General features: G+C 45.0%; 1 protein-coding gene across 5 annotated transcripts; it reads left to right on the top strand.

Moving 5' to 3' along the window:
• The first annotated feature begins 20459 nt into the window (after window positions 1–20459).
• RC3H1 (ring finger and CCCH-type domains 1) lies at window positions 20460–162236 on the top strand. 5 transcript variants are annotated; one of them, XM_082266624.1, is made up of 20 exons: window positions 20460–20592; window positions 77621–78005; window positions 91167–91287; window positions 95097–95336; window positions 97332–97507; window positions 99925–100125; window positions 100350–100476; window positions 111651–111802; window positions 130362–130474; window positions 140208–140486; window positions 140667–140884; window positions 141526–141908; window positions 145588–145758; window positions 146127–146279; window positions 150920–151133; window positions 152708–152795; window positions 154640–154745; window positions 156179–156355; window positions 156734–156843; window positions 162074–162236. In XM_082266624.1, the coding sequence occupies exons 2-20, from the start codon at window positions 77775–77777 to the stop codon at window positions 162219–162221; spliced, it is 3408 nt and encodes a 1135-aa protein (XP_082122750.1). In that variant the 5' UTR covers window positions 20460–20592; window positions 77621–77774; the 3' UTR covers window positions 162222–162236. The 5 variants fall into 5 exon arrangements, with proteins under 5 accessions (XP_082122750.1, XP_082122752.1, XP_082122751.1 ...); XM_082266626.1 differs by having other exon boundaries at window positions 100344–100476; window positions 111651–111769; XM_082266625.1 differs by having other exon boundaries at window positions 100344–100476; window positions 150920–151106.
• Window positions 162237–243793: the final 81557 nt, after the last annotated feature.

The raw sequence follows: 243793 nt of genomic DNA, 5'->3' as shown, positions 1-243793 counted from the left end.
GGCACAGAGGTGAGCAATAGATAGTTACATGGGGGGAGATATGCAAGTACTGTCCATTGTGCTGATTTCTTTTTTCCTGTGCCCTGTGTGATACACACACCTCATTACTGCAGAGTACACTTTCCTGAGCCCTGTGTGTTCTGTGCCCCTAAGTGCGGTACCCTGTGCCTTTTTGGACCTAGGCGGGGTTGGAGGTGGAGAGCTGACCAGACAGAGTGAGTTCCTGCACCTATTTTTTGAGAAAAAAAGCCCTGATGGCAAGAATACCTTTACTTGTATCGTGCCCACAAGGAAACCCAGATATTCCAGACACTGGACCGGCTGTAATGCTGACTTTTCTGATCGATCTATTAGCAATAGATTGTCTAGATATCCTATTACTGATATCCCTTGAGACCTTAGAGCGAACAATAATGGAGCTAGGATCTTTGTGAACACTCTTGGAGCCGTGGCCAACCTGAAGGGCAGGGCCACAAACTGAAAATTACAATTTTTTACTGCAAAGTGTAAAAACCTTTGAAGGGCCTGAAAAAATAGGCACGTGACAATATGCATACTTGATGTCTATTGATGCTATAAATTCCTCTCCCTGCAGGGAGGCCATGACTGAACGAATTGACTCCATACGGAAAGTACGAATGTTCAGAAACTGGTTCAGAGCTTTGAAATCCAGAATAGGTCTCACATCTCCGTTCGGCCTGGGGACTACGAAAAGGTTTGAGTAAAAACCCCTGAATCTTTTATCCTCCGGAACCTCTGTAATCACTCTTTGGGACCTTAAATGGCCCAGAGCCAGAGAGATCTTCTTTTTAGAGGATCTGCAAATTTGTTTGACTTTACAAACCGAGGATGCGGGTACACACAAAATTCCAGTTTGTATCCCTGCGAGATAGTGGAAATAACCCAGTTGTCCTGGATTATTTCTACCCAGATCTTTAAGAACCAAAACAGCCTTCCTTCCACCTGATTGAGTGGGGGCGCCCCTTCACAAGGAAGGCTTAGAGGTAGACTTGATAGATCTCTTGGCTCAGGGTTTCTTCTGCCCTTGACCTGAAGGCTTGGTTCTGGATCCAGACGGCAGAAGCCGTCGCATCTGTCTGGGAATAGAAGCACTGGGGGTCTGAGTGCTGGGAATCTTAAAAGAAGGACGCTTGCTTTTCCTCTTAACAGTTAGCAACATACTCTTCCCCCCTGAAATATTTTAGATATATTTATCCAGATCACCACCAACTAGGCATTCTCCATGAAAGGGAAAGCCAGCCAGCAACTTTTTACATGGTAATTCCACAGACCAACATTTTAGCCATAGGATTCTGTGCATATGCACTGTCAAAAGAGAAAAAAGAAGGGGTTTTGTGACTTTAAATGAAGTGCAGGTGCCCCTGCACCTCCATCCCTATATTCAGAACAATGAGAGGGGAATTTGGGACTTTGAGTGAGGCAACTGAAAAAAGTCTGACTATGAAGTAGGGCTAGACCAATATGTTTTTTTCAGGGCCAATACCGATATTTAGGTCACAACATATCGGTATCGGCCAATATTTTATACAATTAAAGTTTTGAAAAATAAAGACAATTTATAACACAAATCTGGTACTGAACATGTTATTTTTTGTTTAATGCTTAATGGCTAGCTTGCTGGCACCCTGTGGTGGGTGGGTGGTAGGCTGTCTGGCACCCTGTGGTGGGTGGCTGACTGGCACCCTGTGGTGGGTGACAAGTAAAAGGAGATAACCGCGCTAATACTGTATGGAAAGCTGCAGCTTAAGGTGAGACAGCACCAAACAAGACAATAAAAAGGCAAAAAGCCGCACTAGTGACCCAAAAAAGAATATGATGATCTCTTGAAGAACAGATATCGTATGAGCACCCAAGGTGAAATTACTCACACATAAGATAAATAGTAAGCTTAACAGAATAAGTCTGTACATGAACAGAAATACTGCAATAATAATGATGGTAATATGTAAGGTCAAAGACCATAAAGTTCTTATAGTTCATATGTAATCATATAGTCCCAGAAAGGAATGCCCAGAACGGTGAAGTAAAGGAATCCAGTGGGTTAAACACCTCAGTGCTGCACACAGGTAACACACGTCTCCTTACCAGATGGAAAAGGTAAATGAGCATACAATAGTGATTCCACACAGCGCCCCTCAAGCAGGATCTCAGCAGCATAAGCCTCCAAATAGCCAAAAGGATGATGATACCGGTGTCAGCCACAGGGTGGAACTCGTTATATATTGCGAGAAGAAAGGGGACCAGATAGTGTGATACCGTACAGACTCTTTATTCCATAAACATTAAAAACATACTCACATTGTAGAAGAATAAAACCGCATATCAAACATGTATCAAGCCGGCCGGCTCTCGTGTAGCCCGTTCCTCCGGGCAGCGTGGTGACGTCAGCACGCCGTACCCTACACGCTCATCTGCAAAGACTTCTAATGGGGATGCGGGCAGCGTGCTGACTTCCAAAATCAAATGTATAATAATAGCCCAATCTGTGCGTCTCAGTTCGTTATATCATACATTCAGCGGCGCTTTAGCACACACACAATGTATGTGTGCAAGTATATTAGTCAGTTCCTGCAGTGCTTCAGAGCCTGCAATTGCAAACTAGTCCCAACTCCACAGGATGTGCAGTCACAGCCAGCAAAAAGATTTCTCCTCTGATGTTCAGCACCAGTGATTGTACACACAGTATCACTAATCCTTCACCACACCGACTGTGCACCCCTATGAAGTGGCCACTCACCGAATTGCCCTTGAAATATCGCCTTTATGCATAAGCTGCATGAGCCCTTGCTTCTAGTCGGTCTGTCGTCTCTTAGGCACGTCCAGATCCTATCCGTCCACCAGGGGTCACTATCAGGCTGTATATCTCCTCAGTGCAATTTGTAAGCAAACGACATGAAGCAAGAGAGTAGTGTAATACTGTTTCAACTTTATTAATTAAATAAAACTTCCCTCCCCTTCAGCGTATATGCTTACATTTCAATCACCCTTTGCACGCATATCATAAACACAGAGGCTTTGAAAGGTACCGCCGCTCGCCGACCGCGAGCTAGTCCCTGCTGTGGATTACAGCGCTCCTGCGGCTAACAGGCGAGATCCAGAACAACAGCGGTATCCTCCCTTCGTCTCCTCAGCAGCAGCGTACGTGCATCCTGACCGGTTTCGTCTAGTAGACTTCAACAGAGGACTAACGTGCGCTGCTGCAATCAAGATTAATGTATGCAGCCGGAGGACCTCCCTCCCATCATGATTGGTTTACACCACTGATGGGTTCAAACACCTCTTCATTGCCATTACCTGGCCTGAAGGAAATTCAATATGGACATACCATAGAATCATTTTCTAAATACTGGAAAAACAAGATTAATCGATACAAAACAAAGTTTAATACCGCTATTAACTCTCTTATTACTGCAACCAGTATCTGAATGGGTATTCCCCGGGTTTGAATCACACAGAACCCCAGTTTTTTTCAGATTGGCCATCTTTGCCCGATCTGAGCATGTATGTTCAAAATTTCCAAACCTATCGATTTGTAAAAATTGGTCATGGAGTTCTTTCTACCCCTAATTCTACATGCCATCTTGCCCTATCCGGATGCATACATCTTAAGTACTACTAATATTTAAAACGGTTATGCTAAAATCGATATAAACAAAATTTGACACAAAAATAAACCTACAGCACCTGGTATTCCCAGGTGGTCTCCCATACAGGTACTAACCAGGCCTGACCCTGCTTAGCTTCTGAGATCAGATGAGATCGGGCATGTTCAGGGTGATGTGGCCATAGGTAAAATGTAAAGTGCATTCTAATGGTGAAACCATCATGTATGAAAACTGTCCTCAAGATGTCATACTTATTACATAATTAGCACATGTCATGTAATTTCTGATATGTTTTAAAACCAGTAAATGTCAAATCTTAAATAAATCATTTCATAAATAGTAGATACATAATAAATAAATACATTAACTTCATAACTGGGGTTCTGTGTGATTCAAACCCGGGGAATACCCATTCAGATACTGGTTGCAGTAATAAGAGAGTTAATAGCGGTATTAAACTTTGTTTTGTATCGATTAATCTTGTTTTTCCAGTATTTAGAAAATGATTCTATGGTATGTCCATATTGAATTTCCTTCAGGCCAGGTAATGGCAATGAAGAGGTGTTTGAACCCATCAGTGGTGTAAACCAATCATGATGGGAGGGAGGTCCTCCGGCTGCATACATTAATCTTGATTGCAGCAGCGCACGTTAGTCCTCTGTTGAAGTCTACTAGACGAAACCGGTCAGGATGCACATACGCTGCTGCTGAGGAGACGAAGGGAGGATACCGCTGTTGTTCTGGATCTCGCCTGTTAGCCGCAGGAGCGCTGTAATCCACAGCAGGGACTAGCTCGCGGTCGGCGAGCGGCGGTACCTTTCAAAGCCTCTGTGTTTATGATATGCGTGCAAAGGGTGATTGAAATGTAAGCATATACGCTGAAGGGGAGGGAAGTTTTATTTAATTAATAAAGTTGAAACAGTATTACACTACTCTCTTGCTTCATGTCGTTTGCTTACAAATTGCACTGAGGAGATATACAGCCTGATAGTGACCCCTGGTGGACGGATAGGATCTGGACGTGCCTAAGAGACGACAGACCGACTAGAAGCAAAGGCTCATGCAGCTTATGCATAAAGGCGATATTTCAAGGGCAATTCGGTGAGTGGCCACTTCATAGGGGTGCACAGTCGGTGTGGTGAAGGATTAGTGATACTGTGTGTACAATCACTGGTGCTGAACATCAGAGGAGAAATCTTTTTGCTGGCTGTGACTGCACATCCTGTGGAGTTGGGACTAGTTTGCAATTGCAGGCTCTGAAGCACTGCAGGAACTGACTAATATACTTGCACACATACATTGTGTGTGTGCTGAAGCGCCGCTGAATGTATGATATAACGAACTGAGACGCACAGATTGGGCTATTATTATACATTTGATTTTGCAAGTTTTACGTTTACAGTGGCAGCTAGTGCATTAAAAGGATGCACAGAGTGACATGTTTTACATGATTTTATCTACATGATTTTATTTACTATTTATTCATGATTTGAGTAGATATATTTATTTCTTTATACCTTACACTGATTTATATATATATTTTAGCGCCGGGCGGGTGGTTGACGTTTTTTAGCATCAGTTACCTTTTACAATAGCGTGCTGACTTCACCATAAATACATCAGGCAACAAGGTAGTTGTGCTGGAAGCGCAGCGGCCACCATTTAAGGTATTGGAACCACTGCCCTTACTTCTATACATAAGATAAATCCCTATTACAGCAGATATCTTTACAACTCAAAAAATATATAAACATCGATCTCCAACGCATGGTATAAAATGGAAACATGCTAGGGAGCAATGTATACATAAAAACATATAAATTAGGCTGTAGTACAAAAAAAAACAATAGAGGGAGTAAGATACACAGCTCATAATAAATATGTTAATGTCTCAAAGACCAAAGGGGCATTAATTCCTATGTTATATACATATTAGAACATAATCTATATGCATAACAACTAAAAAGACATGTACAATAAATAAGTAAAAAGCAGATAAATACATAAACATGGTTAAAAACTTATAAAAATTTCCATATAAAATGTATAATCCAAACAAAGGCCAAATATAGGATTTAATACTGCTGTAGAAATTATATATTACATAGTGTAAAGACCAATGAAAGTCCCCAATCAAATGGGTAAAAAACGTGCACTCCAATTATTTAAAAGGCCAATGGTTGCATTATGAAGTGTAATAAAATCAACACTATCCCAATATAAATGGCATCTCAGCACCAAAAATGCACAAATTAAGAGTGGATATATTCAGGAATTATTAATAAAGGCATTAACCCTGTGGTGGGTGACTGGCTGTCTGGCACCCTGTGGTGGGTGGCTGGCTGTCTGGCACCCTTTGGTGGGTGGGTGGCTGGCACCCTTTGCTGGGTGGCTGGCACCCTGTGGTCGGTGGCTGGCTGGCACCCTTTGGTGGGTGGCTGGCACCCTGTGGTGGGTGGCTGGCTGGCACCCTTGGGTTTTTGATTTTTAAGTACCAGTGTTTGTCGCCATTCCACGAACGTGCCCAATTTTGAAGCATGACATGTTGGGTATCTATTTACTCGGTGCAACATTATCTTTCACCTTATAGAAAAAAAATTGGGCTAACTTTACTGATTTTTATTTTTTAATTAAATACGAGTATATAATTTAAATTATACACTGACCCAGGTGAATCTGCGGAAGTCCCCGAGACATGCACTGCTAGGAGAAATGGTAAAGGACACCCCCAAGGGGGCTAAACTGCTGATTAGATTTTATATTTGTGGCGGCCAGGATCGTAATTGCGCGGTCTTGGAAGTCTGCCACCATACCCTTTGACTTGCTCAGAGCAAAACTGTCTTGGATAATGATTAATGAGCGTTTATCGGCTATACTCAATGATAAGATGCAGCTGTTTGAAAAAATCTGGAACCCATGGTTGCGATATTTGGAGGGGGACCCCCGAGCTGACCTGTGATAGCCTTTTCCGGACAGTCCCGGCTTTCTAGGGATGGGGTGTGGTGTCGAACTTGACTTGTGTTGGTACAGAGTGTTTGCAACCCATGGTCCTGTGTTAGATTGTTTTTTTTTTCTTTCTTCCTCTCTCTCTTTGCTGTCTTTTCCCTGCACTGCCTAAATTTCTGTCTATGGGGAGGTGGATCTCACCGGTCCGCCTTGCACCCTCCAGGGGGTCTATTGTCTACATGGATCCCACCTATGGTAGAGCCCTGCATACTGTGGCGAAGGGTCCTGCAAGGGCTTCCCTCGTACGGTTTATAGATGTTAATCATGATTGTATCTCACTTCACTTGTGTATAACCCTTCACTGTATTTTCCTTGAAGGTAATTGGTTTTTGCCGTAGTTTGGTTCTACTGTTTTTTCTTGTTAAGATTAATACAGCTCATATGTTGGCGTTGTTGTAAAATGAAAAACTTTAATAAACATATTGAAACAAAAATTGAGTTTGTAAGACCGCTGCGCAAATACGGTGTAATAAAAAATATTGCAACAATCTCCCATTTATTCTCTAGGGTCTCTGCTAAACAAAAATATATAATGTTTTTCTAAGTAATTTTCTAGCAAAAAAAATGATTTTAACTTGTAAAAAACAAGTGTCAGCAAAAGCTGAGTTAGACTTACCAGTAACTCCTTTTCTGAGAGTCTTCCAGGACAGCCAATGAGACCTAGGGCTCCTCCTACCAGGACAGGAAGCACATTAAAATCCAATCAGATAAAAGGCAGGCCTCTGGTCCTCACACTTCAGTATTCTCGAGAACCGTAGGACATTCCTGTAAAACATATATATAAATAATACATAATACAAGACATCACCGGGTGGGAATCCGGCTGTCCTGGAAGACTCTCAGAAAAGGAGTTATCGGTAAGTCTAACTCAGCTTTTCTCAAGTCGTCTTCCAGGACAGCCCATGAGACGATGAGCCAGAACTTACCTTCTAGGGAGGGACTACTGCCTGGAGCACCTTTCGACCAAATGCCTGCTCCTGAGAAGAGAGGAGGTCCAGGCGATAATGTCTAACAAAGGTCGAAAAGTTAGACCAGGTAGCTGCCTTACAGATCTGATCTGGTGAGGCCCCAGCCCTTTCGGCCAAGGGCGTGGACAAGGCCCTTGTTGAATATGTGGTGACAAAAGGTGGAGCAACATTCTTTTCTTTTTCATTATTTGTTAAACTCCAAAAGGTAGGTAGTACAAAATCCTGTGATCTATGAAAGGAAGTGGCTACCTTTGGAAAAAACCCTGGATCGGTTTTTAACACTACTTTATCATCAACAATCATAAGAAAAGGCTCTCTAATCGATAGGGGCATGCAATTCACTGACTCTTCGAGCTGACATTACTGCAATCAGGAACGCAGTTTTCAGTGTGAGTAATCTCATCGTTAAATCCTTCAGAGGCTCAAAAGGAACAGTCACTAAGGCTTGAAGGACTAAAGATAAGTTCCAAGTTGGACATGATCTGACAGTTATTGGTTTTGATCAAGTGATTGCCCTGAAAAACCTTGGTATAACGGAATTTTCCCTAAGGGAGTATTGGAAAAAATGCCAATAGCAGCAGCCTGCACTTTTAAGGTACTAAGGGAAAGACCCGTATCGGCACCCTCTTGAAAAAATTCCAAAATAGACGCTATATCAGGGGAAATTCTGTGATTTTCAGCCAGCCAGAAGTTAAATTTCTTCCAAACTTTGGAGTATATTGCTCTCGTGACAGGCTTATGAGAACTAAGGTCTTCACTACCTTGTCTGAGAACCCCTGGGAGCTTAGTATCTGCTCTTCAGATACCAGGCTGTCAACCTTAAGGATGCAATTTGAGATACCAGACCCTGAGCCAACAGGTCCTGTCTCAAGAGAAGCGTTATTGGAGGTTTTGAGGTTAAAGACTGTAGGTTTGAAAACCACAGCCTCTTGGGCCAAAAGGGGGTTATTAGAATCAAATTGGTATCTTCTGTGAGAAATTTTCGAAGGACTTCCGAGGTTAGCCTGACTGGGGGAAAAGCATAGCAAAGGTTGAATGACCAGGGATTAGTAAAGGCATCGATCCCCAGAGACTAATCCCTTGGGTTCAGGGAAAAAAATCTCTTTGTTTCATTGTTTGCTTTTGTTGCAAAGAGGTCCACCTCTGGTAGGCCCCACTTGGCCGCAATTTCTGCAAAATCTTTCGGGTTGAGGGACCAGTTGTTCCGACACACTCGGTAGCGGCTGAGGTGGTCTGCTAAACAATTCTGAATCCCCTCCAGATGAAGTGCTGAAATGGAGGCCAGATTCACTTTGGCCCAAGAAAAAAATCTTCTGGGCTGTGAATTGCAATCTCCGACTTTACGTACCCCCCTGTTTGTTGAGGTATGCTATTGTTGCAATGTTGTCGGACCGAATCTGCTGATGACATTCCCTGAACTGCTTGAAAGACCTCTAAGGCTTTCTGTACTGCCATCAGCTCTTTTTGATTCGATGATGCCTTTGCTTCTAGTGGGGACCATTCTCCATGTGCTATTTGGCTCTGGAGATTGGCGCCCCATCCAAAAGAGCTTGCATCTGTGGTTATCCTCTGTGATACCTGAATAACCCAGTCCAACCCCTTGGCGAGGTGGTTGGACTGGGTTATTCAGGTATTCAGGAGATCTCCACCACCATAGGGTTCTTTTTCCCTTTTAGAGGGAATTTTTTACCTTCATCTCCAAGGAATTTGGAGACCCGTCCCAGACTTTCAATAGAAACCATTGAAAGGGGACGCTGTCAAAACCGTGCCCAAGGTACGGCCGGAAAACAGGAGGTCATAAGGCCCACGACTCTTGAGACGTCCCTGAGTGAGACCCACTGGTGATACGTCACTCTTTGGGAAGGTTTCAGATAAGACTTCTCTTTGTTTATCATCCAGCCTAGTGACCTGAGGAACTCCTGAACTGTCTGGAGATCCTTTCCCAGTTTCTGACTTGAGTCTGCCACTACTAGGAGGTCGTCCAGGTAGGGGATGATCAGAATCGACTTCTGTCTTAAGGAGGCCAAAGCTTCCCCCAAGACCTTCGTGAAGATACGTGGGGCTGAGGACAACCCGAAGGGCAGCGCCTGGAATTAAAAATGTCGGACTTCCGACCCTAGCTTTACTGCCAGTCATAAAAACTTTTGGTAAGCTAGGTGAATGAGGATGTGAAAATAAGCATCCTTTAGGTCCAGTGTTACCATGAAACATTCTGGGTATAGTAGATTTCCTATGGAATGCACCGATTCCATGTGAAAATGCTCGTATTTTATCGAGCGATTTAGAGTGCGTAGATTCAGTATTAAACGATAACTCCCTGAGGGTTTCTTTACCACAAAAATGTGGGAGTAAAACCCCCTGCCCTGTTGTGATTTTGGAACCGGTACCAATACTTTCTGATCTACTAAGTCTCCGATCTGGAGACTTAATGCAGCTGCTTTCACTCGATCTCTGGGTAGACTGGTAATTAACAATCTTTCCGACGGCCGGAAATTGAACTCCAGTCTGTGACCCTTGGACACCAGGTCCAAAATAAAAGAGCTTGATGTAATTTCCTTCCATTGTGGAAGGAAAGCTCTTAATCTTCCTCCCACTCTGTGAAAGGAGTCATTGCAGCTTGGCGGGGTGTTGAGGAGGGTTAAACAAGACGCTCCCCTACCCCTGCCTTTGTGGCCAGTCCAATGTTTCTTGGATCCGGTGTCAAGCGGACCCTGCTGTCTGCCCCTCCCCTCAAAAAACTTCCGGGGGTTATATGGGGCTTTTCCTTTATCTGGAAACGACCTCTTTTTGTCAGCAGTACGTTCCAGTGCTTCTGCTAATCCGAGACCAACTAGATGGTCACCTGTAAAAGGGAAAACTGCACAGACAAAGTTTGGAGGTACAGTCTCCCAACCATGTCTTAAGCCAGAGACTTCTTCTGGCTGAATTAACCAAGGCCAAGATTCTGGCCGTCATTCTAACTGACTCAGCAGAAGAATCAGCCAGATACCCTACTGCCTGAAATAGAAAAGGGAAAGATTTAATAATCTGATCCCTTGGAGTCCCGGCGGATAAGTGAGACTGAATTTGTGAAAGCCATAACTCAAGATGTCTGGCTACACAAGTAGAGGCTATGGCTGGTTTTAGACTCGTGACTGAGGCTTCCCAGGCTCTATGCAGCAAAATATTCCCTCTCTTGTCCATAGGGTCTTTAAGTGTACCCATATCATCAAAGGCCAAATCCGTGTTTTGGAAATCTTTGAAAGAGGGGCATCTAATTTAGGAATCTTGTTCCATCATAGCTGTGCTGAGTCTTCATCAAAAGGAAACCTTTTTTTTTTTTTTTTTTTTTTAATTGTTTGAAAAAAATGGTTTCCTTTCAGGATTCTCCAATTCTAATTTTATTGTGTCTAGAAGGGAGCTGTGCACAGGGATAACCCTGGCCTTCTTCTTAAGCATTATATACATAAGGTCATGTTTAGATAATTGAACCTTCTCCTCTCAATTTCTAAAGTGACATAGACTGCTTTAAGTAATTTGTCCACATCTTCGAGTGACAATTTAAACCCTCTGCTGGATTCCCTATCCTTAGGCTCTTCCCCTGAACCAGATTCCTCAAATGAGGAATAGGGGGACTCCGGCTCCCACACACACTCTGTATTGGATTGTAATTGGCCTTGAGGCTTGAGACTGTACAGGAGTCTGCAATTTATCTAGGAGGGTTTTAAATGAGCTAAAGGTAGAGGTTAACTCATCCCTAACGGAGTTCAGCATCCTCTGGGAGGATATAGCTGGATCATCCTTAACCAAGCTGTCTATGCATGTGCGGCACACTGTTTTGCTCCATGTGGAACTTAGCTTTGTTCCGCAAACGGCACATTTCTTTTTTGGGGGGGCTGTACCTGGACCTGAGCCCTGGTCTATAACAACAAAAAGAAAGCATTTTCTGATTAAGACCCCCTGTAAAACAGGCCCCAAAATAAACACCCATGTGTTAAGAGTGAAAAAGGTGCCCCCCTTTACCAGCCCCCAAACAGTCTATGGAGGAAAAGGAAACCCCTACAGGCTTTGCAAGAGGGAAGACTCCCCAGGCTTACCCGAGAGGTGCCGGTGCCAGAGCCCGCTTCCACCGCCTGAGCGGTTACTGCAGAGGGATCCATCCCACTCTGTTGGTGTTCCGCAGCCTCCGCTGGGTTTCACCTAAACACTGGCTGCCCAGTAATTCTCCTGTTCGCGCCTCTGGAAACCGGAACCAGTGTTTCCGGCGCCCGCCGATGATGTCACTGAAACCAGAAGAGACCCCGTCATTTCCTAGGCCAGAGTGGAACGCAGGAGTTCCGCCCCTTCCGAACCTGCATGGCACCAATTTGTGAAATCATCAGCGATCATGGGAACACAGCCTGGCTGCTCCAAGGACGCTGCCACTGCAGGGGAAAGGACTCCCCCTGCCTTCCTGACACCAGCGATGGTTGTAACCTTCCCCAGGCTTTAAGGATAGGAGAAAAGCACCCCCCCCCCGACTCGTAAAACAGAGGTACCACACTTGGGCGAGGAGAGGTAAGTAAATTCTTTCCCAAGTCTTCAAAGGACAGACCATGAGACCAGGTTCCAGGAACATGTTACCCCCTGTCCGGAGGAAACACTAATACTGAAATGTGAGGACCAGAGGCCCGCCTTTTATCTGATTGGATTTTAATGTGTTTCCTGTCCTGGTAGGAGGAGCCCTAGGTCTCATTGGCTGTCCTGGAAGACGACTTGAGAAAAGGCCATTTCCAGAAGTAGTTAAAGCAATCTAGTGAGCTAGCCAGAACCTCCTCTGGAGGGAGTCTATTCTACATTTTCACAGCTCTTACGATGAAGTAACCTTTCGTATTTGGAGACTAAATCTGTTTTCCTCTAGACATAAAGAGTGCCCCCTGGTCTTCTGTTTTGACCTTAAAGTGAATAACTCAACACCAAGATCACTATATGGACCCCTTATGTATTTAAGACTTTGATCCCTTTTTAAATATAGGCACCACATTGGCCCTATACCAATCCAGTGGTACTATTTAAGTCCTTAACAAGTCCCTAAAAATTAAGATGGTAGAAGGGACAGTCAGGGTGTAGTAGGGAGGTGTAATAGATGATAGAAGGGACAGTCATGGTGTAGTAAGGAAGGGAGGGGTGTAGAACAGATAATGAGGACATTAGTGATATAGTAAGTAAGGGAGGGGTGTAGGATGGAGATAGAAGGGAAAGTCAGGGTGTAGTAGGGAGGGGAGGGGTGTAATAGATGGTAGAAGGGACAGTCAGGGTGTAGTAGGGAGGGGAGGGGTGTAGAATAGATGATAGAATGGAAAGTCAGGGTGTAGTAGGGAAGGGAGGGGGTGTAGAATAGATAATACAGAGGACATTGGGGTATAGTAAGGAAGGAAGGGGGTGTAGAATGGATGAAAGAAGGGACAGTCAGGGGGTAGTAGGGAGGGTGTAATAGATGATAGAATGGACAGTCATGGAGTAGTAATGAAAGGAGGGGGTGCAGAACAGATTATAAGGAGGACATTAGGGGTGTAGTAAGGAAGGGAGGGGTGTAGAATAGATGATATAAGGGACAGTCAGGGTGTAGTAGGGAGGGGAGGAGTGTAATAGATGATAGAAGGGACAGACAGGGTGTAGTAGGGAGGGGAGGGGTGTAATAGATGGCAGAAGGGACAGACAGGGTGTAGTAGGGAGGGGAGGGGGTATAGAATAGATAATACAGTGGATAGTCAGGGTGTAGTAGGGAAGGGAGGGGTGTAATATATGGTAGAAGGGACAGTCAGGGTGTAGTAGGGAAGGGAGGGGTGTAATAGATGGTAGAAGGGACAGTCAGGGTGTAGTAGGGAGGGGAGGGGGTGTATAATAGATGGTAGAAGGGACAGCCAGGGTGTAGTAGGGAGGGGAGGGGGTGTAGAATAGATAATACAGTGGACAGTCAGGGTGTAGTAGGGAGGGGAGGGGGTGTAGAATAGATGATAGAAGGGACAGTCAGGGTGTAGTAGGGAGGGGGTTAGAATAGATAATACAGTGGATAGTCAGGGTGTAGTAGGGAAGGGAGGGGGTATAGAATAGATAATACAGTGGACAGGCAGGGTGTAGTAGGGAAGGGAGGGGGTGTAGAATAGATAATACAGTGGACAGTCAGGGTGTAGTAGGGAAGGGAGGGGGTGTAGAATAGATAATACAGTGGACAGTCAGGGTGTAGCAGGGAGGGGAGGGGGTGGAATAGATGGTAGAAGGGACAGGGGGTGTAGAATAGATAATACAGTGGACAGTCAGGGTGTAGTAGGGAGGGGAGGGGTGTAATAGATGATAGAAGGGACAGTCAGGGTGTAGTAGGGAAGGGAGGGTATATATAATAGATGGTAGAAGGGACAGTCAGGGTGTAGTAGGGAGGTGTGTAATAGATGATAGAAGGGACAGTCAGGGTGTAGTAGGGAAGGGAGGGGTGTAATAGATAATACAGTGGATAGTCAGGGTGTAGTAGGGAGGGGAGGGTGTAGAATAGATGGTAGAAGGGACAGTCAGGGTGTAGTAGGGAGGGGAGGGGTGTAATAGATGATAGAAGGGACAGTCAGGGTGTAATAGGGAGGGGAGGGGTGTAGAATAGATAATACAGTGGATAGTCAGGGTGTAGTAGGGAGGGGAGGGGTGTAATAGATGATAGAAGGGACAGTCAGGGTGTAGTAGGGAGGGGTGTAATAGATGATAGAAGGGACAGTTAGGGTGTAGTAGGGAGGGGAGGGGTGTAGAATAGATAATACAGTGGACAGTCAGGGTGTAGTAGGGAGGGGTGTAGAATAGATGATAGAAGGGACAATCAGGGTGTAGTAGGGAGGGAAGGGATGTAGAATAGATAATACAGTGGACAGTCAGGGTGTAGTAGGGAGGGGAGGGGGTGTAGAATAGATAATACAGTGGACAGTCAGGGTGTAGTAGGGAGGGGAGGGGTGTAATAGATGATAGAAGGGACAGTCAGGGTGTAGTAGGGAGGGGAGGGGTGTAATAGATGATAGAAGGGACAGTCAGGGTGTAGTAGGGAGGGGTGTAATAGATGATAGAAGGGACAGTTAGGGTGTAGTAGGGAGGGGAGGGGTGTAATAGATGGTAGAGGGGATAGTCAGGGTGTAGTAGGGAGGGGTGTAATAGATAATACAGTGGACAGTCAGGGTGTAGTAGGGAGGGGTGTAGAATAGATAATACAGTGGATAGTCAGGGTGTAGTAGGGAGGGGAGGGGTGTAATAGATAATACAGCGGACAGTCAGGGTGTAGTAGGGAGGGGAGGGTGTAGAATAGATGGTAGAAGGGACAGTCAGGGTGTAGTAGGGAGGGGAGGGGTGTAATAGATGATAGAAGGGACAGTCAGGGTGTAGTAGGGAGGGGAGGGGTGTAGAATAGATAATACAGTGGATAGTCAGGGTGTAGTAGGGAGGGGAGGGGTGTAATAGATGATAGAAGGGACAGTCAGGGTGTAGTAGGGAGGGGTGTAATAGATGATAGAAGGGACAGTTAGGGTGTAGTAGGGAGGGGAGGGGTGTAGAATAGATAATACAGTGGACAGTCAGGGTGTAGTAGGGAGGGGTGTAGAATAGATGATAGAAGGGACAGTCAGGGTGTAGTAGGGAGGGAAGGGATGTAGAATAGATAATACAGTGGACAGTCAGGGTGTAGTAGGGAGGGGAGGAGGTGTAGAATAGATAATACAGTGGACAGTCAGGGTGTAGTAGGGAGGGGAGGGGTGTAATAGATGATAGAAGGGACAGTCAGGGTGTAGTAGGGAGGGGAGGGGTGTAATAGATGATAGAAGGGACAGTCAGGGTGTAGTAGGGAGGGGTGTAATAGATGATAGAAGGGACAGTTAGGGTGTAGTAGGGAGGGGAGGGGTGAAATAGATGGTAGAGGGGATAGTCAGGGTGTAGTAGGGAGGGGTGTAATAGATAATACAGTGGACAGTCAGGGTGTAGTAGGGAGGGGTGTAGAATAGATAATACAGTGGATAGTCAGGGTGTAGTAGGGAGGGGAGGGGTGTAATAGATAATACAGCGGACAGTCGGGGTGTAGTAGGGAGGGGAGGGGTGTAATAGATGGTAGAGGGGATAGTCAGGGTGTAGTAGGGAGGGGGTGTAGAATAGATAATACAGTGTACAGTCAGGGTGTAGTAGGGAGGGTGTAGAATAGATAATACAGTGGAAAGTCAGGGTGTAGTAGGGAGGGGAGGGGTGTAGAATAGATGATAGAAGGGACAGTCAGGGTGTAGTAGGGAGAGGAGGGGTGTAGAATAGATAATACAGTGGACAGTCAGGGTGTAGTAGGGAGGGGTGTAGAATAGATGATAGAAGGGACAGTCAGGGTGTAGTAGGGAGGGGAGGGGTGTAGAATAGATAATACAGTGGACAGTCAGGGTGTAGTAGGGAGGGGAGGGGTGTAGAATAGATAATACAGTGTACAGTCAGGGTGTAGTAGGGAGGGGAGGGGTGTAATAGATGGTAGAGGGGATAGTCAGGGTGTAGTAGGGAGGGGAGGGGTGTAGAATAGATAATACAGTGTACAGTCAGGGTGTAGTAGGGAGGGGAGGGGTGTAGAATAGATAATACAGTGTACAGTCAGGGTGTAGTAGGGAGGGGAGGGGTGTAATAGATGGTAGAGGGGACAGTCAGGGTGTAGTAGGGAGGGGAGGGGTGTAGAATAGATGATAGAAGGGACAGTCAGGGTGTAGTAGGGAGGGGAGGGGTGTAGAATAGATAATACAGTGGACAGTCAGGGTGTAGTAGGGAGGGGAGGGGTGTAGAATAGATAATACAGTGTACAGTCAGGGTGTAGTAGGGAGGGGAGGGGTGTAATAGATGGTAGAGGGGACAGTCAGGGTGTAGTAGGGAGGGGAGGGGTGTAGAATAGATAATACAGTGTACAGTCAGGGTGTAGTAGGGAGGGGAGGGGTGTAGAATAGATAATACAGTGTACAGTCAGGGTGTAGTAGGGAGGGGAGGGGTGTAGAATAGATAATACAGTGGATAGTCAGTGTGTAGTAGGGAGGGGAGGGGTGTAGAATAGATAATACAGTGGATAGTCAGGGTGTAGTAGAGAGGGGAGGGGTGTAATAGATAATACAGTGGATAGTCAGGGTGTAGTAGGGAGGGGAGGGGTGTAATAGATGGTAGAGGGGACAGTCAGGGTGTAGTAGGGAGGGGAGGGGTGTAGAATAGATAATACAGTGGACAGTCAGGGTGTAGTAGTGAGGGGAGGGGGTGGAATAGATGGTAGAAGGGACAGGGGGTGTAGAATAGATAATACAGTGTACAGTCAGGGTGTAGTAGGGAGGGGAGGGGTGTAGAATAGATAATACAGTGTACAGTCAGGGTGTAGTAGGGAGGGGAGGGGTGTAATAGATGGTAGAGGGGACAGTCAGGGTGTAGTAGGGAGGGGAGGGGTGTAGAATAGATGATAGAAGGGACAGTCAGGGTGTAGTAGGGAGGGGAGGGGTGTAGAATAGATAATACAGTGGACAGTCAGGGTGTAGTAGGGAGGGGAGGGGTGTAGAATAGATAATACAGTGTACAGTCAGGGTGTAGTAGGGAGGGGAGGGGTGTAATAGATGGTAGAGGGGACAGTCAGGGTGTAGTAGGGAGGGGAGGGGTGTAGAATAGATAATACAGTGTACAGTCAGGGTGTAGTAGGGAGGGGAGGGGTGTAGAATAGATAATACAGTGTACAGTCAGGGTGTAGTAGGGAGGGGAGGGGTGTAATAGATAATACAGTGGACAGTCAGGGTGTAGTAAGGAAGGGAGGGGTGTAATAGATAATACAGAGGATAGTCAGTGTGTAGTAGGGAGGGGAGGGGTGTAGAATAGATAATACAGTGGATAGTCAGGGTGTAGTAGAGAGGGGAGGGGTGTAATAGATAATACAGTGGATAGTCAGGGTGTAGTAGGGAGGGGAGGGGTGTAATAGATGGTAGAGGGGACAGTCAGGGTGTAGTAGGGAGGGGAGGGGTGTAGAATAGATAATACAGTGGACAGTCAGGGTGTAGTAGGGAGGGGAGGGGTGTAGAATAGATAATACAGTGGACAGTCAGGGTGTAGTAGGGAGGGGAGGGGGTGGAATAGATGGTAGAAGGGACAGGGGGTGTAGAATAGATAATACAGTGTACAGTCAGGGTGTAGTAGGGAGGGGTGTAATAGATAATACAGTGGACAGTCAGGGTGTAGTAGGGAGGGGAGGGGTGTAGAATAGATAATACAGTGTACAGTCAGGGTGTAGTAGGGAGGGGAGGGGTGTAATAGATGGTAGAGGGGACAGTCAGGGTGTAGTAGGGAGGGGAGGGGTGTAGAATAGATGATAGAAGGCACAGTCAGGGTGTAGTAGGGAGGGGAGGGGTGTAGAATAGATAATACAGTGGACAGTCAGGGTGTAGTAGGGAGGGGAGGGGTGTAGAATAGATAATACAGTGTACAGTCAGGGTGTAGTAGGGAGGGGAGGGGTGTAATAGATGGTAGAGGGGACAGTCAGGGTGTAGTAGGGAGGGGAGGGGTGTAATAGATGGTAGAAGGGACAGTCAGGGTATAGTAGGGAGGGAGGGGTGTAATAGATGGTAGAGGGGACAGTCAGGGTGTAGTAGGGAAGGGAGGGGTGTAGAATAGATAATACAGTGGATAGTCAGGGTGTAGTAGGGAGGGGTGTAATAGATAATACAGTGGACAGTCAGGGTGTAGTAAGGAAGGGAGGGGTGTAATAGATAATACAGTGGATAGTCAGGGTGTAGTAGGGAGGGGAGGGGTGTAATAGATGGTAGAGGGGACAGTCAGGGTGTAGTAGGGAGGGGAGGGGTGTAATAGATAATACAGTGGATAGTCAGGGTGTAGTAGGGAGGGGAGGGGTGTAGAATAGATGATAGAAGGGACAGTCAGGGTGTAGTAGGGAGGGGAGGGGTGTAATATATAATACAGTGGATAGTCAGGGTGTAGTAGGGAGGGGAGGGGTGTAGAATAGATAATACAGTGTACAGTCAGGGTGTAGTAGGGAGGGGAGGGGTGTAATAGATGGTAGAGGGGACAGTCAGGGTGTAGTAGGGAGGGGAGGGGTGTAGAATAGATAATACAGTGGACAGTCAGGGTGTAGTAGGGAGGGGAGGGGTGTAGAATAGATGGTAGAGGGGACAGTCAGGGTGTAGTAGGGAGGGGAGGGGTGTAATAGATAATACAGTGGACAGTCAGGGTGTAGTAGGGAGGGGAGGGGTGTAATAGATGGTAGAGGGGACAGTCAGGGTGTAGTAGGGAGGGGAGGGGTGTAGAATAGATAATACAGTGTACAGTCAGGGTGTAGTAGGGAGGGGAGGGTGTAGAATAGATAATACAGTGTACTGTCAGGGTGTAGTAGGGAGGGGAGGGGTGTAATAGATAATACAGTGGACAGTCAGGGTGTAGTAAGGAAGGGAGGGGTGTAATAGATAATACAGAGGATAGTCAGTGTGTAGTAGGGAGGGGAGGGGTGTAGAATAGATAATACAGTGGATAGTCAGGGTGTAGTAGAGAGGGGAGGGGTGTAATAGATAATACAGTGGATAGTCAGGGTGTAGTAGGGAGGGGAGGGGTGTAATTGATGGTAGAGGGGACAGTCAGGGTGTAGTAGGGAGGGGAGGGGTGTAGAATAGATAATACAGTGGACAGTCAGGGTGTAGTAGGGAGGGGAGGGGTGTAGAATAGATAATACAGTGGACAGTCAGGGTGTAGTAGGGAGGGGAGGGGGTGGAATAGATGGTAGAAGGGACAGGGGGTGTAGAATAGATAATACAGTGTACAGTCAGGGTGTAGTAGGGAGGGGTGTAATAGATAATACAGTGGACAGTCAGGGTGTAGTAGGGAGGGGAGGGGTGTAGAATAGATACTACAGTGTACAGTCAGGGTGTAGTAGGGAGGGGAGGGGTGTAATAGATGGTAGAGGGGACAGTCAGGGTGTAGTAGGGAGGGGAGGGGTGTAGAATAGATGATAGAAGGGACAGTCAGGGTGTAGTAGGGAGGGGAGGGGTGTAGAATAGATAATACAGTGGACAGTCAGGGTGTAGTAGGGAGGGGAGGGGGTGGAATAGATGGTAGAAGGGACAGGGGGTGTAGAATAGATAATACAGTGTACAGTCAGGGTGTAGTAGGGAGGGGAGGGGTGTAATAGATGGTAGAGGGGACAGTCAGGGTGTAGTAGGGAGGGGAGGGGTGTAATAGATGGTAGAAGGGACAGTCAGGGTATAGTAGGGAGGGAGGGGTGTAATAGATGGTAGAGGGGACAGTCAGGGTGTAGTAGGGAAGGGAGGGGTGTAGAATAGATAATACAGTGGATAGTCAGGGTGTAGTAGGGAGGGGTGTAATAGATAATACAGTGTACAGTCAGGGTGTAGTAAGAAAGGGAGGGGTGTAATAGATAATACAGTGGATAGTCAGGGTGTAGTAGGGAGGGGAGGGGTGTAATAGATGGTAGAGGGGACAGTCAGGGTGTAGTAGGGAGGGGAGGGGTGTAATAGATAATACAGTGGACAGTCAGGGTGTAGTAGGGAGGGGAGGGGTGTAGAATAGATAATACAGTGTACAGTCAGGGTGTAGTAGGGAGGGGAGGGTGTAATAGATAATACAGTGTACAGTCAGGGTGTAGTAGGGAGGGGAGGGGTGTAATAGATAATACAGTGGACAGTCAGGGTGTAGTAGGGAGGGGAGGGGTGTAATAGATGGTAGAGGGGACAGTCAGGGTGTAGTAGGGAGGGGAGGGGGCACATCACGTGACACACAAGCCAGTTGTGGGGAGTGTGTGTCGCCTGTAGGGACGCTGTGGGGGAGGGAGGGGGAACGAGGCAGGTTGGGGGAGGGGAGACGGCGGCGGAGGAGGATTCTGGGAGCAGGAAGAAGCGCTGAGCAGCCGGAAGGACACGATGCTCCCCGCTCTCCGCCAGGCGAGCCCCCCGCCGGCAGCTCGAAATGCCCGGGACACGGATAGCTGAGACCCATCGCCGGTGAGTGCGGGGGAGGGGTGTTGGGGCTCCGGAGACGGTGGTGGGGGTGAAGTGTGTTCGCTCCGCTCCCCGGGGGGGTTGGGTGGAGGGAGAAGGAGGGGGGGTAATCGCCGTCGTCGCTCTATGACTAGGCGTAGGCCGCAGGCTGTTGGAGTTTGGTGTTTGCCCGCACAGTGTGAGGACGGAGGAGGCCCCGGAGCGGTGACTCGGCACCGCCCCGCCCAGTCTGACCGTTCTCTGTCCCCGGGCTGTGTCATGGTGTGCCGGGCTGGGTGAGGAGCCGTCATATGGGGACAATGGGGTGAGGGGGGAGCGCTAAGAAAACGTTTTATTGTGTCGGAGGATTCTCCTCATCGCCGCCTCTCCTTGTAAACAATCCCGGGGAGGGGTTCCCTGGATACTGTTACCAGGGCGATGTTGTCCATAGCAACCCTATATCAGAGTCACAGCGTCAGGCTGGATTCTCTCCTCTCTATGTGTATTGGGGACAAGAATTACACTGGAGGCCACACTCACTTCCATTTTATTCCTTTTTTTGAACATCAATTATTATTTTTTTTTTCACAGCAGCATCCAAATTATTTTTCTTCCAGCTGCCCTCACACGGTGTGCACTGGGGGGCCTCATACTGCCATCGCCTGTTCAGGCACACCGGCTTCATACATAATACTGACAAATATGGATCCGCTTGACATCAATCTACAGCCGTTCCCCTTTTTTTATTTTTTGAAATTGTTGCAGAAATGTAATAAGTGAAAAGAGAAGTGTAAACAAAATGAATTTCCTGCCTACAAAAACAAAAAAAAAAAATACATAAATGAAAGTGACTTAAAGTGGAACTAAATCCATTGACCTAACTGTTTTGAAAAAATCATTAGCAATCACGGAATGCCTGGAATGTAACTGTCACATCTGCTTTTGCCCTCAAACTGTCAACCATCAAATGTCTGGAATGATAACTGATCAGTGCAGCACCATGGCAGTTGCAGATCACATTGGAGCTTAGATGGCAGTTTGGCTGTAAAAGATAGGAGGATTGACTTACACTTTAACCACATCAGTTCCAGAAGGTTTTACCCCCCCCCCCTCTTAATGACCAGGCCTTTGTTTTGCGATACGGCACTGCGATAGTTTTATTGTCAATTGCACGGTCATGCAAAACTACCCAAATAACATTTGTCATTTTTTCCACAAATGTGGCTTTCTGTTAGTGATAATTGATCAGCTCTGCTTTTTTTAAATTATTTTTTTGGCTTTCCAGTTAAAAAAAGACTGTTTTACAAAAAGGAAAAAAAAAACTTTTTTGAGGCCTCATCTATCGTGCTGTTGATAAATAGACGTTTAAGAGCAGTTGGGCGTTTTTCACAGCAGCCTTTGAACTCTCCTCTGTTATCTTATCTGGCCATATACACTGAGAGGTTTAACCTCCCTGGCGGTATTCCCGAGTGTGGCTCGGGGTTAATTTTTCATTACCAAAAGCGGTAACCCCCGAGCCACACTCGGGATTACCCCAGAATGTTACTCACCTTCCCTGAGCTCCCCCGGCATCCTCACACTCTCTCCCCGCTCTGTGCACGGCCGATTGCCGGTGTAACGTGAGAATTACCTACCCTCGTCACTTCCTGCCAGAAACAGCTGAGCAGTGCGCATGCTCACAGCCCCGGATACCTAATGGAACAACTGAGGAGCTTACTAGTGCGCATGCGCACTAGTATGAAAAGATCACGGTGCACCGTGAAAAAAACCTACCCACGCGGCGGTTACATAAAACAGCTGTGCTGAAATACGAGTCATCTCCGCTCCTGTCCCTGTCACTTCCCTGCTCTCGGCAAGAAAATATAAAAGCGGCTCTCGGCTCCGTGATTTATGTTTTCATACACCCGCCGCCGCTTTTATATTTACTTGCCGAGAGCAGGGAAGTGACAGGCACAGGAGCGGAGATGACTCGTATTTCAGCACAGCTGTTTTAATGTAACCGCTGCATTCCATACAGTGCCGAGCACCGGAAGTGACGAGGGGTAGGTTTTTCTCACGGGTAGGTAATTCTCACGGAACACCGGCACTTGCCTTCCGGTTCCCTCCCTGTGAGCGTTGCGACGCAGCGGGGTGGAACCGGCGGCAAATTCAAAATGTAAATACACAAATTACATGATACAAAGCTGTGATCCTAACGGATTGCACTGTATCATCCCATTTCACCACAGGATTGTACCTGGTGACTTTTCCAGTGCCCTGCCTGTGCTTTTCCAGTTCTTTGTGCCTGGAAAATTTTGAACAACCATGGCGTCCAAAAAGCTTTTTTGTTTTGCGCAAAAATGCTTTTAGATGAACTGGAAAACAGCGACAGCGAAACAGAGTTACTTGAACTGAGAGATAGTAATTAGTGGGAAAATTCATCATCAGGTACGGTAAGTGACGACAGCGACGATTCTGATGTCTCTTTCTGGCACATAGTTTGTGGAATTTGGGAAGTATATCAAATGATTCTTCAGAATTTCCAACGGAGCTATGTGCCAGAAAGAGACATCAGAATCGTCGCTGTCGTCACTTTCCGTACCTGATGATGAATTTTCCCACTAATCGCTATCACTCAGGTCTTCAAGTAACTTAGTTTCGCTGTCGCCGTTTTCCAAAAAAATTAGGGATGCACCGAAATGAAAATTCTGGGCCGAAACGGAAAATGCAGGATGCCTTGGCCAAGAACCGAAACCGAAAATGACTTTTTTCCCTCAAATGATTTTAAAATAGATAGAACAGGGGCGTACACCAAAAACAGTTTCAGGGACGTACACCTGTCGCTGAAACCCTGTCACAGTATATGTACTGTGACGGGTTAGCAAGTGGTTAATTTAATTACCAATGGTATTTGTATAATTCAGCATGAGGGGGTTAATGTATTGCCACTGCTGATCACTGATGCATTAGTGACCGACCAGTGGCAGTTAATTAACCCCTTTGTGCTGCATTAGTGCAACCATTATCAGTGATAATTAACACTGGTTTCACTGATACTGGTTGCACTAATGCAGCACAAAGGGGTTAATTAACTGCCACTGGTCGGTCACGAATGCATCAGTGATCAGCAGTGGCAATACATTAACCCCCTCATGCTGTATAATACTAATACCATTGGTAACCTCGCCTCAGCGTTCCCCCCCCCCCTCCTGCCTCAGCACCCCACCTCAACGTCCCTCACTATCCCAATGATGCAATCTCCTTACTCTCAGCTTCTCCTGTGTCCTTTCTTTCAAAAGACGCGCCTCTGGCTGGCAGCCCGCCTCCCGGTGATGTCACTACTACTACGATGTGCATGAATGAACTAACACACCGGGCGGGTGGGCAAGCGGCTGTTAATAGCTTATTAAGTGAGCCCTTCACTTCCCTGTCAGCGGAGATACCTGCCTGATAGGGAAGTGAAGCACTCACTTAGTTACAGCTATTAGCACCCGCTGTGTTAGTTCATTCATGCACATCGTAGTAGTAGTGACATCACCAGGAGGCGGGCCGCCGGCCAGAGGTGGGTCTTTTGAAACCTGCTTTGCGCCCGCGGCGGCCATCATTAATATCGGCATTTTTAACCCATTTTCGGCCGAAAATTTCGGTGCACCACTAAAAATAATGGTTTTTGGATGCCATGGTCGTTCTCAATTTTCCAGGCACAAAGAACTGGAAAAGCACAGGCAAGGCACTGGAAAAGTCACGAGGTGAAATCCTGTGGTGAAATGGGATGATACAGTGTAATCTGTTAGGATCACAGCCTTGTATCGTGTCATTTGTGTATTTACACTTATGAGCCGGTTCCACCCCCCTGCGTCGCAACGCTCGCAGGGAAGGAAACCGGAAGACAGGGGACGGCAATTTAGGTTGATATGTATTCTGCTACATTTTTGGTAAACAAAAAGTACCAATATGCGTATATAGATACATGGTTTACACTAACGTTATAGCATTTACATACTATGGGATATATTTTATAAGATTTTGTTTTTTATACTAGTTATGGCAGCGATCAGCGACTTATAGCTGGGCTGCCATATTGTAGTGGACAATTGGAAACTATCTGATATTTGCGGGAACCAGTGACACTAATGCAGTGTTATGTGCTAAAAATATGCACGGTCACTGTACTAATGACACTGGCTGGGAAGGGGTTCAACATCTAGGGTAGTCAAAGGGTTAAGTGTGCCTAGCCAGTGTTTGTGTGTACTGCGTGAGTTGCTTTTACTAAGCCAAGAGATGGATTTTGTTCCTTGATTAGGAACACAGAAATCCACCCCCCCCCCCCCCCCTGTCAGAACTGAGATTTGCCTGGTTTCCATAGGCTTATCTCAGTTGTGTGTTTCTGACAATCATCCGGTGCCGGCAGACCCCCTGTGCCCGGCACTGGCAGATTGGGTTCTGCTGTTAATATTCACAGCATAAGCGTGCTGTCGGCAGTGCCCGCGTGCCCCCTGCAGGCGGAATTGCAGAATTACCAATATATTAGAGTTGCACGATAGTTTGTTAAATTGCGATCTCAATTTGACCCCCTCACGATCTTAATCTAACATTTCTAGGATTTTGTGCTGAGCCATTCTCTGCTCGCAGCTGTAAAAGATAGACAAAAAAAAAACAGGCAAGTTTCACAACATCGCTCAGCAATAAGAGAAACCATGTATAATTAATTATTTTTGATCAAAGTGATGAACTTCATTCTTTAAATGAGGGCAGTTTAACCCCTTCTGGATCGCCTACCATGTATTTACGTCGCTACTTTAACGTTAAATACCGGAGCCAACACCCCAGTACTTTTCTACACGGCTGATGGTCTGCTGTAACACAAGCGGTCCCAGCGGCGGAGGTGCCCGTCCGCCGCTTTCCGGTCGTTTTCCCGCTTACTGGAGCCGTCCGTGCTGAACCAGAAGTCGAGTGAGGGCAAGATGGTCCCCATTCGACTATGGCTTTGGAGGACTGGAGCGATGTCAGATGTTGCTTCCACCCAACGGACTTAAAGGGTCTTTTTTTTTTTTAATTGCTTTTTAGTGTAGATGTGAGTCAAGTGATCAAATTGTTTTTTTTTTTTTTAAAGTGACAGTGTAAAAATAAAATAAATAGTAAAATTTAAGGCACCCCCTTTCCTCCGTGCTCGCGTGCAGAAGTGAACGCATATGCAATTTGCGCACACATATGTAAATAGTGTTCAAACCACAAGTGAGGTATCGCCGCGATCGTTGGAGCGAGAGCAATAACTCTAGCCCTAGACCTCTTCTGTAACTCTAAACTGGTAAGCTTGTTAAAGCATCGCCTATTGAGATTTTGAAGTACGAATGTTTGTCGCTATTCCACGAGTGTACACCATTTTGAAGCATGACATATTAGGTATCAATTTTACTCGGCATAACAATATCTTTCATGTTATAGGAAAAATTGGGCTAACTTTTACTGTTTTCTTATTTTTTAATTCAAAAAAGTGTATTTTTTCATTGAGATCTATAAGGCGATCGCTTCAAGCCTGACAGTACTTGTAGTTCTTTCATTCACAAAAATGACATGACCATATGAGCTGAGCCCTTCACGGCCATGCTCTTGTCAAAAAGTGACAGCTTGTATGGGGATCTTGTTCCCGTACTGCTGTCAAGGGAGACAGGTGAGCGGCTGCAGTATTAGGAACATGTTACATGATCAACCCTAAAAATAGGTGTTACATGTTCCCAAAGGTGAACTTCTCCTTTGAAATAAAATAAAAAAAAAAAAACATTCTTCTTTCCTCTCAGTGCAATGATAGGTTGGGATTCGGAACACCCCTAAGCTCATTCCTAAAGTGGTATTAAACCTAAAACAAAAACTGTTATATTTTGCAGTTTATCAATCATTAGATGTGTTATGTGCATTCGTTTTTAGTGTTTACCTGTAAGGTGAATGCCCAATGTGGGAGTATGCATTGAATACTATCACAATATGAAAGACTTACTTTGAATCAAAGCCATACAGTGGCTCGCTGTCACCGCTGCAGAGGCTTCCATCCTCACCCGGTCTTCTTACGAGTATGCCGTTTCTTCAGAGCGCATGCGCCTGTGACGTCACCGACTCCTACCTAGATTATCCCGTAAACGGCACGTGTTTAAAAGATATTTAAAGCTTACCTGTAGGTAGAGATTAAAATACTGCGTTTACTACCACTTTAAGGCCTCATGCACACTGAAAAGTTTTGCAAACTCCCCTAGAATCCTTTCCACGTCAGCAGAGTTTTGGCAGAAAGGAAGGGAGCCTGCTGCTTGTAAAAGTGTCTTACAAGAATTTAGGTGCGTTTACAGGTTCGCTCTTCAGAGATTATATGACGGGTGAAAAAAAAAAAACTGGAGTACTGCCTACTTACCGCCTGTTTTACCCCCTTGAACTCTGCACTACTTGGAGACCACTGCTTGAGAAGCGCTTTCAGAGCAGCAGTGCTCAATTTAATAGGTCGCACTTGGCGAGGGCAACGCCCATTTAAAGTGACAACATGTATAATTACGGGTGCAAAACAAAGCGTTGCAACCATGTTGTGTTTACACCCGCGGTGCTGCCTCTGCAGCTTAAAGAGGTTGTAAACCCACTCTTTTAACTTGTACTTAAAGGTAAGCCTATAATAAGGCTTACTTGTTGGTACTGTAAATATCTCTTAAACATGCACCGTTTAGGAGATATTTACTTTTCATGCAGCCGATTACATCATTGGCGCATGCGCTCTGAAGGAACGGCCACCCGTGCCGTTCCCTCAGAGCTCTGTGCCGTGAACAGCAGCTCCCGCGGGCATGCATGGAAGTGATGTAATCGCGCCTCCGGCCAATCGTATGGCCAGAGGACATGAACCAGGAAGTGGGATCGCCGAATATGTCAGCCGTGTCACTGGTGAGCGGGCAGCACTGCAGGGGCAAGTGTAAAAGCACAAGTCTACCGCAGGGTTTTACCACCCCTTAACCGGCTAGTATGAGTGAGCCCTTAGGGAAAAGAATAAAATCTAATTTTATAAGCTGTTAAGGGAAGTAAAAGCAGTGCACTCTAATAACACATGGCAGGGTTTCTTCACAGCACAGGCCTCTGGTGTGCGCAGTGAAGGAGAAGTGCAATGTTTTGTTAAAATGTATCGTACTGTATACAATTTTCTTTAGTTTATTAAAACATAAAATCATAACATTTAATGCATGGCAGTGCAGTGTTGTGTAGAGCATCACAACATGCTGCAGGCATTGTGCTACATTTACATTCAGCATGCTCTGTTTGCACCCTGCACACAACCAACACAGTATTTTGGGGTAATTTAGGTCTGTTGGAAATGATGGATTTTAGGTTGTCATTGTTTTGAACTTGTGTTGAGCTACACAGCCCAACACATGTATTAATGGGCCCTGACTGCTAGATGTAGTTGCAGGTTTTCTAAAATTGGCCGTGTGGATGAAAGTGGCCTGAAGTGACCTTTTTACTTATTCTCCAAATATAATCTATTCATATCCACTAGTTACCAGGCTTGTGATCTAGTTTCCTGAAATAGTTTTGTGCTGTTTTTCTGCCTCCTTGTAATGTTTTCTGTGAGCTCACAAACCTCTTCTCCCCTCACTTCCGATTCTTAGCAGCAAACCGTACACATTAGTTGAAGTCATGTAGATTGCTCTGTGCACACAGAGGTTGGCATCACAACAACAAGACATTGCTTGTGTCAACCCTGAGCAATGTGGGCCCAATCTGTCAAACCTTAAATCCCTTAAGTACACATTAGTGACAAGCTGGTGTATGGAGCCATAGCCGGTGGCTGAGTCCAGGTAGCTGACAAACCTGAAAGGTTTACATTTGTAGATTTTTTTTTTTTTTTTTTTTCTAGAGGCTGTAGCACTTAAAGCTTAACTCCGGGATAAGAAATTATTATCTAAACACAGGAGTCATGTATTCTTAGTTGAATCTTGGTGTGCCTTCTATGTTTCTTACTGATCTGTGTAATAATCCAGTGTGCACGATTTCCTGTAATAAAGACTGCTTACTGCTGCTCTCTCTCCTTGTACAGTGTGACTGGTCGTTGTCTCCGCCCCCTACCTGTCGTTTTCTGCAGGCAGCCTGTGGTGGGTGGAGCTTCTGGGTCCCTCCCACAACTCTTTTCTCTCTGCACAGGTTGTGTACAGCAGTGGTCCTCAACCCTGGTCCTCAGGGCCCACTAACAGGCCAGGTTTGCAAGATAACTGAAATACATCAAAGGTGATATCATTTGCTGCTCAGTGTTTGCAGTATTCTAGTCTGCATCTCCCCAAGGTAATAATTAAAATCTGGCCTGTTAGTGGGCCCTGAGGACCGGAGTTGAGGACCACTGGTGTACAGCACTGCTAGCTTTACAAGTTAATGTGTCTCTCCAGGCATCAAAGAAAAACTCTCTCTAGCAATGTTCCAAATTCCAATAATGTGTGTACATTAATATTATGCCCCTTTTTAACAAAAGCCTTTTTTTTTTTTTTTTCTCTCTTGTGACCCTGGCAGCTCACTGCTTATGGACTTATTTCCTCTTCCAGTACAAGAGCAATATAGAGCTGCATTTCAAATGACCTCTGACCCTTCTTTGCATTGTGCATCCAATGGAATGGTTAGGGTAAGCTCTGGCACCACTTATTCCTGTGGCGTGGATGCTCCTTTTCCCACATCCCTCATTTTGGCTTTCTGGTAATGATGTATTTAGATGCATACTTTCATGCCCACCCATCCCACAGATTTGCCAAAATGATTTGTACTCATGTGACTGCATCGGAAAAGGTACTTGATGCATTTTTAGTCTGGTAATTTTGTTATTGAGGTGTCCTAAAATGACCCTCCATTCAAGTCTATGCACTTCAGCGTATTGCAACATGTTGAGGCAGTTAGTCGCATTGAAAAAAATGTAGTGTGTCTATATTCTGTAACCCACCTGTGTACTATTGATTTCTATGTGCTTTTCTGTCAAGTATTAATCTAAACAGATCAGCACAGTTTGTTAGAGATAGTGTTAACATGTACTGCATTAGGGCTTGTTAATGCCCAGCAATAGACCAGTGTGAATGGGCAGTTAAAGGAGAAGTATGGTCGAAGCTTTTATTGCCATACTTCTTTGGGTTACAGGAGTGCACTTAGTTCTGCACTCTGGTGGCCCAGATTCAGCTGACGGTGGATTAAAGCCTGCTGTCAGCTGAGATCAGAGCCCATCCAGACTCTGCAGGGATCTCGACAATACTGTCTGGATCTGCACACATACCTGACCGGCAGCTGGGTCAGCCACCTGCACAGCATTGCACTCCAGGAGGGAGAGGTGACTGACAGTCACTGCTCTGTACTCAGAGGGGACCCACCAACTGGCCTTTGCTCAGTTCTCTGTGTAAAGATGGTGAGTTTCAGCAACAGCTTCAGATAGACACTGGATCTACAAAGGTGAGGGTGTTTTTTTTTTTTTTTTTTTTTGATCTCCCACTAAAATCGGTAGTAAACGGCAAAGAAAAAAAAATCAAACAAAATAGTCCCCCTGCAGGGTAATAGCATAGTGTACACATTATGAAATACCTTAGAACGAAGCCCTCCATCGGTGCGCTTTCATCAATGACGGCTTCTATTTTCACCCACTCTTCCTTCTGGGACTGCGTGCTTCCGTTGTTCGACTGGCCCAACCACGATGTCACTCACGCACCTGCACGACTTTTATTGGACGTTGCACGTTTAGGAGATACACTAAACAAAATTATAAACGCAACACTTTTGTTTTTGCCTCCATTTTTCATGAGCTGATCTCAAAGATCTAAGACTTTTTCTATGTAAAAAAAAAAGGCTTATTTCTCTCAAATATTGCTAACAAATCTGTGTTAGTGAGCACTTCTCCTTTGCCGAGATAATCCATCCATCTCACAGGTGTGGCATATCAATATGCTGATTAGACAGCATGATTATTACACAGGTGTGCCTTAGGCTGGCCACAATAAAAGGCCACTCTAACACAGCACAATGCCACAGATGTCACAAGTTTTGAGCGAGCGTGCAATTTGCATGCTGACTGCGGTGATGTCCTCCAGAGCTGTTGCCCCTGAATTGAATGTTCTCCAAAGGCATTTAAGAGAATTTGGCAATACATCCAACCACAGACCACATGTAGTTTACTTGACTTTATTTCAGGGGTACCTCTTAGTACTTCCACTTTTTTGAAAATCCAAACCAGTGTGTTGCTGGGAGGTGACAGCTCCACTTTTACTTAAGTGGTGTTCAGGAGGGATGCAGTTGCCAGGTAACCATAAGAATAAACAAGCTTCCTAGCTATTTGTAAGGTTGAATATCGACTATTCAATGTTCAGCATAGAAGCTGGGGCTGCAGCATAGCTTCTGTTCATCACAACTGTGTGAAGTGTGCAAGGATGGAGACTTGTGAGGGAGATTTCTCACCCTACTAGCAAATTGTCCTAAAAATATAACTGCACGTGTATAGTCTTTTATAGGACCATGATTCATTCTTTCACTGCATGGGCACTCCATGTACAGATGCTTTTGAGGTAGGTGTGAAAAGAACAACAAACATAAATGGCCATTTTTAAATCCGATCAGACTCTTTCTTTTTAGACTAGATTGATAATATGAAGGAATTGTATAGCGCCAACAGTCTGTGAGAGCTTACAATGTCAAAATGAACTTTCTATCATCTGCTACACCCCCTCCCTCTTACAGAAAAGCATATAGTTTTAAAAGAGTTTTGAAAAACATATATATATATTTTTTTTTTTTCATTTAGTAGTTCTCCCTGGCTAGCTCTTATTACACTACCGCCTGGGGTATTTTCACAATAAACATCCCAGGCGGTAGTGTGTTGGTGAGGATTGTTTGCGCGTCCCAAGATCTGATAGTATGCAGTCACTGTTTAGTTACCAGTTTTCATCCTGGCGCTCTAGATTTTCGAGTCATGTATTGCCAACTTTGCTTAGGGTTTATGGTGTTTATTTTATTCTAGTAAAAAGACCTCCTAGTGCACTAGGTTGTGTGTGTGTGTTACTTTGAATGTTTTTTATGTAGTACAATATTTTATATTTTGTAACTTCTATTGTATTAACATGTTCAAGTCTTGCTGCTTAATTGTATTGTAGTACAATACAATTTTTTTGGTGGTGTTAATACCTGTCTGCTTCTTTTAAGCTGGGAAATACCTCTGAGGTATCTGTTGTGCCTAAAGCGGAGTTCCACTCAAAAGTGGAACTTCGCTTTAAATGGTCCTGACCCTTTGACATGCCACATTTGCCACATTCGTTTTGACAGGTAGGTACCCACTTCCACGTCCGCTCGCGTAGAAGTTCTCCTCTCCCCCTCCCTCCCTGCAATATTCTGGGACACATCACAGGTCCCAGAAGATTGACATCCGCAAGCTGCCACAGCCAGGTGCCCACACTAGAGATGCCACAGCCAGGGGCCCACACTAGAGATGCCACAGCCAGGGGCCCACACTAGAGATGCCACAGCCAGGGGCCCACACTAGAGATGCCACAGCCAGGGGCCCACACTAGAGATGCCACAGCCAGGGGCCCACACTAGAGATGCCACAGCCAGGGGCCCACACTAGAGATGCCACAGCCAGGGGCCCACACTAGAGATGCCACAGCCAGGGGCCCACACTAGAGATGCCACAGCCAGGGGCCCACACTAGAGATGCCACAGCCAGGGGCCCACACTAGAGATGCCACAGCCAGGGGCCCACACTAGAGATGCCACAGCCAGGGGCCCACACTAGAGATGCCAGCACCACGAGGAGAAGATGGAGAGAACCGAGGCTCCCCCTGGCCGCATTGCTGAACAGTAGGACAGGTGAGTATGTGTTTATTAAAAGTCAGCAGCTACACTTTTCGTAGCTGTTGACTTTTTTAATAAACACAAAAGCCTTTGGAACTCCGGTTTAGTCAGACATTTTCAATTATTACCTGAGTCTGCGTCTGATTTACTAAAGCAGTAAAGCATGTTCACGTTGCAAAATGTATTTTCACTTAGCTTGGTGAATATGAAGCTGTGTTCAGTTTGAAAACTCAAATACTAGGTAAATTAAAAAAATAAAAAAAATGATATTTGCTTGTATTCGATTGGATGATGGAAGTCTATAAATTTTCACGTCCCTTTGAAATTAACCTGCTGCATTGATATACACACGCTAACAAAATTTGCATTAAGACAGCCCATTTATTTTGAGTGGACAGCCCCTGCACCTGATGATTTTCTTGGAAAGGTGCGTTGCCTTGGGGCTTTGGGGTGGCATTCAAAATGATTGGTACCGCAGCGCACCGATGCAGGGTAATGTATGCAACAATTGTCTCCTTTTTCATTGAAAGGAAATAAACCTGGCATACTATTGCGTACTATTGCAGTGGTCATTGTCATTGTTCTTTCCCTCTCAGTCTAGGTTCACACCTCTGCGGCTTTGCAAACTGTGTTTTGAATGGCCTGCTATGCCTCCAGAAATTTAAGGAAAAGGTCCCTGCACTATTTCTGGAATCGCAGCCCACACGGGAATCCCATTCAAAATGCAACGCTTATTACATATTACACATAATCTTACATATTGGTATGAGTCACCTGACATTCTTAAAAGCACACATGACTAGATCTTTGTAAGGCCCCTTTCACATGGGGCGGACCCGCTTTCCTCAGCAGGGGATCTGTCTGCTGAGCAGAGCAGGTGGATGACAAGTCCGTTCAGTTTATGCAGATTGGACACGGACACAGCCTGCTCTTCTCTTATTGGTCAGGTGTAAACGGACCAGCTGTCTGTTTACACCCCACTGCCCTCCGATCTGTCTGGATGGAGAAGAAACGCACCCCCCTACCTATTTTTTTTTTTGCTGAGCGAATTAGAGGGAGGCGGCTGTAAACAGACACAAGTCCGTATATGGCAAAACAAGTCTATGGGAATAAATAAACCATCTGAACAGGTCCGCTTCAGAAACTGACAAGCGGACCTGATCAGATTGCTCAAGTGAAAGGGGCCTAAAACAACAAACATGCGTTGTCATGCATTGCAGGGGACTATAACGCAGGTGATGCCATGATGTCAGATGTGTTGCGAGTGAATCAAGCTTAATGCTGAAAGCAAACGAGCTGGCGGAAAGAAAAAAAAAATCCAAAATGCTGCAAAAAGGGAAAAAAAGACCCTTTAATAAGTGCTGCTGTATCTCCATCTGTACAACCCACTAAAACAATCGGTTTAGGCCATGTATAAGGTAGTTTAAAATTTTGTTATTTAAAAAAAAAAAATTGGTGAAAAGTGTAAATGTTTTTTTTTTTCACTCAAAACCCTGTTGCTTTGTTTGCCCAAAATAAAGGCATTGCAAATGGAATGCATCCAATTCGCCTTTTAGTGCTTCTCTCCAGGACACTGTCATCTCACAGGCCTGGGGTGTGTCTGCTCTTTGTGTGAAACCTGGCTACTGAAATGGCTGTTAGGCCAGAGCTAACGAGATACCTCCTCGGGATCCGGTTATTCAACCTTAACGATGAGTCATGGCAACACTGTCCGCTTTGAACACCCATCTAGAAATAGAAGCCTTTTTATGTTGACACATTTATTCCTGTCTAATGCCATGGGAAGTTTTAGTGCTAAGTCAAGCAGGTAACAGGGATTCTTCCTTTTTTTATTATTTTTTTTTAATTTTGAATGTTTGGTCAGAAGTGTACCAAAACAGGTGAAATGGCAATTTCGAAATTCTGTTTAGTAAAACACCCTTTGCATCCCTTCCACAGACTGGCTATGTCGATATGCCTCTAAATGGCTTGGACAGTTTGTCAGAAGTTGCTGGTGATTATTTGTAAGACATTGACATGTATGTAGCTATGTGTATCCAAAAACAGGTGAATGACGTGCACTTTGCCTGCATCGCCTCCTGGGATATGTACCTCTTATATCCCAGGTGGCATAGTGCTTCATTGGGAAAGGAGGAGGGGGTTGGGCCAGGCAGTGTATCATCGGTAAAGCCGTCTGCTTAACTTGGAAGAGCCGGCAGCTTACTGATGATGTCACAGAAGAGGACTGCGGCGCGAGACCGAGGCAGAGAAGAAGCGGATCTTATCAGGATATGCTAGATCCGCTGGGTGGGTGAGTACCTTTTTAAATGTGCAGCACATTCAACCAGGTAAATAAAAAACAAGTGACCAATGCGTTACCGGTGAAATAAATATAGAAATAAAGTATAATGCATCTGTGATCAAATAATACAATTTGAAAAAAGCTGCCAATTTCTGTAGTGTCTCCACATACCAATAGAATAAAAAAAACTGACAAAAATCAGAGCGAATTCAAACTAAACTTTGAGAATCCACACACAAAATAAATAAAAATCAATGTAATAAGTTCATGTGAAAGTGAAGAAAATAATAAGTAGCCGGTGGTAATCCAAAACGTGATGCAAACCAATCAGTGTCACCGATGTGAACAATCCCAAAATAGAATCCAACATTGAGTGCAATGGCTGCTCCTCTCAATATAGAGAAAATAGTGTTTTGTCATAGATACAGTATTCCTCTGTGAGACTCCAATGAGTGGTGGCTCAGCCAAATTGCGGCTTTGATCGAATCTTCTGTTCGGTGGCCATGCAGGTAGGATGCCCGGGTCTCCCGGTGGGACAGGAGACCTGGGCGAGCCACGGAAGCCGCTCCTTGTAATGACAGCCAAGCGGCTTTCCAGCTGCATCGGTTGTCATTACAAGACAGCTGACCGTCTGCTATGGACATCGGTACCGGGGTGATGCCTCTAGCTGCAGGCATCACTCCGGTACAGCACTTTCCTGCAATATCAGTAACCTCAGGGGCCAATTCTGATATATCGATGGATCCCTAAATTTAACCCTTTCACAGCAAGAGCAGTATGTGTGTTTTTTTTTATTTTTTTACACACCTTTAAAACATAATTTTAGGACTGAAGATTAAATAAAACCCCCAAACATTATATATATATATATATATATATATATATATATATATATATATATATATATATATGTGTTTTCTGAAAGCAGACAGCCTAGAGAATGAAATAGTATTAGTTCCATTTTTTTATGTCACACGATATTACTGCAAAGGTAACAAAAACGCAATAAATTACCTAATTGGTAAAATATAAAAGCTGAGGTTGCAAAGAGTAGATACCCAACATGTCAAACCTTAAACATATCAGTACCCTATACAGCTATTTTCCATAGACGTTTTGAAAGCCTCCTATAGGTTGTCAGCGTAGCGTTACGACCTGTAATTCTGGTGCTAGAATTATTGCTCTTATTCTGGTGTGCGTGAAGATAAGAAATGTGTATTGAAATCAATGTTTCAGGCAAAGCCGCCCCAATATGTACACTTGCCTGCATGTGCAATAATGAGGGGGGTGGGAGGCCTCAAGTTTTTTTTTTTTTTTTTTGGGGGGGGGGGGGGGTAATTTTATGTGCTTGGGTTGGGTGTAACTTGAACTTTTTCCAATTTTTGTTTTTAATTTGTTTATATTTATTTTTCCTATCACATAGGGGACAAAAAGTCCCCTATGTTAATTTTTTGGTGGCAGGTTCTCTTTAATGAGACATCCAGGGTCTAAAGGACCCTGCATGTCTCTTCTGTGTGCTCCAGTAAATATAATGTAATGCAATGCACATTACACTGCATTACATTCATTCCTGGTCTTAATGGCTGAGGAAACTGTGAATGGGGACTCGGAAGTGATGTGTGATGTCACTTCTGGGTCAACAACTAGAAGGGGAGAACGGATGTGCATCCTCTCCTCCCTCCTCTCTACCTGGTGGCACACGCTATGCCGGGCCCACAGATGGCCAGGCGGAGCCGGGCGGGGGGACAGGGTGTGGGGAGAATTCGGGTGGCCCCCAGGTGCCAGCAGGAAACTTCTGGTTGGCATGGTGATCTGGCACCTGGGTTTGTTGAGCCCTGGTTTGTAGACTCAATAACTTTCATGCTGAATACACTGATTTTGTTATTCTTACCCAATAAATGTAGCGAAATACATTTTGGCCTACATTTTAAGAAGAATGTTTATTTACAAAAGCTAAAACTTAAAAAAAAAAAAAATATATAAAAAATTTGTGTATAGTAAAAAAAATAAAATAAAAAAAAAATAACCCAGTGATGATTACAACCAAAGGGAAAGCTCTACCTGTCTAAAAAAAATTTAAAAAATATATAAAATTTGGGTACAGTGTTGCATGACTGAGTAATTGTCATTCAAAGTGTGAAAGCGCTGAGAAACTGAAAAATGGCCTGGGCAAAAAAGGGGTGATCTTGAAGTGTTTAATAGAGCCTCAGATAGCAGTAAAACAGTGGGTTTTAACCTTTCCCCCTTCTATCCACACTGAAAAATACAAGTTGTTTTCTTTTTTTTTAACCTCCAAGGAAAGCTAGCCAAAGTCTAAGGTGCATGCAGGATGAATAGTCCTGTCTTCTCCCCCTTAGGTTACTGTTCAGTGCTTAGATCAGTGTTTCTCAACCTTTTTCCAGTCGGGGCACCCTTGAAAAAGTATTTTCAGTCTTGAGGCACCCCTGTCCAAGGTTCAGTTAACGTTACTGTATGTCGTGGAACACGCAAAAAATCAGGCTGGTTCCTGACACACAGACAAATGCTCTGCTTTTTAGGGGTGCCAATAATTCTTAATGGTACCCCACACATTGGAGAACATGGGGTGCTTTTGGTGCGGCGCAATTTAAAAAAAGGGTCACATACTTCTTTCCCGTCATTTCTGCGGGTAGGGAAGCCAATTGAAATGAATGGGCTGCCCTATATGTAGCATGCAGCCATGCAGATGTGAACACACACACATATGAATACACACACACACGAACACAAACACACACATGTATAAAGCACTTTTAAAACGTTGTAGCACAGTACCTTTTTCTTATTCAGCCAGGTACTGCATTGTAGGGGAAGCAGAGGGCACAGCACACTCCTCTTCCCTTTACTTTCAGTTTTGAAGCTGAAGGAGCTCCCTCACAGTACCAATGTACAGTTCGGCAGGGGATTGGGAGATTGGGCTCATCTGACAGCCCTTCTCTCCCATGATTCCGAGGCACACCTGAGGACCTCTGGCGGCACACCAGTGTGCCGCGGCACACTGGTTGAGAAAGGCTGGCTTAGATAATTGCTGGTTATTTTCACTCTGAGAACAAGGGCCACAGTTGAGGCCCATGTATTTCTTGTAGGTTAACTCCTGATCTGTACCATAGACAATCTGTAGTTTCTGTGTTAATTTTTTTTTTTTCTGCCACCAGATGGATTGCAGACGACTTGTGATGTTGTCTATGGCGAGCAGAGCAGGAATTGTGTAAACAACCTCCTGTCTTTTCAATGCGGCATTTTCGTTGCTACGGCCATTGGAGTGCAAAAGGGCACTCTTCTCATACCAAAGTAAAGTTCTTCATTTTAAGCTGAGTGGGCAGTGTAGACTATACTGATAGATTGTATGAATGAATGAATTCCCCTTTAAGGGTTTTTTCTATTGATGGAAAAATATCTGTATCAAGCAAGAGCTGAGATTTCCGTTTTGCAAGCTGAGTCATGTTAACACCACAGTACTGTTGATTAGGGCACGTGCTCGGGCTGACAGGATGTCAGGAAAGTTATAAAGGGAACTTCTTGAATTATTAAAGTAACCAATACTCTTCCCTCTCTCTTTTCACATAAAAGAAGTGGGTGTTGAATAAAGCATGTTTTTGTCTGTGCGCCAAATGTTACTGAGGTGACACAAAGCTGACCTTTGTGGGGAAAAACTGTTTATGGTAATTTAAAGAGCATAGGGAAAAAATAAAATAAGGAAGTTATTACTTAGTGATGAAATTGCATACCTTGGGGTTGTGTGGTTCTACAGAAAAAAAAATCACACTCTTTTGTGCATTAAATAAATATTTGCTATGGGCAAGAAACTTTTTTTTTTTTTTAAACATATTTGAAATTTACTCAAACATTATTGCTGTTGACTTAGCAAAGTGAATGTTCTTGTGTGCGTTCACTTTGCTTGGTGAATGTTGGTAAACAAAAGGAACATTTAGCGTTTATGCTGAATTCCCAGTCATGCCTAGGAAATTGAGGGGAAAAAAAGTAATTTTTTCCAGAACTTTGACTTAAACACCACTTCACCTTATTTGCTTAGCTCAGTTCACTTTTTATTGCGATTGTTTACTTTAAAGAAGCACTCCAGGAATTCGGACACTTTCTAAAATGTGCTGGCTTACTATGGGTTAACAACTTCCCAACCAGGGTATGCAGGTGTGTCCTCAGGAAGTGGAAAAGATAACTTGATGATAGCTGCAGCTACTGTCCAACGTCCAGATATCATTCTGGATGATGGTGGGACGACCATAAAGACGAAGGATTAACGTCCTTTCCCCAATCTTCACTTCCTGTTTTCCCGGGTCAATGGTCATTGATTTGGGTTTCTCTATAGTTCATTTACTTTCTCTTTTTTGTTTATTGAAAAAAATAAAGTATTAACACTTCTGTTTCTGAAAGCATTCCTAACAAAACATTTTTTCACTCTTGCCTAAAACTTTTGCACAGTAGTGTAATAACAATTTTTTGGGTTAAATATAAAAGATGATGCCTAACATGCCACACGTTAAAATTGCCATGCCTGTCAAATGTGGAACTAAAAAAAAATATTATTTCCTTTCATTTTAATTTTTTTTTTTTTTTTTTTTTTTTCTATTTTTGTAGATCCAATTTATTGCTATTAGAAGGGGTGAACAACATCCCTTGTGACAGCCTGGGTTGTGACATGTAGTCTTTTTGGAGAGAGCGTCTGATCAAACCAATCTCGGCCAATAATGCCTTGTAAACACCCTAATCGCTCTCGCTCTCGCTCTCGCTCTCTCTCTCGCGCTCGCTCTCTCTCTCTCTCTCGCTCGCTCTCATCTCCTTTTTTTATTTTTACGTGTCAAACTAAGAAAGTTTTAATGAATTTAAAAAACAGCGGTGAATAAGTACCACCAATAGAAAGCTCTTTTTGTGTGAAGAAAGCGATAAAATAATCATTTGGGTACAACTGTGCACGACCACACAATTGCCATTCAAATTGGGACAGGATTGAAAGCTGAAAATTGGGGGTGAAAGTGCCCAGTATTGAAGTGGTTAAATTCAGTTTGGCATCCTAAGCATGCTGAGATTGTGTACGGAGCCATATTTTCAGAAGAAAAATTGCTGTCAGGCAAGAGACTTACTGAGCCTGATTTACTAGGGAAATTGACAATCTTCAACTAAAAATTATCCAGTTATCCAATAATGCAAAAACAAAATTCTGCTCACTTTGACTACCCAGTCAGAAGCAGATGCTTTTCACATGATTGGGTAATTGAAGTGAATCGTCCCCCAATTTTAGTGAACAGTCTCTAATTCATTCTTAAATCGGCCCCATTGAGTATTTGATTTCAGGTATACAGAAAAAGCGGTCCTTGTTGTCTATTGTAACTATTAAGCTAATTTGTTTACCACATAAAACATCAACTAATTTTCTGCACTAAGAACACCCACAATAGGCCTTTTTAGGTCCAAATACAATGTCCCTAGCTGTGAGATCATGGGTGAGCCTTTTAGGGCAAAAGGAGACACTGGTTCTAATACCTAATGTCAAACTGAAAATGAGTCCTAGAGTTATTGTCAAATTAAAGAGGTTGTAAACCTGCAAGAGAAACGCATAATGAGCTAGTATGCATCGCATACTAGCTCATTATGAAATACCACAGAACGAGCCCCCGCCGTGCCGTCCGCTTACCTGTATGACTGGACATGACGCCAGTCTTCCGGGATTGCGGCATCCGGCCATCCGATTGGCCGGAGCCTCGGTGACGTCACTCCCGCACATGCGCGCGGGAAATGACGGTCACGGCACGGAGCTCTGAAGGAACGGCATGAGTGGCCGTTCCTTCAGAGCGCATGCGCCAGTGATGTCGCTAGCTGCATGTAAGGTAAATATCGCCTAAACGGTACATGTTTAGGACATATTTACAGTACCTATAGGTAAGCCTTATCATAGGCTTACCTATAGGTACAAGTTACAGAGGAGGGTTTACTTCCTCTTTAACTGATGTTGCTGATTTTCGACCTATGCAGTGTTTTTTATATATCAGACAGGGAAAAAAATCCATTGCTAAAAAACTGTACTAAAAAAAAACTGTTCATTCTCTTTAAAGTAAAGATATAGTTTTTATTATGATTTATACTTTTACACCCTCCCGAAGTAGTCCATCCTAAAACCCTTAGCTTCTTCGTCAGAATCTGAAAAAATATACAAGGGTCCTTCCACATGGGCGGGTCCGCTCAGTGGATGCCGCTTTGCTCATCTGAGCAGGTGGATGACAGGTCGGTCTCCACTCACTGTGCAAGAGTTCCTTTATGAGAAAATCAAGTGAAAACGGGCCACCTGTCCGTTTTCACCCAATCTTGTCCGATCTGATCCTCCAGAAGGATGGAAAATAGGGTCACCATCTGTCTGTTTTTGGCAGAGAGGATCAGATAGCAGCAAGTGTCAGCGGACTTGTCACTAGGGATGATCGAACGGTTTGGGTCGACCATCGGTTCGACCCGAACATTGGCTGTTCGAGGTTCGGACGAATTTAGAACTTTTTCCCCAAAAAGTTCGGAATTCGGCAACCAGAACCGACCAAAATGCAATGGGACAGGAAATGGGCTTTAAAAGAACCATTAGCAAAAGCCACTTGAGGGGGCAGGAGAATGCTAGGAATGTGATTGGAGTGACTAGGGGGTCCTTAGACCAATCATTAGTGAATAGACCCCCCAGTATATAAGATAGCCCCTGCCAAAATCCTAGCATTGTTATACAGGGACATGGAAGAGAGTGGAAGCAGTTCGTGGACTTCTGCTACAAAGTGTCATTTAGCATTTATTAGTGTGAGGAAAGGGATATCTAGTGTAGTTAGGGTGCTCTTTTACACTTTAGTTAGCTTTAATTTATTCAGTTTCTGTAGGGAAAGTGTTAAGTGTAAGGGGACCGTAGTGTAGTTTAGGGTTAACTGATAGTGACTGCTATGGCAGGGTGACCAAACCCTTCCATATCAGGGTGACTGCTATAGAGAAAAGCTAGTTTCTCTTAAGTCCCTTTCGCTGCAGTAATATGGCTTCGCCCCCGTCAGCATTCTTTTTGGCTGCAGGCGTCTATAGGGATCTTTTGAGCACATGTTTGGAGTCCGACATGACATCTGAACATGTGTATAGGGGGTATATATACACACCCATGTATGTATATATACACCTGCACATGTATAGGTGTGAAAGGAGCAGAAAAAACTACTTGCGCTAATGAAATAATTAACACCAATATAGTTACGTTCCTATCACACCTATATATGTCTAAGTGTAAAATACATATAAGTATGTGTGTATATATACCACTATACACAAGTTCAGATGTTTTGCCTGCCTCCAAAGAACCCAAAAAAAACGCTTGCTACTAAACCGGCAAGGTGTGAAAAGCGAGAAGCCACTAACCTGTTCTATGTGACCTAATAAAAATAATCTTTTTTTTTTTATGGTTCTGGACATGCTACAGAGCTGAAACTTCACAGGTACACTTTTTAGACCCCCCCCCCCCCCCCAGATACTAAATCAAAAGAATTTTTTTTTTAAATTTTTTTCAATAATTGGCTCTTTATCAAAAATTTTTAAGAACTTTTTTTGTGTGATTAATAGTTCCTGGGGTATGACCCAGAACCCTGGGCACTTTTTAGGGGCATTTATTGGGTTTTAGGGCTTCAAAATGGTGTTTTTTGATTACCGAAGTTCGGGTCCCATTGATTTCAATGGGGTTCTGAAATCCGGGCCGAACTTTCGGGAAGTTCGGATGTTCTGGCCGAACCGAACTTTTGAAAAGTTCGATCATCCCTACTTGTCACCACTGACATCCACTGCTCCATAGGGGTGAAGGGAGGGTCCGATCATGTCTGCCTGAAAAACCGATGGGCGGACGTGTTCGGACTGCCTGTGTGAAAGGACCCTTATTTTATGATAAAACTCAAAATGAAATGCTGATGTAGCCTCCTCACAAAGATAACATTAAAACACTATCTTCTTAAAATCAACACCCACATCACATAATGAATACATACTGAACTTTTAACTTTAAAGCTTTCAAAAACCATATGGACTGTAAATAGAAGCTGCTCTGCAGCCTGATAGTATGAGAGGAAATGCGCCTAAATCATCACCTGCCGGAAGGCAACACTCATTAGGACTTGCATGGCCCACTCCTCCTTTTTTTAGCCTGTTTAGAGTAAAATCCTCTTCACCACCAGCTGCATTTATCCATTGATCCTCATAGAGTTGTATTGGGCTGCCTTTCAATTATCTCAAGTCTTTGAATACAACAAATGGCAGCATTGAGGGCTCACTGAGCAGGTGCAGCCAGTGGGGAGGAAGATTTTGAAACAAAGTGAGGAAAAGAAACGGGGCCAGGTAGGTAAGCATCTGGGATGGGATTTCAGTTATAACTAAAGGCAAAACTTTTTTTTTTATTTTTGAATACATTTTAGATGGGTAAGAACACCTGTCTTTTCGTTGCTGTCGGTGCTCCCGTTACAGAAAGCCACCCTCTATTTGTCATGTTTTACCATTCTCATGATGGTGAAACTAAAAGAAAATACTAAATTTTGGGTTGTCCCCAGAAAAGTAATAGTGGGTATATCTTCCAATGGGGACACTAGGTCTGGAGACTTGGAGGTTTCCAAGGAATTCCCTAAAAGCAGAGTCCCACCCACATTTTCCTCCATGCACTTGTGTGCATTCTAGAAATGAATTGACAGTGTTTTTCTGTTCATTTACCTCTTTTTACCATTTTATAAAGAAATATCTGTTCTCTTCCTCCTCCTGTCGCCATGGCAACGTAAGTTCATTTCCGGCTTTGCATTAGGGAGGGAGAGAAGAGGTTTTCTTAGCAACTGGGCAGGAACTTCCTCTGACGTTGCCATTGCTATGGAAACCCGACCATCAAGCAGTGGGAATAACTTGCAACTCACTGTGCATGCGCAAGATCAGAAGGTGCATGATTGGTAGCCAGCATGCACGCAATCCCAGAAGAGGGACACAGTGGCTTCCCACAATGCAGATGGCCGCCCTGGATAGGACCAGAACAAAGTAAGTTATACATGCTGCACAAACCCAAAACCGGACAGTTTAAATGATAACTTAATGTAAATGCACGAGCCCTGACTATACTAGGGGTATTTTTACCAGAACAAAAAAATGTCCGTAACCTTACTTTAATTTGCATAAATTTCCTCTCGCTTTCTATTTGGCTATGGGACAGAAAGTGAAGGTAAATCTTCCCAATGGAACAAAGATGGCAAAAATAGATCTTACAGGGGTTATTATAACCTCCCTTACTCTATCCAAAATGAAAAAAAAAAAAAAAAAAGTTAGGGCTCTTTCACACGGCCGCTCCGTGTGTCCGCAAATCATCCTATTTTTTTGCGGATGATTTGCGGACATAATGTAAGTCTATGGCATTGCGGATGTCAGCGGAAGACCATCCGCTGACATCCGATTTTCTTCCTTTCAGTTCTGTTCCATTTTTTGGAATGGAACAGAACCCTATCTTTCATCCGTTCAAAAAACGGAAAGGAAGGAAAATCGAATGTCAGCGGTGTCATCCGCTGACATCCGCAATGCCCATAGACATACATTATGTCCGCATATCATCCGCAAACGGATGGGATGATATGCGGGCATACGGAGCGGATGACACAAATGTCATCCGCTTCGTGAAAAAAAAAAAAAGTCCCGCAGCGGAGCTTTCACACGGAGCGGCTGTGTGAAAGAGCCCTTATAGTTGTACTTTACCTGTAGATTATAAAACCAGTTTTCTTGCAACTGCACTTATCATTTGTTAGCAATGCTTGTTACACAGGAAGAGGATAGGTAAGAAAGGCGCTGCTCATGTGGTGTAGATTTATATTTATGCCCTTGTTCACATTGGAGATGGGTTTGAAATTGTGCGAGTTGAGCTGAACTCTAACGATTTCAAACCCGCGTTTCATTTTGAGTTCAGGGGCGATTTGAGACATCTGTGCAGGTCCATGGACAGATGTCTATTGAAAACGCTCCCCAAAGTCGCCAAAAGTAGTGTAGGAACTACTTTTGTAAATCACTGCAGAGCTGCAAAGTCAGTGTTGCACCATTTCGGATGGTGCTGTTGCTTACAATAGGCTGCGATTTAGCATGTGCTTTGACATGTCAAATCGCCCCGATGTAAACAGGGGCTGAAAGGCATCACCTTGTGATCAATCCCCTTTATTTAAATCAATTCTAAAGACTGCTCAGAGAGGTTCATTTTTGGGAGATGATCACCCTGGTATTCTGAGATGTGCTAACATCGGAGAGAATTTGATCCAGCTAGAAAACTGTAGCAGTAAACCCCAATCTCATCAGTTCCACTCTGTTTTTTTTAGATCAAGATACATAATTTCCACAAGTTGCCCGTTTTGTCAGGTTCAAAGCTTAAAACCCCATTTCTCATTCCACTAGTCATGGTCCTTCCCGGCAGTATGTTATTTATTGTAATATTTACCTGCATTTTCCATATGTATTCAGGCTAATTGTGAATACATGTAAACAGAAAGTGGCTGCAAAATGACTGGTTACGGTTAGCAGCACTGAAAAATGAAAAATCCAAAAGCTTGCAAAACATTTGATACACAATGTTAAAGCAAAGTTAATAGCATTCAAGGATGCACATCTATTTTCTTGAGATCATATACACCATATATTAGTTTTTTTTTTTTTTTTACTCTTTTAGTTTCTCTGTTAAATTGTCCTAAACTGTAGTAAATGTTTGAAAATCAGCCATCCAGTTCCTCTGTAGTGTGCCAGTGAGTGTCTGCTGTGTACACTGACAATTAAAGGCAGAGTGAAAGCATGTAACTAAGCAACCAGCTTCTAAACGGACTGTTTGATCATTTTAGAACCGTATTTCCTGTGTCATGTGTCTGTAAAGTCGTGCTGTTAACAATTTGTCTTAAGGGCCGTACACACTTGACGTAAATCGGATGAAATATCCTCCGATTTTTTTCCTCTGTCTTCATTACTGTTTTTAGTTGACAGTGCATAAATGTTCACGAAGTTTCTCGTCCGATTTTTCTTTTTTTTTTGGCACATTTGTTCCTAGACTTCCGGGTTGTCAGCAACTTCAGATCATGCGTGGTCTTTCGTATCCGATTTTTCGCGGACGTACTGCATACACATTAAACGAAAATCGGTCGTCTGGGGACAGACGAAAAAAATCTTGGTGTTTGTCCCTCCGTTTTTTTTCGTTGAAAATGTCGGCATCGGCTGCTGAAAGTTGTGTACACACTAGCCGAAAATCGGACGATTTCACATCGGGTGGGAATTTTCGGCAGATTTTCTACTAGTGTGTACCCCACTTAACTCCCAGTTTTAGTAATCTTATAGTTTTTTTGCAGCATCGTATTGTTAAGGTGTTGGGCAAAATCAAGGCTTAGAGAAGTCACTAGAGTAGAAAGCCTTAGAAGACATTTTCACTATGTAGACAGAAAGTGGCTGCATGAGATCAGCAGCAAAAAGATAAAAAGGAACATTAAAAAGCAAAAAAAAAAAAAAAACTAGCCATACAAGTTAAGATTTCTCTCATTAAGACCCAAAAAAGAGTATTCTTTAGCAAACTGAGTCCATTTACACTGGAAAGCAGAGACTTGCAGCACATACATTTTTCCTGCCTTGAGGTGTACTGTATTTGACTGCAATTTTTGGCCCCTCCTAAAAATCCTAGTTGCCTGACTGTCAGGCTGATTCAGCGACCTCTGTATTTTTTTTGGGTCATTGATTAGGAACAAGTATGCAGATCATGAAAATCATGGTAAGGTGGAACTTCAATTCTGCAATCTTGTATTTAGTGACTCAAAAAGTGATCTGGATTACTGTGAAATTGGACCCGTACTGTAGTGTTTAGTATATTATTGAATGAATAATGTGTGGGTCACCTGCAGTTACAAGCAATGTTTGATTGTGTATAGTGGTATTTAGGTTTAAATTATATGAGATGTACATGCATAGATGACCTAAGAGCAATGTGGAAGTTGCATTTCTTGTTTTTAAATGAGCAAATGTTCCCTTATTTTAGTTTGTCAACGTTAACAGGTACTTCTCATGCTAACTCATGATTTTATTGTAGTGACTGGCCACTGTTAGCAGTGGGCTGTGGCAAAGGCCAGACTTACTCACATGCATGACTTTAGTAAGACTACATTTCTCTTTTGTTTGATGGACACAGCTTCAGATCTTCATAACAGTCAGGTTATACTGCCCCCCTATAGGAGTAGGACACTAGGCAGAAAAAAGTCTGGCTATGCCCATGGGTAGTCCCCAGGGGGGTATACTCCCTCTCTCTGTCTCTGCTATAGGCACTTTTTTTTTTGCCTAGTCAGGACCTAGTTCCTTGCTGGGATCTTTTCTTTTGGTCCCAGACGATCGACTGTGCCGGGGGGGGGGGGGTTGTACCTGGTGGGGGCTTTTGCCAGGGCCCCCAGTCCTGCCTACATCTCCCGTCCTGCCTGGGTCTGTCCTTGAGGCCTGGGTTCCCTCCTTGGTCCCTGTAAACCTTGTTGTAGCCCCTGTTTCTATACACGGTGGTCATTTTGCAGTGGTTTGCCATTGAAAGTAGTGTCGGCTGTTACAGTGGAGTCCTGTGGGCCACAATTTTAGCGGTAAAAGCCCCTCCTCATCTTCTGATGCGGTCTTCTGGATCCTTTCACTTCCTAATCGCAGCCTGTGGAGTGCAGATTATCCTGGTGGCTGCAGGTGCCTGTTTCTGCTGAGTGGTGAGTCTGGTGGAGTTCTCTCCCTCTCTGCTGAGGACCGGGTGGTGCTATCAGCGAGGTGGGGATTGTTCTTGCGGTGTTCTACACTTTTTTTTTGTGGGGTCCCCCTGGTGACTCATGGAGTCTTTGGAGCACATCTCCCCACCTGATCCTCTCTGGGGCTGTGGGGCCCAACCATCCATTGATGCACTGGCTGTGGTCCTCGAGTGATGGGCTAGCAATAAGCGCCCTAACCTTTCCGTGCCTCATCTGTTCCCTCAGACCCCGAATTGCCGTGGACATGGGTCTGCAACAACGCACCCACAATCCTCTGATAGTGAGGATGATTCCTCCACATCTGCAACAGTGCACAAGAAGGTGCTGGTGGAAGCATTGATTGTATCTGTGCGTGAGACCTTGAAGATGGAGGCTGCAACGGTGACGCAGGTTCCTTTTGGTACTCAAGCCATCCAGTGCGGCAAAGGTGTTTCCTTTCTTTGCGTATTTTGACAGACTTGTTGCTAAAGAGTGTGGATTACCAAAGCGCCCGTGTGGGGTCCCTAAGCACTTTACTAGGCGTTACCACCTATGAGCAGTCCCTTCTTAAGAAGTGGACTGTTCCACCGGTGGAAAGAGTGTGGATTACCAAAGCGCCCGTGTGGGGTCCCTAAGCACTTTACTAGGCGTTACCACCTATGAGCAGTCCCTTCTTAAGAAGTGGACTGTTCCACCGGTGGTGGACCCTCGGTTTCCAGATTGAATAGGCCAGCTGGTCCAGTGGCTGCAGTTTATCTGTGATGCCTCTTTGGATGCGGCTCCCCTAGTGGCTTGGCTGTCTGTTTTGGCAGTGGTCCTTCGGCGTGTCTTATGGCTCAAATGCTGGTCTGCTGACCAGACTTTCAAGGAGATCGCCTGTTTGGAGCTAACCTGTATGACATCATAAAAATTACCTTTCTTCTGCAGCCTACTAAGGGCAAGGAACCTTGTAGATGTCTGCCTTCCTTTTTCGGCTCATAGGTTTTTTTCTTCTCTCAGGGTCGACTGACAAGGATTCAAAGCCTTTCAGGGCCTCCTCTGGAGGATACAAATTAACCTGGTCTGGCAAGCTGAGAGCAGGCTTCTCCAGACCGGCCGACAAGGCTCTTTTCAGCATGAAGGGGTGCCTTCACCCCTATCGGGAGTGGGGAACGTCTTAGGTGGTTTCCAGACCCGTGGATTTCCCTGGTGCAAGACAAGTGGATCTACAAAGTCATTCGGTCCGGCTACAAGATTGAGTTTCGCTCTTGTCCCCAGCAAGGTTCTTTCCTTCCAACTTGCTCCTGTCCCCGAGCTTGCTTACAGGGTCTGTTTGGGGCGGTAAAACACCTGTTACATCAAGGGGTGATTGTCCTGGTTCCGACTTCGGAACATTTTAGGGTTTTTCCTCAAACCAGTTTACAGTTCCCAGGAAGGAAGAAGGTAAAGTGCGTCCAATCCTGGACCTCAAGGCGCTAAACTGCTTTGTTCGGGTACAGAAGTTGAGAATGGAGTCCAATCGAACGGTGGTGGCATCCCTGTGTCAGGGGGAATTCCTCTCTATTGATATCAAGGATGCCTACCTTCACATTCCAATATGTGCCAGTCACCAGCGTTTTCTCTGCTTTGCTGTGGGAGAGGAGCATTATCAGTTTGTGGCGTTATCCTTTGGTCTCGCCTCTGCTCCTCGAGTGTTAACAAATGTGTTACCCTCTGCGCTAACGTCAACAGGGGATTGCGATAGTGAGCTGCTTGGATGATCCCCTTCTGCGAATGGAGTTTCCCTCAGCTCTGGGGGACACCCTGGAGCTCACAATACGGACTCTGTGGGAGTTGAGCTGGATCCTGAATTTTCAGAAGTCTGCGCTGGTTCCGTCCACAAAGCTGGACTATCTGGGCCTGACTCTAGACTCTGCTTTAGCTAGGCTTCTCCTTCCCCTGGACAAACTCCAGAAATTGTAGGCTGCACTTTGTCTCCTGCTTTCCATCAGATAATCGTCCCTCCGGATTTGCATGAGGGTGCTGGGCCTGATGGTGTCTACATTCGAGGCGCTTCAATTTGCACAGTTCCATACAAGTTTCCCCGCAAGGGGAGATTCTGACCAAATGGGGCAAGACTCCCTATTCCCTGGAATATCAGATCCGGCGGAGTCGGGGAACAAGGGAGGGAGTCCTTGATATGGTGACTTTGTTCTTCTGTGCTTGTCCTCGGCAAGCATTCTGCTCAGGGGATCTGGACGCTGCACGAGTCCAGACTACCAATCAATGTCTTGGAACTCCGAGCGATCGGATTATGTCTGGATCATTAGATGAATCGTCTTCAGGGATGTCCAGGGCGCAGTCAATCGGACAATGCCACGGCCGTGGCTTATGCCAATCATCAAGGGGGCACAAGCAGTGTCTTGCCACTCTGGAGGTAGCAGGCATTCTAAGGTGGGCAGAACAGTTCCTTCCAGCCCTCTCCGCCGTACACATTCCCGGGGTGGAAAATTGTCAGGCGGATTAGCTCAGTCGGTAGGCGTTGGACCACGGGGAGTGGTCCCTTCATCCGGAGGGGTTTCATCATCTGGGTCTCCGGTGGGGCATTCCCGAGGTGGATCTGTTGGCATCTCGGCTCAACCGAAAGGTGCAGAGGTTGGTGGCTCGGTCAAGGGATCCTCTGGCGCACGCCACAGCTGTGCTGGTGGCCCCGTGGGGTCAGTTTTGTCTGAGTTACACCTTCCCTCCTCTCAGGCTTCTGCCAAGTCTTTTATGTAGGATCGAGGCAGAAGGGATTCCAGGCATTTTAGTGGCTCTGGACTGGCTTCGCCGGGCTTGGTATGCCGATCTGGTACAACTGGTCGGCGACGTTTCTTGGAAGCTTCCTCTCAGGGAGCATGTGCTGTCCCAAGGACCGATCTTCAATCCTGCTTTACAGTCGCTGGCTTTGACAGCTTGGCCTTGAGTACCATCAAGGGCCAGGTGTCTGCTTTGTCGGTCTAACTCCAACGACCTTTGGCCACACACTCCCTGGTGCGTACCTTTCTTCAGGGTGTCCGACATTTGGTTTCTTCGGTGCAGGCTCCGATGCCGCCTTGGGATCTTAATTTGGTGCTTTCAGCTCTGCAGAAGCCTCTTTTTGAAAATATTTAGGAGATTCCCCTGCTTACGTGGTCTCAGAAGGTGGCCTTTTTAGTGGCTATCACTTTTGCGCGCATGGTGTCGCAACTGGCGGCGTTATCCTGTCATCCACCTTACCTGGTGATTCACAGGGATAAATAGTGGTTCTTCGCCCCTGTCCGTCGTCCCTTCCGAAGGTTGTCTCTGATTTTCAGTTGAATGTGTTGCCTTCCTTGTGTCCCAGACCTAAACATCCGAATGAAATTGTCTTGCGTGCCTTGGACTTGTTCTGGGCAATTAGGGTGTACCTGGCAGCTACGGAGTCTTTCAGGAAGTCACTCTATTTGTGTTCATGGATGGACCTCGAAAAGGGTTGTCCGCCTCCTCTGCAACCATTTCCAGATGGATCAGGCAGGCAGACAGTGGTTTAGGCCTATTCCATCAGATGTCTGGTTCCTCCTTTGCCAGGAACACTCTACTAGGGTGCTGAGTGCCTCCTGGGCCTTCTGTCATCAGGTTTCAGTGAAGCAGGCTTGCAAGGCAGCCACCTGGTCGTCGGTGCACACTTTTACAAAGTTTTAAAAAGTGGATGTGTTAGCATCTGCGGATGCTTCCTTCTGCATGGTTTTGCAGGCTGCTGTTTAGAGAACCTGATCCTCTTTGAGGGTATTGTTTATCAAGTGGGCTCCAGTTGTTTGGTTGAGCTTCGTTGCCTGGTTGGCTAATGTTTAGCCTTGAGAATTTTTTGGTTGTTCTAACCCATCATGTTAACCATTGGGACGTCGCAATGTTAATGAATACCAGGAGCTGTGTCTGTCAATGAACGAAAGAGAAAATGGGAATTTTGACTTACCGTAAAATCCATTTCTCTGATGTTCATTGACGGACACAGCACCCACCCCTCTGCGGAGTTGTTATTCTCCTGACACTGCTTGTTACAAAACTGTGTGGCTGAGTGGTTAAAATAGAGAGAGGGAGTGTACCCCCTGGGACTGCCCATAGGTTTAGCCAGAAATTTGTTTTCTGCCTAGTGTCCTACTCCTGTTGGGGGCAGTAAAACAAATGGTTACGAATACCAGGAGCTGTGTCCGTCAATGAACATCAGAGAAATGGAATTTACGGTAAGTCAAAAATCCAATTTTTTTTTTTTGGGGTAATGTATATTTTAATGAAACTCACTTCAATACATACAAAAGGGTGAATGGGCCCTATGGGTTCTTTTATGATATTACTTGGTTTCATTGGATAATTTCCTTTTTAAAGTGGAACTCCTCCCAAACAGGGAAGTTTAAGGCCTTCTCCCCTGCTCCTCTTTGGGAGGGGGTACCTGGTTTTGATACCCATTCCCACTTCTGCTCAGATCTGAGCCAAAGTCACCCCCCCCCCTTTCCCCACATTCCTCCCCCTCCTCCCTCGGCACAGTTTTTGTAGCTGCTGACCTTTCATTTTCAGAAAACATACTGGATCTCCTCTTTAACTATTGAGGTTTCTTGGGTTCTCATGATTGATGAATTGCGGTGCATTCACATCGTAGCAGTTTAGTTTGTCAATAGTGTGGTCTGTTCTAAATAAAGAAAATTGACAACCATGCCCCTTGAATGCAGTTTGTCTTAAAATGGGTATTTATAAATTTTATACAGAACACACCTAAGGCCTCATCTGAATGCAAGAACTCCTGGCAAGTGAAAAGCCACTATAAAAAAAAGCCCCCAAACCTGTGTATTTGACACTTTTAGATGGGTTTAAATGCATTTAGACATGTAAGGTGTTTTTTAATGTTAATTGATTTCAAATATTCTCGCCACTGGAACGTATCAACGCTCAAATGTGACTAACACATCTAGTGTTTACACACGTTTAGGTACGTTCAGCATTTTTTCTGCTCTTTTGCTTTTTTTCATCCTGTAAATGCTTCTCTTCTAATACACCTGTAAAAGCCTATGAGTAAGAATGTACATAGTATCCATCATGAATACTCTGGCGGTATGGTGGATGCCATGTGCCTCTTTATATTGTGACCATTGTGTGTTGGCTGTTTCTTGTAATTCAGCTTTAACACGGTGCCCCTGTAAGGGGAGAACCCCAATGTTGGGACTGATGGGTATGGTACTAGATAGTTTGGAGACTTTTCTCGCTTCTTAACCTCTTGCTGACCACCCACTGTAGTATTACTGCGGCATGGCGGCTCGGCGGCGCAAAATCACGTAGTCTTATTTAGACTCGGGAGGAGCGGCAGCGATTGCCACCGGCCTCCCGCAATCTTCAGATAAACTGACAGAAGACCCGCCTGCTTATGTAAACAAAGCAGGCGACTCTTCTGTCAGACAGGCAGGAAGAGATCAGGAGTTTCAGCTAAGCTGAAACTTTGATCTCTCTGTGCCTGTCACAGAACCATTCTCCCACATAGTAAGCATATTTAGGTACACATTAACCCCTTTGATCACCCCCAGTGTTAACTTCTTTCCTGCCAGTGTAATTTATTCAGTAACAGTGCATGTTATTTAGCATTGATTACTGTATTAATGTCACTGGTCCCCAAAAAGTGTCAAAAATGTCAGGGGCCCGATCTGTCTGCTGCGATGTTGCAGTCCCGCTAAACGCTGATCGCCGCCATTACTAATAAAAACAAAAAAAGAAAAATTCCAAAAATCTATCTCGTAGTTTGTAAACGCTATAACCTTTGTGCAAACCAATTAAAATAGGCTTTTTGGGATTTTTTTTTTTTTACCAAAAATATGTAGCAGTTTACAGATTGGCCTAAACTGATAAAAAAAATTAGATTTTTAAAAAAAAAAATTTTGGTAACATTTTATAGCAGAAAGTAAAAAATATGGCTTTTTTTTCCAAAATGGTTGCTCTTTTTTTGTTTATAGCGCAAAATCTAAAAACCGCAGAGGTGGTCAAATACCACCAAAAGAAAGCTCTATTTGTCGGGGGAAAAAAGGACACCAATTGTATTTGGGTACAGTTTTGCACGACCGTGCAATTGTCAAAGTAACAAGGTGCCGAATCGCAAAATAGGGCCTGGTTATTAAAGAGGTTGTAAACCTCAGAATTTTTTTTTTCTTTTTAACCACTTAAGCCCCGGAGGATTTGGCTGCTAAAAGACCAGGGGGTATTTTGCGATTCGGCACTGCGTGACTTTAACGGACAATTGCGCGGTCGTGCGACGCTGTACCTAAATGAATTTGGCGTTATTTTTTTCCCACAAACAGAGCTTTCTTTTGGTGGTATTTGATCACCTGTGCGATTTTTTGATCATGCGCTATAAACAAAAAAAGAGCGTCAATTTTGCAAAAATAGCAATATTTTTCACATTTTTTTATATGAAATTCCCCCCCAAAAAAATGTGAAAATCAAAATTTTTTAACATTTTCGGCCAATTTGTTTTATGCTACCTATGTTTGGTAAAAAAAATCGCAAAAAGCGTATTTTGATTGGTTTGCGCAAAAGTTATCGCGTTTACTAACAAAGGGAAAGATTTTTGTCATTTTTGTTGTTTTTTTTTTTTTAACGCGTAATGGCGGCGATCTGCGATTTTTTTTTTTTTTTTTTGCGGTACTGCGACATTGGGGCGGACAGATCGGACCCTTGACTGACATTTTTGACACTTTTGGGGTTACCAGTGACATTTCTACAGTAATCAGTGCTATACATATGCACTGTTACTGTAAAAATACACTGGTAGTGAAGGGGTTAACTTTATTTGGGAGGGAGGGGCTGTGTGTGTCCCTAGGGGCGTGCTTTCTACTGTGATTGGCTGTGGCTTGAGCTGTAAGGACACTGATCAACGGATCTACATAGTAGATCCGTGTGATCAGTGTCTTTACACCGAGGAGAATGACAGGCAGCTTGTTTACACAAGCTGCCTGACTTTCTCCCTCTCCCCCGCCGATCGCAGAGTGGCCGGCGGACATCGGGTCCGCCGGTCACACGCGCGGGGGGTCCGTGACCGCGCGGGAGCGGGAGCGCGCCGCCGGCGGCGCGCGGGAGCTCCCCAGACCCTCCCAGGCTAGTCACGTACCGATACGTCACTCTGCCTGTGAGGGGCTGACCGCCGCAGTATATAGTCGTGCGGCGGTCGGCAAGCGGTTAAAGTACACCTGAAAGACAAACGCATAATGAGCTAGTATGCATCACATACTAGCTCATTATGATATACTTACCCTAGAAAGAAGCGCTTGCCGCTCACCTCTCCCATGGGTGACATGTTCTGTCACCGTTCTTCCGGGTTCGCGGCATTCGGCCATCTGATTGGCTGGACCCATGATTAAGCAGAAGCCGACGGTCACTGCACGGGGCTCTGAAGGAACGGCACCAGCGGCCGTTCCTTCAGAGCGAATGCACCAGTGATGTCACTGGCTGCATTTAAGGTAAATATCTCCTAAACGGTACATGTTTAGGAGATATTTACAGTACCTATAGGTAAGCCTATGATCAGGCTTACCTGTTAGCTACAAGTTGCAGAGGAGGGTTTACTTTTTAAGGGGCAAATCCTTCTGTCCAGAAGTGGTTAATGGTATCTGTATGAAGGAAATCTATTCAAAAGACACTTTTTTTCTGTTAATATGGGTGACTTTTTATTTTTATTTATTTGTTTTTATTTTTTTTTTACAAAAGGTGGACTGTGCCTTTTAGACCCTGTTCACACTGGGGCGACGCTACTTGCTCGGGCGACCTGTGAAGTGCACAGAGTGCACCTCGGCTTGACATGCACGGACTTCATATCATTGAAGTCAATGCAGATCGCCTCCAGGTCGCCCCAAAGTAGTACAGGACCCTTTTCCTAAGTCTGAGCGACTTGTGTCGCTCCTATTAGAACGGGTCCTGTGCTAATCAATGGCGAGCGACCCACCGCGACTTGTCAGGCGACCAAGTCGCCTGACAAGTCACGCTAGTGTGAATGGGGACTTAACAAAGATGTGGGTAGCAATAGAAAACTGACGGGGTTCTAAATTATTCCCCACTCTATTTATAAAAAAAATAAAATACATTTTGGCTGGAGTTACACTTAAATAGGCAACTGCACAGAATTTGAGACACATACTGTATGTACCAATCTTTGTCATCTTATGTTGTGTTTGAAAGTGTCTTGTTGCACATCTCATGTATTATGCATTCCATACATTGTGGTTTTCACAATGACGAAGATGCAAAGCAAGCAACCTAATTGCAGTAAATGTGCAAGCGATCTCTTATTGAGGGGGTGGGAGGAAAGTGGGAAGAGCAGAAATGTGTGGGGTAGGGGGAAGCCCTGTTGAGCGCTGTTTTTTTTTTTTTTTACAAATGAATAGCAAAGACTTTAAAGCTAAAACAAAGAGCTGCATAAAGTCCCTACTGGGAAAGGAACGTTTTACCGGCAGCCTTTACCATGCCATTTTCTGTGTGACGGCAATTAGGTTTTCTTTGGTACCCAACAGTAGATTCTCAACCCCCCTCCCCTCCCCATGAGCAAACCTTTTCCCACAGTGTGAGATTTCAACTGCTCACTTCCTCTTTTTCTCCGGGTTGATCTGCGCCTTTAAGGAGGGCGTTGCAGATAGTTTTCTGTAGAGGCAGGCTGAAAGAATGAGGAAGCGTAGCCGACAAGAAATAAGTTTGACACATAGAGCTGTTTGGCTTCTGGTCAGGCCAGTCAGCTCTCGATCGCTTCGAGGGCCTGCAGCAGCTTGATGGAGGGGCTAGGAGAGTGGTAAGTAATCACAGCTTCCTCCCTTCGCTGTGTGCAGTCGCAGGGTTCCTGCAAACTGTTGCTGGCTGCCATTCCGTAGAGCTGGGTGTGGAATATTGTGTAACCTCAGGACAGGAAGAGCTGGGGATGGGCTATTTTCTATCAGTGTGATGCATTTAGCATGGCTGTTCCCAGGAGGGGGTCCTGAACATGCAGCCTGGGGGAAATGAACCTACTCTAGGCAGTAGGTTGATCATGGTGTGTTTTTTTTGTAAAGTTCAGAATTCGTTTAATTATGTAGTGTCTTCCCAATTCTGAAGCTTTGATACAGAAAGCATTAACCATTTAAATTGGTCATTCCCTTTATCACTTTTAGTTTTCTAACGTAGGGCAGCACAGTGGCTTGGTTGTCCTTAGTTTGAATACCAGCCATGACATGACCTGCATGGAGTTGGCATGGTTTCCCTTTTTTTTGTATATGTTTTTCTCTAGTACTCCAAAGACATTCTGTTCTCATAATTGGCCCTAGTATGTGAGTGCATGTGTGTGTATATATGTATATTGGATATGGACCTTAGATTGTAAGATACTTGGGCAGGGACTGATGTAAATATACAGTGTGTAAACTTGGCAGGGCTTTTTGAATGCTTTTAATAAATAAGGACTAGGAGCCCTGACTCCACTACCTACATGCCGGTTGCAAGTCAGTGATTGGGACAGTATTGCGGACAGAGACAACCAAACTTGACGCCAACCTTGAAAAGCTGTCACGATTGCCAGTCTCTGGGTTTGTCTCAGTGGACGATTCCTTTTTAAATGGTCACACGGTATGAAATGTCAATGTTTAGTTAGAAACGACTGGATCTTTGGATGAGCTTCTTTACTTCTGATGTACTTCTACACTGTTGAAGCAGTCTTTCCTTTACCGTCTGAGGCCGCAATACAGAGCACAGGGCATTTCTATTTCTGGAATAGCAGCAGAGGTAAATAGCATGTCTGATGACATTTTCCAAGCAACGGACTCTTTTATTTATTTTATTTTTTTTATAGCAATGTTGTGCTGACGTATTATGACGTGATCATCAATTGTATATTATCAAGAAACCAGTTATCAAACATGCCTGTATTGTTTGTTTTTCCTAACATTCTTCTATGCATATAGTTTCCTACAGCTGTTCTGCTGTTTTCATTTTCCAGTTCACTCCATATATACAAGGGAGTTAGATTGGATTTGACACACAACAACAAAAACAGCAGTTTTTCTGTCATTAAGGTCTGACATTTTTTACGTTGACTGTAAGGGCTAAAGTAGTTTAAACACAAACATAGATTTTGTTCTTTCAGGTCACTTCACAGGAAGTGAGACACTGCATTTCTAGTAAGATCAACAGGTATTTTCTGTACTTGCTGAACACAGTTCTTAGCCTGAAAAATCAAAAACGATTGCAGCCTTCACATCTTAGGACAGGCAACAGCAATAAAGGAATTTCTCTTTCGTTCATTGACGAACATAGCTCATGAATCTTCTTGACCATTGGGTTATGCTGCCACCTACAGAAGTGGGACACTAGGCAGGAAAAAACTTTACTACGCCTATGGGGAAGTTCCAGGGGATATACTCCCACTTAATGCTTTAGGCAGGTTGTTTTCTGCCTAGTCAGGAGTCAGGTCCTAGCATTTTTTTTTTTCTTTTTTAAACTGATTTTTTTTTTCCTCTTCTCTTTTTTGTTACTGTGAAAACTACAATCGACTGCCAGACTGGGCGACACACTGGATTTTCTAGGTCCTTACCGTCTCCCCAGTCCGGCCAGCGAGTGCAACCCGATCTCGGCTCCACACTAGGTTGGCTGCGACATAGCCCAACTGGAAGGGAGATGGCTGGTGAGTTAAACGGCTCGCGAGGACACTCAGACCTTGTCACGATCTTAAGTCGTGGCGTTCCTCTGGCACGCAGCACCCCCATTGCAAGATGGCGCGATGGTCTGCCTGGAGTGGTGCCCACCCTGGTTCCATGGTGCTAAGTGTTCCCCCCCCTCTTTCTTGATGGATTTGCGGGGTGGACGTGGACCCCTCCCTGGGATGGTCAAACCACTGGGTTCCCCTCCATCCCCCCAGCCCCTCAAAACAGTCATTAAGGGTCTGTTGGCCTCCAACCCCCCCCCCCCCCCTTGGTGCGGTAGGAGTTGGCTTTGCCACATTCTACACAAGGGGGTGGGGTGGGGGGGGTTTGGATGTGGTTGCTGCTGACCGGATTACACAATGGGGTGTTTTAAGTGTGTTCCCTGCCTCCTGGGGGTTAGTGACTGGGGCAGGGATGTTCCTTGGGCTCCCTGCGACGGTGGTTGGGCTGGGGAGCTATCCGGGCTACTGACCAAGCTGTCCGAGCTGCTGGCCAAGCTGACAGAGGTCCGGTCATCCGCCTTACCCCCCCCCCCTCCTCGACCTTGGTGGAAGGCTCCGCTGGGGCTCGCGTCTGGGGGGCAGGGCGCCCACAATAATTTTGGCCGCTCCTTGTGGCCTACTGGGTTGTGGCCTCTTTGGGCGCTGCCATTGGCGGGCTGCCTCAGTGTGTTTAGCTGAAGCCCCCAACCCTCCCTGGGCTTCTGCCAGACTTTGAATCTGGGCAAATGTGCCTGGGCCTCCACTGAAATTTAGGTTGCGACCTGCTGGGCCATATGGTCAGCCTGGCGCCTCCCTTGAACCCGGTGGCGCCGTGGGGGTGTTTCATTTTTAGTGAGTGTAGCAGCCATTATTGTGTGGGCGTGAGTAGTCTTTCTGCGTATCTGCGTCACGGCGAGCGCCCCTCCCTTATGGGGGGTATGTTCTATTATTGCTTTTTTTCGGGGTCTAATAGGTGGTCATTTTGTGGACCATTGGCCAGCGTCTCCTTGCAGGACTGAGGTCGGCAGCCTCCCCTGCTTGTTATGTTTTCAGGGTGAGCTTAGTGTAATGCGACCCTACTGGGTCTGCGTCCACGCACAGTGAGGATGATTCCTCTTGTACCGCATATGCACATGAAAAGGCGCTGGTGAATGCACTGATTGTATCGGTGTGGGGAATTTAAAACATGGGGGATGCAGCTGCTGCATCAGAGGGGCCGGTCCCCCGTAGATCCTCTGAAGCGGCAATTTTCCTGCCTATGACAAAATTGTCGCGAGTCAGTGCCGTTGTCCTAAACGCTATATGGCGGTGCCTAAGTGTTTCTTGAGGAGTCTCTGTTGATTGGGCAGTTCCACTTGTGGTGGACTCTCAGGTCTCCAGGTTGAATAAATCCACCCTAATTTGGGTGGAGGAGTCTTTGGTTTTTCAAAGATCCTTTTGACAGGAGAGCCGAGACTTTGGTCCGCCACACGTTTGCTGTGGCCGGTTCGGTCCTTAGGGTGGTGGTCACCATAGCATTGGTGTCCCAGACATTTAACGGAGTGGGCAAAGCTTTTGCGCCAGAATCTGGAAGGGGAACCGCTTCTCCCTTCCTTTTGCGGACCAGTTGCTCCAGGGGTTTCAGTTTTGTCTCTGATGTCTCTCTGGATCCCTTAGTTTCTAGGCTGTCCATGACAGCAGCGGTCCTTTAGCGCAGGATATGGCTAAAATGCTGGTCTGCGGACCAGACTTCCAAGAAGGCCCTTATCTGATCTTCCCTTTTGTGGGGGATCACCTGTACGGATCTTCCCTGGATAATATCGTTAAGCAGAATTTCAATACAAGGGATGTAAGTCTGTAAGGATCTCCACCAGAGGTTCCACTAGGACCTGGCGAGATTACTCTGCTTACATTGTCCCAGAAGGTAACCAGTTTGGCTTTTTCTAAGGCACGTAGGATGTCAGGGCTGTTAGCTTTGTCTTGTCGTTTGTGTACTTGGTGGTTCACAGGGCTAAAGTGGTGCTTTGTCCTTGCTTGTTAGTCGTTCCTTCCTAAGGTTGTTTCTGTTTTCCATCTAAATGAAGACCTAGGGTTGCCTTCCCCTTTTCATAAGCCTAAGCATCCTAAGAAGATTGCCCTGAATTCTCTGTCTGGGGTTCGGGCATTCAGGGTGTACCTGGCAGCTACCGAGTCGACTCGCTATTCGCCCCTTATGGATGGACCTTGCAAGGGTTTGGCTGCGTTTACTGTGACCCTTTTCAGATGGTTCAGACAGACGGTGGTGCAGACCTTTTTAATTACGGGTTAGGTTCTCCTTTCCTTATTAGGATGCATTTTACGTGGGCGATTAGTGCCCCCTAGGCCTCCCACCATCAGGCATCTGTGATGCAGGTTTGCAAGGTGGCCGCCTGTTTGTGCTCACTCTCAAAGTGGATGTGCTGGCATCTACGGATGCTGCTTTGGCCGCAAGGTTTTGCTGGCTGCTGTTTGAGAGGACTAGTCCTCTTTTGAGGGTGTATGTTTCAGATGAGCTCCAGTTGTTACTGGTTGAGCTCTGTTATACCTGGTTGGCTAGGTTTAGCCTTTGGGAATTTTCTTCTGTAGTGTTTTTTCCCACGCCTCATTTTTGACACTGCCTTGGGACGTCCCAATAGTCAAGAAGATTCTGGAGCTGTGTCTGTCAATAAATGAAAAGGAAAATTTGATTTTTCTCACCGTAAAATCCTTTTCTCTGATGTTTGACGGACACAGCACCCACCCCTCCTATTGAGTTGGGTTTCTATTTCTTTTGACACTGCTTGCAACAAAACTGAGTGCCTATAGCAGGAATTGGGAGTATATCCCCTGGGACTGCCCCATAGGCGTGGTAAAGCTTTTTCCTGCCTAGTGTCCTACTCTTGTAGAAGGCAGCATAACCCAATGGTCACAAAGATTCTGGTGCTGTTGGTGAAAGAATATCGGAGAAAAGGATTTTACGGTAAGACAAAAATCCAATTTTTTGGGTTTTCCTTTTAAATATAGCAATTTAATTTGCTTACTTTTCTTGCAGTAGAAGAGAAACCTGCTTGCTGTTCCTGGTGCCTAAAAATGTTCCCTTTACCTTTTTGTGCATCAGACTGGTGGTTGAAGGGAAATGGCTTTTGCTTAAGAAGCGGGTTTTCCACGCTTATTTATTTTTAATTTTTTTTTCCCTCCCTTTTTCCCCATGTGTTGTACTTTCGTATATGTATAGGTCATTATTCATCTTCCTGTTTCACCCACAAAAATGATTAAAGTTGAATTTCACCCTACCATACAGCACAGCTTGTCTATAGCATTTTATCTACTGCTCTTAAAGTATAACTATAGGACAAAACTCACATTTTTGATAGAGCAAGGGAGAGGTATAAAAAAAAAATCTTATTTCTGTCATTTGTTTGTATGCCATTGCAGAGATTCCCCTACACTTCTGTTCTATTGCCAAACTGGAAGTGATAGGAAACCCCTGCAAATTAAAACGGGGTGCCGGCTACAAAATCGATAAAATCTAATTTGGGCCATCCGCTTGCTAAGGGGAACCTAAAAAAAAAATGGATACTGGCGATTTTTTTTTTTTTGGTCACTTACCTTATTATAGAAGAAAATATACTCACCTTCCTTCCACTTCCTCCCTCTGCGGCCGCGGCCCGCGCTGTCACTTCCGGTTTGCGATGATTCCTGGGAGCTGAACGTCATCGGTCCCAGGAATCGATGCGCCTACTCCGGCCCTGCTCGTCACTCTCGGTGCAGGCGCGGCATTCACTGCTAAACAGCTTTTGGGCAGTGCATTGTGGGGCTCCGACGTCACGGAAGAGGACACGAGGAGGGACGCTGCGGCTTCAGCTGCCCACACCTGAGATAGCAGCGCTGGAGAAGAAATTTTCAAGGTAAGTATTTCTTCTTACAGGTAAGTGCGACCCGGGACAGTTCAGGGGCTCTCCGTTATGGAATGTACTAGCCCTGACTGTCCCGGGGGTATTTTTAGCTCAAATTGACCCCCGAGGCCGGAACTCCTGCTTTAAGAAAATTTCTTGGGGACCCCCAGGTCACCAGAACTAGTATCTCAATTAGAAGATATCCCCTCTGTTACTTTTCTGGGAACAATCCAAGCTTTGGGATTTTCTTTTACTTTTACTTTCAATGACACTTGTAAACAGGACAAATGGAGAGGGTGAATCTCTGTAACAGGGACACTGACAGGAGTTCAAATTCCTCTCTACGTTATCCAAAACGGTAAAAAAGGTTTCTCTTTCGTTCATTGATCGACACAACTAGACATCTTCATTAGTTGAATGGGTTGTGCTGCGCTTCCTAGAAGTAGAAGCGCAGCATAACCCATTCGACTAATAGATATACCGCTGTGTCCGTCAATGAACATCAGAGAAAAGGATTTTATGGTAAGACAAAAAAAAAGTTTTTGCCGTATACTCAAAGTAATACAACTAGGTCTTGTACCTGCCTCAGCAGACTGAGCTGATCTCTTTATCACTCTGTGCTCTTCTACCAGTGGAGCTGATTGGTTGCTTCTTAACCCTTGTACACACTTTCCCCTGCTGTATTTTTGTGGTCGGATAGGTGGGGAGTGATGTCACTCACTGGCTGCTGCACATGTTAATATTTCATATACTGTGCATATTTAGGAGATATTTACTGTATCTACAGGTAAGCCTTATTATAGGCTAACCTGTATGTACTAAACAAAGGGAGTTTACTACCACTTTAGCAGGAGGGGGGGCACTAAAAATGTGGCTCAACTGCATGTTTAAACCTAGCCTTAATCTATCCATAACATAAATGTTTTGGCTTGAAATACACTTTGAAGTAAAGGTGGTATGAGAAATTCAACTCCATTCAGACACGGAGCCGCGGCCCGGCCACGCCCCTTTTCTCTTATTGGCTGACTGCTTTGATTGACAGCAGTGGAAGCCAATGGCGCCACGCTGCTTTCTCAGTCAATGAGGAGGGGAGTCCCAGGCAGCTGAGACATTGCTGCAACATCGCTGGATCTAGATGGACCTAAGGTAGGTATTGGGGAGACTCTGGGGCTGCTGCACACAGGTTTTTTTAATTTTCATGCATAGAATGCATTCAGATAAAAAAAACTTCTGCCTTTAGAACCACTTCAACAGGTTTCTGAAGAACCTGCTTTGCCACCAGTTGCAAACAAGACAGGTCATTGATTGGGTACAGGTTGTGGCCCTTTTTAAATTCCTTTAAGGCTCCTTTCACACGGCCGCTCCGCTGCTTTCCGTGTGTCCGCAAATCATCCTATTTTTTTGCGGATGATTTGCGGACATAATGTAAGTGAATGGCACTGCGGATGTCAGCGGAATACCATCCGCTGACATCCGATTTTCCTCCTTTCAGTTCTGTTCCGTTTTTACGAACGGAACAGAACCCCATTTTTCCATCCGTGTAAAAAACGGAAAGGAAGGAAAATCGGATGTCAGCGGTGTCATCCGCTGACATCCGCAATGCCATATACTTACATTATGTCCGCATATCATCCGCAAACGGATGGGATGATATGCGGGCATACGGAGCGGATGACACAAATGTCATCCGCTCCGTGGAAAAAAAAAAAAAAAAAAGTCCCGCAGCGGACTTAAGCAGCGGAGCGACCGTGTGAAAGGAGCCTTACACTTTTATTTATTTTGTAGTATTGACCATGCTTTGCTAGGAAATGTTACATCATTGGTTTTAATCGAACAAAGTGAGGCACATGTGTGATCTGTTCCTAAGCACTCCCCTGTGCATAGTGGTGATATCACCCTCTAGAATTAGAAGATGTTGCTAGGACCTGATCCAGGCATTTAATGGGGGATAATATAGTAACATTTGCATTATATTGCATGCAAACCATTTCAGTAAACGGAACAATAATATAAACAGCAACTTCTTCCGTGGATTTAGGGATCTTAGTGCTGTATCTAAAGCTCAGCTGTGATGGCAAATGAGGTGGTTTTACCTATTTTTGCTCATGTTTCTCTGCAATTTCCTGAGGGTGCTTTTTGAATGGGAGTAGTAGGTAGGCGTGGGTTGGAATTTCCTTTCTACTTTCAAATGACTTGATGCATCATGCTGACAGCATGTGATTGAGACAGTAGCCCACCTCAGGCAAAATTTCACATACACAAACTGAGACCTCTTATAAATTTTTAGCTGGTAATTGGTTATGTTCTTTTGGCTGGGGACTTCAGAAGTCAAGCTTAGGTTGCCTGCAGAGAGGTAGGTAGGTAGGAAACACAAGTATTGGATAAAGCTTTGACTGCAGAAGTTATGGGTGGCGACTTTGATGAGTGTGCTGGATAACCTACAGGATAAAGTGTCAGTCCTAATTATGTGTATTGTGGTAGAAAAAAAGTCAGTTGATCTAAAACATACATTTTGGTAGTCTACACTAAGGGCCCGTTCACACCATAACACAGTCCGGGAAACCTGTGTTTCCTGCATGTTTCCCAGACTCTGTTTCCATACGCACTGCACTTGAGATCTGCAGCGGTTGTCAGTGCAATGCTAATGACGCCCCAAACCCAGGTCGCAAACGCAAGGCCTTTGCCTGCACTGTATCATATGGTACAAAAGTACCACGTGATCCAGTTGTAGTGCATTTTCTAAAGTAGTGCATGCACTACTTTTGACGCACTGCTCTCAAATTGCACAGTGCGCATTCCTGTGTGCTATATTATATTGCAAATGACTAATTCTTAGGGTGGCTGCTTTAGTTTTAGTTTACACTTTTTTCCTTTATTTTTATCTGGTGATCTGGCCAGTAAGTCGGTTTTTCTTCAACAAAGCAAGCTGCTCTGGAAATGTATCAGTTACAGAGTTGAGACAAACCATTTACTACTGACAGGGATGCTTGCAATGGTCAGATTTTATTTTTGTAAAACCATTATCCCAAAAGAAAAAACACAGTTGGCTATAACTGCTTATAAAGTGTTAGACGGAATTCAGCTTAATTTTTTTAAATCTAAATCTGCTAGTACATCTAACACTCCCCTAACACTAAATGCAGCCACCACATCTAATGGTTTGGTGAGCTGAGCTGCAATATATTTCTCTTTAGTTCATTGTCGGACACAGCTCTATAGCTTCTTGACCCTTGGGTTATGCTGCCCCCTACAGGAGTAGGACACTAGGGGAAAAAAACGTTGGACTAAGCCTATAGGGCAGTCCCAGGAGGTATACTCCCACTTCCTGCTATAGGTCTTCAGTTTTTTTTCTCCCTAGTCAGGACCTAGTTCCTTGTTGGGATCCCTAGTCCTGGCATTTTTTTTTTCCTTTTTAAACTGAATTTATTTTCTTTGAGAACTACAATCACTTTGGTTCCTGTGAGAACTACAATCAACTGCCGGACTGGGTGACGCACTGGATATCCTAGATCCTTACGGTCTTCCAGTCTGGCCAGTTCGGCAGCCGTGTTTCTGAAATTCAGCGGCCATGTTTTTGGTTTCAACATAGACGTGCATTGGCGGCCATTTTCCTGTAGTCGGAGACAGTGCTGAGGCTGTGGGGGCTTCTAGTGTCAGGTCAGCTTTTCCTCTTTCCTGCAGTGTGGCAGATCGTTTTGGCGCTTTCCAGCAGAGCGGTTGAGTCTCTGGGGTACACTATCCTTCCTTGCTGTATACAGGGCCGCAGATGCGCTGCTTCTTGTAGTGCCACAGCGGTGCACAGAGGGAGGGGGCTCCCGTGTTACGTTTTCTTTTTTCTTCAAAAAAAAAAAAATTATCTTTTGCTGACCAGCGGTTCTGCTTAACCCTTGTCATGGAGCCTTGGGAGCTTGTTTCACCACCCGATCCACTCCTGGAAGCTGCAGGACCCTCTGGGTTTGCAGTCTGCCCTGGCAGCCATGACGGCAGCCCTGCAGTCACTAGTAGCCAAAGTAAATATTGCCCTGCAAAGGAGTCCTGGCAAGAAGAGCCCCCCACCTTCCCCTGTATCCTCTGCTTCCTCAGATTCCGAGGTGCATTTGGCCGCTGCAAACGAGAGTCAGCCCACTGGGTCTGCGTCCACGCACGCTGTGTACTCTAATAGTGAGGATGAGTCCTTCTCTGCAAAGCGCTGGTGGTGGCCCTGATTGTATCAGTGCGGGAAACTTTAAAGTTGGAGGACTCAGCTGCTTCTGAGTTGGCAACGCCGGTGTGATTCGGCACCTGAAAATCTTCCAATGTGAATTAGGTTTTTCCCTTTTCCAGCCTATTTTGACGAGATTTTCACTAGTCAGTGGGTTTCCCCGAAATGCATGTTGGTATACCGAAAACATTTTGCTAGAAGATATCCCTTTGAGGAGTTTCTTCTGAAGAAACTGACGGTTCCAGCGTTGGTGGACTCTCAGGTTTCCAGGCTGAATAAGACCACACTTTTGCCGGTGGAAGGTCCCCTGTCTTTTAAGGACCCTGTGGACAAAAGACTGGCTCGTTCAATTTTAAGACCAGTGTTTGCCGTTACCTTGATATTCCAGACCTTAACGGAATGGGCTAAGGTTTTGCGCCTGGAACTGGAGGGGAGTCGACATCCTCCTGAGCTGGCAGATCAGTTGATTCAAGGGTTACAGTATATTTGTTGATGCTTCCCTGGATGCAGCTGACCAGGCTTCTAAAAAGGTACTGATCTTCCTTTTGTTTAGGTGACCATTTGTTCAGTGCTTCTATAGAAGAGATCATTAAGGGCCTTAAGGGAGGCAAGAGTACTTTGCTTCCACAGGCTGCTAATGGCAAGGAACCTCGCCGTAAGAGGGGGGTCCCTTATTTTCGGCTCACAAGTGGTCCTTTCATCCATCTCGATTGCAGGAAAAGCGCTTGAGATCCACCCGTAACTTTGTGGCAGGCTCCAAGAGACCCTGGAATGGTAAGTACAATGTGGGCGCATCTGGTTCCGCAGACAAGCCTTCCCCAGCCTGAAGGAGCACCCTCACCCACATCTGGGGTGGGGGGGCGTCTTCGTCTTTTTCCAGAAATGGGTCCACGAACTGGTTCGGTTACAAGATCGAGTTTCCGCCCTTGCCTCCCGCAAGGCTCTTTCCTTCCAACTTACACCTGTCTCTAGAGCGGCTACAGGGCCTCTATGGAGCAGTGCAGGACCTGTTGGCACAAGGAGTTATTGTGCGGGTTTCACAGTCGGAACATTTCTAAGATTTTTATTCAAATCTGTTTGCAGTTCCCAGGAAACTGACCGACCGCAAATTGCACGAAAGATTCTTTGTATACAGCACCTTGCACTTTAGTCACGTTTCTATGGACTGTCACAAATAATATTTTAGCACGTATTCTTGCCACTTATTAATATTTTTTGCACGTATTCTTGCCATTTGTATATATTGTTTTTGTATTATATTGTATGGGTAATTGTTGCACCATATATTTGAGTTTATTGGAGTGATCCACACTCATTTATTTCCACTTACAGTATATCAATATTTATAATATTCACACCGTTGACTAACCCATTATTTAAGCTGTTCATTTAGTTAGAACAGGGTAGCGCAGTATTTCCCTATCTCACATATTCCCAGGAAGGAAGGCAAGGTTCGACCGATCTTGGATCTCAAGGCTCTGAACCGCTTTATGTGGGTTCAGAAATTTCAGATGGAGTCCATCCGCACAGAAGTAGCTTTCCTTCATTACGGGGATCTGATGGCTTCTATCGATCTCAAGGATGCTTACCTTCATATTCCAATATATGTCGGTCATCAGAGTTTTCTTTGTTTTGCTCTGGTGCCAGGAGCACTTTCAATTTGTGGCGTTACCCTTTAGTCTTGCTTCAGCTCCTTAAGTGTTCACAAAGGTTTTGGTCCCAGTGTTGGCCTTGTTACGGCAGAAGGGGATCGCGGTACAGGGTTTCCTGGATGATCTGCTTCTGCGTGCAGCGTCTTCTTCAGCTCTAGAAGCCGACTTGGAGGTTACAGTGCGAACTCTGCAGGAGTTCGGGTGGACACTGAATTTTCAGAAATCAGCACAGTCTCCATCCACAAAGCTGGACTACTTGGGTCTGACCAGCGTCTGCCCCGGGTGTTTCTTCCTCAGACGAAAACTACTGAAGCTACTGGAGGCTGTTAGACTCCTGTTGTCCAACCATCCATCGTCTTTCAGGACTTGCATGCAAGTACTGGGTCTGATGGTCTCCACCTTCGAGGCGGTTCCGTTTGCGCAGTTCCACACCAGACCTTTGCAAAGGGATATTCTGATCAAATGGAACAAGGATCCGCTGTCATTGGACAATCTGATCCTGTTGAGTCGGGTTTTGAGGGGAAAATTCCTTCTCCCCCCTGTATTGGACTGTAATCACCACGGATGTCAGCCTGTCTCCCCGCTCCTTTTCTGTGTCTCGACTGTTGGAGTTTCTACAATTGGGTGTAGATCAACGTTTGACTCTGGGCACCATCATGGGCCAGATTTTCACCTTAGCTATTTTTTTCCAAAGGCCGTTGGTGGCTAAGTCCTTGGCTCACACTTTTGTGCAGGGAGTTCGCCATCTGGCTCCTCCGGTGCAATCCCTGGTACCTCTGTGGGATCTCAATTTGGTTCTGTTGGTGCTTCAAAGGCCTCCCTTTGAAAATATTTGAGAAATTCCTCTGCTCACTCTGTCGCAGAAGGTGGCTTTCTTAGTAGCGATTATTTCCGCATGTCGGAGTTGGCTGCGTTGTCCTGTCGGTCACCTTACTTGGTGATTCATAGGGACAAAGTGGTGTTGCGACCCTGTCAGGCGTTCCTTGCTAAGGTTGTCTCTGGGTTTCATTTGAATGAGGACATTGTGTTACTGTCTCTATGTCCTAAGCCTAAACATCCTAAGGAAATTGCCTTATATTCCTTAGATGTGGTAAGAGCGATTTGGGTTTACCTGGTGGTGACTGAACCGATTAGGAAATCCAATTCTTTGTTCTTACGGATTGATCTCGTAGGGGCAGGCCGCATCTGCTGCCACCATTTCCAAGTGGATCAGGCAGACGGTGGTGCAGGCTTACTCCATTAAGGGTCAGGTTCCTCCTTTCCTTGTTAAAGCGCATTCTACAAAGGCTCTTAGTGCCTCATGCACCTTCTGTCATCAGGCGTCACTTTAAGTATGGCAAATTTTTCATAGGTATATTGAGCCAGCTTGGCCCAATGTAAGGCCCCTTACACACTTGTGTGACCCATAATTCGCACAATTTCAACTGGACTTGAAGCAATGCTTGTGTAAACTTGAGGTCTATGGACCTTTTAAAATGCATCAATGTCGAACCAAAGGAGTTCAGGGACTACTTTGAAGTCGCTTTGATTTGAAGTCGCACAGATATGAACGGTACTCATTGGAAATTATGGAGTACGACTTGTCATGTGACTTTTTTGCCCCAAGTTGCACAAGTGTGAAAGGGTCCCTAATATGTATGTGCCATATCTGAGGGATCTCTGTGGAACACAAATAGAATGGTTTTCTCAAATTTGACTGCAGAAACAAAAATACATTTTAATCAAAGCAGCGCAGTTTGCTTTTTTCTACTGCAGTGTTCTCCAAAGTTCCTTACAAAGAGCTAGTTTACTGCCCTTAAGACTTTTGGGGAGCTGGACTATGGCCATTGGGAGTAGAAAAGGTCCCAATGTCGGTGGGGAAAAAAACAATGCCGCATCATTGGTGTCAGTTGGAGGAATTGTGCCCTATCGCTGGTGTTGAGAGAAATTGTGCCCCATCATTTGGGGGAAATTATGCCCCATTGTTGGCATCCGTGGATGAAATAGTGCCCCAAGGTCTGGTTTAAGCAAGCAAAGGGCCTCATCTGGCCTGTGGGCCGCAGTTTGGAGACCACTGTTCTACATGTACCCCTTACTTGCATTGACAGTTTATTACTAAAGACAAACTAACACTTGAATATAAAGTAGGTTTATTATCGTCTCCAGATATAAAGATTTATTTCGAGGCTCCTTTAAAAAAAATCTTTATTTTCCGGTTTTCTGTAAAGTATTAAATGTTCTCTGATAATTTTGATGTGGAATACCCACGACAAAGTGCAGTACATATGAAACGATAGCTCAGGCCGTGTGCTGCTCAGCCAGTAACTTCTATATTTGGGGCCCCCACGTGCCACTCAGTGTCACTAGCACTCTATTCTTAACCATGTGTGAAGCGACCTTTACTACCCACGGGGTCATAAGTCTGTCTGTAGGCAAGTGTAGCCTTCTGCAGCTCCTTACTATTGAGCACTTCCTCATATGAGTAAGACTAAACACGTGAAACCTTTTTATTTATTCTTATCTTTTTCCGTGGTCTTCCTGTTTCTATGACTCATTTCGCAGACTGCAAATACAAAGTAGCATGAATGACATGGCCAAAACAAAAGGTGTTAATGTAGTAGGAAAATAGCACCTCCTCCCTCTACAAACCTGGACATTTGGATGTGGATGCTAGTGAGTCATCAATCTTATTTCACAAGCTAAATTGTAGGCAAGCTTGGGAGCACCTAATATCTAGGAAATTCCCCTGCAGTTTCTTAATGTTGTATAGCAGTTGAAACTAGACTTTGCATGAAATGGCAAGGTCTGTTTTTATTTTGCATCCCCCACCCATATTCAGAAAAGCCAGATGAAAGGAAAAAAATAAAATAAAATTAAAAAGAACACCCTTACTTTACAGCTAAGCATCTAGCAATCATGCCAAAGGGAGGGTGACTTCACTGAGTCTCTGGTTTCTGGATAAGCTGAGAAGCCCAAATCTTAACAAAAAGTTGTTTAGTGCTGGAGCAATGTCTTCTACATTTTGCTCTATACAAAGCTGCCAGGACTCATGGGAAAAGCTCAGTGGGGTTGCCATTGCCTACGGTGTCTGAAAGTACGGAAGTAAAGCGAGGAATTTTTTTTCCTTTTTTTTTTTTTTATTTTTTTTTTTTTTTTTCACTGGTGGAGCTGCAAAACAAGTGGACCTTGCATTTCCATGGTCCTCTTTAATATTCTTTATACATACAATAGTAATTTTTAAGCACATAAGCTATAACCACCACACCGAATTTGGTTTGGAGCAACATCAACTCTCATCTGCAAAGCCCTGTTCCCTATCCTAGAGAGTAAAGCCCCGTACACAGGTACCGATTGATGGCCTCACGATCGGCCGTCTTTTGTCCGGTGCTGTTTTGTTGGTTGAAAAGTGCTGAAGACAGCACACGAATTTTGTCGGCCAACAACAACAACCAACTGCAGAAGTGATGTCATGTTCTGGTCTACTTTTCGTGTGTTTTTTCTTCACTGAGCATGCTCAGTCTTGATCATCACATTTTTGTTGGCCGAAATCTGTACTGACTGACGAACAATCGGCCGTTCTTTGTTGGCCAACAAAAATTTTAAAGCCTGCACACCAGATTTTGTTCGGCCGAAAAGTCGCAGTCGGTTGTCGGAAGCATCATACTAACAAGCCGACAATCAGCCGATCGGACGTTGGCCGAATATTTACGGCCGACAATCGGTACCTGTGTACAGGGCTTTAAGCTAATTTCTACAGAGAAAGTAAATATCTATCTTGAGCATGTGCTAATTCACCGGCTTTGTACTTACCCATGGTTCATTACCTTAGGTGAGGTTGGAGATGAGATTTAGAAATACCCCTATGGCCCATGTCTCATTAGCAATTGTAGCAGCCTAAAGTGGTTGTGAATGCTTAATTTTTTTTCCCCCTAAAATAATAAACATGTTATACTTACTAGCACAGTGCAATGGTTTTCCACAGCGTGACCCTGAACCTCTTCTGCGCTCCCCTGCCAGCACTGTCTGCTCCTCTTCTTCAGTGTCTGCCCCCATAGCAAGCTCTGCCCTATGTTAACACATGCGGGTGTGCTCCTGAGCTGGGCTGTGTGTGTCCACAGACACAGCACAGCTCCTTATAGGATTTGATTGACAGCAGCAAGAGCCAATGGCTCCTGCTGCTGCCTCTGTGTCCTGCGAGGAGAGGAAGAGAGGAGAGCACCACTGCCAGTGGGCACTGCGCTAATAGAGATATGACTCGGGTAAGTATGTGGGGTGGGGGAGATAGTGATAACTACTGGGACATATTTTTACTTTGGAATGCATTAAAGCGGTAGTAAACCGCAGCTTAGAAAAAAAAAAAAAATCCCCTGCAAGGCAAAGCCATTATATGCTAGTATGCATGACTTCCCTTGAAATGGAGCCCTCCAACGGTGTACTGTCACCGCTGACAGGGCTTCCATCTTCCTTCCGGGTTTGGCTACATGAGTGGCCGGGGGCTGCACTGACATGATTCCCACATGCACGCGGGAGCCCTTGGCTGCGGCATGCAGCTCTGAAGGTCCAGCACGGTATGGCGGACCTTTAGATCACAAGCACCGGCGGTGATGTCATCGGTTGAATTCAGTGTAAATATCTCCTAAACACTGCATTTTTAGAAGATATTTACTGTACCTACAGGTAGCCCTATTATAGGCTTACCTGTAGGTACAGCTTTAAAAACTTTTTTTTTTTTTTCACCCTAAAGTGGTAGTAAACTATTTTTTGCCTTTAGAACCACTTTAAAGTGGAACTTCCTCCAAAATCCCTATTTACTTTATCCATTCATGTCTCCAGGCTTTTGCTAGCTGAGAAAAAAAAATGCCCATGAAGATTCCTGGGTTAGGACATCCATCCAAACCAATAAATATAATATACCTTCCTATTTGTTAATGCTAACAGCACAAGGATTAAAAAAAAAAAAAAGTGTTGAGAGAGTTTTTAGATTCGCTTTAAGAGTTGCACACACTGAACTTACCTTCTACTATGGCATCCTTCTATGAGATTCTGCTGAATTCCTGACAGTCAGGACCAGACTTTCATTAGAGAAGGTGACAGTTGCATTTGGTAATTCTGCCGCTGTCAATAATTGGCATTATCATCTGTGTGACATTGTTCTAATAACTGAGGTATTAGCATTGTAGTCCTATTGTGTTCAGAAGTCTATTTGGGTTGAATATTTAAATGATACTGTATAAGTGATGCTGCATCGGGCAATTGAAAGCAAGCAACACAGGGTAGTACCTACATCATGCTTATTTGTTCTTATTGCAGGTTTGTTTTGAGATGAAATGTAATGTGGATCTCTGCATTAAGTATCTATATGTATAATCAGTGACTAGTAATGGGATTGCCAAACTGATGAGATCACAGCAGCATAGCTTGCACATTAACTTGCACAGTAAAGTTGTGTAACACAATGTAGTCAGTGCTTTATCATAAAACATACTGTTCATATGGTAAATATTCTTAAAAACCAATAAAACCAACTTTGCATTGGTTGTGTGAAAGACCAAACTTTCATCTGCCTTTTAGTAGAAACATCCACTTAAGTCTCCGGCCCACTTCATCCTCCTAAGTGTTTTCACACACTCTAATTTACATCTTAGATAGAGGTAACCACAGAACCACCTCTCATAATATTGCTGTTGGTAGTTGTGTGGTTTTATTATAGTGATTACAACAACAACATTTTAGGTGTTTAGAGCTACAAGGCTGTCCTAATTCCAGGCCACTAAGTGCCTTCTAATACCTTTTATTGATGATTAGCCTGGAGATCAGGAAAATTGGGCTATTAGCAGCCGTGTAAAACAAGGATCTGATGAGAGTACAGAGGGTGGGATTCTAGCTTAGCTAACAAAGATATTGTTAAGCCTACAGTACCTTTTTAGCTTTATGGTTCTTTTGGCAGCTGATTTACTTGCATTATTGTCCTAGGAGGCATGTAGTGATGTGGTATTTATAATACAGACGGGCCCCCGGGTTAAAAACATCTGACTTAAAAACAACTACTACTTACAAACGGCGAGTGACAACAGGAAGTGAGGAAAAATCTAGCCCTAAGAAGGGAAATTCATTCCTGTAAGAGTGCTCATGAGAAAAAGGTGTCTCCACTGAGTGTCGATCCACACTAGCACGACTTGTCAGCCTGACAAGTCGCGCTCCCTCGCGGTGCATTGACCGCTACAGGACCCGTTCTAATAGGAGCGACAGAAGTCGCTCCGACTTAGAAAAAGGGTCCTGTACTACTTCTGGGCGACCTCGGAGCGACTTGCATAGACTTCCATTATGTGAAGTCCATGCAAGTCGCTCCAAAGTCATGGTGCATGGCAATGCACAAGTCGCCCCCGAAGTAGTACAGAGTCGTGTCACCTTAGGCTGCATTCACACTTGAGCGTAGCGTTTTCGCGCGTTTTTTTACCGTGATTTTTACCACAATTTTACCGCTATTTTTTTCAGGCGTTTTTTGGAGGCAGGCATTGACATCTATCAAAAACGCTGGTAATCAGCCCAAAAAGAAGCTCATGTACTTTTTTCAGCTACAGGCATTTTGCAAAACGCTCAGATGTGAACAGGGGCCATTTAACCGGTTGCCGACCGCCGCACGACTATATACTGCGGCGGTCAGCCCCGGCCAGGCAGAGTGACGTATCGGTACGTCACTCGCCTGTCACTGACTTGCGAGCCTATTGCGGGCGGGCGCGGCTCGTTCACAGACAAGTCAGTGCGTGTGACCGGCGGACTCGCGATCGCTCCTGTGAAGGGAGAAAGACAGAGCGGCTTGTGTAAACAAGCTGCCTGTCAGTTCTCCCTGTGTAAAGTGAAGATCTGTCCGTTCTACTATGTAGAACTGTTGATCTTTGCTTTTACACCAATAGGAATGTCCCTGCACAGTTAGAATCACGCCCCTAGGACACACTTAACCCCTCCCTGTCCAATAAAGTTAACCCCTTCCCTGCCAGTGTCATTTTTGCAGTAACAGTGCATATGTATAGCACTGATTACTGCAGTAATGTCACTGGTACCCCCAAAAGTGTCAAAAATGTCAGTCAAGGGTCCGATCTGTCCGCCGCAATGTCGCAGTACCGAAAAAAAAATCGCAGATCGCCGCCATTACGCGTTAAAAAAAAAAACACCAAAAATGACAAAAATCTTTCCCTTTGTTAGTAAACGCGATACTTTTGCGCAAACCAATCAAATTACGCTTTTTGCGATTTTTTTTTTTTTTTTTTTTACCAAACATGGGTAGCATAAAACAAATTGGCCGAAAAATGTTACATTTTGATTTTTACTTTTTTTTTTGGGGGAATTTCATATAAAAAAAATGTGAAAAATATTGTTATTTTTGCAAAATTTACGCTCTTTTTTTGTTTATAGCGCGTGATCAAAAAATCGCACAGGTGATCAAATACCACCAAAAGAAAGCTCTGTTTGTGGGAAAAAAAGGACGTCAAATTCATTTAGGTACAGCGTCGCACGACCGCGCAATTGTCCGTTAAAGTCACGCAGTAAAAAATCGCAAAAAAAACCCTGGTCCTTTAGCAGCCAAATCCTCCGGGGCTTAAGTGGTTAAATGAATGGGGTTTTACTTGTTGGGCATTTTGGAACGTTTTTTTTTTTTTGAGCGTTTTTGGAGCTGAAAAACGCTCAAAAAACACCCAGGTGTGAATGGAGCCTTAGTGTGAACCGACTCTGTCCCCGTTCACACTGAGGCGACCTGGTCGCCTCACAGGTCGCCGTAGGTCGCCTTCCATAGGGAAGCTGCGGACCCCTTTCTAATAGGAGCGACACAAGTCGCTCCGACTTAGAAAAAGGGTCCGGAGCTTCTTTGGGGCGATCTGGAGGCGACCGCCATAGACTTCAATGTTATGAAGTCAGTGGCGGCCGCTCCGAGGTCGCGGCGCGCTGCTCGGAGGTCGCAGTGCGAAGTAGCGTCGCTTGTATGTGAACGGGGCTTTCAGCTTCACCACTAATGCTTGTTTCCACAACAACCCAAAATTTTCAAAATACAGTTGTCACAGGGAAAGAAAGTGAAGTGAAATCTTCTGAACGGTACAGACAGCAAAACAAAGGTACATGGGTGGTAACCCTTCCCTATGCTATTTAAAAAACTTAAAAATGACTCCCTTGGCCAGAGATAAACTTAAACTTAAAAAAATGTACCTGTTCCGACTTACAAACAAATTTGACTTAAGAACAAACCTACAGACCCTATCTTATTTGCAACCCGGGGACTGCCTGTAAATGGATTTCGATTTATATATATATTTATATATATATATATATATATATATATATATATATATATATATATGTGTGTGTGTGTGTGTTTTTGCAAGAAAGATTTGTGAAATAATGCAGTTAGTGACCTGAATACAAAAATGCATTCCTTCAACTCTGGAAAACTACTTTTGTATGAGAATTAAGTCTCAGTTGTGCTACTTGATATGTTGGAACAAACTATACAGAATTGAGTATATGATGTCTGTTTATAAAACAGAAATGCTGTGATTCTCAGGATCACGGCTGATCTCTCGTATGTACTAGTTTATGTAGCTGACATGAGGAGCAGAAAACATGTTCTCTGCTTCTCATCACAGCACACAACCGTTCTGTCCCAAACGGACAGTTTATAAAAATGAGATCTGAAGCTCTCACTGACCGTTACCCTGAAATATCTCCATCCCAGATTCTTCAGCTCAGAGGTGGAGAATCTGGGAGAGAAGAGAGGAAGAAGACTTCTTTCTTCCTATATATCAGCACCATTGGGTTAAAATTTATAAACTGTGTGTATGTATGCGTGTGCGCATATATATATATATATAATATAATTTATTTATTTTAGGTGGAGGTTTACTTACTTATTGTCTATACATGTCATTACATGTTCTTTTTAGTATCGGTTTCACTTTCTAAACTGGGTGTCACTGTAGGATCCCACAAGATTAGAGGCAGCCCACCCACTTTTACACTGATCTCAGCTGTTTTCAGAGGAAAAACTTCTGTTTTCCCTCTGAGAACTGAAGTTCTGCGCTTCATAAACAGGGTGCCAGAGGAGAAAATTGTCTTTTTGTGAACTGTGAGAAAGTTTCATAAATGTACACCTATGTGTAAGTAAATTGGGCACAATCGAGTCAATAAAAATGTACATTTAAACTAAATGTCAGTGTTTTTTTTTCATTGCCGTTCTTCCCCCCCCCCCTAATTTGTATATTGTACCTGGTTAATTTCATTTGTTCAAGTTTAGTTTCTAAACACCACTGGATACAGCATTTAGCCCTCTTTAACCGTAGCGTATTTAACCTTGCTATAAACTTTGAAAAGCTGCAAGCAGTGGGGCTGGACGCGTCCCCTTTGCTTCCTGGGCACACTAAAACATTAGGATTGAACACACAGGCTGGATGCTTCATTTGTAAGGGGCCCAGGTGTAACCAGATAAAGCTCTTAGAGTTATAGGAAAGAATGTTATTTTTAACCAAAAATAAAGTGTGCTTTACTTTTTTTTTTAGTTTTTTTTTTTTTACTAAGCTCAAAAAACAGTAGTCCATGTTGGAAATATCTGTCACTACTGTGTGCTGTGGTGATGTTTGGGCAGGTGGGAGGAACCAACGCATTAGCAGTGGACCAGGCAGCTGACACACATGGAAATGTCAGATATGAAGAAGTCCTCTGCAAGACAGCAAAAATCAGAGGAATTAGCAGTTTGAATGCTGTAATAGGTTATATATGGAGAACACAGCTCTGTCGGTATAAACTATACAAGAGTTTTTTTTATCATACTTTTTCCTTGGTCGGTCATTTTTGATTAATCATATTCTTTTTAATTTTTCTCTTTTAGGTCACATCTTCCACTATGTGCTGACTGTCTGTATTTACAGAAGATATATAAGAAAGACAAACTTTATTTTGGAAAGGTTTTTTGATTCCAGTGGAATCTGTGCTTAAGCTCCCTACCCTTTGCTTTGCAAGCTCCTATTTTCAAGTGGGACAACATGCCTGTACAAGCTCCACAATGGACCGACTTCCTGTCCTGCCCTATTTGCACACAGACTTTCGACGAAACCATCCGGAAGCCCATCAGCCTGGGTTGTGGGCACACTGTCTGCAAGATGTGCCTGAACAAGCTTCACCGCAAGGCTTGTCCATTTGACCAGACCACCATAAACACAGACATTGAACTGCTGCCTGTCAACTCTGCCTTGCTGCAGCTGGTGGGAGCTCAGGTGAGTACATCTTAATTTTGTGATTCAGTTGATCAGACTTGTCACCAGCCACCAGAGTATTGCATTCTTTATATTCTCTTAAATGGATCTGTCAAGTCGCACAAATTAGTAGGGGGCATATATTAGCCTTTTTGTGTGTAAAAATATCTTAGTTGCCACTACTGGATTGAGCTTGTTTTGAGTACTTTGTATGACCTAAAACCCAGTTTACTTGGTTTCTGCCCGTCATGAAATTTGTGGATCTTTCTAGTAAATATAAACTACAGAGTTTGTTTGTTAGGCTTGCAGTGAGATGATGTCAGTTACAGGTCCAGGAAGAAGAGTCTTCTATATATATATATATATATATATATATATATATATATATATATATATATATATATATATATATATATATGTGTGTGTGTAATATATACAGTTGTGCTCATAAGTTTACATACCCTGGCAGAATTTATGATTTCTTGGCCATTTTTCCGAGAATATAAATAACACAAATACTTTTCTTTCACTCATGGTTAGTGTTTGGCTGAAGCCATTAATTATCAACCAACTGTTTTTACTCTTTTTAAATCACAATGACAACAGAAACTACCCAAATGACCCTGATCAAAAGTTTACATACCCTGGTAATTTTGGCATGATAACATGCACACAAGTTGACATTCAGGCTCGGTTCACACTATTGCGATGCGGGAAGGCTGCGAATTCGCAGCCTTCCCGCATCGCACACGCACCCCCGGCAGTTCACACTGCCATATGCGATCCGCTGGGGGTGTCAATGTAATCTTAACGACACCCCCAGTTTGATCGCATATCGCAGTGCGATCGTGCAGTTCGCACAGGATCGGATCGCACAAGTGTGAACCACTGTGCGATCCGATCCTGATGCGGCAGCAAAAATGCCTCCTGTGCGTCTTTGCTGCGGGTGCGGTGCGAATTTAGCCATACAAACTGTATGGCTAAACTCGCACCGCACAGCTGATCGCATGTCATGTCGGAGCAGTGCGCTCCGACATGACATGCGAACCCGGCACACGCAGAAGTGTGAACCGGCTCAAAGGGGTTTGAATGGCTATTAAAGGTAACCATCCTCACCTGTGATCTGTTTGCTTGTAATTGGTGTGTGTATAAAAGGTCAATGAGTTTCTGGACTCCTGACAGACCCTTGCATCTTTCATCCAGTGCTGCACTAAAGTTTCTGGATTCTGAGTTATGGGGAAAGCAAAAGAATTGTCAAAGGATCTGTGGGAAAAGGTAGTTGAACTGTATCAACAGGAAAGGGATATAAAAATATATCCAAAGAATTGAGAATGCCAATCAGCAGTGTTCAAACTCTAATCAAGAAGTGGAAAATGAGGGGTTCTGTTAAAACGAAACCACTATCGGGCAGACCAACTAAAATTTCAGCCACAACTGCCAGGAAAATTGTTCTGGATGCAAAGAAAAACCCACAAATAACTTCAGGACAAATACAGGACTCTCTGAAAACTCGTGGTGTGGCCGTTTCAAGATGCACAATAAGGAGGCACTTGAAGAAAGATGGGCTGCATGGTTGAGTCGCCAGAATTAAGCCATTACTACGCAAATGCCACAAAGTATCCCGCTTACAATACGCCAAACAGCACAGAGACAAGCCTCAAACCTTCTGCCACAGTCATTTGGAGTGATGAGATCAAAATTTAGCTTTTTGGCCACAACCATAAATGCTACATTTGGAGAGGAGTCAATAAGGCCTATGATGATAGGTACACCATTCCTACTATGAAACACAGAGGTGGATCGCTGATGTTTTGGGGATGTGTGAGCTACAAAGGCACAGGAAATTTGGTCAGAATTGATGGCAAGATGAATGCAGTATGTTATCAAAAATATACTGGAGGAAAATTTGCATTCATCAGCCCGGAAGCTGCGCATGGGACATACTTGGACTTTCCAACATGACAATGATCCTAAACACAATGCCAAGTTGACCTGTCATTGGCTACAGCAGAATAAAGTGAAGGTTCTGGAGTGGCAATCTGTCTCCTGACCTCAATATCATTGAGCCACTCTGGGGAGATCTCAAACGTGCAATTCATGCAAGACAGCCCAAGAATTTACAGGAACTGGAGGCTTTTTGCCAGGAAGAATGGGCATCTTTACCATCTGAGAAGATAAAATGCCGCCTCCACAAATACCACAAAGGACTTCAAACTGTCATTGATGTTAAATGGGGCAATACACGGTATTAAGAACTGGGGTATGTAAACTTTTGATCAGGGGAATTTGGGTAGTTTCTGTTGTCATTATGATTTAAAAAGAGTAAACACAGTTGATTGATAATAAATGGCTTCAGTCAAACGCTAACCATGAGTGAAAGAGAAGTTTTTGTGTTATCATTCATATTCTCTGAAAAATGGCCAAGAAATCATACGTTCTGCCAGGGTATGTAAACTTATGTGCACAACTGTGTGTGTATGCATGTGTATGTGTGTGTGTATATATATATATATATATATATATATATATATATATATATATATATGAGAGAGAGAAATTGCTTTTAAAGGGTAAGTTCACCTGTACATAAAATCTGTGAGGTGAACTTACATGGTCACCCCTTCCCCGTTCCCGCTACAGACGTCCCCCGATCACCCTCTTTGACACATTTGGTTGCCACTTCACCGGTCTGGTCCAGTGTTAGTTCACCTTGCAGATTTTTTTGGAAGGTGATCTTAAACTTTAGGACATTTGCGTGCTGTAATAGGATTAAAGGTTCACTGAACTCATTTTTATTTTTTGCCATCAGTCTAAAATGGTAAGTAAACCACGGCTCTGTGGTTAACGCCCCCTGTCGGCTGACATCACAGTTGTTCCAGGTTCTGGAAGGTTACCAAAAATATTGTCAGGATCCACCTGGATTCCTGACCAGTGGAGCTCGCTCAGCCTCCTCCTACTCCATACTGTTGGAGGGGCTGAGCACAGAGAGGTGACTGACAGTCCCCGCTCTTTGCTCAGAGCGGACTAAGAAATGAAGGGAAGTGTCTCATTTAAACTGTATTAATGGCCAAAAGTAAATAAACTTATAAGAGATATGGACAGTTTACTTGATTGCTGGAGTTATTAAATCTATGTGGTTTTATTTTGTACCAAATGGAAAATTGATTGTTGTGGCCAGCACAGACACACAGGACTTATTGAGTTTTTTTTTTTTTATATATATCAGCGAAATGAACATTGCACCCGAGAATGCATTAAATACTGCTGCATTTATTTTTGTGCATCATTCAAATATTCCATATTGAGCCAAGCCTTGGTTTATATTTACCTTTGCTTTCCATAAATACCTATGATTGGGCAGTTAAAAATTACTTAGCCACCTCCTTAGATGAGATACAGTTTAGCAGTGATCTGTATGAGGAAGGATGTCTCCTGAGTTTTCTGTGGATTAATCACCCATGAAACTGTAATTTGTATGTTTGCGGCCTGGAATACAGCCTTGTCACTGGGAGGGCAGGCCTTCCTAGGTTTTAATGAGTTATCTTGACTCATGGCACTGTAAGTGGCTTCAACTACTAGTTTTTTTTTTTTTAATTGGTGCACAAAATCTGAAAAGTCTGTAAACTATTTTAATCCGCTAAATATGAAATCTTTCATATCTAAAGCTTACAGCCTGAAATTTAGGGGATCCCTGGCACAAGGGGAAGTAAAGGTATATGCAGACAACTCTAGGTGCCTGCTGTGCAAAAGCAAAACTTTTACATTGCCAACTACATATGTGCAGGGGTTTTCTTGCTTGCCCATCAGCTATATTCCTCGCTTCCTGAGCGGAATCAGTCTGTTTGAGGGACTAATTGAAAGCTGTGAAAGAGGCACTGAGCAGCAAAATCTTTCACATAAAGTCACTTAGTGCATTGCACTTTTAATTTTTTTTTGTATTTATTTTTGTTAGAACTTTATTGATATGACAAAAGTGGATTTTTATTAGGCTTAATGTACTCTGCAATTTTGGGATGTGTTGGTTTCTCATGCTACCCACTGCACTGGAAAAAAAAAATACTACATGCAATACTTTTTTTTTTTTTTTTCCTTCCTCCAAGTGCAGCACCGCAATGCAGTGGTGTAAATTTATATCATAGGAATTGAGGCAGATTGCCTTAGCTTTGCGCTGGGGCTGCACTAAGAAACGCTGCTCAACGCATTTTAGTGCAAATAGTGTAAATGAGGGCTAAGGATCCATTCACACCGAGGGCGGGTTTGAAATCGTACGAGTTCTGCTGAACTTGCACAAATTCAAACCTGCATTACAGTCCGACTACGGGGGCGATTTCAAAGACATCTGTGCTGGTTCATGCACAGATGCCTATTGAAATCGCCCCCAAAAGTAGTGCAGGAACTAAACTACTTTTGGGAATCAGTGCAGCGCCACAAAATCGTTTCCGGTATGAACGGGGGCTAAAGGCTTTCCCCTATGTGCGGAGATGTGTGATTTCCCCCCCCCCCCCCCCCCCCCGAACCTGATCAGTTCAGGTTTCTGCAAGTACACATACACAGTTGTGGGAGCGGGGCAGCCCATCCATGTTTGGCCACCAGCGTGCATGCTAAAACAGATCATTTTAGTGGGTGGACTGGTGTGAACAAGCTCTTATCAGCCATCCACTTTTTTTGATTACCTGAAAATTGGTTGGAACTGGCTGGTACCATTAAAAAAAGATCACTTAAAATCTCAGTTTGAGGTATGTTTTTTTTTTTTTTTTTTTATGCACATAATTATCACCTCACCCTTATCCTGACTGTAACTCTCTACCTTGGTCCTGGCTCCCATGTAGCTTTGACTGTACCACATCCCAAAACAAAGCTGTCCCATGTTTCTTTGTGTATGATCAGAGTACAACTAAGGTGGTCAGCAGAATTTGTGATGTAACATTAGCATGCTAGAATCCGATCTCAAATCTAAGGTTGTGCTTGAAAAAACTTGCCACCATCCTTTTTAGAACATTTAACCATTTTTGGTGTATTTCCATTTTAAAGTCTAGTTTTATATTGTTGTCACTGCATAACACTTGACTTTATTGCAATGCCAAAGTTTATACTGTTTTTTTAACATTGTAAGATGTTGATTAATATATGCCACATGACTTCTTGTGCAGTAGGCACAGTTGGTTTAGCTGCTTGGACAGTGTGTTGAGATATAGAATTAAACTGAAAAAAATGTTAAGTCATACTGACACATATGCAGGTAAATTCTGTGAAATTACTTGACCGTTCTGGAATTAGTAATAGATAAGGGTTCAACAGATGTGTTGCTTTGTAGTTTGCTGCATTTGGTTATCCAAAATCCAGTCATTGAATCATCTGGAGGGCAAACTGTGGCCCTCCAGATGTTGCAGAACTACAAGTCCCACGAGGCATTGCAAGACTCTGCCAGCCACAAGCATGACAACCAGAGTCAGAGGCATGATGGCATGATGGGACTTGCAACAGCTGGAGCACCACAGTTTGCATATCCCTGCTTTAGACCTATGCATAGCTGTTCATGTTGAAAATTCCCAGATGCTGCACATTTTGTGGACATTGTTGGCCTGCCATTCTTTTTTCATGCCAATTGAATGAAGATCTTCAAAATTGCATGGCTGTGCCTGTGAAATCACAAAATATACAGCATACTTCATCAATTGCATCTGCATCTGGTAGTGTGTCCTAAGATGAGAGAACTACACCAACTATTTAGGAGAAACGTCTTATGTTGTAAAGGTTTTCACTGTAACAGTAGGGATGGGCTTAGACTTATTCGGATCCTAGTCCCAACCCACCTGAGCAATCCCGCTAGGAAGCTGTCATTGCAAACTGCCACCGACCCACAGCTGCACATACACACGCTGCTCATGATTTGCGGTGTGCAGTGACAGCTTCCTGGCAGGATTTATCTGGTGGTTTTTAACTAGGATCTGAACACACAAGAGCCCATCCCTATAATACAGATATTAAAGCCCTAGGTTGGCCGCGACATAGCCTCACTTGACAGGTCCTGTGAGTTAAGTCTCGCGAGGATGCATATGACCTGGCCTCGGCCTGAGTCACAGCGTTTATCCTGGCCGACAGCACCCACATTACGATGGAGCAGTGGTCTTTCCGGAGCGGTGCCCTCCCTGTTCCTTGTATGGCAAGTAGCTGTCCCCTCTCTAATCCTGGAGAGTTTGGGTGGACGTGGGCCCCACCCTGTGACTGTGGGACCCCCCGGGACCCTCCCCCCCCCCCCCCCCAGCTCCTCTAAAATTTTGCTGGTCACCGTGGGACCATCAGGGCATCATGCCTGTGCATCTGTGTCACGACGGCAGCCTCCTTTTTAAGGGGGCTTTCTCCTATTAGGGATGCACCGAAATTTCGGCCACCGAAATTATCGGCCGAAAATGAGCCTATCCCATTTCGGCTGATAGGTTAACAATACCGAAATTAATATGGCCGCCGTGAGGAAGGAGGAGGGCGCAGCACAGGTTTTAAAAGTCCCGCCTCTGGCCGGCAGCCCGCCTCTCAATGACGTCCCTACTACTACGATGTGTGCATGAATGAAGTGACATACCAGGCGGGAGGGCAGGCGAGCGGCCGCTAATAGATATAACTATGTGAGAGCTTTCACTTCACTGTCAGCGGGACTGTGTGTGAATGAACTGACCTGACACCGGGCGGGGGGAGCGGCCGCTAATAACTATAAATATGTGAGCCTTCACTTCCCTGTCAGGCATGTATCTCCGCTGACAGGGAGGTGAAGCGCTCACATAGTTATAGTTATTAGCGGCCGCCCCCCCCCCCCCCCCCCGCCCGGTGTCAGGTCAGTTCATTCACACACAGTCCCTCTGACAGGGAAGTGAAGTGAAGGATCTGTAAGAATATTTAATAATAAATATCTTGCGCTCGTACTTAATTATGTCAGAATATTTATACTGCTCTGAATATAGCAGTGTATTTATTTATGGTTAGTAAGCAAAGATCTGTGAAAAAGGAGAGTCTTCACCTATTGCCATAAATCAATGTCGTGAATTCTTTTTAATTGATTAATTTCTTTTTAAAAGCATATACCAATCTTAGTGAGTACAGTCTACAGCGTGGAATATATATAAAAATATTTATTCTCAAGACATGCAAACACAATATATGATCAAACAAGAAGTGACACAAAAAGATAACTCTACAACAAAAATACTAACTTCAAATAATCAATGCAATGTGATGTTTAGCTCAATAATGAAAGTGAAACTAAAACAAGATTACCATTTCTTCCCAGGTATAGTATAAGCCATAAATTAATGTTCTATATAAACAGACTACAATGGTCTGCGAATCACACGGCCCAAAGTCATTCCACTGCAGAAGGAATGAGAATAAGCCATGCAAAACGGAAGACTTAAAATTGCAAATAATGCACTGAATCTGATATTAATAAAAATGTATAAAAACAAAAATCAGCTTTTTAGAGAAAAATATACCATGGCTTATACGGCTGGGATTGTAATCTTATTACCCTTAAATATGCAATATAAAACATATAAGGAAAGAATAAACAATTGTTGAATAAAATCAAATAATACAGCAAGGCATAATTACCACACTTAAGATGGTGTTACCAGAGTCCTAAGATGGATGCCAGTGAGGGAGGAGTTTCCTCCGAGTTTCAGATGAATGATGTGGATCAGGGAGTATGTCTGCATGAGTCTATTGAAAAATGTAATAGCGTGTGTGGTGTAAGTGTGAGGTGTGTTGTCAGTAGTGTAAAGTGTGATGTCTCATATCTGGGTTGGTCTTTTATATGGTAAGAACAAAGAGCTATAAAAATTACCATAAGTAAAACCCAGAGGGATGAAACATTATCTCCATTGGCTGGGATATTCTATACCTAAACTAGTGAGGTCAGAGACACACCCCTTTTTATAATTAACCCCATACTTGGTCTAATAAAATTAAGGATGATTCCTCTATATGTAAGATTAATCATAAAACACAACATAAAACTTTGTCCAGACTACCAGTACATACATAAATGTCCACCTGTATTTCCATTATTCATCTTGGCAAGTAATGCCATTTCAATAATTATATTATTTAACACAATATAATATTTTTATATTGGAATATTTCAAATTATCTCAAGACTGCACCTGGTATTTCGTCTCCAGAGGGCAGTATTGTACCGTTCATTAGATTTTGTATTTAATATAATTAAAACAATTTGTTATCTGATGACCTATTGACCTGTCGGCTAGTGAAAAGCAATTACTTATTTGACCATGCCAAAGGGCTGTCAGATATAGTCTAGGTTTGGGAATATTTACGACACAAACTTCTCTGAAATGAGGTAATTAGTGGCGAGATACATCTGTCCTACACTTAAACATAATGTATTCTAAGAAAGATTACTATTGTAAGAATATAAACCCAAAATGTGATATAACATTCCTAAATATATATGTATATGCCTTACATAATATAATGACATAATTATGGCTAATATCTTCTTACATATGATAATGTATCTATAAAAACTTATATGGTTCATCTTTAAATGTCTGCTAGAATATACTGGGGTATTGTCCATTGTTATATACTTATAGACAAACTGACACTACCATCCCCTTAACATCTGTTATCTGATAGAGATGTCAATGTATAAGCTTATTTATGACAAAAGAAAATATAAATGTCTGCTGAAAGTATAGGACCCTATTGTAAGCCTGTAAGAGACATTTTGTTTAACAAGTACATAATGAACTCTATTTCACCTTAAAAACAAGATGGACGCCATGCAGCACCATTCAGAATCTCTTATGCATAATATGAATACATGGCTTTTAAAATCACTTTTCTTTTTACCTATTATTATTTTAATCAACCCCCAATAACCCCGACAGATCACATAGTTATATCGATTAGCGGCCGCTCGCCCACCCTCCCGCCTGGTGTGTCACTTCATTCATACACAGATCGTAGTAGTAGTGACATCACCGGGAGGCGGGCCGTCGGCCATAGGTGGGACTTTTGAATGAAGTACACCCGAGGAGCACTCAGCAGAGTGAGTAGGAGATTGAATCGTTGGGATGGGGAGGGACGCTGAGCCAGAGGGGGGGAGGGTGTACTGCCGAGGGGGACGCTGAGGCAGTGGTGGGGGGGGGGGATGGGGGAGAGCTGAGGCAGCTTACCAATGGTATTTGTATTATGCAGCATGAGGGGTTAATGTATTGTCACTGCTGGTCACTGATGCATTAGTGACCGACCAGTTGCAGTTATTTAACCCCTTTGTGCTGCATTAGTGCAACCAGTGTGAATTAACACTGATACTGGTTGCACTAATGCAGCACAAAGGGGTTAATTAACTGCCACTGGTCGGTCACTAATTCATCAGTGACCAGCAGTGGCAATACATTAACCCCCTCATGCTGCATAATAGAAATACCATTGGTAATTAACCACTTGCCAACCCGTCACACTACATATACTGTGACAGGGTGGCAGTGACAGGTGTACGTTGCTGCCTGTTTTTGGTGTATGCCCCTCTCCTACCTATTTTAAAAACATTTTTGGGGAAAAAGTCGTTTTCGGCCAAGGGCATCCTGCATTTTCGGTTTTGGCCCAGAATTTTCATTTCGGTGCATCTAATGTTTGGGGGTTCTAAGTAGTTTTCTAGCAAAAAAAAAAAATGATTTTAGCTTGTAAACACCAAGTGTCAAAAATAGGCCCAGTCTTAAAGTGGATAAATGGACAACTTTGTATAAAGTGCTACTTGGATGTTAGGCCTCTGTATGTGGCTAGGCTGTGTGAAAGTGTTACACATGTGGTATCGCCATACTCAGGAGGAATAGCAGAATGTATTTTGGGGTGCAATTTTTGCTATGTACATGCTATGAGTTAGAAATATTGTATAAATGGACAGCTTTGTGTCAAAAAAATGGGTTTTCATTTTCTTTCCACGTTTTCCAAAAACTTGTGGAAAAAAGACATTCAAAAGACTCATTATGCTTCAAAAATTATACGTTGGGGTGTTTGCTTTCCAAAATGGGGTCATTTTATGGGGGTTTCCATTGTCCTGGTACTCCAGGGCCTTCAAAAGTGCGATAGGTTGTCAGGAAATTATATTTGTAATTTATGCTCCTAGAATGCCGGACGGTGCTACTTGGATGTTAGGCCTCTGTATGTGGCCAGGCTGTGAAAAAGTCTCACACATGTGGTATCGCCATACTCAGGAGGAGTAGTAGAATGTGTTTTGGGGTGTAGTTGCAAGTATACATATGCTGTGTTAGAGAAATAACCTGTTAATACGTCAATTTGTAAAAAAAAAAAAATCCTTCATTTTGCAAAGAATTGTGGGAAAAAAATTACAACTTCAAAAAACTCACCATGCCCCTTATTAAATACATTGGAATGTATTCTTTCCAAAAAGGGGTCATTTGGGGGGTATTTGTACTTTCCTGACTTTTTAGTGTCTCAAGAAATGAGATAGGCCTTCAGTACATCAGGTGTGATAAAGTGTGATAAATTTTTAATGATTAGCGCCATAACTTGTGGACTCTATAACTTTCACAAAGACCAAATAATATACACTTATTTGGGTTATTTTTACCAAAGACAAGTAGCAGTATAAATTTTGGCCAAAATTTGTGAAGAAAAATTGCTAATTTGCAAAATTTTATGACAAACAAAGAAAAATGCGTTTTTTCACAATATTTTCAGTCTTTTTTATTTATAGCACAAAAAATAAAAAACCCAGTAGTGATTAAATACTATCAAAAGAAAGCTCTATTTGTGTGAAGAAAAGGACACAATTTATTTATGGGTACAGTGTTGCATGACTGAATAATTGTCATTCAAAGTGTGAGAGCGCTGAAAGCTGAAAACCGGTCTGGGCAGGAAGGGGGTGAAAGTGCACTGTAGGCAAGTGGTTAAGTGGTTAAAGGGACATTTAAACCTTTTTAGGGTTTTTTTTTTTTTTTTTTTTAACATAAGAAACGTGTACTTGCTTTGCACAGAGCAGCCCCATTCCTCCTTTCTGAGGTCCCCTGCTGACACTCCATGCCCCTCCTCTTCTGTGAGTGCCCCCATGGAAAGTCACTTTCCATTGGGGCACCCTTGCCTCCAAAGCACCCAGCCTGCATCTATTAACACAGACCAAGCGACATGACAAAACCCACCCCGACTCTCTCGTCACAGCATTTGATTGACATCAGTGGGTGCCAATGGTTGCCGCTGTTCTTGTGCACATTGCTGGATCTGATCTGGCTCAGGTAAGAATAAAGGGGACTCCTAAGGTAAAGAACCTTGTGGTTTTTAGAACCGCTTTAATGCATTCCCTGCATTGGGGTAAAAATGATTTAGGGTAGGGATGCACCGAAATGAAAATTCTGGACCGAAAATGCAGGATGCCCTTAGCCGAAAACCTAAAATGACTTTTTTCCCCCCCCAAATGATTTTAAAATAGAACAGGGGCATACGCCAAAAACAGGCAGTACACCTGTCGCTGCCACCATGTCACAGTATATGTACTGCGACGGGTTGGCAACTGGTTAATTTAATTACCAATGGTATTTGTATTATGCAGCATGAGGGGGTTAATGTATTGACACTGCTGGTCACTGATGCATTAGTGACTGACCAGTGGCAGTTAATTAACCCCTTTGTGCTGCATTAGTGCAACCAGTATCTGTGTTAATTAACACTGGTTGCATTGATACTGGTTGCACTAAGGCTGGCCATACACTATACAATTTTCTTATTCCATTTCCTTTAGATTTACCTTAAACTATGTAGTGCAAGGGCCTGCCTTACTGCATACAAATTGAAAGTGTTTAGGTTTGACCCTATATTACATGGTTTTGGTAAATCTAAAGGAAAGTTGAACAAGAAAATTGTATAGTGTATGGCCAGCCTAATGCAGCACAAAGGGGTTAATTAACTGCCACTGGTCGGTCACGAATGCATCAGTGACCAGCAGTGGCAATACATTAACCCCCTCATGCCGCATAATACTAATACCACTGGTAACCTCGCCTCAGCGTCCCTCCCCCCCCTCAGCGTCCCTCCCCCCCCTGCCTCAGCGTCCCTCCCCATCCCAATGATGCATTCTCCTTACTCTCAGCTCCTCCTGTGCCCTTCCTTTCAAAAGACGCGCCTCCGGCTGGCGGCCCGCCTCCTGGTGATGTCACTACTACTATGATGTGCATGAATGAACTAACACACCGGGCGAGTGAAGCGCTCACTTAGTTACAGCTATTAGCGGCCGCTCGCCCTCCCCGTGTGTTCATTCATGCACATCGTAGTAGTAGTAACATCACTGGGAGGCGGGCCGCCGGCCAGAGGCGGGTCTTTTGAAACCTGCACTGCGCCCATCATTAATATCGGCATCTTTAACCCATGGGCTTTTTCCATTTCGCCCGAAAATTTCAGTTGCCGAAATTTCGGTGCACCACTAGATTTAGGTATTTGTATTTGCCTCTTCACCCCTCCTTATTTTTACCTGAGCACTCGCATGATTCTGCGCCTTTTCTGTATGTAGCGTCTCACTGGCTTTCCTGAGGCAGTGGGGACCACTGGGAGCCGAGAGTGGCGGCAGGGGATCCCAGAAGAGGAGGATCCGGGCTGCTCTGTGCAATTCTGTTGCACAGGGCAGGTAAGAGCCCATTCAGACTAGTGCGACACGACTTTGGGGGGCGACCTGTGAAGTCGCGTGCACCGCGACTTTGGTGCGACTTGCAGAGACTTCACATAATGGAAGTCTATGCAAGTCGCCTCCAGGTCGCCCCAAAGTAGTACAGGACCCTTTTTCTAAGTCGGAGCGACTTTTGTCGCTCCTATTAGAATGGGTCCTGTGCTAATCTATGGACCGCGACCGAGTGCGACTTGTCAGGCTGACAAGTCGCCTGACAAGTCGCGCTAATGTGAATGGGCTCTAAGTATACCATGTTTGTTTGTTTTTTTTTGTTTTTTTGCTGTCACTTCGTTTATTTTCCTTTTTTATGTAATCAGAGGTATAGAGTTTTACATGTAGAGATTTTTTTTTTTTTTTTTTTAAGAAAAGTTCCCCCGTGATGTGTTCTGCACATAGAAGCCAAGGATAAATAGTAAGGGTCATAAAATGGGCTTTTATTTTTTATTTGCATTTACCTTCTTTACATCTTTCTACTTGTGTTTCCTCTGCAGGTACCTGAGCAGCAGCCTATCACTCTGTGCAGCGGGGCTGAAGACACCAAACACTATGAGGAGGCCAGAAAGTGTGTGGAAGAGCTGGCCCTTTACCTGAAGCCCCTCAGTACTGCAAGAGGTAAGATCACTCTTGGTAAAATAAAGTAAGTAGTTTAAGTAAACCTGTCCTTAGGTTATTCAACTGATGGGGCAAGGAAAGTTGAAAACCTGTTGCTGGGAGGTGGGATGCTGCAGGGAATAAAGGTAGGGTTCACTTCAAATTACTGGTAAACTGAACCTGCTAGGTCTGTCAAAATGCTGCTAAAATCCAGGCACCACAGCTGTGCTTGGATTCAGTTCCTCTGTAAGTGGCGGATTCTGGCTGCGTATGTCTTGACTTTTGTACAAGCCATGATCTACCTGCACCCCTAGTAAAAGGCTACTGCCTGTAGAGGTTTTGGCATATATATGTAAGGCTTAATTTTGACTTGCAGAGACTTAAAGCCCAAAGACTTTGGAGTGCAGGGTTTCCGCTTTGCACAGGGAAACTGATTAGAAGATAAATTGAAGGTGTAGCAAGCTTTTTGCACTTTACCAATAATATTTATACACTGTGTTCACTTTAAAGGCACTGTTCTAAAAATCAAAATTTTCCTTAAGGCTACGTTTCCACTATTGCGGCTACAAAGTCGCGCTACTTTTAGCGCATCTTTGTAGTGTGACTTGTTTGCGGCTACAGTGCAACCTTCCTCCTATGAGGGACAAGTCGCACTGAAGTCGACCCAAAAGTAGTGCAAAAACTATTTTTTAAGTCGCTGCGACTCAAGTCGCAGCAGTTAGAACGGGCCAAATTGAAATTAATGTCTTTTGACTTGCTGTGCGACTTGACATGTGGGTTCTTATTTCCCCTTGTCTGATAACCTAAGAAGACAGAATTTCAGTGCGCACAAACAGAATAAAATACTAATTTTTTTGCTAACGTTTAAAAAAATGTTATGCCAAGTAAATGGATACCAAGCATGTAAAAATTTTAAATTTTGTACATCTGTGAAATGGCAACACCATGGTGATACCTAAAAGTCTCCATAGGCAAGTCTTTTGCGGGTTTTTCTTTAATTCTTTTTACATTTTTTTTATTTAACCTCCTTAGCGGTATTCCCGAGTGTGGCTCGGGGTGAAATTTTAGTGCCATTAGCGGTAACCCCAAACCACACTCTGGGTACCGCCAGGGAGCATCGCTGGATACTTACCTTGATCCCGCGATGTCCCTGCAGCATACGGCGGCCGCATCTTCCGCCCGATGCTGTGAGCCCCGGCTTCTGTCTCCTGCGACGTGACGCGAACAGGGGGGTGGAACCGGTGGCAAATTTGAAAAGTAAAACACACTGATATATTGTAATCCTATTGGATTAAATTACAAAATAAAATAAATTGACATTAGTTTGCCCCCCAGTGCCCTTTCCTGCAGTTTTACTGTACGTGTGTGTGTGTGTGTGTGTATATGTGTGTGTATATATATATATATATATATATATTATATAATTTAATTTTATGATTTTGGTGTCAAACTTCATCATACCCGAGATGTCATAAAGAACGCACAGTAAAAAAAAATCATATGTAAATAGTTGGTTTGGGCTGCTCGTCCATAAAGAATTACATGCAAAATAATTGTACCGCTTTCAGCACCTAAAATCCGAAAGAATCATACCGCCAGGGAGGTTAACTGAACAAAATCCCTTGTGATAACTGGGGCAGTGACAGGTCCTCTTTTTATGGCGAGATCTGGGGCCCCTTCTAAGCCCTGTAAAATTGATCGGGCAACCGTAGGGCTGCTTGGTTCACTTTACCAGAACTCCCATTGCTGGCTGTATATATCGAGCAATGCAGCCATGATCCTGGTATAACTGTTTCTACCCCAGGATGTTCAGGCAAATCCTAAATGCTTAAAACTCATGGCTGCTGTAACTGCACAGCCCTGAACATACCCTTGCTAATTATATATGTCATGTTTATCCAGTCATTTTACACCATTTGCTTGCCTCTAGAATAGTTACTTGCGGTTGTTGTGAGAAGGTTGCTGATGCTCAGAGAGGAGAATCATGGAGCACGGAATTAAAGCCAAGAGACAGCACTTCTTTCTAGATGCTTTATGAAAGCTTTGCTTTTTATGTGGCTGGAATTGATCATGGGGTGCCAGATTTAATATTTCATGTATTCATGTAGTAATAGCGCGTTCCATATAATACAGCACACGGACTCTGGTCTTTAGCACATGCTGCCTCTTAGCTTGCTTACATTTTCAGGGGTGTCCTGAAAAACACTGACAGGATGTCTAGGTAAGCAGGATATAAATTTGAAAGTGATGGGTTTGATTTAATAAAACTGGAGAATGGAAAATCTGGTGAAGCTGTGCATGGTAGCCAATCAGCTTCTAACTTCAGATTGTTAAATTTAGCTTTGGCAAAAAAAAAATCTTGAAGCTGGTTGGTTTCTATACAGATCTACACCAAATTTTCATTTTCCAGTTTTAGTAAATCAACCCCTTTGTGTTACTCTTAGATTAGAGGAAGAGTAATGATGAGAATTTACACTTCCTTCTCACAGATTTGTGTCAACTCCCTAAGGACTGTTTTTGAAAGCTGTATAACCGTGATGATTTAAAAGAAAGTCTTGCAAGAAACTAAAATTAGTTTTGATGTGATTCTTATCACAGCAAACTTGCAAATTAGGTTGTAAAGAAACTCTCTGTTCCTGTTCACACTCTTGTCACCCACTTCAGAGGCATCTACTGTAAGCAGAAACTCTAACCAGGATGAAGTCAATGTGTAATTACTTTTTTTTTTTTTTTTGTTTGCATATTGTATTTTTTAGGACAAGTGCTGATGCAGCCTAGGACCTGTTCTCAGGCTTGTTATGGTCTTGTATGTTTTTCTCCATACTAAAATGAAATTCCCACTTTTGTTGAGGCATAAAGTCATCTATTGGTCAACTTTATTAATTTAAGGGCTTTAGTAGAGTGAATCGCAGGCTCTTGCATACTTGTGCCTGATAGATGTTGAATTAGGCCATGGCAGTCATTTCCCCAGGCTAAATTGTCCTGGGTACTAAGTGGGAAAGCCTATTGGTTATGATCACATTATCAGTCACCGTATTGTAATACAGATAATTTTGCACCCTCACCATGGATACCATGCTCAGCATAAATGAGTATACCACTTTTGGAAAGTAAAATTTTAATCAATATCTAATTGAACACAAGAACAATTTTCGTGGCGGCGCGCTCTCGCTCCCTAGCCCTACGTCGCTCTGCCTGTGAGGGGCTGACCGCCGACGTAAATAGTCGTGTGGTGGTCGGCAAGTGGTTAAAGTGCCGTATACACTTGACGAAAATCAGACTAAATATTCTCAGATTTTTCTCTGTCTTCTCAGCGTTCATAACCGTTTTACAGTGCATAAATGTTCACAAAATTTCTCGTCCGATCTTTCTTTTTTTTTTTTTGGCACATTTGTTCCTAGACTTCCGTGTTGTCAGCAACTTCAGATCATGCGCGGTCTTTCGTATCCTATTTTTCACGGACGTACTGCATACACATTAAACGAAAATCGGTTTAATGTGTCGGCATCGGCTGCTGAAAGTTGTGTACACACTAGGCGAAAATCGGACGATTTTACCTCGGACGGGAATTTTCGGACGATTTTCTACTAGTGTGTACCCCACTTAACACAGCATTCACCACTTCTAAGCTTTATCAAAGTCAGTAGCCCTGTCCTAGTGGATTACAAGGGGTGAAAATGGTCACTGAGGAGCCAGTTTAGAGTTAGATAATCTATTGTAATAAACTGTCGTGTGTGACCAATAGCAGTTGTTATAAAGTGTTAATTAAAAAAAAAAAAACAGCCAAGGTTTTTATTTTCTGCACTATTTTGATCTTTTCACTTCTCCAGGTGTCGGTCTAAATAGCACCACCCAAAGTGTGCTAAGCCGCCCTATGCAGAGGAAGTTGGTGACTCTTGTTCATTGTCAGCTGGTGGAAGAAGAAGGTCGTATTCGAGCAATGCGAGCAGCTCGTTCATTGGGTGAGAGAACGGTCACTGAGCTTATCCTGCAACATCAGAACCCCCAGCAACTTTCCTCCAACCTGTGGGCAGCAGTTCGTGCCCGTGGCTGTCAATTCCTCGGTCCAGGTATGCTAGAACATAGCTCAATTTTTTTTTTTTTTTAAATCTGCATTTACAAACCAAGGTCTTACAATTGTGAAAGTTACAGTTGATGTACAAGTACTAGACTGCTGAACTTGTAGACCTAAAGGCCTTATTTCAGTAAAGCTGTCCAAATTAAATCTGCATCCAGAATTTTGTGACCATGTGAAGCACTATCTGGGTTCTTGCTAGGGCTGCAACTAACAACTATTTTCATTTATTGGCCAATATATAATGCACAATACTGGTTGTTTAAATTTAATTGTATTGCCTTTCTATAACTTCAGCCTATCCGCCTCCAGCTTCACTGTGTTCAGTCACTGATCTTTCCTGCACAGAGCCCTTAGGTCACTTCCTTAGCCTGCACAGTACTACATGTCCCATGAGGCATTGCTCCTCACGCATTCACAAGTTCCCCGGTGTTGTAAAATTTTGTCAGACCCGTGAAAAAATTGGACCTCGTCACTTCCGGGGACAGAGCATCACAAAACAGCTGATGGGAGTCGTCCGTGCGTATGCGCAAAAGACATTTTTCGAGGTTTGGCAAAATTATAATAGACAGCGGACAGTTGCCTGAGAGGAGGCGGGGCTGAGGTGGGACGGAAGACACCGCCGCGTCATCTTCAGAGCTGAATAGAGGAGGCGGGACGGAGGTGCGGCCGTGTAATAAATGCAGGGCTTAAGCGACTCCTTCTTCTGTTTTATTATCTTTAGTAATTATCGTATTATTTATCCTTAGGATTTCATTACATTTAGTATTTCTTATTTTGTATTATAGAAATACTAAATGTAATGAAATCCTAAGGATAAATAATACAATTACTAAAGATAATAAAACAGAAGGAGTCGCTTAAGCCCTGCATTTATTACATGGCCGCACCTCCGTCCCGCCTCCTCTATTCAGCTCTGCAGATGACGCGGCGGTGTCTTCCGTCCCACCTCAGCCCCGCCTCCTCTCAGGCAACTGCCCGCTATGTGTTATAATTTTACCAAACCAAGATGTCTTGTGCGCATGCGCACTTGAGACTCCCATCAGCTGTTTCATGACGTAGGGCCACCGGAAGTGACGAGGTCCGATTTTTTTTTTTTTTTTTTTTTTTTTTTTAATACATGGGTCCGAGAAAATTTTAGAACACCAGTGTTCCGTGAAAAAACCATACCCTCGTCACTTCCGGTGCAGCTACGGAGGGTATGGATTTCTCACGGTACTTACACTTGCGGCCGTTACATTAAAACGGCTCCACTGCAACATCAGTCATCTCCGCTCCTTCCCCTGTCACTTCCCTCATCTCGCCTAATAAATATAAAAGCGGATCACGGAGCCGAGATCGGCGTCATTTACATTTCATACACCCGCCACCGCTTATATATTTATTAGGGGAGATCAGGGAAGTGACAGCGATAGGAGAGCAGATGTTTGATGTTCCAGCCAAACTGTTTTAATGATACCGCCGCAAGTTTTACATTTCACACAGTGCCGTGCTTATTTCCTACCCTCTGAGCATGCGCACTTGTGAACTTCTTTGCTGTTCAGTTACGTCTCCGGGGCTCTGAGCATGCGCACTGCTGCGCTGCTCAGCTGTTTCACACAGGAAGTGACAAGGGTATGGTTTCTTCACGGGGTATGGTTTTTTAACGTTACACCGGCACTTACTGACCTGTATTGATGGTGTTCTGAGCTATATGTGTGCTGCACTGTGTATACTAACATTTAACAAAAATCATGCATTTTCTATGCAGACCAACTAATCCGCTGACAGACTAATCGATAATAAAATTAGTTTATAATTAGTTGTTAAATAGTTTTTAGCTCTAGGTCCTGCTGCAGTAAATACAGAGAAATCAGTTTAATGTAAATTGAGTGAATGCTTGATTATAACATAGCTGCAGCGTTTGCTTGATGTTGTTCCTCACTGTTAACTTTTACTTGTTTCCTGGAATTGCTCTTTAAGACTTTGTAATCAACCATCTGCATTGCAGCCATGCAGGAAGAAGCCCTCAAGCTTGTCCTCCTGGCCCTGGAAGACGGATCTGCGCTCTCCCGGAAAGTTCTGGTTTTGTTTGTGGTGCAAAGACTGGAACCGCGCTTTCCTCAAGCCTCGAAAACTAGCATTGGGCATGTTGTCCAGTTGTTGTACAGAGCCTCTTGCTTTAAGGTATAGTGTTTTCGTTTTCTTACACCTTACCATTCCGGTATCCTAAGCAGTGTGAATAAGTTATAGTTATTGGCTGTGTAACAATTAACTTTCCAGAATTTGGAATTGTGCCGATCTTTCCTATACATGCAAAGTAAAAAGAGTCTAAAAATGTGAACATTTGGCAGCCATAGTAAACACCCAGGCTGCTAATTTGTGCTTAGTAGGCCCATTTTAATGGATATACACAGGGTACCTGCAAAGACCTAAGATGGCAGTATTAAGTGGTTGTGGTCTTAATGAAAGTTGTGACTCTGGCACCCTAGTGAAAAGCATGGTTTATATTCATGAAATGGTTTAGAACATCCAATTTACCTATAAGCTGCCTTCTCCAAAATGGAGGCAAAATTGTTCAAGGGTGGGGAGGATGTGCAAACAAGCGGAACTTCCCCTTTAGCCTTTTTTCTTCAGCAAAGCAGTTACAGCCTAAGTGCATCTTTTCTGACACTTTAAAACATTGATCTAAGCCAAACCATATGCTTTATATAAGTGATGAGTTGGCTACATACAGTATGCAGCACTGGGAAACCATGTATTCGCTAGTAATAATACGAGATGACTTCTGAATGTCTAAGATGTTCTCAGCCCAACTACATAACAGTATGATACAGAGCTTACAGCAGCTGCATCATTTATTAAAATAAATAGTTTGTTTGGGCCAGCTTAGGACATGGGCTTTTTATGATTAGCTAGGTAAACTCATGCAAAGGTAAAATAAACACTCACTGGCCACTTTTTTAGGTACGCTTTGCTAGTACCAGGTTGGACCCCATTTTGCCAAGTGGTTGTAAAGGCAGAAGCTTTTTTTACTTAATGCATTGAGAAAAAACCGCTGGTGTGCAGCAGCCTCCCCCAGTCCCCCTAATACCTGAGCCCCATCTCTATCCAGCAATTTTTTCAAGTGAAACGGCCGTCCGAGACTCTCCCTCCTGATTGGCTGAGACACAGCAGCTGAGCCATTGGCTCCCACTGCTGTTAATCATACTCAGAGAGGGGGCAAGGCCAAATTCTGGCTCTGTGTCTGAAAGTATACATGGAGCTGCAGCTCGGCTCGGATGCCCCCATAGCAAGCGGCTTGCTGTGGGGGGCACTCAACAGGAGGGAGGGGCCAGGAGCTTCAGCCAGGGACCCGAAGAGAGGAGGGTCTGAGCTGCCCTGTTCAAAGCCACTGCTCATAGGTTAGTATAACATGTTTGTTTGTTATTTTAATAGGAAAAAAAAATGACTTGACAAAGATTCAACAAAGTGTTGGAAACATTCCTCAGAGATTGTGGTCCATTATGACATAATAGCATCATGCAGTAGCTGCACATCCATAATGCGAATCTCCTGTTAAACTACATCCCATTGAATTGAGATCTGGTGACTGTGGAGGCCACTGGAGTACAGTGAACTCATTGTCATGTTCAAGAAACCTGTTTGAGATGCTTTGAGCTTTGCGACATGGTGCATTATCCTGCTGGAAGGAGCCATCAGAAGATGGGTACACTGTAGTCATAAAGGGATGGACATGGTCAGCAACAATACTCTGGTAGACTGTGGCATTTAAACAATGCTCAGTTGGTATTAAGTGGCCCAAAGTATGCTGAGAAAATATTCCACACCATTATACCACCACTATCCTGAACCATTGATACAAGGCAGGAAGAATCCATGCTTTCATTTTGTTTATGCCATATTTGGCCCTACCATCTGAATATTGCAGCTAAAATTGAGACTCCTCAGACCAGGCAATGTTTTTCCAGTCTTCTATTGTCCAATTTTGGTGAGCCTGTGCAAATTGTAGCCTCCGTTTTTCTGTTCTTAGCCGACAGGACCTTGGTTGTAACGTGTGGTTATTTGAGTTCCTGTTGCTCTATCACCTTGAACCTATCTGCTCAATCTCCTCGGACATCAACTAGGCATTTTTGTCCACTCAACTGCTACTCACTGGATATCTTTTTCTAACCATTCTCTGTAAACCCTAGAGATGGTTGTGCGTGAAAATTTCAACAGATCAGCAGTTTTTGAAATACTCAGACCAGCCCATCTGGCACCAACAACTACGCCACATTCAAAGTCACTTAAATACCCTTTCTTCCCCATTCTGATGCATGGTTTGAATTTCAGCAAGTCTTCTTCACCATATCTAGATGCCTAAATTCATTGAGTTGCTGCCATGTGATTTTTCAAGCAATTGAACAGGTGTAGCTAAAGTGACTGGTGTGTGAATATACTGTGTGTGTGTGTGTGTGTGTGTGTGTGTGTGTGTGTATATTTTTTATATATATATAACAGTCTGCATAACGAAAGGGGGAGTTCACGGTATGCTGTGTAATCCAGCAAAAACAGTTCACTTACAACTGTGTAAGGCTTAACAAAGTATTTTACAATTTCAGGTGACAAAGCGTGATGAAGATTCCTCCCTGATGCAGTTAAAGGAGGAGTTTCGCACTTATGAAGCACTGCGCAGAGAGCATGATTCTCAGATTGTGCAGATCGCCATGGAGGCTGGCCTGCGCATTGCTCCTGATCAATGGTCCTCTCTTTTGTATGGGGATCAGTCTCACAAATCCCATATGCAATCCATAATTGACAAGGTAACCGCCTCATTCCTGCCCCAGCCAATTTTCTTTTGTCTGTTTGTCTCGTTCCCCCCTATGTCTTGTCTGTTTTTTTACAAGCTACCTTGCATAGTGATTGGCCCCATCCTTCTTCCCTAACCTTTTGGTTCTGTGTTCCTACCCTTAGTGTATTCGTCTAATTTAATAGTTTGAAAGTCAGCTAGTTCATTTATTACAAGAAAGGTTTTGTTAAGTTGCAGACCCCGGCCTCGTTTGCTCAGAGTGTCCAGGAACTGACCATTGCTCTGCAGAGAACTGGAGACCCTGCCAATCTCAACAGATTACGTCCCCATCTAGAGCTGCTGGCAAATATAGATCCAAGCCCCGGTAAGTGTTGGTAAACGTGACAGAAATCTGGATATTAATCCCTAGTACACACGATAAGAAAATTGGACAAAAAGTACAGTCAGAGTGATTGTCCGATAATCTGTTCCTTAGTACACAGCTTTCTAGAACTGATCACAACAGTTCATGTGAAAATATCCGAAGAGACAAGCACAAAATCATTTCTCATACGATAACCGAACAAGCGATTTTTGTCTAATTTGTATAGTAATTGTGCAAAAAAAATTGTGTGACCAGGACCACGCATGCACGGAAATTAAAGAATAGAATACATAACATCACTTCTGAATTTTCGTTGGCACCTTTACTGCTTGAAAACCACCTAAAAATTTCCTAGTGACCCCACCAATCATTTTTTATGAATGCGTTTGTTATAAGTCGGTTGTTAAGCGGCTGACTAGCACAAATCAGTGTTGCAGGTGACTGTGACTGCTTCCACCTAGCAACATTGGTGTTTGTTGTACTACCAGATTTTTTCAGGGAGCTGTTTGCAGGCTGTTTAACAGCACCTACTGTACATTGCTTGCTTCATTCATGAATACTTACAGTGCCTTGAAAAAGTGTTCGTACCCCTTGAAGTTTTCCAGATTGTCACATGTTACAACCAACACAAGGTGGCACATAATTGTGAAGTGGAAGGAAAATGATAAATGGTTTTTAATTTTTTTAACAAATATCTGAAAAGTGTGGCGTGCATTTGCATTCAGCCCCTTTTTTTTTTTTTTTTTTCTGATACCCCGAACTAAAATCTAGTGGAACCAATAGCCCCTAAATTTATTTGATTTTTTTGAAAGGTAAATTTTATTGTACAGTATATAAAATATACACGTATACATAGAAAACAAAGTCAAAAACCTAAAGGAGAATTGAGCAGTCATAGCTCGGGTATCGCCATGCAATGCAATCCGGATGTCCACTTAATACTCTGATAATATATAATGGAAGTGGAGTTATACAACACTAGTTCACTAAAATACCTACCAAGACATGGCTGTCCACATAAACTGACAGTCCTGGCAAGGAGAGCATTAATCAGAAAAGCAGCCAAGAGGCCCATGGTAACTCTGGAGGAGCTGCTGAGATCCACCGCTCAGGTGGGAGAGACTGTCCACAGGACAACTATTATTCGCACACTCCACAAATTTGGCCTTTATGGAAGAGTGGCATTGTTGAAAGAAAGCCACATAAAGTCCTATTTGCAGTTTGCGAGAAGCCATGTGATGAACACAACAAACATGTGGAAAAAGGTGCTCTGGTCAGATGAGACCACAATTTAACTTTTTGGCCTAAAAATAAATCACTGTGTGTGGCAGAAAACTAACACTGCACAAGCAGAGCACACCAGCAGGGAAAGGGAAGCTGTTGAGAGTTAATGGGAAGAAAGATTAAGCCAAATACAGGGCAATCTTAGAAGAAAACCTGTTAGAGTCTGCAAAAGACTTGAGACTAGGGCAGAGGTTTACATTCCAGCAGGACAACGACTCAAAGCATGCAGCCATAGCTACAATGGAATGGTTTAGATCAGGGATGGGGAACCTTTTTTCTGCCAAGGGCCATTTGGGTATTATTTAAAATCATTTGGGTGCTGTACAAAATTATCAACTTAAAAATGTGCCTATTATATTAGGTCAAACATTTAATTAACTCACCCCTAATGTGATGGCTGCAACTGCTTCTCTTTGGTGAGGTGTGTGGTGTTAGCTGGTATTGATGATGTTGCTACTTGCACCTGGTTTTCCAGGTTTGCGTCGGTCAGTCTGGAGCGCAGTCGACTCTTTGTGGTGGTAAGTTTTGAAAAGAACTGCTCGCGGGTACTGCTGGTGGGTACAGCTGGCTGGTACTGCTGTGGGTACTGCTGGCTCAGGCTGGTACTGCTGGCTCAGGCTGGTACTGCTGGCTCAGGCTGGTACTGCTGGGTTAGGCTGGTACTGCTGGGTTGTACTGTGCTGGTGGTACCGCTGGCTCAGGCTGGTACTGCTGTGGGTACTGCTGACTCAGGCTGCTACTGTGCTGTAGGTACTGCTGGCTGGTACTGCTGTGGGTACTGCTGGCTCAGGCTGGTACTGTTGGCTGGTACTGTGCTGTGGGTACTGCTGGCGGTACTGCTGGCTCAGGCTGGTACTACTGGCTAGTACTGCTGGCTCAGGCCAGTACTGCTGGCTGGTACTGCTGTGGGTACTGCTGGCTGGTATTGCTGTGGGTACTGCTGGCTGGTACTGTGCTTTGGGTACTGCTGGATGGTACTGCTGGATGGTACTGCTGTGGGTACTGCTGGCTGGTACTGTTGTGGGTACTTCTGGCTCTGGCTGGTACTGCTGTGGGTACTGCTGGTTCTGCTTTGGGTACTTTTGGCTCTGGCTGGTACTGCTGGCTCTGGCTGGTACTGCTGTGGGTACTGCTGGTTGTGGCGGGTACTGTTGGCTCTGGCTGGTCCCGTTGTTAGTACTGCTGGCTCTGGCTGGTACTGCTGTGGGTACTGCTGGCTCTGGCTGGTACTACTGTGGGTACTGCTGGTCCTGGCTGGTACTGCTGTGAGTACTGCTGGTTTTGCTGGTACTGCTGTGAGTACTGCTGGTCCTGGCTGATACTGCTGTGAGTACTGCTGGCTCTGGCTGGTACTGCTGGCTCTGGCTGGTACTGCTGTCAGTACTGCTGGCTCTGGCTGGTACTGCTGGCTCTGGCTGGTACTGCTGTTAGTACTGCTGGCTCTGGCTGGTACTGCTGTGTGTGCTGCTGGCAGCAGTGGCGCCGCGCTGAAGGAAGAGGCGATGTTTCCTGTATTGGTCACAGGCAGAGTGCATTTGATATCACTCCGCCTGTGACTCACTCAGACTGTCAGAACGGAGCCGGAACTATACAGGAAGCATCGGCTCTGTTCTGAAAGATCAGTTGAAAGACACAGACCAAATGACTTTGAGGGCCGCATACAGCCCCTGGGCCATAGGTTCCCTACCCCTGGTTTAGATCAAAGCATATTCATGTGTTAGCATGGCCAAGTCAAAGTCCAGACCTAAATCTGAATGAGAATCTATGGCAAGATTGAAAATTGCTGTTCAGACGCTCTTTATCCAATATGACAGAGCTTGAGCTATTTTGCAAAGAAGAATGGGCAAAAATTTCACTGTAAATGTGTAAAGCTAGTAGAGACATACCCAAAAAGATGTGTAGCTGTAACTCCAGGAAAAAGTGGTTCTACAAAGTATTGACTCATGGGGGCTGAATACAAATGCACGCCACGCACTTCAGATATTTGTAAAACATTTTGAAAACCATTTATCTTTCCTTCCACTTCACAATTATGTGCCACTTTGTTTTGATCTATGACATAAAATGCCAATAAAATACATTTAAGTTGTAACATGACAAAATGTGAAAAATTTCAAGGGGTGATTACTTTTTCAAGGCACATAGACTTACTCCACTTATCCCAGAATTAAAGATGAACTCAAGGCAAATATTAAAGAGACAAATTAAGGCATCTCTGTAATCGCTAATGCATCTTTAAATATATTTTTTAAATGCAAGCAGTGTAAGTAACTGAGTTTGACCTGTATTAGCCTCTTGCAGTCTGTATAACAGAGCTGGAGTATGAGAGTAAGAAGCAGTACATGGAGCCAGTTAGTTTGTGCAGACTAGAAGCATGCTGGTAAGAGAAAGCAGAGTGACGGTGAGAAGAGACAATCACTGTACTGTTTATCCTTTCACTGTGCTGTTTCTTCTAGTGATATTAAGTTCTTTTTTTTTTTTTTTTCTTCTTTTTTTTTTGTTAAACATAACAAACCTGACATACTTAACTACTCTGTGCAGTGGTTTTGTACAGAGCAGCCCACATCCTCCTCCTTCTCAGATCCCTCGCTGGTGCTCCTGGCCCTTCCCACCTGCCGAGTACTTCCACAGCAAGCAGCTTGGTTTGGGGACACCTAAGCCGAGCCGTTGCTTTGTGTCTTATCGCTATGTGTCCATTCAGACACTGAGCCATGGTTTTGCTCCATGCCACCCCCTCCCATGGTTTGGCCCCATGCCATCCCCTCTCTCTCCTTATTGGCTGACTGCTTTGTCTCAGCAAATTAGGAGGGAGAGTATTGGATAGTCGAGCCACTCGTGCACATCTCTGGATCAGGTAAGTATGAGGGGGGGGGCTGCTGCACACAGGTTTTTTTTCTTGAAGACCAGGCTTATTTATTTTTTTTGGCACTTTTTGTTCACATGTACCAATCCTTTTTTTTTTCTAGAAAATTACTTGGAACCACAAAACATTATATTTATTTTGTTCATTGAATGACACAGAGCCTCATCTTCATGACTATATGGGTTATACTGCCCTCTACAGGAGTAGGACACTAGGCAGGCAATTTCACTACGCCTATGGGACAGTCCCAGGGGGTATACTCTGTTATGTTTTCAGTTTTTTTGCCGCCTAGTCAGGAATAAGGACCTAGTTCCTTGCTGGGATCTCTGGTCCTCGAAATTGTTTCCTTTTTAACTGAATTTTTTTTCCCCACTTATTTTGTTCCTGTAAGATCTACAATCAAGTGCCAGACTGGGTGACGAGCTGGATAATCTAGATCCTTAAGGTCGCCCCAGTCAGGCCAACAAGTGCGTGCAGACCGCTGTTCCGACCTAGGTCGGCCGCGACATAGCCCCACTGGACAAGGGGCTAGCCTGCAAATTAAACACTGGCTTTGGCCTGAGTCGCAGCGTTTCCTCCTGGCTCCCACCCTGTTCCTGGTGTGGTAAGTAGCTGTCCTCCCTCTACCCTTGGAGGTTTTCGGGGTTAGCATGGGCCCTTCCCTGGGAAGGTCAAACCCCCTGTCTCCCCTCCCTCGCAGGCAGCGTCAACCCCCCCCCCTTCTCGGTGGTCTAATGCAGGCCTCCCAGCCCCCCAGGGTGGACATAGCTTTTTAGGTCGGCCTGGGGTGTTACGATGGGGGTGGGGGGGGGGGGAGCGATTATACGATCATTCCTGGGTTCGGTGTCTGCCAGGGCCCCCTGTCCTCTTGGTGGAGGACACATGGTGTGCGGTTCGGGGTGTGAGTACCTAGCCGGTGGTGGCGAGTCCTTTTGTGGGGTTTTTCTCTCTGCTACTGCAGCAATAATGCTCTGTGCTGGGCCTTGTGGTGCCGACAGTGTGGTGGGGTGTCTCTTGCAGTGTTTTATACTTCTTTTGTGTTGGCTCCCCTCTCCCTGGAGCATATTTCAGCACCTCTCGGAGGCTGTTGGGCCCTCCAGTCTTCAGACCTGACTGATAGGAGGTCGGAGGCCTTGACCCACCATATGTTCACTGTGGCTGAATCGGTACTTAGACCAGTATTCACTATTCGGTACATAGCAGAAATGCAAGTCCACATGATAGGGAAAGTCCACAATATGAGAGTGTCCACTCCACGCACAGATGTGCAAAAGCTATAGGCCAGAAGAACCACCACCGAGCCAGAAGACACACTGTCTCTTTACCAGAAAAAATGGACCTTCATTACAAAGGTCATGTACAGCAGTCGCGGTTACCTGGCAGCTATGCAGTTTGTTAGGAAGTCAGACTCCCAATTTGTACTCACAATTGGACCTCGAAAAGGGTTGGCCGCTTCTGCTGGGACCATTTCCAGATGGATTAGACAGACAGTGATTAAGGCCTATTCAATTAGGGGATAGGTTTATATTTTCCTTGTTAAGGCACACTTTACTAGGATGCTTAGTGCCTACTGGGTCTTCCGTCATCAGGCACCAGTGATGCAAGCTAGCAAGGTGGCCATCTGGTCGTCTGCACACTTTTACAAAGGTTTATAAAATGGATCTTTCTCTTACGTCCTCTGACAGTCACTGCCCACTCATACAGTCTTCACCATGGGTATTGACCTCTTATCCATAGGAGCAAGCTAGGCATAAGACTTGTTAAAAACAAAGTAATTTACATAGACACACCTATGGGGGCTGTCCCACTGGTCCAATACCCCCTGCTATCAGCCATCCCAACTCAGTTTGTCTTCTGCCTAGTTAGGAGTGAGATGGGCTCTCCCTGTGCTGGGGCTACAGTCTCAGCCTTCTTCTGATTTTTATTCTTTTATTTCTGCAAAAGTGTTTTTTGTTTGCACTACTAGCTATTTATTTATCAACACTTAGTCACTTCCTCAAGATGATGACGGCGTCGCGCAGCTGGGAGTCGCACTGGTCGTCCTGGTATCCCAGGACAGAGGGCCTTATGGAATCCCAGCCCACCATCGAGCGTTTAGCAGGCTATGCATTCGCCCTGGCCTCGCAAAAGACCCATCCCTGTCCTCAGGGATGAAAGCCTGCGAGGTGGCCACCTCGCCTGGACGTCCCACCCACGGTTCCGTGTGTTACTGGCGTCCTGCATTTTTGGCTGACGGCACCCCCGCCATCTGGGGTGGGAGGTTTCCCGTCGATGTGATGCACCCATGCCATAGGGTACAGTAAGTACACTCTGTGTGGGGCCTCTATCTGGGGCTGGCAGTCCTGTGTGTCTGTGGCATCACCTGACGTCTGTGCGTTTTCTGGGGCTCCCTTATCCCGGGCCCTGTGGGACTTCTATCACAGCTAGTACGCTATCTGGGGGTTTTTGTGGGGTCCTTCCCCCTATGTGACACTTATGGTGTGTTTTGGGGGTGCAGACACGTGCGGCGGCCGCTGCGGGGTTAAAAACCACCGGTCCGCCATTTTAGGTGTGGGTAGCATGCAGGCTTCACTGTGGGCGCTTTTACAGCAAGTAATGTAGTGTGTTTTGATGCCTTCCGGCGCCATCTTGTGTGTGGCAATGTTTTTTTTATGAGCACATGTCGGCGGCCATTTTCCCGGAGCCTCCCATTACTTTCTATGGGCAACCATTTTTCCTTGGTCTAAAATCCTAGTTCAGCCTATTGCTGTGACATTACTTCCTCTTTCTGTACAGAGGAGATCGACAGGCGGTTAGGTAACACTTGTGGGGTCTGTCTGTGCTGTCTTTTTGTGGGAATACCTCTGGCTGTCAGCTATTTCCTGCTTGGGGGTCTGTTTGCATAGTCCTTAATAGCGCTGTACTGCAGGGGGTCGCGGTGCGCTTGAAGGGCCAGTACCTGGAAGAAAAAAAAGTTTTTTTCTATGAAGTCCCAGGACAGCAAATTTCCCCCAGCTTTGGTGGAAGATTCGGGTTCCTCTGTATCCTCTGCCCTGACTGCCGCATTGGCGACTTTAGCGTCTAAAGTGGATCTTTTGATGACTGAACGATATACTAGAAAAAGGCCTAGGCTTTCTCTATCCTCTGATTCTGAATCTGACATGGTTGCCGTAGATAGTGTGCCCCTTGAAGGGTCTCGCTCTTCCCAGTCTGAAGGGGAGGCGGGGGTGAATGATTCACCCCCTGGGACGGCAGAGGACCGCGCAGCTATGGATGTGCTGCTCAGTGCTGTTAAGGAAACACTACATTTAGAGGATGAGCCCAATCCTCCGGGAAAACGGTCCTCTTTTGGTACCCACAGATCCCGTAAGGCGGTGTAGGTATTTCCTTGCCCCGCTGAGTTCCACGAGACTGTAAATTAAGAATGGCACAATTTGAAGCACACTTTTGTGGTGCCAAAGAAGTTTCAACTTCTCGACCCCTTTTGCGTCTCCTACGGATTTGCGATGGTCTGTGGCTCCTAAGGTGAATCACACTGTGGCCAGGTTGAACAGGGCCACTTTGGTACCCACCGAGGATTCTCCGATGTTTAGGGATCCTACATGGTGACGGGTTCCATGCTGAAACCTATTTTCGCCTCTGTCATGGTGGCTCAAGCCGTGGCTGATTGGACCAAGGTGCTCAGACGCACCCTTGTGGCTGATTCTGCCCCCCCCCCCCCCCCCTACTACCTTGGAGATGGTGGACCAGATTTATCAGGGGGTCTTTTGCGATGCGGCCTTGAATGAGGCCCCATTAGCTGCATGCTTATCTAGTGTTGCAGTACTTAATCGCCGCTTGATTTGGTTGAAAAGCTGGTCGGCTGACCAGACTTCCAGGAAGACGGTGTCTGACATCCCTTATGCGGGGTCTCGTCTTTTTGGAGAATCCCTGGACGAATTGGTTAAAGGTATCACTGGGGGCAAGAGCACTCTACTGCCCCGGAATCCTAGGGGTAAGTTCTTCCGTGGTAAGCGGGGCCCCTCCTTTAAACCAAATCAGGGGTACTTTCGTGCCTTCAAGGCGCAGGACAAGGGGAAACCTTTCAAGGGCTAGGGTGGCCAGAGAAATCCCTGGGCGGGCAAGCAAAAAGCCGCCCAGGCTGGTGCGGCGGCCCAGTCCGCCACTGCCTGAAGGGGTGCCCTCACCCGTTTCAGGGGTGGGGGGACGTCTGCGCGGTTTCCTCCAACTTTGGCTGCTCCGGATTCCGGACAGGTGGGTTCAGGAAATCATTCGATCAGGTTACAAGATCGAATTCCTTTCACGACCGGCGGACAGATTCTTTCCCTCAAATCTTCATTTGGCCCAAGATCGGTTGCAAGATCTTCATCGGGCGGTGCAGGATCTGCTCGCCCAGGGGGTAATCGTCCTGGTGCCACATCAGGACAGATTTCAGGGGTTTTACTCGAATCTGTTCACTGTGCCCAGAAAGGAGGGCAAGGTGCGTCCAATTCTGGACTTGAAAGCTCTGAACTGCTTCGTGCGTGTTCAAAAATTCTGCATGGAATCGCTCCGCTCGGTGGTGGCCTCCCTGAGTCCAGGAGAATTCCTGGCTTCTATCGACCTGAAGGATGCGTATTTACACATCCCCATATTCGGGTCATCAGAGGTACCTCCGATTCGCTATAGCGGAGGAACATTATCAGTTTGTGGCATTACCTTTAGGTATCGCTTCGGCTCCAAGGGTGTTTACCAAAGTGCTGGCTCCTGTTCTGGGCCTGTTATGGGCACAGGGCATTGCGGTCTTGGGATATCTGGACGATCTCCTGTTAAGATCGAGTGCCAGTCAGAGCCTGCTGCGCGATCTGTCCACTACGGTTCAGACGCTCCAGGAGTTCGGATGGACCATCAATGTTCAGCAGTCGACCTTGTCTCCTTCGGTTCGTCTCCCATATTTGGGAATGGTCTTGGACTCCGCCCAAGCGAAAGTGTTTCTGCCGGAGGACAAGCTCCGGACCCTGCAGAACGAGGTCAGGTCCCTCAGGGACAACCAATCCTCGTCACTCAGATCCTGTATGCGGTCCCTGGGTTTGATGGTGTCAGCCTTCGAGGCGATACCGTTTGCACAGTTTCACACGTGGACTCTCCAAGCAGGGATACTGGCCAGTCACCAAACCAGAGTGGATCTTCTGTGGTGGCTTCGGTCCCCGGCCGTAGCGGAGGGGAAATCCTTCCGGCCGTTACTGTGGACAGTGAATACCACGGATGCCAGCCTGTCGGGCTGGGGTGGCGTCCTGGGCAACCTGTCTGCCCAGGGCACTTGGTCGGTGGAGGAATCTTCTCTACCGATAGACATCTTGGAATTAAGAGCTATCAGGCTGTGCCTGCTCCATTGGTCATATCCTCTTCAGGGCCGCCCTGTACGGGTGCAGACGGACAATGCCACTGCGGTGGCTTACATCAACCACCAAGGGGGCACCAGGAGTGCCCGGGCAGCCCGGGAAATGACCAGTATTCTGTCTTGGGCAGAGACTCGTGTCCCGGCGATTTCGGCAATTCACATTCCGGGTGTGGAGAATTGGCAGGCCGATTATCTGAGCCGCCAGACCCTGGACCAGGGAGAATGGTCCTTGCACCCGGAGGTGTTTCGAATGCTGTGTGCGAAATGGGGATCCCCGGATGTGGATCTGTTCGCGTCCCGGTTAAACAAGGTGGGAAGGTTTGTGGCAAGAACGCGCGATCCTCTGGCAGACGCCTCAGATGCGCTGGTGGTGCCTTGGCACCGGTATCGTCTGATCAATGCCTTTCCCCCGATTCAGTTGTTGTCCAGGTTCCTTCGTAGGTTGGTCTCGGAACCGAAGTTGGTGATTCTTGTGGCACCGGACTAGCCGCGCCAGTCCTGGTACGCGGACATCATTTAACGGCGCACTCTACCAGAGCAGTGAGTGCGTCCTGGGCCTTCCGGCATCAGGCTTCGGTGGCCCAGGTGTGCAAGGCTGCGACTTGGTCGTCTGTGCACACTTTTTTCAAAGTTCTACAAACTTGATGTTCTGGCATCAGCTGATGCCTTTTTTGGCCGCAACGTTCTGTGGGCGGCAGTACCTTGAGGGGGCCCTGGTTTTGCGGGTCCCTGACAGTTGGGGTTGTTTTTCCCCTTGTTTTTATTTGCTTTCCTGGGTTGTTGCTCCAGTTGAGCTTTTTTGTTATCCGGTGGATACCTTTCTGATCATGTAAGGTTCCTTTCTCTGATGTGGGTGCTGCGTTGCCTTTCTGACGGTTGCGTTTTCCCACCCCTCATGTCTACACTGCTTTGGGACATCCCATTGGTGAAGACTGTATGAGTGGGCGGCGACTGTCAGAAGACTCAGAGAAAGGAATTTTACGGTAAGATTTTAAAAAAAATTAAATTTTTGGCATCTGTGGATGCTTCTTTTGGCCGCAAGGATTTGCAGGCTGCTGTTTAGAGGACCTGGTCCTCTTTGAGGGTGTATTGTGTTTTTTAGGTGTACTCCAGTTGTTATGGTTGAACTTCATGTTACCTGGTTGGCTATGGTTAGCCTTGGTCATTTTTTTTTCTGCTGTTTTTTTCCACCCTTCATAATTGACACTGCTTTGGGACGTCCCAATGGTTAAAAAGGATCAGGAGCTGTGTCTGTCAATAAACGAAAGAGAAAATGGGATTTTTTTACTTAACGTAAAATCTATTTCTCTAATATTCATTGACACAGCACCCACCCCTCTGTGGAGTTGTCTGTCTTCTGACACTGCTTGTAACAAAATTGAGTGCCTATAGCTGCATGTGGGTGTATACCCCCTGGGACTGCCCATAGGCATAGTCAAGCTTTTTCCTGCCTAGTGTCCTACTCCTGTAGGGGGCAGTATAACCCAACAGTTAAGAAGACTCAAGAGCTGTGTCCGTCAATGAACCTCAGAGAAATGGATTTTACTGCAAGTCAAAAATCCAATTTTTATGACCATGCTATAGGTGCTTGATATTAAAATGTGTAAAAATTTGATTTTCTAGTATCTTGACATTTTAGAGAGTTTATATTTATTTATCCTTTTCCAGATGCTCCACCTCCAACATGGGAACAGCTAGAGAACGGTCTTGTGGCCGTGAAGACTGTTGTTCATGGGCTGGTGGATTACATCCAGAACCACAGCAAGAAGGGGACTGATCAGCAGCAGGTGAGCGAGGCACGGAGCTACTGCATGATTCAGGTACCGCTTTAGAGCTACAAAATTGTCTCCAACCAGTTGCTTTTTTGGAAAATCCAAGTAAAATTGTTGTGCTTCCAGGGTTCTAGACATTCTACTGTAGCTTAGTTTTCATCTCTGCCCACAGCAGTAATCTCAAGAAGTATCTGGTACACTATTGACCTGACTGCAATTTTTGAATATTTTTTGTGTGAGAGCTTTGGAGTTATCTGGGGCCATGCATATTATGGTGCTAAATTTCTCAATTGCTTGGCATTTCTATACATAGCTGGTTATTTTCTGTGTTACATGGCTTCATATGCAATCTGATGCTGGCCATTGTACCTATTGCTTTCTGCCTAGGTGGCTGCAAGGTATGCAACATCATATTGTATATGGAACTTGGTGCATTTATTTACTGCACAATTATGCTTCTAAATAAACAAAAGCTGTTAAACATGCATGCTGTTGCTTATTGGTTAGAGGTATCTAATCCCATAAGCAATATCTGAACGATACCTTAATTTACCTTACCAATGCCTGAGAGCTGACTGATTTTTCGGTAGCTTTCGAATTGTGTTTGGTGTAGATGAAGCGCCTGCATCTTAAATATATACATGCAAACCCTGATTCCCCTCTTGTCCACTATTTTTTATGATGTTTGCACTACTCTAAAGCATACATAATTCAGCAAAAATGGACCAAGAATGCTGTAAATATTTGTGTAAGGCAACAAATGTAAAATATTGATCATACAATACAGGCCACCAGCTGGTTATTTATAGACACTGTGTTATAGGCTGTAGTAGATAGTGGTAAGGTATTTGAATGTGCCATCATTCAATAACCAATATGTAGAAACCCTCTTTTCTGTGGAACCATATAGGCATAGGCTGAAACAGCGTATTTTTGAAAGAGAATAAAAATAATTTCCACAAAAATATTTAAAAGGAATACATGTACTTCAAAAGTTGTCTTCATCTGCTTTTACATACTGTATGTGTCTGTGTTCCACACTGTGTGATGTTGTACTATTGAATGCAAAGCTGCTTTTCATGTACATTTATTCCTTTTAAATATTTTTGTATAAATAAGGCTTTATACTCTTTAGTAAAAAAAAAAAAAAAATACTCTGTTTCAGCCTATGCCTATATACTCCCACAAAAAATAGGGTTTCTAAATACTACTACTACTACTACTACTACTAGGTTATAGGCTGGAACATTCAGGTGATTGGACCACTGCCAAGGCTTTCCTAGACATGCCCCCTGGGTGCAATCCTATATCCGTGGCCCACTCTGCAACACTTCTGTATTTTTTTACTTGTGTCCTAATATGATTGACATCTTCTCACTTATAGAAATATCATTTGCTTCAATAGTTTATTTTCCTTAGGATTCTTCAACACCTCACTGTCTTTTAATTCAACAATAGAAGTAGTGCATGTGGATTGGTGCAACCTCTGTAAAACCTTGGGAGCCATACCCAGACCCCAAGCTGTGGGGATCGCCTATATTGTTGCTTCAGATACTGGATACTGCTTGGGTGCTAGCCTTGTCACTTAGTGCAACATGTGTAGTTAGCTGCAGGATGCTATACAGGTCCAAGGCCATAATCCTATCCATATGGAAACCAGACCCCGAAGACGCTCCACCATGATGGGTGAAGCCTGGACTCTGATTAGAGACCAGTGACAGACAAGTAAAGTTGGCCATCCAGGGATCAAAATTGGACCAGTTCAGCAGGAACTGGCCAAATTTGGATCCATGCATGGCTGGTTCTATAGATCGACTTCCCATGATTGGGCTTGTTGGTATATTTTCACTTGATTAGCGCATGCAGCCAAGCAATTGCAGCACTAATCAATTTTGACGCTGAGGGAATCCCATTGTCGGAATTAAATCAGACCGCAAGGAGTATTCCCCCATCCACCTCCAAATGTGTGAATGAGGAAATTGGTTCAGTGATGTATGGCCAGCTTTATATAGGTTCACCCTGAACTGGACTGGCAATGTAGCCCCACCTATTAGATTTCCTAAATAGTATCAGTTCTATGTTAAACTATAAAGAAACCTGAACTTGTGAATCAATTTCAAACTTGGTGGCAAGATTCCATCATTTAGCAGAAGGCCAGGTATTGTGTTACAGATCGCATGTTTACCACCTTTTCCACCTAAAGCCTTTTAAAAGGTACTTGGGTACTTCTCAATGCACTTTTACCATCAGACCTTCGCTGCAGGACAATCTACACCTGGGTTACTACATACTCCTTCATGGACATGCTTACCTCACTTTTGCATCCTATTCTGTGGTTACCCAATAAGGGAATACCCTAATCATTTGCAGTTGTGGAAACCAGGCATAGGGGAACCACAGCAACAGTTCAGGTAAACATTTCCTGTAGGCCTGCAAAACACTAGAGGAAGCAGATTTTTAAGAGAACAAAAATGACCTGTATATGTATGTATATATATATATATATATATATATATATATATATATATATATATATATATATATATATATATATATATATATATAAATATAAATATAAATATATATATATATATATATATATATATATATATATATATATAATGATAGATGGAGATAATATATATCTCCCCTGGAGAGGCTCGAAGGATTCTATTCTGTTCTAATCAAACTTGTTCACAGTTCCAAAACCAATGTCCTCTTCATCCTATCCTAGACCAAAAATACCTAAACAAGTATTTTTTGCTTTCCAAATTTTGCATGGAACTTGCAAGGTCTGTTGATTCTCTGGGACAAGGGGAATACTTGGCATGGGTAGACTTCCAAGATGCTTATCTTTGCATTCCCATTTACCCACCACATCAGGACTTCCTGCACTTCGCAGTAGGAGACACACTTATCTGTGGCCCGACCATTTTTGCCTCTGCGTCCAGAGCATTCACAAAGTTAGTTGCACCTCCTCAGAGCATTCAGGTAACAGGATACCTGGACTTCCGTCTTCTGAAGGACTCCTTGTTTTTTTTTTCCCAACTATTTGCAAATGCCTGGATGACTTTAAAGACATGTCCAGCTTTTGAACTAATTTACATATTGCGTTTGGGCCAAGCTGGCCCAATTGGACTATAGCTCTCCCTAAGCTGTCGGACTGCTGCATGTGTTGTAAAACTGTATGTAGCTGTAGCTACATACAGTATACCGCACTGTGTTCTGGGTACCAGCTCAGACTTCCCGGAAGAGAAACCAGCCTAGAGTCTGGTCTACAGCAGTGGCACTCAGCCAATCACAGCAAGCAATGTATTTTATTAATACAAAGGGTGAGTTGGAGGTCGTGACCTCATCAGCCAGCCTCTGACTCAGCCAATAGGAGGCTGTGTATTCAGTAATAGAATACATCACTTGCTGTGATTGGCTCAGCGCCGCTGTTGTAGACTAGACTCTAGGCTCCTCTGCTCCAGGATTTCTGAGCTTGTACCCTGAACACGGTACGGTATACTGTAAGTAGCTGCAGCTACATACTGTTTTACCACACATGCATCAAGCTTACAGCTTAGGGAGAGGCATAGTTCGTTTGGGCCAGCTTGGTCAAAATTAAATTTGTAATTTACTTCAAAAGCTGGACTTCTCCTAAGAGCTGTTTCAGACCTTCATTTGGATAATTAACTTTCAAGACTCTGCTCTCCAAAATTGCCTTCACTTAGGATACTTGGGTTCTCCCTCTAATCTCCTGCTAGGATCTTAAGATCAGATGCATCCTTTAGTGGGAGTCTTTGAGAGTTCTGGGCCTCATTTAAAGCTGTACCTTTTGCTCAATTCCATTCAAGGCCTTCCCAATTCTTCATCCTATTGGCTTGGAATAAGCACACGCCTCCTTTTGACCTTCCTATGCGCCTCTCCAGCCAAGCAAGGAACCCCCTAGCTTGGTGAATTTCCAGTCCAATCTTGACAATGGTGAAATTGTTTCTACCACAGCCATGACATGCTAGCCTCACAGGCTGGAGGGGAGGGTTCTGTTTCTTCACAGTTCAGGGAATGTAGTCTCTGAACTCATCAGGGAACTCTTTAGATGATCTTTCCTGCAAGTGGCCTTTCTAGACCGATGTGTCACTGAAACTTTCTCTAGTAGGAAGCCAGTCTTGATCCTTAACAAAGGCAAAATAGTCTTACTCCCAAGACCTACCCTTCTGCCTACAATGGTATTCTAAAGCTGTCCATACATGATTCAGTATTTTTTTATTCAGTCAGCGGGCTGAATGGAGAAAAAAAAAAAAAAAAAAAATGATTTCCCACATCCATGCTTTCAATGTGACTCTTGGAATCCTGTGTCGTATTCTGACGCAGGACTCCGTTGCCCTTAGAACACACTGATTAGCACTGCAGCTGGCAGTAGTGTTCACAAGAAATCGAATCAAGGTAAACAGTAACCATTCATGGATTGAAATTCCTGCCAAAGTGGCCGAATATTGATTCATGTCTGGCCAGAGTCACTGCCTCTTTAATGAACATGTATTCCTTCTCTTGGTTTTCTCCTAAGCACCCTAAAGAGAGCTCTCTTCATTATTTGGACATTGTCAGAGCTATCAGAGTTTTTCCTAAAGCCACAGATGCAGAAACAGACGTATTTTTACTTTATCGTGTTGCCAGGACCTTGCAAGGGACATCCTTCTTCAAATTCACTATTGCTAAGGTTGGTGGGTGTTTCTTGAGCCTACCAGCATCTCTGTTGCCATCCACTAGTTCTACCAGATTGTTGTCCAAGCTTCTGCGGATGCAGCCTTTGACCACAAGATTCATGCAACAGCACGCTGAGTTGGGTCTATTGATCTTTTTCATTCTTGGGCTTCTGTGGCAAAGTTCTGTTCCCCTTGTTGTTCTTTGCATTGTTTGGGGAAGCCCTATTGTCTATGAATATCCAGCCTGTGTCCTGTACTGTACGATTAGGGTAAGAGGAATTTCAACTTGCCTGTAAATTCCATATCTTGAGTACAGAACAGGATACCCTTCCCTCTCCTTGCATTGCTTGCTAAAAAACTGAAGTCTCATGCAGTGGGGGTAGAGTTGGAGGGGTTTTCTCAGACGGCATGTCCATTAGGGATTTGACAGAGTTCAATCACCTGAAGGTGCCAGCTTATAACTTGGGTTATATAGTATCTCACAAAAGTGAGTACACACCTCACATTTTTGTAAATATTTTATTATATCTTTTCATGTAACAAAACTGAAGAAATTACTGCTACAATGTAAAGTTGTGAGTGTACAGCTTGTATAACAGTGTATGTGGTTTCCTCAAAATAACTCAACACGCAGCCATTAAACTGCTGGCAACAAAAGTGAGTACACCCCTACGTGAAAATATCCAAATTGGGCCCAAAGTGTCAATATTTTGTGTGACTATTATTTTCTAGCACTGCTTTAACCCTCTTGGGCATGGAGTTCACCAGAGCTTCACATGTTGCAACTGGAGTCCTCTTCCACTCCTCCATGACAACATCACAGAGCTGGTGGATGTTAGAGACCTTGCGCTCCTCCACCTTCAGTTTGAGGATGCCCCATAGATGCTCAATAGGGTTTAGGTCTGGAGACATGCTTGGCCAGTCCAGTCCATCACCTTTACCCTCCGCTTCTTTAGCAAGGGAGTGCTTGTCTTGTAGGTGTGTTTGGGGGTCATTATCATGTTAGAATGCTGCCCTGCGGGCCAGTCTCCAAATGGAAGAGATCATGCTCTGCTTCAGTATGTCACAGTACACGTTTGGCATTCATGGTTCCCTCAATGAACTGTTGCTCCCCAGTGCCGGCAGCCTCAGACCATGACACTCTCACCACCATGCTTGACTGTAGGCAAGACATACTTGTCTTCGTACTCCTCACCTGGGTGCCGCTACACACGCCTGACACCACCTAAACCAAATAAGTTTATATTGGTCTCATCAGACCACAGGACATGGTTCCAGTAATCCATGTCCTCAGTCTGCTTGCCTTCAGCAAACTGTGTGCAGGCTTTCTTTTTTTTATCAATAATTTTTAGTAAAGGTTTTCATGAGAAATTGACAAACAGAAATTTCAAAGGTACAGAAAAGAGTACCGTCAACATAAGCATAACAGCTTCAAGCATCCTACTACAATTACAATGCATAAATGTTGAAGAAGAAAGTTCTGGTAGCACAGGCAGTCTTTGCAGAACATATGCCATACATCGTGAAAAATTGACATATGGATACATAGTGTAACCGGGTACCTGACAATACCCAAGCAGGACCGGCATCGGGATCACGATCCCCCCCAATGCGGCAGTTAAAAAAAAAATTTTTTATAAAAAACGCACAAAAAACAATACAGGTCATTCAGCCCTCTGCCACAATCTGACCCCAGTGCCGCCCATATAACTGCCCATAGGGTAAAAACATCGGAAGGTGTAACTGAGCTAACGGTACATGCCCGTAAGGCTAAAGAGATAGGAATAAGAAAGAAGGAATAGCAAGAGAGAAGAAAGAAAGAAGGCAATAGAAAGAAAATTTAGCAGGACCCCGCCCAGCACCCCCCGCCCCCGGACCCCCGATGTCCCAGACCCCATTAACTGCTTCCGGTAAGATAACGGAGCCATGGCTCCCACACCTTATCAAACTGCTTCATTTTATCATTTAACATGGCCGACATACGTTCATTGAGCATTATCCATGTAAGTTTATGTCGGAGCTGGTCGAACGGCAGAACTGAAGATCTCCAGGATCGTGCCAGCGTTACCTTGGCAGCCGTGAAAATAAACGAAATAAGCCTTCTCTGTGCCCCCGCGGCAGCATCCACTTTCAATCCCAGCAAAGCTTGCTGAGGGGATTTAGGCAGGTTCACTTGCGTAAGTGTGTATATAAAGTTATACACCCTAATCCAATAACGGCGCGCCTTAGGGCATTGCCACCAGATATGGAACATGGTTCCTTCCTGACCGCAGCCACGGAAACACAGAGAAGATGCGCCAGGTACAAACTTCGAGATTCTCGCCGGCACCATATACCAGCGCAACAATACTTTGTCGTTCGCTTCAATGATGGAGGTATTGATCAATGATTTGGAGGCGGCTTGAGCCATATTTCGCCAGTCGACCAGCTCAATGCCCTCCTGCAGGTCGGCCTCCCATTGAACCATGTATGGCAGCTTCACAGAAGAGTCAGACAATATATTGTAGAGTACGGAGATATAGCCGCGAAGCTTGTCATAATTCCGGCAAAGAAATTCCATGGGAGTCATAGTAGTTAAGTCAGAAACCTGAGACAAAGTACCCAAAAAGTGTACGATTTGGTTATAACGATAAAATTCAGATGATGGTAAAGCATACTTCTCAATCAATGCCTGTTTCGTTAGAATGCCCCTGTGGTCAGAGATCCGCTATCCTTAGAAGCCCCTTATTTGTCCACCATTGGAAGGAGCTGGGAGAGAGACCCGGGGGGAATCCGCTGTTGTTGAGAACAGGTGCCAGGGGAGTGTGGAGCGATTTGAATTTATGTGCTTTGGACAATCTGTCCCAGACGGCCAACGAGTGGGAAAGTGCCGGGCACAATACAGGGGGGCGCTCTCTGGGCGGCAGCCACAATAAATTAGATATCAATTTACCCGGGACAGAGTGTGCCTCCAGCTGCATCCAGATAGGATGGGGGGCCCCCAGAGTGGAATTTAGCCAATTGGGCCAATTGTGCCGCATAGTAATACTTCATCAGATCCGGCACTCCCAAACCACCCCTGTTTCTAGGGGTCAAGAGCGTTCTCCTGTTCACCCTGGGTCTCTTATTCCCCCAGATGAAGGACAAAAGTTTACCCTGTAATCTTTGGATATCACGTCTACATAAGGCAACAGGCAAAGTACGAAACAAGTATAAAAATTTGGGCAAGACATTCATTTTGATCGAGTGTAGTCTGCCAAACCACGACGGAGGGTGAAGCAGCCATCTATCCATGTCAGCCAACAGTCGAGTAACAAGGGGCGGATAGTTAGCACTGTACAGGGTGTGTAAGGACGGTGTCAATTGTATGCCTAGGTAAGGCAACGTTTTAGTCTGCCAAGCGAATTGAAAGGAGTGTTTGTAATCCTGCGACCGTGGAGTCCTCCAAAGAAATGTTCATCGCCTGCGATTTAGCCTGATTGGCGTGTAAGCCCGATAGACGTGCAAATTGGCTTAGGAGCGCAAAGAGGTTCGGAAGCGTCGTGACCGGCGAAGAGATCAAAGCAAGAATGTCGTCCGCAAACAACATACACTTATGTTCCGATCCTGCACAGAGAACTCCCCTGATATCCGCCGAGGCCCGAATTTTGATAGCTAAAGGCTCCAAGGCGAGCACGAAAAGTAGGGGAGATAAGGGACAACCCTGTCGAGTCCCCCTTCTAATGTCGATCGAACCCGACGCATAACCCTTCAACATTAGTTTCGCAGTGGGACAACTATAGTGTCCTCAGCATGGTGAGGAAAGGAGCGCCGAAACCATACCTCCCCAGGACATCAAACAAAAAATCCCAGGAAAGGGAGTCAAAGGCCTTGTGAATGTCCAACGAGAGGATCATGCACTTGCGTGGGCCACCCCTATCCCAGTCCGAGTGAATAGCCGATAAGATATCCAGTATGCGCCTCGTTTGATCGGAAGTCTGGCGTCCCGGGACAAACCCAGCTTGGTCAGGATGAATATAACTAGATAGGAAAGAGCCGAGCCTAGTCGCCATTATTTTAGTTAGGATCTTTAAGTCTGAATTTATTAACGATATCGGGCGATAATTCTCACACATACTGTGATCTTTCCCTGGTTTTGGGAGGACATGAATGAACGCCGTGTTCTCCTGAGGAGGAAGGTCACCCCCAAGTCGTATCGCATTAAAAAACGCACAGAGATGAGGGGACAAAACGTCCTGAAATTTGCGATAATATAGTCCGGGAAAACCATCGGGACCAGGTGCTTTAGAGGGGTGTAAGCCTTTAATCGCCTGTTTGACCTCCGCCTCAGTGATTTCGCCGTCCATCATGTCCTTATGGGATTTGGTCAGTTTGGGCAGCGAGATATCCGCGAAAAAAACATCCGCCAAATCCCCGTCGTAAGGGGTAGGCATGCGGTACAGTTTAGTATAAAAATCGGTAAATTCCGCCGTGAGCAGTTCAGGATTGCGTGAAAGCGCCCCGGATTTAAGGCGTAACTTGGGCAGCGCCGAGGTATATGGGCAAGGCGCTAATTTCCTAGCTAATAGCGTGGTGGGCTTATCACCCATAGTATAATATTTGTGCCGCGACCAACGAATACATTTTTCTGCTTGTGTAGTAAGGCTTAGATTAAGAGACAGTCTCGCCGCGTCGATTTTATGTCGTATGTCTACCTGGGGTTGGGACCGTTGTTCGGCCAAAAGGGCCGAGAGTTCCTTCTCCTACTGTTTAATTGTGCTTTCCCGATTCCGCTTCAGTCTAGCCGCCAACTGTAGCAGTTTGCCACGAATTGTGGCCTTATGTGCCGCCCAAGTGATAGCAGGGGTCGTGTCCGTCGGACAGTTTTTTACAAAAAAAGTACTGATCTCTGTTTCTAGTTCTTTGACAATAAGCGGGTCGTTTAAAAGTGTATGTGCAGGCTTTCTTGTGCATCATCTTTAGAAGAGGCTTTCTTATGGGATGACAGCCATGCAGACCAATTTGATGCAGTTTGCGTTGTATGGACTGACAGGCTAACCCCCCACCCCTTAAACCTCTGCAGCAATGCTGGCAACGCTCATAGGTCTATTTTCCAAAGACAGCCTCTGAATTTGACGCTGAGCACGTGCACTTAATTGCTTTGGTCGACCATGGCGAGGCCTGTTCTGTGTGGAACCTGTCCTGTTAAACCGCTGTATGGTCTTTGCTACTGAGCTGCAGCTCAGTTTCAGGTTCCTGGCAATCTTCCTATAGCCTAGGCCATCTTTATGTAGAGCAACATCTCTTATTTTTAGATCCTCAGAGTTTTTTGCCATGAGGTGCCATGTTCAATCACCAGTGACCAGTATGAGCGAGTGAGAGCGATAACACCAAATTTAACACACCTGCTCCCCATTCACACCTGAGACTTTGTAACACTACCGAGTCACATGAGACCGGGAGGAAAAATGGCTAATTGAGCCCAATTTGGACATTTTCATTTAGGGGTGTACTCCCTTTTGTTGCCAGCGGTTTATACTTTAATGACTGTGTATTGAGTTATTTAGAGGGGACAGCAAATTTACACGGTTATGCAAGCTTTACACTCACTAATTTACATTGTAGCAAAGTGTCATTTCTTCAGTGTTGTCACATAAAAAGATATAATAAAAATATTACAAAAATGTGAGGTGTGTACTCACTTTTGTGAGATACTGTATGAATATCCAGCAAGTGTCCTGTACTGTTCTCCAAAATCTAGATATTGCATGCAAGTTAAATGCTTCTTTCTCTTTCGTTCATCGACGGATACATAGCTCCATAAATCATAACTTGTTGGTTTATTTTGCCTCCCCCAGGAGTAGGACTAGACAGAACAAAAAACACCTGGCTACGCTCATGGGCCATCTTCAGCTTGGTATATAACCCCCCCCCCCTCTGCTCTAGGTAATCGGTTTTAATCTGTTTAGTCAGGAGTAATGACCTAGGCTTCCGGCTGGGATCTCTGGTCCTAGCAATTTTCTCCTTCCTTAAATCTATTTTGTTTTCGCTCTGGAGATCTACTGTCAACTGGCAGGCTGGGCGATGGGCTGGATAATCTAGATCCAGTGGTCCCCCCAGCCCAGCCAGCGAGCGTGTGCAGACTACAGCTATGCGCTAAGGCGGCCGCGACATAGCCTCAAGGACAGAGGCTGGCCCATGAGTTAAACGTCTTGCTGGGTCACATTCGACCAGGCTTGGGTCTGAGTCACAGCGGCCTCTTGGTCCACAGCTTCCCTACTTCGGTAGCGAGGAGTTCTGTCTGTAGGGTTACCCGCACCATGGAAGTGTAAGTACAGCCCCCCCTCTCACCTTTTTGGTGGTTTTCTTTGGGGTGGACACAGGTAACCTCTGGGGACGGTCAGACCTCCTCCCATTCTTGAATCCCTTCTCCCAATGGGCTTCTCCCATTCCCACCTTTCTGGACCTAATGTCTCTTGGGGGTCCCAGGGCATAGAATGCAGTAGAGAACCCTGGCGTCTCGCCCCCGCTATCCCCACTCTGTAAGGGTCCTGGGATAGTTTGGCGCCCCCCGGCTAGTCCGGGTCCCAGTGTGTAGGAGACCCCTAGGTGCATGCCCTACTTTTGCCTCGTGGGTATAGTGCAGGGGGGTCCCAGTGCAGAGACCGGTGCAGAGTCTTCCCTAAACATGTGTCCTACCTTCAGGGGGGGGGTCGCCCTGCAATGGATGCAGCGTTGCAGAGGGTGCAGAAAAGATCCTGGCGGCTGGCTTCAGTGTTTGTAGCTAATGGTGGCCATTTTCCCTTAGTCTGGCTGGTTTCTGGTTGGCGACCATGTTTGTGTAGCCGGATGAGGTCAGGGGGCCACGTTCCCTTAGTCTGGGATCCTTAACTGAAGCCTCGTGGGGATGCTGAAGCTCTTCCTCCTTAGTTTCCTTTCCTCCCCCCCCCCCTTTGTTTCCTCTCCCTCCCCTTGTTTACTCCCCCCCCTTGTTTGCTCTCTCCCCCCCTTGTTTGCTCTCCCCCCCCTTGTTTGCTCTCCCCCCCCTTGTTTGCTCTCCCCCCCCTTGTTTGCTCTCCCCCCCTTTGTTTGCTCTCCCCCCCTTTGTTTGCTCTCCCCCCCTTTGTTTGCTCTCCCCCCCTTTGTTTGCTCTCCCCCCCTTTGTTTGCTCCCCCCCCCTTTGTTTGCTCTCCCCCCCTTTGTTTGCTCTCCCCCCCTTTGTTTCCTCTCCCCCCCCCTTTGTTTCCTCTCCCCCCCCCTTTGTTTCCTCTCCCCCCCCCTTTGTTTCCTCTCCCCCCCCCTTTGTTTCCTCTCCCCCCCCTTTGTTTCCTCTCCCCCCCCCTTTGTTTCCTCTCCCCCCCCCTTTGTTTCCTCTCCCCCCCCCTTTGTTTCCTCTCCCCCCCCCCTTTTTCCTCCTCCCCCCCCTTTTGTTTCCTCCTCCCCCCCCCTTTTGTTTCCTCCTCCCCCCCCCTTTTGTTTCCTCCTCCCCCCCCCCTTTTGTTTCCTCCTCCCCCCCCCCTTTTGTTTCCTCCTCCCCCCCCCCCCCTTTTGTTTCCTCCTCCCCCCCCCCTTTTGTTTCCTCCTCCCCCCCCCCTTTTGTTTCCTCCTCCCCCCCCTTTTGTTTCCTCCTCCCCCCCCTTTTGTTTCCTCCTCCCCCCCCTTTTGTTTCCTCCTCCCCCCCCCTTTTGTTTCCTCCTCCCCCCCCCTTTTGTTTCCTCCTCCCCCCCCTTTTGTTTCCTCCTCCCCCCCCCTTTTGTTTCCTCCTCCCCCCCGTGTTTCCTCCTCCCCCCCGTGTTTCCTCCTCCCCCCCGTGTTTCCTCCTCGCCCCTCCCTCCCTTGGTTACCTCTTGCCCCCCCCTCCCTCCCTTGGTTACCTCTTGCCCCCCCCCCCTCCCTCCCTTGGTTACCTCTTGCCCCCCCCCCCTCCCTCCCTTGGTTACCTCTTGCCCCCCCCCCTCCCTCCCTTGGTTACCTCTTGCCCCCCCCCTCCCTCCCTTGGTTACCTCTTGCCCCCCCCCTCCCTCCCTTGGTTACCTCTTGCCCCCCCCCTCCCTCCCTTGGTTACCTCTTGCCCCCCCCCTCCCTCCCTTGGTTACCTCTTGCCCCCCCTCCCTCCTCCCTTGGTTACCTCTTGCCCCCCCTCCCTCCTCCCTTGGTTACCTCTTGCCCCCCCCCCTCCTCCCTTGGTTACCTCTTGCCCCCCCCCCCTCCCTTGGTTACCTCTTGCCCCCCCCCCCTCCCTTGGTTACCTCTTGCCCCCCCCCCCTCCCTTGGTTACCTCTTGCCCCCCCCCCCCCTCCCTTGGTTACCTCTTGCCCCCCCCCCCCCCTCCCTTGGTTACCTCTTCCCTTACACACACACACACACACACACACACACACACACACACACACACACACACACACACACACACACACACACACACACACATAATCTCGTTATAAAGATGTGTGTTTATATAATCTATTCAACTTTTTTTTTTTTTTCTTCATTTTGATGGTGTTAATGCCCAGGGGTTGTTGTTGGTAGCTACCCCGCCCATATAAGGTGGGTTGGTAACACCCACATTTGAAACTGTTTCCTGTCACCTGTTGCCTGCTCTTTATAAAAGAAGGGTGTAGGCTGTCTATAGTGTGGCTCTGATGAAAAGGAATTCCCCGAAATGCGTCAGCCCACGGAGGTCGTCCTTGTCTATGCAAAACGCACAGAGGGCGCACCGACCTAGTGCGTTATCTTGAGACAAATAATTTTTTTTTGATAAAATTAGGATAAGTAATAAACTCACAAAGACAGCAATAAATTGCGCATCACAGATTACTGCACATTCTATCCAATATTCCAACCCGTATAGGTGTAACAGTCACTGAAGACCCCGTGGGCTGACGCGTTTCGAGAAATTCCTTTTCACAGCCAACAGTGTTTTTTTTTAGAATACATTATTTGTCTCAGGATAATGTATCAATAGGGCGTTGATCAGAAGTTGGCCTTGATTACCATGAAGGGCCCAATGTCTTCCCTGGCAATCTTCTTTCAACGACCCCTAGCTACGCACTCTTTAGTTCTTACCTTCATTCAGGGGGTTCAACTTGTGACTCCACATATACGTTCTCTTTTGCCGCCATGGGATTTAAATTTAGTACTTTCGGTTCTCCAGAAACCTGCATTTGAGAATATTTGGGAGTTTCCCTTGCCTTTTTTATCCGAGAAAGTGACATTCTTGATGGCTTTTACCTCAGCCTGCAGGGTATCAGAATTGGCGGCATTATCCTGTCAAAGTTCCTATTTTAGTGGTCCATAAGGGTAAAGTGGCTCTTCATCACTGTCCAGCATTCCTGCCCAAAGTTGTCTCTGACTTCCATTTGAATGAGGACATTGTGTTTCCTTCCTTGTATCCCAAGCTGCCTCATCCCAAGGTATTTGCCTTGCATACCTTAGATGTGGTTCATGCAATTTGCGTGTATCTGGCAGCTACCGAGTCCTTTCGGAGGTCACTTGCTTTTTGTGGTCATGGTCGGACCAAGAAAATGGCTGACTGCTTCTTCGGCTACCATCTCCAGATGGATCAGACAGATGGTGACTCAGGCCTATTCCATTATACCAAGCTGAGGACAGCCCATGGGCATAGCCAGGTGTTTTTTTGTTCTGCCTAGTCCTACCCCTGGAGGAGGCATTATAACCCACTAGTTATGATTTTATGGAGCGCTGTGTCAGTCGAACTCAGAGAAATGGATTTTACGGTAAGTACAAAAATCCAATTTCTTAGCTACTGTCTGTATTATAATAATAGTGCATCTCTGAGCAGAGTCTTTTTCTGGTGTCTGTAAACAGAATGGTGAATAAAATATTTTTTTCATATTTCTTGTTTAATTTTGAACAACCTGAAAATATTTTATTTCCTTGGTATGATATGAAAACGGGGCTAGAAGGGCTTTTGTAGAGAGATGCACCATTACAATTAGTACATGGTACTTGGGTTACCTTCTGGTTCTGAGAGTATTTTCATTTTGTTAAGCTGAATTTAAAGTGCTTGTTAAGTCAGTTGTTCCAATTCCTGCCAGCCCTTCTGTAATACTACACTCTTTTCTTTTTTTTTTTTTTTAAATTCTGCAGCTAAATACCTTCTTTTAAATTGCCAATATGCGATCACGTGACCTCCTGCTGCTCTTCTTTCCTGATCTAAGGGCTACAGTGGGAGGGGCCTAGTTTCCCCTCTGCTGTCAGCGGGGCATTCGCATAAAAAAAAGGATTTAACTGCAGAAAAGTAAACACACACACGGTATAGCATATATTGTTATTGCAAAGGTGCTGGCAGGAATTGGAATTACTGACTTTACTGCCAGACGAAATAGCCTGGGGGGAAGAGGAGACGGCTAACACATAGATTCCCGAGCTGGCGGGGAGGAGGAGAGCAGCAGGATGACGGAGACTCTTAAACTGACAAAGGGTATCATGGATCAGTAGCCATGATTACCGTGCTCAGCACACTTAAAGGACACAGAAACAGGCAGGATCAACCAAGTATATTACAACATAGAAAGAGACAAATGACACCGCACAAGCACTATGCAGTTTAACATGCTTTAAATTAACAGGATCCCTTTTTTCTTGTTTTCATTTTCATCTTAAAAACCTCTTTAAGCTTGGTCTCCTTGTATTCCAAGTTTAGCAGAAGAGTTGTACAGGATGATCATGGGATTATATGAAAGATTTCCCCCCTATTTTTAGAAGCAACCTAGTCTGATAACATAAATTAACCAAGCTGTATCAGAGGGCAGTGATCTGCCTAGGCTACTTTCGACAAGGAAGTGCAGGCTATCCTTTTTATCTTCACATTTTAATACATTACATTTATACTTTGGATGCACTTTATCAGAGGAAATTGCATGTTATTTGTTACGGCAGGCCTTCTAAAGGTTTATATATCAATCCCAGGTAAATGAAAAGGTTATCCATGCAGTGCGGCTCCCCCCACGCTCAAGGGGTTAAATGCTTGTTTGTTGAATGGTGGTTCACAGAGATAAGGTGGTACTTTGACCTAATTAGTAGTTCCTTCCTAAGGTGCTTTCTGATTTTCATTTAAATTAAGACATTTTACTGCCTTCCCTTTGCCCTTAACCCCAGCATCCTAAGGAGTATGCCTTACATTCTTTGGATGTGGTCCGTGCTATCAGGGTTTACTTTGAGACCACTGCATACTTCCGAAAATTTGATGCTCTTTTTGTCCTTACGGGTGGACCTCATAAGGGGCTCGCTGCGTCTGCTTCAACCATTTCCAGATGGATCATACGGACGGTGGTGCAGGCCTATTTACTGAAGGGTCAGGTTCCTCCTTTCCCAGTGAAGGCGCATTCTATTAGAGTGCTGAGTGCCTCCTGGGCATTTCGCCATCAGGCGTCGGCGCTACAAGTTTGCAGGGCGGCAACTTGGTCGTCTGTGCATACCCTCTGGTTGACCCTACCGTTTCTTGCTTTAATAAGTCCTTGTGGGTTCCTGTGGAGGATGTTCTTTAAGGACCCAGTGAATAAGCAGTTAGAATCCCTCTTGAAGGGCTTGTTTGCTTTGGTGTGTCCTGACATGCAACCTATGGTTGCATTCCTGGTCATTCGCCTGACCATATCCCTTGGGCTCCCAAGGCTAAGAAAAGTTCTTTTGGAACCTCCCATTCCCCAAACTTGCCAAGTCTTGATCCCAGTGGTGGGTTACCACAAGCCTCCTCAGCCATTTGGTTTCAGGAAATTCCAAAAGTTTGGGTCTGGAGTATCTTTTTTTTTTTTGTTTCCTTTTACTAGGAGACCTTCTGGTCTTCATGAACATCACTTACTTGCACATCCCCATCCTTCCTCCTCCTCAACACACTCTGCATTTTTCTGTAGACATATAACATTACAAGTTTTTTGCCTTCCACTTTGGCCTTTCCATGTCACTTGGGTCTTCACCAAGACTGCTTAGGGCAGACAGGCTAGGTCATTAAAACCCTATGCATCTGACCTGCAAGCCAAACTCTCCCTAATGTGGTGGATTTCTAACTTGGCACCGGAGTCAGGGAAACTTTCCCTCTGAAGATCAATGCCAGGATGTCAGTGGGGAGGAAACCTGGATGTCCTCTCAGTGCAAGGGACTTGGTTGTTGGAGTAACTCAACTTCTATCAACATCCTGATATTCAGGGCAAATCAGTTGTCCGTCTACTCTGGACCTCTCAATTGTGAGGTCACCTGAGCAGAATCCATGAGTACAATGCCTTGACGCAGGCAAAAGAAGTCATGCTGCTCAATAAAATGCTGCTTTTCTCCCTGTTCTTCCCAAGGTGGTTTGCTCTTTCCATCTTAGCCAGAAACTGTTCCTGTCTCTTATGTCTTGTTCTGAAACATCCTAAGAAAATATCACTTTGCTGTCTCAATGTGGTATGCGCTCTGAGTCTACCTCTCGGCTGCTTCCTGCCTCTGCTCCATCTCTACTAGGTGGATTAGAGTCGTCATATCATTCGAGCCTTTATAGGTTAAAGGAGAGGTTTCCACCCTTTTTGGGGGCACACTTCACCAAATCCATTAGTGCTTTATGGGCTTTTCAAGATCAGGCATCGGTTTGTTCTGTTTACAGAACATCTATTTTACCAGAAGGACATTCAGGCCAGATGGTCCCTGCAGTCTGACTCTCGGAGACCTGGGCGCGACGTTATGATGTCTCGCGTGGCCTGGCAGTTGTCTATACTGCCGTGATCTTGACTGGTTAGCCGAGATCATGCTTTTTTAATTTATTAATTTTTTTTATTTTAGGCTTTCCAGCCCTGTAGGAGAGATCCGAGGTCTTATTGACCCCAGATCTCTCCATAAAGAGGGCCAGTCATGCACTATTCCTATTGCAAGGGATGTTTAAATTAGTTGAAGGAATAACAATGATCAGTAAAAAATACAAAAAAACAATAAAAAAAAAACATTTAAAGTGCCCCTGTCCCCGCGTGCTCGCACACAGAAGCGAACGCATGCGTACGTCGTGTCCGCATATGTAAACAGGGTGCAATCCATACATGTGAGGTATCGCCACGAACGTTCGAGCGAGAGCAACAATTCTAGCCCAAGACCTCCTCTCTAACTCTAAACTGGTAACCTGCAAAAATTTTTAAAGCGGTGGCTATGGAGATTTTTATGTACTGAAGTTTGGCGTCATTCATTGAGTGTGCGCAATTTTAAAACATGACATGTTAGATATCTATTTGCTCGGCGTAACATCCTCTTTCACATTATACAAAAACATTGGGCTAACTTGAGTGTATTGGGTTTTTTTTAATTCATAAAATGCATAAAAAAATGCATTTGAAAAATTTCTGCGCAAATACTGTGTGACATAAGTTGCAATGACCGCCATTTTTTGTCCTAGGGTCTCTGCAAAAAAAAAATATATATATTGTTTGGGGGTCCTGAGTAATTTTCTATCAAAAAAATGATGATTTTTACATGTAGGAGCGGAGTGCCAGAAACAGTCCGGTATGGAAAGGGTTAAAGTACAGTACAGGACACAAGTCCCTCCTTGCACTTTATGATCTCCTTATTGCTTTCTGGGAGTAGGAATGGGGTTTTATAGGACATGCCCCTGCAGTTTTTGTTTTTCTCTAGTGTCCAGTCACCTAAAGACAGCTGCGTATTTCCTATGTTCAAGACTAAAGATCCTGTGATGTGTACTTTTCTCAGAGAAAATGATTTTCTAAGCAAGTCAAAAATTCTGTTTTTTACGGGTACCCTGGGCAAAGAAAACCCTTGCAGTCTGTGTGACCTACTGCAAGTGTAGTTTCCTTTTCATATTCTCAGAGTTCAGTTTTAGATTGTCTGTGAGGTTTAATTGTAAATGTAGATTGTCCTGTACACTATCTAAAGATTAATTCTTTACAGTGAGCTGGGTTATAATATTGTTTTTGTTGAAAATGACTGCGTGCATAGCCCCAATAATTGCTTTTCTATTTGTACAGCCTCCACAGCACAGCAAGTACAAGACCTATATGTGCAGGGACATGAAACAGAGGGGAGGCTGCCCCCGTGGAGCTAGCTGCACCTTTGCTCATTCCCAAGAAGAGTTAGAAAAGTAAGTACTTGTGGATTTTGCTTAAAACACAGATCTAATCTACATGGTCTAGTTGGGTATTTACAGAAAAGCCTGGTACTTTATTTTTCATTCAACCCAGTGGGCTGAACGAAAAAAAACTGAGGAGCTCTGGGGTAGATCCTGTACTAACAATCGGATGTTACATAGTTAGGTTGAAGCAAAAGTCCACCTGGCTCAACCAATAAAAAACAAAAAACAGTAAAGGAAACCCAACCATATAATCCTATACCTGCAGTTGATCCAGAGGAAGGCGAAAAAACCCCAGCAAAGCATGATCCAGTTTGCTAGGGGAAAAAAATTCCTTCCTGATCCCCCGAGAGGCAATCGGATATTCCTTGGATCAACTTTACCTATAAATTTTAGTACCCATTTATATTCTGTACACCTAGGAAAGAATCCACGCCTTTTTTTTTTTTTTTTTTTTTTTTTTTAATAAAGCAATCTAGTGAGCTAGCCAGAACCACCTCTAAAGGGAGTCTATTCCACATTTTCACAGCTCTTACAGTGAAGAAACCTTTCCATATTTGGAGACTTAATCGGTTTTCCTCTAGCCGTAGAGAGTGCCCCCTTGTCCTCTGTGTTGACCTTAAAGTGAATAACTCAACACCAAGTTCACTATATGGACCCCTTGTGTATTTATACATGTTGATCATATCCCTCCTTAATCTCCTCTTCTCAAGAGAGAATAAATTCAGTTCCTTTAATCTTTCCTATCCAATCTAATCAGATTGGTTGCCCTTCTGTGCACTTTCTCCAGTTCCCCGATATCCTTTTTAAGAACTGGTGCCCAAAACTGAACTGCATATTCCAGATGAGGTCTTACTAATGATTTGTACAGGGGCAAAATTATATCTCTCTCTCTGGAGTCCATGCCTCTGTTAATACAAGAAAGGACTTTGCTATGGAAACCGCAGCTTGGTATTGCATGCTCTTATTAAGCTTAGGATCTTCCAGAACACCCAGATCCTTTCCGCTATGGATTCTGCCAGTTCTACTCCCTCCTAGTATGTATGATGCATGCATATTCTTCGCCACCAAGTGCATAACTTTACATTTATCAACATTAAACCTCATTTGCCACATAGTTGCCCAATGAAACGGTGCATTGAGGTCAGCTTGTAGGTTGGAGACATCCTGTAAGGAAGGTATTCCACTGCAAAGCTTGGTGTCATCTGCAAAGACCGAAATGGTACTTTTAATCCTAGACCCTATATCATTTATAAAAATATTAAAAAGTAAGGGTCCCAACCCTGAACCTTGGGGTACACCACTGATCACCTTAGACCATTCAGTAAGAATCATTAACCACTACTACTACTGAATTCTATCTTCTAGCCAATTTTCTATCCATTTACAAACTGATCTTTACAAGCCTGTAGACTTTACCTTACACATTAGTTGTGTGTGGGGAACTGTGTCAAGTGCTTTTGCAAAATCCAAGTATACTACGTCCACAGCCACCCCTCTGTCCAAGGTTTTACTTGCCACCTCATAAAAAGAAATCAGGTTTGTTTGACAACTTCTGTCTTTCATGAATCCATGCTCTCTGTTGCTTAAAATATTTTTTTACAGCAAGAACTCATCTATTTGGTCTTTTATTAAACTCTCCAGTATCTTTCAAACTATACAAGTTAAACTAACAGGTCTATAATTACTTGGCAAAGACTTTGATCCTTTTTTAAATGCACCACATTGGCCCTACGCCAATCCAGTGGTACTATTCCGGTCCTTTAAAATTAGAAACAAAGGCTTTGAAATTGAAACGCTCAATTCCTTTAGGATGCGTAGGTGGATGCCGTCAGGTCCAGGCACTTTATCCACCCTTATGGTGTCTAAATATTTCTGGACCATATCACTTTTGAACCATTGTGGATCATTTGGGGCTGTGTCAATACCATCCTCATTATGGTCATGAGCTCCCTCATGCTCCTTTGTATACACAGAGCTGAATAAAGTATTTAATAAATTTGCCTTCTCTTTGTCCCCAGTCACCCACTCCTGATTATTTTGTGAAGGGCCTACATGCTCAGATCTAACCTTTTTACTGTTAATATATTTGAAGAATTTTTTGGGGTTTGTCCTACTATCTTTTGCTAACTGTCGTTTATTTCGAATTTTTGCGTCCTTGATTTTCTTTTTACATATTCTGGTATGTTCTTTATAACAAAAAAACAATAGTAGTGTTCCTTCATTTTTATTTTTTTTTTTAAAGCCTTTTTTCTTATTATTTATAACTTTTTTAACTCTGGCCGTGAGTTTGCTTAAAGTCTTTTTGAAAAATTCCCATTTCTGTTCTGTGCTTATCGATGCCAATATTCCCTCCCAGTCTAAATCCTGGAGAGCAGCCCTCATCCTTGGAAAATTTGCGCTTAAAGTTTGTGTTTTCATATTTCCTAAATGCGTTTTTTGCTTACAGCTAACCTTAAATGAAATTATATTATGGTCACTGCTACCCAGATGTTTTTATATGAACAGCCTTCAAAGCCTCAGACTTGAAATGTTTTTTACTGCCCCATTGCCACCCATGTGAATGGGTTCAAAGTCTACATGTGCAAAATTAGTAAAGACATATCCCAAAAGACTAAGGCCCCTTTCACACAGGCAGACCAGACCGTTCAGATCCGCATGTCCGTTTTTTTTACGGATCTGAACGGTCCCCCCATGCATTCCTATGGGGCATCGAATGGCAGCGGAGACATGTCCGCTGACACCCGATCCGATCCGTCAAATCTGGACGGATGGAAACCCTATTTCTCTATCGCTCATTGACAGACGTAGTCTTCTTGATTCTCAAGAGCTGGGTTATGTTGTCTCCGCAGGAGTAGGACTAGGCAGAAAGACAAAACGTTCTGGCTCCACCTTAGGGGCAGTCCCTGAGGGTATATCCTCCCTCTCTCTGCTACAGGGAATCAGTTTTTTTCTGTCTAGTCAGGAGTAAGGACCTAAGTTCCTTGCTGGGATCTTTTTGGTCCTGGCAAGATTTTTTCTTTAAAAAAAAAAAAAAAGATTTTTTTTTAGGCAGTTTTTCTCCAGTGTTTTTTTCCTGTGAGATCTTCAAGCAAATACGCCGGACTGGGCGACACTAGTGGTCACCCCAGCTGGCCTACGAGCGCGCAGACCATTGCATTGCGCTTGGTCGGCCGCGACACATTCAAGTAAGTATGCGGGACCGGGCGACGGGCTGGGTGTTGAGATCCAGTGGTCACCCCGGTTTCTGCCTACGAGCGCGTGCAGACCAGAGCTCCGCGCTGGGTCGGCCGCAACGGAGTCCCAGTGGAGGGACTGACCTTGCGAGTTAAAAGTCTCGCTTGGACGCCAGGAACCAGAGAGTCGAGGCGTCCGGAGTGGTCCCCAACCCCCCAACCCGGTGGAGAGGGTATTGTGAAGAGAGGGTGCCTGTCGGTTCGGTATGGTGAGTAAACGTTCCCTTTTTTCTTTCCTCGTTATGAGGCAGTATGAATTATGGGCCCCTCCATACATGGTCAGTATATATCTGACACTAAAAGTCCCCCTTGTAAATACAGTATGTGTTTGGTGGGAAGTGGACTTGGTTTGAGAGCTAACACTCTATCCAGCAGACTGTAGCATTACAGCAGACATAGGAGGTATAATCCTACCTTATTTGTAGTGTATCTCCTGTAGATCAATAAATCGCCACTTAGCAGAGATGCAGGTGGATGTGCTGGGAAAACGATTTCGTCGGTCCGCCGCCATTTTGCCGTAGACCAAGTGCATGTATGTCCTCAGGTCACGCCGGCCGCCATGTTTTTGGAGTCTATTGTCTCTTGTATGGGGGCGGCCATGTTTCATGAGCCCAGCTACCTCGTGGAGAGCTGGGAACGCCGGAAGGCGTACACAGGGGGCGGAGCCACGTCCTTCTACCCGGGAAAAAGCAACAGCTCCTTCCAGTCTGTAAAAGACAGACGCTGACTGCAGTTGGTTGGAAACGTCACTGCATCGGTTGGTGAGCCTTGGGGGTCCCTCTCTCTCTCTGTGGGGATCGAGAAGCAGGTACTCTGAGGGGCGCTATTGCGCTAGGGGGAGACACATAAAAAAAAAAAAAAAAGTTTTTTTGTTTTTTCTGGCAAAGGTGTCCTGAATTAACATGGACCCTGCCACTCATGTATCTCCTCCGGATCCCCTCGAGGGGTCTGCAGGATCCTCCAGCACCCCACGGACGATTGAATCATTGTCAGCTATTATGGAAACTTTTGTGTCCCGGGTGGAAGTGGCTTGTCAGGGACAGGGCGCAAGAAAGCGACCCCCGCCTAACCCCTTATTATCTGAAACCTCGGATTCAGACTCTGAGCCTATTTCTGCAGTTGCAGGTACTTCATCTGGGATTGGTGTCTCGTGTACTGTCTCTTCAGACAGTGAGGAGGATGTTTCGGCATCAGCCATAGCCAGAGAGGAAGCATTGGTAAACGCACTCATTGTATCTGTTCAAGAAACCTTAAGATTACAGGGTATTCCGTCGGAAATAGCTGAAACTGAAATCCCTTTTGGGACTAAAAAACGCATCAAAGTGGCGAAGGTTTTTCCATTGCCCAAATGTTTTGGCAATCCAATCGAAGAAGAATGGCGTCTGCCAAAAGGCACTTCTGCTATTTCTAAACGCATTAACAGGCATTATCCGTTTGAGGAAACCCTCATTAAGAAATGGACAGAACCACCTGTGGTGGATTCACCAATTGCTAGATTGAATAAAGCCACGGTTATTCCTCTAGAAGACGCTCCGTCTTTTAAAGATCCAGTGGATCGCAAGATAGAAGCTATGTCTCGCACCATGTTTACCTTGATTGGATCAGCTTTCAGACCAATAATTGCTATTGGTCTGGTTTCACAGGCTGTAACTGAATGGCAGGAAAGAGGGCAAAGTGCGTCCAATTCTGGACTTAAGGGCACTCAATTCTTTTGTCAACATAAGAAAATTCAGAATGGAGTCCATTCGCACAGTAGCAGCCTTCCTGCATCCAGGGGATGTCCTAGCGTCCATAGACATCAAGGACGCATATCTTCACATTCCCATTTTCGCAGGACATCAGCGGTTTCTACGCTTTTCCGTAGAAGAGAACCACTATCAGTTTGTGGCGTTACCTTTCGGTCTCGCCACGGCTCCTCGGGTCTTCACGAAGGTGTTGGCCCCAATGTTGGCACTACTGCGCCAAAGAGGCATATCGATTCTTGGTTACCTAGACGATCTTCTGCTTCATGCAGAGTCTCCTCAGACCTTGCTACAAAACATAGAAATTACTATAATTTCTTTACAGGAATTCGGGTGGCTGGTGAACCAGCAAAAGTCATTTCTGGTTCCCACCCAGAGGCTCGAATATCTGGGTCTAATTCTAGACACAGTCAGGACAAGAGTTTTTCTTCCAGTAGGGAAACTCCGGAAGATTCAGTTAGCAGTCCAGTTGTTACTATCCAACAGCTGGTCTTCTCTTCGAACTTGCATGAGGGTTCTGGGGTTGATGGTGGCTTCCTTCGAAGCAGTCCCATTTGCCCAGTCCCATACCCGAATTCTTCAGCAAGAGATTCTTCTAAGATGGAATCGGAATCCGGAATCCCTGGACAATCAGATCCGATTGAGCAAACAGACCAGAGAGTCTCTGGTCTGGTGGCTTCGGTCTCCGATGCTCAGCCAGGGAAAGTCATTTCTGCCAATATATTGGACGATAGTGACCACGGATGCCAGTCTATCCGGATGGGGAGGAATTCTCGGTCAGTTATCTGTCCGGGGACTTTGGTCCCTGGAAGAATCCAGGTGGCCGATAAATGTATTGGAACTGAGAGCGATCAGACTTTGTCTGATTCACTGGACCGAGCAGCTCCAGGGCAGCCCGGTTCGGATCCAGTCGGACAATGCCACGGCCGTGGCTTATGTCAATCACCAGGGGGGCACCAAGAGTGTCCGAGCGGCCAAAGAAGTGGCTTGCATTCTTCGCTGGGCGGAACAATTTGTTCCAGCTATCTCTGCGGTGTTCATTCCGGGGGTGGAGAATTGGCAGGCAGATTATCTCAGCCGTCAGACTCTGGATCAGGGGGAATGGTCCCTCCATCCAGAAGTTTTCCACCAGTTGTGCCTACGGTGGGGCACCCCGGATGTGGATCTGTTGGCATCACGATTCAACAGGAAAGTACAGAGATTCGTGGCTCGCTCCCGCGATCCTCTAGCAGAGACCGCAGACGCACTGATCGCCCCGTGGGGGCAATACCAGCTAATGTATGCCTTCCCTCCTCTCGGGTTACTGCCAAGACTTCTTCGCAGGATAGAGGAGGAAGGAATTCCAGTAATTCTGGTAGCTCCGGACTGGCCTCGTCGAGCTTGGTACGCCGACGTGGTCAGACTGGTGGCGGACGTCCCGTGGAGACTTCCTCTCAGGGAGGACCTACTGTCTCAGGGACCGATCTTCCATCCTGCTTTACGATCGCTGGCTTTAACGGCCTGGCTATTGAGACCCAGGTGCTGAAGGACAAAGGTTTGTCAGCTTCAGTTATTCCTACTCTAGTTGAAGCAAGGAAAGCGACTTCCAGAAAGATTTATCATCGCACATGGAAGTCCTACATTGCATAGTGTGAACCTCTGGGGTTCCGTCCACGGTCTTATTCGGTTAGTCGAATATTCGCTTTTCTGCAACAAGGGGTTGAGCAGAAACTGGCCTTGAGTACTATCAAGGGTCAGGTCTCAGCATTTGCTATCTTCTTTCAGAAGCCTTTGGCTACTCATTCCTTGGTGCGGAATTTCATCCAGGGGGTGCGACATCTGGCTCCGCCAGTGCGCGCGCCATTACCACCCTGGGATCTTAATTTAGTATTGTCGGTTCTTCAGAAACCTCCCTTTGAAGATATTAGGGAGATTCCTCTACCTACGTTGTCCCAGAAGGTGGCCTTCTTGGTGGCTATTACTTCTGCACGCAGGGTGTCAGAACTGGCCGCATTATCTTGTCGTTCCCCATATCTGGTGGTTCATAGAGATAAGGTGGTTCTTCGTCCGAATCCATCCTTCCTACCAAAAGTGGTTTCAGAATTTCATCTGAATGAAGAAATTGTATTACCTTCCCTGTGTCCTAAGCCCAGTCATCCTCGGGAGTTTGCTTTACACTCCTTGGATGTGGTCCGGGCGATCAGGGTATACTTAAAAACCACAGACTCGTTTCGCAAGACGGATTCACTTTTTGTGATCCCGGATGGACCCAAAAAGGGGTTGCCTGCATCTCCCGCGACCATTTCCAAATGGATCAGACAGACGGTGGTACAGGCTTATTCTATTAAGGGTCGGGAGCCCCCGTTCCCTGTTAAGGCGCACTCCACTCGGGCGCTTAGTGCGTCATGGGCCTTTCGCCATCAGGCGTCAGTGGTCCAGGTGTGCAAGGCGGCTACCTGGTCGTCGGTGCATACCTTTACAAAACATTATAAAGTTGATGTAATGGCATCATCTGATGCCGTGTTTGGCCGCAAGGTTTTGCAGGCCGCCATTTGAGGAGACCAGTGGTCTGCCTCGAGGGTTTTTTTCCGTTGGAAATTTTTCTTTTGAGTCTCATTCTTTGTTTATAATGAGCCTTTAAAACTTCTAGTTTGGCACCGGTTGGGCCTTCTAGATTGGATTTTGATTTTTGTCAATCCCACCCCTCATTTGTGGCACTGCTTCTGGATGTCCCAGCTCTTGAGAATCAAGAAGACTACGTCTGTCAATGAGCGATAGAGAAAAATGGATTTTTGTAAGATCTTACCGTAAAATCCTTTTCTCTTAAGCTCATTGACAGACGTAGTACCCGCCCCTCTATCATTGAGTTGGGTTGGGTTAAATTCTCTGTTACTGCTTTAGAACAGAACTGATTCCCTGTAGCAGAGAGAGGGAGGATATACCCTCAGGGACTGCCCCTAAGGTGGAGCCAGAACGTTTTGTCTTTCTGCCTAGTCCTACTCCTGCGGAGACAACATAACCCAGCTCTTGAGAATCAAGAAGACTACGTCTGTCAATGAGCTTAAGAGAAAAGGATTTTACGGTAAGATCTTACAAAAATCCATTTTTTCCATCTGTCCAGCGGATGGGATTGGATGAGAACGGACCGACGGTCCGTTCCCATCCGATTTCCCCCATAGAGATGCATGGGGAACTGACAGCTGTGTCCTCCTGCTGCTCAGCGGGGGATCGGCGACTCGATCCCCCGCTGAGAAAAACGTAATCCGTCCGTCGGACGGATAGTGTGAATGGAGCCTTAAGGCTGTAATTATAGCAAAAGGTGGTTAAAAAAAAAAAATACTGACACAATTGGGTGATCCTGTTGGTTTTATCTTTCACTTGGATGTTTATAAGTTGTGAATACAAAGACTGTGTCTGCCCTTAGTTTCAGGCTGCAAAGCAACAAAATGTGATTATTTTAAAGGGAGGGCGATTCTTTTCGTTACCCACTGTACGATTGAAAGTTTTCAATAAGTCCCCAGTTTATCCTGCTAAAAATTTTGTGAGCAGATAAAAACGTCCTGGCCCTTCCTTCACATGCGTGGCAATGGGGCAGTAAAAACCATGGCAGTCAGAGGCTTTGAAGAGGTGGCAAACTTACCAGGGCCAATTTTTAAAAGTGGAGTGATTCTTTTCTATTCCCATTGTATATTTAACACACAAAACGGAGCAGAGCAAGTGAGAGCTGTTTTTTGCTGGGGTTTACATACTTTAAATTCATTTCTTTACTCACTGTTTGTCAAGTAGGTATTTTTCTTTTTTTTTTTTTTTTTTTTTTTTTTTACAGATTAGATGCTTATGCAGTGAGAAACTGTTTCTCCTATTCTGGACTTCACAGATTATTATGCTTAAACCAGAGAGGTTATCATTGTCACAAAGCCTTAAAGTGTCCCTGTCGCTAGGGTAGAAGTTTTAGAAGTGACACACCCTCTGAAAGAAGAAACTGAATATGTAACTGTCTGGAGGCAGTTAGGCAAATTTTAATTTTGTTGCAGACTTACTGTCACTTCTGCTATAGGTCATTCAGGTTTCTCGGATAGTATTTTTACCGCTGGGTGTTGTGGTCCTCTTGCCAGCTGCTACATGTACTGTAACCTGTGATGTAGCAGCTGGTGGGAGGAACCACACAGCATTGTGAAGGAGGCACTATTTGATACACCCTGTAGTGTCAGCAGCACATGCTGGTGACACTACATGACAAGTCAGTATTCATCATCTTTTAGGAGATGCTATGTCCTCAGACTACTTATCCTAGGGATTGGAAGTTTGGAGACAGAATTGCTGATTTAAATCAGAACAAAAGTAGAGTATTTCCTAGTTCATGGTTACAAACTGTGATATAAAAATAATTTTATTATTCATGGAAATTATTAAATACCTTTTAAGTAAACCGAGTATAAACTCTGGCAGCAGATGTAAATTGCAAGTTTTTGAAGGACTAGTTATTCTCAAGTGTGACCTGGAAACCCTGAAACATGGGTGGCTAAACCTTTATTTAGAGCTCCTCTGGTCAGCTCTCTCCACCTGCATTCCTTTGGTCAGAGAGGCCATGTGCCACATTGAAGGACCTGCAGTGAAGCTCATCTTGCTGTTAGATCACCTGATGGTTTAGGAAGCATGTGGGTAATACAGCTAACCAATATGCTAATTAAATTTCCTATTTCAGGTGGGCAGACTTTATATTGTGCTGCATAATCCTCTTTAGTCTATCTTGGAAAGTAATTATTATTTTTTTTTTTTTTTTTAAAGGTTTCGAAAAATGAACAAGCGCTTAGTTCCTCGGCGCCCACTGAGTGCCTCTCTTGGTCAGCTGAATGAGGTTGGACTGCCTACCGGGGCCATACACTCAGATGAGGGTCCTATGGATCTACCTAGTCGGAAACAAGCTGGCCTTCCCAATGGCATAGTGTCTGGAAGCTCTGTGACACAGCTCATCTCCCGTGGGACGGACTCCAACTATGAGTCTGTTCTGAAGCCAGGGAAACTGGATCATCTGAGCAACAGTGCCCCAGGCTCCCCTCCAGAGCTGTATGTTTTTTTTTTTGTTTTTTTTTATATCCTACAATAGTTGCTATTTCTTTGAATAGTGTTCATAGAGTGATTGCTCAGGTCACAGCATGTAGCATTAATTTAAGAGTTTACAGGATTATCAAACGTTGCTTCAATGACTGTTATTGATATTAGAAGTTTTGTTTTGTTTTTCTTCAGCCTGGACTCCGTCCCCAAAAATTCTATTGCCTCCTTACCTGTCAGCTCACATCCACCTCCACAGCGCATGTCTGGTGATCTCCCCCCATTGCCAGTGTCTAAACAGATCCAGATGGTACCACGAGGTTCCCAGATTTATGCTTCTCCCCAGACAGATATGTTTTATCCAGATCCAAGGGGAGGAGGGCCTCCATTTGAACCTGTAACCTATCCTCCAAGTAAGATTTAGCCTTTTCTCATTCTGTGTGGCTTGCATTTTCCTATGCATGTGTGTTTGGATATTTCTTTATACCTTGAGTGCAGTTTTATGTTGGCTTTTGTGAGTTTTTGTATGCATTCACTTCGTATCCACTTGATGTACATCTGTAGACAAATGGGTTTTCCCTGTGTTAGATTAGAGGTTAGGAACTATCAGATTTTTAATGCTGCTGGTGCCCTTACTGGGGAAATTACTGTGGTTGTGCTTGTAAACATAACCACAGGACTGAACATTGATGAGAAATCCAAACATCAAACAATTACCAGAACAGAAAGCAAAGAAAAATTGTCCAGTCTATTAAGAGGGGACTTCCCCCCCCCCCCCTTGACTCTGTAGAGATTTTCTTTCACTTTCTGTTGGCTCTCTTGGAGAGGAAGTGAAGTGGGAAAGAAAAACCTTATAGCAAGTGAGAGGGAATGCTAAGTACTTATAGGGCCTTCCACTGTTCACTTCATTCATTCCTGTGAGTTAAGTAGTTGTTAATCCACACTTATGGATATCACATGTCTACATGGACTTTAAATATTATGCATTTTCGTCAGTCCACTGTCCCATTCTCAGCTGCACATTTTTTAATTCTGTTTTTTTTTTTTTTTGCAGATGTTTATTACTCGCCTCAGCCTGTCTCACGCTTTGTCAGACCTCAACCATCTGCTCCTGAGTCCACCCCTACCTACCTCGACCAGTACCCTCCTTATTTACAAGACAGAGTTGTTAGCACACAGTACGGAACCCCTACCCAACAATATTCTCCCATGAACCAGCCCATGTACCCTGCACACTACGATACCCGCCGTGTGTACCCCTCTACTCCCCAGTCCTATCAAAGAGAGGAAATGGTTCGGGCTAGTCCTGTACCACTGGACATGCCACCTGCCGCTGGCTCTCCTTATGTTCCCGAAACCAGAGACCGTTACCAGCCTGTAGAGGGCTACTACCCTGTCGCAACGCATCCGGGACAGATAAGACCACCCTATAACAGAGTATGTGTGGAACATTTTATTTAATTTTTTTAAATCTTTATACTGAAAATGGAAATTTCTATCTTTGATGGACTGTTGACTTCATTCACTGTTTTGTACCAGATAGCAAAGGGCAAATAATGGTATATCAAAAGTAAAAATCCGTTATAGAGTTCCTATGGCTGTGAAGGTCTGCTTTAAGTAGCAGTCTGTTTTAGTGACTTAAAGTGGTTGTAAACCTCAGATATGAAATATGAACAAAGTATATCCCTCTATAGTGTATACTTGTCCCAATTAAGAGCACAAAATGTCTTTTCTGTCTGCTGCCTCCTTTTTCTGCTTTCAGCATGAACCACTTCTGACAAGTTTTCCTCACACCAAGAGAAAAAAAAAAGGTGACCAGGGAGGAAGCTCCAGCTGATTGATAGCCTCTTTCCTCCAATCAGCTCTCCTCACTGATCTCTGCAGAGTCTAACTTTGTTTCTCCATCCCCATTTTTCTGAACTCTTAGACAAGCTTTATAAATTCTGTACTCTGAATGGCTGTAGATAAGACTGCAGATAAACCAGTACAACTTATGTTTATTTTTTTTTCATCTCTGTGTATCACCTGAAGCCAGTCACTTCACTGGGTATATGTAAGGGTTTACAACCACATTAATCAGTTCAGTTGACAACATTCCTGTAAATAAACATAGTATTGCTGCATATAATGAACACTGTTTTTTGCACAGATTAGTCAGAATCAGAAATGTAATTTAAAGAGACCTTATCTCTAGTGTATGATCACTAAAAATGTGTATGTTACATGTACAGTATAGCTATTGGTTTCTCTTTCGTTCGCTGACGGACACAGCTCCAGCATCTTCTTGACCATTGGGGCTATGCTGCCCCCTACAGGAGTAAGACACTAGGCAGGAAAAAAACTTTACCATGCCTATGGCGCAGTCCCAAGGGGTATACTCCCACTTCCTGCTATAGTTACTCCCACTTCCTGCTATAGGTACTTTAGTGGTTCCTCGGGATGCCAGCCTGTCCGGGTGGGGAGGCGTCTTGGGCAGGGATTGTGCTCAGGGTGTATGGACTCTGGAGGAGTCCATACTGCCGATCAATATCCTGGAACCTTGGGCGATCAGGCTCTGCCTGACCCATTGGACGGATCGTCTGCAGGGTTGCCCGGTCAGGATTCAATCGGACAATGCCACGGCTGTGGCTTATGTCAGTCACCAAGAGGACATAGTGTCGTTGCGGCCCGGGAAGTTGCTGGCATTCTAAGTTGGCCCTCTCTGCTGTGCAAATTCCAGGGTTGGAAAATTGGCAGGCGGACTACCTCAGTCGGCAGGTGCTGGACCAAGGAGAATGGTCACTTCACCCGGTGGTGTTTCATCAACTTTGTCTCTGATGGAGAACGCCCGAAGTGGACCTGTTGGCCTCTTGTCTCGAATACATAGGTGTCAAGATCCTCTGGCCGACGCCACAAGACAGTCTGGTGGCCTCTTGGGGCCAGTATTGTCTAAAATATGCCTTTCCCCCTCTAAAACTTCTGCATAGACTTCTGTGAAGAATCAAGGCAGAAGGGATTCTGTTCATCTCAGTGGCCCCAGACTGGCCTCGCCGGTCTTGGTACTCAGATCTGGTACGGTTGGTCGCTGACATTCCCTAGAGACTCTCTCTTGGAGAAGTGCTTCTGGCTCAAGGGTCAATCTTCCATACTGCTTTAGTCACTGGCTTTAAAAGGGTGGCGGCTATTGAAAGCCAGGTGCTGAGGGATAGAGGGGTGTTGGAATCCGTGATTCCCACGCTGTTGACAGCTAGAAAGTTTACTTCTAGGAAGATTTATCATCGCGTTTGAAAGGCGTACATTGCATGGTGTGAGGCTCGGGGATTCTCCCCTCATTCCTTTTCGGTGACTAGAATCTTGGAGTTCCTCCAAAAAGGGTTAGATCAACGCTTGGCCTTAGGAACCATCAAGGGCCAAGTTTCAGCCTTGGCGATTTTCTTTCAACGCCCGTTGGCTACGCACTTCTTTATTCATACTTTTATTCAGGGGGTCTGCCACCTGGCTCCCCCAGGGAGGTCTCCGTTGCCTCTATGGGACCTCAATTTGGTGCTGTCGGTTCTTCAGAAACCACCTTTTGAAAATATTTGTGAAATTCCTCTGCTCACTTTGACACAGAAGGTAGTTTTCTTGGTGGCTATATTACTTCTGTACGCAGGGTGCTGGTGTTTTCTGCTTTGTCTTGGCGTTCACGTTATCTAGTGGTCCAGAGAGACAAAGTGGTGCTTCGTCCCTGTCAGTCGTTCCTTCCTAAGGTCGTTTCTGGTTTCCATCCAAATGAAGACATTGTGTGACCTTCCTTGTGTTCTATGTGTCTTAAGCCTAAACACCCTGAGATTGCCTTACATTCCCTTGGATGTGGTCCGTGCAATCGGGGTGTATCTGGCGGTGACTGAGTCATTTAGGAAATCAGACTCCCTATTTGTCCTTACGGATGGGCCTCGTAAAGGACTGGCTGTGTCTGCTGCGACCATCTCCAGATGGATCTGGCAGACGGTGGTGCAGGCCTATTCTATCAAGGTTCAGGATCCTCCTTTCCCTGTTAAGGGGCATTCTACAAGGGTGCTTAGTGCCTCTTGAGCCTTTTGTCAGGCTTCCGTGGTGTAGGTTTGCAAGGCGGCCACTTGGTCGTCTGTGCACACTTTTTTCACAAAATTTTAGCAAGGTGGATTTGTTGGCATCTGGGGACGCTGCCTTTGGCTGAAAGGCTTCCAGGCTGTTGTTTGAGAGCACTAGTCCTCTTTGAAGGTGTATTTTTCAGGTGAGCTCTAGTTCCTGGTTGAGCTCTTGTTACCTGGTTGACTAGGTTTAGTCTTTTGGGAATTTTCTTCTGCAGTGTTTTTTCCCACCCTCATGTTTGACACTGCTTTGGGATGTCCCAATGGTCAAGAAGATTCTGGAGCTGTGTCCGCCAATGAACATCAGAGAAAAGGATTTTGCGGTAAGACAAAAATCCAACTTTTCTAATTGCATGTCCAACCAAAATGTTTAAATTAACGGAAAGGTTTAGCACCCCTGTCATGTTTTTATGACTGTGTGGGCTGCAATATTTCCTATTCATACCCTGTCCTGATATGGTTTCACCAGACAGGAAGTAAGTGCAAATCTCCAACAGCAACACTAACAAATAAGAATGTGTTTGCTTGTTGAGCAGAAGAAAGCTAGAACCCCAAATAGCGTCTCCTGCTGTCTATGTTCCTGTTATAGATTTTTCTTTATTTTACTCTGTCAAAACCATTGTTACTTTGACAGTAACTGAAGGGAGATGTATCTAAAGGATCCATAGCATTAAAAACCCGCCAGGTGTTTTACCACTTCCTCACATTTTCCTAAACTTTTCAAAATAAAGTTTTCACTTCACACATCCCCTGATGCTGAATAATGGATTTCTCTGCTTAAACATGCACCAATGCTTTTTTTTTTTTTTAGGGTTGCAATAGTGATGTATGTATCCTGCTAAACTGTCATTTACAATATAGCCTTTTTTTTTTTTTTTTGTGTATCGATGTTTGTTTTTATCTCAGACATTGCATATCTTTAGAAATCTAATAATGATTTTATCTAAAGTAGATAATTTGTTTCATCTCAGAATATTGTATTTGTCCATTGTTGTAATTTCCTTTCATATTCTTTCATGCTATAGGAACCCTATGGCCGTTTGCCTCCCCAGCATCAAACACAGCCTCACCCCAGTCTGGATGATCTTCACCGCCGTCGAAAGGAGATCATGGCTCAGCTAGAGGAGAGAAAAGTGATCTCTCCCCCACCATTTGCTCCTTCGCCCACGCTGACACACCCTTTCCATCAAGAAGAGGTGAGATTGGGCCCTAAAACATTCCTTGCATGGTGCAAATTTCTTTCTTGCAACCGCAGGTTGCAAGAAAGAATTTGCACGTTTCCCCCATAAACACATACAGTGCTGACGGGAATCCCTCCTGTCGAGCAATTGTCTACTCGAGGGGAGGGGGAGCCATACCTTGCAGGAGAAGAAAATTCGCATAGCTATAACTGTAAGAGAATCCGGCAGGCTGGTTGTACCTAAGGTGAGCGATCGATCGGTCAACTTGGTACATTCAGCCTGCCCATTAACGGTTCGAATCTCGTCCGGTTTCTGTTGAATCGGTCGAGATTCAAACCGTGTCTGACTCGCCTTACTTTGCATGTTTTTTTCATTGCTCTTAGTACCTTGATGAAGAACTGAAAATCTCTGGGAAGTACAAAGGGAATGACTACAGCCAGTATTCACCCTGGTCCTGTGACACAATCGGTTCCTACATTGGAAGCAAAGATGCCAAACCCAAAGACGTTTCTGCTGGAGGCAGTGTCGAAGTAGCAGTAAGTTTATCTTCATTCTTTTTTTCTCTTTCGTTCATTGACGGACACAGCTTCTGATAACCATTGGGTTATACTGCCCCATACAGAAGTAGGACACTAGGCAGATAAAGTATCTGGCTACACCTATGGGCAGTCTCAGGAGGTATACTCCCTCTCTCTGCTATAGGTTCTCTCTGGTCCTGGCAAATTATTTTTCCTGCGAGTTCTACAATCAACTGCCTGACTGGGCTACAGGCTGGATAATCAAGATCCAGTGGTCACCCCAGTCTGGCCAGCGAGCGTGCACAGACCTCATCTCTGCATCAGGGGGATTTTCTTGCCTCTATCAACATCAAGGATGCTTACCTTCACATTCCAATATGTACTGGTCACCAGCGCTTCCTCTGATTTGCCTAGGGAGAGGAGCATTATCAGTTTGTGGCATTACCATTTGGTCTTCGAATGCCTCGGGTTTTCACAAAAGTGTTGGGCCCGGTGCTAGCATTGTTATGCCAACCGAGGATTGTGGCACTGGGTTACTTGGGACGACCTCCTTCTGTGAGTGGAGTGCCCTACTGCTCTGGTGGAAAACCTGGAAATCACCATATGAACTGTGAGGGAGTCTGGCTGGATTCTGAATTTTCAGAAGTCTACTCTGGTTCCTTCCATGAAGTTGGACTATCTGGACTCGGCCTTAACCAGAGTGCTTCTTCCTCTGAACAAACTCCAGAAATTGCAGGCTGCGATTCGTCTCCTGCTGTCCAGCAGATGGTCATCCCTCCAGTCTTGCATGCGGGTGCTGGGCCTCAGGGTTTCTACCTTTTTGAGGCGGTTCCATTTGCACAGTTCCATACGAGGTCCCTGCAAAGGCAGATTCTGGCCAAATGGGACCAGGCTCCGCAGTCTCTGGACAATCAGGCCCGGCTGAGCCGGGGAATGAAGGAGACTTTCTCTGGTTTCATTCTCCGGGTCTTCGGCTTGGCAAATCCTTCCTCCCCTTGTATTGGACAGTGATCACCACAGATGCCAGCCTGTCCGGCTGGGGAGGTGTCCTCAGCAAAAATTCTGCTCAAGGGATCGACACTGGAAGAGTCCAGACTACCGATCAATTTCTTGGAACTCCGAGCGAGCGATGCCTGGACCATTGGATGGATCGTCTTCAGGGATGTCCATTGCGCATTCAATCGGACAATGCCACGGCTGTGGCTTATGTCGGTCATCAAGGGGGCACGGAGTGTCCATGCGGCTCTGGAGGTAGCCGGCATTCTAAGGTGGGCAGAACGGTTCCTTTCCACCCTCTCGGCATATACATTTCTGGGGTGGAAAAATAGCAGGCGGATAACCTCAATGGGCAGGCATTGGACCAAGGGGAGTGGTCCCTTCACCTGGAGGTGTTTCATCAGTTGGGTCTCTGGTGGGAATGCCCGAGGTGGACCTATTGGTGTCTCGCCTCAAAAGGAAGTTGCAGAGGCTTGTGGCTTGGTCACGGGATCCTCTGGTGGACGCCGCAGACGCGCTGATGGCCCTGTGGGGTGAGTATCATCTGACTTACGCCTTACCTCCTCTCAAGCTTCTGCCAAGATTTCTACGCAGGATCAAGGCAGAAGGCAATTCCGGTCGTCTTAGTGGCTCCGGACTGGCCCCGCCGGGCTTGGTTCTGCTTTTACAGTCTCTGGCTTTAACGGCTTGGCTGTTGAACGTCAGGTGCTGATGGATAGAGGGTTATCTGAGTGGGCGATTCCAATGCTGCTAAAAGCAAGGTAATCTTTCCCCTCTTCTGCTTCCTTTCTCTCTTCAACTACTTCGCAGCTTGCTTCTGTACGCTTCCACATCTTTATTGCTCACTTAGGATTCAGTTGACTAGGGTAGGCCATGGCCACAAGAACCTATTTGTTAGGTTTTTTCCCCCTCCTCTACCTCTCGCCAGGCCCCCCATCCACATCTCTCCTCTGTGTCATGGAATGCTAGAGACATTAGGGGTTTACAATATATTGCCTCAATAGTCCAAAAACTGTTCCCCTTTTTCTTTTCTTTATGGCATCATATTGTGCATATGTTTCTACAGTCCTAGCATTTTTACTTTCACAAATTGATATACCGAGTTTTCTACCTCTTATATTTTATTTCAGTATCGGACTGTTGTCTCTTACACTTAGCGCTTGGGTAGAAAACCAAGTACAACCTCTATTGTTCTAAATGTACTCTTTGTTACTGTACTGCTCTATTTTCTCTGTCATACTGAAAAATTGTAATAAAATTCAGTAAAGAAAAGCTAGGAAATCTACTTATAGGAAGATCTACCATCGTACGTGGAAGACGTACATTACGCGGTGTGAGTCTCTTGGGGTTCATCCTCCCTTCTCGGTGGCTCAGGTTTTGACCTTCCTTCAACAGGGGGTTGAACAGAAATTGGTCTTTAGTACCATCATGGGCCAGGTGTCGGCTTTGGCGGTCGTCTTCCAACAACCCTTGGCCACACACTCCCTGGTGCCTTCCTTTCTTCAGGATATCCGACATTTGATTCCTTCAGTGCGGTCTCCGTTGCCACCTTGGAACCTCAATTTGGTGCTTTTGGTCCTCCAGATGCCTCCCTTTGAGAATCTTTGGGAGATTCCCTTGCTTACTCTGTCTCAGAAGGTGGCCTTTTTGGTGGCTATCACCTCTGCGCGCAGGGTGTCGAAACTGGCGGCGTTTTCCTGTCCACCTTTCTTGGCGAGTCAGAGATAAGGTGGTTCTTTGCCACTGTCAGTCTTTCCTTCCAAAGGTTTTCTCAGATTTTCGTTTGAATGTTGACATTGCATTCCAGGCTGAACATCCGAAGGAAATTGCCTTGCATGCCTTGGATGTGGTCCGGGCAATTAGGGTGTACCTGGCAGCTACAGAGTCTTTTAGGAAGTCATACTCACTATTTGTGCTCGCGGATGGGAAAGGGTTGTCCGCTTCCTCTGCGACCATCTCCAGGTGGATCAGACAGACGGTTATTCAGGCCTATTTCTACAGGGGTCAGGTTCCTCCTTTCCCTGTCAAGTCGCACTCTACTCGGACACTTAGTGCCTCCTGGTTCTTCTGTCAGGCGTCAGTGACCCAGGTTTGCAAGGCGGCCACCTGGTCGTCGGTGCACACTTTCACAAAGTTCTATAAAGTTGATGTGTTGGCATCTGCGGAAGCTTCTTTTGGCCGCAAGGTTTTGGAGGCTGCTGTTCTGAGGACCTGAACCTCTTTGAGGGTGTATTGTTTTTTTCAGGTGGGCTCCAGTTTTGGTTGAGCTCCTGTTGCTTGGTTGACTACTGTGGAATTTTTTTGCTGCTCTCGCCCCTCATGTTTAACACTGCTTTGGGACATCCCAATGGTTATGAGGCTCAGGAGCTGTGTCCGTCAATGAACGAAAGAGAAAATGGGATTTTTGACTTAACCATAAAATCCATTTCTCTGATGTTCAATGACGGACACCTCTGTGGAGTTGTAATTCTTCTGACACTGCTTGTAACAAAACTGAGTACCTATAGCAGAGAGAGAGAGAGAGAATACCCCCTTGGACTGCCCATAGGCTTAACCAGATTATTTTTCTGCCTAGTGACCTACTCCTTTAGGTGGCAGTAAAACCCAATGGTTATGAAGACCAGGAGCTGTTTCTGTCAATAAACAGCAGAGAATTTGGTTTTATGATAAGTCAAAATCCCATTTTTACTTTGCGGTTAATAATTTTGTATTACAAAAGGATCAACATTTACCTGTTAGCCAGAAAGATTTACCAGGATAAACATTCACTAATGCAGCAGGTGTTTACTCAGGATTGGAAAGATGTGCTTTAGTAGGCAGGCAGTGGAGCTGTTGGTAAAGCTTTTTTTTTTTTTTTTTAAATAATAGAAATGTTATTCTTCGCTTCTCTGTGCAATGGTATTGCACATAGTGGCCCTGAACCTGCTTATCTCGAGTCCCCCGCCTGCACTCTGGGCTTTTTCTCTTTTCTCCTTTCTCCTATAGGAGCACACCTACAGGCTTGGTCCCAACCAAGCCTGGCTTTTTGCATCTATTGACACACTCAGCCTGCAAACCCCACTTTCTGCTCACAGGATTTGATTGATGGCAGAAGGAGCCTATGGCTTCTGCTGCTTTCTCTGTGAGCAAAGACAGAGTTAAGAGCCACTGGAGATTAGCTCAGCTCTGGATTGAGACCGCTTGCAGGTATGTATACAGGGGTAAGGGGCCGATACAAATACTGATTCTTTTTTTTTTTTTTTTTTTTTTTACCTTTTAATGCACGTAATGCGTTAAGGAAAAAAATGTTTAGCCTTTAGAACCACTTTAAACATTAGACTGCATTGGAGGAATGTGATGCTTTTATTTTGTATTCCTATTGGATGTGGCTTTTGGGTGCAGACAGCTAAGGTGCTCACAGCTGTCACAGAAGGTAAGCATGGACCTGTGGAAAGCTGGGGGGAGTTTCTTGTAAAAGATGTACATGTACTTTCAAATTAACAAAATAATTAAAGCCCTGTCCCATACCCACTGCCTCAGTATTTTTACAGTCATTTCATGAATATAAGCCAAGTCTGAACCAGTAAGTCTGTCATTTGCCATTAAGGTAGACCTCTCTAAACATGATTTAGGCTCTCATAGATCTCTTTGCATACTTTATTTATCTTTAATATTTCTTGCAGAATGTTGACAGCAAATCCTTGAGAGATCAGCGCCTTGAGCTGCAACGCAGAGCCACTGAAGCAGGAGAGGACGATCTTATTCCGTTTGGCGACCGCCCTACAGTATCTCGTTTTGGTGCCATTTCTCGCACCTCAAAGGCCTTGTACCAGCCTTCAGGCCCTATGCAGCCAGCATTGGCAAATCAAGGTGTGGCTACAAAATCCAGCGTTTCTGGTGGGTTTTCAAGGGAATTAAGACACATTTACGTAATTATCTATTAACCACTTAAGCCCCGGAAGATTTTACCCCCTTCCTGACCAGGGCCTATTTTGTGATTCGGCACTGCGTGATTTTAACGGACAATTGCGCGGTCATGCGACGCTGTACCTAAACGACTTTGACGACCTTTTTTTTCCCACAAACAAAGCTTTCTTTTGGTATTTGATCACCTGTGCGATTTTTTTTTTTTTTTGATCATGCGCTATAAAAAAAAAAGAGCGGCAATTTTGAAAAAATAACAATATTTTTCACATTTTTTTTTTTATATGAAATTCCCCCAAAAAAATATGTAAAAATCAAAATTTTTAAAAACATTCTCGGCCAATTTGTTTTATGCTACATATGTTTGGTAAAAAAAATCGCAAAAAGCGTCTTTTGTTTGGTTTGTGCAAAAGTTATCGCGTTTACTAACAAAGGGAAAGATTTTTGTTGTTTTTTTTTTTTTTTTTTTTAACGAGCAATGGCGGCGATCTGCGATTTTTATTTTTTTATTTTTTTTTGCGGGACTGCGACATTGCGGCGGACAGATCGGACCCTTGACTGACATTTTTGACACTTTTGGGGTTACCAATGACATTACTGCAGTAATCAGTGCTATACATATGCACTGTTACTGTAAAAATGACACTGGCAGTGAAGGAGTTAACTGTATTGGAGAGGGAGGGGTTAAGTGTGTCCTAGGGGCGTGTTTCTAACTGTGATTGGCTGTGGCTACTAGTGTAAGAACAGAGATCAATGGTCCTACATAGAACCGTCTGATCTCCATTCTTACACAGGGAAGAATGACAGGCGGCTTTGTTTACATTAGCCGCCTGCCTTTCTTCCAGGTGTAACGGACGATCGCGAGTGCCCGGCGGACATCGGGTCTGCCGGGCACACACGCGGGGGGGGTCCGTGACCGCACGGGAGCACGCCTCCGGCGGCGCTCGCTCGCTCCCTAGAGCCTCACAGGCTAGCGACGTAGCCCTACGTCGCTTTGCCTGTGAGGGGCTGACTGCCGACGTAAATAGTCGTGCGGCGGTCGGCAAGCGGTTAAACTAGATCTAAACCCAGGTGCTAAAATATAATATTTTATATGTTAATATATCTATATTCCTTTTGTAATGTACTGTATTATGTACATAATATTTTAAAATTCTCATTAAAATAGTGCTTGTTAATGTTGCATGAAGGCCTTTGTTAAGGCACTTTCTGTCGTGGGATAACAACACTGTCCCATTCTCCCAACTTCTCTCCTGGGTTGTCTACCTGTCATATGCTCCTCAAGTAGAGGCTATATGCAGATGTACTGATGCTTATTGGGAAGCCCACCCTTAGTAATGACATGCAGCCCCCGTTTGAGCAAATATGCATTGAAACAAAATGATTGAAGGAGATCTGCTTTTTTTGCTTTCGTTTTTTTTAAATAGGTCAGTCTGTGTTTTTTATGTTTTTTTGTTTTGGTTAAAATTGTATATAGTACCACTTGCTTGCAAAAAAACACTTCACCTGGTAATTTATTTTATTTTTATTTTTTTAATCTTTTTTAGATTACAGTTTATACAGTCACACCAGCCTGGGGGGCCCTCCTTACCCACCCCATCAAAACCTTCCTTCTCAGGGACATTTGAGTGAGAGGTAAGTACAGACTTGTCATCTGTGTTACAGTAAGCTGTACTTTACAATAAAGTAGAATCAAAATCTGCTGCCAGACCCCAGGTTTTTTGCCATGATGTGCAAGTATGCACAGCATTTTTGCAGACTTGTTTGTCAAAGCAACCCACTTCAGCACTGCAACAGCCTCTACCTTCTGCTGCTGACCTTTTCACCCATTCTTCTGGGTTTGGCATCTGCTGCCATCTTCATTGACTGGTCTGTAATAACCTAACTCCTATGCATGGAAGTTAACCCATCCCGACAGATGCCAAGATTGTACACTGAGCTGTAAGCGGTCATTTTTTTCCCTCCATATACAGGCTGGGAAATTTATAAAGGGTTTCATAGATGCCCTTTAGAATTCGGTCAGGCCGCAGCACTGAAAATGTCGGTGCTTACGCCCGATTCATGTACCTGTTCGAGACAGGTATAATAATCTGTCCATGTCTGCACCAAGGGAGAGATGTCCACACTGGACACTTCTTCCTCAGTTTACGAACTCCTGCCTGCCCTGCCCAGCCACTGCACCCATCACACTGACAGGAGCATGGCCATGGAGTTTTGTACTGGGGTGGGTGAAGTCTGATGGGGAACCTTTTTTTTCATCCGGTCCATTTTATTCACAGCACACAAAAGTTGTCAGATCCACAAATGTTAATCAGTCCATTAGCGGCTTTTGAATTTACCCCCTGCTGTGCACTGTCAAAAGTAATGTATGAAAATAGCCTTTCTGTCACCCATCAGGCTGCAGCAACTCAGTGACAAGTCCGTTCCAAAACATGGGCATTGCCCATATTTGAATAATGACATCACCTGTTTCCCCATTTACCTTTTAGGTTTCAGCTGGGGAATCTCCCAGCAGACAACTGAATGGGGCTGAGGAATAGAGCATCACATACATGACAGCTTCCTAGCACAGGCATGGCCTGCTTTGAGTAATGAATTTGTCTTAATAACCAACAGTTTACTAATATGTGACCTGGTGATAATCCTTTAAGAAGTGGTTGTTAACATAGCAACAGATTCTGAGCCTGGCAGTTGTAAGAACTACCTGCCTTTACCACATGTCAGTAATGTTACTGACACTGTTGCAAATGCATGCTTGAATTAGGCAAGGTAGTTTAGGGGACTACTGCCAGAAAAGTGCCATTGGGGCTATATTGCAATCTCCTGAGTATTTTCTGCAATAGAAAATGCCTGCTGAACACATCATAAGTCACGCTCTGATAGGAGCCCCCCTAAACTATTTTTCTGTGGCCAACAATCCATTTTCCAGGATTTTCACCCTTCATACATAATCCTGTTTCCAGGCAAATACAACTAACTTTAGTGAAAAAAGCCTTAGTGGTCAACACCGGAGCACGGCAGGGAAAACTCACTTTGACGGTTTCCAAATAAGCTCAGGATATAAATAAATATATCAAATTCAAAATATGACGGACCCACATTACCTTTTTGACAAGCCATGCAACCAAAACACTTCCTGATTAATACATTTGGGAAATCCTGCCCTCTTACAACTAACAACCCATAACTTTTTTTGACTTCCGTTTAGACCCCTGCCCTATGGGGCTAGGCCTGTCCGTTTCCGTTTCTTATCTCCTGACCTACCACAGTGACCTGTCCACTTCACCAAACCTGACCCACTGGAAAAAAAAACCTAGACCTAAGATGCAGTTTTTCAGAAGAATTGGAAAGAATAATGCAGGTTGCAACTCTAGACTTGGCTCTTTGAACTACAGTTAGTGTTTTTGACAGCCTCTGGGGGTGCTTTCCACCCCCTCCTTCTCTGCTTGAAATGACCACCTGTGATTTCTTGTTTGCAGAGATCGGATGACTAAGCCTCTGCCCACATCTGAAAAGCAGCTCAGGATGGAGTTACAGCAGCTGAACCAGCAGATCAGCCAGCAGACCCAGATGAGAGGAATGGAGGTATGATCCGATTAACATTGTGCATTATCGCACAATTAGTATCGTACAGTACAGGACACAGGCAGAATATTCCTAAACCATGAGTTATAAATGTGTACCTTCAGGTGATTGAATACTGTCGAAGCTTTGAGGACATGAGCCCTGGGTGTCTCCTCTATAACCCTACCCCTCTTGGTGACTCCTCAGTTTTGTATTCGTGTGTGATGGTGATGGAACTTTTCTCCTTCACAGAGAAACTCACCCTGCGCTTAACTAGTTCATTATTTTTCTTATTTTCTTCTAATGCCAACATTAAATTAGTGCATTGGAGCAACATTGAAAGCTGTACTCAGACCCTGGGCTGCAAGGACGGTCTGCAGTGTTGCTTAGGGTACTGGATCTTGCATGGATGTTCCCCTTGGCACAGAAGATCTCTTCGTGGCTGTATTACAACTGTGATGGGCAAAGCATAGACTTTGTTTACAGTTTTGTGCAGTCAGGTTGGTCCTGCAGCACTTGACTCCCCTTCTGGAGCACCAAATCAAGGTATGGTCAGACAGTGCCACAGCAGTGGTCTACATCGACCATCGGGTCGGGGGGGGGGGGGGGGTCAGAGTAGTCTGTTTGCCTTGAAAGAAGGGAATCCGATCATCTCATAGACAGAAACTCAATGTCCAGTAATCTCTGCAGTCCACACTCCAAGAGTGTACAACTGGAAAGCAAATTATCTCAGCTGCCTGGGTCTTTCATCCAGATATCCGCTTTTGACCGCAAAGTTCTTGCAGCCGCACTCTAAATTTGCGTTTTTTCAACCCTGGTTATTATTTGACTTGTTGGCACAGTTCTGTTTGCCTAGTTGCCCACCCTTGTAATTCATTACTTTGGGGCATTGCAGGGTCTATGAATACTTTGCCCTGTATTAAACTACTGAAATAAGAGGACTTTTGCCCTACCTGTAAATTTCATATCTTGAAGTACAGAATACAGACTCCTGTCTTTGGTTACACTTCGGTGTTTGCTACAAAACTGAGAAGTCACGGAGTAGGGTAGAGTTATAGTGGAGTTGTCCTCAGAAGCATGCCCGTGACCATTCACCTGAAGGGGTATGAGCCTATAACCCATAGTCTATAAATACTTTCCCTGTATCCTGTACTCTACTCCCAAGATAGAGAATCTGCAGGCAATATTGTTAGCATAATTCTGTTAGCAGGGTCTGCTGTCTTAGTGATCAGGGGGTTCGTTTGCAGGATTACAGCAGGGAGATATGGGTGGGCATCACCAATGTGATGTTGCTATTCACGTATAGTCCAGAATTCTACTGAAGGTGAGCTAGTGTCAGTAAAGTGGCTGGTTTAAAAAAAATCTAACGCTAGTTTTGACATAGTATATCTAACACATTTATTCAACACACTCCATAGATAAAGCTGAACTTTTGTCACCTAAATATTTTATAGGTCCCTAGTAACCGTCTCCTAGTACAGAGAGAACCCCCTGCGTTAGGAGGTCAGCAGCAGCAGCCACCTCCACCACCACCAGCCAAGTGGTCCAGCATGTTGTCCAATGAACAACTAAGCCTCGAGCTACATCAGGTGGAGCGTGAGATTGGAAAGAGAACACGTGAACTTAGTATGGTGAGTCCCAACTGCAGTGATGGTACTGAAAGGAAAAAAAAATAGGTGCTGCCATTGCTGACTTATTTTTGAAGGCGCAGGCTGCAGGGCTGTCATCCCTAACTCCTTCATGACCTTTTAATTCTCTATCTCAAATCAAAGATGTGCATAAGTTAGTGAAGGAAAAATAAAAATAGAAACATAGAGCCTGTACCTTCAAAACATGTATGCAAAAGCAGCTCTTATATTTCTTTCATGACGGTTTCCTTTTAAAGTTTAAGTGATGCTTGGAAGATCAGTTTTACCAGATTAGACGTAGGTTGTTGTAAGCTATACAGCTTTTTCTCTAAATGTTGCCATAAACGGCCAGATCACCTTCTGACTTTTTTGTATTTGTAGGAGGGTCACTCTATGGGTGTGAAGAGTAAACCAGATGTCATCAAAGTTGAGAATGGGCAAATAGAGCCACAGAGCAAGGTTCTGTCTCATGATCTCCCACTAACATTCAGGTATAGAGGGACATTCTGCTTATTTGTTCTGCTACAAAGAAGTAATATATGTACCTCTCACACAATCTGCCTACACTCCAGCTACAGTATATTTTTTTCTGCTCTTTTAGTCTTTCCTTAAAGAGGAACTTCAGTTAAAACACATAAATAAAAGTCCAACTATAAATACTGTAGCTGTGGATTTTTATTAAAAAGACACTTGCCAGCCCAGGGTTCTAGCGCTGTTTTCACCTGGGCTGGTTCTTCACCAGTTGTTTGAGTGTCAGGCGCCGCCATGTCTGCGGAAAGCTGACTGTGACTTTTGCGGCTTCACAGCTGACTCCCCACAGCACATGTGTGAGCTACGCTGTGCTCTGCGAACTGCCCTGCAGCCTGCTGGGACCTGTGATGTGTCACAGGAGGTTTTGGGCAGTGGGGTGGGTTGAACTTCCACTCTGATCAGAGAAATCTTTCACAGTTTTTTCTTTTTATTTCTGTTTCGTCCGTCCATTTTCTTGCTTGTATAAAAAAAAAAAATTCCATGTACAAGCTGTAAAAAGAATCTAAGCTACTCTGCAAGTTAATATTAAGCTTTGGCATTCCCAGTACTTATTCAGCACCTGGCCATTCAGCAGTCAAAAGACCATATCTCTGGTGGCTGTGGCTATTGACAGCTGATTGTCAGGGCAAATCACCTGGAGAAGAATATTGACCTTGAGAGCAGACCAGAATGCAGTCTCGGATCATATGTGTTTTGTTGAATTATTAACATTTACACAAGACACCAGTATTGTCTGGCTGGGTTGATCTTGAATGATTCTCTTTAGATGTATTGTGCATTATCTAATGCACAAATTGCATTTTCCTTATTCATTAAGGAACACAAGATCAGAAGTAAATAAAAATAAACTAATATTTAAGGGAGGATCTGGACTATACTGATGGATTACAGGAGGAGCATCCGTTTCGCCTGTAAACAAAAAGCAGTTAGTCAGGTATAACCCTTCCCACTCTCATCATGCTTCAGTTTTTTGCTAGTGTACTTGGCGGATGGACATTTTTCTTTAATATCGCAGAGCTCCGCTCTCTCTGCAGTTATCTCTATGGGCTAATCTTTGGCACAACCTTGTAGTAGCCTCTAGATCCTAATGGACCAAAGGTTGTGTGGCCTTTGTAATGTGACACTGGGCTCGGCTTGTGACACACACTATACATTTTAATGTACTGGTTTGTTGGCTACGGAGCACATTACAGGTCCAGGGCCAAGGCACAGCCTGTGGTGTCAGCATAACAATATGTCCAGACCAGTTAACACTCAAATGCAGGATGCCTCCCTAATGAAGGGAACCCTGGTGGTTCAGAAACATTGCAGTTTCATTGTATGGCATGCTGAAGCCCATCAATAAGGGCAGTTTTTTTTTTTTTTTTGCAGAAAATAAGGGTATGCTGGCAACATTTTCTAACAGCCTCTGGCGTGACCCAGTCCCTAAAGACACTAGTGATATTATGCCCATGGACAAGGTAAAGATAACTAGGGTTGTGATCCATGGGCACTGGGCTCTGCATGTGGTCCTCTCCAGTCCCTTGGTACTGCTTGTTAGCGGCAAAGTAGTCTCCAGGTCCACAATCATAAGTATCTGAGGACTCTTGTCCTTCATAAATGTTTTTCTAAGCACAGCAAATTATTCTGTTCTCTCTCACTGTTCAGGGCTACCATTGTCTCCCCCCCCCCCCCCATTTCTTTGATTCTGATGGATAGTTTAACACCTTGTAGAAATAACTGCTGCAACTATACTTGCAGTTTTGCAGGTACTCTACAATATCTCTTCCCACCTTCAGCATTGGGTAGTTCTTCCAACAACTGCTCCAACTGCTAGGGAAACGCTTGTTGCCTCGTTTTGTCTACAGCGACTGGTTTGTTAGGGTTTATTTAAGTTGCTTTATTTTCAGTTCAGCATGTCAGATTTCAAAATGCAGAAGGAACCTCTCCAGCTTTGGATCCTGCTATCCTGGAAGATTCTGACAAAAGATGCCAGCCAGACTGGTGAAGATCCCTGGACACCCTATTAGCACAGGGGACTTGGTCACTGTGAAAAGCTCATCTTCTGATACTGACGCTCTAAGGCACAGGTGTCAAACACAAGGCCCGCGGGCCGAATGCGGCCCCCCAGGCCATTTCATGTGGCCCTCGCACCTCTCATGCAGCTGTGGCAGCCCCCTTGTCTCTGCCCCCATCTTGTCTCTGTAGTCGGCAGCAGAGAGGACAGAACTCCTTTGCCAGATCCTGCAGTACTCTGTGCAGCTGCAGAAAGGCTCATCTTTGCCCCCCTCCTGCTCAGCAGTCCGCATCAGAGAGGAGGCAGAACACCTCCTACAGATCCTACACCTCTCTGTGCAGCCGCAACACCACCTTATCTCTGCCTCCAGCCCTTCTCTCGTTCTCCTTCAGACCCTGCACTGCTTCCCAGATCCACCCACTGGTAAGGTGGTGCATTGTGATGTAAGGTTGTAAGGGGGTGTGGGGAGCTCTGGACATCTAATCTTACAGATATAACCGGCCCTTTGAGGGAAACCATAATGCTGATGCGGCCCGCGATGGAAGTTGAGTTTGACACCCCTGCTCTAAGGGATGCAATTGTCACTTCAACACTGGGCATCTCAACTACAGAGCATCCTAGGCAGGACATTTTGCAAGCAGACTTCTTCATTTGGTAATACCTGGACCAGGGAGAATAGGTCTTTTCTACTGGAGATATTTCAGGACTTCTGTCACAGGTGGGAGATGCTGGTTATAGACTTGCAGGTTCAATGCCAAACTGCACACTTATTTTCCAACGCAAAAATCCGCTGGCGTTTGCAGTAGATGTTCTAGTAACTGAGCGATCGGTACAACCTGATCTATGCCTTTCCTCCCTTGTAACTCCTTTATCTTCTACTTTGCAGAATGAAGTGTACTAAGATGGGGCCTTTCTGATTTGGTAAATCTTAAGCTCCTGAGAGCTAGCTAGGAGGTCTAACTCACATAAGGCATGCCATTACACGTGGAAGGGCAGTCTTCAGTTGGTGCGAAGCTAAATTTTATCCTAAAAAATACTCCATGGGTGAAATTTCGCCATTTTTGCAATCGGCCAGAATCGGCGTTCAGCCCCTGGTATAATTGTCGAATATTGGCCCTTGCTGCTATCTTATGACCATTAGCCTCCCATTCTTTGGTTAAGGTTTTTGTGCAGCATGTCTCTCCTATATATAGTTCCACCTTTACAGCTCCAGTTGCTCTATGTAGTCTAAATTGTTGGTTCTTTTACCTCTCCAAAAACTGGCTTTTGAACATATTGTGGATCTTCTACTTAACTCTTACACACAAGGCTGTCTGTCTTCATTCCATCATCCCCGTAAGGCTAGCTGCCTTGTCCCGTAATGAACTGATCTTAATAGTTTTGTTGTTGTTGCCCAATCCCTGTGTTGAACTGATTTTGGATGTCTCAGTTGGCTCTGATTTATTTCTGCTCTTGTGTCCCTTAAAGCAAAACTATACTCGCCTTCTCTACAACACTGTGGTGTTCTGGAGCTCCCTGCTGGCCAATGACCTCTTCGCCTAATTTGCTTCTGGGTTGCAATCTCCAGCGGTTTTTATTGGCTGGGCCAAGATGGTCACTCCCGCACATGCGCAGGAGTTCATTTATCTTGGTATTGACAAAATTGTACATTGAGCTTCGCATGTGAAACTCTGTGTTCAGTGCAGACAGGCAGGTAAGAAACTTTAATACGGAAGAAACATAGAATGCGTCCTCTGCATTACTAGTACTGCCAGTTTGCAATTTTTTCTTACAGTGCAAAAAGTAGGTATTTTTTATTAAATTGAGTTTACTTGCATGTTCAAAGGTTTTGTGTTTTTTTTCAAAATAAAATGTCATACAGACCTGCTCTGGGCTGTGGTTTTTGCACAGAGCAGCCTGATCCTCTTCTTGTAGGGTCTCCCGCTGATGCTCCTGGCTCCTTCTCTGTGGTAGTGCCCCCATAGTTGCTTTCTTTAGGGGCAGTTATGCGGGCTCATTCCCAAGCTGCCCTGTCTGAATCTATTGACAGTACGGCTCTGCCCTCGTCAGTTTGATATGCCCATTGCTTTCATTCTGCCCTGTGAGGAGGGAGAGAGTGGGAATAGCCTCTGCTCTCATGCATAGAGCTAGCTCAAGATCGGCTCCGGTAAGGGGGATGAGGGGGCGGAGTATGGGGAATCCTGTGACACAGAAGATTTTTTTTTTTTTTTTACCTTAATGCATAAAAAAATCTTAAGGCTTTAGAACCACGTTAAGAATTCCTGTGTCCCTCAATGGATGAGATGGAAAAAAAGGACACACTGTAGATCCTTTTCCTTAAAGGATAAGTTCGCCTTTGGGAACATGTTACATCACCCACCCGATTTTAGGGTGGAACATGTAACCTGCTTCTAGTGCTGCAGCCACCACCCGCTGCCCACCCACCCTCCTTCCCCCTCCTCTCTCCCAGGGAGAAGTTCCCTGTACTGGCTCCCACTGTTTGTAAAACAACACGGCTGTGCGGGGCTCTGCCCACACGGCCGCGTCATTCAGACACAGCTCTGTGTGCCCTCAACGAACTACAAGCCCCGACATCCTTAGTGGCTGTCAGCTTGAAGTTTTCAATGGAGTCTTCCTGTCAGGGAGTATCAGTTTACCCTTATGGATAAGCAGATACACTGAAAGTGTGCAGGAGACCTGCATGGCAATTAGCGATTTGCTCATCGTTGGTGCAATTGTTTCCAGGCTCCTGCAACAAAAAAATAATAAATGCACTTTTTTTTTTTTTTTTTTCCCGGCAAAAAAAAATGTGCATTTATTTTTGTTTGAAAAGTGAACTTATCCTTTTAACTTCACTGAGGGACACAATTCCCATGCCTCTGTTTATGATAATGTTCCTGTTACTGCTTTTCTATAAAATGGAGACATGCTGGCCCACGTTATGATTTTTTTGTATGTTTTTTATGACCGTGACCAATCCTTTTTAAAACTTCATGTGTCCCTCAATGGACTTGGTGCGTTTAGAAGGATTTGTTTTTTGGAAGTATTTTGTTTTTGGATTTTCAATCTGATATCTAGGATATAGTAAAATATACATACTTTCTTTTAAATAGAAATAAATGGGCTTTTAGAAGAAAAAAACTTTTTGAAAAATGTTTTTTTTTTTACTGATGATGGTGTCACATAAAGATCATCTACTGATTTTATTTCTACAGCAATGAGGTGCCAAATGGATCAAGCTTGGCCCAAGACATCACCATGCTTTCTGGAAAGACTGCTTCACTAACTCTTTCAGAAGATTCCCAAGTTGGTGACAAAGCCGAAGCCCTGAGAACTGGCGCCAACTCGGCCACTGCTCCGTAAAAAAAAAAAGAAAGAAAAAAGAATTAAGGGCTTTCCGGCATCGTTTTTTTTTTTTTTTTCTTTTTTTTTTTGCATCTGAAAGTGTTTTTGTCTAGGAGGAAAGTTTATAGAAATGAAACGGAGGATTTTTTTTTTTTGTGTTTTTTATTTTATAAATATATATATAAATATATTGGAGGGAGAGCTCAGAGCAATTGGGAGTGTAAAAAGAAAAAAAAAGTTAATATTTAAGATTTGCTTACATAACCCCGTTTTTGGGGGTGAGAGATAGCTAAAACCTGTGACCCTGCTCTTATGTTCCCTCCCCTCCAAAGCATGACAGGCTACGTATAAAATGTGCATTGAAAACGCCACTAGCAAGAACAACCTCTGCACATATTTTCACATTAACACATTTTTTAATAAAAAAAATTATACAGAATACAAAAATATATATTAAAAAAAGACACAGATGAAAATTAGCAGTATCTGCAAGCAATTCAAGATTAGTTGTTTTTGTTCTGTGAATGAACTTAATTTTAATACCTTTGGATGCCTTGGATGCAAGGCTTTAAAGACAAAAAAGGAAGATATTATATATATATACTCTGTTTGATTAATTGTACGATCTTATTGCTGTAGATTTACATTTATTTTTTCTTGTTTTGTTTGGATGGTATTACATAGCCAGAGATCCTTTTATCGTTTGATGTTAGGGGGCGTTTCCTTTGAGCGCTTTGTTCTTATATTTTTATTAGCTTGTTAGAGGTAGTGGATGTAAAAGGGCTTTGCAATCCTTCTCTTGCCTGAGACGTGCAAATGGAAATTCAATTAGCAGTTCTGTTTAACTGGCTGGCAAGTCTATAAAGAGTTAGAAAAAATGTTTGAGCAGGGTAAATAAATGAATCATTTTTCAATTCAGCCAAAGTCAATTCTTCAAATCTGTCTCCAGATTTGACACACAGCAAGCTGAAAGCTGTGATCAGGCTTACAGGGCTCTGTCTTTTCTGTATAGTGATAAAATAATGGGGGCGGCTCATAGCAGGGTGAGAGTTCAGGGTTGGCCAGTGTGGTGATGGTCATTAAGTATTAAAAAAAAAAAATTCCAGAGGCAGTTAGTGTCTAACTATACAGAATAATGCCCCTTTATGTTATCCAGCCATATATCGTAGTAGGAGTGGTGGGATAACGAGACTGTTTGCATTCTTTACAAATCTTTGAGCTGGTTTGTATTTCAGCAGTGTATGTGTGGGAAACCAATTTTTTTGGATAGAGTTGGAAAGTGTTAGACTGTCGTGTTTTATTGCTTCCTGTTCCCTACCTGGGGAGATTCACTCTCTGTTTGTCCTGGTGAGCATTGCGACCAAGACAGAAAGTGATGGGAAATCCAAAATTTTGGAGTGATTTACAGAGCAAGAGGTGAGGGTATATCATCCAGACGGGACAAATGTTCACATGGCAACTCTTAGATTGGGATTACCCTCTCTTTTTTGGAAGATTTCTTCTAATTTCCTGTTGCGTTTCCAGGAGAGGAAGGGAAAGAAAAATTCCCCAGCGGGACAGAGACTGCAGATAATAATCTGACTGCAATACTCTTATCCTTACTCTATCCTAAACTCTACAAAGAAACATGTGTTCGCTATACGTACACCTTAAGTTTCTGTTATCAGAAGGGAGTAAACCACCTTAAAATGTTTCCATACAAAAATCTGTTTAGTGATCTTATGCCCTTGTTTTGCCAGCAAATAAACCTTTTTTCCTACGGTTTTAGAGCAAGAGAAAGATTGCTGACCCAGGTCTGCCTCATTTATCAGTGTCTGGAAGAAATCTCTATTATCCCTAGCAACCAATCACATTCTTCTGTTCACTGTCTGCCCTGCACGGTCACTGAAAAAAGGATTAAGGTATAGGTTGCAAAGGGTTTCATGGACTGTTCTTTCAAACATGTTGGTAAATAAGTGGCTATGTATTCCTTCATTAAAAATGAATTCAAGCTGGCTATGTAATAACTTCCCACAATTGTTCTGGTGGGGTAAAGCAAGAATTAATTACTTTTTTTTTTTTTTCTTCTTCTTTTTGTTCTTTGTATTAGTGTTTTTCCTTCTTTTACCCTTCCTTATCTCTCTCTCTCTCCCCTCTCAAGTATCTCCTTAATCTTTAACTCCTGCTGGGTCAATGTCCGCCTCAGCGTTACGTTCCATGAATCCTATATCGAAAGGCATGTCAACCAGAATTATTGTACAATATATGTACCTTTTTATGATAAAAGGGTGGGTGTCTGAGGTCCCTGGCTTTACCTACCAGTTGATGTTTCCAAAGCAAAGGTGCTTGGATTTGAGCACCTGTTTGATTTTTTCCTTATCGCCAGGAGGAGGCACCGCGTTTAATATACTGTTTCACATTGAATTAAATTGAACATTTCGGACCTGCCGGTCACACATTTGATATTTGCATATATTGGCTTGGAGTTCAAGCTAACTTTTTTCTTTTTTAATTTAATTGAATTACCATAGCGTTATGTGTGTTTGTGTACATCTGCAGTGATAAGCAAACACATTTAATATGTTTTAAGGGTTTGTTTTTTTTTTCTTCTCGGATGAGTGCAGCTTCTAGGTTCGGGGAGATCTGCGCACTTTGAAAGACGTTTTACTCTTTCTATAGTTTTTTTTTTTTTGAAAGGCGTTTAATCTGTGCACTTTACTGGAATAAATAAAACCTCTTTTCTCTGGAGATTTATTCAGGCATCTATTTTTCCAGTACCTAGCGATTAAACATAGGATTCTATTTAACTACATCTATCTTGGGGCTAAAGTTTACTGTACTACTACTTCTAGTGACAGAAAATAGATTTCAAGGTAGGGCTGAAGAAGCTGAACAATTAGAATGAAAACCTCAGTGCTGTTAGGAGCAACAAATCTGTGAATTTCCCAAGTCTAGTGATCCACATTGGTCAATGGTAGGGTGTGGGTTTCCTTTTTTTTTTCTCTTGAAAATGGAAACCTTTTTTAAACTAGTGATGCCAAATTTGTATAAGATGCTTAGCCTTTTGTCACTAGTTGTGCACTGATCAAGCTGCATTTACCCCGCTCGTATAAATACGGTACATGCCGTGAAGACCACCAAAACAAAAATGTGTTTGAGCTGTTGAAGGATAAGCCAGGTAATGTTTTGCATAGTCAGTATGTATGTGTGTATGTATGTGTATATATATATATATATATATATATATATTATGCATACTGAGGCATTGACACTGTACCTTTTGTGCAGGTTGAACATATTTATCCTTTACATCACTAAGAGACACAGCAGCCTTTTGGGGTGTTAATATTTTTCTTGCCATTAGATGCATGGGCAAGAAGTAAAAAGTTGCTCCTCTCCTAGGACTTACATTTTTTACTCAAATCCACGATACACTTGAAATGCAAGTCGGTAGTGTTGAAGTTAGTGGGAACCTTTTTTAAAAGCGCTAGGTTTGATCTAAAGATAATTTAGTGGTTTATGCCCCAGTCACCAGGGTACATTGAATTGATATCCTCTGGCTAGAGGTTTTCCAGGCATCTTATAACAGCACATGCACAGCGAACTGTTGCTGTGGTTGCCAGGTAGCATTTTATGCTGTATAGTGACCACATCAAGACCAATAAATACAAATAACGTCCTGATTTTACACAGCTTGTACCAATAATAGGCCTAAATCGTGCTGTTAGAATTTAGGATTGCATGGTTGTGTACATGTTAAAAGAAACCTATGAATAAAATTGTGACGTTAGTATTTGCGGACTTGGGTGCGTGCACCATGCGGCATAACCGAAATGGTCAGAGCAGCAATATGTTATTGCATACATATAGTGAAGTTTAGATTCAGACACTCAAAAATCTTCAGTTCATTTAATTTGAATTTACTAGAATTCATACTCCTGCCACTCGACAAATTCTTTTGTCTTTGTTTGCTCATGGTAAATTTCCACCCACACGGTTGCAGTTTCTGATGGAAATTGTGCTGCATCTTTGTCAGTTTCTTCATACAACAGTCAGCATTGTGCCCCCACTCCTTCACTTTGTCCACTCCCAGTTTTACCTAAACCTTAAAAATCAGACTCCTATTCCCTTCAAGCTGCCTCATCGAAACTATAAAGAGAAAAAAAAAGGGAGAAAATGAAGAAGCATTCAGACGAATTTGTTTAGCACATAACTTCTGTGAAGTTGCTGATTTCTAATGGTGTTATAACTCAATATTCTAGAAACGTGGGGAAACCTTCAACTGGTAGGCACTGTTCTCAGTAGCCGGGACCTCTTTGTTCTAACCTTAACCAGCACACCACTGTATTAGACCTGAAGAAGTCTCAAGTCTTGTGATCAGCCTTCATTTTCTATCAAGAGATCTGTGGAGGAGGGTTGGGGTAGCAATGTAGACTTTTTCAGTTTAACAATTTAATCTGCATTAAAATGGTATTGCATTCTGTTTAGCCAAAACAGTTTAAATAGTAAGTGGCATAAAAATGTAATTTCTTAAAAGTAAAACCAATGTATTTGTTGGTTGCCTAGCTGTCATACTGAACTGCTAGCTTGTCACTGTCCTGAATAAAAAATGCAGATCAGGGAAGCTGAAGTCAAAACGTCCTTACTTGTTTTGGTCAGTGGTTCAAAGTATTGAAACCATGAGGGATCAGCACAGGAGGCAGATATCTAGCGTTTTCACAAAGAGATCAGCAATAGCACCCTCCATGACCCTCGTATGACAGGTTTCCTTGAAACCATAGGATTGTAATCTTTCTTGGGCTCTCTAGTGGTGAGATCACCTCACTACAACTACTGTCTTCAACAGCAGCCATTATAAAAGCAAGAGTCTCCTTCACTGTAGTCTGTGCGGGGATGAGAGAAATCCCTTTCCAATGCTTGTGACAGATTGGCATTTTGGGCAAATAGTCTGGAAAGCTCCCACCCCTAGAAACCCTTAGAAACCTATGATTCAGTATGCCAACATCCACCTACAGTAGAATTCTCTGTTTTAAGTGGAATAACTGTTTAAATGGAATCTATCACTACTTAAAGCCCTAATAATTTTAGTTTCACTGAGATTTAGGTAGATAGGTTGTTGGTGCAGTAAATTTTTTTAGATTTCTTCTATAAGGATTCATGTACATGGACATATTCATGCTGTGTTTAAATCCATACTGCATACAGTTTTATACAGATCTGAGCACAGCAGCAGTGCGGGCTATTGCTCCATGCACACAGCTGCATTGTGGTCAGTTTTCCCCTGTAGCATTTAGCTTTTTCCTGCTGTATGCATATGAGTTTGTTGAAACGTGCAAAATAGATCTTGACTCAACAAAAGAACCTGCTCAGCTCCACTCGCCAATCTCAGGTACTGGTAAAGCCAAATTTTCACGATGGACATAAATGAAAGAAGGTGCCTCTAAGTGCATTAAGACTGTAATTATTCAGTAAGTAAATGTTTAAAAACACTCACAAAGGTAATACTAGATCAAGTTGATCAATCCCACCATGACACTTGTCTGTGGCTCCTCTCTGGACCTTCCACCGACCAGCAGTCAAAAGGGGACCAGAATCACTGGCAAGATGGCCGCCGCACTTCCAAAACCAGCGTGAAACACACACGACCGGAAGTGACTGCTAGTTGGTGTGGAAAGTCTGAAGAGGAGCCGGGACAAGAGAGCCACAGACAGATGTCACAATGGGATTAAAGAGCTTTATCTACTATTACCTTTGTGAGTGGTCTTAACCTTTACTCATTGAATAAATACAGGCTTACTGCATTTAGAGGCGTCGTCTTTTATGTTTTTCTTCAGAGTCTGCATCTACTCCTGTGAAATGCTGTCCAGGTGCTTTTTCAGGCTTTCTCCAGCTATTTATTTTTGGACTTTTTTGCTTAAAACCAAGAACTTTAGATGATGCCCTTTTTACCCAATGCACCCTATCCTTCTTGCGTCTCAAGGGACAAGCCTGGACCATTATCCTACACCGTATTCCTAGTGACTGCGCTCCCGGCAATATTAACACCTGCTTGGCTGAATGGGAGAGAGTAGCAACACTCTCTTCCCTGTTCCTGCTCAGCCAACAAACATGGGGTCTCCCAATAAGGCAGCCACATCAGACAGCTGTCCTTAGCCAAATGCTGGTCTTATAGCACTGCACCTACAGACAGCAGAAGCAGTTTAGTGGTACTGAATTCTGCATTAGCATGTTAATTGGCACAAATACCACTTTACTCTATACAGACATACAAGTGTAAAAATGTTTGCACTATGGACCATTTGCACATATTTTATGCAGGATCCTGTGTGTGTTGCAGTATTTTTTTAGATCCGTGTGCATGAGCCTAAGGCTTTTTATTGAGCTCCATTGTTGGTGTAAATTCTGCTTGGAGCTGTAGTCTGCAAATGAGACCACTGCTGTCTCTTACCTTTTTATAAAAGTAAGACATTTTAAAATTGTATATCTTAATCTTACCTTCAGGTGATTGGACACTGACAAAACTTACTAGGACTGTTCCAATTGCATGCTCGTATAACCCATTCAGTCCAGACTCCAGGTTATTATTTCTGCTTAATTTTCATTGTAATTTCAATTGTTGCTACCATGGGACCAGCGTGTTCCCAAGAGTCTAGAAAAGGCCAATTTTAAGCAGAGACATAGGTTTTTTTTTTTGCCCTGTGGAAGAAACCACATAACTGAAATTTTGCACTTTACCTACCCTGTGGTGCTGTGCTGATACTTAAAGTTGGCTTTGTTCAGTGCCATTTTTTTTTTTTGAGCAGTTATCGATTAATTTCTGCATATTTACTGTAATGGAGTATCTTGCACTCAGATAAGCCATGCAGTGCCTGACACTGCCTCCCTTATGGAGGATTTCATACTGTATTTAAACTCATGGCTATTTACAATATTGATTTAAAGCAAAACCTTTATCCTTTGCTTTGGTTGCTTGTCACATTATTTCCCTTGTGTACCAATTTTCATTTAGGAGACCGTAAACAAAAGAAGTTCAACATTAAGATTATTTATTTTTATTTTTTTTCTATTGCCATTTACAGTGTAGATTTTTCATCCATAGAGCTATTGGCTTTTATAGGCTGCAGCTTAATTCAGTGAAATTACCAAAAGAATAATACCACCTAATTGTAGTTGAGTATATCTTGCTACAATCAATAGTGTCAAGCTAATGACATTTTTCAATAGAGGTCTGTCCTATTCATTTAGAGATGTTTTATATTCTTCTTGGCCACTTTGCATTTTTGCACAGTGATCCTTAAAGTATAGTGTACTCTCAGTGAGCACCTTTTTTTGTTGTGTGCATTAGTAATTTTTTATCAGTTTTTTTTACAAGCTTTTTCTGTATTGCTATGGCATTCAATATGATTTGTAGGTTAGCCACTAGAGGGAGCTCTGAGTGGTTCAGTGTAATCTTATGGCTGAGATGAGATTATCAGTCAGTACAATGGCCAGCTTCTAGACTTGCATTTTGAGAAGGAGCAATAAAGCAGTTGTGTGACACTGCAAAGCAGGGCTGCATGTAATGAATGAACGTTATGTTCTATATAGAAACATTAAAGCGGAAATTTCATCGCTTTATTACCGTTTACCTACAGGTAAGCCTATAATAAGGCTTACCTGTAGGTAAAAATTAATATCTCCTAAACCTGCAAGTGCAAAACCAAATCTTATAAAAGTAGTGAACACTAAAAGCTTCATTGCTGCAAGAATATTTGTTAGCAGTAACTGTGTTCCTGATTGAAGGATTTGCTAATTGCTTGTGTCCCATCAAGATTATACCTATATTTTTTATGTTTGGCAGCACAATCGATCCTAATTTTTTTGGTAACTTGAGGTTAAGGCCGGCCATATACAGTTTAGCAGGAACCGGCCGAGATTCGAGCCATTAATGGGCAGGCTGAATGTACCGAGTTGATTAATTTGGGTACAACCAGCCTGCCAGATTCGCTTCCATATATCGCAAGCGGCTGCAATAGCTGCTAGCGATAATCACTGTGTTGATGGGGGAATTGTGCAAATTTCTTTCCTGCAAGATGCATCCAAGACATGCTTGGACTTTATACAGGGCAGTGAAAGGGTAAAAAAGGCCATTCAGAGCACCCATTGACTCTAGTTAGGCAGCTGAAACAAGAGGGCTACCCTCCAATGTGTATACAAAAAGTCCCTCAAAGAATAAAATCCCAGAAGGAGCACCAGACCAAATGGCACAGGGAGTCCGAATTGCTTTAACAATGAATATGAAAAAAACACCCCAATGTATTATGAGGGACAATGCAATTCCTCTTAATCGACACATAATGAAGTGGGATTGTTAGGCCCCAAAATGCATGCTTAGATTTAATCGGTAGTGTCACTTGTGCTGATACCAGCTGAAATCCTGTGGTCCTCTGCTACACCACAGTCATAATCCTGTAGTGCTAGGGTTAATAGAGCCAAGGGACCTGTCACAGGCATTCATCACAAGTGCTGACTATGTCTCTTTCTGCACCCCCTCCTCTATTTAGTGAAGTTGTACTATTGCTTACATTCATGAAAAGCTATCTATACATGGAGGACAGGGAGATGAAGGGTCTGCCTCCTTTATTCATAGAGCACTTTTGATTGAATGGAAGTACGGTCCCTTGTGCTGTTTAAAAAAAAAAAAGAAAAGTTTTTACCTAGTAGGCTTTAAAATCTATGGGGCCAAAAGCACTTAATTCTGCACCAAAGTAGCTCATATTACTCAACTAGTCATGCTTTAGGAATTATGTGACAAAAAAAAAAGGAAGGCGCAAGCATTATCATAAAGCACTTAATCATCAATATGATTAAAAAATGCGTACTCGCAAAAGTGGTAAAAAGAAACAAGCCATAAAACTACACACAACTCTGGACAGTGTGGATAGACACGTTTCGTCGGCGCTGAGCTAGGCTCAGCTCTGAGGAAGGGGGTCCACCCTCCAAAATGCGTCAGCTGTTCACCCCGCAATGTGAATGCAACACGTATCCCCACTGTCCAGCATTGTGTGTAGTTTTATGGCTTGTTTTTACCACTTTTGTGAGTACCCATATTTTATTCATATTATTTATTAAATGGTTTATAGTAATGCACTAGGTGCATGCGCCTTCATTTTTTTTTTTTTTTTTTATCAATCGGACCACCCCACCCGCTTAGGTCTTGGGTGTTACCATTGTCCTTGCTGTTCTACACCACGGAGGACCTCTTAGTGCTGGAAGTGACTGCTTGCATTTGTACAATGAATGGTGGCTTATGCTACTTGGTCTGGTGATTCTTCTGTGTTCTTGAGAATGCCGCTTGTTGGTTTTTGAAGAATTGGTTCCATCAGTAAAGGTTAGGTGACTGTATCTAATGCCAGTGTGGTTTCTTCTAGCTAGTTCTCTGAGTCTTGTAAGTATCTAAAATAGGCAACTACATTTGCAAGTAAGAATGTACTGCCCCTGAACCAAATACCATTAATATTAAGTGTTGTCCTAAATAAAGAGAAGACCTGTTTCCAGTAGTACTGCCTGTCCATTCGTTTTTTTTTCCCCTGGGAAATGAATTGCTCAGTGTAAAGCTGGTCTCCCTTCTCCAAACAGTGCCCTCTAGTAGTGGCTAGGTACAGCTTTTCTTACAGTAAAGATTGAGGCAAAAACAGGGCCAGGCAATGCTGCTGGAAAGAAAGATAACTTCACTAGAGGCGAGTCATCATATTGGCATTTTTATAGGCTGCAGGAACAAGTAGAAATGAATAATAAATATTTTAAAGGTGCACTTATACTGTAAAAGTTACCACTGTTTGTATAGTAGAGATTAAGCAGGGTGTGTTATGAAAATGAGGCTTAACATTGTGCCCACAGGCCACTTCTCTATCAGTCTAATGTTCTGCTTCAATGCATCCCTAGTTCCTATCATCCTGCAGCCCCTTTCAACTATATCTGATTTCCTCAGGCTATTGTAAAGCTGGCCATACACATCTCAAATGTCTGCCTATTCTTACTGAATTGGCAAACAATCAAGATGTGTGTTGCCCAGTTGGCACAACCTGTCTCGACAAAACTCAGTTGAAAAATTGAAGGAGCCAGGTAAAATATTGTCAGCCGAACAATGACTGCATCTAATCACTGGGTATTTATAGAACCATGGATGCTGTAGCTGTCTGAATACAATGGCCAACAGGGGATATTCCTCCATCCATGTGGCTTAGCACATGTATGGCTAGCCTTTGTCTGACACTTGGCAAAGATAGCTGAAGGTTGACAAAGCCAGACGCACACAGGGTGAAACTTTACAACAGCAAATTGAATGGGGGGAAACAGGCCATATTTACATGCAGTATTCCCTCATCCATCTCCATTATAGTGTGTAGAGTGGTGTTGCCCATTAAATAACTTATCATGAAACTAAGAATATAGTCATATGTTATTGCTAGCCTTTATTTTTTCCAATACCTGTTAAGCCATTAGATAGTGTAGAAGATTGAAAAAAAATACTTTATTTCTTTTTTTTTTGCGATCGGTGCTCTGTAGCTTTTTGCCCCTCATGCTTGCTGTTAAACACAGCGTTGACTTAACTAAAATAAAAAGTGTTCTATGTAAGTGGAATTCCATATATTACTTTGTAACAAAGTTTTAACTATCACAAGGCTGACTTCTGTCTCAGGTCTAAGCAACTGGTGTGCGGAACCCATTGTGCTGCTGTGAAATGAGAAGTGCTTCTTGCTGGTTTTCTGGAAAATTGTCTTGGCTTTCCTAAATGCAGACTTTGGCATATGACAGTTCTTTTGGCGCAGAGTTGAAACTGGGTAACGTTGGTTGCTTCCTAAACAGAGGCCACGGGACTGTGAATGGATGAAAGTACAACAGAATGTCAATGTGTTCAGGTTTAGACTACCTAGACTCGAGCCATTTGGGAAATGTTTACCCTAGCATACATTGTAAGCATTTGAGCTGGTCCTTAACATTCAGTTCTGTAACATTTTAATACAGATGCTTTTAGTCAGTCCTGTGCATGCAAGTGTAAAATAACCCAAGCTTAGATGTGATTTACATTCTAGCAGTGTAGTTGAAAACCTGCAAAAATGTGCAGTGGGAACACTCATTCTCTCTGCTTTGCCAGACCTGTTGCACTGGTGGTTGGTATCAGTAAGTTGACATTCAAAATAGGTAAATTGCTAAAAAAAAACAGGCTCCCCTAAAATGAGAGCTGTACAAAACCCTTTGTTTGCATCTACAGTATATTTGTAGATTTATGACTGCTGACGATTGTGCTGCAGATAAGTGGACTCTGTAACCTCCATGCGTATCCAGTGGTTAGCAAGGTGCCTGCTTTTTCTTGCAGAGAGCAGTTAAAGCATCAGTCCTTTTGTCATTCTTTACCTTCCACAATAGTCAGGAGGTAAGATGACAAAGTCAGGCCATCCGTGAAATATAAACCTTTACTAGGTACATGGTAAAATTCAGTAGTAGATCGGCTTATGCGTTTAAGCTATACAGCTTTATTCATAACTCTGTGCTAGGAGTAAGACTGTATAGCCGAAATGCGTACGATTTTCTACCCAATTTCACCATGTAGCTAATAAAGATTTATTTTCACAGATGACAGAGTTGCCAGCCTGAGGGCTCTTTCACATGGGTGCTCCGTATATCCGTATTTCATCCCATTTTTTTGCGGATGAATAACGGACATAATGCATGTCAATGGGATTGCGGATGTCAGCGAATGACCATCCGCTGACATCAGATTTTCATCCTTTCAGTTCTGTTCCGTTTTTTGGAACGAAACAGAACCCTATTTTTCTTTTTTAAAAAAAACGTAACGGATGCAAAATCGGATGTCAGCGGTGTCATCCGCTGACATCCGCAATCCCCATAGGCATACATTATGTCCGTATATCATCCGCAAACGGATGGGATGATATGCGGACATACGGAGTGGATGACACAAGTGTCATCCATGTCCGTGATAAAAAGTGCCGCAGCGGGAAAAAAAATCGGAGCTGCCGCGTGAAAGAGCCCTAACTTGGTTATGTTGATTGCTACAAAGTGGGTTGGAGCACTTGGCCTGAGCACCAGTGGTTCCAGGCTCAAAAAGTCCATGTGGTTGGGCACTGCTTTCCCGTACGGGGAAATTACTGCACCAAAAAAACATTTTTTAGTTAGTCTAATACAGAAGTGCTGCTACCTTTGATGTATTACTGTACCAAATTGAAAAACAACTGCATTGGATGTCTCTCTGCAGCACTGTTTGAAGTGAGCCCAACCGCACCAGTGCAGAGCTATTAATAATTCTAACATAGATGATATGGAACACCAGTAAATGCATATTTCCCTCACTGTGGAGGATAGTTGGCAGTAGCAAATGTTCACCTTAAATTATACACTGTCCCATCCAGAAGGATTGCCATGTGTAATAAAATTATCACTCAAATTTTGTTCAAAGCTAGTCAAAAAGAAAATTTAAAACCTTTCTTTAAATCTGTTGCAAATGATAAAGAAAATACCAGTGTCCCAAAAAAAAAAATAGGCATAGATTTGTAGGTTAAAGAAGCAGCCACCAGCTCTGCAGCCCAGATCTTGTTTATAGGGATGTTCTGTAGTACTCTTGATCTGTTTACTCTGTGCCTTCAGGACTTTGAGCAGCTGACTTTTGGGTCAAAATTGTTTGTTTTCAAAATCAGTAAAGCCGATTTGGTCTGTTCTTCATTCATTGCCGTCACTGACCTTTCTCTGTAAACCTCTTGAAACCATTGATAGTAAAGCGAGAAGCACTCCGCACTTCACAGACTGAAGGCTGTACCCTAATCGATCCGCATTCTGCTCTTTCAGCTGGATTCAGTTTATGATTATTATTATTAATAATTTCTTTGTTCTTTTGGCTCATACCAGTCTCTCAGAGACATTCTGCAGCTATTAATCACCTTTTTGGGTGGAGTTAAATTGTTTTTTTTTTTTTTTTTTGTTTTTTTTGTGTTTTTTGTTTTTTTTTTTTTAACTTTTTAACTTTTTGATGCATTTTGCTTGAAAAAAGAGCTTGTGATATTCACCAATCTTATTGATTGTTCTGTGACTGTGCCCTGCAGAGGTTTAATAAAACTATATTAAAAAAAAAAAAAAAAAAGTCTTTGTGATTTCAATGGGTTGTGATTTATTATATGTCAAAGCTTTAAAAGTGTTGGCAAAGTCCACCTTAAAGTTATTCTGTGCTTTGCCCATGCAGGGTAACTGGTTCAATTGAAAGTGTCTCTTAGCAATATGTTACACTCTAAATATGGGTGCAACTTGTTACGAACAGTGGAGTTAGCATTTAAAGCGGCATAAATCCCAAAATAAATCATTACGTTTTTTTTGGAGCTTACCGATTCTTCAATGTGATGGCTGCAGTCGTTCTCTTTTCTAGACATTATTTCTGTTATTTTCACCTGGTGATCCTGCCAGTAAGTCTGTGTTTCTCTTACGTCCTCCCAACAGTCGCAGCCCCTCATACAGTCTTCACGAGTGGGTAATGGTGCCCTCTGCAGGAGCACGCTAGGCAATTTGAAATGTAAATAAAAAACTTTCTCTATCGCTCATTGACAGACGTAGTCTTCTTGATTCTCAAGAGCTGGGTTATGTTGTCTCCGCAGGAGTAGGACTAGGCAGAAAGACAAAACGTTCTGGCTCCACCTTAGGGGCAGTCCCTGAGGGTATATCCTCCCTCTCTCTGCTACAGGGAATCAGTTTTTTTCTGTCTAGTCAGGAGTAAGGACCTAAGTTCCTTGCTGGGATCTTTTTGGTCCTGGCAAGATTTTTTCTTTAGAAAAAATATTTTTTTAGGTAGTTTTTCTCCAGTGTTTTTTTCCTGTGAGATCTTCAAGCAAAAACGCCGGACTGGGCGACACTAGTGGTCACCCCAGCCGGCCTACGAGCGCGCGCAGACCATTGCATTGCGCTTGGTCGGCCGCGACACATTCAAGTAAGTATGTGGGGCCGGGCGACGGGCTGGATGTTGAGATCCAGTGGTCACCCCGGTTTCTGCCTACGAGCGCGTGCAGACCAGAGCTCCGCGCTGGGTCGGCCGCGACGGAGTCCCAGTGGAGGGACTGACCTTGCGAGTTAAAAGTCTCACTTGGACGCCAGGAACCAGAGAGTCGAGGCGTCCGGAGTGGTCCACAACCCCCCACCCCGGTGGAGAGGGTATTGTGAAGAGAGGGTGCCTGTCGGTTCGGTATGGTGAGTAAACGTTCCCTTTTTTCTTTCCTCGTTATGAGGCAGTATGAATTATGGGCCCCTCCATACATGGTCAGTATATATCTGACACTAAAAGTCCCCCTTGTAAATACAGTATGTGTTTGTGGGAAGTGGACTTGGTTTGAGAGCTAACACTCTACCCAGCAGACTGTAGCATTACAGCAGACATAGGAGGTATAATCCTACCTTATTTGTAGTGTATCTCCTGTAGATCAATAAATTGCCACTTAGCAGAGATGCAGGTGGATGTGCTGGGAAAAAACGATTTTGGCGGTCCGCCGCCATTTTGCCGTAGACCAGGTGCATGTTTGTCCTCAGGTCACGCCGGCCGCCATGTTTTTGGAGTCTAATGTCTCTTGTATGGGGGCGGCCATGTTTCATGAGCCCAGCTACCTCGTGGAGAGCTGGGAACGCCGGAAGGCGTACACAGGGGGCGGAGCCACGTCCTTCTACCCGGGGAAAAAAGCAACAGCTCCTTCCAGTCTGTAAAAGACAGACGCTGACTGCAGTTGGTTGGAAACTTCACTGCATCGGTTGGTGAGCCTTGGGGGTCCCTCTCTCTCTCTGTGGGGATCGAGAAGCAGGTACTCTGAGGGGCGCTATTGTGCTAGGGGGAGACACATAAAAAGTTTTTTTGTTTTTCTGGCAAAGGTGTCCTGAATTAACATGGACCCTGCCACTCATGTATCTCCTCCGGATCCCCTCGAGGGGTCTGCAGGATCCTCCAGCACCCCACTGACGATTGAATCATTGTCAGCTATTATGGAAACTTTTGTGTCCCGGGTGGAAGTGGCTTGTCAGGGACAGGGCGCAAGAAAGCGACCCCCGCCTAACCCCTTATTATCTGAAACCTCGGATTCAGACTCTGAGCCTATTTCTGCAGTTGCAGGTACCTCATCTGGGATTGGTGTCTCGTGTACTGTCTCTTCAGACAGTGAGGAGGATGTTTCGGCATCAGCCATAGCCAAAGAGGAAGCGTTGGTAAACGCACTCATTGTATCTGTTCAAGAAACCTTAAGATTACAGGGTATTCCGTCGGAAATAGCTGAAACTGAAATCCCTTTTGGGACTAAAAAACGCATCAAAGTGGCGAAGGTTTTTCCATTGCCCAAATGTTTTGGCAATCCAATCAAAGAAGAATGGAGTCTGCCAAAACGCACTTCTACTATTTCTAAACATATTAACAGGCGTTATCCGTTTGAGGAAACCCTCATTAAGAAATGGACAGAACCACCTGTGGTGGATTCACCAATTGCTAGATTGAATAAAGCCACGGTTATTCCTCTAGAAGACGCTCCGTCTTTTAAAGATCCAGTGGATCGCAAGATAGAAGCTATGTCTCGCACCATGTTTACCTTGATTGGATCAGCTTTCAGACCAATAATTGCTATTGGTCTGGTTTCGCAGGCTGTAACTGAATGGACCAAGTGGTTACGCCGGGACTTAGAAGAGGTCCCTCAGGCGGTATCAGATTTGTTGGAACAAATGATACAGGGGTTACAGTTTGTGTGTGATGCGGCGTTAGACGCCACTCCATTATTGGCGCGAGCATCAGTCTCAGCGGTGGTTCTCAGGCGTACACTGTGGCTAAAAGGTTGGTTAGCCGACCAAGGTTCCAAAAAAGCATTGGCTAATATCCCCTTTTTAGGAGAGCGTCTATTTGAAGCCAACTTAGATGAGATCATTAAGGATCTCACGGGTGGAAAGAGCACCTTTTTACCGCAAAATGTTAAAGGTAAAGGAACTCGTCAAAAACGAGGGCCTTCTTTTTCTGCTCATAAGAGGTTTTTTCTTCCCGCGGGTGAAAAAATTAAGTCCTCCAAAGCTCCTTCAGGAGGCTTCAGGGGACGTTGGTCGGGCAAGCAAAAGCCCGCCCCCTCCAGACCTGAAGATAAATCGTCCAAAGCCTGAAGGTGCGCCCCCACCCATAACTGGGGTGGGGGGACGTCTTCGCCGGTTCCCGGATCCATGGCTTTCCAGAATCCCGGACAAGTGGGTTTGCGAAGTCATAAGGCCAGGGTACAAGATCGAGTTTCGATCTCTCCCACCGGCGCGATTCTTCCCTTCCAATATTCGACTATCCCCGGATCGTTTAGAAGATCTGCGGAGAGCAGTCACGGATTTACTACAACAAGGAGTGGTAGTCCACGTTCCTTGGACAGAACGTTTTCAGGGGTTTTATTCAAACCTATTTACAATACCCAGGAAAGAGGGCAAAGTGCGTCCAATTCTGGACTTAAGGGCACTCAATTCTTTTGTCAACATAAGAAAATTCAGAATGGAGTCCATTCGCACAGTAGCAGCCTTCCTGCATCCAGGGGATGTCCTAGCGTCCATAGACATCAAGGACGCATATCTTCACATTCCCATTTTCGCAGGACATCAGCGGTTTCTACGCTTTTCCGTAGAAGAGAACCACTATCAGTTTGTGGCGTTACCTTTCGGTCTCGCCACGGCTCCTCGGGTCTTCACGAAGGTGTTGGCCCCAATGTTGGCACTACTGCGCCAAAGAGGCATATCGATTCTTGGTTACCTAGACGATCTTCTGCTTCATGCAGAGTCTCCTCAGACCTTGCTACAAAACATAGAAATTACTATGATTTCTTTACAGGAATTCGGGTGGCTGGTGAACCAGCAAAAGTCATTTTTGGTTCCCACCCAGAGGCTCGAATATCTGGGTCTAATTCTAGACACAGTCAGGACAAGAGTTTTTCTTCTGGTAGGGAAACTCTGGAAGATTCAATTAGCAGTCCAGTTGTTACTATCCAACAGCTGGTCTTCTCTTCGAACTTGCATGAGGGTTCTGGGGTTGATGGTGGCTTCCTTCGAAGCAGTCCCATTTGCCCAGTCCCATACCCGAATTCTTCAGCAAGAGATTCTTCTCAGATGGAATCGGAATCCGGAATCCCTGGACAATCAGATCCGATTGAGCAAACAGACCAGAGAGTCTCTGGTCTGGTGGCTTGGGTCTCCGATGCTCAGCCAGGGAAAGTCATTTCTGCCAATATATTGGACGATAGTGACCACGGATGCCAGTCTATCCGGATGGGGAGGAATTCTCGGTCAGTTATCTGTCCAGGGACTTTGGTCCCTGGAAGAATCCAGGTGGCCGATAAATGTATTGGAACTGAGAGCGATCAGACTTTGTCTGATTCACTGGACCGAGAAGCTCCAGGGCAGCCCGGTTCGGATCCAGTCGGACAATGCCACGGCCGTGGCTTATGTCAATCACCAGGGGGGCACCAAGAGTGTCCGAGCGGCCAAAGAAGTGGCTTGCATTCTTCGCTGGGCGGAACGATTTGTTCCAGCTATCTCTGCGGTGTTCATTCCGGGGGTGGAGAATTGGCAGGCAGATTATCTCTGTCAGACTCTGGATCAGGGGGAATGGTCCCTCCATCCAGAAGTTTTCCACCAGTTGTGCCTACGGTGGGGCACCCCGGATGTGGATCTGTTGGCATCACGATTCAACAGGAAAGTACAGAGATTCGTGGCTCGCTCCCGCGATCCTCTAGCAGAGACCGCAGACGCACTGATCGCCCCGTGGGGGCAATACCAGCTAATGTATGCCTTCCCTCCTCTCGCGTTACTGCCAAGACTTCTTCGCAGGATAGAGGAGGAAGGAATTCCAGTAATTCTGGTAGCTCCGGACTGGCCTCGTCGAGCTTGGTACGCCGACGTGGTCAGACTGGTGGCGGACGTCCCGTGGAGACTTCCTCTCAGGGAGGACCTACTGTCTCAGGGACCGATCTTCCATCCTGCTTTACGATCGCTGGCTTTAACGGCCTGGCTATTGAGACCCAGGTGCTGAAGGACAAGGGATTGTCAGCTTCAGTTATTCCTACTCTAGTTGAAGCAAGGAAAGCGACTTCCAGAAAGATTTATCATCGCACATGGAAGTCCTACATTGCATGGTGTGAACCTTTGGGGTTCCGTCCACGGTCTTATTCGGTTAGTCGAATATTAGCTTTTCTGCAACAAGGGGTTGAGCAGAAACTGGCCTTGAGCACTATCAAGGGTCAGGTCTCAGCATTAGCTATCTTCTTTCAGAAGCCTTTGGCTACTCATTCCTTGGTGCGGAATTTCATCCAGGGGGTGCGACATCTGGCTCCGCCAGTGCGCGCGCCATTACCACCCTGGGATCTTAATTTAGTATTGTCGGTTCTTCAGAAACCTCCCTTTGAAGATATTAGGGAGATTCCTCTACCTACGTTGTCCCAGAAGGTGGCCTTCTTGGTGGCTATTACTTCTGCACGCAGGGTGTCAGAACTGGCCGCATTATCTTGTCGTTCCCCATATCTGGTGGTTCATAGAGATAAGGTGGTTCTTCGTCCGAATCCATCCTTCCTACCAAAAGTGGTTTCAGAATTTCATCTGAATGAAGAAATTGTATTACCTTCCCTGTGTCCTAAGCCCAGTCATCCTCGGGAGTTTGCTTTACACTCCTTGGATGTGGTCCGGGCGATCAGGGTATACTTGAAAACGACAGACTCGTTTCGCAAGACGGATTCACTTTTTGTGATCCCGGATGGACCCAAAAAGGGGTTGCCTGCATCTGCCGCGACCATTTCCAAATGGATCAGACAAACGGTGGTACAGGCTTATTCTATTAAGGGTCGGGAGCCCCCGTTCCCTGTTAAGGCGCACTCCACTCGGGCGCTTAGTGCGTCATGGGCCTTTCGCCATCAGGCGTCAGTGGTCCAGGTGTGCAAGGCGGCTACCTGGTCGTCGGTGCATACCTTTACAAAACATTATAAAGTTGATGTAATGGCATCATCTGATGCCGTGTTTGGCCGCAAGGTTTTGCAGGCCGCCATTTGAGGAGACCAGTGGTCTGCCTCGAGGGTTTTTTTCCGTTGGAAATTTTTCTTTTGAGTCTCATTCTTTGTTTATAATGAGCCTTTAAAACTTCTAGTTTGGCACCGGTTGGGCCTTCTAGATTGGATTTTGATTTTTGTCAATCCCACCCCTCATTTGTGGCACTGCTTCTGGATGTCCCAGCTCTTGAGAATCAAGAAGACTACGTCTGTCAATGAGCGATAGAGAAAAATGGATTTTTGTAAGATCTTACCGTAAAATCCTTTTCTCTTAAGCTCATTGACAGACGTAGTACCCGCCCCTCTATCATTGAGTTGGGTTGGGTTAAATTCTCTGTTACTGCTTTAGAACAGAACTGATTCCCTGTAGCAGAGAGAGGGAGGATATACCCTCAGGGACTGCCCCTAAGGTGGAGCCAGAACGTTTTGTCTTTCTGCCTAGTCCTACTCCTGCGGAGACAACATAACCCAGCTCTTGAGAATCAAGAAGACTACGTCTGTCAATGAGCTTAAGAGAAAAGGATTTTACGGTAAGATCTTACAAAAATCCATTTTTCTACACTTAGACGCACCTCCAGGGGGCCGTCCCTCAGCCATTATCCTGACCCAGTTACCACTGTCCTCCAGTTTTATGCTGTCTAGCGTCGGGAGTAGGCTAGATCTTCCCTGCTGGCACCTAATGTCTGTTTCTTTGTTTTTTTTTTTCTTGAAAAGTGTTTTTCTTTGAAAATAGCTTTTTTATTTCACTCACTATCGCTAGTTAGGGGAATTCCTGGAGGATTAAAAGCGACAGCAGAGCTGTGCCTCGCACTGTATAATATAGATTCCCAGCCTGCCACCGAGCGTCGCAGGTCATTGGTGTGCCCAGGCCTCGCAACGACAGTGGCCCTTGAGACGGGGACGAGCCTGCGGAGATCCATCTTCGCCGGGATGTCTCAACTCCGGAATGCCCATGTGTTGCTAGCATCCTTCCTGTCTGACGGCACCCCCACTCAGGGTGGGAGGTATTCCGTATCAGAGCGGTGCCCACGTTCTCTGGACTGGTGAGTACCCCCTGTCCCTGGGACTATACTCTGTGGGGTTGTTCTGTGGGCCCACTCTTAGGGGATGGCAGTACTAGGTGGCTTCTGTGGTATCCCCCTTCTGTCCGTTTTGGTGCGGTTCCCTTCCTCCCTGCCCCTGCTAGGGGCTCTCTGTGGCACACACTGCTCTGGCTGGGGGTAGTGATGGCTTGATATATACCGGGGGTGCTCTCTGGGGTTTCAACGTGGTGGCCAGCTCATGTGTATTGTGCTTTATTTGGTGCCGTTTGCGCGGCCGCCATTTTGGGTGAGGGCAGGCTGTTTGTGCCTCTTGTGGGCAGAAGCCATTTTAGCTCATCGTTTTGGCGCAGATCTGGCGCCATCTTTGGTGTGGGCATCCGCCTAGTAAGGGTGGCTGCCATTTAGCAAGTGCTTCCTCCAATAGACTTTTATCGGGCACCATGTTTTTTGTGGCTCAGGGCAGGCATAGGCCTCTGTGCGTGAGGTCACTTACTCCTTTCTCTCCTCTTCACTGCAGCAGCGTGTGGCAAGTACAGACACTGTGGGGTGATTTTACCTGTTTTCTCTGGCATTTTCCAGCAAAAACTGTTTTCTTCTTGTGGCTATAGCTGTTCCTAAGGGATATCTTCAGGTAGTGCATTTTGCGGTGGGGTTCAGTGGGAACCGCCGTTTTAAAGGGCCAACGTCCTAAAAATATTTTTATGCTAAAATTGAGTCCCAGAATAGCAAATTCCCCACAGACCTGGTTGGTGCTTCAGGAACTCCTGAATCCTCTTCCATGGCCTTATCTGCTGCTCTTGCGACGTTGGCGTCAAGTGGATCTGCTGATGTCTGAACGCACTTCTCAAAAACTGCCTATGCCCTCTGTCTATGGACTCAGAGCCTGATTTGGTTGCCACGGACAATGTCCCCCCTGAGGGGTCCCAGTCCTCACATTCAGATGGGGAGAAGGAAGAGTCTTCCTCTATGGCGGCGCGGAAACACGCTGCGGTGGATGCATTTATTAGCTCCATTAAGGAGACTTTAAATCTTGATGATGAGCCCTCCCTGTCGGGTAAGCGGGTTTCCTTCGGGTCCCGCAAAGCCCAGAAGTCGGGTCAGGTTTTCTCCTGCCCCGAGGGGTTTCACGACACCGTGAACGACCGATGGCGTTGCATCAAGCATATGCTGGTGGTGCCTAAGCGGTTTAAATACCGTTATCCCTTTGTCGATCCTGTTGACAATCGTTGGACGGTGTCACCTAAGATAGACCACACTGTTTCTAGACTGAATAAATCCACCTTGATGCCCATGGAGGACTCCCCGGTGTTTAAGGATCCGGCAGATAGGCGTGTGGAAACGCTTTCCCGCCACATTTTGTTTGGTGGCAGGCTCCCTGCTCAAACCTGTGTTCGCTTTGGTGATGGTCTCTCAAGCTGTCATGGAATGGTCCAAGGCGCTTAGGCGCGTTTTGGTGGCGGAATCGGTCTCTCCGGCTGCCCTAGACATGGTGGATCAAGTAACCCAGGCCGTGATTTACCTGTGTGACGCGGCCTTGGACAAGGCTCCCTTGGTTGCACGGTTGTCTGCGGTCAGGGTTGCGATGCGTCGCATTATTTGACTGAAAAGCTGGTCGGCTGACCACGCTTCCAAATAGACTGTCTGATGTCCCTTATGTGGGTAGTCGTCTTTTTGGGGACACTCTGGATGAGTTGATCAAAGGGCTTACGGGGGGGTAAGAGTGCACTTTTTCCCCAAGCCTCTAAGGGATAATCCCCCCACGCTAGGCAGGGCCCTTCTTTTAAGGCTCATCGTGGGTCCTTTCCTGCCTTCGGGGCACAAGATAAAGGAAAATCCTTCAAGACCTCAGGTGGTCACAAGAAGCCATGGTGGAGTGAGCCCAAGGCCGGTCAGGCCGGTTAGGCGGCCAAGTCTACCTCTTCCTGAAGGGATGCCCTCACCCGTTTCAGGGGTGGGGGGACATCTGCATTGTTTTTAGGAACCCTGGTTGTCCCACATTCAGGACAGGATGGTTCATGAACTGATTTGTTCAGGGTACAAGACCGCGTTTCGATCTCGCCCCGCAGACAGGTTCTTTCCATCAAATCTCCATCTGACTCCCGATCGTTTCAGATGTCTTAGGGGGGCGGTACAAGATCTTCTTGCCCAAGGAGTCATTGTGCCAGTTCCTTCACGAGACAGGTTTTATTCCAATCTGTTCACAGTGCCCAGAAAAGAGGGCAAAGTATGTCCGATTCTGGACCTAAAGTCTCTGAATCAATTTGTGAGGGTACAGAAGTTCCGGATTGAATCCATCTGGTCGGTGGTGGCGTCGTTAAGCCCAGGGGACTTCCTGGCCTCCATCGACATGAAGGATGCGTATCTGCACATCCCTATCTACGAGGGTCATCAGAGGTATCTCCGCTTCGCGGTGGCAGAGGAGCATTTTCAGTTTGTGGCTTTGCCCTTCGGTCTCGCTTTGGCTCCCAGGGTATTCACCAAGGTTTTGGCTCCGGTGCTGGCTTAACTGCATTTAAAGGGGATTACGGCCCTTGGTTATCTGGACGACCTCCTGTTAAGGTCGAGTTTGTGTGCCACTTTGACGAGCGATCTGTCGGTTATGGTTCAGATGCTCCAGGAGTTCGGGTGGACCATCAATTTTCAGAAGTCGGCTCTGACTCCTTCGGTTCGCCTCCCGTACCTGGGGATGGTCCTGGACTCCGCTCAGGCGAAAGTCTTTCTTCCGGAGGAAAAACTCCGGATCCTGCTGGGGGAGATCAAGTCCCTCAAGGACAAAGATCTCTCTTCTCTATGGGCCTGTATGCAGTCCCTGGGTCTGATGGTTTCAGCCTTCGAAGCCATCCCATTTGCTCAAGTTCACACGAGAACTCTGCAAGCAGAGATTCTTGCCAGGTGGTACAGAACGCCTCAGTCGTTGGACAGGAGGATTTCCCTGAGCCACCTCGCAAGATCTAAACTTTTGTGGTGGCTCCTGTCACCAACTCTGACACAAGGCAAGTCCTTCCGGCCTCTGCTGTGTACAGTGCTCACCACGGATGCCAGCCTGTTGGGCTGGGGTGGAGTTCTGGGCACGCATTGTGCCCAGGGGACGTGTTCGGTGGAGGAGGCCTCCTTACCGATAAACATCTTGGAGCTCCAAGCAATCAAGCTCTGCCTGTTCCATTGGTCAGCTCGGCTTCAGGGTTGCCCGATTTGGGTACAGACTGACAACGCCATGGCAGTGGCTTGCATCAATCACCCAGAGAGCCCGGGCGGCCAAGGAAGTGGCCGAGATCCTATCGGGCCGAGACGCACATTCCGGCTATTTCGGCTGTGCACATTCCAGGAGTGGGGAACTGGCAGGCGGACTATCTGAGTCGCCAGCCCCTGGACCAGGGAGAATGATCCCTGCATCCGGAGGTGTTTCGTCTCCTGTGTGCCTGGTGGGGGTCTCTGGATGTGGACCTGTTCGCGTCCCGTCTCAACAAAAAGGTAGGAGGGTTCATGGCCAGAACCCGCGATTTTCTGGTGGACGCCACGGACGTGTTAGTGGTGCCTTGGCACCGGTATCGGCTGATTTATGTCTTCCCTCCGCAGGTTGGCGTCGGAGCGGATGCAGGTCATTCTGGTGGCCCCAGACTGGCTGTGTCGGTCTTGGTATGCAGACATTGTGCAGATGGTCATCAAGCCTCCCTGGTGGCTTCCGCTGAAAGACTATCTTCTGTCTCAAGGGCCGATCTTCCATTCTGCTTTACAGTCTCTGGCTTTGACGGCGTGGCTGTTGAAAGCCAATTCTTGAGAATACTGTCATTCCTACCTTATTGAAGGCTCGGAAAGCTACATCTAGAAAATGTTATCACCGCACCTGGAAGGCGTATATTGCCTGGTGCGAGTCGCAAGGGTTTTATCCTCGCTCCTTTTCGGTGGCGAGGGTTTTGGCCTTCCTGCAGGAAGGTGTTGAACAGCGTTTGGCGCAGACCATGATAAAAGGTCTGTTGTCGACCTTAGCCATTCTTTTCCAGCGTCCCTTGGCGACGAATTCCTTGATTCGCACCTTTATTCAGGGAGTGTGGCATCTGGCTCCCCCGAGGAAGGCTCCTTTGCCTCCCTGGGACCTGAATTTGGTTTTCTCTATCGCTCATTGACAGACGCAGTCCTCTTTGATTAATATCAAATTGGGTTATACTGCCCTCTACAGGAGTAGAACACTAGGCACTGCTACAGGATGTCAGTTTTTTTCTGTCTAGTCAGAGGTGCGTCCAATTCTGGACTTAAGAGCACTTAATCTTTTTGTCAGGGTACAAAGATTCAAGATGGAGTCCATTCGCACAGTAGCGGCCTCCTTGCATCAGGGGGATTTTCTGGCGTCCATAGACATCAAGGATGCCTATCTTCACATTCCCATTTACGCAGGACATCAGCGTTTCCTGCGTTTTTCCGTAGGAGAGAACCATTATCAGTTTGCGGCGTTACCCTTTGGTCTCGCCTCGGCTCCCCGGGTCTTCACAAAGGTGTTGGCCCCAGTTTTGGCGCTGTTGCGACAGCGAGGCATATCGATTCTAGGTTACCTAGACGATCTTCTGCTTCGTGCGGAGTCTCCGCAGACTCTGTTGCTAAACTTGGAGTTCACCATGATCTCTTTGCAAGAGTTCGGGTGGCTGGTGAACCTGCAGAAGTCATCTCTGGTTCCCACAAAGAGGCTGGAATATCTGGGTCTAATTTTAGACCCATCCCTGGCAAAGGTGTTTCTCCCTGCGGAGAAACTCCAGAAGATTCAGTCAACGATTCAGTTGTTACTGTCCGTCAGCTGGCCTTCCCTTCGGACTTGCATGAGGGTCCTGGGTCTGATGGTGGCTTCCTTCGAGGCAGTACCATTTGCCCAGTCCCATACCCGAATCCTTCAAAAAGAGATTCTTCTCAAATGGAACCGGAATCCCGATTCCCTGGACAATCGGATCCGACTGAGCGAGCGGACCAGGGAGTCTTTGGTCTGGTGGCTTCGGTCTCCGATGCTCAGCCAGGGGAAGTCATTTCTTCCAATATACTGGACGATTGTCACCACGGATGCCGGGTGGGGAGGAATTCTCGGCAAATTATCTGCTCAGTGGCTTTGGTCCCTGGAAGAGTCCAGGTTACCGATAAATGTATTGGAACTGAGAGCGATCAGACTTTGTCTGATTCACTGGACCGAGCAGCTCCAGGGCAGCCCGGTGCGAATCCAGTCGGACAATACCACAGCAGTGGCTTACGTCAATCACCAGGGGGGCACCAAGAGTGTCCTGGCGGCCATAGAAGTGGCCAGCATTCTTTGTTGGGCAGAACGATTTGTTCCAGCTCTCTCCGCGGTATACATTCCGGGGGTGGAGAACTGGCAGGCAGATTATCTCAGCCGTCAGATTCTGGATCAAGGGGAATGGTCTCTTCATCCAGAGGTATTCCACCAACTGTGCCTTCGTTGGGGCACCCCGGATGTGGATCTGTTGGCATCTCGGCTCAACAGGAAGGTGCGGAGGTTTGTAGCTCGCTCCCGCGATCCTCTAGCAGATGCCGCAGACGCACTGGTCGCCCCGTGGGGGCAGTATCAGCTACTGTATGCCTTCCCTCCTCTCGAGTTACTGCCGAAACTTCTTCGCAGGATAGAGGTGGGGGGAATTCCAGTTATCCTGGTAGCTCCGGACTGGCCTCGTCGGGCCTGGTACGCCAACCTGGTCAGGCCGGTCGCAGACGTTCCTTGGCGACTTCATCTCAGGGAGGATCTGCTGTCTCAGGGACCGATCTTCCATCCTGCTTTACGATGATGCAGAGTTTCATCCAGGGAGTGCGGCACCTGGCTCCGCCGGTGCGCGCACCCTTGCCGCCCTGGGATCTTAATTTGGTGTGGTCGGTTCTTCAGAAACCTCCCTTTGAAAATATCAGGGAGATTCCTTTGCTTACTTTATCCCAGAAGGTGGCCTTCTTGGTGGCTATCACTTCTGCACGCAGGGTGTCAGAACTGGCCGCATTCTCCTGTCGTTCCCCATATCTGGTGGTTCATAGGGATAAGGTGGTTCTTTGTCCGAATCCATCCTTCCTTCCTAAGGTGGTTTCAGAGTTTCATCTAAATGAAGATATTGTGTTACCTTCCCTGTGTCCTAAGCCCAGTCATCCTCGAGAGTTTGCGTTCCACTCCTTGGATGTGGTTCGGGCGATCAGGGTGTACTTGACTACTACGGAATCTTTCCGTAAGACGGATTCACTTTTTGTGATCACGGATGGCCCTAGAAAGGGGTTGCCTGCATCTGCCGCGACTATCTCCAAATGGATCAGACAGACGGTGGTACAGGCTTATTCTATTAAGGGTCGGGAGCCTCCGTTCCCTGTTAAGGCGCACTCCACTCGGGCGCTTAGTGTTTCCTGGGCCTTTCGCCATCAGGCGTCAGTGCTTCAGGTTTGCAAGGCGGCTACATGGTCGTCGGTGCATACCTTTGCAAAATTCTATGAGCCTTTAAGACTTCTAGTTGGCACCGGTTGGGCCTTCTGGATTGTTTTTTGATTTCCGTTATCCCACCCCTCATTTGTGGCACTGCTTTGGGACGTCCCAATTTGATATTAATCAGAGGACTGCGTCTGTCAATGAGCGACAGAGAAAATTGGATTTTTGTAAGAACTTACCGTAAAATCCTTTTCTCTTAAGCTCATTGACAGACGCAGTACCCGCCCCTCTATTTTTGAGTTGGGTTAAATTCTCTGACACTGCTTTGTGACATAACTGACATCCTGTAGCAGAGAGAGGATATACCCTCTGGGACTGCCCCTAAGGTGTGGCCAGAACGTTTTCTTCTGCCTAGTGTCCTACTCCTGTAGAGGGCAGTATAACCCAATTTGATATTAATCAAAGAGGACTGCGTCTGTCAATGAGCTTAAGAGAAAAGGATTTTACGGTAAGTTCTTACAAAAATCCAATTTTATCCGTTTTGTAATGGCCTACCTTTGAGAACAGAGAAATACCTCTGCCTGTGTTGTCCCAGAAAGTTGCCTTTCTGGTAGCTATCACATCTGATCGCAGAGTGTCTGAGTTGGCGGCTCTGTCTTGCCTTTTGCCTTATCTGCTTGTTCATAGGGATAAAGTGGTCATGCAACCCAATCAGTCTTTTCTCCCTAAGGTGGTGTCGGCTTTCCACCTCAATGAACATATTGTGTTGTCTTCGCTTTGTGCGAAGCCCAAGCATCCCAAGGAATTTGCCTTGCATTCCTTGGATGTGGTCCTGGCGGTCAGGGTTTACCTGTTTGCCGCAGAGTCTTTTAGGAAGTCCGATTCCCTGTTTGTCCTTCCTGAGGGACCTCAGAAGGGTTTGGCTGTGTCCGGGCCGACCAGTTCTAAATGGATCAGACAGACGATTGTTCAGGCCTACTCAATCAAGGGTCAGGTTCCCCCTTTCCCTGTAAAGGCATATTCTACTATGCCTCTTGGTTGTCAGTGCACACTTTAACGAAGTTGTACGAACTTGATGTGATGGTATCCTCGGATGCTTCCTTTGGCCGCAGAGTTTTCAGTGCGGCGGTTGTGTGAAGACGTGTTTTTTACTGTCTTCCTGGTGGGGTTCTTTCTTATTCTGGGTTAGCTCCTGTTGAGCTTTTGTTTCCTGTTGGCTCAGTTGTTTCTCTGGCCTGGTTGACACGTTGCCTGTTCTGTAGGTTGCGTCTTCCCACCCCTCACTCCTGCACTGCTTTGGGACGTCCCACTCGTGAAGGCTCTATGAGGGGCTGCGACTGTCAGAGGACGTAAGAGAAAATAGTTTTTGTAAGAACTTACCGTAAAACTCTTTTCTCTGAGTCCTCCGACAGTCCCAGCCCCCACCCCTCTGGTTTTTTGATCTTGGGGTTGTTTCCTTCCGGTACTGCTTGCTACAAAACTGAAGGACAGTGGTAACTGGGTCAGGATAATGGCGGGACGGCCCCCTGGAGGTGTGTCTAAGTGTGGAAAGTTTTTAGTAACATTTCAAACTGCCTAGCTTGCTCCTGCAGAGGACGCCAATACCCACTCGTGAAGGCTGTATGAGGGGCTGTGACTGTCGGAGGACTCGGAGAAAAGAGTTTTACGGCAAGTTCTTACAAAAACTTTTTTCAGCAGAACCAGCTCTCCTGCACATGTAGTATTTAGAGGGTTGAAACAAACCACTTAATATTGCCTAAAATGGTCAGCTTTTATTTACTGTATGCAAAACCCTTTTCCCAGAAGGAACAAAACTGGTTGCCATAACTGCTTGAAAATGTGTTTAGTGTATCTAACTCTGCTAGTACATTGAACATTTCCTCCTTTGGTTCGGGGTACAATACTGCTTTTAACGGGTCTGCCTTTGCTCATCTACAGTGCCTTGCGAAAGTATTCGGCCCCCTTGAACTTTGCGACCTTTCGCCACATTTCAGGCTTCAAACATAAAGATATATAAAACTAATTTTTTGTGAAGAATCAACAAGTAGGACACAATCATGAAGTGGAACGAAATGTATTGGATATTTCAAACTTTGTTAACAAATAAAAAACTGAAAAATTAGGCTTGCATAATTATTTAGCCCCTTTCAGTGCAGCAAACTCTCTCCAGAAGTTCAGTGAGGATCTCTGAATGATCCAATGTTGACCTAAATGACTAATGATAGTTACATAGTATCCACCTGTGTGTAATCAAGTCTCCGTATAAATGCACCTGCACTGTTGATAGTCTCAGAGGTCCATTTAAAGCGCAGAGAGCATCATGAAGAACAAGGAACACACCAGGCAGGTCCGAGATACTGTTGTGGAGTAGTTTAAAGCTGGATTTGGATACAAAAAGATTTCCCAAGCTATAAACATCCCAAGGAGCATTGTGCAAGCGATAATATTGAAATGGAAGGAGTATTAGACCACTGCAAATCTACGAAGACCTGGCCGTCCCTCTAAACTTTCAGCTCCTACAAGGAGAAGACTGATCAGAGATGCAGCCAAGAGGCCCATGATCACTCTGGACGAACTGCAGAGATCTATAGCTGAGGTGGGAGACTCTGTCCATAGGACAACAATCAGTCGTATACTGCACAAATCTGGCCTTTATGGAAGAGTGGCAAGAAGAAAGCCATTTCTTAAAGATATCCATAAAAAGTGTTGTTTAAAGTTTGCCACAAGCCACCTGGGAGACACACCAAACATGTGGAAGAAGGTGCTCTGGTCAGATGAAACCAAAATCAAACTTTTTGGCAACAATGCAAAATGTTTGGTGTAAAAAGCAACACTGCTCATCACCCTGCAAACACCATCCCCACTGTCAAACATGGTGGTGGCAGCATCATGGTTTGGGCCTGCTTTTCTTCAGCAGGGACAGGGAAGATGGTTAAAATTGATGGGAAGATGGATGGAGCCAAATACAGGACCATTTTGGAAGAAAACCTGATGGGAGTCTGCAAAAGACTTGAGACCGGGACGGAGATTTGTCTTCCAACAAGACAATGATCCAAAACATAAAGCAAAATCTACAATGGAATGGTTCACAAATAAACATATCCAGGTGTTAGAATGGCCAAGTCAAAGTCCAGACCTGAATCCAATCGAGAATCTGTGGAAAGAACTGAAAACTGCTGTTCACAAACGCTCTCCATCCAACCTCACTGAGCTCGAGCTGTTTTGCAAGGAGGAATGGGCAAAAATTTCAGTCTCTCGATGTGCAAAACTGATAGAGACATACCCCAACTGACTTACAGCTGTAATCGCAGCAAAAGGTGGTGCTACAAAGTATTAACTTAAGGGGGCTGAATAATTTTGCACGCCAAATTTTTCCGTTTATTTGTTAAAGTTTGAAATATCCAATAAATTTCATTCCACTTCATGATTGTGTCCCACTTGTTGTTGATTCTTCACAGAAAATTACAGTTTTATATCTTTGAAGCCTGAAATGTGGCAAAAGGTCAAAGTTCAAGGGGGCCGAATACTTTCGCAAGGCACCGTACATAACATGGTACATTGGGCTAGTACTTTACACAAGAAAGTTGTTTGTGCTTTTCTTTTTAGCTTATGGGAAGGAAAAAAAATGCCTTTCTTTAGATCAACAGAAATTTGCTAAAAATGTTTTTAGCGGGAAAAAATAAATCAAAAGCAGCCACTACATTCATGAACTGATAAGCTACAACGTCTTTGTTTTTAGGTTAAGATAGGCTTTAATGTAGACTTCCACATATGCATATACTTCCTTTCACTCAAACCAGCCATCAGGAGTGACCGCGAATTCTTGTGAGTTGCCATAGTTGTAGCTTACGCAGGCCTATGGTCTGCCGTGGTACAGCACTGATTGACCATGCGCTGCCTTATGAGCAAGTCATATTTTCTTCCACACTGGAAGTACCAGTTATTTCCTTTGTCTTACAGGATGCTGAACTTATGGAAGAGGTAAGCATACACTGAGGGCATGAGAGTTATATCAAACCTATTGCTTTGCTCCGTAGTTTAGAGGATCAGTCTTGCACAAACATGAGCATTTGGCTTAGCAGAGCATTCATGGTTTTATATTCAACAAATGGTGTAGCGCTAACATTAATGGTGTTAACTATAAAAATTTATATGGTATGTATAACAAATTGTGCATCAATGTGAAAAAGTCCATTGAAGGAGTTATAGGATTAAGAATACAAGTCCCAGAATGGACGATGAAAATAGAAGACTGATATCCCAAGGAGATGGTAAAGCAGAAATACACCCGAGAAGAGGTTATTATACAGGATTTATATAGCACCAACAGTTTGTGCAGCGCTTTACAACATTAGGGCATACAGTAGAGTTAAAATACAATTCAATACAGGAGGAATCATAGGGCCCTGCTCCTTGGAGCACAGTACTCTACAGCATTTTTTGCACACCTGCCTAAACTTCTGCAAAAAGAGATTTCAAATATATATTTCTCTTTCGTTCACTGACGGACACAACTCTGTGTCGTCTAGACGATTGGGCTTATGCTGACTCTCTCTTTAGGACATGGGTGTCCAACCTTTTGGCTTCTCTGGGCCACATTAAGAGTAGAGAAATTTTCTCGGGCCGCATATATACCTCAACTATAGTATATATTTTATAAGTAATAAAATGCACACAACTAGAGGATGATCAAATGAATTGGAATCAGTATACAGAGGTTTACTTCTGAGATATATTAAAGGAACACTCTAACCACCATGACTTCTTCAGTGATTTGAAGAAGTGGTCATGGTGGTAGGAGTCCGAAACACTGCACATGCGCGCCTCCCCTCCGAGGCAGCCTCTGCCTACCGTTAGTTGGAAGCCGCTGTGGCCATGCCCCCGATCCAACTTCCTTCCTCCCCAGCAAAAAAATTGTCAGGGGGCAGTGGGCCGCATTGCCTGGGGTTCTGGGCCGCAGGTTGGACATGCCTGCTTTAGGAGTAGGACTAGGCGGAAACAATTTTGGCTTTGCCCCTGAGGCAGTCCCAGGGTGTATACCATCCCTTCCTGCTCTAGGACTTCAGTTTTTCTCTGCCTAGTCAAGAGTAAGGTCCTGGCTCTTTGCTAGGATCTGCGGTCTTGGCATTTTTTCCTTTTTTCTTGATTGTAGTTTACACAGGAACAAAAATAACCAGCTGGACTGGGCGCTGCACTGGATATCCTAGATCCTTATGGTCTTCAGCAGTGGACTGCTGGGAGTAGTGCACGCCTGATGCTATGGTGTGGTGAGTAGTGTCCCCCCCCCCCCTCCTTTATTTTAGAATTGCTAGGGTGGTCACGGGCCCTCCCTGGGGATGGTAGGCCCCCTTCTGTGTCCTTCCTTCCCCTTCACGGTTTCCCCCCTCTCCCTAGCTGGGTTCCCCTGTCTCGGTCGCGCTCACCTGCTCCCTGTCTTCCCCCCGTGAGCCCCCCTTTAGGGGACACGGGTGTATTTTTGGATGGGGGTGGTTTCACTGGTGTTGGGCTGGAGAGTGGTGGGTGGGTGTTGCTGTGGGCCCCTCTTTTGGGGGTGCCTGTACCTTGGTGCTGCGGGGGGGGGGGGTTTCCTCTGTAGTCCAGTGGCCATTTTTTTGTTTCCCCATTGCAGATAGTAGCTGCCATTTTCTTGTAGCTTCCTCTTCCATCACAGTGGGGCAGGCTGTTTGGTGCTCTCCAGCTCTGGGGATGGTGAGTTTCTGGGTATATGATTCTTCCTCTGCTATACAGCGCTGCAGGTGTGCTGATTCTTATGGTGCTCCAGCGGTGTATGGGGGGGGGGGGGTTAGAAAAAAAAAACTTTTCTCTTACGTCCTCCGACAGTCGCCGCCTCTTCATATTCGTCACTATGGGGTTATTGACCTTTGCTCCGTAGGAGTAGCTAGGCAACAGAATATGTCAATATTAAAGCTTTTAACATATCCCACCCCCAGGGGGTGGTCCCCTCAGTCAATACCCTCCTGCTTCCTGTATCCATACCTCAGTTTCAATTGTCTAGCTCAGGAGTAGGCTGGCTGATTCTGTGCTGGGGATTTTCAGTCTCAGCTTCTTTTCTTTTTTGATTTTATTTGAAGTTTTTTCTCTTCCTTTTATTAGCTGTTTATTTTTCAGCACTAGTTAGGTTCTTCTGATGAAGATGATCGTGCGGTGCTGGGTCTCGGGCTGGGTTTCCGGGGCTCAGGGCCAGTGGCTTCCCAGCCTGCCATCGAGCGTTCAGTCAGGTTTTTTTCTGGCATGTGTGAACGACCCATCCCTGTTCGCTGCAGGGATGCTGCGGTGAGGTGGTTACCTCACTGGACGCCATGCGGTTTCGCACCGCAGTTCTATTGCGTCCTGACTGCGACTCTCCCTCTCCTCTGTGCAGTGGCTTGATCGCTTGGGCGGGCTCCCCACACCATTCAGGAGGTAAGTGTACTCTGTGTGGGGACCTGTCTGTTTAGTGGGTGTCAGTCTGGGACTGTGTAACCCTGCATGTCTGAAAACACTATTGGGCTCCCTGTCTGGATTGCTGCTTTCTGTGGGCTGCAAGGGGGGGGGGGGGCTCTCCTGCCATGTTTTGTGTAACAGGCTGTGTTTTTTCTGTGTGACATGCTGTATGCTGTGGGGCATGATGTGAGACATGTTTGTGGGCATACTTGCGGCGACCGCTGCTGCGGTCCGCCATTTTATTGCAGCAGGCTTATGGTGGCCGATACTGTGTGGGGAGAGCGGCGTTTTTGGCGCCAAGCGCCGCCATTTTGGCGGCGATCGCTCAGGCCACATGTCAGCGCTGCATGATCTCTGCCTTTGCAGTCCTCCTCCGTCGGCCATTTTTGTGTAGCCTTCCATAGGCTTTATAGGAGCGGTCAGTATTGCCTTCCTTTGCCCTGAGAACAGCGATCGATGCAGCAGCCTGAGTGATCTCTCCAGGTTTACCTTCCTTATTCCTGTATTCCTTGCCTGAGTTTTGTACTTCTCCCTGTGGGGGTAGGTGTGTGCTGTGTGTGTGCGGTGGGCTACGCTCGCCGCGATCTTAAAGGGGCAGTACCCCTTTTTTTCCTGCAAACTTTTGGGGCATGGATTCTCAGGAAAGCAAATTTCCTCCCACTTTAGTGGGGGGCCAAGGGTCTGCTGCTTCCCCCGAGGGGGGCGATTTGGCTACCATTGTGGCTAACCTAGCTGCTCAGGTGCAGATGGTTGTGGCTGCTCAATCCACAAAACGGCTGAGAGTTTCAATTTCCTCTGATTCAGAGGGCGATGGTGATGGGGCTGCTATGGCTGGGGTCCCCTTATCGGGGTCCCGTTCGTCCCTGGACCTTGTAGGGTCGGAAGGGGAGGCAGAGGTTGAAGGGGTTGATGATTCCCCCCCCCTGGCTCGTCTGAAGAGCTTGCAATCATGGATGAATTGGTTGCTTCTATCAAACAAACACTGCATTTGCAGGATGAGCCATGTCCTCCTGCCGTCCTGGCCTCTTATGGGACGCAGCGGAGACGCAAATCATCGCAGGTTTTTCCTTGCACTGAGGATTTTCAGCGCGCTGTTAGTGAACAATGGCGCAATATAAAGAAGCCTTTTGCTGTGCCAAGTAGGTTCAAGCTGCGTTATCCCTTCACACCCGCCACTGATGAACGTTGGTGTGTGCCGCCTCCGGTGGATCACGCGGTGGCAGTTTTGAATAAATCTACTGCGATTCCGGGGGAGGATACCCCGGTGTTCCGGGATCCCACGGACAGGAGACTGGAGTCTCTTGCCCGCCATACTTACTTGGTTACCGGTTCCATGCTACAAGCTATTTTTGCTTCCCTTATGGCAGCTCAGGCTGTCGCGGATTGGACGCAGGTGCTCAGGCGCGTCCTGGTGGCTGATTCTGCCCCGCCGACAACGTTGGCTATGGTGGATCAAATTCATCAGGGTGTCATGTATTTGTGTGATGCGGACTTAGATATAGTCCCTTTGGCTGCACGTGTGCACAGCTTATCGGTGTTGACACGCCGCTTGATTTGGCTGAAATGTTGGTCTGTGGACCAATCTTCTCGCAAAACTTTAGCTAATCTACCTTATACGGGATCTCGCCTTTTTGGCGAATCCTTGGATACGCTGATAAAGGGGATCACTGGGGGTAAGATCACGCTCTTGCCCCAGTCTCACAAGGCTAAGGTTGCTCAAGGTAAGAAGCATGCTTCGTTTAGACCCTCTCAGGGGTCCTTTCGTGCCTTTCGGTCGCACTATAAGGGCAAACCCTTCAAAGGTCAAGGCTCCCAAAAGAAGCCGTGGACAGGTAAGCAGAAGTCCGGCCAGTCCGGGTCCGCTGCCCATAACAATGCGGCCTGAAGGGGCGCCCTCAACCAGTTCTGGGGTGGGGGGGATGTTTGCTCGGTTTTCTTCAACCCTGGCTGGCCCGCGTTCGGGACAGGTGGGTTCAGGAGATCGTTCGGTCCGGTTACAAGATCGAGTTTCTCTCTCGGCCGGTGAGCAGATTTTTTTCCCTCAAATCTTCAACTGTCTCCGGAGCGTTTGCGGGATCTGCACCTGGCGGTGCGGGACCTGCGGGCTCAGGGAGTGGTGGTTCCGGTGCCTCATCGGGACAGATTTCGGGAGTTTTATTCAAATCTGTTCACTGTGCCCAGAAAGGAGGGCAAGGTACGTCCGATTCTGGACTTAAAAGCTCTGAACTGCTTTGTGCGGGTTCGCAAGTTCCGCATGGAATCCCTGCGCTCGGTGGTGGCTGCTCTAGTTCCGGGAGAATTCATGGCATCCATCGATTTGAAGGATGCGTACCTGCACATCCCCATTTTCGAGGGTCACCAGAGGTACCTTCGATTCGCCATTGCGGAGGATCATTACCAATTCGTGGCGCTGCCTTTTGGTCTCGCTTCGGCACCGCGGGTGTTCACCAAGGTGCTTGCACTGGTTCTGGCTTTGAGAGCCCAGGGCATCTCGGTCCTGGGGTATCTGGACGACATTCTGTTTCGGTCTGCGACCAGTCAGGGTCTGGTAAAAGACCTGTCCGTCACGATGCAAACTCTACAGGAGTTTGGACGATAAACTTTCCAAAATCGACGCTGTGCCCGTCGGTTCGTCTTCCCTACCTGGGAATGATCCTGGACTCTGTTCAGGCAAAGGTCTCCCTGCCGGAAGACAAGCTCAGGACACTTCAGGAAGAAGTCAGGTCCCTCAGGGACGTTTCGTGCTCGTCCCTCTGGACGGGCATGAGGTGTCTGGGATTGATGGTCTTGGCTTTCGAGGCGATTCCCTTCGCCCAGTTTCACATGAGGGGTCTCCAAGCGGAGATCCTGTCCAGGTGGGACGGGCAACCACAATCTCTGGATCTTCAGATCTCGTTGAGTCCTCGCACCAGAAGGGATCTTCTATGGTGCCTACAGTCCCTGGCGGTGTCGGGGGGGCAAGTCTTTTCGCCCTCTTTCGTGGACGGTGATCACCACGGATGCCAGCCTGTCGGGCTGGGGTGGTGTTCTGGGCGTTCTGTCCGCCCAGGGTACTTGGTCGGAGGGGGAATCCTCCCTTCCGATCAACATTCTGGAATTGCGGGCGATAAATCTCTGTCTTCGACGTTGGACGGACAGGCTTCAGGGCCGTCCGGTTCGGGTGCAGACCGACAATGTCACAGCGGTGGCCTACATCAACCACCAAGGGGGCACCAGGAGTGCCCGAACGGCTCGGGAGGTGGCCGACATTCTGTCTTGGGCTGAGACGCACGTCCCGGCGATCACGGCGGTTCACATTCCGGGGGTGGAGAACTGGCAGGCGGATTATCTGAGTCGCCAGACCCTGGACCAGGGGGAATGGTCACTCCACCCGGATATCTTCCAGATGTTGTGCGCGAAGTGGGGTCTTCCGGATGTGGACCTGTTCGCGTCTCGTCTGAACAACAAGGTGGGAAGGTTCGTGGCAAGGACGCGCGATCCTCGGGCAGACGCGTCGGACGCGTTAGTGGCTCCGTGGCATCAGTATCGACTGATGTATGCATTCCCACCGATTCAGCTGCTATCCAGGTTCCTTCGCAGGTTGTCCTCGGAACCGCTCACGGTGATTCTGGTGGCGCCAGACTGGCCTTCGCCGGTCTTGGTACGCAGACCTCGTGAATCTGGCGGTCGACGCTCCATGGCGTCTGCCTCTTCAAGAAGATCTTCTGTCTCAAGGACCGATATTCCATCCTGCTTTACAGTCGCTGGCTTTGACGGCCTGGCTGTTGAAACCGAGGTCCTGAGGGATAGGGGTCTCTCCCCTGAGGTCATTCACACTTTGATCAACGCTAGAAAGACCTCTTCGGGGAAGGTTTACTACCGTACTTGGAAGGCCTATTTTGCCTGGTGTGAGTCCAGGGGGTTTTCCCCTCGCTCATACTCAGTGTCTAGGGTGTTGTCTTTCCTTCAAACGGGTGTGGACCAGCGTTTGGCGTTGGCCACGATTAAGGGTCAGATTTCTGCGCTGGCCTTTTTTTTCAGCGCCCTGTGGCGTCTAGCCCCTTGGTTAGCACTTTTGTTCAAGGGGTGCGGCATCTGGTCCCTCGTAGGAGGGAGCCTTTGCCTCCATGGGACTTGAACCTTGTTCTGTCCGTGTTGCAACATGATCCTTTTGAAAAGATCAGGGAGATCTCGTTGTCCATGTTGTCCAAGAAGGTCGCTTTTTTGGTGACGATCACTTCGGCTCGCAGAGTGTCGGAGCTGGCAGCCTTGTCCTGCAGGTCTCCGTATTTGGTGATTCACTTGGATAAGGTGGTCTTGCGACCTAACCCTTCTTTTCTTCCGAAGAGGATCTCGGAATTTCATCTCAATGAGGACATTGTCTTGCCATCGCTTTGCGCGAAGCCTAAACATCCAAAGGAGGTGGATTTACACTCCTTGGATGTTGTTCGGGCGATCAGGGTTTACCTGTCATCGACTAAATCCTTTCGCAAGACGGATTCTCTATTTGTCCTTCCAGAGGGGCCTCGGAAGGGCATGGCGGCGTCGGCTTCTACCATCGCCAAATGGATCAGACAGACCATTGAACAGGCATATGCTTTGCAGGGAAAAGTTCCCCCTATGCCTGTGAAGGCGCACTCTACCAGATCTCTGAGTACGTCTTGGGCCTGTCATCATCGGGCTTCTGTGGCTCAGGTGTGTAAGGCGGCGACTTGGTCGTCCGTTCACACCTTCTCAAAGTTCTACAAAGTGGATGTTCAAGCATCGGCAGATGCTTCCTTTGGCCGCAAGGTTCTTAGTGCGGCAGTGCCTTAGGGTCCCTTATTTTTGGGCCCTTGGCTGTTTTGGGATGTTTTTTTGTCCCTAGGTTGTTTTTCCTGGGTTGTTGCTCCTGTTGAGCAAGTTTTTTTTTTTTTTTTTTTTCATGCTGCCCAGCTGGTTTCCTTCCTTTGGTAAGGTTCCTTTTTTTCTGCTGTGGGTACTGCGTTGCCTTAGGTGCGGCTGAGTTTCCCACCCCTCATGTATGCACTGCTTTGGGACGTCCCCCTAGTGACGAATATGAAGAGGCGGTGACTGTTGGAGGACGTAAGAGAAAACGGAATTTTTGTAAAATCTTACCTGTAAAATTCCTTTCTCTGAGTCCTCCGACAGTTGCCGTCCCCGCCCCTCTTTTGGGGTTTGTTTGTGTACTCTACTGCTATTCTACTGAAACTGAGGTATGGATACAGGAAGCAGGAGGGTATTGACTGAGGGAACCACCCCCTGCGGGTGGGATATGTTAAAAGCTTTAATATTGACATATTCTGTTGCCTAGCTACTCCTACGGAGCAAAGGTCAATAACCCCATAGTGACGAATATGAAGAGGCGGCGACTGTCGGAGGACTCAGAGAAAGGAATTTTACAGGTAAGATTTTACAAAAATTCCGTTTTTTGGTGCACGGTGTGGTTTCGATTAACCATGGAGCCCCTTGAGCCTGTATCACCACCTGACCCACTCCTTGAAGCTGCGGGACCCTCTGGGTCTCAGTCTGCCCTGACGGCCATGATGGCAGCCCTGCAGTCAATTGTCTCAAAGGTAGATATGGCCCTGCAAAGGCGGCCTGGCCAGAAGCGCCCCCACCTTCATCTGTATCCTCTGCCATGTCAGAATCTCAGGTGGATTTGGCCGCTGCGGAAGAGTCAGCCCACTGGGTCTGCGTTCACGCACGCTGAGTGCTCTAATAGTGAGGACCGCCGCAGCTGCGCATGAAAAAGCGCTGGTGGAGGTCTTAATTGTGTCAGTGCGGGAAACTTTAAAGTTGGAGGACTCAGCTGATGCTGAGTCGGCGATGCCGGTGCAGTTTGGCACCTGCTAATCTTCCAAGGTAACAAAGGTGTTTCCCTTTCCTGCCTATTGTGACAAGATTGTTTCTAGTCATAGGGGTTCCCCGAAATACATGGTTGGAATACCGAAGTGTTTCGCTAGGAGATATCCCTTTGAGGAGTCGTTCTCTTGAAGAAACTTACGGTTCCACCATCGGTGGTCTCTCTGTTTTCCAGGTTAAATAAGGCCACACTTTTGCCAGTGGAGGATTCTCCATCCTTTAAGGATTCTGTGGACAGGAGAGCTGAGGCTCTGGTCTGGTTTCTTTATTGAGGCCAGTGTTTGCTATCACCTTGGTATCCCAGACCTTAACGTAATGGGCAAAAATTTTACGCCAGGATCTGGAAGGGGGGGTTAACACCCCCTAGAGCTGGTGGATCAGTTGATCCAGGGGATACAGTACATTTGGATGCAGCCCCTTTGGCCATCAGGTTATCTGTGACAGCGGTGATTCTTCGCCGCATGATTTGGTTGAAGTACAGATCGTCCGACCAGACTTCTAAAAAGGTGCTGACTGATCTACCTTTTGTAGGTGACGAGATAATTAAGTGCCTTACAGGAGGTAAGAGTACATTACTTCCGCAGGTTCCTAGGGGTAAGAAAACTCGCCGTAAGCGTGGTCCTTTTTTCTCAGCTCACAAGTGACCCTTTCGTCTGCCTGGATCGCAGAAAAGGATTTGAGATCCACCCGTAACTTTGCGGGATGCTCCATGAGACCCTGGGGTAAGTCTAAAGCGGGCACTACTGGTTCCCCAGACAAGTCTTCCCTAGTCTGAAGGGGTGCCCTTACCCCCAACTGGGGTGAGGGGACATCTTTGCCTTTTTCCTGAGCCGTGGACCTTGTTCATTCAGGACAAATGGGTCCATGAGTTGGTTTGGTTACAAGATCGAGTTTCGATCCTTGACTCCGGCAAGGTTCTTTCCTTCCAGCTTGTGCCTGTCTCACAATCGGCTACAGGGCTTCTACAGTGCAGTGCAGGACCTGTTAGCACAAGGAGGGGGTCATTGTGCCGGTTCCAGAGTCCCAACATTTTCAAGGTTTTTATTCAAATCTTAATAAATAAAGATTCAGCGCAATTGTATAAAATAATAATAGAAAGCTGCTATGCACTAAAGGATCAATAAACCAAAAGTCCCAATAACAAATATATAACAAAAAGTGCAGCGCTGTCAAATATGGATTATGAAGATGATATCGAGGAGAGCAGTCCACAGGTGCAAATTATGGTGAAGCATGCACAAGATATAATAAACATTCAGTGCTCTTCAATGTGCTGGTAATCCTCCACCCAGTCTCATTAGCCTTTCACCTCACACTTAGCCCCTGTGTCACCAGACGGGCTAGTAAGACATAAACTTTCTCCAAGAATATCACCAATATAGATCAGATCAGTATTCCTCTTCATCAGAAAATAAGGCTCACAGGTAACAGATCACAGGTCCATAAAGCAGGTCACAGGTCCATAGGAAAACAAAGATCCGGACATAGTGCATTACCGCAATAAATTACCTTATTGAACATAGCATAAAATCACCTTGTAAAGCACTATACAAGTGCATGTGATGAGCAGATCGTATTACACTCAGCGGTCTTGACCGCAATGGATGGCGGGTGACGTCACCGGCCCCTACCCCCTTCGCACCCGTTACGTCCCACTGGGCGGGACTTCATCAGCTATTGGTAAGGGAGAAGGACAGGGCTACATATAGTCACTCATAGCCATCAGGCCTGGAAGTGCAACCAAGAGAACACCTCACACAGGAAGTGAACCCCTCACACAGGAAGTGATACTCCGTTGCCCCGGGAACAGCCAAATAAACAACAATAAAGACGGCAGAACTCTAAATGCAAGCTAGAGGAATCAACTGGCGGTGATCACCTTCTATAAGCACATATAAACACATAAAAATTATGGCTAATTGCATATACATAAATACCCACTGACAAAGTCTCTGACGTAACGTGTACGGGGTAGGAGCCTACTTATAGTACATCGGTCCTTGGAGGTACACAGATCCTACACAATCTGACTGTCTGACGCTGTAAGCCTGCACTGCTTAAGTGCATGAAAATGTAAGTGGATCTCTATTATTGAATGTAATAAAGCATTTAAAAGCAGAGAGCACTAGATCCCTTCTTCCATTTTGTTTCACATTGGGTTCCTGGCCCACGTGGAGTGTTAGCTGGAGCAGAGAAAGAGGGGAGACCAGGCTGTTATCCATATACATCCCAAAGCGTGTATGACTCTTATGAGTCTATCCCTAAGGTGAGCTGCGAATTTTGCACTAACCACTGGGAGCACTGGAGTGAAGCATGCAGCAGTGTTCATTTTGGCAGCAAATTTCAATTTAGTTTTAGTCTTAGGCTGGCCATACACTATACAATTTTCTTGTTCAACTTTCCTTTAGATTTACCAAAACCATGTAATGTAGGGTCAAACCTAAACACTTTCAATTTGTATGCAATCAGGAAGGCCCTTGCACTACATAGTTTAAGGTAAATCTAAAGGAAATTGAATAAGAAAATTGTATAGTGTATGGCCAGCCTTAGTCTTAGGACTAAAATGGCATTTTAGTTTTAGTCCCATTTTAGTCTTCTGCAAGCGTTTTAGTTTTAGTCGTATTTAGTCGACTAAAACTCCAGTACATTTTAGTCGACTAAAACTCCAGTACATTTTAGTCAACTAAAACGTCCTACATTTTAGTCATCTATAATCGAATGGGTTTAGTTCAATTGTAATTTGTAATGCATTATTTAAGCATTTCTCTACAATTTCCAAACTCATTATATACTACTGCTGGTCCTGGAGTGAAAAATCAAATATGTTATATTTATGGTATTAAGCTTTGAGCATGCACCAGTGTTAATTTTGGCAGCAAATTTCGATTCAGTTTTAGTTAGTCTTTTGACTAAAATGCCATTTTAGTTTTAGTCATCTGAATTGTTTTAGTCGTATTTTAGTAGTCTAAAATTGTGTTAATTTAGTAGACGAAAACGTTTTAGTCGACGAAATTAACACTGTCATGTAGCACTTTACACTGTTTTGATCACAGATGAAGATTGATTTCTTTATTTGATTTTATTGTTCACTTCTAGTTCTTCACCATTGGGACTTTATTTACCACTGATTTTTCAACACTTGGATTGATATGATTTATGTATATAAGCATTAGGTTGCTTTCTGATTATAAGTTTTATATGCATATTGGTTTATTATTATTTTGATTGATTCACTTGGCGCAGCAATATTTATCATTTATCTAGTCACTGGTGTTTTGTGTATGGCACCGATTGTTGGCAGCCTTGTGCGTACATTTGTATAGTTTGTTTTGATTCTTAACTGGTTTATGGTTTGCACGGATTATCACTATTATATAATTGCATATACATAACTGATCAGACCTGCTGAATCAGATATAATATTTTAAAAGCGAATTACTTTTATAAAATAGGATTTCATGGGCTGATCTCAACTGAATAGTTGTAGAAACACAACCCAGAATCTGCGGGAAAAAGGGGCCAGGACCTCAAAACCAGCCATCCATATAACACAAATAATACACCACTTACAAATCGGTAATGATGAAAAAAATAAAAATAAATAATAAAAGTTAAAATAAAAATAAATATATATGAAAAAAAAAAAGAAAATGCAAATACAAATAATACTAATGGTCAGAAATAAAACAGTTTGGATCGAACTCTACGTTAACACCTCTGGGGGCAGCCCCCCCTGAGTTTCGTGAATCCAAAAAGATTCATGTCGGCTTAACGGGCGTATGAAATTCCCTCCTCGCCAGTGAGGTTTAACGTGTTCGATGCCCCAAAATTAAAGACTACGTGGATCATGGTTGTGGACATTCTGGAAATGTCTTGACACACTGTGTGTTTTTAAACCCTTTTTGATATTACCCACGTGTTCTCGGAGCCTAACTTGTAGTTGTCTGGAAGTCCTCCCTATATACTGCTTGCCACAGCCGCATTCTAACATGTATACGACTCCTACACTAGAACATGTTTTTATTCAAATTTGTTTACAGTTCCCAGGAAAAAAGGCAAGGTTCGTCCGATCTTGGACCTCAAGGCTCTGAACTGCTTTGTGCGGGTTTAGAAATTTTGGATGGAGTCTATTCACATAGTAGTAAGTTTCCTTCATCAAGGGGATCTTCTGGCTTCTATTGATCTCAAGGATGCTTACCTTCATATTCCTATATATGGCGGGCATCAGCGTTTTCTTTGTTTTACCGTGAGCGAGGAGCAATATCAATTTGTGGCATTACCCTTTGTCTTGCCTCAGCTCCTCGGGTGTTCACAAAGGTTTTGGCCCCAGTGCTGGCCTTGTTACGGCAGAAGGGTATTGCGGGACTGGGTTACCTGGATGATCTGCTTCTGCATGCAGTCTTCTTCGGCTCTAGAAGCCGATTTGGACATTACTGTGCAAACTCTACAGGCGTTCGGATGGACACTGAATTTTCAGAAAAAGGCTTTGACTCCACCCACCAAACTGGACTACTTCGGTCTGACTGGATTAAGTATCGGCCCGGGTTTTTCTTCCACAGGCGAAACTACTGAAGCTACAGGATGCGATTCGGCTCCTGTTGTCCAGTCGTCGGTCGTCGCTTAAGACTTGCATGCAGGTGTTTGGGCCTGATAGTTTCCACCTTTTGAGGCGGTTCCATTTCTCTATCGCTCATTGACAGACGTATATATGAAAGGAGGTTGTAACGGCGCTACCTTAAAGTGAATAAGTGCTTATTGTATGTGCCAACTTAAAACAAAGTGCCAATAAAAACTTGTGTCATAAAAAAACGTTTAAAATTAAATAAAGTGCACTGGTGATTTGTGGTGTGACCAGGTTAGTTGGTTAATGGACTGGGCCCATAAAGTGCAACTCAGTAAAGTGCAAGTGCTGTGCTGCATATACTAGACGAGTAAGAAATAATAAGTTCCAAATGTGCATTTATTTTTTAATAATAGCAATTAACAGAAAATAAATTAAATGCATAAGTGAAAAATCGCATAAGACAGTGAGAATAAATTAATCCGTGCCGTGCGTGGAATTTGTAATGCCACTAAAGTGAAGAAAGTGCTAAATTGAATAAAAGAAAGTAATAAATAAAATTGGGGTTGCAATTATGTTGTACATCCACTAGATGTCGCCCCTAGATATACGACCTGTACTTAAGGGAAGAGATGGTCGGTTTCTTCCGGGGTTCTCCAATGGGTCGAACCAGGCTTTTTAGTACCTCAGGTTAGAAGAAAGAAACCCCATGATGTAAAGTATATCTGTAGCGTGGAAGAGAGAGCATAAAGACTCACGTTTGAGGCTGTCTAGGATCAGCGGTGATGGCCGGGAAGCTTCCGCGTTCCACGGCCCAGGCTCCGAAAACCGGAAGTGACGAAATGACGTTACGACTCCGCCCTACGCGTTTCGTCATGTGACGTCTGCTGGAGCGGCGTCAACGTAACAAGCTCCCGGCCTTTAAATAGCATGTCCGTCTCCTGGCAACCAATCGGCCTCCCCCGCCGCCATATTGGTGCACGCAAACTGAAGCCGGACGGAGGACACATTGGGCCTCTCTGCAATGCCTCTTCAGATGCCGGAGCGGAGGGACAGCTATTTTGGAACATCATTTCCTGACAGCCTGTGTCTGATACCGTAATAAGGTTAAAACATGACATTTATTAAAAATCATTAAAAAAGAGGAAAAAAATTGGAAAAAAATCCTAAAAAAGAAAAAAAATTTCAAAAATAAATTAAAAAATAAAAAAATATAAAAAGTAAAACCGTACAACAATTCATAAAAAAACATCATATAGCGGAGATTTCGTTAAAAGAGCACCAAGGTCAAGAGGTAAAAAAATTATATTTAAGGTAATAAAATACCATGTGCCCAGAGGTTGAGTACATATTGTAGTGATAATATACATAATTTATAGATGTAAATCGGGCGTTGTTTTAAAGGGTTATAATATTGCAGAATAAAAGATAAAAAAGGTGGAAGAAAAATATGAGGAAAAAGTGGAAGAGTTATGCAAAAAAACTAAGAGGTTACAGCACAACCTCTTAAACACCACAAAACTTCTTTTTTATTAGGGGCTAATCATAGGGCCTTCTCATCCAACATCACAATGGGAAAAAGTTGTTTCACACCCTGATCCGGATTGTTGTGTATTTGGGGGGCCCGGGCAGCCCTCTCAAACACAACAGGAACGAATGACTGTCCTTGGAGACTCTCCATTTATGGACAACTTTTATTTAATTTTAAAAAACACTCCATCTCCTTCTTCTCGACCATCTGATCCGCTTTTTTTGCATAACTCTTCCACTTTTTCCTCATATTTTTCTTCCACCTTTTTTATCTTTTATTCTGCAATATTTTAACCCTTTAAAACAACGCCCGATTTACATCTATAAATTATGTATATTATCACTACAATATGTACTCAACCTCTGGGCACATGGTATTTTATTACCTTAAATATAATTTTTTTACCTCTTGACCTTGGTGCTCTTTTAACGAAATCTCCGCTATATGATGTTTTTTTATGAATTGTTGTACGGTTTTACTTTTTATATTTTTTATTTTTTAATTTATTTTTGAAATTTTTTTTCTTTTTTAGGATTTTTTTCCAATTTTTTTCCTCTTTTTTAATGATTTTTAATAAATGTCATGTTTTAACCTTATTACGGTATCAGACACAGGCTGTCAGGAAATGATGTTCCAAAATAGCTGTCCCTCCGCTCCGGCATCTGAAGAGGCATTGCAGAGAGGCCCAATGTGTCCTCCGTCCGGCTTCAGTTTGCGTGCACCAATATGGCGGCGGGGGAGGCCGATTGGTTGCCAGGAGACGGACATGCTATTTAAAGGCCGGGAGCTTGTTACGTTGACGCCGCTCCAGCAGACGTCACATGACGAAACGCGTAGGGCGGAGTCGTAACGTCATTTCGTCACTTCCGGTTTTCGGAGCCTGGGCCGTGGAACGCGGAAGCTTCCCGGCCATCACCGCTGATCCTAGACAGCCTCAAACGTGAGTCTTTATGCTCTCTCTTCCACGCTACAGATATACTTTACATCATGGGGTTTCTTTCTTCTAACCTGAGGTACTAAAAAGCCTGGTTCGACCCATTGGAGAACCCCGGAAGAAACCGACCATCTCTTCCCTTAAGTACAGGTCGTATATCTAGGGGCGACATCTAGTGGATGTACAACATAATTGCAACCCCAATTTTATTTATTACTTTCTTTTATTCAATTTAGCACTTTCTTCACTTTAGTGGCATTACAAATTCCACGCACGGCACGGATTAATTTATTCTCACTGTCTTATGCGATTTTTCACTTATGCATTTAATTTATTTTCTGTTAATTGCTATTATTAAAAAATAAATGCACATTTGGAACTTATTATTTCTTACTCGTCTAGTATATGCAGCACAGCACTTGCACTTTACTGAGTTGCACTTTATGGGCCCAGTCCATTAACCAACTAACCTGGTCACACCACAAATCACCAGTGCACTTTATTTAATTTTAAACGTTTTTTATGACACAAGTTTTTATTGGCACTTTGTTTTAAGTTGGCACATACAATAAGCACTTATTCACTTTAAGGTAGCGCCGTTACAACCTCCTTTCATATATATTTCACACTTTAACCCTCCGTGGGTTTGGTTGTTGGCAGCTTACACCTTCACTATTGTCTAAGGTCTGCACTCCATAGCGCTGGTCACCCCTACCTCTTTTATTGTTTGTGGAACCACCTTGGTGGTACCATCCAGACCTAGCTGCAAAATGGAGATATTTAAATACATGACCTCTAGAACAATAAATGTAGAAGAAATTTTTGACCAGGACACCATTATCCAGAGACAGGATATGGAAGGTTCATTCAAACAATTGAAGCACAGCATGGAAAAACAGCTACGGGTATGGTGGGACATTGTCACCCTTGAAAAATACGCCAGGGAAAGTATAGCACCTAGGAGGCTCAGGTGGGACATTTCACCTAATGACCACATCACTGATCCCACCTTACTGGAATCCTGGTATACATTTTTCAACAATTGTGAAAGAGAATTGCTACTAATGATCATAAAAAGGAGACAATTCAAACTCAAAAAAATCGAGAGTACTATCATACAACTAAAAGAGCAGCTAGCTCCCCATGCAGACACGACGGAATATAAGAACAAAGAGAAAGCACTTCAGGATGCCATACAAAAATATGATAAAACAATACAAGCTAAAAAACAGAAAAAATATAAAAGGGACATACTGGATTACAAAAACAGGAATGTATATAAATGGCAAGCTGATTAAGTATATAATGGACAAGGAACAAGCGTGGACCCTGTGAGTGTGGACTCCAGGGAACCTTCAGAAATGGGGGATGAAGATGACGATTCTTGGATGGAAGTCGGAACACCAAGAACTCCTATAACCCCCAGAACCCCCAGAACTCCAGCAAATGAAGGAAGACACACCGAAGAGAGAATTTTTCCAGAATATTCTCACGTTGACCATAGAGGAAATACTTACCCGAGGAACCTAGGAAGGGATAGAACACCAACTCAACACTACCACCAAATTGAAACCTATAACAGATTCTCGCCCCTGAACTACTATGAAGAACCTCAATATGACAACAGGGGACCCCCACCCAACAGGGGTTTTTTTCCAAGAGGAAACAGGGGGAGACCCCCAAGAGGAGGCGGAGGACAATGGAGGAACAACGGTTGGCAACAACCATGGAGAAGGAATTACCACCAAGGAGGTCCCAGAGGAGCATACAGACCACAAGGGGACCACCGAGTGAACTGGAGAGAAGATGGGAGACGACCCCAACAGGACAACCAGAGAGGGCCCCCCAGACCAAGAGGACCAGATTCACACAGGAGAGAGGAACCCCCCGGATTCTACGGTTACACAAGAAACGGAAACCAAGGGGAAAACGAGGGGGGTCTAAGAAAAAGAAGAAGAGAATATTAGGCAAAGGTATCTTTAATTTGAGTAGTGCAGTTTTGGAGGAAGACGAATTAAAACTTCTGGATCTTGGCCTAAAATACGCACCTGACAAGAACCTCGATAAATTTGAAGCCTACATAGACCTACAAAAGTACATTCGGAAAATCAATATCAAGAAACATTTTGAAATTAAAAAAGATAAACGGGCACCCACAACCAATGCAGAATTTAAACACACTGAACTAAGGAACAAATCGGTCTTTAATCCTAAGAACCCACAAAATGAAAACTTAGAAGTTTTCAAAAGGATGGTGGAGGAGGAAATCAGAAATTTGAAAATTAAAAAGAAGAAAGAGAAGGATATATGGGAGACCATCAAAAAATTAGAGAAAAAGAAGCACATCGTAATCAGACCAGCAGACAAAGGGGGGGGCCTGGTGATACTAAATCAGAAGGACTATGATGAAGAATTGGAACATCTCCTTAGTGCAGAGGATACCTATAAAAAACTCTCGAAAAATCCGAAAGAGAAATACACTAAGGACCTGAAGACGTACATCAAAAAAGGGAAGGACCTCGGCATTCTGAATAACAAGGAAGCCAATTATCTACACATAGAAGCAGCAAGAACCCCAATTATATACTATCTACCCAAGATACATAAAAACGAAGAAAAGCCACCAGGCCGCCCAATAGTGAGTGGTATAGACTCCGTCCACTCCCGCTTGGGAGAATACTTAGACAAATACTTACAGCCTTTGGTCCTAAAGGGAAAATCATATCTTAGAGACAGCAAGCAATTGCTTTCAGACATACAGGACTTAGAAGTGACGGAGGATGATATATTAGTAACCATTGATGTAAACTCACTATACACCAACATAGTGCAGAAGGACGGGTTAGATAGTGTCGAATGGGCACTTTTTAAACACACAGATTTGAAGCAAGCACAAATGCACTTTATTTTAGAAGGCCTCAAGATGGCGATGAACTCGAATTATTTTTGGCACAAAGGACGATATTACGCACAAACCAAGGGAGTAGCCATGGGGGCAAAATATGCCCCGAGCGTGGCTAACATTTTCATGCAAAAATGGGAGGAGGAACAGATTTACAGTGTGGAAAGACCAAATTTGCGTTACTACCAGAGATACATTGATGATATTATCCTCATATGGAGAGGAAACACAGAATCGTTACAATGTTTTTTTGACGAAATCAGTGGCAACGCATATGGAATTACCTTCACAGGAAATTGGGATAAACAAAAAATAGCCTTTTTGGACCTAGAATTATTCAAACAAGAAGGAAAACTGGCAAGCAAAACATATTTTAAGAAAACAGATAAAAATGGGTATATCCCTATCAGAAGCTGCCACCACCCACAGTGGTTAGGGAACATCCCAAAGGGACAGTTACTACGGATAAGAAGAAATTGCAGCAATATACAGGACTTTGAAATCCAGGCGGATATACTGATACAGAGATTTATCGAAAAAGGCTACAAAAGAAAAAACTTGGAGCACCTAAAAGAAACAATTAAGAACACCGATAGAAATGACCTTATAAAAGAAAATGGGAAGAAGAAAAAACAGAACAAACATGAGTTTGCTTTTATTACGGGATATAACAGGCAACATAAAGAGCTAGAAAAAATATTCAAAAAACATTGGCCTATACTCACAGCGGATAGGACTTTGAAGAAAATCCTACCAAATAAACCATCCTTTGTGTATAGAAGAGCCCCCACATTAAAAGATAAGGTGGTACACAATGTGATAAATCCACCAAAAACCATTTCTTTACCTACAAGTATTAATGGTTTTTTTAGATGTGGGAAGTGCCTACCCTGCAGAAACAATAGGAACCAGCCAAGAAGAAAAAACACTTTTAAATCTCGAACTACCGGTATTGAATACAAAATAAAGGACACCATCACGTGTAACAGCACACATGTCACCTATGTCATCGAGTGTCCTTGTCATTTACAATACATCGGTAGAACAACCAGACCCCTATATGTAAGGATCAGAGAACATATAAAAAATATCAAAAAGGGTTTTGATAAACATAATCTTCCCAGACATTTTAAAGAGGTGCATTCCAAAAATCCTTCTGGACTAATTTTTTATGGCATTGATAGAATAAAGGGGGATTGGAGAGGAGGAAATAAAACAAGAATGATTTCTAGAAATGAAACAAAATGGATTTTTCTGATGCGATCTCTTCGCCCTGATGGGTTGAATGTAGACATTGATCTTAACTGTTTCATTACAGACACATAAATGGTTTATGTTTCAATAAAACCTCCTCCCAGGAAAACAAAAAAACACCTCCCTTTTTATCCTGTTTTTTCGCCTTCAAACTTTTAGTCCCTTTCTTTTCAAAAGTTTTTTAAAAGAATGTTTTAGAAAAAGTTTTTTAAAAGTATATTTTTTTAAGAAAGGCCTTTTTGATGTTTTTATTGATCTTTGCTATGGCCTTTTAACACCATTTTTTCCTGTGATTTTCTCATTTTTTGATGTTCTTACTTTTTGTTATGTAATTCCTTTGGGGCAGAAAATTTGCCTTGAAACAATCCTTTGAAATAATTTTATTTGTGATTGGTTGGTTTATGTAATTTTTTGGTGTACAGTTTGATTTTCTAATAGTTTTAAACTTTTACACCTGGCTACAACCTCCTACATCAAAGGAAACATTTTGACCAATTTTACCATCTAACGCCATTCATTTTATTCAACATTACCTTGAGGCCTTCTCATCCAGCATCACCAAGAATATTGTGCTTTTAATCTAGAACTTTCACATTGTGTAGACACTCCATATCTGTGTAGTTTATACGGTGGTTTGAGCATACCATCTGTTAAGCTCAACACATTTATATATATAAAATAACTTTTCTTTTAGAGTCTCAAGGCTCGGGGTTACCCACCACACTTGTATGAGGTTTGCTTACAGCACAACCTCTTAAACACCACAAAACTTCTTTTTTATTAGGGGCTAATCATAGGGCCTTCTCATCCAACATCACAATGGGAAAAAGTTGTTTCACACCCTGATCCGGATTGTTGTGTATTTGGGGGGCCCGGGCAGCCCTCTCAAACACAACAGGAACGAATGACTGTCCTTGGAGACTCTCCATTTATGGACAACTTTTATTTAATTTTAAAAAACACTCCATCTCCTTCTTCTCGACCATCTGATCCGCTTTTTTTGCATAACTCTTCCACTTTTTCCTCATATTTTTCTTCCACCTTTTTTATCTTTTATTCTGCAATATTATAACCCTTTAAAACAACGCCCGATTTACATCTATAAATTATGTATATTATCACTACAATATGTACTCAACCTCTGGGCACATGGTATTTTATTACCTTAAATATAATTTTTTTACCTCTTGACCTTGGTGCTCTTTTAACGAAATCTCCGCTATATGATGTTTTTTTATGAATTGTTGTACGGTTTTACTTTTTATATTTTTTTATTTTTTAATTTATTTTTGAAATTTTTTTTCTTTTTTAGGATTTTTTTCCAATTTTTTTCCTCTTTTTTAATGATTTTTAATAAATGTCATGTTTTAACCTTATTACGGTATCAGACACAGGCTGTCAGGAAATGATGTTCCAAAATAGCTGTCCCTCCGCTCCGGCATCTGAAGAGGCATTGCAGAGAGGCCCAATGTGTCCTCCGTCCGGCTTCAGTTTGCGTGCACCAATATGGCGGCGGGGGAGGCCGATTGGTTGCCAGGAGACGGACATGCTATTTAAAGGCCGGGAGCTTGTTACGTTGACGCCGCTCCAGCAGACGTCACATGACGAAACGCGTAGGGCGGAGTCGTAACGTCATTTCGTCACTTCCGGTTTTCGGAGCCTGGGCCGTGGAACGCGGAAGCTTCCCGGCCATCACCGCTGATCCTAGACAGCCTCAAACGTGAGTCTTTATGCTCTCTCTTCCACGCTACAGATATACTTTACATCATGGGGTTTCTTTCTTCTAACCTGAGGTACTAAAAAGCCTGGTTCGACCCATTGGAGAACCCCGGAAGAAACCGACCATCTCTTCCCTTAAGTACAGGTCGTATATCTAGGGGCGACATCTAGTGGATGTACAACATAATTGCAACCCCAATTTTATTTATTACTTTCTTTTATTCAATTTAGCACTTTCTTCACTTTAGTGGCATTACAAATTCCACGCACGGCACGGATTAATTTATTCTCACTGTCTTATGCGATTTTTCACTTATGCATTTAATTTATTTTCTGTTAATTGCTATTATTAAAAAATAAATGCACATTTGGAACTTATTATTTCTTACTCGTCTAGTATATGCAGCACAGCACTTGCACTTTACTGAGTTGCACTTTATGGGCCCAGTCCATTAACCAACTAACCTGGTCACACCACAAATCACCAGTGCACTTTATTTAATTTTAAACGTTTTTTATGACACAAGTTTTTATTGGCACTTTGTTTTAAGTTGGCACATACAATAAGCACTTATTCACTTTAAGGTAGCGCCGTTACAACCTCCTTTCATATATATTTCACACTTTAACCCTCCGTGGGTTTGGTTGTTGGCAGCTTACACCTTCACTATTGTCTAAGGTCTGCACTCCATAGCGCTGGTCACCCCTACCTCTTTCATTGACAGACGTAGTCTTCTTGATTCTCAAGAGCTGGGTTATGTTGTCTCCGCAGGAGTAGGACTAGGCAGAAAGACAAAACGTTCTGGCTCCACCTTAGGGGCAGTCCCTGAGGGTATATCCTCCCTCTCTCTGCTACAGGGAATCAGTTTTTTTCTGTCTAGTCAGGAGTAAGGACCTAAGCTCCTTGCTGGGATCTTTTTGGTCCTGGCAAGATTTTTTCTTTAGAAGAAATATTTTTTAGGTAGTTTTTTCTCCAGTGTTTTTCCTGTGAGATCTTCAAGCAAAAAACGCCGGACTGGGCGACACTAGTGGTCACCCCAGCCGGCCTACGAGCGCGCGCAGACCATTGCATTGCGCTTGGTCGGCCACGACACATTCAAGTAAGTATGCGGGGCCGGGCGACGGGCTGGATGTTGAGATCCAGTGGTCACCCCGGTTTCTGCCTACGAGCGCGTGCAGACCAGAGCTCCGCGCTGGGTCGGCCGCGACGGAGTCCCAGTGGAGGGACTGACCTTGCGAGTTAAAAGTCTCGCTTGGACGCCAGGAACCTGAGAGTCGAGGCGTCCGGAGTGGTCCACAAACCCCCACCCCGGTGGAGAGGGTATTGTGAAGAGAGGGTGCCTGTCGGTTCGGTATGGTGAGTAAACGTTCCCTTTTTTCTTTCCTCGTTATGAGGCAGTATGAATTATGGGCCCCTCCATACATGGTCAGTATATATCTGACACTAAAAGTCCCCCTTGTAAATACAGTATGTGTTTGTGGGAAGTGGACTTGGTTTGAGAGCTAACACTCTACCCAGCAGACTGTAGCATTACAGCAGACATAGGAGGTATAATCCTACCTTATTTGTAGTGTATCTCCTGTAGATCTATCAATCGCCACTCAGCAGAGATGCAGGTGGATGTGCTGGGTAAAACGATTTCGGCGGTCCGCCGCCATTTTGCCGTAGACCAGGTGCATGCATGTCCTCAGGTCACGCCGGCCGCCATGTTTTTGGAGTCTAATGTCTCCTATATGGGGGCGGCCATGTTTCATGAGCCCGGCTACCTCGTGGAGAGCTGGGAACGCCGGAAGGCGTACACAGGGGGCGGAGCCACGTCCTTCTACCCGGGAAAAAGCAACAGCTCCTTCCAGTCTGTAAAGACAGACGCTGACTGCAGTTGGTTGGAAACTTCACTGCATCGGTTGGTGAGCCTTGGGGGTCCCTCTCTCTCTCTGTGGGATCGAGAAGCAGGTACTCTGAGGGGCGCTATTGCGCTAGGGGGAGACACATAAAAAAAAAAAAAAAATTTAAAAAAAAAAAAAAAAAAGAGGTATTTTTTATTTAAAAAAAAAAAAAAAAAAGTTTTTTTGTGTTTTCTGGCAAAGGTGTCCTGAATTATCATGGACCCTGCCACTCATGTATCTCCTCCGGATCCCCTCGAGGGGTCTGCGGGATCCTCCAGCACCCCACTGACGATTAAATCATTGTCCGCTATTATGGAAGCTTGTGTCCCGGGTGGAAGTGGCTTGTCAGGGACAGGGCGCAAGTAAGCGACCCCCGCTTAACCCCTTATTATCTGAAATCTCGGATTCAGACTCTGAGCCTATTTCTGCAGTTGCAGGTACTTCATCTGGTATTGGTGTCTCGTGTACTGTCTTTTCAGACAGTGAGGAGGATGTTTCGGCATCAGGCATAGCCAGAGAGGAAGCGTTGGTAAACGCACTCATGGTATCTGTTCAAGAGACCTTAAGATTACAGGGTATTCCGTCAGAAATAGCTGAAACTGAAATCCCTTTTGGGACTAAAAACGCATCTAGTGGCGAAGGTTTTTTCCATTGCCCAAATGTTTTGGCAATCCAATCAAAGAAGAATGGAGTCTGCCAAAACGCATTTCTACTATTTCTAAACGCATTAACAGGCATTATCCGTTTGAGGAAACCCTCATTAAGAAATGGACAGAACCACCTGTGGTGGATTCACCAATTGCTAGATTGAATAAAGCCACGGTTATTCCTCTAGAAGACGCTCCGTCTTTTAAAGATCCAGTGGATCGCAAGATAGAAGCTATGTCTCGCACCATGTTTACCTTGATTGGATCAGCTTTCAGACCAATAATTGCTATTGGTCTGGTTTCGCAGGCTGTAACTGTATGGACCAAGTGGTTACGCCGGGACCTAGAAGAGGTCCCTCAGGCGGTATCAGATTTGTTGGAACAGATGATACAGGGGTTACAGTTTGTGTGTGATGCGGCGTTAGACGCCACTTCATTATTGGCGCGAGCATCTGTCTCAGCGGTGGTTCTCAAGCGTACACTGTGGCTAAAAGGTTGGTTAGCCGACCAAGGTTCCAAAAAAGCATTGGCTAATTTCCCCTTTTTAGGAGAGCGTCTATTTGGAGCCAACTTAGATGAGATCATTAAGGATCTCACGGGTGGAAAGAGCACCTTTTTACCGCAAAATTTTAAAGGTAAAGGAACTCGTCAAAGACGAGGGCCTTCTTTTTCTGCTCACAAGAGGTTTTTTCGTCCCGCGGGTGAAAAAACTAAGTCCTCCAAAGCTCCTGCAGGAGGCGTCAGGGGTCGTTGGTCGGGCAAGCAAAAGCCCGCCCCCTCCAGACCTGAAGATAAACCATCCAAAGCCTGAAGGTGCGCCCCCACCCATAACTGGGGTGGGGGGACGTCTTCGCCGGTTCCCGGATCCATGGCTTTCCAGAATCCCGGACAGAGAGAGCGATCAGACTTTGTCTGATTCACTGGACCGAGCAGCTCCAGGGCAGCCCGGTTCGGATCCAGTCGGACAACGCCACGGCCGTGGCTTATGTCAATCACCAGGGGGGCACCAAGAGTGTCCGAGCGGCCAAAGAAGTGGCTTGCATTCTTCGCTGGGCGGAACGATTTGTTCCAGCAATCTCTGCGGTGTTCATTCCGGGGGTGGAGAATTGGCAGGCAGATTATCTCAGCCGTCAGACTCTGGATCAGGGGGAATGGTCCCTCCATCCAGACGTTTTCCACCAGTTGTGCCTACGATGGGGCACCCCGGATATGGATCTGTTGGCATCTCGATTCAACAGGAAAGTTCAGAGATTCGTGGCTCGCTCCCGCGATCCTCTAGCAGAAACCGCAGACGCACTGATCGCCCCGTGGGGGCAATACCAGCTAATGTATGCCTTCCCTCCTCTTGGGTTACTGCCAAGACTTCTTCGCAAGATAGAGGAGGAAGGAATTCCAGTAATCCTGGCAGCTCCGGACTGGCCTCGTGGAGCTTGTTACGCCGACTTGGTCAGACTGATGGCGGACGTCCCGTGGAGACTTCCTCTCAGGGAGGATCTACTGTCTCAGGGACCGATCTTCCATCCTGCTTTACGATCGCTGGTTTTAAACGGCCTGGTTATTGAGACCCAGGTGCTGAAGGACAAGGGATTGTCAGCTTCAGTTATTCCTACTCTAGTTAAAACAAGGAAAGCGACTTCCAGAAAGATTATCATCGTACATGGAAGTCTTATATTGTGTGATGTGAATCCCTTGGGTTCCATCTACATCTTTATTCGGTAGTCCGAATATTGGCTTTCTGCAACAGGGAGTTGAGCAGAAGCTGGCCTTGAGTGTTATCAAGGGTCTGGTTTCAGCATTTGCTATCTTCTTTCAGAAGCTTTTGTCTACTCATTCCTTGGTGCGGAATTTCATCCAGGGGGTGCTACACCTGGCTCTGCCAGTGCACGCGCCGTTACCATCCTGGGATCTTAATTTGGTGCTGTCGGTTCTTCAGACACCTCCCTTTGAAAATATCAGGGAGATTCCCTTGCCTACTTTATCCCAGAAGGTGGTCTTCTTGGTGGCTATCACTTCTGCACGCAGGGCGTCAGAACTGGCTGCATTATACTGTTGTTCCCCAGATCTGGTGGTTCATAGGGATAAGGTTGTTCTTCATCCGAATCCATCCTTCCTTCTAAGGTGGTTTCAAAGTTTCATTGAATAAGGACAGTGTATTGTCCTTCCTATGTCCTTAGCCCAATCATCCTCGAGAATTTGCATGGCATTCCTTGGATGTAGTTCGGGCGATCAGGATATACTTGAATACTACGGATTCAATTTGTAAGACGGATTCACTGTTTGTGATCACGGATGGCCCTAAGAAGGGGTTTCCTGTTCTGCTGCGACCATCTTTAGATGGATCAGACAGACGGTGGTATAGGCTTATTTTATCTAAGGGTCGGGATCCCCCGTTCCCTGTTAAGGCGCATTCTACTCGGGCGCTTAGAGTTTCCGCCATCAGGCGTCAGTGGTTCAGGTTTTCAAGGTGACTGTTTAGTAGTCGGTTCATACCTTTACAATATTGTATAAGGTTTATGTGATGGCATCGTCAGATGCCTCTTCTGGCTGCAAGGTTCCTGCAGGCCACTGTTTGAGGAGACTGTTGGTCTACCTCGAGGATTTGTGGGGTAGGTCTCATCTGTTTACTCGATGAGTCCTTTGATACTTCTGGTTGGCTCCGGTTGGGCCTTCTAGATTGGATTTTGATTCTGTCAATCCCACCCCTCATTTTGTGGCACTGCTTCTGGATGTCCCAGCTCTTGAGAATCAAGAAGACTACGTCTGTCAATGAGCGATAGAGAAAAATGGATTTTTGTAAGATCTTACCGTAAAATCCTTTTCTCTTAAGCTCATTGACAGACGTAGTACCCGCCCCTCTATCATTGAGTTGGGTTGGGTTAAATTCTCTGTACTGCTTTAAAACAGAACTGATTCCCTGTAGCAGAGAGAGGGAGGATATACCCTCAGGGACTGCCCCTAAGGTGGAGCCAGAACGTTTTGTCTTTCTGCCTAGTCCTACTCCTGCGGAGACAACATAACCCAGCTCTTGAGAATCAAGAAGACTACGTCTGTCAATGAGCTTAAGAGAAAAGGATTTTACGGTAAGATCTTACAAAAATCCATTTTTTCTCAGTTCCATAACCAGACCTCTGCAAAAAGAGATTCTGGCCAAATGCAACAAGGATCCCCTGTCGTTGAACCATCTGATCCTGTCTGGTCGGGGTACGAGGGGGTCTCTGCTATGGTGGCTCTGCTCCCTGTCGCTTTGCCTGGGAAAATTCTTTTCCTGGACTGGACTGTGATAACCACGGATGCCAGTCTGTCTGGGTGGGGAGGTGTCTTGAGAGTGTACTTGGCCCAAGGTGTTTGGACTCGAGGAGTTCAGTCTGCCAATCAATGTCCTGGAGATTCAGGTAATCGGGTCTTGTCAGTCTCAATGGACGAATCATCTGCAGAGACGCCCTGTGCAGATTCAATTGGACAATGCTATGGCTGTGGCATATGTCAATCATCAAAGGAGCACAAGGAGTGCCCTGGTGGCCCGGGAGACAGCCAGTATCTTGAGGTGGGTGGAAATCTGTTCTGGCCCTCTCTGCTGTGCACATTCCGGGGGGAAGAGAATTGGCAAGCAGACTTTGAATCCGGGAGAATGGTCTCTTCCCCCGGTGGTGTTTCATCAGATGTGCCTTCAGTGGGGGACCCCGATGTGGACCTGTTGGTCTCCCGTCTCAACAGGAAGGTGCAGAGGTTTGCGTCAAGGTCTAGGTGTTCTCTGGCCGATGCCGCAGATGCTCTGGCTGCCCCTTGGGGTCATTATCGTCTGATTTTTTGCCTTTCCTCCAATACAACTTCTGTCGAGACTGCTACGCAGAATTGAGGTAGAAGGGATTCCAGACGTTCTGGTGGCACCGGTCTCGATCGTCTTGGTACACAGGCCTGGTAAGGCTGGTAGCGGACGTCCCTTGGAAACTTCCTCTCAGGGAAGATCTTCTGTCTCAGGGACCAATCTGCTTTACATTTGCTGGCTTTAACGGCTTGGCTATTGAAAGCCAGGTGTTGAAAGACAGAGGGCTGTCTGAGTCTGTGATTCCTACATTGTTAAAAGCTAGGAAATCTACTTCCAGAAAAGTTTATCATATCGTGTTTCGCCTGTTGGAGTTTCTGCAACTAGGTGTAGACCAACGTTTGGTTCTGGGCACCATCAAGGGTCAGATCTCAGCTTTGGCCATATTTTTTCTAAAGACCGTTGGCTGTGAAGTCCTTGGTTCACACTTTTGTGCAGGGAGTTCGCCATCTGGCTCCTCCAGTGCGATCCCTGGTACCTCCGTGGGATTTCAATTTGGTACTGTCCGTGCTTCAATAGCCTCCTTTTGAAAACATTTGTGAACTCCCTGCGCTCACTCTGTCGCAGAAGGTGGTCTTTCTAGTCCCTATTACTTCTGCACATAGGGTGTCTGAGTTTGCTGCGTTGTCCTGTTGGTCACCTTACCTGGTGATTCATAGGGACGAAGTGGTGTTGCGACCCTGTCAGGCGTTCCTTTCTAAGGTTGTCTCGGGGTTTCATTTGAATGAATATATTGTGTTACTGTCTTTATGTCCTAAGCCGAAACATCCTAAGGAAATTGCTTTACATTCCTTGGATGTGGTCAGGGCGATTTGGGTGTACTTGGTGGTGACTGAACCGATTCGGAAATCCGATTCTTTGTTTGTTCTTACGGATGAACCTTGTAAGGGGCAGGCCGCATCTGCTGCAACCATTTCCAGTTTGATCAGGCAGACGGTGGTGCAGGCCTATTTCATTAAGGGTCAGGTTCCTCCGTTCCCTGCAAAACTCATTCTACAAGGGCGCTTAGTGCCCCCTGGGTTTTCTGTCATCAGGCGTCAGTGGTTCAGGTGTGCAAGGTGGCTACGTGGTTGTCTGTACACACATTCACAAAATATTATAAGGTGGATGTACTTGCATCTTTGGATGCGGTGTTCGGCCGCAAAGTTTAGCAGGCTGGGGTTGCTGAGGCTTCCGCCTCTTGAGGATGTAATTTTTTCCTGGTGGTGAGCTCCAGTTGTTCCTGGTTCAGCTCCTGTTTTACCTGGCTGGCTATTTTTTAGTCTTGTTGGGAATTCTATCTTGCTCTGTTTTTCCCACCCTTCATGGTGATACTGCTTTGGGACATCCCAATGGTCTAGAAGGCATGGAGCTGTGTTCGTCAGTGAACGAAAGAGAAAATTTGGATTTTTGTCTTACCATAAAATCCTTTTCTCTGAGGACACAGCACCCGCACCTCTGTAGGGTTGAGTTCTGTATTCTTCTGACACTGCTTGTTACAAACTCAAGTCCGATAACAGGAAGCAGGGCTTTTTTTCAGCTGAAACTTGGTGGAACTCAGTTCCACCACTTCTGGCTCAGGCCCTCTGCTCCACGCTCACCGCAATAGCTTGTTAATACAGAAGTACAGCTTGTCTCTAAACGGCTCACATACTGTCACAAACTCTGACCGAGTGGGCTAAGCTCTTACGCCGTGACCTGAAGGGAGAACAACTCCCCCCTGCCTTTGCTGAGCTGGCAGACCAGCTGGTCCAGGGGCTGCAGTTTATCTGTGATACCTCTTTGGATGCGGCCTACCTAGTGGTTCGACTCCAAATGAACCTGGTCTGGCAAGCCAAGATTGGGGTTTTCCAGACCCGGGGACAAGGCTCCTTCAGCATGAAGGTGCGCTTTCACCCGTATTGGGGGCGGACTTCTTCGCTGGTTTCTGGATCCGTGGACTTCCCTGGTGCAAGACAACTGGGTCCACAAAGTCATTCAGTCCAGCTACAAGATCGAGTCCTCGGCAAGCATTCTGCTCAGGGGATCTGGACGCTGGGTTGTCCAGTGTGCATTAATTTAGACATTGCTATGGTCGTGGCTTATGTTAATTACCAAGGCGGCACAAGAAGTGTCCTGTCGGCTCTGGAGGTAGCTGGCATTCTAAGGTGGGCAGAACGGTTCGTTCCAGCCCTCCCCACCGTACACTTTGCCGGGGTGGAAAATTGGCAGGCGGATGTAGAATAAAAACAGTTTTGGGATTTTAAACGAGGCACAGGCCGGGTAAGGCTCAGCGTCTCCATCCCTGTAAATGGTTAATGAGGAAAAAGGTTTGGGACTTTAAATGAGGTTCGTAAGAACAACCGAACCTTAGTAAAATATACTTACCGACCAGTCTACTTGCAAACCGACGTGATCTGTCTAACAATATACGTTAAAAACGGGTTTAGTTAAAACACATTTGCAAGCGCACGTGTAAGCTGCAAGGCTCCTTCACGGCACGGATAGATGAGGGACAGGTGGGCCTGGAGGTAGCCCAAATCTCCCCTAAGTGGCTCCTGCCCCCATCGATAACTGGCCTTCAATGTTTGCAAATGTGTTAACTAAACCTCTGTTTTTAAACGTAGATTGTTAGACAGGTCAATTCGGTTTGTTAGCAGACTGGTCGGTAAGTATAGTTTAAATGAGGTGCGTGAGAACAACCGGCCCTTAATAAAGTCCCAAACCTTTTTCCCTCATTAACCATATACAGGGTTGGAGACGCTAAACCTTACCCGGCCTGTGCCTCATTTAAAGTCCCAAAACAGTTTTTATTCTACATACAGTTAGGGATGAAGGTGTGCGCTCCTCAGCCGGTCATTTTAGCTTTGACCCTATGGCTATTACATAGCTATTAGATTGTAATTACAGGCCATCGCCATTGCAATATACATTGAAGGCCAGTTATAGATGGGGCAGGGGCCATTTAGGGGAGATTTGGGCTACTTCCAGGCCCACCTGTACCTCATCTATCCATTAGCTTGCATGTACTCCCACTGTGGAGACACTTATAAATTAGAAGTGTTAGGATTTCAAGTAATACAGGGTGCTGTGAAGGGGCCTTGCAGCTTACACATGCATTTGCAAATGTGTGTTAACTGCGCTGGTGGCCTCGTGGGGGTCAGTATTGTCTGATTTACCCCTTCCTTCCTCTCAAGCTTCTGCCAATACCTCTGCAGGATTGAGGCAGAAGGGATTCCAGTCATCTTAGTGGCTCCGGACTGGCCTCGCCTGGCTTGGTTCGCCGATCTGGTGCAGCTGGTCGCCGACGTTCCTAAGAAGCGTTCTCTCAGGGAGGATCTGCTGTCCCAAAGACCGATCTTCCATCCTGCTTTACAAGTCGCTGGCTTTGCTGATGAAAGACAGGTGCTGAAGGATAGGGATTTTTCTGAGTCGGTGATTCCTACCCTGTTGAAAGCTAGGAAATCTACTTCTAGGAAGATCTACCATCGTATGTGGAAGACGTACATTGCGTGGTGTGAGTCTCTTGAGATTCATTCTTGCTACTTCTCAGTGGCTCGGATCTTGACATTCCTTCAACAGGGGGTTGAACAGAAATTGGCCCTGAGTACCATCAAGGGCCAGGTGTTTGCTTTGGAGGTCTTCCCACAACCTTTGGCCTTTTCTCCCTGGTGTGTACTTTTCTTCAGGGTGTCTGACATTGGTTCCTCCAGCGTGGCTCCGTTGCCGCCTTGGGATCTCAATTTGGTGCTTTCGGTTCTCCAGAAGCCTCCCTTTGAGAATCCTCGGGATATTCCCCTGCTTACACTGTCCCAGAAGGTGACCTTTTTGGTGGCTATCACCTCTGTGGGCAGGGTGTCGGAACTGGCTGTGTTATCCTGACGTTTTACCTTGCCTATTCGCAGAGATAAGGTGGTTCTTCGCCCCTGTCTGTTGTTCCTTCCAAAGGTTTTCTCTGATTTTCATTTGAAAGAAGACGGTGTTGCCTTCCCTGTGTCCCAGGCCTAAACAGCTGAAGGAAATTGCCTTGCATACCTTGGATGTACCTGGCAGCTACGAGTCTTTCAGGAAGTCGGACTCTCCATTTGTCCTCACGGATGGACCTTGTAAAGGGTTGTCCACTTCCTCTGCGACCATTTCCAGATGGATCAGGACAGATGGTGATTCAGGCTTTCATTTGGGGGGGGGGGGGGCAGGTTCCTCCTTTCCCTGTCAAGTCACACTCTACTAGGGCAGGGCGCTTAGTGCCTCCTGGGCTTTCCGTCATCAGGCGTCAGTGACGCAGGTTTGCAAGGCAGCCACCTGGTTGTCGGTGCACATTTTCACAAAGTTCAATAAAGTGGATGTGTGGGCATCTGTGGATGCTTCCTTTGGCTGCAAGGTTTTGCAGGCTGCTGTTTGAGAGGACCTAATCCTCTTTGAGGGTGTATTTTTTTCTTATTTATTTTTTTTTTTTTTCAGGTGGTCTCCAGTTGGTTTGGTTGAGCTCCGGTTTACCTGGTTAGCTTTATATAGTTTAGCCTTGGGAATTTATTTTTCACTGTCCCCACTCCTCACGTTTTACACTGATTGGGCTGTCCCAATGGTTAACCAATTAAGCCCCGGAAGATTTTACCCCCTTCCTGACCAGGCCCTATTTTGCGATTCGGCACTGCGTGACTTTAACGGACAATTGCACGGTCGTGCGACGCTGTACCTAAACAAATTTGACGTCCTTTTTTTCCCACAAACAGAGCTTTCTTTTGGTGGTATTTGATCACCTGTGCAATTTTTTTGATCATGCGCTATAAACAAAAAAAGAGCGACAATTTTGCAAAAATAACAATAATTTTCAAATTTTTTTAATATGAAATTCCCCCCCAAGAAAATGTAAAAATCTAAATTTAACATTTTAGGCCAAAAAAAATCGCAATAAGTGTATTTTTATTGGTTTGCGCAAACGTTATTTCGTTTATTAACTAAGGGAAAGATTTTTGTCATTTTTATTGTTTTTTTTTTTTTTTTAACGAGTAATGGCGGCCATCTGCGATTTTTTTTTTTGCGGGACTGCGACATTGCGGTGGACAGATCAGACCCTTGACTGACATTTTTGACACTTTTGGGGGTACCAGTGACATTACTACAGTAATCAGTGCTATACATATGCACTGTTACTGTAAAAATGACACTGTCAGGGAAGGGGTTAACTTTATTGGAGAAGGAGGGGTTAAGTGTGTCCCTAGGGGCGTGCTTCTAACTGTCAAGGGATGTGGCTTACTGTGTAACTACAGAGATATACGATCCTACATAGCAGGACCGTATGATCTCTGCACTTACACAAGGGAGAATGACAGGTGGCTTTGTTTACTTTAGCCGCCTGCCTTTCTCCCTCTGTAACGGACGATCGCGAGTGACCGGCGGACATCGGGTCCGCCAGTCACACGCGCGGGGATCACAGTGAGCGGGCGGGAGCGCGCCCGCCCCCTATTGGCTCGCAGGCGAGTGACGTACCCATACGTCCCTTTGCCTGCACGGGGCTGACCGCCGCAGTATATGTACTTGCGGCGGTCGGCAAGTGGTTAAGAATATCAGGAGCTGTGCCAGCCAATGAAAAAAACAGAAAATGGGATTTTTGACTAGCCATAAAATCCATTTCTCTGATCATTTACGAACACAGCACCCGCACCCACCCCTCTGTGGAGTTGTAATTTTGCTGACACTGCTTGTAATTAAACGAGTGCCTACAGCAGAGAGAGGGAGTATACCCCCTGGGACTGCCCATGATAGCCAGGCTTTTTTTTTTTTCTGCCTAGTGTCCTACTCCTGTAGGGGGCAATATAACCCAATGGTTAAGAATATCAGGAACTGTGTCTGTCAAAGAACATCAGAGAAATCTATTTTACAGTAAGTCAAAAATCCTGTTATTTTATGTTTTTTTTTCTCTTTAAATTTACATAATGTGGATTGAGTGAATAAAGAAGAAAAACATAAATCAAATCAATATTTGGTGTGACTACATTTTGGCTTCAAACCAGCATCTAGTCAGGTGTATGAACAACCAATTATACCAAGCTGGTGCCAATGAGCATGAATTTCTTTTACAAAAGGTTTTATTAACGTCTAGTGAGAATACAAAGATGCCACATGTGTATAAAATGGAAATGTACAAATAGTACATACACAATAAAAATGATAAATTTCATATGTAGGTTGAAACAGTCATAAACAGAAACAGCTGTGTAGGAGGCTTAAAACAGCTTGAGGAGTCAGCAAATCCTGCTACAACGTTTGTGGAAGACAGTGTCATTTTACAGGTCATACACCATGGCAAGACTGCGCACTGCAACAAGACACAAGATAGTTATACTGCATCAGCAAGGTCTCTCCCAGGCAAAGATTTCAAAGCTGACCGGGGTTTCAAGATGTGCTGTTCCAGCTCTTTTGAAGAAGTACAAAGAAACAAGCAATGTTGAGGACCATAGACGCGGTGGTCGGCTAAGAAAATTTCTAAAAACGCTTGAGTTGCTGTGTAAACAAACTGTGATCAATCCATCCAAAATTAACTGAGTCTCTCTTAATCAAAAAAGTGCTCTGTGCTACAGTTCAATTCCTATGTGGATAGCTTTTCCTTATAGCCTCAGTGCTGAATCACCAGTGCGTGGTAGAATTGGAGTGTAGCCTCCACCAGGTGTCCTTCAGCAGACCCTCAAACCACACTAGCTGCTTACCAGATCACATTGAACCCTATTACAGGCGGTCAAATAGGCATCAGCAACCAGGAACAGCAATCCTTCTCAGAGTTCTCATCAGGTGTACACAGCTGTAGATGGCACCAGGCAGAGGTTAAGTATACAGGAGACGCAACAAGAAACTCCTCATGGTGTAATATGATAAAATCACGTTTATTAAAACAAGTAGAAACTTACATTAAGGTTTTCCGCATTCAGCCGGTCTAGAACAAAAACTCGATAAATCAGGGGACGCGGTTCTGCGTTCCAGGGACTGGAAGTGATGTATGGCGTTCCCACGTCCCAATGCATTTCGTCAGTATGTAACTGACGTCATCAGGGGTCAAGGCTACACTCAAATTCTCCCACGCACTGGTGATTCAGCACTGAGGATATAAGGAAAAGCTATCCACATAGGAATTGAACTGTAGCACAGAGCACTTTTTTGATTAACAAGAGAAACTCAGTTAATTTTGGATTTATTGATCACGGTTTGTTTGCACAGTAATTTGAGCGCGGTCTAACCCTGCTTTTTTGATCTGTGTTCAAGGAGCACATTTAGCGCTTCTTCTGAGGTGCAGCTCAATCACTTACATTTATTTATTGATGTATTTATTTATATATTCATTTATTTATTTCTCACGTATTTCAATGTTTGATGTGCAATAATTTATTCACGGATATACAAAATATCCTTTAGGTGTCTGGTTTGGCGCTGTGTTTTACTATTTTGAGCGCGGTCATATAATTTCCTTGTTGGCTAAGAAAACATAATGCAGCAGTAGAGACACATCCTGCATACTTCCCTTCAACATTGGAAGATGTGCAACAGGGCCATCAGCACAGAACTGGCAGACACCAGTGGGACCCATGTACACCCATCTACTGTCCAAAGAAGTCTGGCCTGAATCGGTCTTCATGGAAGAATTGCAGCTAAAAAGGCATACCTCTGATGTGGAAACGAGGCTTAATGACTCAACTATGCATGAAAACATAAACTTGTGTGCAGAAAAATGGAAGTCGGTGCCCTGGACTGATAGTCAAAATTTTAAATCTTTGACTGTAGCAGGAGGCAATTTGTTCACCAAAGGGCTGGAGAGCAGTAAAATCATTTGTGTTTGCAGGTGACCTTGATGCATGGTGAAGATTCCTTGCAAGCTTGGGACTGCATTTCTGCAAATGGAGTTGAAAATTTGGTCAGGATCAATGGTGTCCTCATGGCTGAGAAATACAGGTAGATTCATCATGCCAAACCATCAAGGAGGCGTGTGATTAGCCCCAAATTTATTCTGCAGCAGCACAAAGACCCCAAATACACAGCCAATGTCGTACAGAACTATCTTCAGTGTAATGAACAACCTGTCCTGGAAATTGTTTTTGCCCCCACAGAGTCCTGATCTCAACATCAAATCTGGGATTACATTAAGAGACGAAAAGATTTACGGCAGCGGACATCCACAGAAGTTTGTGGTTAGTTCTCCAAGGTTTTTGGAACAACCTACCAGCTGAGTGTCTTCAAAAATTGTGTGCAAGTGTACCTAGAAAAATTGATGTTATTTTAACCACTTGCCGACCGCCGCACGGTATTTACTGCAGGTCTACGTCGCTAGCCTGTGAGGCTCTAGGGAGCGAGCATGCGCCGCCAGAGGCGCGCTCCCGCTCGGTCACGGACCCCCCGCTCGTGTGCCCGGCGGACCCGATGTCCGCCGGGCACTCGTGATTGTCCGTTACACCGGGAGAAAGGCAGGCGGCTAATGTAAACAAAGCCGCCTGTCATTCTTCCCTGTGTAAGAATGGAGATCATACGGTCCTGCTATGTAGAACCGTTGATCTCTGTTCTTACACCTCAAGCCACATCCAATCACAGTTAGAAACACGCCCCTAGGGACACACTTAACCCCTCCCTCTCAAAAAAAGTTAACCCCTTCACTGCCAGCGTCATTTTTACAGTAACAGTGCATATGTATAGCACTGATTACTGTAGTAATGTCACTGGTAACCCCAAAAATGTCAGAAAAGGGTCCGATCTGTCCGCCGCAATGTCACAGTCCCGCAAAAAAAAATCACAGATCGCCGCCATTGCTCGTTAAAAAAGAAACCGCAAAAATTACAAAAATCTTTCCCTTAGTAAACGCAATTACTTTTGCGCAAACCAATAAAAATACGTTTTTTGCGATTTTTTTTTTTTTTTTTACCAAATATATGTAGCATAAAACAAATTGGCCTAAAATGTTAAAAAATTTTGATTTTTACATTTTTTTGGGGGGGGAATTTCATATAAAAAAAATTGAAAAATAGTTATTTTTGCAAAATTGACACTCTTATTTTGTTTATAGCGCATGATCAAAAAAAATTGCACAGGTGATCAAATACCACCAAAAGAAAGCTCTGTTTGTGGGGAAAAAAGGACGTCAAATTCGTTTAGGTACAGCGTCGCATGACCGCGCAATTGTCCGTTAAAGTCACGCAGTGCCGAATCGCAAAATAGGCCCTGGTCAGGAAGGGGGTAAAATCTACTGGGGCTTAAGTGGTTAAATGGTGGTCACACTAAATATTGAGTTGATTTGGATTTCTGTTCATTTAGTTTCCATTTTGTTAATAGATGATAAAAATAAACTATTAACACTTCCTTTTCTGAAAAGCATTCTTAACTTACAGCATTTTTTTCACACCTGCCTAAAACTCTTGCACAGTAGTATCGTTTTTGAAGTGTTCCTAATGTCAATAGAAATGGAGCTCCTAGCAGCTGGTAATGGTGATATCACAGGGAATAATAACCACTAAATCTTATTACAGGAACAAGATAAAAACAAAAAATAATGCTGGGACAAGCTCTAGAAGGGAGAGGGTAGGTTTGGAGATAAATGTATATTTACATTTGTTAGTATTCTATATTTATATTTTGTAGCTATTACACAGAGGAAAAAAATGTTGACCTTCCTTATGCATGGTATTTTTTATATTTTATCACCATAGCAAAAACTGTTACACCTTTTAACCATTGCTATATCACAGCATGCATTCAAACAAAACTACAATTATATGTTTATACACTACTAGTCATATTTTCTAAGATTAGAAACATTTGTTTGTTTACACATAAAAATGTATTAAAACATATCTATCTGTTCTAAAAGCCATACAATGAGGTAAAAACTGGATTTTTGTAAGAACTTACCGTAAAATCAGTTTCTCTGAGGTCCATTGACAGACGCAGCTTCCATACTTATCTGTTGGGTTATGTTGCCCCCTGCAGGAGTAGTTCTAGGCGGGAGAAAAGTATTTCTCCACGCCCACGCGGTTGTCCCCACAGGCATAACCCCACACCCTCCATTCCAGCAAACCAGTTTTGTAAGCAGTAAAGAAGATACAAAAACCATCCTTATAACAGAGGGGCGGGTGCTGCGTCTGCCAATGGACTTCAGAGAAATGGATTTTATGGTAAGTTCTTACAAAAATCCAGTTTTCTCTATTGTCCATTGACAGACCCAGCTTCCATACTTCTTATCAATTGGGACGTCCCAAAGCAGTGTAGGCATGAGGGGTGGGAAGAACGCAACCAGATAGTAATGTAAACTCCAAAGGCTAAACTTAGCCCATTGGGTAACATGAAGCTCAACCAAGAACAGGAGCTCACCCAGGAGAAAAATCCCCTAAAGAGAAATAAACAATTTCTCTTATGAAACAGCAGCCTGCAAAACCTTTCGGCCAAAGAAAGCATCCGAAGATGCCAACAAATCAACCTTGTAGAATTTTTTAACTGTGTGCACAGACAACCAAGTCGCTGCTTTACAAACTTGCACTACTGAGGCCTGATGGTGAAAAGCCCAAGAGGCACCCAGCGCTCTAGTAGAATGAGCCTTCACAGGGAAAAGGAGGAACCTGACCCTTGAGTGAATAAGCTTGAAAAACCGTCTGCCTGATCCATCTGGATATGGTCGCAGCAGACGCAGCCAAACCTTTTCGAGGTCCTTCAGTAAGCACAAAGAGAGAGTCCGATCTCCTAAAAGACTCAGTTACCGTCAGATAATCCCTTATTGCCCGAACCACATTCAGAGAATGCAAGGCAATTTCCTTGGGATGCTTAGGCTTAGGACATAAGAAAGGCAACACAATGTCTTCATTGAGATGAAAATCCGACACCACCTTAGGGAGGAAAGATGGATTAGGTCGGAGAACCACTTTAGCTCTGAGGACCACCAAATAAGGCGAACGACAAGACAGCGCCGCCAACTCAGGCACTCTGTGAGCAGAAGTAATAGCCACCAGAAAGGCAACCTTCTGTGAAAGAAAGAAGAGAAATCTCCCTAATATTCTCAAAGGGAGGCTTTTGAAGAACAGACAGAACTACAGACAGGTCCATAAATATTGGGACATCGACACAATTCTAATCTTTTTGGCTATATACACCACCACAATGGATTTGAATGAAACAAACAAGATGTGATTTTACTGCAGACTTTCAGCTTTAATTTGAGGCTATTTACATCCAAATCAGGTGAACAGTGTAGGAATTACAACAGTTTGTATATGTGCCTCCCACTTTATAAGGGACCAAAAGTAATAGGACAGATTAACTATCCTAAATCAAACTTTAATTTTTTAATACTTGGTTGCAAATCCTTTGCAGTCAATTACAGCCTGAAGTCTGGAATGCATAGACATCACCAGACCCTGGGTTTCATCCCTGGTGATGCTCTGCCAGGCCTCTATTGCAACTGTCTTCAGTTCCTGCTTGTTCTTGGGGCATTTTCCCTTCAGTTTTGTCTTCAGCAAGTAAAATGCATGCTCAATCGGATTCAGGTCAGGTGATCGACTTGGCCATTGCATAACATTCCACTTCTTTTCCTTAAAAAACTCTTTGGTTGCTTTCGCAGTATGCTTCGGGTCATTGTCCATCTGCACTGTGAAGCGCCGTCCAATGAGTTCTGAAGCATTTGGCTGAATATGAGCAGATAATATTGCCCGAAACACTTCAGAATTCATTCTGCTGCTTTTGTCAGCAGTCACATCATCAATAAATACAAGAGAACCAGTTCCATTGGCATCCATACATGTCCACGCCATGACAATACCACCACCATGCTTCACTGATGAGGTGGTATGCTTTGGATCATGAGCAGTTCCTTTCCTTTACCATACTCTTCTCTACCCATCACTCTGGTACAAGTTGATCTTGGTCTCACCTGTCCATAGGATGTTCAAGAACTGTGAAGGCTTTTTTAGATGTTGTTTGGCAAACTCTAATCTGGTCTTCCTGTTTTTGAGGCTCACCAATGGTTTACATCTTGTGGTGAACCCTCTGTATTCACTCTGGTGAAGTCTTCTCTTGATTGTTGACTGACACACATACACCTACCTCCTGGAGAGTGTTCTTGATCTGGCCAACTGTTGTGAAGGGTGTTTTCTTCACCAGGGAAAGAATTCTTCGGTCATCCACCAGTTGTTTTCCGTGGTTTTCCTGGTCTTTTGGTGTTGCTGAGCTCACAGGTGTGTTCTTTCTTTTTAAGTATGTTCCAAGCAGTACATTTGGCCACACCTAATGCTTTTGCTATCTCTCTGATGGGTTTGTTTTTGTTTTTATCAGCCTAATGATGACTTGTTTCACTGATAGTGACAGCTCTTTGGATCTCATATTGAGAGTTAACAGCAACAGATTCCAAATGCAAATAGCACACTTGAAATGAACTCTGAACCTTTTATCTGCTCCTTGTAAATGGGATAATGAGGGGATAACACACACCTGGCCATGGAACAGCTGAGCAGCCAATTGTCCCATTATTTGTGGTCCCTTAAAAAGTGGGAGGCACATATACAAACTGTTGTAATTCCTACACCTTTCACTTGATTTGGATGTAAATACCCTCAAATTAAAGCTGAAAGTCTGCAGTTAAAGCACATTGTGTTTGTTTCATTTCAAATCCATTATAGAGCCAAAAAGATTAGAATTGTGTCTACGTCCCAATATTGATGGACCTGACTGTAGATTGAGATCCCACGGAGGCAACGGGTATCTCCTCGGAGGAGCCAGATGACGCGCCCACTGAATAAAGGTGCGAATCAAGCGATTAGTAGCCAACAGACTTTGTAAGTAAATAGCCAAGGCCGACACTTGGCCCTTGATAATGCCCAAAGCCAATAGCTGCTCAACCCCTTTTTGTAAAGGCCAAAACCCTAGCTATGGAAAACAAGCAAGAGTGCAGCTGCAGCGATTCACACCATGAAATGTACGATTTCCATGTAGGATGATATATCTTCCTGGACGTCAATTTCCTGGCCTTCAAAAGTGTAGGAATAACCAAATCAGAAAGGCCTCTATCCCTCAATACCTTGCTTTCAACAGCCAAGCCGTTAAAGCCAGGGTCCGTAAAGCAGGATGGAAGATCAGTCCCTGAGACAGCAGATCCTCCTGTAGAGGAAGTCTCCATGGAGAATCTACGACCATTTTTACTAGGTCGGTGTACCAAGACCGGTGAGGCCAGTCTGGTACTACCAGAATGACCGGAATTCCTTCCACCGCCACCCTGCAAAGAAACCTTGGCAGGAGTACAAGCGGAGGGAATGCATAAATCAGCCGATACTGGCTCCAAGGAGCCACCAAAGCGTCTGTGGCGTCGGCCAGAGGATCCCGAGACCTGGCAACAAACCACTGGACTTTCTGTTGAGGCGAGATGCAGACAGATCCACCTCTGGAGTTCCCCACCGGACACACAGGAGATGAAATACCTCCGAATGAAGGGACCATTCCCCTTGATCCAGCACCTGACGACTCAGGTAATCCGCTTGCCAATTCTCCACACCCGGAATGTGGACTGCGGAAAGAGCCGAAATGTTGGCTTCCACCCAAACCAGAATCTCGGCCACCTACGTGGCCACCAGGGCACTCTTGGTGCCCCTTGATGGTTGATGTAAGCCATGGTCGTGGTATTGTCCAATTGTATCCGAACCAGAGACCCGCGTAGCCGACTCGTCCAGTAGAACAGGCAAAACTTGATCGCTCTGAGCTCCAGAATATTGATCAGCAAGGAAGACTCGTCTGTCGACCAAGTCCCCTGGGAACAGAGCTTTCCCAGCACTCTGCCCCAACCCGACAGGCTGGTGTCTGTGGTGACCACCATCCAGAACAGCAGCAGGAAGGACTTGCCCTGACACCAGGAGAGAGCCGATCATGTGCGATGGCTCAAACAAATCTTCTGGTCCAACGACCAAGGGTTCCTGTTCCATTTTGCAAGAATCTCTTTTTGCAGAGGCCTCGAGCGAGACTGAGCAAATGGACCGCCTCGAAGGTCGATACCATCAGACCCAGGGCCCTCATGCAAGTCCGTAGGATAGACTGATCAGTTTCCATCAGCAGCCTGATCGCCCTTTGCAACTTCGGAAGCTTTTCCAACGGAAGAAAGACCCTTGAAGAGCAAGTCAAGAGTCAGCCCCAGATAAGTGACCTGTACGGATGGTGTCAGAGCAGATTTTTTTTAAATTGATCGTCCACCCGAATTACTGAAGGGTCTGAACCGTAATTGAGATGTTGCCCAACAGATCCGAATGAGAGTCTGCTCACAACAGGAGATCGTCCAGATATACCAAAATCACAATTCCTCTCTGACGTAACAAGGCCATCACCGGGGCCAGGACCTTGGTGAAAACTCTGGGAGCAGAGGCGAGACCAAAGGGTAACGCCACAAATTGAAAGTGCTCCTCTGCCACCGCAAAGCGGAGGGATCGCTGATGTCCCTTGATGATGGGGACGTTTGATATCGATGGAGGCCAGAAAACCCCCCTGAATCAAGGAAGTCACCACCGACCGAATAGACTCCATTTGAAACTTCTGCACCCGCACAAAGCGGTTCAGAGCTTTGAGATCCAAGATTGGACGCAACTTGCCCTCCTTTCTGGGCACCATGAACCAGTTTGAATAGAAACCTTGAAAGCGTTCCTGCGGAGGAAGCGGCGCAATCACTCCTTGAGCAAAGAGATCCTGCACAGCCTCCCGGAGATCTGTCATACGATCCAGAGACAGGCAAAGATTTGACTGAAAAACCTGTCCACCGGCCGGGACTGAAATTCTATTTTGTACCCGGAACAAATCAATTTGTGAACCCATTTGTCTTGAATGAAGGAAGTCCAGGGTTCCTGAAAGAAGCGCAGACTTCCCCCCCACCCCAGAAGCGGATGAGGGCGCCCCTTCATGCTAAAGAGGACTTGTCCGCAGAAACAGCCTGCCTGATCATGGGCTTGCCCCAGTGCTTTTTAGGCCCTCCAGAAGCTCTGAACGGGTTACCTTTTTTCTTGCTCCTCAGAGGTACAAAAAACGTCTATGAGCAGTAAAGGAAGGCCCCCCGCTTAGTACAGGGACGCTTTTCCTTTGGGGGATTGAGGAAGAAGAGTACTCTTCCCACCAGTCAGACCCTTGATCAACTCATCCAGTGAGTCACCAAATAATCGCTCTCCCAGAAAAGGAAGATCTGTCAGGGATTTCTTGGAAGCCTGGTCAGCCGACCAGCTCTTCAGCAAAACCATGCGTCTTAATGCAATCCCCACACCAGGACCTGGGCCATCTGGTCCATAAGTTCCATCAGCTCCGGGGGGAACTATGTCAGGGTCTAAGTTCCCCTTTAGAACCTTCACCCATTCTGTAACCGTCTGTGATACTAAAACAGACACAAAAACCGGTTTGAGAATAGAACCCGCTAACACCCGCCTGTCCACCGGATCCGTAAAAAACGGGGAATCTTACACAGGCACTAAAGTAGATTTGTTCAACCTGGAAACAGGATGATCCACCTTGGGCGGTACCGACCAACGGTTGGAAACCGCCTCAGCAAAGGGATAACGGCGTTTAAAGCGCTTAGGCACTACTAGCACATGCTTGATGCGCCGCCATTGGTCATTAACAATATCATGAAAATTCTCAGGACAAGGAAAAACCTTGCTCGATTTTTGGGTCTTGCTGGAGCCAAAAGACACCCGTGTCCCCACCGGCATGGGCTCATCTGCCATTTTTAAAGTTTCCCTTACTGAAACAATCAGGGTTTCCACCAAGCTCGTTCCCGTGCTGCAGCTGAAGAAGACAGGTCCTCTTCACCATCTGACTGCGAGGACAGCGACCCCTTAGGTAGGGGAGCGTCTGTGGCAACCATATCAGCCTCTGACTTAGAGGAACCCACCAATGATGGAGAAGGCAGCGGCCGTTTTCGGCTAGAACCCTTTTTCATAACAAAATTGACCTTGGTCGCCATGTTTTCCAGGGCTGCTGAAATTGTGACCAGCAACTGCGATCTGGACGGTCCGGGCGTCGCACTAAGTGGGACTGAAGGTGAATTTACTGCCTGGGACTCCATATTCAATGCAACAGAAAAAAGGAGTACTGTCACTTTAAAAACAATGATCGCAGTTCCCACCGCCGATCTCCACGGTCTGCGGAGTCCCCCTTAAATATATACCGACAGCAGAGTGTGCAGGGATATACCCACAAAGACCCTTGTACTGTACCACCTTCAGAGGAAACCTCCTGAATCGGACTGTACAGCAAGAAGAGGGAGTCACAGGAAATTACATCAGACTGGTATGTGAAAGGTCATGCTGCCTGTGTAGTTCCATAGGGCTACACAAAAATAGCTGCCAAAGCAATTCTATAGGAAGCACAGGGAAAGTGGCTGCCCCATACATGTCAATGGGAAAAAAATATTTTACGTTTCTCACGCTAAAGATGGTGGCGCCCACGGCGTGCCATGCGGTCAGGGACCCCCAATATGAAGGCCTCAAGGATCTACCACCAGACCCAGCAAGAAAGGTACCATTGCCACCCCCCCAGGACGCCCGGCGCTCAGCCACAGCACCCCCCCAGGGGGCGGGAAAAGGGGGACAGGGCACCAGGCCAGGCAACTGGACAGGCCATAGGGATCTTTTAGGAAGTCCAGGTCCTATTATCCCCAGGAGAGGGCCCACATCCCCCCAAGGCCACAGAGGGGCGAGGGGAGGCTACATTTTCTCACCATACCATGGACCGGGCAGGCTCCGCTCTGGGCAGAACCACCTCCCACCCGGAGTGGGGGCGCTGTCAGCCGAGGGGTACGCTGCAACTCGGGGCATTCCAGGTCATCGTGTCCCAGTGAGACATCCATTTGCAGGCTCGTTCCCACCAGAAAAGGGCTCCGTGGTGGCGAGGCCTAGTGCGGGACTATAACCTGCTCGTAGGCCAGGCTGGGGAGACCTTAAGGATCTAGATTATCCAGTGCGAAACCCCAGCCAGCATTGTCACAGCATTGCTTGTAGATCACCAGGAGGATCCACCTGAACACGAACTAGCAAAGTGAGTAAAGATAAATAAAAACAAAATATTCTGAAAAGAATAAAAAACTGAGATCGAAGTCCCAGCAGGAAACCTAGGTCCTACTCCTTCTCTAGGCAGAAACAAATTGGTTTGCTGGAGCAGAGGGTGTGGAGTACCTGTGGGGACAGCCCTGTGGGCGTGGAGAATTACTTTTTCTCTGCCTAGAACTACTCCTGCAGGGGGCAGCATAACCCAATGGATAAGTATGGAAGCTGCGTCTGTCAATGGACGATAGAGAAATTGTATTTTATCCCCTGCTGATTTTGTACATTTGGCCACTGAAAAAGAAATGATCAGTCTATAATTTTAATGGTAGGTTTATTTTAACAGAGACAGAATAACAACAAAAATATCCAGAAAAACACATTTCAAAAAAGTTATAAATTGATTTGCATTTTAAAGAGTGAAATAAGAGATTTCTAACTCTTCTATACAGGTAACGAGCTGAGATTAGGAGCACACTATTAAAGGGAGTGCTCCCAAACTCAGCTTGTTACATTTGTAAAAGACACCTGTACACAGAAGCACTCAAATTCCAGTTACAAGACCATCGCCAAGCAGCTTGGTGAGAGGGTGACAACAGTTGCGATTATTCGCAAATGGAGGAAACGCAAAGTAATGGTCAATCTCCCTCGGTCTGGAGCTCCATGCAAGATCTCACCTCGTGTAGTTTTCAATGATCATAAGAACGGTGAGGAATCTGCCCAGAACTACATGGGAGAATCTTGTCAAAACTGAAATCCTGCAGCACTCGCAAGGTCCCCCTGCTCAAGAAAGCACATGTACAGGTCCTTCTTAAGTTTGCTAATGAACATCTGAATGATTCAGAGGAGAACTGGGTGAAAGTGTGGTCAGATGAGACCAAAATGGAGCTCTTTGGCATCAACTCACTGTGTCTGAAAGAGGAGGAATGCTGCCTATGATCCCAAGAACACCATGGAGGGAGCTGAAGCTTCGAGTTACCAAATGTCAGCCTCAAAACCTTAATGACTTGGAGAGGATTTGCAAAGAGGAGTGGGACAAATGCCTCCTGAGATGTGTGCAAACCTGGTGGCCAACTACAAGAAACCTCTGATTTCTGTGATTGCAAACAAGAGTTCTGCCACCATATAGAAAGTAATGTTTTGCGAAGGGGGTCAAATACTTATTTCACTCATTAACCACTTTAAGACCGGAAGGATTTGCTCTCTTAATGACCAGGCCCTATTTTGCAATTCGGCGCTGCGTTACTTTAACAGACAATTGCACAATCGTGCGACGCTGTACCCAAATAACATTGATGTCCTTTTTCCCCCCAACAAATAGTGCTTGCTTTTGGTGGTATTTGATCATCTGTGCGATTTTTTAATTTTTTGTGCTATAAACAAAAAAGTGACAGTTTTGAAAAAAATTATATATATTTTTCACATTCTGCAATATGACATTCTCAAAAAAAAAAAAACATTTAAAAATCTAAATTTGTTAACATTTTAGGCCAATTTGTTTTCTGCTGGATATTTTTGGTAAAATAAAAATCGCAATAAGCGTATTTTGATTGTTTTTTTTCGCAAAAGTTATCGCGTCTACTAACTACGGGAAAGATTTATGTCATTTTTATTGTTTTGTTTTGTTTTACTAGGGACTGCGGCGGACAGATCGGACCCCTAACTGACTCACGGTCAGATCTGGCCCATGAGTTAAACGTCTTGCATGGTCGCATATGACCAGGCTTGGGTCTGAGTCACAGCGGTCCCTTGGTCGACAGCTCCCCTACTTCGGTGGCGAGGAGTTCTGTCTGAAGCATTACCTGCACCATGGAAGGGTAAGTACAGTCCTCCCTCTCCCCTTTTGGTGCTTTTCTTTTAGTGGACGCGCTGAACCTCCAGGGACGGTCAGACCTGCCTGCAGGTTCCTTCCTCCCTTCCTAAATCCCTCACTGAGCTAAGCTTCTCCCATTCCCCCCTGTCCAGACCTAGGGTCTGGTGGGGGATCCTAGGGCAGAGAATGCGGCAGAGACCCCTGGGGTCTCCCCAACTATCCCCACTCTGTAAGGGTCCTGGGATAGTATGTGTCCCGCCCTCTAGTCTGGAGGGTCCCAGTGTAGGAGACCCCTAGGTGCATGCCCTGCTGTTTTCAGTGTGGGTATAGTGCATGGGGGTCCCAGTGCAGAGTGCACGGCACAGTCTCCCCTAAACGTGTGTCCTACCTTCGGGGGGGACCCTTGCAGAGGGTGCTGCGTTGCAGAGGGTTCAGGAAAGATCCTAGCAGCATGCTTCAGTATTTGTAGCTCACGGTGACCATTTTCCTTTAGTCTGGCTGGTCTCCGGTTGGCAGCCATGTTTGTGTAGTCTGATGTCACGGGGGCCATTTTCCCTTAGTCTGGCTATTCTCCGGTTGGTGGCCATGTTTGTGTAGTCGGATGATGTCACAGGGGCCATTTTCCCTTAGTCTGGCTGGTCTCTGGTTGGCAGCCATGTTTATGTAGTCGGATGATGTCACAGGGGCCATTTTCCCTTTGTCTGGCTGGTTCCTTGTTGGCGGCCATGTTTGTGTAGTCGGATGATGTCACGGGGGCTATTTTCCCTTAGTCTGGGAGATGCTGAAAACAACTCAAGCCTCGTGGGGATCCCAAAGCTCCTCCTCCTCCTTAGTTTCCTCTTCCTGTGCCCAGGATATATGAACAGGGATAACGTCCATGATGCTGGGTTCAAATTATCGGCACTCCACCGGTCGCTAGCGTGAGTCTTTGGGGGTCCCTGTTATTTTTCTCTATGCTGATAGGTACACTGGGCCTTGAGGAGATCCTTTAGTGGTGCCAAAAGATTGTTTTTGTACTGCAAGGTTCTTTCCTTATGGAGCCTGAGGGTCACATCTCCCCCACTGACCCCCTCATGGAGGTGGCAGGTCCCTTGGAACCCCAGCTTCCCATGGTTGCACTGACAGCGGTTCTGCAGTCCTTAGTGTCCCGGGTTGAAGTGGCATGTGGGCAAAGGCCCAGGAGGAAACGTCCCCTGCTCAGGCTGTCTCATCTGATTCTGAGCCTGATGCCACCGTGGACGCGGCCCATCCAGGGGGATTTAATACCACACCCCCTGATCCGTCCAATAGTGAGGATGATTACTCCATGGTCATAGCATTGAATAAAAAAGCGCTGGTAGATGCATTATCACTGCGGTGCGTGAGACTTTAAAAATGGAGGATGCGGCTGATGTAGCCACGGACGTGTCTGTGTCGTTTGGTACGCAGAAGTTGCATCGTACTCCAAAGGTCTTTCCTTATATGCCTTATCTTGACAGGTTTTCCTGTAAGGAGTGGGAACAACCAAATTTACCCTTTGTGGTCCCCAAACGTTTTGCTGTACAATACCCTTTTAAGGAGTCACTTTTTAAAAAAAAAAAAGGGCTAGTCCACCAGTGGTGAACCCTCCTGCTTCCAGGTTAAATAAAGCCACCATGATCCCAGTAGAGGAATCCCCGTCCTTTTAGGGATCCAGCTGACAAGAAAGCGGAGGCTATGGCACGCAGCATGTTTACTATGGCTGGTTCAGCATTGTGGCCAGTCTTTGCCTCAGCCCTGGTGTCTCAGACCCTAACTGCTTTTGTGCCAGGGCATGTGGGGTGAACAGATCCCCGCTGCTTATGTTGATTTAGCGGACCAGTTGGTCCATGGGATGCAGTTTATTTGTGATGTAGCTTTGGATACAGCTCCTGTGCTGTCCAAACTTTGTTTCAGCGGTGGTGATTAGGCACGTGCTGTGGCTTAAGAATTGGTCCGCAGACCAAGCCTCTATGAAAGCTCTCATTAATCTGCCCTTTTGTTTACAAACTTTTTAATTGGGATAAAATGGTGGTACAAAATAACATTGTATATCAACAAGCATGGTATTACAAATAGATAATCAGGGTACAAAAGATAGGATATATTGGCTAATAACAGAATCATTGTAGTTGTCAGTCAGATAAAAATATGTTTGGGGCTACCCTGGATGACATCATTAAGGGTATCACGGGAGGTAAGAGTACCTTTTAGCCACAGTCAAGGAAAAGGAAGGAACTTCGCCACAGACGGGGGGGCCCTCCTTCTCAGCCCATATAAAATTATTTTCTGCTTCTGGGACGGAGGTTTCAAGCAACCTTGGTCTGGTAAGCCTTGAGCTAGCTTCCTCGGACCAGCAGAAAAGACTTCTTCGGCTTTAAAGTCTGCCCTCACCCATTATTGGGGTGGGGGGACATTGTCGCTGATTTCCTGGCCCTATGGATTTCTTTGGTGAGCGTCAAGGAGGTCTATGAAATGTTTCTTTTGGGGGTACCCAGAAAGGGGGACAAAGCTTGTCCTTTTCAGGTTTTTTAGGTCCTTGTGCGGATTTAATTCCTGGAAAGGTTCAGGTGAGGTCTGAACTACCTAAGGTCCCCCTTATCCTTGTCCAGGGAATTGATTTACTTAGGTCTGATTCTATTTCTGACCAGGGTGGTCCTTCCTCTGCACAAACTTCAGGGACCAAAGGTCATAATTCACTGGCTGCTGTCACACAGATAGTCCTCTCTCCCTTTTTGCATACAGGTGGCTCCTTTAGCAGGTTCGGCTCCACAGAAGGCTACCCAAGTTTGTGACGAAGTAACGGGGTCCTCGATAGACGCCGCAGGCGTCCAAGGGCCACGGTAAGGCCAGTAACATCCTCGGCTAAGGCTTCTTCAGCAGTTCCTACAAGGAATCAATAGTGAGGATCTTCAATCATCCTGGTGGCTGTAAAATGTCCCTTGGGGCCTTCCTCTCAGAGAAGACCAGTTGTCCCAAGGGCTGATCTACCATCCTGATTTACAGTCGCTGGTTTTAATAGCTATTGAAAGCCAGGTACTGAGGGATAGAGGTCTGTCTGGATTAGTGATCCCTACTTTGGTTATAACTTTACGTTATATGTGAATGTTTAAATGATCGTTGGGACGACTCCTCACCAGAGCAGTATTTCCTCTTTTGTGTGTGGCCCCCTCTTCAAGCCTGAAGCTCTTCCCACTGATCCTGGGGCCCTTTTTTTTTTTTTTATCAAGAGAGACTTTATTTAAACATTCACATATAAAACATAACAGTAAAAGAGTCCTAGGCCGGCACCCCCCCCCCCCCCTCATTGCTTACAAATAATACAAATATCAATTCCCTCCAACACCCAATCAACAATTGTACATAATACCAATGATTAACAACTCCCTTTTTTCCTCTTCTAATAACGACCTACAGTATCGAGACCTACCATTCCTCATCTACCATACTAGTCATCAAATTCCTCTTTCGCTAGGATTTCTCCAGCATTTACCTACCACCCGCCAGCAGCCTATCCAGTACCAGGTCCATCGGTGCCAACTCCGGCACAGCTAGCCAGGGGGCCCACAGTTTGTCAAATTTGCCCATATTTCCCCTATGCAGATGAATATACTTCTCCAACCTAATCGTTTCCCCCACCTGAGTGATCCATTTCTTAACCGTCGGAGGGTTTGGAGAGATCCAGTGTCTCAAGATCAGCTTCCGGGCTTGAAACAATGCCCACAGAATGGCCTGTTTGGTGATCTCAGGAACCTGTACCTCCCCCAAAATACCCAACAAACAAAGTTTAGGGTCCTCCTGCAACGTAATTCCAAACACCTTTGACAATGTACGAAGCACCTCCCACCAATACATATGAATAGGGTTGAGCGGACACCTAGATGTCTGTGTTCGACGGGTTCGGCCGAACTTTAAAAAAAAAGTCCGGGTCCGTGTCCCGGACTTTTACCGAACTTTTCCCGGACACCGAACCCCATTGAAGTCAATGGGGACCCGAACTTTAAGGCACTAAAATGGCTCTAAAACACCAAAGGAAATGGCTAGAGTGCTGCAAATGGCAGCAAAACGTAATTAAGAGCATGGCAAGTGCTCTGCAAACAAATGTGGATAGGGAAATAACTTAAAACAACAAAAAAAAACAGAAAAATAAAACAATGTTCTTCTTCATCTCTGAAGGACGAGGCCCATATGGAGTAGGAGGGAGGTTGAGGTGGTGGTGGATGTGGCGGTGACATAGGCATGCGTACAGGGTGTGCCAGGTGTGCCTGGGCACACCCTAATCACCTAGGGCACATAGCATTGCCAGTGAGGAGATGGGAAAGATCTCCCTCGGACCTGCTCTGCTCTATTTCTCTTTGCCTACAGGTACATGGCCCCGATACATTACTCTCCCTGCTGGCAAACACATGCATGTGTATTTCAACTTTGGGGTGCACACCTTAATGCAATAGGCTGCGCACACCTATGGGTGGTGTAGGTGGAAGCGGCGGTGGAGGAGGACCAGGGCCGGATTAAGAGCATCATGGGCTTGGTGCTGAGGATTTTGAAGGGCCTTAAGGGCCGTGCCTTGCCATGCACCCAGAGGAGGAAGGGTGCAGCCATGCATGCCTAATTCAACATGGGATGCTGTCTCTGAAGCCCATAAACACATCCATGCATCGGCAACTGTCCCTCCTTGTCCGGCCTTCGCGCTGTGTGGGGAGGTTCTGAGGGTGCTGCCTGGGGAAGCGAGCATAGAAGCCAGACTTCTGTGTTTACAAGTGACAGAAGAGCGGTAACAG

The sequence above is a fragment of the Pelophylax lessonae genome, assembly GCF_965119305.1.
Source record: "Pelophylax lessonae genome assembly, chromosome: 8".
Lineage (NCBI taxonomy): Eukaryota > Metazoa > Chordata > Amphibia > Anura > Ranidae > Pelophylax > Pelophylax lessonae.
Note: the sequence above shows the minus strand (reverse complement) of the source record. Positions and strands in the feature narration are given on the sequence as shown.

Coding starts and splice junctions, on each gene's coding strand:
- RC3H1 (XM_082266623.1), top strand. CDS start 77,775: ATGCCTGTACAAGCTCCACAATGGACCGACTTCCTGTCCTGCCCTATT. Junction 140,885..141,525: donor ACCTGTAACCTATCCTCCAA/GTAAGATTTAGC, acceptor TTTTTTTTGCAG/ATGTTTATTACTCGCCTCAG. Junction 156,356..156,733: donor GAACACGTGAACTTAGTATG/GTGAGTCCCAAC, acceptor TTGTATTTGTAG/GAGGGTCACTCTATGGGTGT.